Source organism: Pleurodeles waltl, chromosome 3_1 (genome assembly GCF_031143425.1).
Source record: "Pleurodeles waltl isolate 20211129_DDA chromosome 3_1, aPleWal1.hap1.20221129, whole genome shotgun sequence".
Lineage (NCBI taxonomy): Eukaryota > Metazoa > Chordata > Amphibia > Caudata > Salamandridae > Pleurodeles > Pleurodeles waltl.
In genome coordinates, this window is record NC_090440.1 from 989,728,926 (window position 1) to 990,017,283 (window position 288,358).

General features: G+C 44.2%; 1 protein-coding gene across 6 annotated transcripts; it reads right to left on the reverse strand.

Annotated features, from left to right (window-relative positions):
• Positions 1-32,871: 32,871 nt before the first annotated feature.
• Positions 32,872-227,186, reverse strand: LOC138284878 (transcription elongation factor A protein 3-like). 6 transcript variants are annotated; one of them, XM_069224115.1, is made up of 18 exons: positions 226,899-227,185; positions 168,500-168,562; positions 160,352-160,457; positions 158,705-158,843; positions 154,477-154,551; positions 144,184-144,261; positions 126,442-126,522; positions 125,290-125,370; positions 113,917-113,979; positions 106,737-106,814; positions 98,658-98,732; positions 91,382-91,459; positions 91,085-91,239; positions 90,108-90,168; positions 69,299-69,449; positions 66,567-66,713; positions 60,178-60,249; positions 32,872-34,052 (listed from the first exon to the last, which is right to left on the reverse strand). In XM_069224115.1, the coding sequence occupies exons 1-18, from the start codon at positions 226,965-226,967 to the stop codon at positions 34,044-34,046; spliced, it is 1,581 nt and encodes a 526-aa protein (XP_069080216.1). In that variant the 5' UTR covers positions 226,968-227,185; the 3' UTR covers positions 32,872-34,043. The 6 variants fall into 6 exon arrangements, with proteins under 6 accessions (XP_069080216.1, XP_069080215.1, XP_069080217.1 ...); XM_069224114.1 differs by having other exon boundaries at positions 144,175-144,261; XM_069224116.1 differs by lacking the exon at positions 168,500-168,562 and having other exon boundaries at positions 144,175-144,261; positions 226,899-227,186.
• Between the last annotated feature and the right edge of the window lie 61,172 nt (positions 227,187-288,358).

Genomic DNA, 288,358 nt, shown 5'->3' on the forward strand with positions numbered 1-288,358 from the left:
CACCCATCCTGCAATGCATTCCCAACTCCTCCCACATCCCAAGGCAAACATAGCACAACAAAATGTACTTAATAGACATAAGCCAAGAAAGACCTGAACCAAAGTACACACATGAGCACATCACCCCTCCATAGTGAAACGCTGTACAACATCACCATATTGTGCCTACAGCACTACTGGACACTGAAACTTTATTAACAAAGACATCAGGTCATGTCCAAAGAAGGCCATTGGCCAGTCCAAAACAAACAGCCTGAAGGGCCAAAACAGGCCAAACTTGCCCCCCACATGTGCAAAGGGTACTCCACTTGAAAGGGGCATCAATGGGGTAGCCAGGCACCTCGGGGAACAGGGGAAAGGGTGGGGACATACGTCTGGAGGGGGGGGGGGGCTTGGGATTAGGTTTGGGAGGTGGAAGGGTTTTGGGCTTGCCCTTGGAAGGAGGGGGAGTGGGCCTGGACCGGGGGGTGGCAGAGGGACCTGGGGCAACACGGGGCTTCTTCCTTCCTTGGGAAGGGGCACAGGAATGGGAAGGGCGGACTTGGATGTGGAAAGAGTGGAGTGGGGAAGGAGATGTGCACATTTAGGGACGAGACAGGGTGGGCCAATGGGTTCGGACACGTCAATACGGGAGAGGAAAAGTGTACAGGAATTGGAAGAACTATCACTCCATGAATAAACAATTGGTATGTAGTGCTGACCAGTACATATCAAATATCAATGCCAGGTTCCCTGGCTCAGTCCATGATTCCTTTGTTTTGAGAAACAGCAGTGTACCACATATGATGGAACAAATACAAGGGGACAGAGGATGGCTCATAGGTGAGTGTGTAGTACACTGGATCTGTACATGGCTGACAGCCAGGGTATGTGCATGTATAGTTAGATTATTAAGGTCCTGTATCGCCCACTTTTGCAGGTGATTCTGGCTACCCCAACTTGCAATGGCTCCTGATACCTGTGAGGAATCCCAGAACAGATGCAGAGAGGAATTATAATGAGACCCATGGACATACTTAGGAGGGTGATTAAGCGCACCATAGGTCTCCGGAAGGCTAGATTTCGTTGCCTCCATCTCTCTGGGGGATCCCTGTGCTATGTCCCTGACAAGGTGTGTAAGATAGTGGTGGCCTGCTGCATGCTGCACAACTTGGCTGTGAGCAAAGCTATCCCCCTTCTGGAAGAGGAGGGTGCTGTCCAACCAGCCCAGCAACCTCAGAGAAGGGATGAGAGTGATGGTGAGGAAGTAGAGGAGGAAGATATCAACTCCAGGAACCAGCTGATACGCCCATACTTCAGTGACTATAAGGTACTGTTCAATGATGCTGATGTATTCACTGCATAGTTTCAGTCTGACTCATGTAATTGGTGATATGGCGTCTCTAGTCAGAGACACTGTTAACTGATGACTGGAGTGGCATGTGCCAGGTAACCCATTATTATGTACAGTGTGACATACTTCAGACACTACAGTGAGTTGGATCCCCTCCTGAAATAAAGGTATGATTCTGAAATTAACTGGCTAATGCATACACACTTGCTATTGATATCTCATATTGATGAGGAACGTACAATTTGAGTGCATAGGTGTATTTATTAAATGCCATTATAGTAGTGATCAATGAGATCTGTCTGCAAGTCTTCACCTTCCTCTTCATCACTGTCATCCGCACTTGGCATTTCATGGTTCTCACCATGTGGCACTGCTAGCTCCCCCTCATCTGGAATATATTGGATATCTCTCCGCAGGGCAGTGTTGTGAAGCATGCAGCAGGCCACAATGATCTTACAAACATTTTTGGGTAAGTAGAGGAGGGCTCCACCTACCTTGTCCAGACACCTAAATCTGGCCTTCAGGAGCACAAAAGCCCACTCCACAACATGCCATGTCCTTCCATGGGCATCGAAGCGGACTTCCCCTGGCATAGTTGGGGAACTCACTGGCGTCAACAACCATGGACAGTTTTGGTATGCAGAGTCCCATGTTATGGAATGGGCCATATGTGCAACTATGAGTCCCTCTCATCGAACATTTTGCAGCAGACATTGCACACAAACAAACAGAACATATTTGACTTACCAACAAGTCAGGTCCTCTCTGGGTACAGTCGTGACATCAGCTGGTGGATCGCACTTTTCCACATAATGAAGGCATCATGGACTGAACCCGGATAACAAGCACAGACCTGTGAAACGTAGAGGTCCACCAAACAAACAACTTGGACATTGGTAGAATGAAAGTTCCTTCTGTTGCTGACTTGTTCATTGCCATGCAGTGGGATCAAGGCAACATTTGTATCATCAACGGCTCCCACCACATGTGGGATGTGTGCCAAACCATAAAACTCAGCCTTCACATGGGCGAAATAATCATGTTGAGGAAACCAGGTGTAGCTGTCCAGGTTTTTCAACATTGCTGAGAGTACATCCTTCAAAACAAGACTGAACATAGGCTGGGACATCTCACCAGATAGTGCCACTGTATTTTGGAAGGATCCTGTGGCCAGGAAGTGCAACACTGCCATGACTTGTGCACTGGGTGGTATGCTATTTGGATGATGAATGGCAGGCAGCAGATCTGGCTCCAACTGACGACATAGATTCATGATTGTTTGCCGATTCAGACGGTAGATCTGGATGATGTGGTGTTCTTCCATGGTCTGAATGTCAGGCAGTGGACGATAGACAGGAGGTTGTCTGATCCTCCCCTCCCTGGGTACCTATGTATGACAAGAAATGATTTTTACCATCATTCAATGTATCCTTTGCAACATACGTGATGCATGTCAATAAACTGTGACAAGGCATGTCATAGGTTGAGGACATTAACCACAGTGCACATCACAACTGTTAATCACACAGAAGTAACATGTTACCCCCTTGCTTGCAACACGTGTAGAAATCTATCTGGTCATCAACAATTTCTGCATGAAACCTACCACTCTGACCGCGACTTCATGTCCCAAGCTTTAAAATGACCTTTGTGGTGGGGGGTGAAGGGGTGAGGACTGTGCCCCAAAGCAATTTGCCATATGTGCCTACCAAAGCACAGAAATGGTGTCTGAGTACTAAGACCTACATGACAGGACAAGACAAGCACTCATCACTGGAAAAAACAACATTTTTAGAGTTCAGGCCTCTAAAATAGTGTTTGTCTGACCTCCTCCACTGGACATTAGGAACCGCCATTGACCGCCGGCGGACGCTGTCATAGTGATAGGCAGTTGCAACCGTGGCTACATTACTGTGTGTGTGTTTTGAGTGCACCCTGATCTACCTTATGTTGGATGCACAAAACTAGGTGAGGTGACATCACAGCCATCTACATACATCTTGTACCACATAGATGTTGTCAATGTGAGACAACATGTATTTGCATGACAGCATAAGCTGTGTATGCATGTTGTATGTGTGAGGTGTGTGTAAAGGGAGCTATGTGCATGTTGCCACTGATATTTCAAACTACATTTGTCTTGCTAAACTGTTGTTTTGAAGGTATATCCTGACTCACTCTGCTCTTCAGGTTGCCACATACACAACACAAGCCAAACTGTTGTTGGCTACATGATGTACTGTCATGCATGGAAGTGATGGGAATGGAGTTTCATGTAGGTTCTGTCTGCTCAGCCTGCAGAGACCACAGCCTGTCAAATGTATCTCCCAGTATGGGTCCAAGTCTAGGCTATGCAACTGTGGCACTGCACCCACTCCCTGTAGCCCAGTCGATCCTATTATGTGGCCTTGCAGCTTATTGAGGCTCTTTTCCTGATGATTATGAAAATGGTTTTAGAGGAGAGTTAATGATCTGTGACCAATCTGTACTTGGTATCATTGTCAAAGTGCGTATCTGTCCCCTGACAGATCCCTTACTCACACAGCCCTGTTGTCACCTTCATACAGGTCAAATTAGTCCTGTGCAGGCTTATTTCAAAATGATAGCCCCACACTGCAAACAGTGTATTGATTTCCTGGAAGCCATGATATGTGATTCAGTAGCTTGGTGACATGGTAGTAAATGGACAATGTATGCCTCTGTTTGTTGGATACCATCGTTGAAGGATGGACAGATATCCAAAAGCATGTTCTGTGGCACAAGTACATGACACAGAAGCCCACCCCCTGAGGTGGCTTGAGTATGCATTTGTTAGTCCACATGTCCCCACATAAACAAGGTAGACACTTTCTCTACCCACCATGCCAGTCCCCTCATTGTTACCCATGTGTAATATTTGAGTTTGCACTCTGGAAGTAGACAGTAGGAAATGTATGCACAGAATCATTCTCATAGAGTGTGAGTGTTTTAATGCATTCGTGCCTAAGGAGTCTACCTTTCAGAAGCCACAGAGGTGTGATGTGTTCCATAGTTCCTCAGATCTCAGTCAGATTGCTAGATCATATCCTACTAGATGTCAGTTGACCTACCTAGTCAAGGGAGGACCTAAGCAGGGTGGTGGGTTGGTCTGCAGATTGGGAAGTGTTTGTAGTTATGTCTCTGTATTCAATGGCTAGTATGTACCACACTTGGGCAGTTTTGAGCAAAAGTAGAATGTTCTTAGCTTTTTGTACTGACATGTATGTGACTCAGCCATTTTGGATGGGACTTGTGGACATCATTTCTTGTGTTGTCTTTGGCATCCATGCAGGCCAACGCCCATCAGAAGAAAGGGATATGCAGATCATGGAGGCCCATTTGGGGCTGTCCTCCCAATATGGGTGGGGTGCTCTTCGAAAAATGACCCTCCTGATGGCCTGCACTCTGGCAGTGGCCTACCCAGAGCTTGATGGGCGCTTGAGGGCAGCATGGCATTCACAAGGGGATGAGTACACAGCAAACTCCTGCCTGTCCCATTGCTAGATGATTGAGTGAGGTACTGACTGCTAAACCAAACACTTTGGGATGAGCCTGAGGAGTGTCTCTGTGGGTCAGTCCGCCATTGTGAATGCCATCCAGGGATTGGCAAGTCAGCTCCAACAGTCTAATGCATTCCTGGAAGGCATTCATAGTGCAATGACAGGCCTACAGAGATCTTTTCATGCTCTGGCCTCCACACTGATGGCAGCCAGTCACCCCCTCTACCTTCCGTCCCCCCTCCAACTCCCTCTTCCCAGCCCAAATCCTCCTTTCCCCTACCTACCCAAAGCACACAAAAAGATTTGTAGACATCCACCTCAACAGACAAACGGAGTGTACACAAACACAAGCACCACAAGACACACTGGCACGCACTCTAACAACATCCACCCACAGACACGGCAACACTCACAACTTCCACCTGACACCCCCAGTACCCACACACATGACATCAAGCATACCTACAGACACCACTACAACAGTCACTGACACAGCCACCACACCTATCCTACCCGCAAACTCCAACCCAGGAGACCCCTAGACATACACTACAAGCACCACACCCACAGACACCACAACTACAGACACACATACATGCACCACATCCACCATACCTGCAGTCATCTTCCCAATAGATACCCCCCAACAGGCACCCACCACACCCAAGCATACTTCCCATAAGCACGCACCCACCACATCCACACGTACACATCAGACAACCACTCCCTCAGCCTCCAAATCCCAACCCCCTTCTGATGACGGTCCTGAGTGTCTAAAAACTTTTTTTCTTTGCTCTTAACTTTTGCCTTGACCCCCCATCCCAGACCCAGAAAGACCCCACCCAACTCCAAGGCTGTCCCTTCCACCTCCAACGCCTCCCCTGACCCCCCTACAGGTAGCCATACTTCTCCCGTGAAGAAGAAGCCCACCCCTCCGAAGAAGAAGCCCACCCCTCCCAAGAAGAAGTCCACCCCTCCCAAGAAGACCACCCCTCCGAAGACCAAGCCCAAACCCCCTCCCAAATCCAATCCCCCAAAACCCTGAATAATCCCTGAGGTGCCTGCCTGCCCTTTGATGCCCCTTGCTGTGGAGGTTACATGGCAATTGTGAGTGAAGTTTAGGATCAACACTGCCATTATTGGACTGTTATATGGACTGGTCAATGGCCTTTGGACATTCCGAGTTTTTATAGTTAATAAACCCAGACAGTCATTTTTGGGGGGTATAGATTTGTCCTGCAATTCCTTTTTTAGATTTATGTTGTTCCTGAGTGAATTAGGTTGTGTGCCTCCAGTTGTGTGTGTTTGAGCCTGCTTGCTGCTCCATGTGCTGTCGTTTGCAGTATGTGAGTTTGTGTGCAATGTTGTTGTCCCCCAAGAGAAGTGTATATGTTGTGTGTATAGGTATGCGTGTATAAATGCAATGATGGTATTATGGCATTGTGTACGGTTTTGTATGGTAAGTATTTCTTTTTTTGTTGTCCAATGTGGGCATATATGGTGTTATACTTGTCCCCCTGATATGGCTCATGTATACATGTGATAAGTGTCATCTTGAGTTTTGTTTGTGCAGACATTGAGTGTGTAGCTGTGTTTGCATTTTCCTGTGCCCATTTCCTGTGTCCATTTAGGTGTGTATCCCTTGCAGCTAGTTCCTGTAGAGGTATGTCCAGTGCTTAATTTGTAAATAAAAACGTGCCGGTGCCCAAAGCCCTCCTCTTAAACATGCGGGTGCTGCAATTAAATGTGCAAGCATGGACTACTGAGACAGTGTAAATCTGAAGCCGTCTCCGGCCTCTTCAATCCATTTAAAGCCTCTCCCTTCCCCTTCTGCTCACTCTTGCAGCTTTCTGCTTTCTCCCATTGTAACGCTTTTTCATTTTTCTCTTCCTCCGTCTTTCCCATGCGTGTCTTTAGCTTGCAGTAAAGGCAGAAAAATAACTGCCGGCCCTCAAAAATAAGGTTTGGTGCTGTGCACCGGAAACAACAAGCACAAATTAAGCACTGGTTTTGTCCCATGCAGTAGGATTTGTATGTGCTTTGTTGACTTGCCCTTCCCCGTTGTGCAGATGTGCATGACATTTGGTTTAAGCATTGTTTGTCCCTGAGACCCATGTAGGGTCATTTCCTGTGAATGTGTTATTTGGGGGCCTATTCAAAGTGTTATATGTCCTAGTGCAGTCTCCTTCCCTAAGTGACCCAGATGACCCCATCCCAACTGCGTAGGTATAGTTGTCATGTTTTTCTAAGTTTATTTGTGTCTTTGTGTTTTGTGCCTGCCATTGTGCTTCCATTGTGCTGTGATGTGTGTGTCCTTTGCAGGGTTGTTTTCTGATGGTGTTGTCTGTGTTCCATGCCACATCAATACTTATGTGTGTGAGGACAGTCCCTGGCCAATGTGGAATGTGAGTGGGTGAGCTGTATTTGTATATGTGCTGGGGGTGTGTTGTTGTTGATGTGTATGCCAATGTCGTGTAGCCTTCAGTCTCCCTGTGCCTGACCTCTGTGGCTGTGCGTATTTGTGTGGTGCTGCAGTGCTGTGTGAGTGTGCTGCCCAAAGGGGATGTATTGTGACTATGTACATGTCCGTGCTGATGTATGTTTGTGAGTGTGTGTTGTTTGCGATGTGTACCTGCTGCCCGTGGCATGACCCCCTATGATGTGTTTGCCAATGCTGCAAGCTGTTTATAAGTTTGGCGATGTACAGTTGTTGGTGTCCACGGCAACGTTGACTTCATTGTCTATCGATGATCATCAAAGGCGGCATGACATTTGTGAATGGCTCCATGGCAGCATCGGACATGTAATGCTGCCTCCAGGTGAGTGTCTTCCTTTTTACTGTCCGTTTCCACCTTCTGACACATAGTGGTTGGACCACCATGGTCACATTGGCGGTGTGTAACCTCGTAATGAGTCTGGCGGAAATGCTAGCTCCGCAGGACTGGTTGTGCGCCCTCGTGACTACGGCGGACTATGCTGCCTGGTGGTGCCGGTGGGCCACTGGTGGTCTGTTGATACGACAGGCAAACTCGTAATACGGCAGTCACACACCAGACCAATGACGATCTGACCACCACCATGGCAATCCCTGGACCGCTAAACTTCTAATGAGGCCCTAAATCTTACTCTTTCTACTACAAAGTCTATGACTTATATTCTTGGAAAGATCTAAGGCTGGTTTTGAGACAGGTACTACCCTGAATAGACAGGATCATATATTTACCATACACCTTGACAGATCATTTCCTTGTCCTTCTTAGTGTCAAACTGCTTTGCACTTTAGCACAACAGACACTGTGACACTTCCCTTTGGAGGTGCTCGGGGCTCAGTTTTCCACACAGACATGACGGCTGCAATATCCACATTTTTTTAAATAAATGTTGGTTTTATCTCTGCCTTCTTGACTGTTCGGAAAACAATTAAGGTTTACATCAGAGGTATATCAAAGTGCAAGCAAGCTGGGGTATAAGAGTCCATTGGTACCCAGCCAGACAAACTTGAGGATTCCTCTGGAAGCTGAGGTGAAATATGAGGCTTGACAAGACTTTGAAGCTTATACTGAGCTTACTAACCTACATTCAAAATGTACAGAAACTGTGGAGTAAAAATGTATGTACAGTTGTAAAAACATTAGGGCCTAGGATTATGGAGTCAAACACCTAGTAGGATTCTGGCTACTTTAGAAAGCACAACCTCACACCATAGTTCACTTGTTTTCGCTCCCAACCAGAAAGACACTCTCTGGCAAGGATGAAATTGTTTCTTGCTTTGTTGAGTACTACAGTAAGTTATACTAATCTAAACTGTCCCTCACAGAGGATGAAATCTCAGAGCGCCTATAAGTTATTGAAATAGCATTGGGTGAAGTTAGTATGCAAAAGTATATGCTAGAAACCAGTCACTGACATTAAATCTGAGATGGATACTTTACAGGTATTAAGGCACTGGGCGTGGATGGGTTAGCTGCTGTTAATTCTTGAAGGATCTCCTGGCACCACAAGTCCTGGTGTTGTATGAGGAGGCCCTGATTGGGGTGTCCTGTCTCCCATGACAAGAGAGGCCTTCATCATGACCATTCTGAAGCCTGCCAAAGTCTCTCCGGTCCAGATCGGTCAGTATAGGCCATTCTTCTAAATAAAGATGGACATCAAAAAAGCACAGGCAATCACAAATAGGCTAAACCAACTGATGGAACTATTGATATTGCCTGATTAAGAATACTGTGACAAGGCCCATTTACACCTCCTTTATCTTTAGCCTGTGTTAGCCTGCATACTCTTTTATCTCATTCTGCTAGAAAGTGTGAAATTTTAGACATGTCCAGAAGTGTTAGTATCATCTCCGTCTCCTACTAGGCTGACATATTTTTGTTGTTTAAGTTATGGTCAGTTGCATAATAATATAGGCACTTACAGAGAAAGCTAAATGCCTACATGTGAATCAAGATTATGCATTCATCACCATATTTATTTTGTCTTGTTGGGACTAGGTGTGGTGGAATTTTTAATACCATGTTGGAATTGGAGGAATTCTCTTGTGGAGGCTACTCTTGTAATGCAGAATTATTAATAAATTCCGCTGCTCTGCTGGCGGAATTAATCACATTCAGCACTGAATTTAAATGCGTTCTTACTTTCCCACAGAGGTGGCGAGGAGACTATCTGTGTCAGGTGATACTGCACACTTTCTATGCTAAATATGTCAGTTCGCTCATTTTAAGATTCAGGCTTGCCTGTGCTTTGTTATGGCACATGTGAGCCTTTGTGTAATCTAGGAGGAATACACAAAGCCCAATTGTCAACTGCAGCCAGTCATGTGACTCAGAGACAGCCTGCAGACACCAAAGAGCTAAGGCAAGAAAATGCCAGCTTTCTAAAATTGGCATTTTTATAATTGTAACTTAAAATCCGACTTTACCATAAGTTAGGATTTTTCATGATGATTCCAGAGGCACTTAGCATGATCTGATTACCTATTGCCATTTCGAAATTACACATAAAATGTAGTAATTTGACTCCAATGTTAACCTATGGGAGAGGTAGGCCTTGCAGTAGTGAAAAACAAATGTAAGAGCTTTTCAGCGCCAGGGCATATAAAACGTGAAAGTACATGTCCCACTTTTGCCCTCTGCTCTCTGGGCTGTCCTGGGCCTGTTGTAGAGCTGACTTAAAAGTGTTAAAAAGGAAGGTCTGGGCCTATCAAAAGGTTTACTTTGCCAGGTTGAAATGGCAGGTCCCGCACACACACACACACAGGCCTGAGACATGTTTAAAGCACTGCTTATGTGGATGGCACAATCAGTGCTGCAGACCCACTAGTAGTATTTAATTTACAGGCCCTGGGCACAGGTAGTGACGCTTTAATAGGGACTTGCAAGTAAATTAAATATGCCAAATGGGTATAAGTCAATCTTACCATGTTTTAAGGAGAGTGCACAATCACTTTAGTTCTGATTTGCAGTGGTAAGGTTTTCAGAGTCCTTAGGCCAGCAAAAACTAAATCAGCAAAACAGGAGATGTGAAGGCAAAAGGTTAGGGGGAAAACAATGCCAAGGATTCCAAATCTAACCCTAATCACCAGCAATACTTCCTCATCATTAACCTTGATACAATAAGCCAGTTTATCATTTTCCAAAAATAATGACTGCACAGCCCTGAGAAAAATAACCAGAACCCTGTCTCCTACAATGTAAGTCCCCAAAATGCACCTTTTCGTTTTCCAGCACTGCGAGAAGGTTACATGCTTTTAGCTGTCACTGTAGAGAAAAGTGGCCTTTGATCAAGCAAGGTATGATACATTTGAAGAAGAAAAGAGGTTGTTTTTACCTTTGTTGTTCGAGCCTTCTTCATCATTTAAATTGTACAACCTGCCACATGCCTAATCAACTTGGAATCATTCTGCAGGCAGCCTCAGAAAGAGAATAGACAAGTAGAGCGAGGATAGAGACTCAAAACATATTACTGCCACTACTTGCCAGTGATTTGGGATCCAAGCAGTGTTCATTTATAAAAATGAAAACTTTCTGTACAATATGAATATGTTTCTTAGGAGGTTGTCACTACATTACAGATTTACTGGCCTTCTAAATACCATTTGTATGTCTTTGAACTCTTAACTGTGCCAATGTGTTTAGAACTGCCTTTAAGGCCCATTCGGTTAAATTCAATGGTTTTTATTAAATTAAGCCTAAAAATAAAGCATTTACTACACATTTTCCCAAAGGTGCTTGATGGAGAGTACACAAGTATAATTGCATTTATATTCTGTTCAGTTTTCATCAATTTTATTACGGACAGCGCTTTCAACACATAATTTGACATGCATTTCCTGAAAAATTCCCAATGGTACTTTCTCACTGTGCTTTTAATAGTACATTTCCTACTTCTTATCACAGAAAGCAGACAAGGTAGAAAACATCAAAAGGTACTGCCAAATGTGTTATCTTCTTTAAAATCTCCCAATATTGTGCTTTTTTGAAAACGATATTGTGGGGGAGCCACAACCCGGTCCACCCTAAGTTACCTTATGCTATAGTTATTCTTAGGGGACAGGCCCCCTACAACATTTACCCTGGCTATGGTCCTGGTGTTTCAGGGCTGCCCTACAGGGTTTGGGGCTGGGCTGCTATCCCACCACTTCCCAGTCCCATTTACCATGTTTTCAGGCAGCAACACTGGTGAGCGGATGGGGCTGACCTATTTGTGATTGGCTTGGTACCTGGTAGGCTCTCTACCAGCTCTTGCCTGTATTGGCTAGTGCTGACTAGCAGTGAGCCCAGCTTAAACATTCAAAGTTTGATGTGACAGTGCTTTAAAACCATTTGTTTTCATATAATTTTAAATTGTCCCTGCAGCTCCACCATCACTAGGAAAGTTGCGAAGGGCGGTAGTGAGAGCTCTTTAAAACAATATGAAAAAACAATGTTTTAGGTTCTGTCCTGCCATCCTCTTCCTGAACAAACTGGGCAGGCCACTGGTAAAAATGGCCAGTACACCAGAAAGTGGCCAGAAGGGGGAAGCAATGCAGAACCACGAGTGGTAGAATGATGTCTGTTCAGGCGGCCCTTGAGGTGGGGGCTGGCATCGGCACAGTGGCACAAAAGGGCAGTGCCTGATGCTGCCAGAAGGTCTGCACATACAGAAGCGCTCGGTTTCAACCATCACATTGCATCGTGCCCAATGCCCACCCACCATATCATTAGGACAATAGACGAGATCTTCATTCTTTTGTGGACACTGGGCACATTTGCACCACCTCAATATACTATGCCAGCCCAGCCACCTACATCATAGTTGGTATCATTCAGGACTAGCCTAGGCTAGGCTACTGGGCCTGGCTCCATCGCTGTGCAGATGATTGTGTGACTGCTGAAATGAATGCCTGCCAGCCCTGCAGAGCACTTGCCAACCCTTTGTGGCCATTAAGACAGGCTGGATTTTTCAAGTGAACTCAATCGCAAATATATCAATTTGGCTAATCCACATCACACTAAATGTGTCCACAGGAAAGGACATAAGAAGAGAATCAACTGGCTTCAAAACCAGGTGGATGTTCATGATAAACAGGTGTAATGTGAACCGTGTCTAGTTTTAATACAAGCTTCTTAAGTAATTAATTTCAGACCTCTACACTACGTTGCTTTCAAGGACTTGCCTGCAATTAGGGCTCTCAATTTTCCCTTTTCACTTATTTTTACAGATAAATACCGACAGACAATATCTATTTTCATGTCTGTATTCCTATTTAAATACGGAAAAATAAAGACAATAGGTCTTCTTTGGGTGATACTCACTGTTGTCAATCATGAGTTTCTGGTCAATAGGTGTGCAGATTGAAAAGTAGGGGAGTTAAAAAAAGAACAAACGATTTCCTAAACAAGCTTAAACAAGTGCAGATATAGAGCTGTTTTTATATAACTATGCTGTACTGTTTGTAGCCAAACCCTGTCCGGCATTCAAATGAGTGTATATTTATCAGTTAAATAAATGTGAAAATGTACCCATTGCAGCTCCATTTATAAAGTAAACACAAATTAAAAATGGATAAATACAGAAATAATGAGCAACAAATGTGGATAAAAACAAACAGAAATGTAAAAAAATAAATACTATAAAAACGTGGAGCCCTACCTGTCATCATTTTCCTGCACAGAGATCTGGGTTTCACATTTTAACAGGGTCAACACTTAGACTCTTGTAAAGCAGTAGGACATCTATGAGAAATCGGTAGACTATAGTTTTCTGAAAGGAAGGAATCTTCTTACTAAACCACGAAGGTTGACAAGCCGGGGCTGCTATGAAGCTGACCCTGAGAGATGTACAGCAATGAGGTGTCCAATTGTGAAGTACTGCAGTGGAAATGTGAAGCTGGGGATGAGAGATAGGAGATGGGAGGTGTGGACAGTGGAGTGGGGCTGGAGATGTAGTGTACTGTGAGGGAAGCTGGGAAGTGTGGAGTTATGAAGTATTGAGTTATATGGTATGGAGCTGGATGCAAATCTAATCTGTATGACTATGGTGTTATTAGTGAAGTGATCAATGATATAATTTGAGATGTCATCAGTGATGTTCTCAGTAATACCATTTAAAAAGTCATAGGTGATGTAACATGCAAGGTCATAAGCAGTGTATGGCAGGGGTGCAAGATATAGTTAGCTCAGTAAATTAACTTGTGAATTCCAGGATATTTTTGTTTTAAACTTTACTTTTTATTTCATTTGAACTCCTGAATAAAAACATCACTTTAACCTTTGTTTTTTCAGTGAATTTCTATTTTATTTTGTACATAAGCTAAAATCCTATTATGATACCTAAATATAATGCCACTTTACATTTTGGATTTTTCAGTGAATTTCGGAGGGTTTTTTGATGTTCAATCTTGAGCATATGCCCAAACTCCTTGGGCAGCCTGCAGCCAAAGGCTGTGCACAGTGACGATTTAGTCATAGGGCCCTCCCACTGGCCGTGCACTGTGCCCAACCCTGCCGCAGTATGCCAAACCATCCGCACATGGCCTTTTCGCGTTTGGCCATACGCAGTGGGGTGGCCCTTTGCCAAAACGTCACTTGCAGCCACCACCCACCTCACATTGCCTTTGACCAGGCCCTGTGCCTAACCCTCTGCTTGTGACCAGTCTCCGCTGTACACATCCTTCAGTTGTGAGCTCCCAGATCGCATTCTCTTCTTTTTGTTGTTGTCATTCTTTCAGATTATTTCAGGGTCTTGGATTGAAGGGCTGAAACGTGAAGCCTGCCTCTACTTTCTTAACTTTGTAAATACTCAATGTGCTTTCTTCTTAATACCACACACCATATCACAGCCCGAGTTGTAAAGCTTATTCTTGTTCTCTTCTTTTCCTTTACGTATGCTTGACATCATACCCTATAGCCAGTTGCTGGTATTCGCAAGTACTGTGAATCAATACATCTTGTTTCCACCTCATTATGTTTTACAATTATAGGTGCTGTTGCCTTCACATTTCCTTTTTTTCCCTTTCAGGCATTAATAACACCTAAATTTTAGCTGTTTCTGTGTGCATCCTCCTCTCTTGAAAGGTACCACTGCCCCATTTGGGCTCCCAAAGTTACTTCATTTTCTACTGGTATTCATCATTCATTATGTACCACATTTTATATCAGGCAAAGCGCATCCTACTTACTTGAGACTGCAATGGGTGCCATCTTAAAATAAACAAATGGTTTATTTACTTCTACTATGATTATTAAAGATTTTTAAAGGAGTAATTGTTCCAGAGAGCAATCCGTTAAATACAGCACAAGACAGAAATTTAATAATTATCTACAACTCTGTACAGACATCATAGAATTTGAGAGTTTACTGGAAGGAAGATTTGACGCAAACCCTGTCCTTCCAAGAGAGTTTGTCACTGAAACTGCACAAAACAGACCTGAGAGGAAAGGAGGGAACAAAACTAGTGAAGTGAGAGAAGACATGCTTCTTCAGCGACTCGTACATGGTGAAGTCAAATTTCAACTCAAGTCAGGCCTTCACTGAGCCTTTTGTGGTGATCGTAGAACTATGAAGTGGATGCTTAGACTTCAGCATAATGAAAAAGTAGATCAGCAGTAATAGCCAAACAAAGGATATGGTTAATTTATCAGTGTGTACTAAGGTCATCCTATGGCAAACCCCATCACATCCTGGAATCCGGGCATCGTTGGACAACACATGCAAGATGGAAGACAATGCAGCACAAATATAACCAGCTAGAAAGCAGAAAACACAAGAGATTGTGAGGGGAACTAAACAGTATAGGTGCAGGAATGTAACGCTGATAAGCAAAATAAGGGAATAGTAGAGCCACAACAACCCAAATGCAGTATTGCATGGCACAGTTTCCATCCTCTTTATACTGCTACTATCTAGCATAACCCAGAACTGCTGTATGATCTGAGGCTCTTAATGGCCAAATTACCTGAAAATATTACCTCTCGGAACACGCTAGTCATCTTCCCAAACACAAAAGGCCTATTCTCCCAAGTAGCCAAGCCCTGGGATCCAGTTTCTTTCTAACTGTTCCCGTTGACTCATGTACGAAGGAGGAGCATTTACAAATATTGATAATTATTATGAATTATTGTGCAAAGCTAATGATGCTTAAAACACGTCGTTTAATGAACCATTGTAGTAGGAGATCATGTTTAAAGTTGCTAGATCAATCAATCAATCAATCATTGAATTTATAAAGCGCGCTGCGTACCCGTGAGGGTTTCAAGGCGCTGGACGGGGGGGGTGGAGGAGAGAGCTGGTGTTACTGGTCGAAGAGCCAGGTCTTGAGGAGTCTTCTGAAGGTGAGTAGGTCTTGAGTTTGTCACAGGTTGGTGGGGAGGGTGTTCCAGGTTTTGGCGGCGAGGTATGAGAAGGATCTGCCACCAGAGGTCTTTCTTCGGATGCGGGGGACGATGGCGAGGGCGAGGTTAGTGGAGCGGAGCTGACGGGTGGGGGTGTAGAAGCTGAGTCTGTTGTTTAGGTAGGATGGTCCGGTGTCGTGGAGCGCTTTGTGAGCGGGGGTAAGAAGCTTGAAAGTGATCCTTTTGTCCACAGGGAGCCAGTGAAGGTTTCTCAGGTGGTGGGAGATGTGGCTGTGTCGGGGTACGTTGAGGATCAGCTGGGCGGAGGCGTTTTGGATACTTTGGAGGCGTAGTAGGTCTTTTGCTGGGATGCCTGTATAGAGTGCTTTGCCGTAGTCCAGCCTGCTGCTGACGAGGGCCTGTGTCACTGTTCTTCTAATTTCTGTCGGGATCCACTTGTAGATTCTGCGGAGCATGCGGAGTGTGTTGTAGCAGGAGGAGGAAACTGCGTTGACCTGTTTAGACAAGGTGGGGGAGGAATCGAGGATGAAGCCCAGGTTGTGAGCGTGGTCGGACGGTGTCGGCGGGGTTCCTAGTGCGGTGGGCCACCAGGAGTCGTCCCAGGCGGAGGGGGTGGGTCCGAGGATGAGGACCTCCGTCTGGTCCGAGTTCAGTTTCTGCCGGCTGTTTCTCATCCATTCGGCGATGGATTTCATTCCCTGGTGGAGGTTAGTTTTGGCGGTGTGGGGGTTTTTGGTGAGTGAGAGGATGAGCTGGGTGTCCTCGGCGTAGGTGAGAATGTTGAGGTTGTGTTGTCACTTGAGCGAGGGGGGCCATGTAGATGTTGAACAGCGTTAGGCTGAGGGATGAGCCTTGGGGGACGCCGCAGATGATGTTGGTGGCTTCAGAGCGGAAGGGGGGGAGGCGGACTCTCTGGATTCTGCCAGAGAGGAATGAGACGATCCAGTCGAGGGCTTTACCTTGAATTCCGGTTTCGTGGAGGCGTGATTTCAGGGTGCGGTGGCAGACTGTGTCGAAGGCAGCAGATAGGCTCCAGCAGGATGAGGGCTGATGTTTCGCCGTTGTCCATTTGACATCTGATGTCGTCTGTGGCGGCAAGAAGGGCGGTTTCGGTGCTGTGGTTTCATCTGAAGCCGGACTGGGAGGGGTCTAGGATGCCGTTGTCTTCAAGGTGGCTAGTTAGTTGTGTGTTGACGATTTTTCAATCACCTTTGCTGGGAAAGGGAGCAGGGAGATGGGTCGGAAGTTCTTGAGGTCGTTGGGGTCTGCTTTGGGCTTCTTGAGGAGGGCGCGGACTTCGGCATGTTTCCATTTTTCAGGGAATGTCGCTGTTTCGAAGGAGATGTTGATGACCTTCCGTAGTTGGGGGGCGATGGTGGAGTCGGCTTTGTTGTATACATGGTGGGGGCAGGGGTCTGACGGAGAACCTGAGTGGATGGAGTTCATGACCTTGCGTGTCTCTGTGTCGTTCACGTTGGTCCAGGAGGTCAGGTGATTTGCACAGATGGAGTGTTCGGGGGTGGGGTCTGGCGTGGGAGTGGCGTCAAAGCTGTTGTGGATGTCGGTGATCTTCCGGTGGAAGAAGGTGGACAGTGCATTGCAGAGTTCTTGGGATGGAGGGATGTCGTTGATGTTGGCGCTGGGGTTGGAGAGTTCTTTCACGATGCTGAAGAGCTCTTTGCTGTCGTGTGCGTTGTTGTCCAGGCGGTCTTTGAAGTGGGATGGGTTGGCTTGTCTGATGAGTTGGTGGTGCTTGCGGGTGGCGTCCTTGTGGGCTGTGAGGCTGTCAGGTGTGCGTTTGAGGAGCCATTCCTTTTTTAGCTTCCGACAGTCGCGTTTGGAGTTTAGGAGCTCGTCGGTGAACCAGGCGGCTTTTCTTCTGGCTTGGTTGTCGGTGAGTTTTTTGAGTGGCGCGAGGGTGTTGGCGCAGTCGTTGATCCACAGGGTGAGGTTGTTGGCGGCGGTGTCCGGGTCTGTGGAGTCGGGGGTGGGTTATGGGCGAGGGTGTTGGTAAGCTGGTCTTCTGTAACTTTGCTCCAGCATCGGCGGGGTGGTTGTTGGGTGCGGTGGTGCTCGGTAGGTTTCTTGTAGGTGAAGTGGATGCAGTGGTGGTCGGTCCAGTGGAGTACGGTGGTATGGTTGAAGGTGACGTGGGCGCTTGAGGAGAAGATTGAATCAAGCATGTGGCCAGCGATGTGGGTTGGTGTGTTGACGAGTTCTCTGAGGCCGTGGTTGGTGAGGTTGTCGATCAGGGTAGTGGAGTTGGTGTCGCTGTTGTTCTCCAGGTGGAAATCTAGGTCCCCGAGGAGGATGTAATCCGTTGAGGTGAGTGCGTGGGTGCTGGTGAGGTCGGCAAGGGATTTGCTGAATGGTGCTTGTGGTCCAGGGGCTCTGTAGATGAGCATTCCTCTGAGAGTGGTGTTGGGGTCGGTGTGGAAGCGGAAGTGTAGGTGTTCGGCGATCTTGAGGGAGGATTTGTGGGCGATGGCTATGCCTCCTCCGATTCCGTTTTTGCGGTCCCTGCGGATGATCTTGTAGCCGCCCGGGATGGCTATTGCGATGTCGGGCGCCGAGGAGTCGTTCCACCAGGTTTCGGTAAGGAAGGCTACGTCTGGGGCGGTGGAGTCGAGCAGGTCCCAGAGCTCGATGGCGTGCTTGTGTGCGGAGCGGGTGTTGAGGAGTATGCAGTAGAGGTGGTTAGTTTCGGTCTTTGTTGGTTTCGTTGTTCTGTCGCAGGTGAATCTGCAGGTGCGGAATGCAAAGGGTTCGTGGGTGTTCCTTGGTGAGGACTGGGAGCATGCTGTGATGCGGCCGGGGTTGAGGGCGTTGAGTTGGTCGGCCGGGTAGCGGCGTCTGGAGGTGCAGGGGTCTCGCGGACCAGGGGGGGTGGCGCTGGGCGCAGTCCAGGCGCAGACGGGATTGCCTTTGGCGTGCCAGCGGCGCGGCCGCGCCAGGGCTGGCATAAGAGGTGGGGAGGGGAGGGTGGGAATGACAGCTGGGAGGCGGGAGGGCCTGTCCAATGGGATGGCTGGGGGGAGGGGCCGCAGGGGACGCAGCGGCGGGAAAAAAGCTTAAGCAAGCGGTGAGAAGGAGGGGGAGGTGGGAGGGGCCGCAGGGGATGTAGCGGCAGGAAAAAAAGCCTAAGCACGCGGTGATAAGGAGGGGGGAGGCGGGAGGGGCCGCAGGGGACGCAGCGGTGGGAAAAAAGCCTAAGCAAGCGGTGAGAAGGAGGGGGGAGGCGGGAGGGGCCGCAGGGGACGCAGCAGCGGGAAAAAATAGATAGATAGAAATGAAAAGCTGAGACACTGCCATATTAAAGTTAACAAAGCTAAATAATGTAGATACAGGGCCTGATTTAGATCTTGACAGAGGGGAATACTCAGTCACAAACATGACGGATATCCCATCCGCCGTATTGCTATCCCATTATATCCCTGGGAGATTGTAACATGGCAGACGGGATATCTGTAGCCATTCGCTGAGATCTAAATCAAGCCCTTAGTGTTTCATTTGATCTTGACCTTTTAACAAGTCTTGTTTTTCATCATGAATGGCTGTTATGCAAAGTGTTTTCTTATACAGATGTTTCTACTACTACAAAGACCACTGTTAGCTAATTAATAAACTTGTTATTCAGAAGATTAGATTTGATAGGTTAGATATGAAGGTTCACACATGGGAATGTAGACTTGATTGGGGAGATGAATTATGTGAAACTCAAAAACATAATAAGACATAGTTGCAGTCTTAGAAGTTACTGTCTGAAGAATATTGTGTTCCTTTGAGAAGACAGGGAGTGAATGCGTTCCCGTGGGCTCATCAGAAGCTGAATCATCAACTGAAAAAAGGAGAAGCTACAAGGAATTGCAACAATATTTTGTCTGTCTATATTAGTGAGTGTTCCTAGAGTAGGTTACCTCAGTCAATCATCATTGCATTTCCGTTTGCCCTGTTCCACATTGCTCTGAGACTCTATTGAGTTTATTGAACCTCCCTTCATGAGAAGATCTGCTTAGATGGAATATTGAGTTATTGAGCTGACATTTAATGCTATAGCTTTGTGCTTTATGATTAATCTTGAATTCAGAACTCTTTATAGATTTCTGTTCTGACACCTTTTGATTTCTTTCTCATTTCCTAGAATAGGGATTTTTTCCTTTGTGGAACATGCTTAATGCATTTTATGGTGATTTATTGAATGCTAATTTTGATGATTGATATTTGACAAATTAATGACTGAGATTAATAAAATCTAACATGTGACTTTAATAAAGATGATTTACGAAAAGATTTGAATAATAAAACCCTTTAACCCATACCAAACTCTCTTCATTGGCTGATATAGTTAGAAAATGTGATGATTTAATGTGATGTATACCGCTTGATTTATTCTCACTAAATGGCAAAGGTTCATCAGCCTGAGAAGGATTAGGGAGTGGGGGTTTAGCCCTAATGATGATAAACTGAGAACTTAATTGAAACAATCCCCGCTCCAGCAATGGAGAAAGCATCTTGTCTTGATTCATGTTTATACCATAGCAGGGTTGGAATGGGACAAATATAGGCACAGGCACCAAATTAAAAGGGACCGCTATTAGTGAATTACATAGCCCTGCATAAGTATTTTGCGATGACTGGAGATGCAGTAGATGGCCAGCAGTGCCCTAATGTGTCTCACTGTGCCCCATTTGCACTCCACAGCACTTTGCTGAGTCCGCCTTCCTGCCGGTTGAACTAATCTAGTGATTTCCTCCTCGCAGTCCGTCAGGTCCAGTCTTCGCATGCATAAATAGACAAGCCCTAACTCATCAAAGGTTTCAGACCTGTCGGCTTCCCTTGCCTGGTTTTGTCGGCTAGTCGAAGCCGTTGTGTGGACGCTGCTGCATGCAAACAGGTACAAGGAGCTCTCGTCCTCGTAGCTGCCACTGGATCAAGATAGGCAGGGACAAGAGAGTGAGGCTTATGATCTGTGCAACTCTCCCTCACTATAAACCAATTCATGCGCAACTCAAGACATCACGCCCCATCCCCTCCGCCAAGTCCTGTGGTGATGGGCGAGTGGAGAAGCAGTGGTGTGGGTACATTGGAAACTGTAGCCACAACCCCACACTCAGGCGCCCCAGGGTAATGGGTCACTTTCTACTGGACTGAAGCAGCAGTGGAGTTCGGCAGCCCCCTGGGTGTCTGAGCAGCCCTATTTAGAATTGCTCTGCTCACCTCCATGATCTGAGGAAGGGGCTAGGAAAGGTGCCCTAAACATAGCCTGCTTCACCCTACACCTTGCCTGCTGGCCGCGGCAGGCAGGGATCCCAACCATGTGGTCGCATCACAAAGAAGAAAATATCGGTGACTCTGTTCACCATTGGCACATGGAATGTGCACACGCTCATGAATAGCTCTAAAACAAATAGACCTGAGAGACGGACAGCACTTGTTGCAAGAGAACTTGTCAGGTACAACATCCAGATCGCAGCCCTCGGCGAGACCAAGTTCCCAGATGGAGGCCAGCTGACAGAAGTCAAAGCCGGTTATACCTTTTTCTCGAGTGGCCGCGGCAGGGATGAACGTTGTGAAGAAGGTGTGGGTTTTGCCATCAGATCTAATCTGATCAGCAAATTAGCCAGCCTCCCAAAAGGATTCAAAGATCGAATCATGTCTCTGCGGCTCCCCCTCAAACAAAAGCACCACGCTCCCTTCATCAGTGCATATGCCCCTGCCATGACAAACCAAGAAGAGATCAAAGACAAGTTTTATGAAGACTTGGAGCACCACATAGCATCATTGCCCAAGGAAGACAAGCTTGTCATCTTAGGCGACTTCAATAGAGCTTTTTCTCGAGTGGCCGCGGCAGGGGGAAAAGACCAATAGGCCACTGAATGTCAGCAAGTTAGAACGGCACTCTGTGTGCCAGAACCTCAGTGAGGACCTCGACAGTAAGCTTGACCAACTCAGCCTTGGCACAAACTGTGCAGAAGGGGACTGGGCAGCTTTTAGAGATGTGGTCTACAACACTGCTATCGCTCATTTGGACCAGAACACATGCAAACACCAGGACTGGTTCGATCACAATGATGAAGACATCCAGAAGCTGCTGGATGAGAAGCGTGAAGCCTTCAGATTCCTCCAGCAAGACACTACATCTGCCTCCAAGAAAGTAGCCTACAATTCCATCAAAAGCAAGGTGCAATCAAAGCTAAGAGATGCAAGGCTCCTGGCTCAGCAGAAAGGCATATGAGATCCAGAAGTACACTGACAGCAACAACTCTGAGTGTTTCTACGATGCCCTGAAGCCCATCTGCGGGCCACAGCCCTCTGGAACATCACCACTGGTTAGTGCTCACTGACAAGAACGCCATCCTCAAAAGATGGCTGAGCACTTCAACTATGTTGTGAACAGGCTTACCTCTACCAATGCTGAAGCCATTGACCGCATGCCGCAAATCCCTGTCAACACCTCCCTGGCAGAACCTCCAAAGGAATCAGAAGTTAAGGAAGAAATTAAGCTTCACTCCAATGGTAAAACACCTGGCTCTGACTCCATCTCATCGGAAATTTATAAGGCAGGGGGGCCAGTCTTGATACAGAAGCTCGCCAATCTCTTTTAGACCATGTGGCAACAGGACATTCTCCCTCAGGAGCTCAAGGATGCCTCCATTATCCATCTATACAAGAGAAAGGGAAACAGGCAGTCTTGTGACAAACACAGGTCATTGCCGGCAAAATCCTTGCCAGAGTCCTTCTCAAGCGCCTCACTCAACACATGGAAGATGGACACTTGCCACAGAGTCAGTGAGATTTCAGAGAGGGCCGAAGGACAGTGGACATGATATTTGCAGCACATCAACTACAGGAGAAGGGCCAGGAACAAAACAGGGACCTTTATACAATGTTCGTGGACCTAGCCAAAGCTTTTGGCATTGTCAGTCGTGAGGGGCTCTGGCGGATAATGGAGAAGTTTGGCTGCCCAAGCAAATTCATCAGTTTGGTGTGCCAATTCCACAACGGTATGCTTGCTCGAGTACTGGACGATGGAGACTCCTCCGATGCCTTCCCAGTCACCAACGGAGTCAAGCAAGGCTGTGTACTGGCACACATGCTGTTCAGCATGATGTTTTCGGCCATGCTGTCAGATGCCTTCTGCGATGACGAAGAAACCAGCATTAAGATCAGATAAAGGACTGATGGCAGGCTTTTTAACCTGTGCAGGCTACAGGCCAAGACCAAGGTTGAAGAGGACTCTTTGCACAATTTCCTGTTCACAGATGACTGTGCACTCAGTACTGCCACAGAGGCCCAGAAGCAGCAGAACATGAACCGTTTTTCCACTGCCTGCAGAAATTTTGGCCTCACAATCAGTACCAAGAAGACTGAGGTCTTGCATCAGCCTGTGGTGCAGAAGACATATATGGAACCAACTATCACCGCTGATGGAGAAATCCTGAAGGCTGTTGACAAGTTTACATACCCCCGCAGCACACTTTCCAGATCTGTGAACATTAACGATGCAATAGACACACGCATCGCCAAGGCAAGCTCTGCATTTGGGTGGTTGTGGGAGTTAGTGTGGGAGAGGAGAGGCATCAAACTGTTCACAAAGCTGAAGATGTATAAGGCAGTGATACTGTCCACTCTACTGTATGCCTGTGAGACATGGACTGTGTATGAGCACCATGCTAAAAAGCTGAATCACTTCCACAGGAAGTGCTTAAGAAGGCTGCTGAAAGTTAACTGGCAGGACAAAGTTCCAGACACAGATGTCCTCTCTCAAGCTGATCTGCCAAGTATCTACACCCTGCTGAGGAGAGCCCAAGTCAGGTGGGCAGGCCACCTTGTACGTATGGCAGACACTTCTCCCCACAAGACTGTTCTATGGTGAACTGGAGGAAGGCAAACGCATAAAAGGTGGGCAGAAAAAGTGCTTCAAGGACACACTGAAAGTCTCTCTGAAGAGCTTTGGCATTGACCCAGACTCCTGGGAAATCCTAGCGCAAGACCGCCACACCTGGCGAAGCTGTATCAACAAAGGCGATACCTCCTACAAGCAGAGCAGGATTGCAGAGGCACAGAGGAAGTGTGAGCAGTGCAAATTCATAGCCAACTCTTTGCCAATCAACCCAGCAGACCACTTGTGCCCGACGTGCAGCAGAACTTTCCGAGCCGCATTGGACTGACCAGCCACATCAGGATACACCGTACCTAGTCAATCTTCTCAACGTGATGTCCTTGGTCGTCGTCGACGACGGACGACAAAACAATAATTTTGAAAGGAATGAAAAATTGCATAGATTTGAGCTGCTGCAGGCAGTGTTTGTGTTAATCTTAGGGAAATCAACAGAAAGAAACGGGTTAGCCGACCATAAACAGGCCCTCAAACAGCCATAAAAGCAGCCCACAAACTAACTCTGTCTATGTGTGTGTGATGTCTGTTTCCTATCTTGCTTTTCCACATTACCTACTCTCATGTTGAAGCAACCAGACAGTATCAGACCGGGGGTACCTGCAATTGCATGACACCTCTCAATGTCAACTATCTTGAGTTTTTGGAAACAAAAAAATATAAATTCACATATTCACTGTGGTTGACAGAAACTAAATTAAATATTATGATAAAATCTTTTGGACATTGAGAAGTAGAACAAATATAAGAAATGCAATGAGGTGCAACACAGAAAGCTGATCATATATCTTTTGTCTCCTTATTGTGATAGTTTCCCGGTGGCCACTGCTGGAAGCCTGGATAACTCAGTCATTTAAGCCCAGTGGCTACAAACTGCAACCCTTTAATTTCCGTGATTTCTAGGCATTCCTGTGCATGTTACTGCATATTTATAATCCAAAGACCAGATCCGTTAACTACAAGTAATCAGGAATGCAACCTCATGTTGACAATTCAGTTAAATTGCCAAAATGATAGTTCATAAAGTGTTAGTACTTAGTTATTGGGAGTATGAGGGGTCCAATATACGTTAATGATAATGTAATATAATTATGAAGGAAAAGACCAGGTGAGGTCCAAAGAGGAGCCTGGGTTACTAGTTAACCCAGGGAATTTCCAGTCCTAGGGTTTGGCTAGCACCCAAAGTTCATCAGACCTGTCAACATGTCCACACTTCGTGAGTGTCTCTGACTATCAGAGGCACACACCCCGAATTTTCTGTCTACATCTACAGTATAAATGAAAGGTAGAGAACCCTTTATTGCGAAATAAAGGAGGAGTGGAACCATTGTAGTAAATCATGCAAACAGCAGGACCATCAATTATTCTTGTACGATGACTCAGCTGGCTGCTCGTGCAACCGCAAAAAATCTTGCTACTTATCCTCACAATCATAAGCTTAGATCTACACAATTTGTCTCAGAGGCAGTGCTTAATTTGAGATGGTGGTGGTCGGCGGGTGGCACTGGCACTGGCACTTATTTTTCCCATATCAGATATTTACAGAGTGCAGGAGTACAAGAGCGGGAAAAATACACAGATTGGAAAGGTGAAGAAAGAAAAAGATGACAACCCCGTCACAAACAGCAAGCAGGAAACTACAAGTAGAAGAAAAAGTGGCAGGGAGTGTCTGGATTAAAGACTACTGGCTATTGGTATTCTGTGCACTGATGTTTAATTGCATCGACCGCCAGCTTCTGAGCAGAGCTTCGGGCACCAGCAGTCTTTCTTTCACAAATTAAGCACTGCTCAGAAGTTACCCACACGGTTAGCATTTCGGCGCAGGTGGGGGGAGAGACAAATTATATTTAAAAAAAGAAAACCTACCTTAATCACGCCGCATCGCCCACGACGGTCTTCGAACTCCACTGCAGGCACAGGCTCCCAGCCTGCCCTGCAGCCAATCCTGCACTGATTTCATGCTACGAGCAGCATGAAAGCAAAGTTAGGATTGGCCGGAGCACCCTGGTTTAGCAATCCGAGGCTGACTGGGAGTCTCTGCCTGCTGTATCCAACCCGGCAACACAGTGTCTGGTTGGAGAAAGCTCAGTGCACATGTGTGTTTGGCTGGCCCGAGACGGCCGGCCAAACACACATGCGCAATGAGGGGAGTGCTGTGCTCTCCCCCTCTGTGCTTACCCTCACCATGGCCCTGCCCCTTGAAAAATAAAACGCTAATAAACATAGTTTATTATCGTTTTATTTTCAAAGTTTTGCAGCTGCTGCTACTGGCAGGGCTGATGCCCCTCCTCCATAGTGGAGGAACCAACGCTGTCACACAGAGGAAATACTTGCAAACTACTACTAAAGGCAGGACTGCAGGAGGAAGGTGACCTCAAGAAGTTGCACTTCTTCACTATTGGCAGCAACTTCCTCTTTGCCCATCATACGCAGAAGCTTCAATGACATTACGTCAATTGTACTGGATAGATTGATGGGCAATATAGCAAACTCTGATGCTACAAGACAGGTAGCTTAATAAGTGAGGGTTATGGGACTGACAAATATCTGGAGATTAAAACATGTTTTGGATAGGGAGTACACATACTTCATCTTCCAACGTAGGTTGGATTATTTGTGGAGGTCCCACACATAAAAAAGGTTGATTGCCTAGCGAGAGGCATTTCTGATCACTTCCCCTTTTCGTTAATAATTGCACTGTGAACAAAGCAGTGCCAAGTAAGACGCATGAGAACTTAAAGAGAGATACCCACACTGGCATGGCAAAGCTACTACTACTTATGTCACAAACACCTCCAGGTTGGCAGCATTACAGATACTATTATGTGAACCATACAAGGCAGTAATTAAGAACAGAGCCAAGGATAGGATAAAATATAGAAAAAAAGTAGACTCAGAAAAACACACACACACAGGAGGAGCTATAACAAGAAAAACATAATAATGAGCACCCCTAGACCCTGCCCAACACAGGAGCTATGTGGCTGAAATATTATCCAAAAGGTCTTTAAAGAAGTGATTGATGTAGCAAGAATGCATTACATTTGTACACAGAAAATGTTATGTGAGGTAGGGAATAATGTATAACGTCTGCCTCGGCAGAGCTGACGGAGGAGTCAAGATGGGCTAGAGAAATTGTTAACAAAGTTGACATGGCCTTCCACAGATGGGGACATAGTGTAGGCCTTTGCTGACTACTGCACATACTTACAAACGATGACTTAAAAAGAGTCTGAAATAAAAGTTTTCCTTATTGGTGCACATTCTTCAGTGTTATCAGATGAGGACAGGGGTCAATACGTGAGGAGGCAACTGTTGAAAAAGTGGTTGAAGCAAAAGGGGAGCTGCAAAATTTAAAAGGTCTTGGGGTCCAAAGGGCGGCCCACTGTCCTGCTTAAGCATATGCGGACCTAGGTTATGCCTCATCTGATGGATAAGTATAGGAATGTGTATGCAGAGGAGGAGCTTCTGAGAGATCTTAGACATGCTAATATTACTGTCATTCATGAGAGTGAAAAACCCAAGGCGGATAGCTCATGGTACCATCCAACATCACTCCTCAACATAAGATGAAAATATTCTTTAAAGTGTTGGTGAACAGGCTTTTGAAATTTGATACAGGGCTATTCCATCAGGACAAAAAAAGTTTAATCAGCAAGACTGCATCTACCTATGACTTATAATTGGTTGGGAAACCCTAGACACAAAAATCCACTAATGATGATGTTAGTGCATGACTCGGCTGTACGTACCTAAATTCCTGGGAGAGCGACATATCATAGTCTTCATGTGATCCTCTCCCTGGATGTCAAGAACACTTTTTGATCACTTGATTAGTGTTACCTGTCTTTGGTCCTGGAACTCTCCTACCCGGCGTACTGAGCCTGCGCCCATACATGAATGGAGAGAACAGATGTTTACTCCCTCAGCCTTGCAAACACCCACAGTATCAGGGCAGGACTGCAGGGACAATGTGCAGGTAGATTTACAGATCCAAAAGGGAAGAATGCAGTCTACAGACCATCATTTTGTGGCAACTTTCACAGTATCCATGGGACGACATACACTCTGGACATGGTATCTTAGGCACATAGCACACACCGACTTAACCTCGTATTGACATGGCCACTAGAATTATGTGGCAGTTGAGGACAAACATGCGTTTTTATAAATTATGCTGCAATTTAAAGTAAAGCACATTCTGTGGCTGTGTTTTTTTTCCCTATTTTGTCATTCAATACACATCATTACTGCCTGGCAAAAGTTTTGAATCGTTAGTATCAGTTTAGAGCCTAACAGAGGAGCCCACAACTAAAATGTGACCAGTGAACCTCTGCAAAGAGCATGCCACTAAGTGGCACTGAGTACAGCACTTTTTAAATCACATTTTCAAAATGAGCTGCCCATAAATGATTGCCGAAGAAACGAAACGTGAAAGCTACAAGGAAAAAAATACCAACTGGCGCCGAAATGTCAATGCCTGACCATGTTGTTGATAACATTTCCACTTTCTAATTGTGCTAGAAAAGGCTCTTGGGGGCTAAAATAACATACAAAAAGGTCAAAACCTGATAAAAGATGAGTTTCAAAGTTCAAACCTTAGAAGGGAAAGATATGGCACCCATTTTCTTATTTAGTAAAGGTAAATCCCTATATAATGGTGGGGTGACTGCTTCACAATACCAATCACTACTAACATTTAATTGAACTTTGTGAGGAAATATATTTTGAGTCTATGGCTGGTAGAACGAATCTGGAGCGAGACTTGGAATGTTACGTTTAATTTATTTTGTTTTTGCAGTGCGAACACATTATGTGCGTGATGAGAAACCTAATCGAGTATGCCTACTGGACGTTAATTGCCATCTGTGCAACCACGGCTTTTGAAATACAGCCAGGAGTCCAGGAGAATGTTATGTTTCATCTGAAAGTGATATGTACAAACTACGCTATAAACATTATGAACAAGTTTGGCAAAACGCACCTTGCAATACATCAGTTCCGAACCACTACTGGGCACAATATTCAGCATAAATAGGGTCATTGCGAAGTCATGGCCAATTTATGTGACAGTGCATGGAGAAAATGATGTTTAAATCTCAATTGCAAATATTGCAATACATGTTTTTCTTTTATAGGGTGTCTGCAAATGAATGTAATGTATATAATTGTGCAAATAAACGTATATTTCAACCTGGTCATGTGATAATGTTTGCAAAAATTAGTGTATCGGAAGTCATGGAACAGCATCAATAGTTCCGACGTTTTAAGTAGCAAAAGCCTATGCACAGCAATTTAGGGAATTACTGCACTGTAATATATAAAATTGGGTGCAAGAGTGCCTTATGTGCAGAAATAGGGCCTCTAGTTGGCAGAGCTATACACCTTTGTCCAAGTATGGACCACAATCCTAGTGAGGGTAAGTCACAACACAATCCAAATTATCCTGTGTGCACCCTCTGGTAGCTTGGCACAGCACTGGCAGGTTTAACTTAGAAGGCAATGTGTAAAGTATTGGTGCAATAACTCATACAGTAATACAGTGAAAACATCTCAAAAGTACACCACACCAGTTTAGAAAAATAGGTAATATTTACCTGAATAAAATAAGGTAAAAATACCCGAAACTCCAATGTACATAAGCCAAGATATGAATTTTAAAGATTAAATCTGAATAAAGCGCTCAGAAACGCAATAGCTCCAACTGGGGTTATCACTACGTCATTGACGGAGTTGTTCCCAGTAGTCCGATGCTACTGGCGCCAGTCTCGGAGTCCCACATACCCCGAGCACAGTACCTTTGAAACCGAAGAAACAAAGACGTTGCACGGAGTCGGGTAGGTGAGGCATCGCTGGGGATGGTGCAGCGTCGGTCCCTTATGCGTCTGGGGAGGTGAGGCATCGGTTCTGTATTGTGAGGCAGGGGAGGCAAGGCGTCAGTTCCATCAGGTTGCAGGGGAGCTGATGTAGTATCAGGGGCGAGGCGAGGCATCGGTTCCTTCGGACCTGGCGGGGTCCATGAATCTAGTTGGTCAAGACGTGATGTGTTGACTTTGCAGTGCCACAATCACACCGGGGGACGTCAGCGGCATTGCTGCGACGTTCAACTTGTGCTGCAGGCCGTGGTCATTGCGTGCAGCAAGGACCACAGAGCCAGAGCAGGCAGCAGTGCAGTGTCGGGCAGCAGCATCGGTGCTGGTGTCACTGAAGTCAGTGAACTAGCTAGAAGCTAGCAGATGAAGTCTTTAGTTAGCCCTGAGACTTCAGAACAGGAGGCAAGCTCAAGCCAAGACCTTGGCGGGCACTTGTGGGGAAGGCAGAGTCCTTCCAGCAGAGTCAGAGGCCAGCAGGCAGCAGAGCAACAAGCAGGGCAGCAGTCCTTCTCAGCAAAGCAGTCCAGATGAGTCCTTTGGGCAGCCAGGCAGTACCTCTAACAGAGTCCAGGTGTAGGTCCAGAAGTGTCTGATTTGGTGGGGTCAAAGATCCAGTATATATGTCTTTGTATGTCTTTCAAGTGGGGAAAACTTCAAAGAACGGTTTGGAAGTGCACACGTTCCCCTTTCAGTCCAGTCCTATCTGCCAGGATCCATGTGGGGGGTTATCAGTCCTTTGTGTGCAGGCAGGCCAGTGACCTTTCAAGTGTAAGAGAGATCCCCTCCACTCTTCCTACCCAGTGAGAACCATTTAGTATGCAGATGAATGCAGATGTGGCTGAGTGTACTGTGTTTATGGTTGTCTGGGTGGAATGCACAATGGGATCTGTCAACCAGCACAGACCAGACATGGTTTGGAGATAGGCTGTGGGACACAGATGTCAGTAATTGCAGAGAAATGCCCACTTTCTAAAAGTGGCATTTCGAAAATAGTGATATTAAATCCAACTTCAATAGTAAGCAGGATTTTGTATTACCGTTCTGGCCATCCTAAACATGACAGGGCTACTCATTTCAGATCAGACTCTACCACTTAAAATTATATAAGGGCAGTTCTAATGCTGGCCTATGACATGAGCAGGCATCACAGTAGTGAAAAACTTATTTGTGAGTTTTCTGCTACCAGGACATGTAAAACACATAAGTACGTGTCCTGCTTTTTAGTTACATAGCACCCTGTCCTATGGGTTATTTAGAGCCTAGCTTAGGGATGTCTTATATGTAAAAAAAAGGGGGAGTTTAAGGCTTGGCAAGTCCTTTTAAATGCCAAGTCAAAGTGGCAGTGAAACTGCACACACAGGCCTTGCAATGGCAGACCTGAGACATGATTAAGGGGCTACTTATGTAGGTGGCACAATCAGTGCTGCAGGCCCACTAGTAGCATTTAATTTACAGTCCCTGGGCACATATAGGGGCATAAGTATACTCTGTTTTGCGCCAAATGTGCATCAAACAATTTGACGCACATTTGGCGCAAACCGTGCACTATATTTCAACTTTGACGCCCAAGCCCACGGACGTCAAAATTCCTCAGTTTGCGTCATTTTTGGGATGCGGGAAACTGCCTTGCGTTAATGACATGCAAGGTAGGCGTTCCCGTCCCAAAAATGACTTTAAGGCCTGTGCGCCTTATTAATACTCCTGCCTCATTTTCATGCACAGGAGGGGGCGGACCTTAAAAAACAGCGCACAGCCTGATGTGCGCCGTTTTTTAACACCTGGGTGAGGGCAGGCGTCAAGGGACCTGTGGGCTCACTTCCATGGTCTCTGACCATGGAAGGAGTCCAGAGGTGCCCTTCCCTGCCCCCAGGGACACCCCCTGCCACCCTTGCCCGCCCCTGTAGGAAGTCATGGATGGGGTGACCCATCCCAGGAAAGTACAGGTAAGTTGGGGTAAGGATTTTTTTTTATTCTTTTAAAGAGGCATGCAGGGCCTCATTTGGGCCCCTCTAAATGCCACTGTGCCCAATGACCATGCCCAGGGGACACAAGTCCCCTGGGCATGGCCATTGGGCAAAGGGGCATCATTTCAATGGGGGTTGTGCGTCAACAAATGGTGCAAGTCCAGTATGAGGCATGATTTTTGCCTCAAACCTGACTTGCACCGTTTTTGGACACACAACCCCCATTTTCCCCTACGCCGGCGCTGCCTGGTTTGAGTCTTTTTTTTTTTACTCTGACCAGTCCGCAGAGCCGGCTAACGTCATTCCTTAAATAAGGCGCCCACATGGCGCTTAGGAATGGCGTTAGCCTGTGGTACAATTGTTGACGCAAACCAGTGCCGGCCTGGTTTGCATCAAAAAGTATAAATATGGGCCATAGTACACTTTACTAGGGACTTACAGGTAAATTAAATAGGTTAATTGGGTATGAGCCTACCATGTTTTAGGGAGAGAGAGCACATGCACCTTAGCTCTGGGTCGCAGTGGTAAAGTGTCCAGAGTCCTAAAGCCAACTGAAATTAGGTCAGAAAAAGAGGAGGAGGAAGGCATAAAGTTTGGAATAAACCTTCAAAGAGGGCCATTTTCCAACATGCAGGAATTAGTAACTATGCCATGCTGCACATTAATATTAGTTAAGGTGATATTGCGCATTATGATCCAACATGTGCAATATGGGAGGAGAAAATATAGATTCCACCTAAAACATGTATAAAGGGGATCGGTTCACTAGCGTGGGTTGGATTTTTTACATTCTTCTCATGCAGTTATGATAAGAAATAAACTGCCATCCACAGGATGTAGTACAGGAGAAGGTATTACAATGATCTGAAAGAGGGTTCCACCTCCTTGACAAGATGTTTAGAAGGTTTTGAAAGTTTTGCACTGGAACGTAAATTAAGAGAAAAACATTTTGTGCTGGTTAGGTTCACCCAGCGTGAACTGTTTGTAATTCTCCCCCTGAGAATCTTCTGTTGCTGCGTTGAGTTCGATTCTTAGTTACAGACATGTCAGAAAGATATTTGGCTTATGACACAAATGACCTTTGACCTAAAAATATCTTCCAACATCCATCCAAGACACATGGGAAATATCTGGTTGATTCAGGTCACTGGTCCAGTCTTGGACTTTGTCCACATTATTTTAAGGCTTAAATGATCAGGATACAGCATCAATCAGATCTATCATGGATGTCTGACTCAAACAATCTGAAGTGTCCTACGACACTGCTAATTTGGGAAAAAGAGTAAATTTTCCATCACGGTGCACATTTTTGACAATCCCAACACTTATCCTTTACGAGTGAATGGTACTGAAATTTCACTTTTAGAAATTACAATTAAACAAAAACTTGTATTAGTCCCAAAAATGTATATGTAGACGAATGCCGGATTTTAAAAAAGATACATTTTCCATCCTTTTTTTAACACAATGGTAATTTTTATTGCAAAGCATTCGCTGGTTTTCTTTGACTCCGATTCTGTCTATTTCTTCTTTGAAGCATTAATGCATTAATGTTGAAAAAACAACACCAAGTTTCAATTATTTGAAAAAAAGTAGAACATGCATCATTTTACAGCTATATTTCCTTCTTGCTATTTATTTTAATACCTACAGTAGTCCATGAACAGGGAAACACTTTCTTCTCTGGGTTGTAACATCATGGCCAGCTAACGTCTTCACATCTATACAGAGACTTTGCGATAGAATAATGGATGAGTGAATGACTCCAATAATAAGGCACAATGCACACCCAGAAAAGAACACCCAGAGACTTCACTGCCCAACCTTCAAGCTAGTGTAATACTACATTTATTAGAAAACACACACAAAGTAAAATCTGTAGGACCATGAGACTAATTCGCATGTATGGGGGGTGTAAAAAGGCCTATGATGCTGACGCAGTCTGACCTCATGGGAAATCTTGTGATCTGCTGTAAGGCTCCATCTGCGAAAAGCTAGGAGGGTTAATGTAGTGTGTAGTAGGTCAGGATGCTACTGACCTGTAACTGCCCCTTCCTCAGCTCTACTGCCGTTTCAGCGGCACTACCTGGGCTGGTAAGTATTGCTTTAAGATTTCACTATAACCAGTCCACCTCCAAAAGGGCGTGGGGTTGTATGGAGAAATACATTTGCTGAGGAGGATATACATTTTAAACCCATTTTCACTTAGCCCATCATTAATTCTATCGATTTCTCTCTTTTCAAGAGCCTCCCATCATACAGACTAAGATGCATATTTTACAGTGGTAGCTTTTTAAAGCACAGCATTAGAAAGACAATTAAAATAAACAAATTGGGCCACCCATACTACTTATTTCTAATATTTCATCTACCCCGTCCCAAGCCCTCTCATCGTCAATTCATTTCTACTACACCTGTGTAACAGTGTTCCCCAATATTGTCAAAATAATCACGGTTCCTGTCGCTGGCTCGGCAGAAAAGACATAATAGTGAAAGCGCTGAGGGTGAACTGGCCAGACCCCTTCAGACCTGCAGTCATTCCTTTTTTAACATTCTAGGCTCTTCTGCCTTTTCTTTCCTGGTGAAAGTATCTCATCAAAGGAGGGGGTGAAGCGACGAAAGGCCATCAGCAGAACTGAAATGTACAAGAGAGAAGGAAAGAGAAGGCATTCATTACCAACGGAGCTTCCAGCTATCTGCTATGACATAGGCTGTCCGCGTGGCCACCAACAAGAGTTCTTTGATGGGGGCAGTGGTTAATTTAAAAAAAAGAATAATATTAAAAATAAGTGTAGAGGTGCAAACATTTTCTGGGGAGCCCATCACCAGTGCTGCAAAATGCCAGCTCTGCTTAATACCAATGCTTCCAAGTCCTGACTCCACCTCATACCTCTTTGTACGACCACCCTACACTCCCCTTGTCCTCACCCTTCCCCTACAGATTACTTTCAATGTCTTCTTCCTCCTTATGTCTCCTTTTGTTCTTTACATCTCCTGCTAGGAGTCAAAAACTGGGGATGATAAATAATTCGAGGTCGCTGACAAGGGATAGCAGTTCCCAACACTTAAGTACTGGTAACCAGTGGTCGGTAAAAAATAGACATTTTAGAAAGTTCTCAGACAAGCAGATGCCTACAGAGGGCGCCTAAGGTCTGTTCAGTCAGCTAAAGTGCATGAGCACATTATTATGAGCTAACTGAGTGAGGGTAGAAAGACATGAAAATGGGCCAATGAGAACCCCCTAAACAGCGAGAGAAAATCATTTGTACATTAAATGAAAAAAGTGAGTAACATCCCCAGATGGTACCACAAATCACCTTTTGTCACCAAATAGCAGGAAAACGTGCACATTTCCGTTGTCTGGCATGCTTGATAGAAAATATTGGTATATCCCTAATATGTTGGCATGAACCAGAATGGCATCTCAGTAATAACGACGATAAAAATGAGCATGAAAGGATACTAACATTTATTTAATGTAGTCCTACCATTTGTGTGACATTCTCCAAATGGCAGGGACGTTTATTTTATCATTTATAGACGAAATGTCTCACTTCAACAGACACACAAAAATGCGTTATCTGTATGCTAACTTGAATGTAGTGATATTGTCAAACATTTACATGAAGGAACAGCAGGCTGCACTCTTAATGTATCAGATATGGAGGTCTAGATATGGTTTCTCCATGCAACACTATGCCTGCACATCTTTAACCTATCCCCGACCATTTTGTGTTTACAAAAAAGACACAAAACCTGGCTTTTTGACAGATATGTAATATCACTAGCGTTGTCATGATCCCCTCTGTTAGTTATCTCAATTTCAGGCACAAAAAGAAAGACCACATTTGGGTGCATGTTTTTCACTTCGATGGATAGATAGATAGAAAGATAGACTCATTGTACCATCCAATATGACTCCTCAATTTAGAGATGAAAATATGCTCTAAAGTGGACAGATGGATGGATAGATGGATAGATGAATAGATAGATGGATGGATAGACTGAAAGCGCAAATAGATACAATGACCAAAGTCGCCCATTCACCTGCAGAGCACCCCTCTTGCAGCTCCTTACCACACTCTTTCGGCATGCCTTTTTATGAAAAGCCTATTTTCCTCCGCACAAGTCTCAGAAGTTCCCAGATGTGTTGGTCACTCCCTCCCACTCATCCTACCCTGCTCTAAGCTATGTCCCCTGAGTTTCTCGCTAATCTCTGTCTCTATCAGGCTCCCCCAGACCTACAAAACCAAGTGAACCATCTACGGGTAATGCAGGGCAGGTTGCAGTATTGCTAAAACCCTCACCAAGCACTGTAGGGAGTTGGTTAAACTTAATCAATACCTAAGCTCGGAAGCAGGAGGCAAATCACCAAATATCTGAGAATGGATATTTGCCAGGTTTCGAGTGGAATGGATAAACCACTCGAGGAAACTCAAAAAGATCACTTCAAAGACAGTGAATCAAGACTGCATACCTTCAAACGAGCAACATATCTAACAAAGTAATTATTAACCGTTCATCTTTCTGACAGGTGAGAAAACCCATGCTAGAGAGTCTGCTCTCTCATTTTAAGCAGCCTTGCTACCATTCAACGGCAACCAGCTTCAACGAGTCTGCAGAGAAGAGAAGAGCACTGCTGAGCAGCACAACATCAAGTAAGGAATGTCCAAGTGAAGTCCAAAAAGCCAACCAAGCAAGCTTGAGTCATGAGATCCCGCTCACTCACTCAATCTAATGTCCAACATGATATCTGAGATACTTCTTTAGCATCCTCCACTTTTTTTGCAATTTGCCTTTGATTGTCCCCATGATCACAGCCATATCAACACAGCCAACTTTTATGCCAAGTTTCTGAGCCATGCTGAACCCATCTGAGCTTGGTTTCATCATCTTTACAAATCTTTGCCTGAGCTCAAGACAAAGCAAAACTAAACTCACACCCATCTGTACACTTCTTAACTTGATGCCGTGCCCCATCAATGACCCTGTTTCCTGTTGCTACTTGTGCATCCAAACAATAGTTGAATACAATAGTTGAAACCCACGTCCTTGATTTAGTTCCTGTCACAATACCTTCTGCTCCATGAGTATAAAAAGTTTCTCTATGAAACCACCTTGTTCCCTGCTATTACATAAGCTCATGCTGCACCGCTCTTTATAATTTACCTTGAATTGGCTTACATTAAGGGCTTTCTTTACAAGGAAATGATGCAGCATGGCGCTGCAAGACAGTTTGCTGCACCCCGCTGCATCATTTCTGTTAGAAATGGGGTCTTTGGTTGGCAGTCAGGTTACCCCCTGTCCAAGCAAGGACCCTCACTCTAGTCAGGGTAAGTCACACACAATCCAAATTATCCTGTGCCCACCCTCTGGTAGCTTGGCACTGAGCAGTCAGGCTTAACTTAGAAGGCAATGTGTAAAGTATTTGTGCAATAAATCATACAATAACACAATACAGCACCACAAAAATACACCACACAGTGTTTAGAAAAATATATAATATTTATCTGGGTATTTGCAGGTCAAAACGATAAAAGATGTAATAAGAAATTGTAGAGATATCACTGAAAAGTGATATGAAGTGTCTTAAGTCTTTAAAAAGCATGCAAAGTCTCTTTCAAGTACAAAGTACCTGGTTTGGAGTGGAAAATCTCCGCAAAGGGCCGCAGAGGAGGAGATGCTTGGAAAAATGGTGTGTGCGTCGGTTTTGCCCCTTCACACACGGACTTGCGTTGTTATTTTTCACGCGGGGAAGACGTGTGTCATTTTCCGCCGGCAGGCAGTCTCCTTCTGTGGGTCACGGGATTACCAGATGTCCCAGGGTCTGTGCGTGGAATCCTGGGCTTGTTATCCAGCTGCGCGTCGTTCCGGTGGGCTGTGCATGGAATTTTCTCCCTCACAGCAGGCGTCGTGTCGATTTCCTTTCTGGAAGTAGGGCGGCGTTGTCCAGGCGGGCCGTGTGTCGAAGTTTCAGTCGCACCGCAGGCGTCGCATCGATCTTTTCCTTGCGGGGTCGAGCAGCGTCTTTCCGGATTGGCGTGCGGTGAATTTTTCACTGCGGAGCAAGCTGAGTGTCGAATTTTTCGTCGCACAAGGCGTCCAGTTGAAAGAAATAAGTCTTTTTGGTCCTGAGACTTCAGGGAACAGAAGGCAAGCTCTATCCAAGCCCTTGGAGAGCACTTCTGCAGCAAGACAAGAGTTCAGCAAGGCAGCAGGCCAACAGCAAGGCAGCAGTCCTTTGTAGAAAGCAGTCAGGTGAGTCCTTTGAGCAGCCAGGCAGTTCTTCTTGGCAGGATGCAGGTTCTGGTTCAGGTTTCTTCTCCAGCAAGTGTCTGAGGTGGTAGGGCAGAGGCCCTGCTTTATACCCAAATGTGCCTTTGAAGTGGGGGAGTCTTCAAAGAGCGGCTTAGAAGTGCACCAGGTCCCCTTTCAGTTCAATCCTGTCTGCCAGGGTCCCATTAGGGGGTGTGGCAGTCCTTTGTATCAGAGCAGGCCCTCCACCCTCCCAGCCCAGGAAGACCCATTCAAACTGCAGATGTATGCAAGTGAGGCTGAGTACCCTGTGTTTGGGGTGTGTCTAAGTGAATGCACAAGGAGCTGTCAACTAAACCTAGCCAGACGTGGATTGTAAGGCACAGAAAGATTTAAGTGCAGAGAAATGCTCACTTTCTAAAGGTGGCATTTCTAAAATAGTAATATTAACTCCAACTTCACCAGTCAGCAGGATTTTGTATTACCATTCTGGCCATACTAAATATGACCTTCCTACTCCCTTCAGATCAGCAGCTACCACTTCAACAATGTATGAGGGCAGCCCCAATGTTAGCCTATGAAGGGAGCAGGCCTCACAGTAGTGTAAAAACGAATTTAGGAGTTTCACACTACCAGGACATGTAAACTACACAGGTACATGTCCTGCCTTTTACCTACACCGCACCCTGCTCCAGGGGTTACCTAGGGCACACATTAGAGGTGACTTATGTGTAGAAAAAGGGGAGTTTTAGGCTTGGCAAGTACTTTTAAATGCCAAGTCGAATTGGCAGTGTAACTGCACACACAGGCCTTGCAATGGCAGGCCTGAGACAAGGTAAAGGGGCTACTGGAGTGGGTTTCACAATCAGTGCTGCAGGCCCACTAGTAGCATTTATACTACAAGCCCTAGGCACATACAGTGCACATTACTAGGGACTTATAAGTAAATTAAATAGTCCAATTGGGTATGATCCAAAGTTACCATGTTTAAAGGGAGAGAGCATTTGCACTTTAGCAGTGATTAGCAGTGGTAAAGTGCACAGAATCTAAAAGCCAGCAAACACAGAGTCCAAAAAGTGGAGGGAGGCAGGCAAAACGTTAGGGGTGACCACCCTAAGGTATGTCAGGTCTAACAATTGTCCCCCCCAGCTGAAAGTGGGGAGAGCTGCCCGACCTCCTGGGAGCTCTCATCGCTAAGGCGGAAATATCTGGAGAGACCATCAGCATTGGCGTGGTCAACCCCTGGGCGATGCTCCACCGTAAAGTCCATCCCCTGTAGGGAAATGGACCACCTCAAGAGTTTTGGATTCTCACCCCTCATCTGCATGAGCCATCTGAGGAGCCTGTGGTCTGTCTGAACTCGGAAGTGAGTCCCAAACAGGTAGGGTCTTAGGGCCATATGTACGAACACTTTTTCCCATAGACACAGAATGGGTAAAAACCTTTGCTACATCTGGCCCTTAGCCTCTTCAGTGCCCAGACCACAGCAAATGCTTCTCTCTCAATAGCACTCCACCTCTGTTCCCGTGGTAATAGTCTTCTGCTAATAAAGACTACTGGTTGGTCTGAGCCCTCCTCATTTAGCGGTGCTGAAATGCAAGGATGTGTCATATTTACATATATGATACATCCCTATACTTTCCTCTGCGCTGGTGCACAAACAGCTGCCTAGCACCAATGCAGGCACCCTTACACCATTGTGCAAGGGTTTCTGCGATGCAGGGATGATTGTTTATGTGCAGGACGGCACACCTTCCTGCACATAAAACATTGTTAATGGCGTTTTACTCTTTCTATGTGTGCCGCAGGACACAGCAGGATGGAGCACACATAGAAAGAGGAAAAAACAGTGAGCAATAATGTTTTTTTCTCCTTGTGGCACCATTTTAATGACACCCCTGAGGTGGCATAGGAATCTGATGCATCCCCAGTCTTGTAAATCTGGAAATGTGTCAGATTCTGTCTGGTTCCAAGGGTGTTGCGTGGGAACACCCTCAGCAACACCCATAGTATGCCCCTTTCACGCAGAGTTATGCGTGAAAGTGGTCCATATTTACAAGGCCATGAAATGTAATGCAAGGTGGCTTTCCGTGGCCATGTATATATGGTCCAACACAATGTGTCACCAGAGCATTAAAAAAATAACACTGTGGTGGTGCCTTGTGCTGCTAGTGCCTTGTAAATGAGGCCCTAAGTGTCAATTTTGGGGTTTTCCCAAAATCCTTTTTGCATTTCGCAATCATCCCTTAATTTAAGTGCAGAAAAATCCTAATTTTCCTATAGACATGCTGGTGGGCTAGTGGCTGATTTCTGAATTTATCTATCAAAACAAAGAAACAATGAAGCACATTCAGCTGCTAAGGCCCTGGGGCATCACAGAACCGGATCAACACCCCCTGGTACGCACACTTCATGTTGTGAGAGGACGACATAGACTCACTACCTAGTTTGCTCGCACATGCCACGCAAGATCCTGTAGCTGCAACATATCACCATGGGAGAGAGACCTGCATAGAGAATTCTCTAGCAAAGAGAAGGAGAAAGTAACAGAATATCCCAGCAATGTATTGCGTATTGCAAAATTTCAGTACATTCAGGATAACAAACTACATAGGGCCTGTCTCACACCAGCCTCCCTCACCCACGTTTGGCCCTAGGTCAGCATGCCCAAGATGCCAGCAAATGGAGGCTGACATGAGCCACATGTTTTGGGCCTACCAGGAAGCAGAGAATCTATGGGCTTCTGTCTCAAATGAAATAGAACAGGTAACTGGCCATACAGATCTACACACAATAGAGGGGTGATTGTTTGGGCTTTTTAAACGGCCACCAGAAACTAAGACTGAGAACAGATTCATTGACCTGGAGTTATAATTGGTCCGTAGACTCACTGCTATGTATTGGAAGGACCCAGCGTGCCCTACTGCGATGCACTGGTGACCAGCGACCCTGAAATGGGGACGTGCTAATGTTGTAGCACTGAGGCATGAGGAAGTTTGAGCCTTGCGCAAGAACCACATAGCAGCAGAATGGGAGGCACTACTACTGGATTTACAAATGCACTCAGAGGTAGCAGAAAACTCTCAGAATGGCTCCTGATGACTTGATTATGATTGCCCCCCTCCCCTCACCCTATCCTCAATATACTCTTCCAAGCTTCCCCCTCCCCCCACACTAGTCTTTCTCAAAAGCAGTTTTGGAGATGTATGTCTTGCTGGAGTTGGCAATGCCCCATCTGGTTAAACCAACACTTCAGGTCCATATGTAGCATTTCACGATTGGTTACTTCTTTTTGTATTATAGCATAGTTAGAAAGAAATTTGAACCGCTTACTCCTATACTTGATGATGTTATCCTGTGATGTGCATGATGGGATTCCTAAACATACATATGTACAAAGACAATGATCTGGTAATTGTCATTTGCCATACTGTGTACAAAATCAATAAAAATGGTTAAAAAAAAACCAAAGAAACAATGAAAGTCGCTCTGCAGAAATCATAACATTTTTGAAAATTTACAAATTGGGCTAAAAAATGTAATGGCCAAACAGATAACTGAGCTAGCTCTCTACACCATTATGTTACACATCTATGCTTTTGCAGGCAGAGATCTACCTTGTTTATATTTTAAAAAACAACCTTTATGGTGCATTACCAAATAATGTTCATAGGGCATGCATAGGTATAATAGTATTTCTGGTAAAGGCTAAGTTTTCCATAGTCAATAAATATCTCAAATGACGACTGCTGTGAATATAAGTAAAGGGTCTGCTTGACTGGCAACCTTTAAAGCCAGCAAGCAAACCTGTTTAATTTGTTCCTACGGGATGACCTACTAAGAACAATAGCAGATGGTCCAAGATACTTGAGAAGCATCGTTTTCTAAGAAAAGCAAATCACATTAAAGATATTATGTGAAAAAATCAAAAATATCAACGTTTTCTTGAAATGTCCTACAAATTTCAAGTTGATTCTTTAGGCTGGAAGTTTTCTAGCAGAAATCGAACACTTTTTATATTTTGGGGAGATGTTGAGAACTGAACAAAAGCTGCATTTTATCAATCTGATGAAAAGATTAGAGAATGTGGCAGTGGTCTAATTGCATACTGTTCTAGAAGCCAGTATTCATTCTGATGTATGCCAAATGGCCTTTTCATATGATAAGGCAGTTAAAAGCCTCTGTTGGATACTTGGGATAAGCTGTTGTAGATGATGGACCACTGAAGTACAGCCATCCTTGGCATTTGAAATGTGCCTGTTTGCTTGCAGAGAGAAAGGTCTGGGTCGGGAGATGGATGGACAAGACATTATATTGATTTAAAAGTTTTTCAACAAAAAAAGATAGCAAGTAGTCAAGGTTTGTCCTTCTCAATCGAAAGACAAGTCTTGCGTGTGAGTTTTCCCAAGGTTTATGCTTACTGCAGGTTATGTTAAAGGTGTATCATATTCTCAAATTCAAACTCCCACATTAGCTCTTAGTGGAAGTGTAATGCTACATTCATGAATCTTAACTTTTCTTGAAAGAGTCTCCTAATGGAGCTTTTTAATTCCCCTGTAGGAATGTAGATTCCAGTGGAACTTCATGAAAACTGAAGTGATATTATATGCTTTAAATGAATTAGACATGTGATCAACCTTACAATTGCTCAACATCACCTGATGGTTTAGATCATTGGTTTGCAGAACAATAAGGAAATTAAGGGGATTTTGGGCAGAGATAAGGTCTCAAAATTTCAAGTAGCACCAAATATCTTTTTTTCCCAATGCTGTCTACAGTTCACATTGATGCCCATACCATTTCACCATCATCCTTGTTGGTGCAACATAAACTTAACATTTAATTATTTCAATTCCCTTTACTATTGACTTGAAACAAAATTGTTCCATAAGTATGTGAATGCACAGAGTACTGGAGTGCAGCTGGTGAGAGAACTTAGAAGGAGTAGGCATGTCTCACATGACTGGAGGTGATCCACTGGCTCACAGTGATAAGTTGTATCCAGTTTAATATGGGGATTTACGGGCTCATTACAAGTCTGGCGGTTAGACGAGCCGAATGCCAAACTTGCAGGGATGAGGCGGCTGTCAGCCTGGCTGCCTCACTCCCGCCATATTACGATGTTCCCACTGGTTAGCCCGGCAGAAACAGTGCTACGGTATTGGCCTCGGCTTTCTCACACCAGCACCCTCAGAATGTGCACTGTAGGCAAAGCAGACAATGCGCATTCCGAGGGTGCTGGACACAGGGGCCCCCTGCACTGCCCGTGCCATGGGCCATGGGCATGGGCAGTGCAGGGGCTCCCTGTGGCCCCCGGCACTGTGTTTCTGCCAGCCTTTTCATGGCTGGGTCCCGCCATGAAAAGGCTGGTGGAAACTGGAATAGTGATCGGCACGGCGCACTGAACTCAGCACCGCCGTCGCTTACCACAACTCCGACCGCCGTCAGCCCGTCGTGAACCATGTTACTGGTGTGCACGGCAGTCCTCTGATGGTACGACTGCCAGGGTCATAATGTGGCGGTTAGACCGCCTGGAGTGCAGTGGTCCGACTGCCACTGCAGCACTGGCAGTCCTAGGACCACCACTGTCGTAATGAGGCCCTTTGTTTTTTTAAAGTCTCTAAGACAAGGCATATCTTGGAGATTGGCATTTCTACTACTTAGAGACAACGACCCCTCATGAGTCTCTATGAATACTTTGCTGTTGGATGCTTCCTTTCTATGATGCCAATGTTTATACTCACCTCTGACAGCATACGATCTTTATGGCTCAAGTGGCAAATATATAGAATGGGTTACAGTTGACATCGTGGCCTCTTCCTCCCTTTAGTTCTTCCAGAATCTGCTAGTGTTTGCATCTATATATTTTAATCCATTATGACAGATTGGCCGCCGTGCATAAGAAGGCCATTAGTACCACATAAGTGTGCATACTCAGTCATTCAGGAGTTCCATTTTGAATATAACATTTGGCTGACCCTAATCTGGCGCTACAGAGATATATCTCATACCAGCTAATGAAATCATTCAGTAACAATGCCTTTTTGGTTATGTTAGCCAAACAGAAGGCAGCTATTTTTTTATAAAGTTGGAACCCCATGTTGGATAAGGTGTCTCCCGATTTTGAATACTGAATGAAGATTATATGCTACGTTTTCAACAATTTTGTAACTCCCTCGTTTTACTTGACTTTATGAAAAACTAGAGTCTAGTTACACAGATTGAAAACTGATGGTAAATAAGTGACACAATATTTTCATAATACTTTGTGCTTATTTTGGCTTGCTTAACAAGTCTGCTGTATTACTTTACATATTCATTTATTGTAGATTCATCCCTGCTAGCAGGTTCTGTTTTTATATAAAATAAAGGCATAGGACTCTGTTAATTTTCAGCAAAGTCCGGAGATCCAGTGGTAAAGGTTTTGGCTGGGTTCTCACAAAACTAAACATGCTAACAGGGCAAGGTGCATAAAGATAGAGAGTGGCAGACTTGCTCCTCATATTAGAGCTACTTTCAGAAAAGTTTTATTCAATTAAAATACGTATACCAAGAGACAAAAAAAATAAAACTTACTAAATTAACACATTTACAATTATTACCACAAATGGAAGCATGTTCTATGCTATCCAATAGTTTTTAAGTTCATTGTATGAGCCCAGTTGGCATCACCTTTGGCAGAACAGAACGTGTGGCCATTGATCATGTTCTACGTTCAGTTCCCTGGCCCTTGGAACACTCTAAGCATTGGTTATGTGAGGAAAGGTATAAGGTATTTAGCCATTTCCACTGGGCACTGAACACAGTTCCTTCAGAACTAAGAAGATAAAAGGCCCATTAACTTACTTATGTGACAGTGCAATCAAGTTGTTAAATGGCGTGTTTGACAGTTTGAAGACATCTTTGTTTTTAGTCTTCAGTACCCTGCATGCTGGAATTTTAAGTTCCACTGTAATCATTATAAGTATTTGGTCCTTATTTTGCTCTACAATGTTACCCCCACCGCTGACTCTTTTGGTTTTGCTAACCACTGTGTTGTCTCCAAAATCCCTTTCTACTTTATAAGTATTGAAAAACTAATCCCCTCACTACCTTCCTCACTGACGTCTCATAGCCTGCTTGATACTCTTTAATGAGTTTTCGTATGCTGCACAAAACGTGTTCAACTTCATAAACGTCTTCACAATCATGCTTTCTTTGCTCTCATTCTTCTCTCTCTCTCTCCTGCATTTGACACTGTTGATCACAACACTCTGCTGCCCACGCTTTGCAATCTTGGTGTTGGAAAATGGCCCTCTCTGAAGGGTCACCCCCAACCTTTTGCCATTTACCCTCCACTTTTTGCTGAATCTTTTCGTTGGCTTTAGGACTCTGAGCACTTTACCACTGCTGACCAGTGCTAAAGAGCATGTGCTTCTCCCCTAAACATGGGAACATTGGTGTATAAACAATTGATATATTTAATTTAATTGCAAGTCCCTTGTAAAGTGGTATACAATATACCCAGGGCCTGTAAATAAAATACTTCGAGTGGGCCTGCAGCACTCATTGTGCCACCCACACAAATATTGCTTTGAACATTGCTCAGGCCTGACACTGCAGAGCCTGTTTGTGCAGTTTTACTGTCACTTCAACTTGGCTTTTAAAACCCCTTGCCAAGCCTTAAACTCCCCCTTTGTTATGCAAATGTCACCCCTAAGGTAGGCCCTAGGTAGCCCATAAGGCAGGGTGCTGTGTAAGTAAAAGGTACGGCATGTACATTTACGTTTGCATGTCCTAGTAGTAAAAAACACCAAATTTTGTTTTTCACTACTGTGAGGCCTACTCTTCTCATAGGGAATTCTTTATTACACTTTTATGCTGTAGTTCCGTATAGAGAAGGAGTAGCTTTTTCATATTTCATGCCATTGGAATGGTAATAATAAATCCCCTTTACATGTAAAGTTAGATTTAACATTACTATTTTAGAAATGCCACTTTTGGAAAGTGGACATTTCTCTGCTCTTACCCCTCCGTGTGTGCTTGCAGCCTGTCTCCAATAAACGTCTGGAGTGGATGAAAATTGTTCTTTGTGCATTCCCTCTAGACAGCCAAAAACACATGAAGATTTTATGTTTCTGAGCACTCATCTGCATTCTGGCGGTTCTTCCTGGGCAGAAAGAGAGGGAGGGCTTGACACTTACACCTGAATAGGCAATGCCTGTCCCTACAGAAAAGCTGGATTACCTCATACTGATAGTCTGGAGCCAGGGCTGGAGGAAAAGGGCCTCTGTGTACTTCAAAGACCTGAGTCACTCCCACTTCAAAAGCACAACTGAGTATATGTACTGGGTCTCTGACCCTAACAAATCAGGCACTTCTGGACCTACAACTGGACTCTGTCAGAAGAACTCTGTGCTGCATCGAGGACTGCTTTTCTGCTGTGCTGCCCTGCTGCCTGCTGCTCTCTGACCATGCTGAGGGACAGCTGGATTCTGTCTTGCACCCAAGTGATCTTTAAGGGCTTGCTGGCATGCCTCCTGTTGCTTGAAACTCAGGGATATCAAAGTCTCTAACCCTGTGCTTGGTTCAATGGAAGTGGACCTAGATACTTGCACCTGGAAAATTGATGCATCTCCAGTCTGCTTGGAGCAGAATCGGCGCATCAACCCTACTGCGCGAATAAACTGGTGCATCACTCTCAAAACCAATGCACTGCCTTGACAGCCCAATGCTTGGAACTGGGTGTTACCGTCAGCTTGGAGAGATTGACACATCTCCTCGACTGCTCGGAGAAACTGGCACATCGCACTTTGGAACCAAAGCATATGGGCACTTCATCTTTAGAACTGACGCATCGCAACGACTGTGTGAAGAAAATTGGCGCATCACCTTGACTGTGGCCCGACACATCATTCATCTGTACCCTGCATCTCTGTTGCGACCAGGGTCAAGGTACTCTGTTCACCGGGCCTGTGTGGGTCCTGTCACCGGCCTGTGTTCCATCGCGGTCAGCTTGAACTGTTGACTTTGCCCCAGTCTAGCTTCACCAGATAACCCACATTCTGGTTTTTCCTTCTAAACACTCAACCTCTTTTTTATTTTTTAAAAATTCATAACTCGACTTCTACTTATTGGATTTTTGTTGTTTTGGTCTGTCTTGATTTAATTATAATAAAAGTATTGTGTATGTTTCTAACCTGGTATGGAGTCTTTTTGTGCTGTTTTCATTGTGTTACTGTGTGTTGTGTTGCACAAATATTTACATAATGCCTCTTTATATTATACTGACTGCTCTGTGTCGATCTACCAAAGGGTGAGCACAGGTAATCTTATAGAGTGTATCTGACTTACCCTGACTAGGATTGTGGTTCATGCTTGTACAGGGTGCATACTCTGACAACCAGAAACCCAACTTCTAGTATTTGGTGTCACAGACTCAGCATTAAACTGCTTTCCACCCTATCTTTTTGATCATTCTCTGTATCACAGTCCTGCCAACTAAATACAAAAATTACACTGAGTGACAAGGCGACGGGGCCTTGGAGGGGACAGGGCCTGGTGCTGAGAAGCACCTAAGAGGCACTTGTACCCCCCACCCCTCCTAAAAAAACATAAGTATGCTGAGGCTGTTGCAGATGCCCTGGGATGTTTCCACATTCATTAATGGGTGTCTGCAGTTCAAACCCTCTGAAAAACCCCTACAGTTGTTTTCTGCTTCTTTTCACAGCCACCATGTGATATCGGCTTCTAACCATGTGACCGTGTGAATGGAGTCGATATCTTGTCTCACATGGTGGCAATGTGGGAGTTGGCAGGTCTGGTATCATCCTGCTCCTCACTCTGTATCCACTTACATGTAGTCCTTTTAAAGGACAAATCCTGGGCCCTCTCTTCTACTCCTTCAGAACCCCTTGCATTCACTACCATCCTAGACACACAGATCCCCACTTGCCTCACTATCATCTGTTATTCGATGGCTATCAGATCACTTATGCCGATCTCACCCAAACGTGGAATCATCTTTTTTCCTCCCACTACATCACCTACCACCCACCCCAACCTTTGTACTTTCCTCCAGACAGCCTACCTCAAGCATCATTAGCTAGAAGCCATAGAATACACTTTACCGTTCAATAAACATGGAACCATTCTGATGCAACACAGCTACAGCAGTCAGTTTAAGTTACTGAACATCTAAAAAACAGTGTTCTAGTGCATCTACTCAGGAGACAAGATACTACACTTTGTCACAAGGAGCCTCTGCAATCTCCCCAAACATACTCATGCCCCCAGCTCCCATCACTAAGCTGGCTGAACATTTTGTTTTCAGGAAGGTACAGTGAAGATTTGTCATTTAAGGAAGACTTCTGAAAGCTATCTATGCTACATTACTTGAAAGAAGGCTGATTAGAAAATTTTAAGGTGTCATTATTTCGACATGCACAGTGTATAAGAAAAACACATTTTTCCAAAACATGTTAGGATCTTGAGACCTTCTTGGAATAAACTGAAAATGGGATGCCACAGAGGAAGCATCAGTGTCATCCTTGGCCAAGACACTCTGATACTGTGGAATTCCCGAAATACATAACAGCAATGTAAAATGAGGTGGGTTTCTCATGAGAATTACAACCCCACAGTGCATCTGCACTGTGAACTAATCAGAGCAGTGATGCTTTAAATTTGCATTGAAGAACCCAACAAAGCAAGAGATTTCTAGAGACAATATTAGTACTACCGGGGCCATGTTATACATTGCACCCAGGGGCTGCCCACTATGTAGGCCCGAGGCACAATTACATTACGGAGGAGGCCATAGATGATTGTACATCCCTTCTTTAATACTGATAGCACTGGTGCTCCTGTTGCACCAGCACTATCATAAGACAGTGGTACCTCATTTGCATTGGGACAAGGCCCCCGCTTTGCCTCTGGGCCCACAAAATATTATGGAGACAGGCACCAAGGAAAACATGTCTTTAGGAGGCACACCAAAAGTACATCACAAAAAGGTGGAGCTCTTTCAGTATGCCTCCTAAAAGCAGCCCTCGGGAAGGGACAGGGGGTTTCTATTGACACCCAGCTATCCCCCAGGAGGCGGGTGCAGTCACTCGCTGCACCCGCCTCCAAGGGGGTCTCTTGGCCCTCTTCAGACAGGTTGCCACCTACACCATGAAAAACGTAGCAGCTTTTAAACAAACAGCTGCTCTCTATTTCACTTGAATGCACTGCCCTGGGGGCAGCGTATTGCTTGAAATACGGAACATTGTCCCTGTTTGTGTTTGGCGCACCTTTTGAAAGGTGCATCACAGCACAAACATGGAAAATGTGTCACATTCATAATACGGACCCAAGAGAGATGACAGTGACTGGAGTGACCTTATGTTTATGCTCTTTCTGATACAATTTCAACCAGAGGTCTCTAACACCAATGAATGGCATTCAACAAATGACCTGGGGCAGCAGAAGTGGCATTATACAACATTTGGCACCGAATATAATCACAAGGTTTAACCATTGCCCTTCATTAACCTCCACTTTTCTTTTGTGAGTAGTAGAAATTACTGCAAACTACCATAGTACCAAATATAAACATGGATCTGAGAGCACTGCTGCCTTCATACACCTGGGTACCAGGGGCACCCAACTCTGCACCAAGGATACCAAAGGGCAAGCCTGTGGGTAGAAGTGGCTACTATTGGCTGACCCTTACTTGATGTCCATGCGACCACAAGGTGCCTATGAACTCAACCTTGATTACTGCTCAAGCATAGAGGAGTATCTTGCTGGTGAAGAACCGGTTGCTGTTGGTTATTCAGATGCCCTGTATAGAAAAAATCTGAAATACCAGATCCTAATTGTATAAACGTGCCTTACAATTTCAAAACACAGACAATGATATAGTATCAATCTTTCATTTCAAGGTCAAATTAGGCTAAAGGGCCAGTGAAGGAAATGACCGCTGTTAGAAGTTGGGTCTTTAGTTGGCAGAGGTATATACCCTTGTCCAAGTAGGAACCACAATCTTAGTCAGGGTAACTCACAACACAATCCAAACTATCCTATGCTCACTCTCTAGTAGCTTGTCACCGAGCAGGCAAGCTTAACTTAGAAGGCAATGTGTAAAGTATTTGTGCAATAACTCATACAGTGACACAGTGAAAGCACCACAAAAATCCACCACACAGGTTTAGAAAAATAGATAATATTTATCTGAATAAAATAAGATACAAGTGACAAAAATCCAATATGCACAAGTTGAGCTACCACTTTTTAAAGGTTTAAATGAGGCTCAGTCCGTATTTATACCCTTGTAACACACAGTACCTGGGATGTGTCAGAAATAACAATGCACGGAGGCCGCAGAGGAGGAAATGTGTTGAAAAAAAACATGTTGAGTCAGATTTTCTGGCACGGCACAGATGCTGCATAGTTTCTTTCCATGCTGCAAGGTGATACATCGATTCAGGAACGCAGCCTTGGTTTCTCACTGCAATGCAGGGATATTTTGATGCCCAGGGACGATGCGTTGAAAATCCTTGACGGGCTGGTAGAAGAAGCAAGCGCTGCACCGATCCAGTAATTGATGTGACAAAATTGCAGCCGTGAGGGAGGCACTGCATTGATTTCTGCAGGCATTGTGTTGATTTTCTGACACACAGGGATTTTCTTCTCTGGGGTGAAGTCTTTGTGGCCCTGGGACTTCAGAACAGGAGACAAGCTCAATTGAAGCCCTTGGAGAGCACTTGTGGGGAAGGCAGAGTACTTAAAGCAGAGTCAGAGGCCAACAGGCAGCACAGCAGTCCTTCTCAGTAAAGCAGTCCAGATGAGTCCTTTGGGCAGCAAGGCAGTCCCTCTGACAGAATCCAGGTGTAGATGCAGAAGTGTCTTATTTGGTGGGATCGGAGACCCAGTATGTATACCCAAAAATGCCTTTGAAGTGGAGGAAACTTCGAAGAGTGGTTTTGAAGTGCACACGTTACCCTTTCAGCCCAGTACTGTCAGCCAGGACACCTGTGAGGGGCTCTCAGTCCTTTGTGTGAGGGCAGGTCACTGGCCTTTGAAGTGTAAGAGAGAGTCCCTCCACCCTTCCTGCCCAGGGAGACCCATTCAGTATGCAGATGTGACCTCTGTTTATGGATGTCTAGGTGGAATGCACAAGGGGAGATGTCAACCAGCACAGACCAGATGTGGATTGGAGACAGGCTGGAAAGGCAGTAACTGCAGAGAAATGCCCACTTTCTAAAAGTGGCAATTCTAAAATGGTGATATTAAATCCAACTTCTCCAAAGCAGGATTTTCTATTACCATTCTGGCCATACTAAATATGATAGGACTACTCCTTTCAGTTCAGAAGCTACCTCTTAAAAGTATCTGATGGCAGGTCTAATGCCAGTCTATGAGAGGAGCAGGCCTCAAAGTAGTGGAAAACGAATTTGTGAGTTTTTCACTACCAGGATATGTAAAACACATACGTACATGTCCTGTCTTTTACTTACATAGCACCCTGCCCTATGGGTTACATAGGGCCTACCTTAGGGGTGACTTATATGCAGAAAAGGGGAGTTTAAGGCTTGGCAAGTAGTTTTAAATACAAGTCTAAGTGGCAGTGAAACTGCACACACAGGCCATGCAATGGCAGGTAGTAAAGTGTGCAGAGTCCTAAAACCATCAAAAACAGGGTCAGAAAAATGGAGGGAGGCAGGCAAAAAGATGGGGGATGAACCCCCTAGGGCTTTCAGGTCTAACAGGTGAGGCCTAACAACTTCCCTATATTAACCACCAAGGTGCCTGGGGCGAGTGGACGAGACCAGCTCGTCCTGCACCCAACCCAAGGGGGAGCGCTAGCCTCAACCCCCCCCCGGCAATCTGATGACGTCAGCGCGCTCACAGCGCGCCGCCGTCATCAGAAGCTGCTGAGGATGCACTGGAAGCCATTTGCTTCCAGCGCGTCTAAAGAAAGGACCCGTTTCAGGTGAGTCCTTCTTTTTGGGGGTTTTTGGGGGGAAATCAGTTTTTCCTTTCCCCCGTGCCTGTTTTCAATGGATTCCTGCTTCACGATCGGAGGCAGGGCCCGCGATCGTGAAGCAGGAATCCCCACTAGGCACCAGGGATTTACTGTGAATTTTATTTTGGGGACCGACCGCTTGGGCAAGGGTCGCTACCCTGGGGGGCAATAATAAATTGCCAGTTTTTTTAAGCTGATCTTCCCCCAGGGGGAGGTCGAAACCCACTAGGAAACCTGGGATTTTATTTTCATGATGTTTTTGGGCAGTGACCCCTTAGGCAAGGGTTGCTGCCCTGAGGTCAATATTTTTTTGGTATGTTTCGCCGCCCCTGGGGCTAGATCAGCCATGTTTTTGGCTGATCTCGCCCCGGGGGGTTGAAACTCACTAGACTCCAGGGATTGTGTTTTGGTTTTTTGTGTCTTGGGGGCACCCCTTGGGCCAAGGTCGCCCCCCAAAAGGGGTGAAATTAGTGTTGGCTATTTCTGCCCCCCTTGGGGGCAGATCGGCCTATTTTTTTTATGCCCATGGAGCAGAATCCACTTAGGCACCAGGGATCCTGAGTGTGTGTGTGTTTTGTGTTGGGAGGGCGGCACCTTTGGCAAGGGTCACCCCCTAAAGGGGACATTACTGATGGGCATTTCTGTCCCTTAGGCCCATCTGCCCCTAAGGATGGCAGAAGCCACCGAGACGTCAAAGATTTTTTTTTTTGGTTCCCTTTGTTTTTGTGTGTGCTGGGGGTGCCCCCTTTGGCAACAGTCGCCCCCCCCGAAGCAGACACAGAGCTGTTGGCCATTTCTGTCCCCCTTGAGGGGAGATTGGCCTTTTGTTTAGGCCCATCTGCCCCCAAGGGGGGGCAGAATCCACTTAGGCACTAGGGATCTTGTATGTGTGTTTTTTGTGTGGGGGGGCAGCCCCTATGGCAAGGGTCGCCCCCCAAAGGAGGGCACATTACTGATGGCCATTTCTGCTCCCCTTGGGGGCAGATCGGCCTATTTTTTTTTTGGTCTGTCTGCCCCCAAGGGGGCAGAAGCCACCAAGATGGGAATTTTTATTTATTTTTTGTTCCCTTTCGTTTTTTTGTGCTGTGGGCACCCCCTTTTGCACCCTTTGGTAAGGGTCGCCACCCCAAGCAGGGTACAGAGCTGTTGGCCATTTCTGCCCTCCTTGGTGGCAGATCAGCCTATTTTTTTTTTAGGCCCATCTTCCCCCGAGGGGGGCAGAATCCACTTAGGCACCAGGGATCTTGTGTGTGTGTGTGTGTTTTGTGGGGGGGGGTTGGCCCCTTTGGCAAGGGTCACACCCCAAAGTGGGGCACCTTACTAATGGCCATTTCCGCTCCCGTTGGGGGCAGATCAGCCTATTTTTCTTTAGGCCCATCTGCCCCCAAGGGGGGCAGAAGCCACTTAGGCACCACGGACAATTTCTAAGTTCTTGGTGGCGGGGTGTTTGTCAACTGGCGAAGTATTTGAATTTGTGATTATAACAGTTTATTTTTTCTTTTTGTTCTAGTTCAAAGCTTTTGCTTCCTTTGCTGTGGATGCTTGCCGTTTTGGCAGTAGTTGTCCTGCGGTTTGCATAGTTGCATGTTTTAGGTAAGTCAAAGCAATTTACTCCAAAGAAATATTGTTGACATGCATGAATTACGTTTGTAGGTGGTGTACTAAATGCAGGACTGTGTGTGAAATTGTCCTTAGATTTGAGCACAATGATATTTGTGTTGTCATATGTCTAATTTTCTTTTTTCTTTTTTCTGTTTAGTGGGATATCATTGGTGATTGCTGAGTAGTTGCTAGTGAGTAGCTTTTTCAGGCAAGTGAGTGGTATAGTTTTTTAGTACATAACTCTTTGTGATAAAGCTACACTTTGTTTATTACTTATTTTAGTGCTGGTTGTTGTTGGCAATCCATTTGTTGTTTGAAAGGATCATGGCTAGCCGCAGAGTGACCGCTCAGCAGGTTGTTGGCATGCTTTTTGAGTCGTCTTCTGGCCATGATTATGAGACTGACTCTGCATCGGAGGCAGAGGAGGAAGTGAGAGATTCTGGCAGTGAGTTTTCTGTCCGAGAGGATTCTTCTGATGAGGAAGCCACTCTCAGATGCTCAGAGGAGGGCATTGATGTGCCAAGAGGGCAGCAGCCTGGGGCTGAAGGGTTTCCCATTAGAAGACCTGAAACCTGGATTGCCCCAAACATGGAGCAGCCACAGTTACCTGCATTTACTGGTCTCCCTGGGTGTAGAGTCAATATGAAAAACTTTTTGCCTGTCAATTTCTTTCACTTGTTTATGGATGATGTATTTTTGGAAGAGATTGTTGAGCAGACTAATTTGTATGCGGAGCAATATTTGAGGGATAACGCTGCCAGACTTAGGCCTCAGTCTAGAGCTACTCAGCGGGTTCCCACATATCTGGAAGAGATGAAATGGTTTTTAGGTTTGACTTTTTTGATGGGGTTGATAAAGAAGCCGTCACTGGCTTCTTATTGGTCTATTAGTCCCTTGATGGCAACGGCTATATTTCCTGCAACTATGACTCGTAATTGCTATTTGCTTCTTCTTCGTATGCTGCATTTTGTAGACAATGCTTTAGCCTTGCCAGAAGATCACCCTGATTGTGACCGTCTTTTTAAGATTAGGCCTGTCCTTGATCATTTTGTAGATCGATTTTCAGAGGTCTATGTTCCAGGCAAAGAGATAAGTGTGGACGCGTCTTTGGTCCTGTTCAAGGGGTGTTTAGTTTTTAAGCACTACATTCCTAGTAAGAGGGCAGGGTATGGAATTAAATTGTATATGCTGTCAGAAAGTAGTACAGGATTTGTGTATAATTTAAGTGTCTACACTGGTAGGGATTCCAGTATTGACCCCCCTGGTAGTCCGCCCACTTTTGGAGTTAGCGAGAAAACTGTGTGGTAACTTGGTAGACAACTGTTTAACAAAGGTCACCATTTGTACGTAGATAATTTCTACACTGGAGTGCAGTTGTTCAAGGAGTTGTTTAGAGTGGACACTGTTGCTTGTGGCACAATCGGTTCTAACTGGAAAAGCTATCAAAGGGAGCTTGTCTGTAAAAAACTTGAAAGGGGACAGTGCAGTGCCTTGCAGAATAATGAGCAGCTAGCTCTGAAATTTTCAGACAGGACGGATGTGTACATGCTATCTACCATCCATGATGAGAGTACTTCCCCTGTGACTATTTAGGGTCAGGTTGCCGAAATGCGCAAACCTGCGTGCATTTTGGACTACAATAGACACATTGAGACACATAGACACAGAAGAGCAGTGTAAGGTTCCAACCTCTGATCTACTCTATCAACACCACCCGTGTTGATAGAGTAGATCAGAGGTTGGAACCTTACACTGCTCTTCGTAAGTCTTATAGTTGGTATAAAAAGTTGGCCCTACATTTATTTAATTTGGGAACTTTTAATGCTTTTATTGCATTCAAGGATTGCTCACCTGAGTCAAGGATGAAATTTGTTAAATTATAGGATTCAGTGAGAGAGAGCCTTATTGTGGTGGAACAGACAAGAGTTCCTAGAGTAGCAGTGGTGGAAGATGTGGCTAGATTGAAAGATCGCCACTTTCCAGATCACATTCCTCCCACTTCCAAAAAAGACTTGCCCACTAAGCAATGTAGAGTATGTGCCCAAAGAGGTATCCGGAGGGAGAGCCTGATGTACTGCCCTGATTGCCATTCAAAGCCTGGGCTGTGTGTGGCCAGCTGTTTCAGGAGTTACCACACCCCAAAACATTTTTGGGAAATACCGTGAGCGTAAACTGCCTGTTTTAGATTTTCAGATGTTCAGTTTCACATTTCTGTCATGTTTTCAGTTAAAGCTTTTGTGTTTGTAGTTTTGTACTTATTTTATAATTAGTTAGTGGTTTCTTTGTTGTCTATAAACAAAAAAAAAGTGATGGTGGTGTGCATGGGGTGGTGATTGGCTGCGGTGTGCGTGGGGTGGCGCTTGGCTGGCAGTGTGCGTGGGGCGGCGCTTGGCTGGCGGTGTGTGTGGAGTGGCGCTTGGCTGGCGGTGACAGCTAAACGTCAGTCCACACATTCCCATCAGCTGGTATGATTGCTGTATCAGGCATGTGGGGATATGTAAGTGATGGGCCCTCGAGTGGTGCTGTCTGTCGATGCGAGTATAGTAATGTGCTGGGCCTGTGGCTGGCAGCGTGAATGGTCTTGTGCATGTCATGTATGAAAGGTGTGTGAATGGACTGTAAAACGGTTGGTGCCTTGACGCGGCTTTACCGCTCAAGAGCTGTGAGTCATTGGTTCAGCCTTTTGGCCTTTCAGTTATTAACAATGCATTTCACTTTTGTGAAATCTCTTGTTCATAAAATTTGATCTACTGAACCATCACTCACCAAGTCCAACCAGTATGTGTGGTAAAAATGACAAAACCTGCTCCACTGTAATCAGGCGTCGCAGCACACCTGTGACAAGCTAGGTGTCTCAGGTGGGACCCCGATGATGAAGCATGCCTCCAACTTGGTTGGTGGGTGAGGGGTCTTTTTTAACATAACCTAAGTGCGCTCCTTTTCACAATTTTAGTGTTTGGAACATGACAGAAGTACGTGGACACATCAAAATGATATATTACAAAACTACCTGTGTTTGGAGGGGAAGGGGCACCTATGTTTTTGGTCCCAGGTGTGGCCTTCATCCAGGGAAACCTATCAAACCCAGATATTTTTTAAAACTAGACACCCCAAGGAGTCCAGGGAGGTGTGGCTTGCGTGAATCCCCCAAAATTTCTTAACCAGACTCCTCTGTAAACCTCAAAATTGGCTTAAAAAAGCATATTTTCCTGACTTTTCATTGTAGGATTACCACTCCGGCACAAAATTCCTACTCCCCAGCGTTCCCCTCAGTCTCCCAAGTAAAATGACACCTCACTTGTGTGGGTCCTCAAAGCATAGTCAGCCTAAAGATGTATAAACAAAAAATATGTGCTTATCAACTCGCTGTGCTATCCCCTCAATCTCTTCAGGTTTTTGGCCTTTTTCTGTTGCAGGCACCTGGCCCACCCACACAAGTGAGGTATTCATTTTATCGGGAGACTTGGGGGAATGCTGGATGGAAGGAAATTTGTGGCTCCTCTCAGGTTCCAGAACTTTCTGTCACTGAAATGTGACGAAAAAGTGTTTTTTTAGTCAACCTTTGACATTTGCAAAGGATTCTGGGTGAGAAAACACTGGGTGATTCAACGCAAGTCACACCTCCCTGGACTCCCTCCGGTGTCTAGTTTTCAGAAATGTTTGGGTTTAGTAGGTTTCCCTATATGGCTACTGAGCCCAGGACCAAAAATGCAGGCCCTCCCCCCCCCCCCACAAAAAAAAACGGTTATTTTTTATTTTTATAATTTTGATGTGTCCACGTTGTGTTTTGGGGCATTTCCTGTCGCTGGCACTAGGCCTACCCACACAAGTGAGGTATAATTTTTACTTGGAGGAACACAGAATAGCAAAACAAGTGTTATTGCCCCTTGTCTTTCTCTACATTTGTATCTTCCAAATGTAAGACAGTGTGTAAAAAAGACGTCTATTTGAGAAATGACCTATAATTCACATGCTAGTACGGGCACCCTGGAATTCAGAGATGTGCAAATAACCACTGCTTCTCAACACCTTATCTTGTGCCCATTTTGGAAATACAAAGGTGTTCTTGATACCTGTTTTTCACTCTTTATATTTCAGCAAATGAATTGCTGTTTACCCGGTATAGAATGAAAACCCACTGCAAGGTGCAGTTCATTTATTGCCTCTGGGTACCTAAGGTTCTTAATGAACCTACAAGCCCTATATATCCCAGCAACCAGAAGAGTACAGCAGACGTAACGGTATATTGCTTCCACAAATCTGAAAATGCAGAAAAAAGTTACAGAATAAAACGTGGAGAAAAATAGCTGTTTTTTTTTACCTCAATTTCAATATTCTTTTATTTCAGCTGTTATTTTCTGCAGGAAACCCTTGTAGGATCTACACAAATTACCCATTGCTGAATTCAGAATGTTGTCTATGTTTCAGAAATGTTTTGCTTTCTGGGATTCAACATTGGTTTCACACCCATTTCTGTCACTAACTGGAAGGAGGCTGAAAGCACACAAAAATGTAAAAATGGGGTATGACCCAGTAAAATGCCAACATTGTGTTGAAAAATTTGGTTTTCTGATTCAAACCTGCCTTTTACTGAAAGCTGGGAAGCTGGTGATTTTAGCACCGCAAACCCTTTGTTGATGCCATTTTCAGGGAAAAAAACACAAGCCTTCTTCTACAGCCCTTTTTTCTCTTTTTTTTTTTTTTAAAAAAAAGAAATTTTCGCTGTATTTTGGATAATTTCTTGGTCTCCTTCAGGGGAACCCACAAACTCTGGGTACCTCTAGAATCTCTAGTATGTTGGAAAAAAGGACGCAAATTTGGTGTGGGTAGCTTATGTGGGCAAACAGTTATGAGAGTCTAAGTGCGAACTGCCCCAAATAGCCCAAAAAAGGGCCTGGCACCTAAGGGGGGAAAGGCCTGGCAGCAAAAGGGTTAAGCTAAATCCCTTTCAAGTGTCTCCAAAGACTTTTTATGGTTGCACAGGGAGCTCCAACTTTATTTTGCCACTCAGAGATAGGTTTAAAATATGTAGGGGATTGCCGGGTTTTGGGCCATTATTACCCTGATTACAAAATTGGCGAACCTTGGATTTAGAATTATCAAAATGTATTCTTCAGGATTGCCTGGCCTTGGACAATGTGGAGTCCATACCCTGGCTTGGGTATCTGAAGAGCACTTTGAGTGGGCTGGGATTTAAATTCCAAGCTCAGCCAGAACCCAAATAAACTCAACCTATCACGAACATGCACAGCTTAAGCGTTGGTGACCTTGGGCCATATGTCTGAAAATATTTTGCACTCGCAAACGGTAAAATCGGCAGTTTGCGAGTGCAAAATAGTGGTCTGCAATGCATGAAAGGCATTCGCAGACCACAAAGTAGAAATCGCAAAAATTGCAATTTTTTGGTGTTGCGACCTGGATTTTGCGAATCGCAATTTGCGATTCGCAAAATCCAGGTCGCAAGGCAATGCTGCAAAAAATCGCAAATTGCGATTTTTCGCAGAATGGTATTTTGCACATGCAAAATACCATGATCTGCAACCAGGTGGTAACCTGGTGCAAAATTTAAAAATGCAGTAAAACTGCATTTTTAAATTTAACATGTAAAGCACACATGCCCTTTTGGCATGTGTGTACCTTACATGTTCAAAAAATAATAATTGGGGTGCAGGAGAGGGGGCCTTACGCCCCCAGCAACCTGGCCTTTTGAATTTTCAAAATTGCGATTTCTGATTCAGAAATCGCAATTTTGGAAATGCAAAAAATTTGCAGCTATGGGCCAACAGGCCCATAGCTGCGAATGGGGCCGGTATCGCAATTTGCGATTCGGTAATAGCATTTGCGATTTTTAAGAAATCGCTTTTACCGAATCGCAATGGGCCGTGATCATACATCTGGCCCAAAGTGCCCAGCTCACCTCTCTGGCAAACTATCAAGCTATCGCACCTAGCCAAGAAACTAACTTGCTCGTTTTTTATATTTAAAAACTCACAACACAGATTCTACTTGACTAGGCCCCGTTAGGTGACTTTCCATTTTCTTCTAGCTTTTCTAGTACAAGGAGGATGGCTTGAGAACATTCCCCCCACACCTTGTGATAATACCTCTAGGCAATCCACAGTCCCATTTTTACTTTTCTGTGCACTTTATAAAACAGTTAAGATCAACTTTTTTACCCCCACTTCTGCGTCTGCCCAGTTTTAGTTCACACCAGGAAGGTTTTAGATTTTTATTAAACCTCAATTGGCCAGAAATATGCCATGCTGCTGCCAGTTTTATTACCGGGGCTTTTTTGACAAGGAACAAATATTACTAATCGGACATCCATGGGGTGAAGACTATGAATCTGCTTAATAGCACAGAGGTACTTGAGTTTTTATAAAAGTGTTTTATTTGCTTAACACGTGAAATGAACTGTATGTGAAATTTGGTTATGTGGTATGCTCTTTTATGGCTTCTTTTAGCCGAATAAAGTTTCTATGTGGTGTGTATGCCTTATAATTTCTGTGAGCCAGGATTGAACTCTGTGAGCTAGAGTATAATGACAGAAATTATTAAACATATTGTTTACACTAGGCTTTGAAGGAGGGTAGAGCCCACTGTCGTCCTTTGGATGAGACCTCGGCCTCTGTACTTGGGAAGGAGTGAAAGAGTGTAAAGAGTTTAGGGTTGCCCACCTAAGGTCTGTATGCAGTGGTCTCGCTTGTTCAAATAACTCGTCTTCTGAATAATAAGCCCACTATAAACTACAGTTAATACCTTGGATACTGTCATATAAATTCGTCCAGACTCTCCTAGCAAACAAACTATAAATATATATAGCACAAATTATGCGCTGGAGCAAGTGGAGGCATGTACGCACAGTTTTCGCCATCCCATCACAAGTCTATGATCTTCAGCAAGAGGCACATACCTTCCATCGATTCCCACACTCATTGCATAGGACGAAGGTGGTCATCGGCTCATCTGCACTGCGCGTCTGCACCTGAGGGAATATAAGACAACATATCAGAGTTAACAAGATTAGTGGTGGTGCACCCTCCTGTACAAGGGATGGGTAAGAATGATACGTCAGAGATGTACCATTAGGAAGGTTTAAGGCTAAGACTTCCCAGTGAAAGATCTGTGAGTATCCTTAAGGTCACAGGTTTGAATTTCAGCTGGGTCGTCTCATTGTTAAAAGAATCTCAGGGTGATAAAATTAACATCATCAGTTACCAGTAAGACCTGCTAATAACGTGGATCGGCAAAACAGCTTGCTGTTTGCACTATGTAACTGGTCCTTATTTTGTGATGGTTGGAGGGACTGATCAGTTACAACTAATCTATATAGCAAATCTAAGATGCAAAAAAACACTGATGCCAACAGCCAGATCCAAACCTGACACATCCAAGGCACCTGACTTGTATTTTGTGCTATCCTTACTGGCAAGGTGAAGTACAAACATTGGTACGTGCAGCCTTAAAGAGATAGATCTCACAAAATGTCTGAATTAGAATGCATTTGTTGCCCCGGTCGGAGTGGTAATAATCTAGTGTGGAGTTAAAATCACCTGGACTATGACAAAAACTCCCCACTAGGACTGTACATCATACAGGTTCAAGACTAAGGGCCTGATTACGACCTTGGGGGATGGGATACTCCATCACAAACGTGACGGACATCTCGCCCACTGTTTTACAAGCTCCATAGGATCTAATGGAACTCGTAATCTGGTGGACGGGATATCAATCACGTTTGGAACGGAGTATCCCATCTGCCAAGGTTGTACTCAGGATCTAAGTCTCTAATATCTCAACATTTGTCTTTGCCAACCAGGAGCTGGTGTAAGTGAATGAATGCAGGATTGCGATGTCAGAAGATTTCTTTGTGAAAATACATGAGCTGTCATTGTGGAAGACCATTATGGCATGCTGCCCCTTGCCAATATAATCATGGAAAAAGTTATCATTTCTGAATGTGCACCAAAAAACGCTCTTCGTGAATTGGGAAACATTTGTGCATTTTTGAAAAGGTATATTTGAAATGGCACAGTCTACTAATGACACTAAAACGAACTGCCTGAATGCAACCACTCATTTATTCTACTCTTCCTGGTTCTTCTCTTCCTCTCTGAACTAAGTTATCCAGGTGCCACTTCCTAGCCTCTCACTCGGATTTGTCTTTTCTTAGCAGATTTCGAGTTGTTATGATATGTGAGGGGGCGGCACAGAGGATAGAAAAAGAGATTCTCGGGACCCTCCCGAACACGCTCTGTTTTTCCTTACCATTGAAACTGGGAAATACGTGGGTTAAGGTACCTGCCACGGAGATCTATGAGAACGCAGCACCTTCGGGAAGTAATACTGGTGAGTTAAGTCTGCATTTGCAGAACATATATTTATGCCATCTCTGGTCACAGGTTTGATGTGCCACAAAACAGCACAGAGAGTTAACGTACCTGCTTCAGAGCCTGGTGTACAATAGCTAGGTCTCAGATTTGTGTTTTACGTAAGACAGCTCAGAGGGTTAATAATGCTGTAGAGATGCTTGCGTTACCTCCAGGTCACAAGCTACAAATCTGGTAAAATAGCTGAATGTGTAATACAGCCGCTTCAAACAACTCCATGTAACTTGCAAAGCCTAAGTTTGAAACCTTAAGGGTTTTAACTTAATCTTTCATTATTATAACGTTGATGAAATGGGTTCCATTGGGTAGCACTCATTAATAAGTGCCAACAAATTCAGTTTGCATTGCATGCTATAGGAATGCTCATTTTGAAATAGATCTACAGACAAACACGCCGACCGTTCTCATAGTGCACAAAAAGGCCTGCCTATCTTCCATTCATACTGAGCTTGATAAAGTCTAAAAATAACTTTTAATCTCAGTTTCTGTCTTGACAGCTTGTGAAGAGGCATGCTGAGTCTATCTTGGTTTTCCTTGATTATCAGGTCGTTAGGCTTCAACCCTGCTTGTTATGAGCCCAAACTGCTCCCAGCACAGTAAAACTCAGACAAAGAGAGTTGATTGTCTGTTAAAGGAGGCAATTTCATCCCATCTGCAGGCTGTTGCTTTGCACCGTGAACATACAGTGAATGTGCAGAGGCTCTGCTGCTCTGTTCCAGAGTCAGCGCACCTCACAGGGACAATTTGTTGGCGCCTGCATAATTTCCAAATCCAGTTTCAATGACATCTGCTTAATTCAGAATCCTGTTGCATCCCATTTTAACACAGCAGTGTGCTAATAAATTACTACCATTTGAGGTTTACACTGTGCATATTTACAAGTGTGTTTTTGAACTTTCTCAACACTGATGCAATTTTTTGAGTCGAGCCTACCAGATACCACAAGCTGTCTGTTTGTAAAAGATATATTGTGAGCTTACAATGAACATCCACTGAGCTTAGAGCTTGTGTTTGTCCCTCCCCAAAGCATAATCACTTTACCATCTTCGTGATTGGATGACGTGTTTCCTTATACTGATCACTTTTAGGAAACTGTTTTTTTTTTCTTTAAGAACTGTATTCTTTCTTTTATGAAGGTGCCACTCTCCCAACACCATTGTGCTCTTAGCATTGCCAGCCATTCAGAAAAAGCTTTGGCAAAGCCAATATGTCCCACTTATGCAAAAGCTATTGGCTTTGCCAATGTGCTTTAGCCATCTTGTACACCAGCGTGGCTGCTGTTTAGCATGGTTAAAAGTTAATGTCATAGAGGAGAGTGGTGAGGAATGTCCTAGAGTGGAATGGCGAAGAGTGGAGTAGAGTGCTGTAGACTGGAGCAGCAGAGAGTGTTGTGTATTCGACTGGCATAGTGTGGAGTCGCGTAGAGGCATACACTGCAGTGGCACAGAGTGGACAGGTGTAAAGTTCACTGACATAGAGTGTCGCAGAGTATAGTGGTACAGAGTGCAGTGGCATTGAATTCAACAGCATACTATGCAGCATCATGGAATGCAGTGGCATAGATTAGAGTGGTGCATAGTAGAGTGCAGAGGTGCAGGGTGGAGTGGTGCAGAGTGGAGTGGCACAGAGTGGATTGCTGCATAGTTGAGTGGCGCAGGATAGAGTAGAGTGCAGTGACAATGAGTGCAGTGGTGTACAGTGCTGTGGCATAGAGTAGGGTGGCGTAGAGTGGTGCAGAATGGAGTGGCATAGAGTTGAGTGATGCAGAGGGCAGTGGCGCAGAGTAGAGTCAAATTACATAGAGAGCAGTGGTGTGAAGTGCAGAGTAGTGTCGAGTGGCATAGAGAGCAGTGGCGTACAGTGCAGAGTACGTTTGAGTGGCATAGCATGCTGTGGATTAGAGTGGTGCAAAGTAGAGTAGCACAGAGTAGTGCAGGTAGAGTACAGTACCGCAGAGTGCAGTGACAGAGTGCAGTGGCGTAGAGTGGAGTAGCATAGAGTGTATTAGTGCAGAGTAGAGTGGCATATAGTTCAGTGGCAGAGTGTGCATTGTTGCAGGGTAGAGTGCCAGAGTGCAGTGGTGTAGAGCAAAGTAGAGTGGCGTAGAGAGCAGTGGTATAGAGTACAGTGATGCAGAGTGGAGTGCAGTGATGTAGAGAGCAGCAACAGAGAGTGCAGTTATGTAGACTGCATTGGTGTGAAGTGCAGTGGTTACGAGTAGAGTTGCATAGAGTGAAGAGGTGCAGAGTAGAATTGAGTGGTATGTAGTGCAGTGGTGTAAAGTAGATTATTTCAGAGTAGCGTAAAATGGTGCAGAGTGGAGTGGTGCAGATTAGAGTGCAGTTGCATAAAGTGGCAGTTGATTTATTTGCATGCATTTCTTCCATTTCACTGCCTAGATCATGCTATTCTAAGAGGGAGGCCCTGTAATACCTGTATAGCATGTCTTTACATCTTTACACAACAAGCAAGCAAAGACTCATGTTTATGGATCTATATTATAGACCAGCATATGAACTGCACTGCTAAAACCTTCCATATTATCTATACATTGCGTCCTCACTATCCTAGTTACAGAGTTCCTTGGACGATGACATCAAGGAATGGTCTATTTTTTTATGCACTGTATACACTCTACACTGTTCTACGCTACAGACAAGCCTAGATCGTACCATGATGAGAAGTTTCCTATTATCCATATTTTGTTTATATACATCTCTATGGCAAAGACCTTTCTAGGCCCGGCCACTAAGAGTTCCCATATTATTCATGCTACAGCCCAATCTACGCCACATCACACCTAGACTTCCATATTACCTGTACATTGTGTATGTGTACTGCTGTGCACTTCAGAATGGGCTGCTGCTGAAATAGAAATGAAGAACGCCCACAGTTTTGGCAAAGGCCTGACTTTGCTAGTGCAGGTGTATTAATAAAACTTATTAATGAGTGTTGATGTATTCTGAATAAATGATTTATGTAGAAGATATAATAACGTAGAAAAATAATGCACGCATTTGGAAATGTGATTACGATGAGTGGCAGTCAATGCTCACAACGTGTACTTACTAGAGAATTAATATTGTGAAATGTTGAATATGTTTGACTAATGTAGTAATATGTCATATTGAGGGTTATGCAGTATGCTTTAGCTTTATTAATTGTGGGTCTTAACTTGGCGATTGTCCTGGCCTACTTGCCAGGCCTCATGTGAAAGCTGTATTTCTTAAGGTTTAATAAAATGGCTGTCCTAGAGAGTTAAACTGGGATTTATATTGTATTGTTTAAGTGTGCTCATAACAGAAGCTTTCTCATGAGAACCAACTGCTAGAAGATGCTGTTCGTACTAATGTAGCATTTTATGTGTAATGTGTGTGAGAATGACTTTCTCAGGAGGAGAACAATGGAGGTACTGATTGGAGTGGAAGCTGCAACAATATTGGTACCTGACAAGCAGGATGATGAGGACATTGCATGACAAACCAATCAATGACATGTGAACAGAGTAATAGTAGAACTCATAGATTTGAAATTTTTGTTTTACTGTACAAAGTATGAACTTTCGATTAACTGACCAATAGGGATTTGGGAAGTAGTGTTAGTAGTTTTAATATAACAATGCTGCATTGAGAGAAAACAGATCCTTTGCCCATTTCCTTGCTGACTGTAAGGTCAATATTTCTTGTGCGTCTTGACAAGAGGCGTGCTAATCTTTAATGCTTAGAGACTTTGCTTTTTCTGAACTTTGATGCTGAATCGTGATGCCTTTCTGATCGACTGATGTCTTGAGGACGAAGACTGACTCTGCTTGCTGATCCACACTGAGGATAGGTATTATAAATGAGACTGTTGATTATTGTGCATATTGCTTTTCCTTTCTGGGAACCAACTGCATTGTTTTGATAGAGCCATAGTTAGCTGTTTTTCCAAATTTGTGTTACTAAATTGTTTTGCATGAAGCCCAACATGTTGATGCTAATCTGGTGTTAGGTAAGGATCCAGACTAATGAAATCATGCTAATAGGGATTAATTATTGATGAATTTCTCTGCTAAACTTAATGTGTGTGATTACATTGATGCAGTTGACTTTGCTACTGACTTGCACCATAACTTTAGAATGTGTTGTAGTTCAAGCTTTGATTAGATTGCGTTTCTTCTGCCGCTTTGGACAGCCAGTATTGTTTCTGTATGTGTTTAATTTGATTTTGAGATTAATCTACATGATCTTAGCATTGTTAATTTAGGGAATTACATATTCTAACTTTTACTAAAAGGTGTGGTTATTCATGACTGAAAGCTCATGGTGCGTGACAATTACTGACTACATTGGTTATTACTGTTATTGATTTGTTGATGATTATTGATTATTGTGTATTGGTTATTGATTATGTACTGGAGCTATGGTCAGAACATCTTAATTGTGAGTCAAAAGGTTCATCAACCTATTTGCGTCCCCTTGTAAGTTTACTTATTAAGGTCAGATGCGCGAACAACTTCTAAATAAAATGAAATGAAAATGTCTTTGCCAATACTTATTAATTCTGCGGCCTAACTCCCACCCTCAAAATTCGATTTAGTACTCCCTGATAAATCTTTTAACTAAAAAAGCAACTTCATATTTTGATGCCAGTTTTCCAAACATCAAAGGTCCAGGACACAATAAGGCATGTACTTCTGTAAAGCACGCGCTCGCCTCTAGGTTTATTTCTGCTGAAAAAAGAATGTTTATTGTTACTTAACGCAGTGGTTCTGACTTTTTCAACCTAAAGTTGATGAAAGACTAAGTGGAACTGCCAGGATTAGAATTTTTGAGCTGAAGCCAAACATGGATCCTTGCAAAAAATAAATTAGTTCACTCACTGGGCCATCTGACCCTCTTGCCCTCCCCTCGCCAAGACTGCCTTAGCTTACCTGGTTGTAAGTACAGTTTTTCTTCTTGCACTTGCCACACTGTAGGAAGTCTGACTGAGTGCCTCCAGTCTTTGCCATCTGATGCTCCCGAATTGCCTCCTGCGTCAGGGTGCTGCGCAACTCCTTCAGCTCATCGCTCGCCATTTCCTGCAGGGAACACTGCCAGGTCAATGCTGTGAAAGACGGGTCATGACCTTAAATGCAAACCAGGCAGAAGGAACTCGTTGCGAGGAACTCGTTTATGCTAAATGAGATGCCAGCACAGAGACTGCCTGGGGCTCAATGGTGAGCAGTTTATACTGCACTGCGTATAGTTGGAGACAGCACTTTGAGCTGCTGGGGTTTCGGGATGAGATTGTGATGTTGTTGTCCTACCCCCGAGGCTGTACTGGCAGAGGGATAGAAAGTCAGATGAGAGTCTGCCTGGTTTAAGGTCACATAACTTTCTATTTCACTACAGTTGCTCTCAGCAGAAAGAGTAGGGACGTGGTTGTGGGAGGGAGGGAGGGATGTCTTTTTCTGCTTCCACTTTCTTTAAAATGCCTTGCGTACATTTATAGACACCTGAGCTGCATCACGTTTAGTCAATAAAAGGAGTTATTCACATCCAGTTTCAGAACGGCATTCAGCATACCCGAGTTTCCCTCCATTTTTTGGAGCTTCAGACCCAGAAGTTTTTCTTAAGACTCCACCTCACCAACTCCAGGAGTTTCAGTGTGGTATTGCTTCCTCGGATAATGATATTAAAGTCATCTGGCAAGCCTGCCGACAAATGCTTCAACAAAAACCGAGTCGCCATTTTTGCAGAGAAGACTATGAAAATCTAGGCCTATATCAATGATAAAAAGGAAACATCCTAAATGCCCCTATCGCACCATTAGAAATTCGAGCTACATTATTCTTTTGCTCAATGTTGAGTATCATTCAAGTTCTCAATGCGTTGAGGAAAGATTAAGGTATCACACCACTGAACAATTAGTGTACATTGTCTGCAACTGAAGACCACATCACTATGGTACTATATATGAGGGATGAGCAATGAATACCTACCATATGCCAAGTTACCAAGGCACTGAAACAAAACATCATAACCTCAATGCTGAAGAAGATGGAAGGCCCAAAGATCAATCGCCAGATTCATATTCAGCAGGATCATGAAGAGGAAGAAATTGCATGGCACCTTCAGGAATTTCTGTCAGGGTCGATTGGGAAGGAAAACAGATCTTAGCACTAGAAATGGCCCTCATTAGCATATCAGATTGCTAAAAAGTGGCTCACAATTGCAAATCGGGGCAGCTTTGAACTTTTAAAGGCATACTGTGTAGGCTGTGCAAGATATGGGAGACTGCATGAATGGGTGCTTGCTGCAGGCAACATCAGGGAAACTGGCAGTAAAAACACAGTCCAGTAGACCATTAAATAGGCCCACAAACAGCCAAAAAACTACCACATAATGACCATGTTAAAACAACCCTTCTGGCACTGTCAGATTGTTCTATATTAAGGATAGGTGGAGGACAACCTAATAACGCCTTGTGAGCTTGGGTAACAGTATGAGCTAAAGTAAATGGCCTACAAGGGGGTCATTTATAAATACTATTATAATTGAATAAATATGTACGTGTTTAGCGACGCGACCTATAAAGCACGGAACAAAATTCACAAGAATTAATCAAACAGTTCCAGCATCATCAATCTCTTTCTAGACGGGGCTGATTCCTTTCAACAAGCATTTACAGGATCCTACTGAACGTTTTTTTTTCTGAAATCTGATACAAGATTCGTGGTTGACCATCTGCATGAAGGAGACTAATGCCCATATTTATACTTTTATAGCGCCGCATTTGCGTCATTTTCTGACGCAAAAGTGCCGCAAACTTACAAAATATAATTGTATTTTGTAAGTTTGAGTCGTTTTTGCGTCAGAAAATGACACAAATGCGGCGTTAAAAACTATAAATATGGGCCTAACTGTGCATGCATTTCCCTCGACTAGATGTTTTACGACAAAATCAACGATTTTAGACTACCAGGCACCACCAAATGTCTGCAAAGCAACAAACTAGCATTTTACACCACCTTTAAACACAGAGAAAACTCAGGTTTACACTAGGCATTATAGACAAGATGTAACAAGTGCTTTGGCGCTGACTGTGTGTTTAGGTTAGTCTTCCTACTTTGAGTCCAGATAATCTGTGTAGTGTGTGCTTGGATGGGAAATACGGACGGGAGTGCTGTAAACCGCATGCCCCTATATGACTAGAGCAGTTAAGCGACAATTCAATCATCGGTGAGCTCTAGATCAAAAAGATTTGGCGACCAACAAGGAAGTGACCTATGACTTATGGGATTCTCGGATTGCCTTCTATCCTTTCTACTGGTTCCTCTTTGTTTTCACCAGCCTGCTCCCACACTTATTCTCTTCCTCGCAATCCTTTCCTTCTTCTCCTGCCCTGTCCACTTCCTGCTGAGTCTCTTCTCCCACCCATCCTGCGTAGATGCCCTTGTGCGGATCCTTCACTTCCCTCCGCGTTCACACCTGCAACTCCTCTTCCGGGTAACCCCACCTCTAAAGACCCTGCTTACATACACCCTTGTCTCTTACTTGTGCTTAGTCAGCCCGCCTCACTCTCTCCGATGCTCACATCTTCGTGCCAATCATGCCCCCCTCTTCCTCTACACTCCTAGCTGTCCTCTCTGATGCCTCTCCCGCTCGCTGCCCAGCAGCTCACCTCAGATGTCATGCCTGCAATGCGCTCCGCAGAGATGGCTCCGCACAGCACATTGCGACGCAGGTTTGGATTCTTGGGATCCTTTAAGTTGCTGATGCGGCTTCGTACCCGGTTCCTGTACTTCATGTCTGTGGCCTTCACATCTTTGTATATATGTAATAGTGTCAAAGAAAAAACATCAGAGTGGTATGCTAGCACAGTAAAAGTGGCAGAAATTCATTTAGACCATGGGTACTCACAAACTTTTTCTCGGGGGGCCAAAATTGCAGTATGGTTTGCGGCCGAGGGCCGCACTGAAGTGACAGCGGGGGGCGGGGCTTAGAGGGGGAACAACCACCCCACCCCCTTTTTCAAAACAATGCTAAACAGCGCCATCTGCTCTCACCCCTACCCCAGTAACACACACAGCGCCATCTGCTCTCACCCCTACCCCAGTAACACACACAGCGCCATCTGCACACAGCGCCATCTGCTCTCACCCCTACCCCAGTAACACACACAGCGCCATCTGCTCTCACCCCTACCTCATTAACACACACAGCGCCATCTGCTCTCACCCCTACCTCATTAACACACACAGCGCCATCTGCACACAGCGCCATCTGCTCCCAGCCCTACCCCAGTAACACACACAGCGCCGTCTGCTCTCACCCCTACCTCATTAACACACACAGCGCCATCTGCACACAGCGCCATCTGCTCCCACCCCTACCCCAGTAACACACACAGCGCCATCTGCTCTCACCCCTACCCCAGTAACACACACAGCGCCATCTGCACACAGCGCCATCTGCTCTCACCTCTACCCCAGTAACACACACAGCGCCATCTGCACACAGCGCCATCTGCTCCCACCCCTACCCCAGTAACACACACAGCGCCATCTGCTCTCACCCCTACCCCAGTAACACACACAGCGCCATCTGCACACAGCGCCATCTGCTCTCACCCCTACCCCAGTAACACACACAGCGCCATCTGCTCTCACCCATACCTCATTAACACACACAGCGCCATCTGCACACAGCGCCATCTGCTCCCACCCCTACCCCAGTAACACACACAGCGCCATCTGCTCTCACCCCTACCCCAGTAACACACACAGCGCCATCTGCACACAGCGCCATCTGCTCCCACCCCTAGCCCAGTAACACACACTGCGCGCACACACACAGCGCCATCTGCTCTCACCCATACCCCAGTAACACACACAGCGCGCACACACACAGCGCCATCTGCTCTCACCCCTACCCCAGTAACACACACAGCGCGCACACACACAGCGCCATCTGCTCTCACCCCTACCCCAGTAACACACACAGCACGCACACACACAGCGCCATCTGCTCTCACCCCTACCCCAGTAACACACACAGCGCACACACAGCGCCATCTGCTCTCACCCCTACCCCAGTAACACACACACACACAGCGCACACACACAGCGCAATCTGCTCTCACGCCTACCCCAGTAACACACACTACATTAAAAACAAATAAATAAATAAATAACCAAAGAGCCTTACCTGACTCAAAGCACTGTAAAGATGCCACAAATGTGGAACAGCAGGCAGGCAGGCGGGCAGCAGACGTGGAGCCGGTGACAGGAAGCAGACGACCAAAGCCCCGTAAAAGTTAGCTGCAAGCGCTGACTTTTATGGGGCTTTGGCTTCCAGGATCGTCAGGGCAACGCCATAAACAATGGCCGCCGTATGTAAACATAGAGGAGGGCCGCGGGAGCATGCTCCCGCGGCCCTCTTCTATGTTTACATACTGCTGCCATTATGATGTGGCGTTTGGTGTGCGTCTCGCGGGCCGCCAAGCTAGGTCCGTGGGGCCGCTGGCGGCCCGCGGGCCGTACTTTGAGTACCGTTGATTTAGACGGACAGAGGCCTTTCAAACTTGTGCTACTTCCCGCTGACCCAGGAATCCTCGGGCAAATTATTCTTTCAATTTGAAAAGAAAATGGCAAAGTGTTCTGCTGACGTAATTGGGCGCATTTCTGTAACACCTGATGTCTTTATACTGCCTTTATTACGGAATTTCATTTTAGAAATCTATGCAACTTTATGTCGTATTTGGAATCTTGCTCTAGGCAAGACTGCTGGTTAGGGATGACAGCACTTATGTTTATAGGTGACTATGCCTATCCTACAACAAGTTGCAACTGTAGTCCCATCCCTTCCGGCACACTAGCAGTACCTCACCAACAACCCAAGCAGTTAAAGGTGATTTGTGGTAGCCTTTACGCATGGACTCAGAAGAATGATATCTCAGGGAGTGTCATGATTAAACGGAGATTACCCCTTTCTCACAGATATATCATGTCCCAAGCAAACACAGGCAATGAAGAAGATACAATAATGTGTCAATAGGAGCCCCCAACCTGGTTACCTTGAATGAGCTCTCGAGCTCAGATTTCGGAAGAACACGAAGTCTGGGTCAGCGTCAAGGTGACGTGCAGCATCTATAGCAGCAATGTTATCTGGTCGGAATCCCTCTGATTATCTGTCTAAAGTGTGATGTATTTATACAGATCTACTTGGACCCCTGACGTAGGTTGTTCCAAAACAATAGCTAACGCTGCATGTTTGGGACGGTAATTTCTAATGTGAGCACCTAAAGTTTGTTTGTCTTAGTTGCATGAGTTGACGCCTTAGTGCGGTGACACTGATAATATAACTCTAAACAAAAAGGCCTAACTATAAACAAGGCAGCCATCTTAGAAGAATTAATTAAATAAATAGTCTAAGACAGAGCAAGCTAAGTAGGTTAAAAGTCACTAGGTGACGGGGGCACGAGTCTGCAAGCCAAAGGCTAAGCTAACTCCTGTTATCCCATTAAAACAAACTAGGATTGTCTACATTTACATAAAGAACATTTTGCAATTTCTTTTTTTTACAAAGCTTCATTTACCAGCTTTTGTATCGAGTGAGGTTAGGTAGGGCAGAACAGGGATGTAAGACAAGGTAAAAAAAAAAGGAAAAAACATAGGTCGGGTGGATACACCCATTTTGGAATTCTACGCTCGTTATTATTGACACTTTTGAAACATTTAAATGATTGTAGACCAGACGTACTAACTTATTTTGTGGTCACAAACACTACAATTTATGAAATGGGAGCATTTGCAACTGGAAAATAGGTTTTTCTTATATACGATTCCCTTTGTAGGAGTCTGAAAACTTTTAAACCTTTTAAAAGGGTTTGCAAATGGGAAAGGGCGGTTCCTCTTAAAAGTTGGAGGAGTGTCATCCCTCCTGCTGCGAGCGCAGCAGGTAAACACAAATCAATAAAGTGGCATGGCAGTGCCATTTTATGATGCCGCCGGCTCGCGCTGTGTGCAACGCAAGTGTGAGGGCAAGGGGTGGGGGCTGAATCCTGCAATTGAAGATGACTGCTGCCCCTGCAAGTGCGCATGTCAGATTGGCCACCTCTCTTGCGACGATCAGTCCGACATGCACACTATAGACCCAGCAATCCCAACTCTGTAAAACAGCGGGGGGATTGTCAGCACACGCCTCCAGCCTCAAAATGAGAACTGGGTTATCCTGCTCCAAACAATCCTGGAGCTGCTCTCATGCTGAAAACAGCATGGGAGCAGCTCCAGGATTGGTTTGATTCACGTTCCACTGGGCAGAAAGGAAGTCCTTCCCTTTCCTGCTCATTGTCACTAGGATCCCACCAGAGAGAAGTGCTGCACTGGACGGGATGTAGCATTTATGGTGAGTATTTTGCCAATGCGCCCCATCATATTTTCATATTGCTAACCACCACTGCAAATGGATACCAACTCATATTTTGGAAAGGGTGTGTGTAGTTGTCCCTTCCAAACTGAGAATCAGTACCACGTGTATCAATGGTTTGTGACCAGAATTCCAGTTGTAAACTATTGAAAAGTTACAGACTCATGATATGGGGTGGAGAAAGGTTCCCCTTTCGACCACTTAGCCTTTGTGAATGTTGAAAACTGTTTCTGGGGGGATTAGGGCAATGGTAAACGGGGACACTGCCAACTGTCTAATCCAACTGATTCACAATTTGAGACATACCTAAAAAATATTAAGTAGGTCAGATTGCGACTCAATCCGATTCCGAATTTTGTGAACCTACCTATTAATACATAGGTCAGTTCTCAAAATTGTCTACTGGGCACAAAAATACTGGTTGAAAACTGTGATCATTTTTGCAATCAGTATTCTAATACCACTGTCCCACTGTAATTTTCTTTAAACCCTTACGTGCAGCCATTGGCAAATGGATCCCCAGGGCATCAGTCAGCTATTGACATACACTGGCGATGGTTTGAAAAGCCCCTCTGGTGCTTTTTACCCAGAGGGTTTCCTTTTTTCTCTGCAGCTCGGGCTGCTTGGGAACAGCTTCCCGAGCAGCTTAAGTGTTTTTTATCTGTAATGATGATCAACAAGCAGGGCCTGCTGAAGTCATGACTTCTGAAAGTGAAAGTAAAATGAGCCGATGGGCTTGTATTACTTTCACTGAATCAGTGCTCAGGGGCATATCTCAGATCCCGCAAAAGCAATTATTCTTTGAAGAGAGGTATCTTTGGAAAGGTGAGAATCTCCCCCTTCTAATGGTACCTCTGCACAGTAATCTCTGCTTGAGGACCACCAGAAGAGAATGATCTCCTAGCAGAGAACCACTCGCTAACCATCAGGAATGGGGGAGGGGCCCCTAAGGGAAGAGTTATTCTCCCTAAACCCATTATACACCAGGGATTTCTTTTTATAAAAATATAGATGTGGGGACTACCCATCAGGGCATAGTCATCCCCCACCCCAAATGCATAAGGCATGGTAACAGTCTTACTGCTTTCCATGGGGACAGATGGGGGCAATTACTGCAATCCATCCCACCCCCGGGGCTCCACTAGACACTAGTGATTTTTAGGGGTGGAGGGTGCCCATAAGGGTGTGTCCATGCCCCCACCTGCAACAGACATGGGAACAGTCTTTCTACCCCCCACCAAGTGCGGTGGATAAAGGTGATTACCCCAATCTGTTCCCCTAGTGTGTCAATAGGTTGTTGTTTTTAAAATGAAGCATGGGCCCGTGCTCTACCTCACCCTATGGCCCAATAAGCCTTCTGCCCTGTCCACTCTCCCCCCCAAATCTTCTTCCCACCAATCTTCTTCCCAGGTGGTCAGAAAGACTGTTAAATACCAGTCATTTCAAAATGGAGCCAAAAAAACATTCAAAAGGAGGGTGCAGTCTACCCTGTCATTGAGCGGTATTCCCTCCCCAGAATAATAGTTATATTCTGCCCTCCTGGGGCCACCCCCAAAAAGGTAAAAATACTATTTTTACCTCTCCCAGGGCAGACAAGAGTTTGCACTAATTTGCTCTTGGGAGCTACAAAGCCCACTGTAAGGCAGCAATGTATATTCTGTAATAAATTAATGGGATGGATCTGGCCCATCCTAACTTCTGCCCCACCCTCACCTCTAAAGCCTCAACAGTCTTTCTGCTCCCATGCGGACAAAAAAAATCCCATCCCAATGGCAAATGAGAAGACATTTGACTCATTTGATTGTGGTTCTTACATATGGGACAGAGAAGTGTAGCTCATTCTCAATATTGTCCCACTTGCAATAGTGAATGGATGCACTTTTAGGGCTTGGGTAGACTGCCATCAAGGAAAACCTACCAGACCCAGACTGTTCTGAAAACTAGACATCCTGGAGAGTGTGCTTCACGTGGATCCCACAAGATTTCCTTACCCAAAATGCCCTGCAAACGTTGACCAAAAACACACACTTTCCTCATATGTCTATGAGGAAAACTTCTAGAATTATGCAGAACCACAAATTTCCTACCACCCAGCATTCCCCCAAGTCTCTTGATAACAATGGTACCTCACTTGTGTGGGTGGGGCAAGAGACATGACAGAAAAGACCCAAAAGCACTATGTGGAGAGATCAGTGATAAGGGGAGGTACGGGATTTAGGGTCATGCTCGGCCGCCACTCATGCAAACCTATGAACAACAGACATTTCTAAAAACCAAACAACTAGGGGATTGCACGGTAGTGTGTCTTGTGTTGATCCTATGAGGTCACCTTACCAATAATGCCCAACACACTTTAAACTATGCCTGAAATTAGACATTTTCCTTACATTTCTGTGATGGAAACTTCCGGAATCCGTAGGAACGGATCAAATCAAGGTCAATGCGAGTCTTCTCACAAGGCCTCCCATTGACCTTGGTTTGATCTGGTCCTGTCACGGGTACTAGTCTCAGGCACACAAGTGGTGCAACAGTTTTATCGCCACAAGTAGGGTACCACTGGGTGGTAGACATTTTGTGGATTCCTGTGGATTCTCAAAGTGTCTACCACAGAAATGTAAGGAAAATGTGTGATTTCAAGCAAAGTTTGAGGTTTTCAGGGCATTGCGTGTAAGGAAACTTCATGGAATCCATGCAAGGCACAGCACCCTGGAATACCCTTGTTGAATAGTTTTCAAAAATGTCTGTGGCTTGTAGGTTTGTGGGTCGTGCCACAGCACACCCCCAAATACCACAACTACCCAGATTGCTTATCTCTCAACATAGGATTTTAAGGCCTTCGGTGTTATGTTCTTATGGCCCACCAACCCAACTGTGGTACCATTCTTATCGAGGGACAAGTGGGAACTCAGGGTGGTAGGAAATATGCGGCTCCCTACAGAGTCCTGAACTTTCCTTCACATAAATGTGAGGAAAATGTGTGCTTTTTTACCAAAGTTTGACTTGTGCACGGGCTTCTGGGTAAAATAAACTTTGGCGAGCCATGCATGTCTTGCACCCCTATACTCCTTTGGTTGTCTAGTTGTTAAAAAATTTGCAGATTTGCTAGGTTTCCCTAGGCGTCATCTGAGCTAGGGCCCAAAAATTCACAGCTACCCATTTTACAAAAAAGAGTCAGTTTTGAGTAGAATGTGATGTAACCATGTTGCATTTTAAGCCATGTCCTATCAAGGGCACTAGGCCTGCCCACACATTTAAGGTACCATTTTTTCTGGGAGACTGGGGGAATGCTGGGTGGAAGGAATGGCTGTTATTTCCTTCACTTTTAATATGTCTTCAGTCCAACAGTAAGTTTCCTTGGGAAAACCTTGAGGGATCTACTCCTCACCTATGGTCCCCTGCTGAATTTGTCTATGTTTCAGAAATATATAGCTTTCCTGGATCACCCATGAGTTTCACACTAATATCCACCACAAACTGGAAGTAGGTTGAGAGCACAAAAAATAGGAAAAATGGGCTACCTCTTTGAAAAATGACAAAACTGTAGTAATGTTTCTAAAACCTGGGAAAATGGTGACTTCAGCACAGCAAACCATTAAATGATGCCACCTTGGGTGAAAAACACTTTTATCCAGGGCACCATTTTCCTATTTTTCCCAAAAAAGGTAAAATGTAGCTATATTTTGCCTATTTTCTCAGTTCTCTCCAGGAGAATCCCAAAACCCTGGGCACCTTAGGAATACCTAGGATATTGAAAAAATGATGCAAATGTGGCGAGGATATCTTACGTGGAAAAAGTCATAGAGCCCTAAGAGCAAACTACCCCAAATAGGCAAAAAAGGGTCAGCACGGGAGTGTGGTTTTAACCGTTAAGGGGTTAATGACTGCACTCAGGGGCTTATTTACAAAAAAGTCACACAGTGCAGCACAACAAGTCACCTTGGTGTGCTGCACTGCATGACAGGGAAAGGACAAGAATGTGTATTGTTTAAGGTAATACAATGCATTTCTGCCTTTGTCCCTGCACTGGTGTCCTTTTTGGCAGCCTAGGGCCAAATCAGTCACCATGGTGCACAGGTGCCTCTGTTGCACGCAAGATTATTTTTACGCAGGAGGGGACACCTTCCTGGTGAAAAGCAATCCTTAGAGGCATATTCTCCTTTCTATGTATAGTGCAGAATGCAGCACACAAAGAGGAAGTAACAAGGAGAAATTAAGTTGTTACGCCTCTCCTGGGAAGGCGCATCTTTTTGTGCATTCCAAGCTTCACACATTTTGGTAAATCTGGAAATGCAACACAAAAAGATGATGGACGGAATGCTGAGCATTGTCAAACATTCACCTCCAGTCACAGATCTGGGTTTAATCCATCATTACATTGCTCACCACACCATTCCAGTTTGGATCCAGCCATATGCAAATCAGCCTTCATGCTGCTTCCTATGGAAACAGTCCAGCCCGAACTGCCAGGCCAGGTCCTCCCTGGACTAGAAAACAAGCATCCTGGGAAGGGTTTTGGGGTATCACCCCTCATGAGCCAGGCTAGCTTGAAACCGGTGGCGTAGCTAGCACAGGACCCACATCTTGGCATATCCTTCCCAAATTGTGCCAAAATGCAACACAAAAAGATGATTGATGGAATGCTGAACATTGTCAAACATTCAACCCGAGTCAGAGATCTGGGTTTAATACATCGTTATTTTGCTCGCAATTCCAGTTTGGACAAAGCCATATGCAAATCAGCCTTGATACTGCTGTCCATAACAACCGTCCAGCCCGAACTGTCAGGCCAGATCTTCCCTGAACCGGAAAACAAGCATCCTTTAACCAGTTTCGTAGTATCAGCCCTCATCAGCCAGGCTAGCTTGAAACCAGTGGCCTAGCGAGTACGGGACACATGTCTGTCATACCCTTCCCACTTAGGGCAAAAATGCAACACTATATTCTGGAAATGCGTTAAAAACCATGGGAGTTACATGGGAACACCTACACAATGCCCATGGAAAGCCTTCCCAGGGCAGAGTAAGGCAACACAGGGATGTGCTCTGCATTGTCTTCATCCAGATCTATGGCGACATTAAGGTTCATGCAAAGTGGCCTTGCGTAGCTTCAGAAATTTGACCTAAGGTTCACCTAAAGTTTGCAGCACTCTTGCACCACATTATAAGGTGCAAGAGCCACACAAACCACCTTGTAAATTGCTCCCTTAGTGTTTACTTAATTCAATGCACTTTTCTATGTGATTCTGTGCACTTATTCAGGAATTTCAGTGCAGTTATATAACGTCTTGAACACATTCATGTATAATTCTGTGCCTTTTTTACTCCTTTTTGGGCTTTATCAGGTGAATTCTGGACACTAAAGAAACCCCCTTTTTATTAAAAACAAGTATGTTAACATTTTAACAACATTATGCATATTTTAAAAAATAACACTGTACACATTTTAATGGCTTTTGCACATTTTCGTAAACTATTCTTCATTTTAATAAAATACAACAAACATTTATTTCAAAATATTTGTTCAATGTTATAATATTCAATTCAGTATCTTTCTAGAGAGTTGTACTTTTTAGAGAGATCCAAACTTCTTGAAGGAATAATGCACTCAGTTTCACTCTTACCATGTACTACATATTCATGTGTAGTTTTCGTCTGACTGATAAATGTTGAAATAGTTGTTTGTGTCTGTGAGATCTGCTTGTGTCTGCTGTACTCACTCATGCATACAATGCTTACACAGTTTTGGACAGAGTTTTTCCAGCATAGTGGCAGGGGGAATACAGTACAAATGAGGTGAGAACACACACACTCCCAAATTAGAGGGGATTGAGAAGCATTTCATAATGCATTTGTCACATCTACTGCTTTCCTAATTTGAAAGAAATCCCAAAAAGATTAGGGGCCACATGTACAAAGATCAGGTTTTGCGACTCGCAAATTGCGAGACTTAGAGACTCGCAATTTGCGAATTGCAAAACCTGAGTTACAACAGTGTCAATAATCCTGTTTGCGATTCGCAATGGTGTTGCAAATGACCTACCACGTGAATATTCATGAGGTAGGTCGCAATTTGCGAACCCATTGGGAATGGCAGCACTCACAGGGATTGTGGCCTGCTGGGGTCAGCAGACCACCATGTCTGTGACTGCTTTTAAATAAAGCAGTATTTCTTTTTTAAATGCACCAAGTGCATTTCGAAAACAAAAATGAAAAGTTTTCTTTCAATTTTTTCGAACAGGCAGCTATCCGTCGGACCACAGCCCGCTCTGAAAAAATGTTTTTGCATGCATTCACAAAGGAGAAGGGGTCCCATACGGACCCCTTCTCTTTTGCGAATGGGTTAGCACCAGTTTGTGACTGGTGCTAACTGCGATTGCGGTCACAAAACAATCAAACATCGGACTGCGACTCGCAATTAGGAAGGGAACGCCCCTTCCTTATTGTGACTCGCAAACCCTTTTTTGCGATTCGGTAAATAGATTACCGAATGGCAAAAATTGGTCTGTACATACTATGTGCATAAATGGTAGTAGGACTACTGGCTATAATAACTAAAATTGTGTTTATCTCTTAGAAGAAGGGCCATCAAGAGATACTGGCAGTGACTGAACTGGGTCAGGTCATGTTCATGCAAAGTTAAAAAAAGAATATTAAGATGGATCCCTGCTGTGCCCTGCTTTTCTGTCCTTGATAGCCTGCTTTCAGCATGACATTTCTGTAGGCTGATACATAAAAACAAAGGGGGTGGCAGGCTTGCAAGCAGGGATTGACTGACCACCCATTTGGTGATAGTTTAGGCTTGATTTCCTGCTGGTTTAGTGCCCCTCTCTTTCCTGTTCTGGCCCTTTTCACTGTTGGTGTTCTCATTCCCCTGATTAGTAACCCTAAAAGTAAAAAAAAAAATTAAAGCAGTGTTGTGCAGGACACCTTCTGTACCAAATGCTGGACATGCAGAGGCACCTCTGCAGAGCTCTGGTTTACTTCGTGGAAGGCTGCCAGAAGAACATCCTACCATCCACTCAGGGTTTTCTTGCCTACTTCCCTTTGAAGTACCTGAATGTCTTAAGTGGGAGTTAAGAGGAAAGATAAGGACAAGGCGGAGGATGTGGAAGACAAGGAAATACTGTAAGATAAATAGGATGGGCAGGGCCAGTCAAACCATAAAGAAAAAGATCAAGAGGAGGAAGGGCTTGGAAACAGGACCACTGATACTTACGATGCCCAGAAGAACTAGTGGTATCTGGCAAATCAGGAGAAACAAGATCACAAGGAAACGTTAAGCATGGAGGAGGACACAAAAAGGTGGATGAGAAAGACAAGAGAAGGAGGAGTACCAGGTGGAGTTGTAGGCAAGCCAGAACCACCAGGAGGAATAGAAACGCCTGCAATAGAACCACCAAGAGGGACAACACTACAACCTTTAGATAAATCAGGACTAGGAATACCATTGCCAGGAGGAAGAAGGGGAGGGACAGGAGCAGTGCCAGTATTAAGAGGAGGAAAGCAGCAGGGCCACCAAGAAGACCAGGACCTCTGACCAAGAATAGGAGGACCAAGATCAGGAGATATACCAAAAATACCTGAAGGAAGAGGCCAAGAGAACCATGAACACTAGAAAGACTAGGAACAGGAGGACCAGGGAACATAAGACCACAAATACCATCATGAGAGGGAGAATGAGCAGGAGAATCAGAACACGTTGGGTGACTGTGGTAAATATGATAATCAGGTGGACAAAACTACCAGAAGGACAAAAACACCAGTAGGATCAGTAGATCTAAGAGGACCATGAGAAGAAGTACGAAGAAGAGGCACATAAGGAGAAGAATGATCAGGAGGACCAGTAGGAAGATGCCAGCAATGCCAGGAGGATAAGGGGAGTTAGGAAATCAAGGGGTCCATGAATACCAAGAAGAGGGCAAGGTCAGGAGGAGGGCCAACAAACGTAGGCAGGAACCAGAAGGAAGAAGAGAAACACCTAGAGAACAAGAAAGAATATGTTCCAACCACGAGGACGACTGGGGTGAATAGGAGGGCCTGAAGTAAGGCCAGGAATACTAAAGCACCAGGACAAATAGGAGGACCAGTGCCCTCTGGAGAAACTGAGATTCCATAGGATTAAGGCAAGGACCACTTTAAATATGTATGGCAAGTGCAATGGGACCACAGGGCAGCAGGTGAAAACCAGAAGGACAAGCAACATGAGGAACAAGAGCAGGAGGTCAGGACCAGGAAGAAGTGGAACAGGAGAAGGAGCAAGAGGAAGAAGAGGATAAAGAAGATCAAAAAGAGGCATACCTTGAGTAACAGGGGAGGGCCAGGATCACTGAGAGGATCATCAAGAGGAACAATTCCATTGACACAAGGAGGGCCAGAATGCAAAGAAATATGCACAGAAGAACCAAGTCTAGAGCAAGCAAAAAGACCAGCAGCACTAGGTGTATCAGGAAGAGGACAATAAAGAAGCAGGAGAAGGATCAAGACCCTAGGATGACCATGAAAAGGCCAGTAGGAGGATGACGTGGATGAAGACCACAAGGGCAAAGAACAGGAGGACCAGAAAAAGGAGAGGATGGCCAGGAGGAGGAAGAAGACCACCATAAGAATCAGTGTCATCAAGGGGGTAGAGACCATTAGTATTCAGAGATCCAGGGCCTGGAAGATCAAGGACGGAGGGACCAAAATTAAGAGGATCAAGACCAGGAAGTTAAGGACAATGGGGACCAGAAAGAGGATGGTCGACAGGAGCACCAGGAGGACCAGGACCACAAGACCTAGGAAGAGGAGGGCCAATAAGGATTGTATGGCACATTATTACGACACATCCTTAGTTACATTGGCAATACTTCTTAATCTTTCATCAACCACCTATAAAAGATCCTAAGTTACACTTCTTATGCCGTGCCCCTTTAGAATACCCCCTCCACCTGACATTTGTCAATCAATTTTTGCTTGTTTGGTGAGCTCTGCCTAGTTTGTCAGTGATCAATCCACTTCTACATATCTCAGAGGTTAACACTGCATAAGTCTTTGAAGAATTCTGCTCACTACATATTCCCTATACACTTTTGAGGAATGTACAAATATGTTTGCACCATCTAGCACACTTGGGAATAGTTCTACACATTCTTGAAAGAAACAGACTGAAATTGTTTATAGGATTCTGCAACCCTCCCAACAGCTTTTGAAGATTGTGGTAAAATGTTCATAATGTGCCTATATATAGACAAATGTAACTTGTATATAGATGTTTGTACATTTCTCTTAAAGTCTGTACACTTAAATATAGTCCTTGTTTTCTAGAATAATTCTGCTTACTTTTTAGAAACATCACTCACAGTATGATGTTTCAACACTATTTACAGAATTCTGTTCCTCTTTACTACTTGTATCTCAAGCTTTTTTTAGTAGTGTTGAGATTTTCCATAAATGGTGTATACAATTAGCAATGTGTGGGATTTTGTACATTATTATTGAATTATTCCCATTAATTTGCGAGTTAGCACTACTTTAACAACTTGTATGGCTTAAAATAATATTTTATTAAAATAATGCACTTGAGATCTCGCGCCGAAGCAGCTAAGATAGCCGCTCGGTAACGACGCTCCCAAGTTGCTGAGGACGCTTTTTTCTCTGAGGATCGCATTTTCAACAGCTGACTCATTTTTCTGCAGAATATTGTGTGAGAACATGCAGGGAACAGTATGGTGAGCTTTTTGCTCTTTTTAACTCTGGTATTTCACAGAGCTTAATTCCTTCAACCTGCTGCTCCCTAGAAGAAAATTTTTATTCCTCAATCTTTTTTTCTTTGTTACATTCTATGTTACCTACTATTATTTTAATTAAGTGGGGAACGTTATGCTTTTTTGACATTTTTGGACGACGTCCATGAAGTTGTTTTAGACAATTTACTCTGGGTTTCCTCATATAACTTTGAATGTTCGTCCTTTGAGGTGACCTAATCGACTGTGCAGGAACAGCAACAAAAATACTGTATTAAATGTTCACAGCATTGCTAAAATGGAAGTTCCTCATACTTCAAAAGTATCTGTATCCTCTGTGTCTAATTCTAATGGTCATAAAGACTCCGGAGGCAACAAAAGAGCTACAAAATATCCATCCTCTCCAACTAAGTCTCCATTGCCTCTCACTTAGGAAGACATTATGGATGAACTTAAGTTAATAAAGCCTTTTGTTATGTTTTTTTCTCTACAAATTGAAGAGAAATGATCACGTCTGGACTCTAGACTTTCTGAAGTGCAACAGAGGATCAGTTACGTACAAGATACTACTGTTAAAGTCGACAATCTGATGAAAGAAGTCATACTACTCAAAAAAAGACAGAAGATTTGGAAAATCGTAATCGGCGAAAATAACCTTCACATTTATGGCATTCCGGAAGGCTCAGAAAGCCAAGATTTGATAACATTTTTGCAAACTCATCTTCCAAAGATTGCTGGTCTACAGAGTACCACAGTTCTCAACATTAAGCGGGCCCATCACATTGGTCCTCCTTCTACATCTAAACCAAGAGGAATTATCGCCCTCTTTCTACAATACTCAGATTTAATGATAGTTTTAACTGCCACCCAAAAAATGTTGTGGTCAGGCCAAAAGATTTTCTTTAGTCAGGATGTGGCCACGGCGACAGCCAAAAGAAGGAAATAATTTCTGGATCTCCGACCAGCTTTAAGATCTATGAATGCTAGATTTGGCCTTATTCACCCTTGTTTCTTTAAGGTTACCTTCAAGGACAGAACAACTACTTTTGAAAATCCCTCTCACTTGAAACAATGTATATATACTCACAAAGGGGAGGCAATGGAACTCAGCAAGTCTTGATTGGTTAATGTGGGATTCTTAACTTATTTATTTTTTCTTCACAGGTGTTGAAAATGCTGAAAAGTCAAGTTGAGAAAATCCCCTTTCTAAATTGTGTCTATATTCCTGTATATATCGACATCATAGTGTTCTTTCCCTTGTTGGTAAATCATGTCTTCAATTGTTTATATTGTAATGTATTTATTCTGTTTTAACGTCTCTACTCCCTCTTGCCGTCTAATTATTTTAATTATTCGGGGGTACTGTTGCTGATTGGCCCCTAATTTTCTTCCTTCTCCCTTTCTCCCATGCAAAATATATTTCTTCTTTTCAAGACAATTATGACTAAAGCTTTTTGGCTTTTCGTCATCTTTTTTTCTTCTATCAATGGAGTGCTTTTGCTACCTCTTTTCTATTTCTTGCTTGTACTTTTTTCTTCTTCCTCTGTCTATATTTCTTCTTTTAGTATTTTTTTTACCTTACAATGCAATGTTGGCATCAACAAGCAACCTCAGTTAGACATGTGTTCATAATTTTCCTTTCCACCTTATTCTACAATTCACATGTTATCCCGATTTTAGGTTTAGTTAAGAGTCTGTTGTCTAAATGTCTTCCACCATTTAAATAACCAGTCTTCATATTATTTCATGGAATTTTAAGGGTTTACATAATCCAGTTAAGAAACAAAGAGTGCTCCAACATCTCTCTAAATTGAATTGTCAGGTTGCTCTTGTACAAGAAACACATCTTAAGGAGCAGGACTTTAAAAGTCTAAATAGAAACTGGGTTGGTCATGTTTTCGGTTCCTCTGCAGCTCATAACAAGAATGGTCCAACTGGAGTAGAGCCTCAATTTTGGGTTCATTTTTCTTCTTTACTATCTTGCAATTTGGAAAATCTTGTGGTAGGAGGTGATTGCAACCAACTTATGGATCCTTTTGTAGATCTTCGTTCTCAAACTTGTTATATCCCTAATAAAATGCAAAAAGCATTTCATCAAGCAATTTCCTCCAGAGGTTTATGTGATATATGGAGAATTGCTCATCCAGATGTATTCAAATTTACGTTTTATTCTTCAGTACATCACTCATATTCTAGAATAGACCATATATTTGCTACACAAAATATTCTACAATCAATTTCACATGCTGATATTGGGTCTATTCTTATATTAGATCACGCCTCGGTTATTATTGATTTGGACTTTTCAGGTAATTCCCCCTTTTCTAATCGCTGGAGGTTTAACAACACTTTATTGCAAGATCATTTATTTATTGAACAATTTACAATGTTTTCTAAAGAAGTTTGTATGCACAATTTACTTTCCGACACTCAGATTAATTTTATATGGGATGCCTTTAAAGCTAGGGCTAGAGGCTTTATTATAGATTATTTTGCCACTAAAAAGAAATCAAATTTTAAAGTTTCCTCTCAATTGCACAAATTAAGCGTCATAAGCATGAATATTTCTTCTCTAACAAACCAGATACTTCATCCAGGTTGATTGATGCTAAATTACAATATAATAAGCAATCTTTGGAAAGTGCATGTGGTATTCTACTCAAAATAAATTCCAAATTTTATGGGGGGAAAATAAAGCGGGTAAACTATTGGCAAATGATTTAAAGATTAAAAAACAAAAGACTAAAATTACAATTATCACAGACACATTTGGAAACAGACACACTCGTAACTCAAAAATTCGGGAATACTTTGCTGACTACTATACCACATTATATACTCCCGAAAGTCCTTCTGATATAACTGAAGTTGATACCTTCTTCCAATCTATTCCTCTGACACATAAAGTAGATTTGTCTCTGTTGGACTCTGAACTATCTGAGACAGAGAATAAAAATGGCATTACCAAACTTCCAAAAGATAAGGCCCCTGGCCCTGATGGCTTTTCAATTGAATGTTATTCAACATTTGCATCTATTTTAGTTCAAAAGTTATTAACACTTATACAATATTTCATATTACAAGATCAAGCAAAAGGCACTTTTTCTGAGGCTATGTTGTAATTGATTCCTAAAAAGGATAACGATTTATCCAAATTAGGTAATTATAGACCTCTATCCCTTATCAACGTTGACTGTAAAATCTTTGCAAAAGTCCTTGCCTTACGGATTAATCATTTTATCCCAGATTTAATAGACATTCATCAGTCAGGTTTTGTTAAGGGGCAATACATATCGGATAATTCTAGAACTTTTCTCAGTATTATCCATCTCGCTTCTAAGTCTAGGGACCCTATAGCTGCTATAACTAGATGCTGAAAAAGCCTTTGATCGAATTTGTTGAGATATTAAGTTTGGAGCATTAAAATGCCATTGTTTTAGTCCTCATATTATTAAACTTATCAGTATTTTATACTCCTCATCCTCTACATCTATTTTAGTCAATGGTAAACAATCCCATTACTTTCCCTTACACAGGGGTACTAGACAAGGTTGTCCTGTATCACCTCTTTTATTTATAATAGCCCTTGAGCCCCTTCTAAAGAAAATATGTAGGTCATCTGATTTTTATGGCTTTAAGCATAAAGACATAGAGATTAAATTCACAGCATATACTGATGATATGTCAAAAAACTATTCTGGATTTATTTTGCTTACTACGTGAATATTCAAGTGTCTCAGGGTATAAGCTTAAGGTAGACAAATCAGAGGTTTTACCATTAAATGCTTATTGTTTACCCAGTATGTTTCCTGGTTTTACTTGGAACTCTAAGCATATCAAATGCCTGGGCATATCCTATTCCAATTCTATTAAAGACACTATTTGAATTAATCTCAAAGAGGTTGAGTCACAGATTTTGAAATTGCTCGACAGATGGTACCCTCTTTATTTAACCTGGTGGGGAAGACCAACAGAGTCAAAATGATGTTGTTGCCCATTAAAAAAATTTATCTACCTATGCTCCTCGTTAAACTTCCCTCTGTTTTTTTAAAAACTATCAATACATTATTTATGACATTTTTAAGGAACAAATGTAAATCTCGTATATCTTGAATCAAATTACAAGAACCTAGAGATAATGGAGGCATACATTTTCTATGCCTTAAAAGATATCACTCTGCATTTGTTTTAAAACAAATATGGTTGTCCCTCTCTTCCACCTTTCACAACAGAACCTCTCTATCTCTATGGAGTCAATTGGAACACTCGCAAATTACACCATTTACTTTTAGAGATGCAATTTGGCTTTCAAAACCCCCTAAATCCCTGCTCTCTACAATAATCACTCATTCTATCTCATTTGCCAAGCCATTAATTATTGCCTCTCACTCCTCATATAATAACCTTAAGCAAACTCCTATATGGTACAATAATGATATTAAATTTCATAATAGAACTCTAGTCTGGAAAGAATGGATGCATAAAGGCATTATACCTCTAGTTCATTTAATGTTAGATAATGCTTCACTTGAATTTCAAGATATTCAACAGACATTTCATATCTCCTCTTATTACGCTGTGCAGTAACAAACTCTCTCTGCTATCCTCTATAAACTGTTATCTCATTCTTTAAATACTCCCCCTTCTACACAGCCTACTTCCCAACCTCATAATTTTTACTCACAAGTCTTAGCGTCCTTTATATATAGAACTCTTACATATACCAGTCTTATGAGACCAAGGTCTAAAATAGAATTAGCATGGGAGCAGGATTTCAATCAAATCTACAACCCAAACTTTATTTTATTTTTATAATAGGTTGTACTATACTCCTATAGATCTTTATAAATGTAAACTTACTTCAGGCAGCAAGTGTTGGTCGTGGTCTAGAGAAAATAGCCATTATGTACACATGTTTTTTGATTGCCCTTCATTTTACACTTTTTGGGAACAAGTTTGGGAAAACATCAATCAGATTTTGTCCACCAATGTACCTTTCAGTATATTACATATTGTTTTAGGTAGTATCTCATCTATTTGGCATTCCCAATCCCTGCTTGGTAAACTGGCTGATTTACTCATTGCTAGTGCACTGCAAATTATAACTTCTAATTGGAAAGATGACACAAAAGTATGTGTTGTAGCTTGGTGGAATCTGATTTTTTATAATCACAGAATGGATCGAGCAAATGCTAATACCACTCAACTATTAATTAAAAGAGACAAGCTATGGCTTCCTCTCACCTCTTTTCTTTCACAACGCAAGACCTTTCATACTACTGTTAGTACTGTTTTTGAACCTCCTTGAATGTCTTTTTTTTAGAATTAATGGTTGCACTATTGTGAACAAGTGATTTTAATTTTACACTGTTTTAACTTTTCTTTTCCTTTTCTTCTCTCTCAAAAATGCTAGTATTCTGTGGTACAATATTCTATTCCGGTTGTGTATTAAATTGTTTTTATAGGTATAATTATCTTTATGCCTTTTTAGTTACAATATATTTATCTTATTGTACTAATGTATGCTAACTTATTCTATTAGGCAATAATAAACCAAAAAAATTTACTTTTTTTCAGGGAAGGTCTGCTTCATAAAAAATAAAAAAAATCTGTAAATTTGCATATTCGGAAAAAGTGCATTTTACACATTTTCAATTTTGCAACAGTACTGAAAGGCGGGAAAAGCGTTTTCTGTTGTACTTTTTGTAAGTTATCTTCGTGTGTGGTTCTTTACACTGCTAAATAATACATGGACAATTCAGTATGGCATTTTCACAGTTCAGTGAATTACTTTATATATTGAGGTATAATTTCCTTAAGAAATTCTGTTTACATTTCGAATTTTAGTGCAGTTTTAAAAACAAACTCTTACATTTGTAGTTTTTCAGCTTTGTTAAGTAATTACGAACCCTCTAAAATTAATGCTGCATTTCCATTATATATTGAATGTACAACTTATGCAATTGTGTTTTGTTTTGCCATGGATTCCACATATTTCAATAATTATGTCTGTGTGTATTTCCTTAGAATCCAGCATACTTTATACAAAAATCCATCCAGCTTTTTCATGGTTTGGAACATTATTTTATGCAATGATGTACACTTTCCTCAGGAAATATGCACATATCCATAGGATTCAGCCACTAATTTGAAAAATGTCATCTCTATCTGTTACAGCGTTTTGAACACTGAAATAGCTTTGGACATTTTGTGTGCACGTTTTATAACATTCTGTACAGTTGCAAAATAATTGTGCACACCAAATCGACTATTGAGCATATTTTTCCAAAGTGCTGTTCATTTTTATATACATCATGGTACGCATATCTAAAACAATCTTGGTACTATACAATGAGTGTTGCTATTTTCTTTGACTTTCGTGCAACTATTCATATTTGTATTAATTTCTTTGCACAGTGTTGCTGCTTGTATTGATACAGTTAATTCTGGATTTGTGCTCACCTTTTATACATATACTGGCAATGGTTCCTACAATTATTTGGACAACTCAATTATCACATACACTGATAAAATTGCAAGTCTGAATAGACATGACATTGCGATCTGTGTAATCTGGTGCCACCATGTCACCTTCCAAACACCTCGAAGTACTCTGAATACTGTGTGGTACAGAATGAAGCACAGACCAGTGATGGTGGGTCATGTATCACACAGATTTCCCATGAGTCTAGAAATTTTGCTATAAATTTGGATGCAATCCTTGCCTTCTCTGTAGTCGTTGAATCTGAATCCTTAAGTATGTACCTGTCTATCTTTGTTTCTTTCTTTAGTCTTCCAGATCCTGCTCATGCCCATATATTTCCTAATCTTTGAACTATCATACATTCTGTACCCTAAAATACTTCCTGTCTGTTTAGTCTTAGTCTTTCAGTCTCACAAGCCCCAGAATACTCAAATGTGAACTCTTGCTGCTGCCTTTTACACGTTATAATTGTCTCCCTGGTGCACAGGTTCATTTATTGTGCCCATATGATGTACTTTTTGACACTTTGCACTGTAGCACTCGTTTTGCCCAGGTTTGTCTCAGATACTCTACCCCACCCAGTCAGTGTCCCTCAGCCTATAGCTGTGTGAGTCAATAAGTGCACCTCCTCTTCTTCAACACCCCTTCATATGCATCCAATGTAACTCAGCCTGCAGCAGTACCATAAATTCTCATCCTGCAGCAGTGCCCATCACTCCTCAGCCTGTATAGTGTCCATCAATCTGGCCACCAAGCCTCTTCTGCATCAACAAACTGAACCCCTTTATCTGCAGCACTGATCACCAATCCACACCCATCGTTTAAGCACATGCCATGGTTCCTCTGATTTACAAAAGGATATAGTCTTCAATCTCTGCAGCCTTCTGCTCACAGTTGGTTCCAAACTGCGTATAATCATCTACAACAGAAAATGTAAAATACCGTGTTGAGAAAACGGTTTAATGATGACATCCCTCTACCTTGGTGGTGACCATTCTATTCTTGGATCTTTTTCGTGCATTGAATTCATGCTCATTGGCATCTCCCAGCCAATTGGAATTTCTTAGTGAGATGTCAAACACATCAAGAAGTATGAATGATGATAAAGTGACTCACCCAGTGATTATAGTAGTGAAGCGCACATGCAGGTCACCCATGAGTGAATGAAGCCATAGTTGTGGAAATGTGTGAGACTCTTGAACGAATGTGAGGATTTTAAGTTTTGGTGATGTGGCTGTGAGTGAATTGGCAATCAGTGACTGCCGCACATTGATATCTGGAAAGAGCTGAGGGAAATGATTGAGACCCCTTGTGTGCACCACTGTCATTCTGAGCAATTTAGATTCCATTGATGAGTCTGGGACAAAAGGTTGGGCGATGTGTGAGATAACTGAATGTATTTGACACCGAACTGCTAAATTATTGAAACTCAATTAAAATTAAAAGGGGCACTGATGTTGGAATATATGATCATCATTTTGTAATGTGCAAGTTCTTTGAAAAGCAGGATGCAGTGATACTGGAATAAACGATTCATTCAAGATTATAAGGACAATGGTGTAAGACTGATTGAGCTGTCATTGAATAGAATGAGACCAGACATGTGAGACTGAGAGCACCTTAAACAGAATGAAGCCTGTAATATGATATTGACTGAGATCCCATTCACAACTCGGAGCGCATTGATAATGAAATGACAGTTCATTGAAGACTTGGAGACATTGATGTGAGAATAAATTAGATCCTACTGAAGAATAGAAGGAGTAGCAGTCAAATCAGTGTTAAAAGACACCCCTCTTTCCTGTTCTGGTGCCCTCTGAATCATACATTCTCACCTTCAAATTTCAGAGCTGCAGCTATCATCTCCACACATTTGTCTCGAACAGAATTTCCTGTGTAATACACAGGGTTTAGTATACAGTTGGTCAGTGGAGATGAAGGGCTGCTTGGTGTTTTGGGCGTTTCTGGTTTTGTTGTGTTGCTGATTGCCCTGAAATGAAATAGAAAAAACATACTTTGTCCTGTGAATCTCTCAGCCCTTCAGTCAGATATCAACTCGTCACCGAATAGTAAAATGCAGTGGAGTGCACCTTAATCCCACACAATATACAATTAAAACTGAGGCCCCATACCTTTCATCTTTGCTATCAAGAGATTTCTTCTGCGATCTTGGAGGCGATGCCATTGAGAGAGAGTGGATGGATGGTCTTCTGGATTTCAGAGGGCAAAAGTGAGAATCAAGTTTTTAAATGTGAAAAACAAAAAACATGTGGCACAGAATCAAAAATCCAAGATGAGAAGCTATGTTCACATTAGCCTAGAACCATCTCTCGCTGTCATTCACTAAGACTTCCTGACACTTGTACACACCTTATGATTCAGTCAACTAAGCATTGATAACAAAAACTATGTCAGCAGCCTTCTCCTGCGTCTTCTCCTTCATCTCCTCAACAAAGGTTTCAACTTTGCCAAAGGTTTCATCTTTGCCACTCATACACTTGTTGAACTTACTGTGCATTCCTAATCTTTAACCACAGGAACCTTGTGGGCTTTCTGCGACACAATTCCTGCCCAAGGACACCTCAGCATGTAAGTTGGTATACCTCCATCGCAATTATAGCGCCCCCAGTATTTCCCAGCTGCCCCTTTAAATCACAAATCAATTATCACCTAACTGGGCCAAAATAGCCATTATCTACTAGACCCTCCTTTAAGGGACGTCTTCTTAATGGACGTCTGATCAGCAATTAACCTTGATGAATTACTCAAAAATATTCTAAAACAGCACTTCCTCCAGCTCAAAGATTATCCCAATGACAGCATAAACCACGACGATTACTTCTGCACCCTAGGTCTAACTCTCCACCAGGGGTTGTAGGAGGCTGGACTGGCTTGTAGTGAGTACCTAGGGGTACTTGCACCTTGCACCAGGCCCAGTTATCCCTTATTAGTGTATAGGGTGTCTAGCAGCATAGGCTGATAGATAATGGTAGCTTAGCAGAGCAGCTTAGGCTGAACTAGGAGACGAGTGAAGCTCCTACAGTACCACTAGTGTCATATGCACAATATCATAAGAAAACACAATACACAGATATACTAAAAATAAAGGTACTTTATTTTTATGACAATATGCCAAAAGTATCTCAGTGAGTACCCTCAGTATGAGGATAGCAAATATACACAAGATATATGTACACAATACCAAAATATGCAGTAATAGTATTAGAAAACAGTGCAAACAATGTATAGTTACAATAGGATGCAATGGGGACACATAGGGATAGGGGCAACACAAACCATATACTCCAAAAGTGGAATGCGAACCACGAATGGACCCCAAACCTATGTGACCTTGTAGAGGGTCGCTGGGACTGTAAGAAAACAGTGAGGGTTAGAAAAATAGCCCACCCCAAGACCCTGAAAAGTGAGTGCAAAGTGCACTAAAGTTCCCCAAAGGACATAGAAGTCGTGATAGGGGAATTCTGCAGGAAAGACACAAACCAGCGATGCAACAACGATGGATTTCCAGTCGAGGGTACCTGTGGAACAAGGGGACCAAGTCCAAAAGTCACAAGCAAGTCGGAGACGGGCAGATGCCCAGGAAATGCCAGCTGTGGGTGCAAAGAAGCTGCTACTGGACAGTAGAAGCTGAGGTTTCTGCAGGAACGACAGGGGCTAGGAACTTCCCCTTTGGAGGATGGATCCCCCACGCCGTGGAGAGTCGTGCAGAAGTATTTTCCTGAAGAAAGACCGCAAACAAGCCTTGCTAGCTGCAAGTCATGCGGTTACGGTTTTTGGATGCTGTTGTGGCCCAGGAGGGACCAGGATGTCGCCAATTGCGTCTGGGGACAGAGGGGGCGTCGAGCAAGACAAGGAGCCCTCTCAGAAGCAGGCAGCACCCGCAGAAGTGCCGGAACAGGCACTACAAAGAGGAGTGAAACGGTGCTCACCCGAATTCGCACAAAGGAGTCCCACGTCGCCGGAGGACAACTTAGAAAGTCGTGCAATGCAGGTTAGAGTGCCGTGGACCCAGGCTTGGCTGTGCACAAAGGATTTCTTCCGGAAGTGCACAGAGGCCGGAGTAGCTGCAAAAGTCGCGGTTCACAGCAATGCAGTCTGGCGTGGGGAGGCAAGGATTTACCTCCACCAAACTTGGACTGAAGAGTCACTGGACTGTGGGAGTCACTTGGACAGAGTTGCTGGAATCAAGGGACCTCGCTCGTCATGCTGAGAGGAGACCCAGGGTACCGGTGATGCAGTTCTTTGGTGCCTGCGGTAGCAGGGGGACGATTCCGTCGACCCACAGGAGATTTCTTCGGAGCTTCTAGTGCAGAGAGGAGGCAGACTACCCCCACAGCATGCACCACCAGGAAAGCAGTCGAGAAGGCGGCAGGATCAGCGTTACAGAGTTGCAGTAGTCGTCTTCCCTACTTTGTTGCAGGTTTGCAGGCTTCCAGCGCGGTCAGCAGTCGATTCCTTGGCAGAAGGTGAAGAGAGAGATGCAGAGGAACTCGGATGAGCTCTTGCATTCGTTATCTAAGCAATCCCCAAAGACAGAGACCCTAAATAGCCAGAAAAGAGGGTTTGGCTACTTAAGAGAGAGGATAGGCTAGCAACACCTGAAGGAGCTTATCAGAAGGAGTCTCTGACGTCACCTGCTGGCAATGGCCACTCAGAGCAGTCCAGTGTGCCAGCAGCACCTCTGTTTCCAAGATGGCAGAGGTCTGGAGCACGCTGGAGGAGCTCTGGGCACCTCCCAGGGGAGGTGCAGGTCAGGGGAGTGGTCACTCCCCTTTCCTTTGTACAGTTTCGGGCCAGAGCAGGGCTGAGGGGTCCCTGAACCGGTGTAGACTGGCTTATGCAGAAATGGGCACCATCTGTGCCCATGAAAGCATTTCCAGAGGCTGGGGGAGGCTACTCCTCCCCAGCCCTAACACCATTTTCCAAAGGGAGAGGGTGTAACACCCTCTCTCTGAGGAAGTCCTTTGTTCTGCCTTCCTGGGCCAGGCCTGGCTGGACCCCAGGAGGGCAGAAACCTGTCTGAGGGGTTGGCAGCAGCTGCAGTGAAACCCCGGGAAAGGCAGTTTGGCAGTGCCAGGGTCTGTGCTAGAGACCAGTGGGATCATGGGATTGTGCCAACTATGCCAGGATGGTATAGAGGGGGCTATTCCATGATCATAGACATGTTACATGGCCATATTCGGAGTTACCATTGTGAAGCTACATATAGGTAGTGTCCTATATGTAGTGCACGCGTGTAATGGTGTCCCCGCACTCACAAAGTCCGGGGAATTGGCCCTGAACAATGTGGGGGCACCTTGGCTAGTGCCAGGGTGCCCACACACTAAGTAACTTAGCACCCAACCTTTACCAGGTAAAGGTTAGACATATAGGTGACTTAGAAGTTACTTAAGTGCAGTGTAAAATGGCTGTGAAATAACGTGGACGTTATTTCACTCAGGCTGCAGTGGCAGGCCTGTGTAAGAATTGTCAGAACTCCCTATGGGTGGCAAAAGAAATGCTGCAGCCCATAGGGATCTCCTGGAACCCCAATACCCTGGGTACCTCAGTACCATATACTAGGGAATTATAAGGGTGTTCCAGTATGCCAATGTAAATTGGTAAAATTGGTCACTAGCCTGTTAGTGACAATTTGTAAAGAGAGAGCATAACCACTGAGGTTCTGGTTAGCAGAGGCTCAGTGAGACAGTTAGGCATCACACAGGGAACACATACCTATAGGTCACAAACTTATGAGCACTGGGGTCCTGACTAGCAGGGTCCCAGTGACACATAACAAGCATACTGAAAACATAGGGTTTTCACTATGAGCACTGGGCCCTGGCTAGCAGGATCCCAGTGAGACAGTGAAAACACCCTGACATACACTCACAAACAGGCCAAAAGTGGGGGTAACAAGGCTAGAAAGAGGCTACTTTCTCACAGGGGTTTAGTGACATTAGACATATATGTGTTTTTATACAAAAATAAACACATGAGTACATCTCATCATAAAAACACAGGTGCACAATATTGAACAGAGTTCTCATATAAAAACAGTCTAAAGGAATTTCATAAAGTGTCATGTGCATTGGACAAAGACGAATACCAGCGGGTCTCACAATTCTCATATAAAAACCAGATTAAAAACATCATAGCTTATCCTGCGCATAAGCGATAAGAAATATCTGGATAGCACTAATGTGAAGGATGACAAAGTGGCAGCAATTCTAGGTGACACATGATCATTACTCAGCAGCCCAGAGTTCCTATGCTTAAGAGCGTGTTAAATGTAACTAACAGTAGACAAACAGGCAATTGGGGAGGTAAGTGATTCCAGGTAGGTCATAGCTGTCTTATGGTCTCTAATATAAGTATCCTTTAAAAGTGGAAGTGAATGTGTTTCCTAAGAAGGCACTAAAATGTACAGAACAACATTAAGTGCAAAGTAGATTGTACAGACAACTGATCACATGAACATGGAGCAAGAGTTATAGGATATCTAACAGGTTCAGGGAAGGCCACCAAAGAGTGCTAAGTGCTGAATCTCAACCTATTTAACAAAACTCGCTGGTAGTTATTAACAATCCAAATGAGATAGGGTTCAATGATAGTAATGGAAGTTATAGCTAGGACCTACTTTCCATAGAAATTTATTTTTTGTTTTGCCAATAACTTTGGCGCCATTTGATGAATCTTGACAACATTTTCAAAACTAGTATGCCACTCACTTCAGCAGCTGGCTTGAAATTTTTGGGGTGATCATCAAGCAGGGACTGAGAAAAGGGTGGGGGAGCAAAACACATTCCCCTATGCAATTTTCCATAGGGAGTTTAGACACAACTACAGTCTGAACAGCTGGACGGAATTCCACCAAATTTGGAAGAAAGCTAGCTCATGGTTCAGAAACAGCCCTTTTTGTGATTTGGTTTAAATCCATTCAGTAGTTTTAGAATAATTAAAGAAAAAACTAAATTGTATATCTAGGGACAAACACCCTACACCAGATCTCATGTTGAAATCTGATTGACTGCCAACACTTCAACTAGGAAGTGTTGGTAGCCATTTTGGAACTCATACTCAGCCGAGTACCCCAAAACAGCTAAAAGGAAGAGAATAGGCAGGGTAGGAATACCCTTACCCCCTCAGCCTGGTGGTGAGGGCCCCCCAGGATCCTCCTGCGAGCCAAAAAGCATTATTTTACATTTTCCCATGAAATCGCTGAGGATTCGTGGATCCCAGAAAAAAAAACCAAGCAGAGTATCCCCGCTTGTTTATATTCGAGCCCTCAGGTGAACCAGGTCCAGAGAGCATATTATATTATACATTATAGAGAGGCAGGTGCATGCAGCCCCTCCACCATGACTGATATGGGCCCCTTAGACCACAACCTCCCCGGGGCCAGGCCAATGTCCAATTGTGAGAAGGGGGCTGTCCAGTCCCCTTTGTAGGCCTTTTACAACCCTCCTCTGGTGCCCCTTTATGGGCCCCGGGATCCACCCACTCACAGGGGGCCAAGGTAATTTAAAAAGGGGGGGCAAACGGCACCACTCGTGTGCCATATCGGCCCCTGGGAGCACCAACTCCCCAGGGCATGGACTAATTATAACTGGGGGGAGAGAGGGCTGCACGGCTAACCTCATGGGCCATTTCTTGCCCTGGGGACAACCACCTCCCTGGTGACTTGTACTACAACCAGAAGGGGGGCACGCAGTTCCCCTCCTGGAGCCATTATGGCCCTGTGGTCTGCTGCCCCAGAGGGCTGGCTACCTATGTCCCAAGGTGCCCACAGAAGGACATAGTAGTTTGATGTCACTTGGCAGGAGCAATGACAGCTCCTGCCAAGCAAGAGCAAACTGTAAGTCTGCTCCCAGGTGGCAGGAGCAGGAAAACTGTTTCCCTGCTCGTTGTCAAGCGGGCAGGAAAACAGATGAAACAACTGCTCCCGCACACAGGGAGCAGCATTTGTTGCTTTTCCCTGAGTGCAAGAGTGATGGGAACATGAGAGAATTAAAACTCCCCTCTTGGTCCACAAAACTGCACTCTCTGTGGCTTGGGTGGAGCCATAGCACCCAGGAAGAAGTGGTCAGACCCCAGGCAATGGGGTACCCAGGGCCAAAATCATCCCGGGGAGGGGGCCATGCAGTCCATTTTATCTAAAATTTGAGAGTTGTCCTCAAGGATTTAACCTAGATGGAGATGAAAGGGGTAGGGTCACTAAAGCCCATATGAATCTGAACTCTGCTTTACTGAAGTGGTGCGGTTCAATGCAGTCTGCACTTTATCTATGGTGAGGCAATAGAGAAACTTACATGGTGCTGTCAGCTTAATCCGCTAAAGAGTAATAGGCAAGCAATGATGTTCTCCTCCAACGCACAGGTGTTGGGAATGGTGCACCACTCAGATTGCTGGTACAAATGACATAGCATGGAAAGTAACTCCTAGGCTTGCCACTTCATGATGTGAGAGGCACAGGACTACATGCTGGTCCTTATGTTTTGGAGCCTGAGTTCTCAACTTGATTATTATTGGGAACTCGATAAAGGATTCCAAGTTATTTTAGCAATGTAATAAGGAATTATGTGATTTTTCCAGTATGGATTCTAACTCAGGAACATGATCAGAAAACATCAGAATCAATATTTCAACACATAGTTTAGATAATTACAGAATACTTCCTACAAATCCCATAAAAATTGAGAAGTAGTAGACCACTTAAACATCAGGTCTGATTTAAAGGCCCTCACCACGTGAAACTTCTGGAGTAAGGTATCATTTGCATGTATGTAAGTTACATGTGATTCTCCAAGGTGAATGTTTCTGAGAAACAAATTTGTAAGCTACTTAAGTTTACAAATGTTAAGAAATTGTGGTATTTAGCCTATGCAATGAAAAGGGTGTAAAAAGAATACAAGTTAGATAAAACATTTTGAGCTGGAGAGAAAGCTAATTTAATAAATTAAAAATGTGTATTATCCTAAACACAAACAAACATATTTCATGTAGCGTACAAAATATTCACAAGTACAGTTGAGAAAATATGCATAGGTGTAATTCTTTCATGAATACAATGTACGTATGCCTGATACTTCGGACAGCCACATTATGCCTCTTTGGGTAGGAATACTTTGTGAATTACCAAAACACTTGTAATTTACCATTAGTAGACATAACTTGCAACAGATGTAAGTTACACCTTCTTTTGTATATCTGACCTATTGTCAAAGTTGCTGATTGATTGGAACTAGAGAAAGAGTGAGATCAGGAACCCACTGCCCCTAACATATATGTATGGCCTGGGGAACGCCTAGAGTGAGACTCAAGGCATGCAGCAGTGTTAGAATTTGTGAACATGTGAATTACTTCTAAAATTGCATGCACATTCTTCAAAGTGATTGGCTTGTCTACCTCTCTTCCCTCCCAGAGGAGTTCTTCTGAGAGTCTATCAGTGAGGTTGTGGGATTGGAGCCAGAGGATTGTCTCCTAGAAGCCAAGGAAAAAAAAGGTAAGGTCAGTGCAAGGGTTTAGGTTTTGCAGTTGTTGTTTAATGAATAGCTGAATGACTAAACTGATTGTGTCTGCCATTATTCAATAAACTTCTTAAAAGCTTAAAATGAGGATAATGTTTTTGGGAAACAATAGCGTGGTCTAGAAACAAATCTCTTCATGTCTTTCCCCAATCCAGCACTGGATGCATCCATGTCTTTCCTTGATTAGGTCATTCAAGAACAGCATCATATTATTTTTGCTTTTAGTGCCTTTCTCATGTTTTCATACTCCAACAATCAACATCTTCTGCCTGCCATATTGTTAAACCTGGCATCCTTGGCGTGGTCTCCCCTGTCTTTTTTGCCTCTGCTTCCCATATTTTGACTGTGTGCTCAACTCTGTTTTTGCTGTTTTTAGTACTCTGGGCACTTTACCAAAGCTGACCAGTGATAAAGGGCAAGTGCTCCTGTGTTAAATGTATGTATAATAGGCTTTTCCATGATTGCCACATTTGATTTACTAGTAAGTCCCTAGTGAAGTGCACTAGACGTGCACAGGGCCTGTAAATCAAATGCTACTAGTGGGCCTGCAACACTGGTTGTGCCACCCACATACGTAGCCATGTAAGCATGGCTCAGACCTGCCACTGCAGTGTCTGTGTGTGCAGATTTAAACTGCAAATTCGACCCAGCAAGTGCAGGCGCATCCCTTTTTAACACATGTAAGACACCCCTAAGGTAGACCCTAAGTAGCCCCATGGGCAGGGTGCAGTGTATGTTAAAGGTGGAACATGTGCTAATGTGTTTTACATGTCCTAACAGTAAAATACAGCCAAATTTGGTTTTCACTGTTGCGTGGCCTAACTCTCTCATAGGTTAACATGGGGGCTGCCTTTAAATACCTTTTAAGTGCAGTTTCCCTTTGGGAGCAGATGAACATTTGGAGTTTGGGGTCTCTGAAATTACAATTTTAAAATACATCTTTTGGTAAAGTTTGTTTTTAAATTGTCATTTGAAAATGCCACTTTTAGAAAGTGGGCATTTTCTTGCTTAAACCATTCTGTGACTCTGCCTGTTTGTGGATTGCCTGCCTGGGTCAGACTGACAGTTGGGCTGTTTGTATATCCCTTCTAGACAGTGAGACAAAGGGAGCTGGGGTGTAGCCTGCATATCCTGATGGGCCATCTGAGCTAGAGTGGAGGGAGAAGTGGTCACTTACACCTAAATGGGCTCTGCCTCCCCTCACACAAGGCAGTCTCCAACCCCCTGGTGTGTGTCTGGGGCCAGGCCTGGGCAAGGCAGGATGCTGTAAACAACAGAGACTTTCCTTTGAAGTGTGCCTGCTTCAAAGGCAGAAAGGGTATAAGTAGTAGACGCAAAACACCAGATTTGTAGATTACTTCTGGATTCAAGAGGAACCTCTGCCAAGGAAAAGAGTTGAAGAGCTGGAGGAGGAGTACTGCCCCTTTGCCTGTGACTGTGCTTTGCTGGGTTGGTCTGAAGTTGCTGCTTCTGCCTGTAAGAAGACAAAGACTGGACTTTGTTGTGTATTCCTGCTTGTGAAGAGTCTCCAAGGGCTTGGATTGAGCTTGCCTCCTATTTTGAAGTCTCATTGCCATCAAAGACTTCCTCTGCTAGCACCTGGAGTCTCTGCTGAGACTCCTGCCCTGCCAAGTGGTGCCCCACCCAGTCCCTGGTCCCTTCAAAGGTGAAGTTGGCAAAACAAGGACTGAAATCCACACACAAAACATTGTGCGGGGAAAACTTCAACGCACCACCTGCAACGCGACTGAAAAACAAATTGCCATCTACTTCGCGGCTAAAATCAATGCTCTACCTGCATCGCGGCTGGGAGATCGAAGCATCGCGGCTGGAGAAATGATGCAACACCCACTTGCGGCTTTTGATAACGACGCAAACCCCATTTAGTGCAGTTTTCCAACACCATGTGGCTGGATTTCACACACATCATCACTTGGTGTCAAAAGTCAACCAAGTCTGCGTAGATCTGGGGTGCCTGTCCGGAACGCCCAGAGAAGAAAACGACACACGGTCTTGCTGGCAAGTGAGAAGTCTTGACGCATTGCTGACATTTTTGATGCACATTCGCCCATGCAGCTTTATTTTTGATGCAAACCAGGTACTTTGTGTAACAGCAAAGTTTCCATTGTTTTCTATCGAGCAAGACTCTTATTCTTTTGAAAATTCATATCTTAACTTGTGTATGTTGGAATTTAATTGTTTTGGTCTTGTTTGATTTTCAATAAATATTATCTATTTTTCTAAACTGGCGTGGTGTCCATTTTGTAGTGTTTTCACTGTATTACTGTGTGTGTTGTTACAAATATTTTACACATTTTCTTTGAGATAAGGCTGACTGCTTGTGCCAAGCTACCACGGGGGTGAGCAGGGTTTATCTTGAGTGTGTAACTTCATTGCCCTGAGTAGAGTGAGAGTTCGTACTTGGACAGAGTGCAAACTGACTGCCAACCAGAGACCACATTTCTAACACGTACGATCCTGGTAATCCTTCTAACACTTTTTCATAGCTATGTTTTTATCTCCTTGTATGCTATTTGTATAAATGTGTTTTTTTTGTTGAGTTGGATTGCTGTTCACCACAAGTAATAAGGTCACTATCCAGTTTGGTCCAGTAAAAGGCTTTAGTAATTTAAACCTATGCTCAACCTCTAGTAGATATGGCACCCGGCAGTCAGGCTTACTTTAACGAAAATTTGTAAAGCATTTAGTAAAAGCAAAACAGGTAAAATGTCCAAACACAACACAATAAAAATCCCACTACAATTTAGAAAAATAAAGTCGAATTTAATGAACAAAATAGAACTAAAGAGGAGAATTTGGCAGCATGAATTTTTAAAGATTTAAGGAGAAATAATACCAAAAAGCATGAAGCACAGATGGTATACAATGGTTGCAATTTGAAGCCGACTGCAATGGAGCACGGGTCCGGCACACCAATTATATTGATCCTACTGGAACCTAGAAGTGGAAAAGTTCAAGCACATTCGTAAATCCCATTAAAAAAAAGGGTATTGTTGTTTTTCTGAAAAAAATCTCTTTTCCATAGAGGACAAAGTTGAAATTGTAGCTGCTGCCATGGAACCGAAGATTGGATACATAAAGCCCATTGGTCCTATTGTAGCTTTTGAGGTTTGTGGTTTAAAAAGGTTCTAAGTCCCAGTGCAGAAAGAGACTGCTTTTTCAGAAGTGCAGATTTCTTCATGTGGGACAAACCTGAAACTCAATCTGACCTATTAGAACTGCGATTGGATACTTTACATGGCATATTTACAAGTAGCTCTGGAGCAAAAAAAAATCAAAAATTTCCAGACGTCTTTACTGCCACAGTAGTACACTTCTAAGATTGTCAGGACCTCAGTGCGGCACTTACAGACTTTCATGGTGTCAGGCAAAGGTCATGAGGAAAGTCCATTCCAAGTTCCAGTTGCCACTGGTCAGCTGGGATTTTCCAAGGAATTGCCTCTTGCAGCTCATTATGTCCCTGTGGCCACACAGGAGGTCATCCAACTGATCCATGGAAACAATTTATGTGTCTTGCGTACAAGGGGGAGCAGGTCCAGTCCTTCAGGGCTCGTCTCAGGTTACGGAAAGCAGTTTCAGTCCTCTTCTGTAGGTCCAGAAAGTATCTGAGGAGAAGGTGAGTGCCGGTGACTCCTGGCCACTCCCTAACCAATGAGGTAAAAGTTTTTAGGTGCAATCCTACCCAATGTTTCAATAGTTTATATATGCTTTACTGCATGTAGTCCCAAAATGCCATGTGCCAGGGAAATGACAAGATGGCTGGAGTCCTCAACCACGCTACACTTTGAGTCTTAATAATAAGGGTGTGAAAGGGGTGGACTATGGAAATCACCAATGTACACCCACAACTAACATTTAAATCTAGTTCAAAGCAGGCCCTCTACCCACCACAAATCAGGAGACAAAAGTCTGAGAAGACAAAAGCAGGGTCCTTCAGTACTAGATAGGGGTATACAAGACTTGTCTTCGCCTCCGGTTTGTTTTCTGTCAAACCTGTCAAAGTGCTATTTGCTGCTCAAACAGACCTGTCAAGCAGGAAGTGACATTGTGGTGCCAAGAGATTTGCGGGTCCCATCCTTCCTTTCAGTTCAAAGAAGTTACCCTTGTCAAATCAGGTCACCCTGTGAATCACAAAGACTTATTGTGTAGCTCCTGGGAGGAATTTCAGACCTCATTCACACCTCATCTAGGTCAAATAAGATTGGGACTTGATGGAGAGTTAGAGCACATTAGCATCCAGGAACTACCAGCAGGGAAAGATAACCTTTTAAAAGTCTGACTTCACCATTGAATTGGATTTTTAATAACTATCAAACTTTTTTTTTTTGTTGCTTCGCTTCCCGAAATACAATATTTTAATATGTATTCTGATTTTTTTAGTGGGACAGCTAAGCCTGCCACAGTGAAAATAGCTTTGAGGACCTTGTAGCTGTACGAAGTGGTAATATTAATTTTCTACAAGTCCCACTTTTAAATACCAGGCACCTTACCTTGTGGACCACACGACCTGCACAGGTGTGACTTACTAATATTTTAAAGAAAGGGTTTTACCTCTCAAAAGGACTACTGCAGGCTTTCCACTGCAGTAGTCCGATTACAATGGTAGGCCTGATGGCATGTGTTCCTTTGTCGCTCTAGTGGATGGCACAATAAGTCCTGCAGTTGACAGGTGACATTTAACTTTCCATGCCACAGTTGTAGTTTCTACACTATGGCATATGGCCTTAAAGGAGAGTTAAAAATGTAAATCAGGGGTTAGCCAATTATTACATTTTTTAAAGGTTAGAGTATATACAGTAGGCACTGCACAGCAATGCCCCAGTGTGCAGAGTCTGAAAACTAGCAAGAAAAGTCAGCAAAGAAAATGAAGGTGACTTTGCTAAAAGGGGGATTTTCTCACACTACTCCTTACTTTAACATACCTTAACGGAAGACCATGGTAACTTTCTTAGCATTCTACACACAATCATCATGTCTCAGTTTACCACTGCCTCTCCTCTTATGTCTCTCTGGATTCCTAGGAAAAGTGTGTTCTTCAGGAGTCTCTACTCCTCTTGCTCTTAAATATGTATTTGTTAACTTCACATGTTAAATATTTTTGCCTAGTTCTCTTTTAAATTTCTTTCCATCCAAACAAACACTGTTTATAATCATGGAATAATGGGCCTCTGCCAATATATTGGAGGTAGGGAAAGGAGTGCAAAATCTTTGCTATATTTTCATGCTATGCATCTAAAATAAATCATATACAGTTAATCTTAATAAATAACAATTACATAGTGAATACTGAGACACAAATGTGGTTTGAATGAGACTCTTGGACCTATGAAGCACACGCCTGCTATGCTAGTCTAAAGTCTGCCCCTGCGTTCTCGCTGCTGTTTTTAGTTTTTTTCTTTGTTTCAGTGCGTGATGGTTTGTGTTCCCTTTCATTTCTCTCACAGATTCCAATTGACAGAGCCTGGCAAGTCTCATTTTACATCCTTTCAATTCCCAATTTCTCTTTTTCAAAATATTTCCATATTGTTAGGGTAAATTTTTTATGTTGCCATTCTCTGTTTGATTTCTTCAGTGAAGAGTATTATTCACAAACGGTCAGAGTCAAAACAGTTTGCTTTTTTCCTATTGTGAAAATAATGAACATTTTAAACTTTTTTGAAGTTTGGTGTTGGGGGTGCTGGAACAAATGTCCAACATCTAAACATGGGTTCTTTATCAGGGAAATGTGTTAGTTATCTGAGGAGTGACCAGGAGTATGAACTCTAAACCCATAGTTTGGAAAGGCTTATAGCATATAAGCCTTAAATGAATCAGCTTTACTGACCTTCCCCCATAACAAAACAGACTTGACCTATGATGTCTCAGACCCAGGTAATTAACTTACAAATAAATGAGTCCGGGTTGATGTTCGTCAACTGGTGCAAGGACAAGAAAGCTCAAACTGAAGAGCTATAGAGTATGGAACAAGAAGAGGCTTGTTTCCACAAATAAGAAGAACAAACTGGTACTACCAATACTTTCTGCTACGCATTCAGAGTTTTTATCTTGTCTCTCACAAGCAAACAAGCAAAGGGGGATTTGTTTGGGGATAGGCTTTCTACCACAGGAGCAAGGGAACATGAATAAGAAGTCAATCTCAATAATGGGTGGACAGACAGAGAAACCAGACAGAGGTAATCAATTACACCGTCTTCATGCAGCCAGCACCAACAATACTTCAATAATACCATACAAGAAATCCAAGTAAAAAGCAAATTTTTAGGTCTCACCTGACAGTCAGCGCAAGCTCTCTGATTGCAAAAGAGATATTGTGAACTGTGGGCTTACAGCTCACCTAGGGCCAGATGCCCAAAGCATTTTTCAAGTCGCAAAGGGGCCGATTCGCAGAATCGGCCCGTTTCCGACTTGAAAAATGCTTTTTGGGATGTACAAGGCTCAAACTGCGATTCGGTAACTTGTTACCGAATCACAGTTTGGGTTTTACGATTCAGTAGTAGGAAGGGGCGTGTCAAGTGCGTCCCTTCCTGATACCGAATCCAAATGGTATGTATGATTGTTTTGGGACCGCGAATGCGGTCCCAAAACAATCGCAGTTAGCACCAGTTTCAAACTGGTTCTAACCCATTCGCGACCCCTTCCCCTTTATGAATGGCAGCGAAAATATTTTTTCAGAGCAGGCTGTGGTCCCACGGACTACTGCCTGCTCTGAAAAAATGAAAAGAAAACTTTTCATTTTTGTTTTTGAAATGCATCTCGTTTTGCTTTAAGAAAAACGTGCTGCATTTCAAAAAAAAAAATTGCTTTTTTTAAAAGCAGTCACAGACATGGTGCTTTGCTGTCTCCAGCAGGCCACCATCCCTGTGAGGGCGGTCATTCCCAATGGGGTTGCAAATTGCGACCTACCTCATGAATATTCATGAAGTGGGTCATTTGCGACCCCATTGGGAATCACAAACAGTGTAAAGTGCACTGTTGTACATCTGGTTTTGCGACTCACAAATTGCGAGTCTCTAAGACTCGCAGTTTGTGAGTCACAAAACCGGATCTTTGTACATGTGGCCCCTATTGCTTACAATTAGTTGGTTTTATTGTCACTCGCATTTGCTTGGTTTGTACTCGTTGCCCTGCCTTCCTCTTCTGTGTTTCTCCTTTCGTTGGAGCATAGCATCTTTACTTCTTCCACTGCTTACTTTTCATTAAGCTATATATTATTTTTTGATAAGCACTCCATGAGAGTGCATAGGTTTTCCAGCTGCCTCCATCACCTACTTCTCTTTCCCCTCACTGCCGCACTCTGTGTTGCTCTCTTGCCCCAGTATTTTCCCCATAGCTTCTTCCATGCTGGGATCACCCTCATGTGATTCTGTTATGCACCTTGTTTTCTCGCCCACGTGCATCTCCCCTGACTGCTGCTCTTTACCTCCCCCACACACTCCCAGTTGCTTCCCCCTCCCATCCCACCACTTTCCGCTGTTGCTCCCTTCCACAGTCCTGCTTCCCATTGCTGCCCTCTGCTACTGGCCCCTCAAACCCTTCTGCTCCCTGTTGCTGCCTCCGACCCCAATCTGCAGTCTTTTTTTTAATTACTTTTTGTTCCGGAGGACCAGGCAGTGAACTGCTACAGACCTGCCTTAAAAGCACTTTTGTGTTACTTCTACATATTTTTTTAATTTACCAATTCATCTCAGATAAGTAAAACAAAAAATCGCAGATACATCATTTTGTAGGTGGGCATGCTTAATGCAGCATGCACGTACCTACCAAATGATGTGCCTTTTTTTAGATGTTTCCTTCCTCCACAGCATCTTGCCAGTGCTGTGCAGCGTGGGTAAAAAGCATTTCCAATGCCAAAGGACCCAAAGGCAAGACCTTTTGGCTCTGCCAATGCTTGTTTATGTGTTCTTCAGTTTCCAGTGGCTACAGTTTTGACCCTTACCGTTCATCTCTGTTCTCAGTTGAATTCTTTCGTGGGACTGGAGGAGATGCTGCTGGGTTGGAGCTTGTTGATGGTCTCCTGAAGGTCAAGGAAGAGAATATGAGAAAAAAGTCTGCATTTATTGTTTACCAATGTGTCTCTGTCAGAGTAACGGATTCACCCAGAGTTGGGACTCTTGACATCAGACTTAAGCACCTCAAATGAATAGGTCCACTGAGATAAAACATACATGGGGCTGGTTGTTGTCTCAGTTGTTGTCTCATGTGGAGGGTATGTTGTCTAGACGTTTGGACCAGACAATTTTAGAGATGGGATTGACTGATTTGCATACGGTTGGTCGACTTCTTAACTGTCATAAGCAGGCTAAAAACGATGGGAAAGCTTGCATAGCTACTCCCATTAATTTTTAAGTGATAACTCAAGTACTTCCATAATATTCATTGTTCTTAGTATGAAAGTAGGCTTACAGTCTACTTTACCATACCCCGCACATGGTATGCTGTCTGTTTTTATAGTGGACAAGGGAAGAAGACGTTAGAAGAAAACAGGGTAGAATAAGAGATGAAGAGGAAGGCAGATGATGTGGAAGGACTGACAAATTGAAAATGGCACATGAAAGGCTGTTAGAGAAGGCAGATGTTAGTAAAGAGTCCCCAAAGGCTAGTCGTAGAGAACTTGAGAGTCAAGCAATACAGAGAAAAAAAGGAGTGTGTAACTGACAATGATGAGTTGAAGTTGAGAGTAGAGGAAATGAGGACAGAGAACGTAGTGGAGAATGTGTGTCTATGTTGAACAGGGCCACTGTCCTCTGCTACAGAGATACCCGTATGATGTCATTGTCTGTCGCAGTGATGTACGAATCCGCAGTGGCCAAAGATTTTGGTAGCCAGGTTTTACTGTGATATGATGTTAGGCCATAGGGTTCCCCTTGGTGAAATCTGAATTTTTAACATCAATTAATTGTACCCAATGCTGATGACATCACCAGCTCCAGTGTGCGCCAAGTCAGCCTGTTCTTATATGCCGATGGGATTACAATCTGGAATGCCCAGACCTGGATTTAGCACAGCTGGAGTGTAAAGAAAACGTTTCCTTTTAAGCCTTGAACTGGAGGCCACTACAGATCACATATGTACAGACAGTCAAAGATCACAACACCATGTATAAATGCATTACACAGTGATTCTAGGATGGTTTGGTGTTTGAATTGGCATTTCAAAGTTTCAGCACTCAGATATTTATAATTATACATACAGTATTGAACATACTAATTTTCTATCAAGCATATGGTGTAATCACCCTCTGCCACCAAATTTCCGAACTATTTGCTTGAATTAGCAAATAAAATACTAAAACTAAACAAGGAAAAATACACAGTGTATCACGTTTACCACCCAGTGATCTTTCTAAAAGCTCAACAGTCACAAAACTAGTGTGAGATGTGGTGTCAGCAGGACCCTGAATACACCATCAGGTAGTTTTATCCACACAAAAAGATTTAAAAAATGTTCATGTGCAACAACCCCATCTCAAGGGTACCACTGAAGGTGACAAATAAATCAATCATCTCATTACAATTGGAAACACCTTCAAACAGCTAGGCCCATCAAGATTCTGCTTTTCAAATATTACATAAAGTTCAGGTTAGATTTTGGTATTGTCATGGTAGACCAAATTTCCATACTCGACTTTAACAATAGAAAGATCCTAATTTAGAAGTGGGCCTGCTGGCTGCCAGGTCAGCAGAGGCTACGGCCACCATTCCTGTGATGGAGGTCTGCCTGAAAAATGTAGACATCCATTCCTGGCCTGCAGGGGTCTCTAAGACTTCAGAGCTTCTACTGCTGCAATGGTGGCTCTGAAAGCTGAAGAGTATGATGAGTGGGTACCATGATTGTGGCATTTACTTGGCAAACCTTTTTGTTTTTCAAGAAAAAACTATCACAGCACAAGTTTGTTCTTGAAAATCAAAATATTGAAGGCCCTGCTGTACACAAAATTTTCTTCCACAGCACTGCATCCTTTGCCACAGATCACCAAGCCTTACATGGCAATCCTTGGTATGAAACCTAGAGATCATCATCCCATTAGTATGACTTTGCAGCCCTGTGGTATAGGGGCTGCTAGGTCAAAGGTTTTCGACTGTGGCGTGAGCTAAGGCTCCCTCCCAAGAAACCCAGAGCTTTGCCCACCTCTAAACAAAGAGGATAAAACAAGTTTGGCAGGGCAGTTCACCCACTGTATCAAACTCTAAATTACCCGTTTTAAATTCATGGAAATATTACACAGCTTTCAAGTAACTCCATCATCAATATGGTTATATGTGATCTATTAACAAATTCAAAAACTAATTGAGGATTTAGGTACCCCTAAGTATAATATATCTCTTGCGGCAATTGTTTCAAGAATCCAGTGTGATTCATATGCTAAGTAATATGTTAAGACTTTAAATTCACGCAATATGCACCAGATAACACACATGCTCATAGGAATATTAGGAATAAACATATACTGCAATTCTGTGGCATCTAATGCAGAGAAAAACACTGTTTCAGGGGATGTCCAGTGAAGAACACGATAAATTAAAGGAAACTTACCCACCCCTTCCCAGTGTCACTAGTCTCATTAAACTCCATGCTAAGAGAAATTGCAAACCCCATAATGATAATGAACTAGAAAGATGAAGATCTCCAAGACGACTAAGAAATGAAATCAATACGATCAAGTAGAACAAGTTTACTTAAGACACTAGAAAAAATGGAAGATGTGGTAAAGGATTGAATCAATCACACGTCAGAATAGGCATCAGGAATATGTAACCTACACTAAAAAATACAGAACTGGAAGACAGGAGCCCCATACCAGAGAATGTACAGTAAAAGGACTCAACAGGAGTTCTGGTAAAGTGGCTCATTGACCCGCTGAACATCACGTTTTCTCCCCAGTTAGATGTACGACATTTATATGGTCGATCCTCTAAAAAAAATGACATCTATGATCTGCCAAACATCGCTTGTGTTCTATGGTAGTAAGAAGCACATAAATTGCTCTTGGAATCTCAAAAATGATATAATTAAATTATGGTGAATGTAAATGTATATATCTGTCCATTACTCAAATGAGACAGACTTCAAGAGGTAAAGATTCCTGGATATAAAACAAGTGCTTCATAAACGAGACGTGTGCTATGGAGATATATTTTCCAAATTTCCCAAACATCACCAGATAACTAGTGTAATAACATAGATGTAAGGCAACAACTCAACCAAGGAACGTGAACAGTAAGAAATCATTCTCACCCTCAAGAAAAAAAATGCGTTGATTTTCAGAAGAGATAAACCTCCATGGAGAATACAATAGAGCATTGTAGGTGTTTAGGCAGACACCATGACAAAATACCTTACAACGACCATGTTGGAAAATGGCCCTCTTTGAAGGGTCACCCTAAACTTTTTCCCTTTTACACTCCATGTTTTGCTGAACCTTTTTGTCGGCCTTAGGACTCTGATCACTTTACCACTGCTCATGTGCTTCTCCCCACAACATGGTAACATTGGTGTTTAACAACTGGCATATTTAAAGTCCCTAATAAAGTGCACTATGTTTACCCAGGACCTGTAAAATAAATGCTACTAGTGGGCCTGCAGCACTAATTGTGCAACCCACTAACTAGTCCTTTAAACATATCTCAGGCCTGCCACTGCAGGGCCTGTGTGTGTAGTTTGACTGCCTGTGGACTGGCATTTAAAACCTTTGGCCAAGCCCTAAACTCCCCATCTATTACACATGTCACCCCTAAGGTAGGCTTAAGGTAGCCCATAGGGCAGGGTGTTGTGTAAGTAAAAGGTAGGGCATGTACTTTTATGTTTTGCATGCCCCAGTAGTGTAAAACACCTAAATTCATTTTTCACTACTGTGAGGCCTGCTCCTCTCAATGATTAACATTGTGAATTCCTTATTACACTTTTAAGATGTAATTCCTGATTGAGAAGGAGTGGCTATGTCATGTTTCATACCATTGGGTTGGTAATGATAAATCCTCTTTACTGGTAAAGTCAGATTTAACATTACTATTTTAGAAATGCCACTTTTAGAATGTGGACATTTCTCTGCTCTCACAGCTCTGTGTGCCTGCAGCCTGTCTCCAATACACATCTGCGGTGACAACTACACTTTGTGCATTCCCTCTAGACAGCCACAAACGCAGGAAGGTTAGGTGTGTCTGAGCACTCAGCTGCATTCTCATGGCTCTTCCTCTGCCAGGAAGGGTGGGGGGGCTGGCACTTACACCTGAATAGGCAGTGCCTGTTCCCACACACAGAGCTGATTACCCTTATTAATAGTCTGGATCCAGGGCTGGGGAGAAAGGGCCTCTGTGCACTTCAAAGACCCTTTTTTAAAGTCACCCCACCTCAAAGGCACAACTGGGTATAAGTACTGTGTTACTAAAGCCAGCAAATCAGACACCTCTCGACCTACAACTGGACACCATCAGAAGAACTGTTACTCTGCTGGACTGCTGACCTGGAAGGACTGCTTTTCTGCTATGCTGCCCTGCTGCCTGACGCTCTCTGAGCCCAGAGGGAGAGCTGAACTCTGCCTTGCAGCTGAAGTTATCTCCAAGGGTGTGCTGGCTTGCCTCCTGTAGTTTGAGACTCAGGGATATCGAAGTCTCTACCCCTGCTCCGGTGCCTAGTTCACTGGAAGTGGACACAGATACTTGCATCAGAGAAATCAATGCATCTCCAGTCTGCTTGAAGCAGAACCAGCACGTAGACCCTGTTGTGGGACTTGGACCGGCACGTCACTCTCTGAACTAATGCCTCGCAATCAAGAGCCAAACGTTCAGAGCCGTGCATCACTGTTGCAGCAGCTTGAAGAGATCGATGCATCTCCTTGACTGCGTGCAGAAACCCGGCGCATCGCACCTCAGAACCATCAGCTCTCAGCTTGGCTCCCCGTCATCGGAAATGACACATCACCATCACTGCATGAAGAAAATCTATGCATCACCTCAACTGTGGACCTGGCCTCGATTGACGCAAAGCTCGCTTACACTCTGCAACTTTCTGTTACAACCAGGATCAAGGTAATCTGTTCACCAGGTCTGCTTGGCTCTTGACTACAGCCTGTGCTCTATAGTGACTTTGCCCTATTCCAGCGTGGCCAGATAACCCCCATTGGGGCTTAATGCTTCTAAGGCTAGAATTCTTTGAAAAATCATAACTCGACTTCCACTTATTGGATTTTTGTAGTTTTGCTCGTGATTTAGCTATAAAAGTATTGTCTATTTTTGTAACCTTGGATGGAGTCTTTTGTGGTGTTTTCATTGTGTTAATGTGTGTTGTGTTGCAGAAAGTCTCACCCTGACTAGGATTGTGGTTCTTGCATGTACAGGGTCAATACTCCGACAAACAGAAACTCAATTTTCAATAGACCACTTAAAATATATGTCTGTACAGATGTAGAAGAAAGAGAATAAAATGTACTTGATAACATACTAATTACAGTACCGCAGGAAACAGATGTCCACACTGGAAGGATGACAATGGCATGAGAGACTGAGAAAGTCATTATGCAAAAAAAGGTTAAAGCAAAACGTGTGTAGTGATATAACAGTATTTATTCATTTGACCAAGGTACAGAAGTGATTATCACCAGAAGAGCAAGGTTGATATTGCTAGCAGGACTATTGTTACTGGTAAGGTGACATCCATATCCTAACGAACACATTCAGCACAAACACATTATATATACAGTATGTCTGTGCTTGCTGCAAAACCTTTTATCACATATACTCTACCCAGTTCAGATGCCACATACAACAACAAATGCACAGAAATGACCTATGTGAAATAGAGTGGAATCCGGTCTTTCTTAACCTTAAATTAATTTGGATGCCAAAGATATCTATTCCACATTTAGCAGGCTCAAGTCTCTGATTTAGGTGGATACGGAGCAAAAAAAGAAAAATAAGTTTATATTTTTTAGACTCCTACACCAGAGGAGAAACCTCCCATGGTGAGGGGGTAATTGTTTTTTTTATTTTCAAAAACAAAATCCAGATTTGGGTATTTTGTTTTTAAAAACTGAAAGACTTGAAAGCTTGACTTATAGCTCCATCATGTTGACGGAGCCATCTATCTAACCTTAAATGCATGGACAGAAACTGCGATTACAGCGGTTCCTGCCATTGCAAGAGTTCTTCGCTTCGGCAGGCAGACTATTCTTGACATGGCAGTAGGAAAGTTCTCCACCAGACTGATAGTACATACTATGTCTGCTGAACTCTAGATCAGGCCCTAAGTTTTGATGTCCTACTCCAAGAGAATTAGGCTTGGGAATAGGGTTTATAACTTGTTTCAGAGGAACCAACCTTCTGTTTTAATCAGGTCTAGTAAAGGTCTGTGATTTTATGATAAATCTGTTAGAGTCTGCCAGTGGTGAATGCGGGTGGTGTGCAATTAATGTGTAATTAAAACAGTACTGGTTACTTTATTGATTTAAGAGATGAATGTTGTTTTAGTGTTGTAAACAGCTGTCAGTAACATGCCTTGTATTCTGGCAAAACTATCTAGGGTCAATATCGCTTCACAAATTGTTTATTCGTAATCTTTTTATGGGTGCAGTTGCTTTTATTGCCCAATCACTAATAAATTCAAATGAAACTAAACTGAGAAGAATCGCCTATAGGCAAATCCATATGGGCATTGTGATTTACTTAAACATAAAAATACTTCTGCCAGTACTCCTAAATACAGGAAAACTTTGCCAGTATGGCTTCCCTAGGCAATGGAGGCATTTTCTGAAAGTCAAACAGGTGGGTTATTACAGGCATATTTTCAATAATTTCAGAAATGTTGTAATCCTCCAAACAGTGGGGCATATCCAGTTGTCCAATTATTTGACTTTCTTTCTTCTTCTGAACATTACCATAGTGGTCAACCTGAGAGTCAAAGGATAACATGAAATTGCAAGTACAGAGCTTTATGTTTATGAAACAACAGTAAATGTCATAACTCCATGGTGAATTGCTTCACTGTAAGAAATATAAAAAGTATCACTCAACTAGTCCTGAGTGAGTAGGTACTTTACAATAAGGGATATGAGAGTTAAATAATTTGGAAAAAAACGTTTTTGGGAGAAAAAAGGGAAACATGCCCACATCTAAACAGTTTACCTTTCTGTGGATGGACGCTTCAGAGGAGAAACGGTGGTGGGTCTTGCATCTGCAGAAGCCTTTCTGTAGGGATGAATGAAAGAACAAACTTTAGACAATGATTTCACTGATCCCTTGATAGACGGAGAGCACTTGCAATTCTTCACAAAATGCTTTAGTGCAGAAAAGAAATTAGAAGAAAATCAGTTACTCCCTTTCACACACACACACTTTCTCTCTCGCTCACTCTCTCTCAGAATATTGAAGATAAGTACAGTTGCATTTTAAATGTATTCTTTTGTCTAACAACCTTGAAGCAGGGACAAGGTTACAAAACACTTGCTGGCTGTGTGGCTGTGAACAACGTTTTGCAAGAATAAACTAATCACTTGAAACAGCTGGGAGGAAGCGAGAGAGAGAGAGAGAGAGAGAGAGAGAGAGAGAGTGTGTGTATGTGTGTGTGTGTATGTGTGTGTCTGTGCATGTGTGTGAAGTGGTAAGAATATCCTTAATTGGATGCAAATGCTAACAAAAGAGAGGAAGTAACTCTGCAGAGATTTTTTACGCCGCAGCCCCCGGTACCGCCACTCCCTGAGGCACAAAAGTAAGATTGAATGTGAACGGGCTCCCCACAGCCCCAGGGGCCGCCACCCCCCGGGACTGCCACCTCTTCAGGGCTTTAAACAAATGAAACACAGGGGAGCCGCCCGGTCCCCGCACAGCCCTGGGGCCACCACCTTCCTGGGACTAATTTAAAAAGAGATAGGGGGTCTGTTGCAGACCCCCAGACCTCGGGGACCACCACCTCACCAGGGCTATTTAGATGCTGGAGGGAGGCCACACCTTAAGGAGCCATTAATGGTCCTGGGGACCGTCACCCTCCCGCACAGCCCTGGGACATAGCTGTTTGCTGTGACTTGGCTGGAGCTTTGACAGCTCCTGCCAAGCTACAGCAAACACTACACTCAGATGAAGTGAAAGCTTTCAAGCAGCTCTCACTTCATTCGAGCGGAGGTTTCCTGTTTCCCTGCCCGCGGAGTTCAGGCAAGGAAACAGAGGAACCTGTTCTAACAGAGAAGTAGTTGCTTTAGCTTAACTTTTTACATATCATGTCAGTCTGTCCCTGCAAAGCAGTAGAACTAATGTCACTGTCCATAACAATTTCTGAAACTACAAATGAACATGGAATTCTTCATCCTGATTATGTCCTGTGGGATCCTTCGTTTTAAATCTCATATATTTTGGGTCCAATTTCTGAGTTTTCTAACAAAGTCACCACCAAGTACTGTTTCTCCACTACCTCTGCTCCCCAAAAATATGGTGATTCAAATCTTCAATTATTAATTAATTTATTTATTTATTCATTTATAACGTGCACTGTCACCTAAAAGGTATCCTGGCACTAGGAAAACAGGGAAAAAGACAACTGCACTAGAAGAGACAACAATAGGGATTAGTGTGGAAAAAGTCAGGTTTTCAGCACCTTTCTGAATTGAAGCAGATCGGTTAAGTGCCTAAGAGAAGCAGGAAGCTGATTCCAGAGCTGGGCAGCTCTCACTATGAAGGCACGACCCCCGTCTTGTCTTCTGGAAATTGGCACTACAGACACGATTGACAGTTGATAATTACCTTCTTTAAGATAATGTCTTGCAATGTGATACAAAGGGTCCGGATTGGTAATTGCTCGTAGTGTTACAAAATACCTTTATACAATAAAGTTGTACCCCCAACATAATATTTTTGCACGGACCTTCCAACATGTAAATTAAAAAATGTAGTATTGCAATTATTATATTTCCTCACCAAGAACTTTCTACCATCTCACTTTAAATTCTGTAACATTCAATGATTGTTTGGATTGTTTGCATGTTTGGCATTTAAACATGTCCAAAAGCCAACTTTTCTTCCTTCTTAACAAATTATCTTGTTTCTCTTCTTTAAAGTCGCTTTTTACAAACATTGATCATATTGAAGGGGCTTTCTGAAACAACATGAGAGGGTAATCCCAATTCTCTCCTTTAAGTCAAATCCCTTCAAAAATATGTACCAATGTTTCTGAAATATTTTCCTGATTAGTGGGACCTCCTTCTTATAAGTTGTTATAATTCTTATTTTATAATCCCCTTCATTATCTTTATGTTTTCAAGATTTTGTTGTTAGATGTTCCTCACCTTTGATTTTTATACATCATATGCTGTTTCTATTATATCTGTAGGATACCCGCAAAACAAAAACCTATTTTTTGCTTTAGTGATATGTTTCTCCATTTAACTTCTCTCTGAACAATTCCTTTTTATGTTAAACATCTTGCTGTATGGAATATTCCTATTAGAGTTTTATCATGATGGCTAGCAGGGAGGAGCCAAGATGGCGGCCGGGACGGTCGCTTGATCCCAGCGCTCCGTTCCCGGCCACTTCAAGATATCCTAACAGGCGCCCCCCCTACGGCCTGGCAGTGACGGCCGGGACGGCGGCGAGGCTGGGGGAGACCGGGGCACTCAGCGCGCGCTACGAGCGCTCTCCGGACCTTGCGAGGCGAGTCTGGGACTCGTCGGTCCGCGTCGGAAGTAGCGCGAGGCGAGGGGAGCTGCGGCTGCAGCCCCGGTCGCGATCTCACCGGGCGCGGCCGCTGCCTACCTCCCCGCCTACCCGCGACTGGGAGAGCAGGGGAGGCGCGTCTGGAGGAGGCTTGAGCAGTGTAGTCCTGCTGGGCGCTCCGGGACATAGACTTGAAGAGCTTGGGCGCCATTTTGGATATCGGCGGCCGGCAGGAATGAAATCGGCGAAGGAGCAGTGAGGAGGCCCGGTGGGGCAGACGAGAGGCGGTGGCGGCTCAGCAGGCAGCGGGGATTCCAGGACCAGAAATATTTCAACTTCAAAATAAAGGGAAAAAAAAAAAAAAAGAAAAGGGGGGAAATAAAGAAAAGGATAAATTAAAGACTACGGTGAGGAGGGCGCCTACGAGGAGGGGAACACCAATCTACACAGAGGAGGTAAACCTAGGGGGCGGCAACCGCCCCCCCCCCCCCCCCCTTTTTTCACTCCACCGCTCCATCCACGCAACTGGACAAGACAGAAGCGCGTTACGTGCTCCTGGGAGCACAGCTTATTCACCAAAGGCAGAATGGATGGCTGGGCCGGACTGTGGATGAGTGGACTGCCCTGGACTTCCTAGCGGAGGGTCCCTGCCGCAAGTGTTCCTAGCTGCTCAAGATATATTTGCAGCACCTCGCGAGCGCCTCAACCCAGGATCTTTCCCGCGCCTCGGCGCCTAACCCGGCCGCCCAGCAACTCTACCCTCTATCTGAGGGAAACCCCTGGCATCAAGCCCTACCGCCACACAAGAAGAAGCTAGTGTTCTCCCCCAATGACAGTATCCTCTACATACTTCAACATGCCCGGTGGACAGCTCCACGGGAACGCAGAGTTAGAACATTGAACTCATCAATGACTGTAGTATTTGTCACTGAACACACAGGCCATAATTAACCAAATTAGGACTGGATGCTCCTTTGCTTTGCTGCCTAACCGCAAGCCCATCAGTGCGAAATCCCTGTGGATCGGGAGGCAATCTCATAACAGCCAAAATGGCCGGTAGAGCCAAGTCAACCAAGAACCCAGATCGAACTACGCAAGCGATAACGCCTACGGATCAACAATTTGGCCCATCCTTACAATCTCTAGAAAACACACTTCTAGCGCATTCAGCCCAGTTCGAGAAAGTATTGCAGGCAATACTGGACACTAAGGGCCTGATTCTAACTTTGGAGGACGGTGTTAAACCGTCCCAAAAGTGGCGGATATACCACCTACCGTATTACGAGTTCCATAGGATATAATGGACTCGTAATACGGTAGGTGGTATATCCGCCACTTTTGGGACGGTTTAACACCGTCCTCCAAAGTTAGAATCAGGCCCTAAGTCATCACTGGAGGGCAGAATTGATGCAGTCGTGCAAGACCTGAACCTCCTACGAGTGGATCATCGTAGCCTAGCCGAAAAAGTAAAAACAACTGAAGCCGAGATAGCGGAATTAACCCCAATGGCGCAAGGGAATCAAAAACAAAATCAGCGCATGGATGAAGAGCTGAAGATACTCTGGAGAAGATCCGAGGAAATGGAGAGCAGGGCACGCCGATATAACGTGAGATTTCTGGGATTTCCGGAAAGTATGCGCCAACCGGAATCAGAAATTTCCCTAGAGCAGTGGCTAATTAAAGAGGTGTTAAGTGGGGCTCCATCCAAGTTTTTCTCAGTTGAAAGGGCTTACAGAGTTCCGGGTAGGCCCCCGGCCCCTGGCCAGTCCCCCAGACCATTGATCGCCAGGTTCTTAAATTACAGAGATCGGGACGCAATATTGCAACTATTCCGCAATAAGGGCCCGTTCAAGTATGAAGACTCGAACATCAATGCCTACCCTGACTTTACGCAGGAGGTGCAGAATCGGCGTAATTCTTTTGCTAAAATCAAGCAACGCTTACGAGAACAGAACATAAAATATGCCCTGCTCTTCCCAGCCAAGTTAAGAGTAGTGATGGAGGACCGTACCCATATATTCACCAGCACCGAGGACGCCTGGACATGGCTCCATGCCAAGGGCCTTGCACACCCCCGGGAAGACGCAGAGGAGGACGAGAAATGGGGGAGATTCACTGCAGGGACGAGATCCAAACAGCGTACCAGAGGCCAGCCCAATGTCAGGCAAGCAGCAGAGGAAAGAGCAAAAGTGCTTAAAGAGACGCCGCTACACATGCAAAGCAGAAACATAACTCCCGGTGGGCGTGTGGAGCTGGAATTGGATTCAGACACAGTCAGCTCCGCATCCACGGTAACAGGAGAACTAGGTGGGCCGAAGGTCACCCCGAGATCTGCTGATGAACTATAACCTAGTGGATCAGATCCAGAGTGAACACAAGGGATGGCGATTGCAACTGGAAAATCTGCAGAGACTCCACGACACTGCCGAGCTGCGGGGATGGAGTGCTTCCAACAATATACATCTTTGATATAAACACTAAGCTAAGTGACTTGGGGCACAAACAGATGGCAAGTGGCGGGCGGGTGGGGCCAGAGGGAACGGAAACATGCCAAGGGGGGGCGCCTGAAGATACTGACAGACTTGGTCTGTGGCATGATGTGAGCCCCTTATAAGAGCCACATCTGTAAGATATGAGAATCCCACTAAGCAAATCCAACTGGATAAAAGTTATGTTACACATTTTTAAGTTTTGTAGTTTCACTGTAGTTGTAAGTAGCATAGGGGGTTTAACTAGGGGGGTGGGGATTAGTAGTTTAGTAGAAATGCAGCGATCGGAATCACTTAATGCATTAAAGATGGATTTGCACCCGCTATATCTAAATATTAGCAGCAGAAAGGCAGAGACCAGGTGGGCCAACATTAAAACCCAGGCCCACGACATAGCAACATATCTCCTGCACCCTACAAGATGTCTTCTAGAAGTAACATGGGGAACCAGTATATTATATTAACATGGAATGTCAGGGGCCTTGGGACGCCGAACAAACGGGCTAGAGTGCATGCTTGACTTAAGAGACTAGGAGTGCATATTGCTATTCTGCAAGAGACACATATGCTCGAGGGGGATTTACGAGACATGCGCGTGAAATGGGGGGGCCAGCTGATAGGCACAACATATTCGACCTTTGCGAGAGGGGTGCTGATTTGGATAGCAGCGGGAGTTCCATTCCTCATGTCAACACACAAGATAGACCAGGGAGGGAGGTACGTAGTAATGGAGGGCAGATTAGATGGTAGACAAATGGCTGTGGTCGGGGTATACGCCCCCAACAGTGGCATCATAGGCTTTCTCACCACTCTCACCCCAACGCTGCTGACCCACCCCATGCCCCTTGCCATCTGGGGTGGTGATTTTAATAGCACCCCAGTGGCAGCATTAGATAGAACTAGCGCCCATCAGAACGCATGAATTAACAGGAAGCTCGTAAGTCCCCTGCAAGAATGGGCAAATGTTATGGGCCTATATGATGTATGGCGGTTAGGCCATCCAGAGCAAAAAGAATATTCATTTTATTCGGTCCCACATAATACCCACACTAGAATTGACATAATCTGGGGCACTCGCGAAATGGGGGCGCTGATAACTGAATCTGAATACTTGGCAAAGACAGTCTCGGACCATGCGTCTCTGCGGGTAACCCTGAACTGGGGTAGGGCACGTCAGGTAATTCCCACTTGGAGATTCCAGGCGAAGGCTCTACAAGACCAAGCATTCGCTGCTTCACTGGGGGAATCTATAGGCCAATATTGGGAAATAAACGCTATGTCTGCAACAACCCGGGCGATAGAATGGGATGCCCACAAAGTAGTGGCCCGTGGAGTATGTATGTCCACTACGTGGGGAGTGAGACGCTCCTTACAGACGGAAATTAGCAAACTCGAGAAGGAGCTGCGGATTGCGGAAAAAGCAGTAGCACGGGGGGAAATTACCAATATTGTCCTTAAAGAAAAGCGCTTAAAATACAATGAGGCAGATAGCAGGCTCCGCTGCCACGACTATAAATATTACTTAACCAGGTTGCAAAAGGAAGGAGATAGATCAAGCAGAATCCTAGCGTGGCTACTCCGCGAGGATAGACAGCAGGCTCCGATAGGGGCCATCCGGGTGGGCGCGCAAGAAATGGCTACTACACAAACAGAAATAAACGAGGTCTTTAGGAATTACTACTCTAACCTATACACTAAACGCACTTCGTGCACGGCTACACAACTAGAGGCCTTTCTGGCGGACTCCTCCCTACCCCTACTACCACAACCAGACAGAGATGGAATTGAAACCCCTATAACAATAGCAGAAATAGAACTAGCCCTTGCACAGCTGCCCAGGAATAAAGCGCCTGGCACTGATGGCCTCCCCTCGGAGTATTACAAAGCCTATTTACCCAGTCTGAAATCCCATCTGCTAGGCGTGTTCCAAGAGGCGTGGACTACAGAAAGCTTACCCACATCTCAAAGGGAAGCTATGATAGTGGTACTCCCTAAACAGGGTCGAGATCACACGGATGTGAAATCTTACAGACCACTATCGCTGTTAAATACAGACTGCAAAATATTAGGCAAAATATTGGCCAACAGGTTAGCCCCCCTCATGCACTTACTGATACATGCAGATCAGAGTGGCTTCATTCCCAAGCGTAACACCTTTCTGAATATTCGAAGATTGCTGGGCATAATGGGAGACACCCCCAAGAATGCACAGGAGGAAATGGTGCTCTCACTAGACATAGAAAAAGCCTTTGATACGCTTGAGTGGGACTTTCTGTTGGCCACGATGGCCCGTATGGGAATAGGCCCTAATTATATCCGCTGGGTTCGGACATTGTACTCTAACCCGAACGCGAGGGTGAAATCAGGCGGGGTGATCTCTGATAGTTTTCCGATTTTTAGGGGGACACGGCAGGGATGCCCCTTATCCCCGCTACTGTTTGCCATAGCAATGGAACCGTTAGCGGCAAAAGTTCGCCTCATGGAGCACGAATGGGGAATTATTAGGAATGGGTTACATCACACGATTTCACTATATGCAGATGATGCGTTGATATATATCAGGAACGGTTGCGCAGCTATCTCACCTGTAATATCTTTATTGGCGGAATTTGGAGGCCTATCTGGCCTTGTGGTAAACTGGGAGAAGTCGTGTGTCTTTCCCCTGGCAAAAAGGGCTCCCAATAATCACGATCCCCCGGAGATAGGACATCTTAAGTGGTGCCCTACAAAATTTAAATACCTAGGGATAAACATATACCATGCCATGGAAGACTTAAGAGACGGGAACCTGGGGAAGGCGCTAACATCTATAAAAGGCTCCCTACAATTCTGGAACAAGCTCCCTCTCTCGCCACCCGGCAAGGTGGCGATTGCTAATATGTTGATTCTACCTAGGCTTTTATATTACTTTGCGGCCCTACCGATAATTATTCCCAAAAGCTTCTTCAGCAATCTAAACACAGCATTGCTGCAGCTCATCTGGGGAGGCGGCAGAGCGCGAGTGGCGCTACCCACACTACAACACCCGCTGGATAATGGTGGCCTACGAACTCCGAATTTTGAAAAATACTATGCAGCCGCACAACTTCAATGGGTCCAATATTGGATCCACAGACCAGAGCAAGCGGAACCTATGAGTCTAGAGCCTCGGCGGAACGGGACTCCCCTTTTGAATTGGCTGTCGACGAAGCCCCCCAAAGGGGCACTGGTCAACCCATTGCTTGCAGCTGCGTACGCGTGCTGGGCCAGATATGTGCAAAAAAGAGCGGATAAGCTCCCATACTCTCCACACGTACCGCTAAACTATTTACTGGTGGGAAACGCAGCCAGAATGCAAGCTGTAAAGCTATGGAACGAAGCAGGAATACTGACTGTAGGGGATTGCTATGAAGACGGTAAATTAATGACGTTCGAGGCCCTTCAGGCCCTCACGGAGATAAATCCGGGACAGTTCCTGACATACCATGCCGTATGTCACGAAATCAGGAAAATGTGGGGAATGGGCACCTTGGAACCAGAGATCTCCCCTGTGCTTCACCAGCTTCTACAACATAGCGATCAAACAAAAACAATATCCAATCTATATAGAATCCTCAACAAGACCCCTGATTCACAGACAGGGAAAGCATGGGATAGATGGAATGCAGTACTCCCCACCCCGATCCCACTGGAAGACTGGCCCAAGGCCCTGTCCCACATCAGAGGTGTGTCAAGGAATCCCAGATTTAGATATACCCAATTCAATTACACGCATCAAACATATCTTTCCCCAGCCAGAATAAAGCGCATGTTCCCCGATGCAGTATCAATGTGCCCCAGATGCAGATTGCCGTCAGCACCCTTTTTCCACATGGGATGGGATTGCCCGAATATACAAACGGCCTGGGTGGAGGTGGTAGAGGAGGTATCTGGACTTACGGGACTGGCACTGGTAGCAGACCCTGGGTCCTGCCTGCTGGGACTTAGGAAGAGACCAAAAAAACAAAGACATTTACATAAATTTATAGACCTGGCCTTTTTAATGTATAAAAGGTTAATAGCAATGCATTGGAAAGCCTCTATGGCTCCCGATCTGAAATCCTGGCACTCTCTAATAACACGCTGGGCGCGCACTGAATATCAAGTACTAAAAAGAATGGTGCGCGAAGGGCGACAACATACAGGATGCTCTACATGGGAGGATATGGTAACAAAGCTGGAGGCCAAAAACGATGAAAAGCCTCCTTGAATTGGGGTGCGCGTACTCGCAACAACCATAGCATAAATTCCCCTGCACCCCCCATCACGGAAACAGAATTTATAAGACACCCAGGCAACACAGTGCACATACATCATCTCCTCCCATCTCTCTAGTAACAATCGCCCACTTAAATTATGTCACCACAGTGTTAGCGCGGCGCGGGGAGCAGTAAACCAGGGGAGCCACCCGCATACACTAATCTAGTTGATGCCCCCCCTTCAGACATTTAGGGAACCCATGCACGTAAAGTAAGGTTCACACTGGTCTCAAACGAATGCCTATATAAAATAAACAGTGTAGGATAAACCTAGGGTGCAGCCAGGAATGATACTGCAAGATTAGAAGTGTTCTGTGATGTGCATATTGGGGGGGGGTGTATTTGTTCCATGACTTAGATAATTAGCCATTGTTTTGATTTATCCTGCGGTTGCAAACTGAACAATTTGTATCATATTTTGAAAAATAAAACCAATAAATATATTTGAAAAAAAAAAAAAATGATGGCTAGCAGCATGGTGAACTTTATTTGTAACAGTTGCTTTCCTATGATTTGTGGTTTCCAGTTTTCCATTGCGTACATAAATAAGTCACAGTATCAAGGCCAATCAATTTAAGAAGGCATGACCTCATACAGGCCACACACAGTAGCACCCCTGACAAGGACTAGGCCTTGGCAATTGTAGTCAGTCTCCCTCCTGGGAGACCCAGAGAGACTTGGGACACCCTCCACCTCGCGCCTCCTGGACTCACTCATCCTGCATGGTTGGCTGCCTCTTTTTCTCTCTCAGCAGTTTACATCAGCCAACTGAACAAGTAATCAGGCAAAGATAAAAGAGCAGGCCTCCCTGAAAGGTTTCCTCACCTTGCACCACAAAGTCTGCAGCCCACCAAATACGGTGTTCAGTAAGACTAATAAGCAGCTCTTTACCAAGCAGAAAGCTCAATTGAAGGACTAATGAGCCCTGTTTTCACGCTCCTTCCTCCAGTGTCTAAATCTTGCCAGCAATACAAGCAATACATTCTAACTGATGTGGGAAACAACCTTCATCTCCATGCTGAGCAGAAGCCATGCCAGGGCTAGTCAAATGGATCCCACTAGCTTCCATTACTCTGGTTCTCTGACACATCAAGCATGTATCTCGCAGACTACAAACATCAACTCACACAAGTACACTCAGGATGTTAGCCCTAAGGACTGGGTACGTGCATAGAAGCTGAACTCTACAGGAGATGGCCATTTGGCTTCCACTTCAAATGACACACACAAAAAGGTCTGGTCACAAGTACTGATTCACAAAACATAGAACACTTCCACTACTGCTCTATGTGCTAATCCCATGTTTTGGACTATAGCCCACTGTAACTATAATGAGTGTACACTTGGTGGATCAATCAATGTCAAAGGACATGTGCAGGGCCTACTCATGTAATCATACAAGGACAGGCCTCTGTGCACATGCTAGATAAGCAAGGCGTCAGGGTGAAAATCTAAATCTGGATACCAGGTAGATGTAGTCAGGGGAACACAGAGGTACACCATGCACGGGAGATTTCATTCCTAATGCACAACAATATTAAAACAGCTGGAAATGCCACATAAAAAAACATTCAAAATCTTGGAGCTCTGAGAAATCGTTATAAGGAGTAGTCAAATGGCATACCTCAATAAATCATCAACTGCATATATCACTACCACTGCTGTACATGGTTTTAGGCCTCAGAGGGGCTTTTTAGGCATGTGATAATGAACCTGTATACTGTCACCAACAGCCAGCACTAATGTTTTTTTTCACGACACAGGTATGTCCTTAGGCATTGCCATTATTCACATCTGGCCACTACAGTGAATATTAATATAGATCACCACTCAGTCACTGTTAAGGTACACGCTAAACGTGGTAAAACAGGTGTAGCATGCAGGTTGCTTGTTTTACTGCCTCATTATCATGGCCTGTGTGACGATAAGTAAACACAGCAATTACTACCTGCCTCCCATCTGTGGTAATGATATAAACACATCGTGATATTTTATGCTGTATTAAACCTATATCGCAAACGAGGTCTAAAGTAGTAAAGCTCCCCCCTCTTTGCAAGCCGAACTACACACAGGAATAGTTCCCAGCTTACCGCTCCAGCTTGTGATCTGATGGAGGCACCTTTGGTGCAGCAGGTTCGGAGACAGGCTTTGGGGATGCAACAGATTGCTTCCTGAGGATAGAAGACTTGGCATCAGGCAGAAGGATTGAGAAACATGTACCCACGTTTCATAAAAATATAATCCCTTAAATACATGTAACTCCAGAAGTCTTATATTTCACCTACAAATCCTGCAAAATACTTGGAATCCAATGGCCAAAATAAGAAGGGCTGTGATGAAATGCCGACAGGGGTAGAAGGGCAGCCTTGCAAACAGGACGCATGGTATGAAACACAATTTACATTGTAAGCCTTTCGAAAAGAGACTTTACAAACGTATTAATCATTATCCCCAAGATAGACCCTTCCTGGCCATAGGATCCCACCACAAAACATTATGTTCACTTAATTGCACTTCCATTACCAATTGCAAGTGCTTTGCTGGACACCTTCTGGATGGAGAAGAGGAAACATACTTGGAAGGGGAGAACGTGGTTGGAAAAAACACAAGGAGGTCCTGCCATTTGGACAAATGATGGGCTATGTGAAGGGAAATATCTGAGGGAGTGCTTTAGGATTTGTCAAAATCCCCCACTGAAACCAGGGAGAGCTTGCTGAGGAGACTAGAGTGAAAGATTCCACCCAGTTACAATTCAACCCTGTCAACAAAGGCTGCAGTCACATACACAAAGCAGTACAGAACTGTTTATCACAGGTGAGTGCCTTTAGTAAAATCCCATAGAGTTGTGGCTGAGACAGTCTTGACTCTTTCATTTGTTTTTTTCAGTCTTTATTTTAGCAGTAAATATTGATCAATTCTCAATTAGGCAATTTACTTTCAATTAAAAAAAGTTACTACCGTCCCATTTGCAATAAGGTAAACTGCTGAAATCACACTATTTTGCTTTTGTTAAAGCTCACTAGTCAAGCTTAACACTGTAAGGTGGTGCAGAATTTAAATGCTGAAAAACCATTGAAATTGTAAAATACCCAAGTGCCTGTTCAAACACGGGAGCAAGCCCTTGGTGCAGGCCACTGGTTTCGGATTCCGCAAGTGTCAAAGACCAAAAGAGAGACTGTAGCTGCACTCAGGCAAAGCAGCATAGAACAAAGTAAACCTAGTATGGCTCATTCCTGGTTTACCTTTCAAGCCTTGGGTCACGTAGAGCAGACTTTGAAGCTGTGACGGGAGGGAAGGGTTTGGGGGATGTGACAGATGTGGTCCTACAGGGGAAAGATAGCATGAAACAAGAGATTCAGAAAAGTGGAACCAATACCACAAAAGACATTAGCTCACTTTTCAACCCTCCCCCACAAAGGCATGAATGTGACAATCTAAGAACAACGCCCAGATGGCACAATCAAACACAGCAAAACAAAAGGATGATGGACCGAGTGCTGAACAATGCAAACACTCACCCCTAGTCACAGATCTGGGTTTAATCCATCGTTCTTTTGCTCACCATGCCACCCCAGCTTGGACCTAGCCATATGAAAAATCAGTCTTGACCCTGTTCCTCAAGGGAACAGTCCAGCCCGAACTGCCAAGCCAGGTCCTCCCTGGACCGGAAACAAGCATCCGGGGACTGGTTTCAGGGTTTCACCCTTCATCAGCCAGGCTAGCTTGAATCCAGTGGCACAGTGAGCAAGGGACCCATGTCTGGGCATACCCTTCCCACTTAGGGCAACTTTAGCAGCACAAGAGGATGATGGACGGAGCGCTGAACAATGCAAACACTCACCCCCAGTCACAGATCTGGGTTTAATCCATCGTTCTTTTGCTCACCATGTCATCCCAGTTTGGACCTAGCCATATGCAATCAAACCCAGCCCTAACTGAATATTTCTCCAAATATGAACATAGTCCCTTTGGAACAGCAGGCCTGGGGACTAATCCAAGATTCCAAACCTGGCTCACAACATTTCAAGGGTGTCACAAGGAATAACTAGGATTAAATGAATATACCACAATAGACCTAGCTTCCTCAGACTGCATGCATCCTAAAAACATGGAACATCCTCCAGCTTGAATTCTGAATTTCTAATTCCCAACACAGACCTAAGAAATACCTGAAACACCTAATTTGTGACAGACATTTTCCATCCAGATCATCTTAAGACATTCTTTCTACTAGGTACCTTATTACATCTATTTGTGTGAGAACCTTACATTTGCTTTACCACTGATAGCACGTTTTTAAACCAGTCTGCTTTAGAGCTTTATGGTACACATATACAAAATTCCATAACTTAGAAAAAGAAGTTCTAACTGGTGCACTCTGTGAGCCATATTTGAAAGATCATTTGAAACATCAAAAACAAAAGACGAAAACAAGTGCTCTCCTTGACTAAGCATTCTGTATGGATATTCTAAGCAGAACTTGCAGAAGGAAAGAATATGATTGGGAAAAGCGGGAATGGACAGGATTCTGCATCGGAGCAGGAACCAGGCTATATGGTAAAATAAAGCTACAATGACATGGGCTTCACACCTTGCCAGAGTCCCCATGGGGAATTACATAGGGTGCAGATCAGTCAAGTACTGAGGCATTGGAATTACACAGTAAGAGCAAATCATGAATATTAGCCACCCCAAAATATTCGATTCCATCTCATTAATAGGGCATTAAGTGAAATAAGATATTTAATTAATCATCTAATATGATATATAGGCCCCATAATATCAATGTACCTTTTCCAGTGATTGTTGATTCTAGGATATTCTAGAGTATCATATAGCAGTGCCAGTAGGGTGAGGGGATAAGGATCCAGTAATTGGTCTCTCGCTTCTTGGTCCACACCCATTTCCAGAATTCAGTAATAGCTTCACAGGGTTCCCTATATGAAGTTTGTGTGGTGCCCAGTGCAGTGATGTAGCAAAGGACCCCTCAGCCCTCTTGGTGCGGGGGCCCAAGCTCTAGGGGCCCCCTCAGCACCGTACACTGGCTTGACACCTCCTGAGTGAGTCTGGAGAGGGGGCCCTTCTATGTGCTGTTCAGGGGTGCCCCCTCAAGATTCATTACGTCCAGTGCCAATCACATCCCAGTTTGAAGAAATTGAATTTAAGATGAACTTCCATGTAAACTATAGATGGTGGGAAATGCTGAGGCTACGACGCAAGGGCCTGACGAATGTGCAGGACATACACTGAAGAGCCAAACACTCCTGGTAACACTTCAAGACTGAACTATCAGTGGGCCAGCCCCCTTTTATTTATCTGTCCGCCCGCGCCCAGCCAAACAGTTGCGTGCTAATGTCACTACCTGTGAAACTGAGCCCGAGTGGCTCAGTATATCCCATCCTACTTTAGATTCGCTGTGACAGTCTCAGCTGGGCACACGCAAAATCACAAAGCCACTGACTTCGTTCAAAGTTCGGCCTATCGGTGACCAGCTTGGCATTGGGAGCTGGTGCCCTCTGCTGGCCCATCCCGTTGGGACCAGGCCACTCTGGGACATTGGATCTGTCCTGGAGTGTCCACTGATGATCCAGCAGGACTTTCAGCTGGAGTGGCACCAGTGTCTGATAGTTTAGGCATGCCATGCCTGACTTGTACAATCTGTCCTCATTCTCGGTTTGTCCAAGGCTTGGATTCCGAACTGTTCTGAACCACGATATGTTCCTAGTTGTAGTGTCCTGGCCTTGGCGGTCCGTTATCATCATACCTTCCACCACTGTCATTATCCAGGACCCCCTCTCATTTGGAGTACTAAACTTCCACCCTGGGTGGTGGTCTTTTATCAATACCTGATTCCCACCTTGCAGTTGCCGCTAAATGGCCTGCCTGACTTCGCTGGCTTTCTCATTGGTTTGCCTTCTCCTGGTCTGCACCTCATTCTCAAGAAGGGATGCCAGCTGCCACCCTGGCCCAGATGGAACACTGTCCTGAACTGGCCACTGAAACATCAGGTGCATGGGTGTGCACTTCGTTGTGGAGTGCGGTGTATTGCAATAGGCACGCTAAAACGTGTTGAGCTCCCACTCATAGTCTGGATTTTGATCCACTGCTCCTCTGAGTGCTCTATTCAATGTTCTCATAAACCTCTCAGCTGTTCCATTGGCTTGTGGCCACTGCAGCGTTATCTTCCTGAGCTTGAGGTCTAACGTGAATAGATAGTGGGCAAAGTCTAACCTTTGAAATGGTGGGCCACTGTCAGTCTTGATGGTCAATGCTATTCCAAATGTTGCAAAAGTCTTTTCTAGCAATGGTTTGACGTGGGTGTACGCAGTAGATGTTACCAACTCTATTACTGGATATTTGGATCAGTCATCCACCACCACCAGAGTCAGTCTCCCATCCGGGAAACTGCCAAAGTCCACACCGATCTTTTTCCAGGTGTTTTCGGGTGCTTCTTTTGTTATGACTGGAGCTGGAGCCTCGGGATTCCCTAGGAGTTGGCACGTGTGACTGTTCTGGACCACTCCATCTACTTTGCGGTCCAATCCAGGGAACCATACTTTGATCTGAATTCTGGACTTCGTCTTCTCAATGCCTTGATGCCCTTCATGAGGTAGGCAACCACACAGTCAACGAGTTCCCTCGGGACAACTATGTGACTCCCTTTCATAATGATTCCACATGCCAAAGAGCTGAGCTTGTCTGTTACTTTCCACATCTCTGTGAACCTACACCTTTTGTCTGTGTGCCATTGATTTGCATCTTTCAGGATTAGGTGTCAGGCGATGTTGGTAATGGCCTTTTCCACCCTCTGCAGTCCGTCGTCCTTGGCAGTTGCTTGCCTGATGTCTTCCACTGTGAGGGCTTTGGGGCATGCAGCTTTAGTCACTAGATGTGCACATTTTTCCACAGCTTCACCTTCATCCTCTCAGGCCTCGGGTTCTATGTTCAGGTGTCTGGAAAGGAAGTCCGACGGATTCTTGGCTCCCGGCTGGTAGACCACTGTGAATTGATAAGATAAGAGTTGCACCATCCATCGTTCAATCCCCGCAAAAAGGCTTACCAGAGGTTTGTGATCTGTGATGACTTTGAATTAACGTACAAATATATGTATAAGTGAAAATGATGGCACACTCATTTTATGGTCAGAGTTTCACATTTGATCTGGGCGTATTGCACCTCAGTAGCAGTCAGTGTGTGGCTAGCGAAAGCAAGAGGGCTCCATACCCCTTGCTCTTATTCTTGGGTTAATACGGCTCCCAGCCCTACTGGGCTTGCATTCTACACTTACTGTGTTGTTTTCTTGGGATTAAACTATGCCATGGTGATGTCCCTTAGGATGGTGTTTTGGTGCTGTCAAATGCTTCCTCCTTAGTGGAGCCCCATGCCCAATTTGCTCCCGCTTTGGTGAGCACCCTGAGTGGTTCTGATAGGCTGGCCAAGTTTGACAGGAAATGTGCTCAATATGTTGCCATTCCCAGGAAGCTATGTAGTTCTGTTGGATTCTTCGGGGCTGGAGCTGCCCTAATTGCTGCTGATTTCCATGGGTCTACTTGGAACCCTTCTTGCGAAAGCACGAATCCAAAGAACTCCACTTTGGGCTCGAAGAACGAGCGCTTGTCCTTGTGCAATGTTCGCCCATTTTCCTTTAGGCATTGCAGCATGGTTTTCAAGCATTTGTGGTGTTCCGCCAAAGTGAATGCAAAGAGGAGAATATCATTGCAGATTTTTTGCACCCCTTATAAAATTTACAGAGTCTTACCGATTGCACTTTGGACAACTTGCGCAGCAGAGGAAATTCCAAAATTTAGCCATTTGTATTGACGCAGTCCTAGGTGAGTTGTGAACATGGTAATGTACCTACTGTCTGGGTAGAGCACTAATTGATGGTACCAAGCTTCAAGTCCAGCTTGGAGAAGCATTTAGCGCTGTTTAGGTCTGCAATGATGACATCCATCGTTGGCTTTATGTGTTGTTCCCTGTGGATAGCCCGATTGGGTAGCCTCATGTCATTGCAGAGCCGGATAGCTCCCGACTGCTTGGGTTTTTTGGTGATGGCATAAAGGGATACACACAGCATTGGGCCAGATACTTTTTCGCTTGCATCCATCTTCTTGAGCTTCTCCTGCTCTTCCTACACCTGGTGTCATAGGTGGAATGGTACATGCCGGTGTCTCAGTGCAGTTGAATGAATCATCTTATCAATGTTCATCTTCACTGGGTGCCCCGTACCATATCTTAGTCCCGTGAATAGATTTGGGAACTGTTCCAGGATGTTGTCTTCTGAGGTGTGGCATCGGAGTAGTGTGCCTTTTCCCTCCACCGTGACTTGGAAGCAAGCATTCACCTCTTGTTCTCTGTGTTAGACTTGTACGTCCGTGGTACCCACAAAGGCCAGAAGTTCTTTGCTCCCATATGCATATATTTGGGTTTAAGTTGGGTTGATGGGAGGGTGTGGACTTCGCAGTAGATACTGCATGTGTGTCATAACATTTACTGATGCCCACAGTGTCAATCAGAGCTGGTACTGTTGTGCCGGTGATGGCTATTTGGCAGAGTGGTTGGGGCCTCCCCCTTTGCTGTAGGGAGCCGTGTATGAAATGAGGAATACATTCTCCTCTTTGTCGTCCTCAAAGGTTGTCCCATAGTCTTGCCACCTCTCTGGGTTTCTCTCTGCCATGTTGGGCCTGTCCTTAATGGACAGCTGTCTGAGAGTTCTGGAGAAAGGGCATCGCCCTTGTCCTCTTCGCTCTTTTCCGCTCCCTCTGCACACCCTTGCAAAGTGGTTTGGCTTGTTGCATGTGGGCCACAATTCCGATATGAGGCTTCTGGGGTTGGTCCTGCTCTTTTTCACTGGTTTTCTGGCCTGCTCCAGACTGCAACCACTACTTCAATCTTAATTGTGGGGCTCTGTGGTGGAAGCCGTCCCTCTCCCCTTTGTTTAATGCTTATTCCATTTCTTCTGCCCTCGTGGTGGATAGGTTGTATGTACATGCAAATATCAGCATATTTTCTAGAGAGATGCCTGGCTGTCGCAGGATTAGTCGCCTCAGTTGTGCAGACCTGCTCCCTTGTATTATTTGGGCTCTGACTTCCTCTGACTGGTCATCGCCGGTACACGTGCTTGTGAGTCCCCGTAGTCGATGGTAAAACACCTCTAATGATTCTCTGTCTGGTTTGACGTAATTTAAACCTCTTGAAATCTGGGTTTGATCGAGGGTCAAAGTGTGCATTTAGTATATTGATAGCTGCGTTGTAGCCATCAACACCTCAGGTAGCGGGAAGATGCTGGAATAGTTTGTAGTGTAGTAGCAGGGATCTTTTGGCTTCACTGTTGGTTTCTCTGGTCATGCAGAAATAGTTTTCTAGTCAGCCCACCCATGTTTGCCTTATAGGTGTGGTTGTTTTGGGGTCTGCCAACTCGCTGAATGGTGCGAGTGCTCTAATTGCAGTATGGAACGCTGTGGCTGTGTTGAGGGGATGTGCCCCTTGGGCCCCTCAAGCCTACTCATTTTCCCCCATGCTGCTGGATTTTTCTCTATCCCTGCCGTGAGGTCAGTGTGCATTGTGCTGTTGTGTGTGTGGGGTGGTGACAGCTTGCCCACTGTGCTTGTCTTCTCTTTTCTATTGCTCGATTCTTTCTTTAAGCATTAACCTTTCCTCAGTGCTTGTTTTGTTTTATTATTAAGTTTTGCTCTCCTCTTTTTTTCCTCCCTTTTTTTTTTTTACTGTCTGCCAATCCTCCCCAAGAGATTGGCACACTGCCTTCCCCCAGGGCTCATCTCAACACTTTTGTGTTCTCTCTCTGCTTCAAATTGTTCTGTTTCAGGTGTGGTGCACCACGGCCTCCTCCAGGTGATGCTGTGTCACTCCAGATGGAGAAATCTTCTGCTGTCTGGCTTTTCTGCTTCTGAGGCGGCAGCTTTTAATTACTTGAACGTCCCTGTGATGTTCTTCAGAGACCCCACCTTCCTTCCCATTGTAATTGTAGATGATGGGAAATGCTGAGGGCTACAACGCATGGGCCTACACAATGTAGGGGCAATAGAACACAGTTGCAGGCTAACATCACTACCTTTTACAGTGAGCCGAAGTGGCTCTTTACACTCCGAAAGGCTATGTTGAGAGGCCAAAGGGGTATGCTCAGATTTCCAACTATTCTATTTCTGAGCAGTCCCAAATCAGCATGTTTTGCCATCTGTCTAACAAAGACTGTCTAATTGTCTTGGGGAGTAGTTCTCCAATTAGAACCAGTCGTGGCTGCTAACAGGAAAGGGTGGAGGGCAGCGTACGGAGTGGGGGGCACAGGGGCAGTTAAAAAAAAGAAATAGACTTACCTGCCCCTCTGCGATCCGCTGCTCCTGCCAGCCACCTCATCTTGTGTGCTTCCCTCCCCAACCAATCACGATGCTTCTCTCATGCTGTTACACAGCATGAAAGAAGTGCTGCAATTGACCTGAGCGGGCAGAAATGCTGCTCAGGGAGGGAGTGGGGCACTGCACTTGGTCTCTACCTGGCTGTACAATACAGCTGGGTGGAGAATTTCTAAGGGTACATGTCAGTTTGGCCAGTCTCGGACGGCGGGACAAACTGACATGTGCACTTAGAAGCGCACATACCCCTCCTCCTTCACTTGAGGCTGGCTCCGCCCCACCCTACAAAGGTGGAAAAATAAAGGGATAATAAAATAGTTTTATTATCCCTTTATTTTATTGCTTTTTGTCAGTAAGGCCGCCATAGCGGAGGGGCCGCCCCTGATTAAAATGCTATGCATGTCTGAAGCTATCACGCTATAGTTGTACTCCCTTGTCACATACTGTGGAGGCTTCTGCATCTGTTATCATGGCACCAAAATTGCTCTGCAGGGAGAGTTTAATTTGTAGATATTTTCACTGTTGAGCCTGATGTATAGATTGAACTCCTTTTTCCGTTTATCAAAGAATTTCAAGATGTTTTCCTCTAGAAACTGCTTTATATATAGCATGACTTGTGATGACCATTCGCCCCAAATAATCAGTCTCATTTTAATGAGCAACTCTCCATTGCTCCAAATCATTGCATACAGCTGTAGAATAAAATGTATCTTGAATACTGTATGAAACGACAAGATGTCCATCTCTGAACTGATAATACTTGTAAATATCTTGCCTCCAAACAAGCTTGCTATAATCTAAAATGTGATACTTGTAAATGCAAATACATTTCAATATGTAATGTCCCTACTGCTTGCCAATACTCTTTATTGCTTTAATCTTGACAGCCATAGTCCTCATTGTCACAGTCCATATGCGAGGTGTATCCGCACATAGGAAATAAGAAAACCTACATCATATAAAGGAGAAGAAGGCTGTTTTCTCCATCAATATGGCCAAAAAAAGGGAGAAATTTAGAGTGTGCATCTGGAATAACTAGGTTGTGGGGATAGGCACAAATTGTCATATAAGCAGTACGGTTGACTGGGTTGTCTATGCTTGTCAGAACTTTTCCTATACATCACCTTAGACCTAACAAGTTTGTGAGTGGCATTCTTTTGGGTTTTAGCAGCTGGTACAGTAAGGAGGAGACACACGGAATGTGTTAATGGTTGAAGTAATTTGCCCAAATATGTGAATGGGGACCATCTGAACAAAAGAATGGAGCAAATCGTAAGGCACAGTGTGCAGAGTTTTTTACAAAAAGAATTCAGCAAGTGGGGGTCATGGGTACCATTGTTCTTTCTTGTGCAACAATAAACATCGAAGTCATTGTCCTAATGTCCAATTTAACCTTTCTGCTACACTATTTATTTGGGACCCAGTGGATGTAAAAACATGACTCCTATCTGTTTCAATAATTTAGTTAAAAAAACAAGAAATTAATTGAGCTTCTCAACCATTATTATGACTTTAGGAAGTTCATGAAACCTGAAAGTTTCAGCCAAAAACATTAAGGCAATGCAGTCATCTAGGGTAACTTTTTCATGGAATGTGGTAAACGTTGGTGAAATATTCGACTACCATTAGGTTTGTGGTGTGTTGTTGAGAAGAGGGCAGGAGAAAAATAATTTCAATGGAGATTCAGGACCAAAGCTGTATGAGTGCATGCATTGGCTGCCGGCGTCCAGTGCGTTTTCTGTGCCTGTATGTAGAATATGAGCAGCAGCTGTAAAATAGGAAATGCAGTTCTCAACATCTTGATTCGATATAGGCCACCAAAAATATGTAGTTCAGAAATCAGTAGTTTTTTTATGCCCTTTGTGGCCAGGGATGATGATTATATTAATAAAAAAGTGTTGTGTCTGGGTGTTCGGTATGTAGAGCCTTCCTCTGTCACATAAGAGACTGTTTGTACGTTCACTGTTTTATGTTTAGGAAAATGATTGTCCCCCATCAATCGGGCCGCCTTGTTTTTCCAGCTCTTCAGAAACATTTGTATTTGGAACTATAGGTGGGCTTGATGGCTAGAATGGAGGGAAATTAATCAATTGTACTGCTGTTTTCACTGATTAACATCTGACAAGATGTTAATCAAAATGTTATCTGATAATGGAACCAAGAGAAGAAGAGCAACAGTCTACCATAGCAAAGATCTAAGCATTTCATTGATTTTAAGACACCTAAGTTTCCATAAGCCACTCCTTCTAGGTGATGGCCTCAGTATCTAAAGGCTTCCTTTACACCAAAGACATCCTCATCATCAACTGTGCAGTTTTTTTCAGCTGGGTCGAGGATGCATGAAAAAAGCAGAGACAGGGGAGCCTGTATAGCTGAGTGTCTCTCTGATAAAATAGCTACAATGTTGCAAGAGGTATCAGTCTCGAGAATACACGAACTTCGAGGATCAAGGTTGCATTAAATAGAGGTCATAGTAAACGCCTTTTTAAGTGGCAGAACCATCTCGGTCTGTGCATTTTACCACCCCCAGAGGAACAGCACTTCCGTTTTTTGGCAGTTAGGTGATGGCTAGTACAGTGCCTGGAAAAACTCACCTAAATTGCCTATAAAGATGGTAAAACTGAGGACGTCTTGGATGATCTTCAGTTTGAGGGGTAGGACAGTCACATATGATGCTTACATTATTCTCTTTCATTTGTACTCCTTGATTATTCCACCAGAACCCTAAGATAGTAACCTCCATTGTATGGAGTGAATTTCGTCACAATTGTTCTAAAAGAGTTCCCACATGATTCCTGTTTTCTTTCAAAGAGAGGGAAAATTTGTATTATCCAGATGCACTAGAACAAAGGAATCCAGGAGGTCAAGGAAGATGTCATTTCTGAAGTGCAATGGGAACCATTACAAAGACCAAACAGGATTACTAAGTATTCATTATGCCCATACAAGGTATTAAACTTTGTCATCCACTGGTAGTCTTCCCAGATGTTCAACAGAATATATGCAGCCGAAGATTTAAATCAGTAACGTACTTCAAATTGATCCAACAGAACAGAAATAAGAGGGCATCAATGCTATGGATGGTAATCTTGTTAAGTTCTCTGCAATTAGCACTAAGCCTATACTCAACCTCATTGGTTTAAGGATGAAAAAGATGGGTGGTCCTGCTTGAGAAGTGGCATAACTGATGAACCCCTTCTTGGGATTATCATCATGCTGTTACTTCAGGACCTGATGCTTCTACCAATTCAATGAATAAATTAACCCATATGGAATCTTGGACAATCGCAAAAGTTCAAAAGTGGAATACTATGGACAGTGATAAACTGATCACATAAGAATGTAGACTTCTGAGATCATGAGCACTAGACAGGTCAAAGGGTGCATAATTTGTAAGTTGTTCCTCAGCTTAGAATGCAAATCGATGAAACACAAACTCTTCTGTTTCCAATCGATTCAATGGTTGTGGATTTGAAACCAAGGTGTACCCAGAACAAAGGAAAAAAGAATCTGCAATAACTAGATGAAAGGACACTGATTCAACATGACCTATGTAGGTGGAAATAACATGGGTTCTGTTTCTAATAGGTTATCTCCTGAAGTTAAGGAGGTACCATTGATATGACAACTAGGCTCTCTCCTTTCCATTTTCTTCTTTGGAGGGATATGGACCATCTTTTGGAAATGTAAATCCATAAAAAATCCAAATGACCCAGAGACCAGGAGAACCAAAGCTTGTAGGGTACCCTTATCTGTAGCGATCATAACGAGGAGGTAGCAATGATTTTTAGATGGAGAAGCCCCAGTCAGGTTGAAGGATGCTCAACCTGGGCCTGCCCTTTGAGAAACAGCGACCCAGTTTACCAGATGATTAGGATGTTCTGCCTTCCCACAATATATATATAACACCTTCATCCATCTATATTTTTGCTCTTACTTCGAGAGATGTTTTCACAATTGCCTGATTTGCATGGACTCATGACTTGCTTGCCTTTAGAGTACACCACTGGGAACCACAGGAGACTCTCTTCTACTAAACCATCATTTCTCACAACTTCTTGTATGTTGTTGGCGCTCCAACTGGAGAGTTAAACCTATCAATGCATTAGATAAGTTAGGTTGGTTTAGGACCAAAGGAAGAGTCATTCCATTTCTCAAGTGTAGGAACTTGGGTTGTTGGTTGACTGGGGTGTGAGCCCTGATCAAGCAACAATGACAGTCCTTGTCAGGGTAAGGCACAAGCAAATCCCAAATTGACAAGTGCTCAACCACCTGGTAGCTTGGCACAGAGCAGTCAGGCTTATTTTAGAGGCAATCTGTGAAGCATTTGTGCAACACTTAAAACAGTAAAACAGTGAAAACACCACACAAAAATAATCCCACACCAGGTTAGAAAAACAGAGCAAAATTTAATAAATTAAATAAAACCAAAATGACAAAAATACAAATAGTAAAATAGTTTTGAGAGAAAAATACCCTGAAAAGTTTAAAAGCAAACTGGATATCTGGTCGCGCCAGACTGGGACAAAGTCACAAGTTCAGGCGAACCACAATAGAGCGTCGACTGGCTACAGGGACCTAGTTAAGCCCGCTAGAAAAGTACTTTAACTCCTTGCATGTGGAGCATTGCATGGATTCGAGCCACAGATGCATCACACAGCCGAAGCGGTGCATTGGTTATGAGATGAGGCAAGGCTGTGGTACAATGCCTGCATTGTTGTTGAGGATCACCGTTGACTGGGCTTGTGATGCGAAGTCCAGCGTTGAGGATGTGGCACTCAGACGATGCGTTGGTTCTGATGAACTGCGAGGCTGCGATGCTGAGTCCGGCATCATCATCAAGGCTGCCATTGACAAGAAATGCTAGGGCCTGCACAGAGGATGCATTGTTAAGCAGCGGTTCCAAAGGTTATGTGGGTTGTGGTGGCGATGCAAGTCTTTGAGATGGGTCCAATCCATGCAGCAAAGGAGATGCATCTGTGGGACTGAGTCTACAGAGGCTGGCAAACACCTTAAGCCCACTTCCAAGGGTCTAGGACTGGGGGGGGGGAGGGAACCACATGGCAGTAGATTCATAGATGGCAGAGTTCAGGTGCAGAAGCAAGGTTGTTGAAAGCCTATTATGTCCCTAAGGCTTCAGATCAGGAGGCCAGCCAACTAGCCTCTTCAGTTACTCTGGCTTGAAGACATGCAGGCCCAGTCCTTCTCACCTAGGCAATAGGGCAGCAGGAGGGCAGAGCAAAGCAGGAGTACATCGGGGTGCAGTCCAGCAGAGTGGTAGTCATTTAGCAGCACAGCAGCCCTTCTTCCTGACAGAGTATCCACATGTCCAGAAGTGCACTGAAGAGTTGGTGTTTGAGGGCCAGGATTTATACCCAGTTGTGCATTTAAGGTGGAGGAGAAGCTTCTAGAGATTCCCCCTTCGAATTCCCCAGGCATCCTGCCTTCCCTGTCCTGGATCCAGTCTCACTACAGTGGTATAAATCTCTTTGTGTGGAAGCAGGACAGACTATTCCTGTGTAAGTGGGTTGTGCCCATCTCCTCCTTCCCATCCCGCCAGTGAATGCCCATCCAGGCACACCTGAGCTCTCTGTAGTTTGTGGCTGTCTAGAAGGAATACACAAAGCCCAAGTGTCAGCTACATCCAGTCATGTGACCAGAGATAGGTTATAGGCACTAAGGCGGTCATTCTGACCGCGGCGGGCGGCGGTCACTGCCCGCCATGCGGTTGCTGCCCGCAGCGGCCATTCCAACTTTCCCACTGGGCCGGCAGGCGACCGCCAAAAGGCCACCCGCCGGCCCAGCGGGAAAGCCCCTGCAACGAGGAAGCCGGCTCCGAATGGAGCCGGCGGAGTTGCAGGGGTGCGACGGGTGCAGTGGCACCCGTCGCGATTTTCACTGTCTGCAAAGCAGACAGTGAAACTCAGTATGGGGCCCTGTTAGGGGGCCCCTGCACTGCCCATGCCAGTGGCATGGCCAGTGCAGGGGCCCCCATGGGCCCCACGACACCCGTTCCCGCCATCCTGGTTCTGGCGGTGAAAACCGCCAGAAACAGGCTGGCGGGAAGGGGGTCGGAATCCCCATGGTGGCGCTGCAAGCAGCGCCGCAATGGAGGATTCCCTGGGCCAGGGGAAAACCGGCGGGAAACCGCTGGTTCCCCTTTTCTGACCGCGGCTTTACCGCCGCGGTCAGAATAGCCCAGGAAGCATCGCCAGCCTGTTGGCGGTGCTTCCGCTGCCCTCCGCCCTGGCGGTCAGAGACCGCCAGGGTTGGAATGAGGGCCTAAATGGCTAGGGCAAGAAAATTACAACTTTCTAAAAGTGGCATTTTCAGAATTGCAATTTTAAATCCAACTTCACAATAAGCCAGGATTTTTAATTGTGATTCCAGACACACCAAACATGAACTGGGTATTCCTTCCTATTTGGAAATTACACTTATAAAATGTAGTAAGGCAACTCAAGTGTTACCCTATAGGAGAGATAGGCTTTGCAATAGTTAAAAACATATTTAGGCATTTCTCACTATGAGAAAAAGTACATGTCTACTTTTTAAATACATTACACCCTACCATCTGGGCTGTCCCTAGCCTACCCTAGGGGTGACATATTTATTGAAAAGGAAGGTTTGGGCCTGGCAAAAGGTTTATTTTGCAAGGTCAAAATGCCAGTTTAAGACTGCACATACAGGCTCTGCAATGGCAGGCCTGAGACATGTTTAGAGGGCTAATTAAGGGGGTAGCACAATCTGTGTTGCAGATCCATTAGTTGCATTTAATTTACAGGCTCTAGGTACATGTTGTGCCTCATTACTAGGGACTTATAAGTAAATAAATTATATCCCAATTGGGTAGAAGCCAATGTTACCATGTTTTAAGGAGTGAGCATGTTAGCCCTGGTTAGCAGTGTTTAAGTGCACATAGCCCTAAGGCCAGCAAAAACGAAATCAGAAAAAAGGAGGAGGAAGGCAAAAGGTTGGGGGGAAAACCACACAAAGGCAACAGGTCTAATATCACATAAGCCCTAATTAAAGACTGTGGGTGCAGGGTCATATATCAAAGCCTCTATAGAGCACAGCTGGTGGAAATTGTTGAAAAAGATAAATAAATCACTGGATCCCTGTTGTAAAGTGAACAAGCCTGAGTGGGAATCCTGCTCGCACTGATGGTCTCTAAATATGCTGCAGATTTGTTCTAGGAATACTGTCTAACCAAGGGATATTAATATGAATCAAAATAAAGATGACTTTAGACTGATCAGTCAAGAGCATAATGGCTTTGGAAAAAAAACTGCACTTTGCTAAGAAAGCTTAGTACATACCAGGATGTCCTTTTTAGGTGGGGCCACTCCATTACCCGTTGATGCCATCTGACTTGCTATGTTGGAAGTATTCATTCTTGTGGCTGGTAACCCCATATTTATTGTTGTGGATCCTGATATACTAGATTGCGAACTGTTTTCCAGTAGCAGGGTGTTTTCTGAATTAGATTTTTCTGTTTAATAAAAAGACTTTTATTGCTGGGCAGTTTTGAGATCCTTGCAGCTTGTGTAATCTGTCACTTCGGGTATGAAGCTGAATTCATGAAAGCGCATGTATATGTTGGGCCTGAAAAACTGTCACATACCCGAGTCCAGGATGGAAGGATGTTGGTAGTCAGGTGTAAACCCACCTCTATCTACCTCTAGACACATAGAATGAGGGACCACAATCCCTATGTGGACAAATGAGGTTAATGGAGAAGGGATAGAGAGAAGGAACTGGTTTCTCCCTTTCTGGTGACTAACGGCCTGATTTAGAATTCGGCGGACAGGTTACTCCGTCACAACGGTGATGGATATCCCCTCCCCCAAACATAAATTACATTATTTCCTATGGGATTTATATTTCAGCGGATGGGAATACCATCACCATTGTGACGTAGTAACCCGTCTGCTGAAATCTAAATCAGGCCTTAAATTGGGAATAGTATTACAGGCAGTTAAAATTATACGTCTAGGAAGTTTGACACAAGTTGTACTAGTCTTGCAGTCTCTGGTTACAGAGACCTCACGCTTGCACACATGAGGTATATTACTTTGATTAGCAAAGGAAACAATGAGACTCATCTTTTCAGTTTTCATTTCTCAAAAATGAGAATGAAGTTACAATTAGATTAATATATATTAATGTGGTTTATATTTTAAGTTAGCTATTCATCATCATTATTGTACAGATAGTTCAATTTTTTTTGTAAACATCCATTAATATTCATATTGTTGATGCACTCGGGATTTACAAAGACACCTTGATTTACCAGTTCCCTTCTACAGGAGTACTATCATTTTGTTTTACAAATTAATATTTTTATTAACTGGTAAGCTCTTGCTTAAATACATAAATTAAAAATCTGTTTTAAATATGTTGGTTTTGTGAAATTCCAACAGTTCTTTCACATAACATAACCACTTTTGTTCATGTCTTCTCGCATTGTCATTGATGCCTTACTCATTATGGTCTTTCTAGTTGGCTGTCTCATGTTCCTACAAACGTATTAAAGCTGTTTCTGCTTTTCTTTATCTACACTGACTCACTTTGTTATTCTGCTCTTCCAAAGACTGAGATTAAATACTTCACCTTCTGACTTTATCTCATATCCATGAAGTTTTTCTTTCTATCCCAATAAACACAATACATCTTGTATCACGTGTAATTAAAGTTTTTAAATATTCAAACCAACAAGCTTTTAACTTTAGAAATTGTTCATTTGTATCCTCTACCCCTGCTGGTCTTTGAACAAATTTGCAAACTTGAAGTGAAAATCTGTGTTGGTATAGTAGATTAACATGCATTCTTTCCTATCTACGGTTTTAAAGATGTTTGTTCTCGATATAGCTTACTCCCAACAAGTATATTTTTTGAATATGCTACATTTGGTATGCCAGTCTTTTAAGATTATTGACTAGAAAGTGTAATAAACTTCCTTCTTATGTCTGGTTCCTTTTCCAATGACCTTTGTGCAGTTTATTTCCAAGTGACGGTTTCCATCCTTTCATGAGTTGTTAAGTACTTTCTACATATCCTCCTGGATGAAACCAGTCTGCTAAATATAAAGAGTTCCTATCTTTCAATTTTTCTCTATCATTATTTACGTATCTAAAAAAGGTTAATTTGGGTAACATTTTTCAATTAAGTGAAGTGAAAGATGTGACAACAATGATAATTGTAGAAATATTCTAATTCATTCATGATTGCAATACTGCATTTGAAGTTTCTTAAATAAAACATAGGAAAACCAGAAAAATAACATAGTTCAAGCTTTGTACAAAATGTAATATGCCAAATGTAGTATATTAAAATGAAATGTTCATGCTTTAAGTTGTATCTTGGACATATGTCATGTAAAATAAAAAATAAGAATGAATGAACATAAATAGGTAAGAACACAGCATTTCAAATCAGGTTTGACAAAGCTATTTATGGATAATGCAAACAGTTTAACACATTACTTTTTCGCGGGAAGGTGTTCAAATAATACATTACTACAGCAGGAAATTTGGATTGAATACTTAAATACTTAAACCTTCACATTCACATTGTTGAAATGAGACAATTGTTGTGTGTTTTGTCCCCAAAACGTAAGCTTACCATTTTTTTTAAATCATACTCTCACAAGATAGATTTTCAAATGAATTGTGGAAGGACGAGACTATCAATGAAGATAATGTAATGGAATGTAGTCTCTTTTCTCCTATATGACAACCCCTAACTCACGAACACTATCCCTACAGATCTTTGATTATCAGTGGAAATCTTTGAACAAAGTTCCCCATTGAGTCTGATGAAATAAACAATTTAAAACATAACAAATAATAACAATGAAAACACAAAGGCAATGAAAAAGTGGGCACTAAGAGCATGGAGGTAGTGTATAATAGTGTCACGAATTCTAAATGCATTGCAAACCAAATAACTTTAATTATGGACCAACACAATCCTGCATTAAATTATCGATGCCACAACACCTTCCTGGACAATGCTACCAAAGATAACTGACTGTTTTGCAGCTCAAAATGAGGGATGCACATTCAAAGACATTTTGGATTTAATAGAAGCCTAAATCTAAAAAAACACTGTATAAAATATAACTGCTGGACTTAAAATAGCTGAGTTACCTAAAAATGTAACATATTCAGTATGCTGTATTAATTTGCCATTTTCTACTACACAACTTTGAATTATCAGCTTCCCGATCAAAGACTGCTTTTACTAAGGCCTTCATAAGGGAATGTCACTAAAAAATAAGACAAGATGGGTATGAAAAATGCATTTGTAATTGTTCTTGCCGTGGTCAAAGACGGTGATAGATGCAAAAAGCAGAAAACATAATATATATGGACAAATGATACACAGACAGAAATGTGATCTAAATCAACAAACAACAATACTGCAGCTTGCACACCTAACGTTCTTTCAATGAGAAGAGCTGTGACTGTGAAAATGGAAATGGACAAAGAGACACTCTCTGGTCAAACGTGTTTTTTTTTTTTTTAAATACAGACACTGATTAAAAAGCTATTGCCTTCATTTCATTTTAAGATCGGTCTACCAAGTATGTTCCAAAGTTACCTCTCACACCTTGGGTCTGTTGGGTGAGTATGTGGTGCTGCAGCATGAGAGATGGGTTTTGGTGACTTGATTGGCAGGTTCCTGTGGCTGAAAAATACAACATGAGACACTGAGATTTAGGCATATGGAGTATGCCTTGAATAAAATATGACCGCACAGTAATTTACCACCTCGTCATAGCCACTGGCAAAGCCTACAAAGAAAACTTACAATGAAACAATCACTTGCGTAATTGCTTCTTGAGAAAACCAGGATCTGAACACTACTTCAGAAACCAGCTTCATATTTGCCTTCCGTAAACAAGTAAATATGATATTGTACGTATTTTTTCACATCTTTAATGAAGAAGTAAAGTTATAGAATATCACTGACAGTGAGCCTGTAATATTCTGCATGTAACTACAGGGGGAGAGGTAACCCCATACTTTCAGATACACAATTTAATATTACATTTGTTGTGCATACAAGGCTTCAGATTTGCCACAGTTTCAGATGCCATAATGTCATAAAGCTGCGGATGTAAATAGCGTATTATGGTGACAAACACTGTCTCCAATGCTAAAAACAACAGTTTGACAATGGCACAGGAAAACAAGCCTGTGTAGCAAAAGTCAAATGTGGCGGGCAAAGAGAGCTATGGTGTGCATTGTGTCCAACATGTACCATTACCAGCAAATTTCAGTGTTTTTACACATTTGAGCCACAACCATAATCACTTTTCAACAGAATTATTTCAATGAATATATGTGACATATTAAATGTGACATATTACAAGATGGTGGCCCTGGTCCCTGTACTAGTTGCATTCAATTTGGCCCTTGTTTATGTACATGACACTGTGGGTAAGGTGTAATGAGTGTACTGGTGGTTTGAACTTTACCCGTGATCAAGGCAGCAGAGCCATGCTCATTGGGTGTATCCAATGGCATATCTGATGGACTGAATTTAATAAAGATCTTTGCAGTGATTCTTTGGAGTGTGTACCTTCTTCAGGATCTAGAAGTGCTTGTGGTACTTAGGGACTTCTCACCAGGTGTGTGTGTGTGTATGTGTGTACACTCACATATATATATGTACATAGATAGACATATAGATAAATAAATGAATATACTAAGGTCAGCTTGAATGTAATATTTTAAATTAAAAAAAGATTGAAATTCACTAGTTAGTATAATTAACTCAAGAAAATATAACTTGCGCCCTTGCCATACACAGTGTTGTCATTGATTTAATTTCAGTTGTCTTTACTGATATCATCAATGATGTCATAGAACATCTCATGAGTGTTGTGATATGTGAGGTCATATACAGTGCATGTCCTTCTTTTTTAATGTATCACAGGTTGATATCACGGATATAGCACTATCAATTTTGTGGTGGATTTTGTTTTTTGTGAAAAAAGACTTAAGGTCGAAACGCATCGATTTTGGCTATAAACACCTGCATGAAAACTGTATGCTGGAGCGCACGTCTTTGTGACTACAGGATTTCAATTTATATATGTATTCATATATATATATATATATATATATATATATGTATATATATATACACACATACATACATATATACTTATATATACACACACATAAATATATTTTGAGAATGGCCCTAGAATAACTTCTAAAAAAAATACCAAGTCATTACAGGACATCCTCATACGTGGTCACATTCAGCCCAGAAAGGAAAAGAGTTGGCTTTCGAATATGGCTGGTGGCTTCACAAAATGCCATTCATGCAAAGCCTGCCAGTATGGCGTGAATCAGAAAGTGTACAGGAAATTTGAAGGCTATACTATCCCCATACGGGATGGAATAATATGCGATACGGATCATGTAATTTATGTGTTACAATGTAAATGCAACAAGTTGTACATTGGTAGCACCATTCACAAACTAAAAATCAGGGTGCTGTGACATATTCAAGCAGTAAAAAAGGGGGACAAAAGCTACCCTAAAGCCAGTCAGTTTGAGAAATTTCATTTGAATGGGTTCAGATTTCATGGACTAAAGCACATAAAAAGACATGTACAAGGTGGTGACAGAGAAAAGGACTTGAGAAAAGAAGAATCTAAATTGATTTTGTTAGTGGGTACAGGAGTCCTGTAGTGAAACAATACAGATGCTGAACTACATGTCTATCCGTAGAGTTAACTATTTTAATGTTGAGAATAACATTACACCTTCCATTGCCCCCTGGGAAGTTTTAATATTGAGAATTCTATGTTCATGTTCAGCAATGTCCTTTGAGGTCTAAATCTGTAAATAGCATCATACAGAAATCTGTGTTCACCTGCATGTTAATGTTTTTTAAGATTAAGTTATTTTTAGGAAATTGTGGAAAAGACATACTGGATCTGAATAACATTGGATCATCATATGGCACTTTTTGAATTTGAATTCTTATTGTGTTTGTATGGAATTAGTGGGTAGAATATGCCTGGTGTCAATTACTGCATTTTATTGAAAGGGCTAATGGGGAACTAAGCCTTAGTTACTACGATGAGATATATTTATCATTGAATCATGGAATTAGAACATTACGCCATCACCAATATTTTGACCAATGTGATGAAAGTATATAATTGTATGGAGGTACCATTGAGATAGGTAACTTCTTTTATGGGAATCATGGAGTTGAAACCTTATCCCATAATAATCTCCAATAATTAAATGTGGGAATGACGTCATTATTTTAGCACGTCAACTAATGAAAGGAAGGATAATTATTAGCATTATTTCTTTTGCATGGAGGATGTGATGGGATCATATAATTGCACTTTAAGCACGTCATTTTATCTTTAGTAGGATAAATGTATATTAAGACACCCAACGTCCATTAAGGGAGTTCTGGAATTCAAACATCTTTCCATCATCATCATTATGGTTGATATGATGGACATCACAATTACGTTCTAGCACATGACACTTTAGTGAGGGAATGACAATAAATAAAATATTTTTGTTGAATTAATTGACATCCATACTCATGTTATTCCACACTAAAAACATGATTACACTTCAGCACATGTCACTTTATTAAAGAGATGATAATCAATTAGATCATTGCAATGAATTGACTGGACGTTTAGGTCATCAAATATTAAAGGATTTTCCATCATTGCATTTTAGTACATGTCACTTCATTAAAGGGATGATAACCTGCAAGATTATTGCAATAAATTAAGATGACATCCAGGTCATCACATATTAATGGATTTTCCATCAGCTATAGCAGCATATAGATGACCGGCTTGATGATTAGCACTGCGTTGTAATATAATGTGTTTGGATTTCAGCACAAGTCACTTTAATGGTAGAGTTATATTTTAGCACGTACTTTAGTATATATGTTTTATATGAGATTTAAGAGAACTTGGCATCATCCTTTTTGTATGACAAATTGCCATTTTGGATTTTTAGAAATGTGTGATTCTCTTACTAATTGAACCAATTGGTATGAGCGTGATCAATTTGTATTTCAATTGACATAAGTGAATGACGTTCTATGAATCCACTATGAATATTGAATTGTTGGTATAAAGTGCTTGAGAAATTTCTAAATACACATGATGTATATGGGTCACAATATTGTGCAACTAATTGTATAAAAGAATTATCATACCATGATTCAAGCGAGAGCGATGTTGAGATCAGAGAAACATCATCAGGCCCAAGAGATGAATGTGGGATTACAAAATATTTGAAATACAAATGCCATTCATCATGGCAATCGCTATTTGCCAGCCATCAGACACCTATTATTCGACTTGGCAAACCGTATTGTGAGTTTGTGAGTTTGTGGAAGAAACGCCAGGTGAGATATATATATATTTATAATTTCACAAACTGTTCCAAAAAAGTGTGCCCCAGGTTCTTGTTGTTGTGTATGGAAAGTATAGGGGTTATTCATCAAGCAGAGGCTGAGAAAAAGGAGGGGGGACATCAATAAAAGTGTGTTTCCCATGTTATTTCCTGTAGACTTTTTAGACACACCTGCAGCCCAAACCACTGGGCGGGATTACACAAAATTTGGCAAAGCTCTTGGTCCAGGCTTTTTCCATTTGGTATAAATCCTTTCAGTATTTTTTGAAATATTTAAAAAAAAACAAATGTGTACATCTGGATGGAGCCTAAGCACAGATCTCATGGTGAGATCTGATTGGCTGAAGCACTTTAACTAGGAAGTGTTGGCAGCCATCTTGGGGCCATTGTACATGATAGCAACCAATGAAATTCACTGTAGTAAAAGGCAGGTGTTGAGGGTCACAAAAAGGAGAACATACTAATTTTAGGAATTGTGGTGTGTTCTAAGGTGATGTTACCCTGCTGGGATTTCATTAATCATGTTTGAGAGAAACAAATGTTTTCTCATGATTTTCCGATAGACGGGATGGAAAATGTGGAACATCTGAATGCCGTCTTTATGGAATCGAGGTAGAAAACTGAAAGCATTGTCTACTGAGGATACTGCAGTAAATAAGAAAATTAGGGAGCTTCATACCAACAAGTCTCCCAAGATGGCCACCGGAGAAAAAAAGAGTCCAAATGTAGCACACATATCACTCAAATGTAGCCCAAGTAATGCCCAATGACATAAGTGAGTAAAACACTTAATTTTGTCAGTTATATATAGCGCAGAATTGACCCGAAGGTATTAGAGTGCTTTATATGAGCATCCTTTACATTACACAAGGATATATTCATTTTGGTACATAAAGATAGCAAACAATTTAAAAGTGCTTTGTTGCTAGTTGAGAACTCAGAAAATATGCCCTCATTTTAGTTTTTTAAAGCACTAACCATAATTTCCACGGGAATAAGACCCTTTCATTTTTATAATTTCTAAAGGAAATGTTTAGGTATTACAGTATTGATAATATTAAGATAAGGTCAGGCGTGCCGCACGCACTTTTATAATAAATATAGAATGTTAGCAGTCTAGATGTTCATTAGAATACTGTGTGATGGCAAATATCAGGGGCACAGACTCAGATAATTGAGGGCAAGGAGGAGGGTGCAGAGGCAACAAGTTGACCACATCGGGCAGGTGGGAGGGGCTGTGGCAGTACAACAAATCATGGAGGACAGGGGAAAGAGGGCAGGGGCAACAAACCAACTATGCAGGACAGGCATGAGAGGCTGTGGCAATATAACAAACCATTGAGGGCAGAAGAAAGAGGCACTGGCAGTACAACCATACATGGCAACAGACTTAATTCAGACAGGAGACTTCTGATGTTTTTTAAGCCCAAAAGGGCTTAATTTTGGCTGCCTCCTTCCTTAAATATCCTCTTTTTCAATGAAAGTCAAAGAGGAAAATCAATTTCTTCAGGTTTTTTTTTAATCTCCCTCTTACTAAGTTAAATTTTTTGGCAAGTATGGTGTATTGGATCACGGAGGACAAGAGGATAGGGGTAGGGACATGGATTCAAATAACAGAGTGCAGATAGAATATGGGCAGGAACACCAAACTGACCTTGCAGGGAATGCGTCAGGGGTTTGCAGCAGAACAAAACACCACACAAGGCAAGTGGGAGGGCAGTGCAGCACGGACCATGGAAATCAATAGGGACAGACAGACAGGTGGGCCAGTTGCAGCATAACGGACCACGAAGGGCAGGAGGGAGGGGGAAGTTGCAGCACATTGAACCATGCAAGGTAGGAGGGAAGGGGGCTGAGGCATGGACTCGGACAACAGAGAGTAGGGAGGAGGTGCATGGGGCAGCAAGCTAATTGTTCAGAGCTGGTGGGAAGGGCAGTGGCAGAACAACGGCCACTCAGGGATGTATTGAGGGAGCAGAGACATTGACTTGGACAATGGATGACAAGGATGGGGGCAGGAGCAGCAAGCTTGGGTGAGGGCAGCACAATGTCAGGCCAGGCACTGCGCCCAACGCCCCCCCCCCCCCACCACCTTGCATTGCAATGGGCATCTTACTTGATGTAAAAAAAAAAACTAGAAATCACTGAAAAAAACAAAGGTTAACAGGGATGTTAAAGTTAGGAAATAGAATTTAAAAAAGCCTTAGAAATTCACTAAAAAAACCTAAGGTTACAGGGACGTTATGGTTAGGTTCAGATTCTACAAGCACAAAACCATAGTTGCTATAGTTAGACTTATTTCAAGTAACTATAACTCGTACCCTAAGGTAAGTATGACTCATGCCCTTGTCATGCACTGCTAATTACCTCAGTTATTACAACACTCATGACATCTTCTTTGACATCTTTGACAATATCACTGTAACATTTGCAGTAAAATTATTGATGAGAAAACTGCATGACTTGGCTATGTCCTTGGAGTCGTATGAAGAATCATCATGAAATTTTCCCCAAAAAAGTGTCAAGTTGGTTCTTGTTGTGCATGGAAAACTTCAGGTGATCCGTCAATGGGGGCGAGGGAAAAAGGGGTCAAAAAAGTGTGTTTCGCATGGTAATTCCCATAGTGATTTCAGATATGACTGCAGCCCAATCTGTTTGACAGATTTACACCAAATTTGGCAGAAAGGTAGTCCTTGGTCCAGAAAGCACACTTTTTATTACTTGGTGTAACTCTGTTCAGTAGTTTGAGAGAAATTAAAGGAAATCCAAATTTGTATATGTAAGGTTGCGACGACTTTGCAAATACTGCCGATCTCATGCAGAGAACTGATTGGCTGCCAACACTTCAACCAGGAAGTGTTTGCAGCCATTTTGGGACTCAGCTTCCGACGAGGCCCCAAAAAACAGCTACCAAAAAAGGGGGCCAGGTATTTGTAACCCCTTAGCCTTAGTGCCTGGATCCCCCTGTGCTTGCTTTTCTTTTTGCCCCCAGGGGAGCCAGTTCCAGGGGGGCATGCACAGAATAATAAATAAAGATGGGGTGCATGGGGCCCCCTCCTAGGGATTTCAAAAGCCCTAGGGACCACCACTCCCCATGGCTACATTTATTAAAAATATGGGGGATCGCACAGACCCCCGGCCACCGGGGACCATCACGTTCCTGGGGTTACATAAATAAAATTGTTAGGGAGGCAGCACAGATCCCTCCAGTCCACGGGTACACCACATCCCTGGGACTAAAATTTTCTTTAAGGAGGGGTTCCAAGCAAGCCCCCCAGCACTGAGGGACCATCACCTCCCTGGGACCAATTACATTTTTTAAATCATGGAGGGGGCCTATGCAGATCAAAGGAGGGGGCCCCTCTTGGAGCCATATATGGCCCTGGGGACCACCACCCCCAGGGCTGGTTCCTGCTACATCCCAAGATACCCACCCTCCGGAGATAGCTGTTTGCTTTTGCTAGGTGGGTGCTGTGACAGCTCCCTCCAAGCACAAGCAAACACTCCACTTCCAGCAAGCAGGAGCTGTCAAAATGTTCCTACTTGTTGGAAGCAGAGTTTTCATGTCTTTTCCTGCCCCCAGACATGAGGGCAGGGAAAGAGAAGAAAGTATTGTCCCCCACATGCAGGGAGATGTCTTTCCAACAGCTCCCTCTCTGCAGAAGCAATGCTGGCTCTTGCAGAAGGCTGGGAGTCAGCTGGCACCTCAGGGACGTTGAGGCTCCCCCGTGGTCCCTGACAAGAAGTAAAAGAAAACTTTTTGAGGTGCAATGGCAGAAAAAACACACTTTGGTATAACTATAACTGCTCAGGTTTTGTGTGTGTAAAATATGAACCTAACTATAACGTCCCTGTAATCTTTTTTTCCAGTGAGTATGCACACACACACACACACACACACATACACACTTGTTTTGGGCCTTTCATTGCACAAAATGTAGTGGTATAAAACCTCTGATTTTATAGGACTGTGGAATCTGAGATATTGCACCTCTGCCTGTGAAATACATATTTTGGCATTATAATGACAGCCCCCAAACCACCAAGAAGAGTTTAAACATTAGGGCAGCTAGGATTATATGGCATGGAGGACCAAACTATGTGGAAAGTTTATCTAAATTATACAGCCAAAAGCTGGAATTATTCTGTGCCTTTTCATTCACTTGAATCAGAATCGAGGGCCAGATGTAGGAAAATTGCAAATTGCGACTTGCAATTTGCGAGTCCTTCCGACTCGCAAATTGCAAGTCATAATTTGCAATGCAGAACGGTGTCTCAGACACCGTCTGCGAGTCGGTATGGGGTCGCAGAGACCCACCTCATTAATATTAATGAGGTGGGTCGCAAATTGCGGCCCCATACCGACTATAGGCACTCGCAAACATGGAGGCCTGCTGTAGTCAGCAGACCTCCATGTTCGTGACTGCTTTTAAATAAAGCAGTTTTTTTTTTTTTAAGTGTAGCCCGTTTTCCTTAAAGGAAAACGAGCTGCACTTAAAAAAAAATCCGAAACCTTCAGTTTCGGTATTTTTTCAGGGTAGGTAGTGGTCCAAGGGACCACTACCTACCCTGAAAAAATAATTTGGGGTCCATTCACAAAGAGGAAGGGGTCCCATGAGGACCCCTTCCAATTTGCGAGTGGGTTACCATCCACTTGAAGTGGATGGTAACTGCGACACCATTTGCGACCGCATATGCGGTCGCAAATGGTATTGCATACCACTAGGAATCGCAAATAGGAAGGGAACACCACTTCCTATTTGCGATTCTGAAATGCATTTTGCGAGTCGGTCCCGACTCGCAGAATGCATTTCTGCATTGGAAACACGCATTTGCGAGTCGCAAACGGCAGATTTTGCCATTTGCGACTCGCAAAGTGTTTCCTGCATCTGGCCCCAAATGTTTTGTGAAAGCTGCCAATTATGCAAATGATGTGTAAAATGTGGGGCCAGGACCCTACTGCAATATGGAGTACAGCAATTAAAAGTATTTGTCGGTAAAGTGGTGGTTTGATTATGTAGCATGTTCATAGTTGCAGATGTTGATGCAGAATTTATAATTGTTAGAACTACAGTAGCCAGCATGATGCATTCTCTGGTAATGGGGTTCACTTCGGTATTGTATGGAACTACAATTCCCAGCAATGCCAGAAAAGTCCAGAAGAAACTACCAGAAGGGTACCAAACATTCAGGAACAGGCAGCGGTAGTGCTTCAAAAGAGTATTGTTACACTGGATCCCTGTAGGTCAAATTGTCTTTCAAGACTTTTTGATGCATTTCTGAAGCATCCTATTTCTTTGACAGATTGAAGGATTTCTAAGTGTTGCTAACAAAATCTTCAAAGTGGGAAAACGTCTAATGATTGTTTGGAATTTCACCCTCATTTAGTATGTGTAGTTAGGGATAGTAGGCATAGCTATGCTCTGGAAATTCAATAATTTTCTGTTGATGGACATCAGTCTGCACTTCTGTCTGAACGACTTCTTAAGAGGCCCAGCGAACAATAGCTGTTCTTGTCTTGTTATTCTGTACGTGCACTTTACATTTTTAGTGCGAATAGCTCTTTTCACAGTAAATTTGTATTGCAAATGGCACATAATTACACCAAATGGTGTAATTCCAGGAATTTAGCATAACGAGTGGTTATCAATTATGCATCCTCTATATATTACATGCTTTGGTGCATTTACTGCGCACAATGCAGTGGTAAACAAAACATATTTCACTGGCAACCGATGTGAAATATTTCAGTTTCGTATAAAATATGGGTTTCATATTCATGACAGCCCCAAACCACTCAGCAGAACTTTAACATTTATTTTATTTTATTTATTTGAAGTTTTTATGCCGCACCTTATCACCGGACAGATATTAAGGTGCTTGACACAGAACCAAAGATTTTACATGAGTATGTCAAGGAACCCCAAGAAACGAAATAGATTGTCAGGGCTACTAGGATTATGTGGCATTGAAGATAGATCTAGAGGTATGCTATTTAAATTACGTGACAAAGGCAGTGTGTGGCATATTCGCTGGCAGTGCAAATTTTATCTATTACATTTGGGTGCAAATAATATGTTCTGTGAAATGAACTGTAAGATGTCAGAGGTGTCAGAAGCCAGTGACTTTGTCAACTACTTGGAAGTTGCATGGTAAACAACATGGCATTACTGGGGTATTTACTTAAGGTCACACATAGGAATAGAGGTAGCACAACAAACCATAAGACTAAGGCTGACCCATGATAATTCCCCTGTGTGGTTATAGCACAGAAAATGATGACGATTTTGTTATAATTTGGGAATCCTACAGTCATGTGGAGAACACAAAAATGCTGAGATTCTGGGTCAAATTTCTGAATCTACCATAATATGGCAAACAAAATGGTAGAAGGGAAAGTCATGGCCAAACCAGTGCAGACAATTATATGACAGTTGTGACTTATCATTAGCTAGCTTTTGGCCTACTTTAAATTTACCTGCCAGGCGTGTGCTCTTTGGCATGCTTATATGGCACAGTTCCAAGACTGAGAGCCTTGAGATCGGAGAAGGTTCTTGAGAGAAGAGGAAAGCAAAAGTGTTATTATGCTTGAGTACACAGAACACGAAGCAATAGGATAAAGACAGCCTGAACATGTGGAATGCAGGTAAGACAAAGCAGTGCGGGTCTTTGCTTCATGATGAGCGAGTTTCTTTCAGCGAAGACAGCTCAGAGGGTCAAGCACTTGTCACAGGCATGTATGTGTAACGTGCAGTTCATTAGCTCTAAAACTGGAAGGAGCTGGCTCAGCCTGTCATCCAGTGGCGGCCACGCCCCCCCTACCTTTTGCCCCTCATGAAGAGTGTCTCTCAGGCTGATCAAAGGTCAGCCTGACAGACACACTCCATGTTCAGCTCAGGCAGCCAGGAGCAGACATGCGCGATTTGCGCACACTCCTGCCTGCCTGAGCTGAACTTTGCTGGGCTGAGGAGGTCACAGCTCCTATGGGCGTGACCTCTGCGGCTCAGCAAAGGTGCCTCGAGGCCCTCCCCTGAGTGACGAGGAAAGCATCACCAATTGACACTCTCCCTGGGCGCTTCAGTTTAAGCCCTGAAGTGCCCAGGGCGAGTGTCAATCAGTGACACTTCGTCACAGAGCGGGGTGGGGTCAGCAGTCTCACTGACCCCATCCCACTCTGTGAGGAGGCTGGGACTGCTGCCTTCCCTCATTGGCTGACCTAAGGAGGGAAGGCAGCAGTCCCAACCCTCCTGGGACCTGGAGGCTGAAGGTAAGTGTGTGTGTATGTGTGTGATGTTTTAAATTGAATGTTTGGTGCGCGCGTGCATGTTTGAGTGTTATGAGTGTTGTTAATGGATGTACGTGCGTGCATGTGTGTTTGAAAGAATGAGTGTGTGCGATCTTTTAAAATGAATGTTTGGTGCGTGCGTGCGTGTTTGAATGGTATGATTGTTGTTAATGGATGTGCGTGGGTGCGTGTCTGTGTGTGAAAGAATGAGTGTGTGTGTGTGTGTGTGTGTGTTCCACCCGCCCCCCTCCCTCCTAAAGCTGCCAGCCGCCACTGCTCTCATCCTTTGAATATCAATAAAAGGAGCACCATTGAGTTGGGTGTTGAACATGTCCCTTATAGTTTTAAGACATCTCTAACTTAATCATGTTACAGAGCACTTTAGTACATCACACAACGTTTTCCATGTACCTTGTTGCTTGTATAAGCCAGTACATGCACATTTGCATGCAATACTATTGTGTGCTAAGTGTAGGCCACTCTGCTTTGAAACAATACTGACATGGGTGGAACAATAACGCTCAACATCCCTATCCCAAATCGCCAGTTCTTTTTCCTATAAGTCTCAAAAAACATTTCACCTTGTTCAACATTAAATCTACTGTTAAACTTGATGTTACTGTGCAGAGAAATCATGCTATCCACTGCAAGTGCGTGCTGAGTTCACTCTGATCACCCTAAAGGTAGGGAACTAGGAATGGGTTGGCAAAACCAGCATTTTCTCCAAGTAAAAACCATGATTTTCTTTCCATTCCAAAAAGATTTGAGGACCTAGGCCCACCCAATCACCACAGCTTAATTCTTGTCAATTAAAATTATGCATGTCAATCCCCATTATTTACTTAGATTCCTAAAGACCGACACTATCTACTGTGGGCATAAAGTGAGAACATGATTGCCTGCCCTGGGATCTGTCTAACAGCTGCAAATGTCTTTATGTTTTAAGTTGTCTACACTGGAGTTTCCGACAATCACAATCACTATCATTTTTTTGTGAAATATTGTATTAAATGTAAGCCGTTGCAGGCATGCTTCATTGGAAAAATACATTTGGTGGTTCAACATCCCTCTCCTTTGAGAAGATGCAATAGCCAAAGTAGAGGTAAGCACAAGTGACAAGAGAAATACCAAGGATGGTGCACATTTTAGCCCATTAAAAGGCACCATTCAATTAAGACACCTTCCCTGCTAGGATTTTTTTTTTGGGATTACCAATTCGTACTTATTAAAATTCATAATTGGAGTTAGGTGCACCAACTAGACATCCATCTGACCTGTTGAATTACTCAATGTTCAATTGACTTCTATGCACAATGGAAGTCACATCAATAGCCTACCAAATTCTTAACTGTTAGTTGGCACTCTGAATAACCAATTAGAATTGGACCTGGCTTCACCTTTGCTAACAGATGAGTAGGGACCTTATATCAACATAAAGCACCGACAATTTCCACAAGTTTGTCTCCAAGCCATTCCACAATTAATCACTGTGCATTACATGCACACAATAGCATTTCACACTGACAAAGAGCATGTTCTCTTTCTGTGTGTACCTAGAAATAGTTATTAATGTGTGCACATATAATGGCATTTACTGCACCGAGTTCACCAACCCATTTTTAGGTTGAGCCTAGGCAGTGTGCATGCACTGTCTGCAAGACATGCTATATTGGATCTATGGGGTTTAACCACGCCCACTATTGCCATTCGCTCTTTGTTGTGCTTGTCTTAAATGCTTCCTTTTTATTGGTCGGGCCGGCGGTTTCCCGCCACAATGGTCACGGCGGTAGTAATCCGCCAGGGCAGCACTGCTAGCAGCGCTGCCCAGGGGATTACGAGTCCCCCTACCGCCAGCCTTTTCCACTGGGGCCCTGCCATGGGCAGTGCAGGGGCCCCCTGACAGGGCCCGTGCAGCTTTTCACTGTCTGCATAGCAGACAGTGAAAAGTGTGACGGCCGCAACTGCACCCGTCACACGGCCGCAACACCGCCGGCTCCATTTGGAGCCGGCTCCTGTGTTGCGGCCGAGATCCCCGCCAGCCCAGCGGGGATCTCCAAATGGCCGCGGCGGGGTGCGGCCGCATTGGCGGCCGCTCGGCGGTCCGATCTTGGCGGGCAGCTTCAGACGCCCGCCAAGGTCGTAATGAGGGCCTTAGTATTCTTTTTTGGATGTCCATAGCAATGTGTTCACACCACATTAGGGACAATACAGTGTTTAGAAAGGCACCAAAAGATTCAGGTAGTTTGTGATGGTGCTTTGTTCTTAGATCTCTCTCTCTCTCTCTCTCTACCTCTCTCTACTTCTACCTCTGCCGCTCTCTCTCGCTAAGTCTACCTTTCTCTGCATCTCTACCCCTCTCTCTGTACCTCTACCCCTTTCTCTCTACCTCTCTCCCTCTCTACCTCTCACAACACCTCTCTTTCTACTTATACCTCTCTCTCTACCTCTCCATCTCTACCTATACCGACCTCTACTTCTCTACAACTTTACCTCTCTACACCTCTACCTATACCTCTACCTCTCTCTCTCTACCTCTAACCTTCTTTCTGTACCTCTACCTCCTCTCTCTACCACTATCCCTCTCTTGTCCTACCCCCCTCTCTCTCTCTCTGCCTCTACATCTCCCTCTCCCTCCCTCTACCTCTCTACCTCTACTTCTGTACACCTCTACCTTTACCATTCTCTCTACCTCTACCCCTCTCACTCTACCTCTAACCCTCTCTCCACCTCTACCCCCTCTCTCTCTCCCTCTACCTCCCTCTACCTCTCTACTTCTACCTCTAACTTCCTCTATCTCTCTATCTCTACACCTCTCTATCTCTGCCTCCCTACACCACTACCTATGCCTCTACCTCTCTACCTCCTTCTCTCTCTACCCCTCTACATCCACACCTTTACCTCTATGCCTCGCTCTACCTCTCTCTACCCCTGTCTCTATCTCTACCTCTCTCTCTACCTCTACCTTTCTCTATCTACCTCTCTACCTCCCTCTCTCTCTATTCCTCTACCATTATCTACCTCTCTACCTCTACCTCCCGCTACTTCTACCTCTCTACCTCTACCTGTTTCCCTCTATACCTCTCGACACCTCTACCTATACCGCTACCCGTCTCTCTCTCTCTCTCTCTCTCTCTCTCTCTCTCTCTCTCTCTCTCTCTCTCTCTCTCTCTATCTCTCTCTCTCTCAAAGCCTACTTGACATGTGGCTCTTCCCAGGCCTTATTGGTCTTTCACAGGCATTGATGTATAGATATTTACCTAGTTTTCATGTGGCCAAAAGTGAGAGCAGAGAGAGGTCTTATGTAATATGTGCACTTCAAACTATTATAAGCACAGAGAAATATATACCCCACTTGACCCAAACTTTTCAGTTAAGTATCTTGGCACTGCTTTCACATCACACATCTGCTGGAGGGTGGCACCTATCTTGGTCCTTGTGTGTTTCTGCCACACTTTTGCATAGTTGGATCGGTTCGCCAGCTCGCATGTGGCACGATGTCTCCAGTCCTTTCTCTTTTTCTTTTTTCCGTTTGTGCACTTCATGTCTGGGCCTTTTCATGTCTGGGAGTAAAAACCACAGTGTCAGATTTTAACAAACTGTCAGCACCCCATCCCAGAATTTCAACAACAGCTTTGCCCCTTCAGACATATCCTACAATACATACTCTTCCCTCTAACAAATGTATGGCAAAGAAATCTGAGCGAGACACTGCCTACTTCAGAACATTGGTCCACAAATCCAAGAGCAGTGCCACCCATTCCCAACTGCAAGAGCAACTGTGTGCACCTTGACTCTGGAAGACTTCCGACGAGCGCCTTGGCTGCTTCAAGACACTTTTCGCAAAAAAACAAGAGAATCAATGCACACCCTCATGTCCCAAGAGTCTAATACCAGCACCACTCATACAAGAAAACCCTGAAGACCTGACAGCACTGTGGGGCATATTTACAAAATAATGATGCAGTCTGGCGCCACAAGCCATCTTGCAGTTCCAATGCACCATTAGGAAAGTGTAGGGATGCATTGTATTTACATCAATATGACTTATCCCTGTACTTTCATCAGTGCTGGCACACAATTGGAGCCCTAGCACCAATGCAGGAACCCTTGCACCATGGTGCAAGGGTGCGTGCATTGCAGAGTTGTTTGTTTATGTGCAGGAAGGGACATTTTCCTGCAAATAAACCATCATTAATGGTGTTTTCCCCCTTCTATAGAAAGGCAAAAAAGAGGAGAAATAAAGATATTTTTCCTTGCTGTGCCACTTTTATGCCATCCCTGGGGTGGCATAGGAATCTGATACTTTCCCAGCCTTGTAAATCTGGGAATGTGTCAGATTCCATGGGTGTTGTGTGGGAACACACAGCAGCACCCATGGAATGCTTCTTTCACGCAAAGTAATGCATGAAAGGGGGCCATATTTACAAGGCCATGAAGAGCCACACAAGATGGCTTTGTGTGGCCTTGTAAATAATGACCGGCACACTGTGCCACCAGAGCATCAAACAAACAAAAATGATGCTCTGGTGGTGCTAGGGGCTTGTAAATTCGACCCTAAGTTTCTTATTTTGCAAGGAAAGCCTTGAAGGATCTTAGCTCCAACAACTGAAGGCATTGCTTCTTGAGCCTGACCAATAGTTTCTATGTGCTCCAGGACATGGCATTTTTATGCAAATGAACAGCAAAATGGTTATTCATGTGCATATGAACAGTGAAAAATGGGTATGTGTGAATATAAAGCTCTACCAAATGCATGTTTAAAGGAGCACGGGAAGATTCATATGCATGTGGGTATTGATGCATTTTTGTAATTAGGGGTCTCGATGTTTGTGTTCAGGAGCAACTCATCATCCATATGTGAGTAAACAAGATCACTGAGAGCTTGCAAATTTTGAATATAAGAGACGTTCCTATGTAAAGGTAGGAGTTGCGAAAATTTGTAATACATAAATATTGGAAAAGGAGCAGAACTTGTGATGCATTCCAGTTAATATATGGAGGAGCATTCAAACATTAATATGCCTATGTTCTGAAACAGGCTGGATAATTTGTAGTCAGAGCCTCTCACCCAACAGCCGCTTCCAGTTTTTGATGAGCATTGTGGCCAACTCTGTGACTCCTTGATCTGGACAGTGCTTTCGTAAGCTGTTGACCGTCACACCGAGCCTGGTGGCCTTCACAGAAAGAAAAATGGACAAATCAGTTGCCATTCTCAGAACCCTGCGTTCCAGTCAGTCTTCTTACAGATAAATTAAATTAGCACTCACACTGGTCATGTGTCTTTGCCACATGTCAAAGAAGCGGGGATATTAGAGTGCTAGTTGCACACAATTTGTGGTGCTGTGGCCAGCTGTAGGAAGCTTTACTAATCCAGAGGTGCTCATGAAGAGGGACAATAGGGAAGGAAACCTTCTGTATGACTGGAGAGACCGGGTGAACATGTTGTCTAGTGGAGGAGACTGCTGATGGAGGAGACATGGTCTCCTGGATATGTGTGTTTGTGATAGAGATATGGTTTAGTGTACTAGAGTAGATGCGAGCTAGTGAAGGAGACATGATATGGTAGCGGAGAGTCTATCTAGTGAAGGAGACAAAGCCAAAGGGAAGAGATGTAGCCCAATACAAGAGTTGTACTCTAGTGGAAAAAATGTGATCTAGAGATGGAGAAGTGATCTAGTGGAGACAAAGTAGTCTCTTTCAGAAGATTTTGTCTAGTGGAGTATGTGTTGTCTGGTGAGGGAAATGTATTCTTAAGGAGGAAATGCAGTCTGATGAAGTAGCTGATGAAGGATGTGATTGGGTGAAAGTGTCTTGATTCAGGGGCGAAGGCTCAATCTAGTAAAGGAGACTTACGGCCTGATTTAGATATTGGTAGAGGGTTACTCTGTCACAATGGTGATGACATCCCATCCGCCAAAATTGAAATCCCATAGAAAATAATGGGATTTAGATTTCTGCGAATTGAATATCCGTCACTGTTGTGATGGAGTAACCCATCTTCCGAGTTCTAAATCAGGCCTTTAATCTAGTATGGGTGATGCAACTAGGGGATAAGGTGTGGAATTGAGGTGTTGTATTTGACTGGAAGGTACTTCATATAGTAGTAGAGACTTAGGGCCTGATTTAGATCTCAGCGGAGGGGTTACTCCATCAGAACGGTGATGTTATCTGGTCTACAGAAGTCTAAATCCCATTGTTTTCCATGAGATTTAGATTTTGGGAAAGGGATATCTGTCACCATTGTGATGGAGTATCCACCTCTGCTGAAATGTAAATCAGGCCTTGGTCTACTAAAGGAGGTGTAGCCTAGTGGAGGAACATGTGGGGGACATGTGATGTAAAAAAGGAGACAATGTTGTGGTGGAGACTCTGCCTTATAAAAGAGATGTGGTCCATTGTAGCAGTTGTAGTGTAGCTGAGCAAAAAGTGACCTACTTCAAGAGGCATGTGCTAATGAAGGCCGTGAGATCTGGTGCCAGTGGTACAGCCTAGTGTAGATGATAAAGTAGAGTATAGAAGGTGCAATATAGTAGCAACGTTGTTGATTGTGCAGCTAGGAGATCTGAAGATCTGAATTATAATTCTGGCTTTCCCACTTGACCAAACATTGTGATGCTGCAAATCACAGCTCTTTCTGTGCCACAGTTTGCCTACTGGGAAAACAAAGAATGCCATCACTATCAAGTACTGGAGAAAATAAGCACTGACAACGTCAACACATCAAGATTGCCATTATATGTATGCTTATAATACAAACAAGTAGAGATGGGGTGGCAGCATTCTTCCATGTATGCAAATTGTGAAATTTAGGAATGGCCCTGGAAACTACTTGCATAATAAGTAACCATCCATGATATGCTTTGTCCCTGGACTGATGACATTAGCACTTGCAAATATAACTAAAGTGGTCGGTAACCACATGCTGAAAAGGGAGATTTGTATTTTACAGGGGAGGGGGGTTAGAGCAAAAGATTGGCTGTTTAAAGGCAATGGAAATAAAACCCTATATTTAGTACCCTAGCCAGATTTCATATTTCATTTTTCATTTATGTTAAAAAGAAGAGTAGAGGATTCCTGGAATGTAGTCCAAAACCAGTTGTGCATATTGACATCCCACCATTTCTGGAGAAAGACTGCACCGTTCTTTGTGGCGATGTTGAATGTGAGCCACTCTAGGAATTTTCTATGGTATGAAATCAAAACAGTTTTTTGGTTTTCTTTGACAGTGCACACATGATTTCATTTTTCATGAACACATGGAAGTGTTAAGCATTTTTTACATTAGATGTCAGAAAATAACACGATTGAAAAATGCATGGCTGCCACTCTGTGCCCCACGACCAAAAAAGATGTATGTTATCCCTGAAATGCATTAAAGACATGCAAGAATTCATGCAATCCTGTGAAACTTGAATTGTAAAATTGCACTTAATTAAAAAGACAATCGTGAAGAGAGGTAAATTAAAACACTTTAAAACATTAAAGAGATTTCATGTAATTCAAAAACTAACTGTGTCCAAAAATAATAGAGAGGAGGTTAAGCCAGTAATAAATTAGAGAGTGCAAGTTGAAGGAGTGACACCAGTCAGGATAGTCTGGTGTTGCACCACCTATAACTTATGAAGATTCTTGACAAGTAAATCTACTACCAGGAGCAGGAGTAAATGTAGGTGACTAAGACTACTTATGGTTTAAATAGCAGTGCTTACTAACGGACCGTATATCCAGAAACATCATCCAGGTGGAAGCGATGTTAACTTGCTTAAATGTTTTCCAGGGAGGACTTTAAATATGATTTTGAAAGAGGAAACGGAGTCTCCCATGTATTTGTCTTTGTTGTTTTTGTTTTCATTTTTTAATTCTAGCAGCCACACTCTAATGACATTTTATCTTATTCACCTCTCTCTTTCATATGTATATAAATATGCAGCATGTGTGGCTTGTGTTCGTTCCTTTTAAGGTTGTTTATTGTATTTTATTAACATATATGTGGTGATCATCAAAGTTTTTTTTGTTAGAGATTTAATCACGGATATCTAACCTTTACAGACAGCACAAAATACTAGTTTACATTTTATAGCTTTTAGTTGTCGTAGGACCCTGACCATAATGGTAATAAGACTGCTGGTTTTGGGTGGCAGCACCACTGCGTGTAAGGGACTGAGTCAATCCCAGACCATCTGGCAGTTGTCAGCCTTACCCTTTCAGCTAGCTAGCAGCACCTCACCCAAACCTAGAAAGTAAAGGTGATTTGTGGCAGCCTAGTGCTGACTCTCTGACTCCTCAGGAAAGTTGTGGTAGAACAGATCTTAACCTTTTCTCTAATTTGCACATGGTCTCATACATGCAAGACAGACAGAGAAATGCAGGACAGGTTTCAATATATTTTATTGAAGCCGCTGCATGCTATCAAAAAAGCATGAGATGTGATTAGGAAAATGAAACACAATACAATCACTATTGTGACCAAGTGGCAAACAAATAAAAAGTTCCAGTATCCTGTTACATTAGTGAATCTAAATCGTTACCCACACTTCTAGATTCCACATGAGAGCGCAGCAGTTTTACTCCTTGTCTGCCTGTACTAGGCTCTGAAAGGGAGTCCTGACGCATTACCTGAATAAAAAGCAGGGGTAATTTGACTGTGGTCTACAGGCAGTCCCCCCAAGTAGCTGGAGCAACGAGGCCAAGTTCAGCAGAGCTGCGATGACATGGTACAGCATAAGATGGCCAGCTGGAATGTCCCCTCGAACCTTATTTTTGCCAGTGTGATGTTTTTATAATAAAACATGTTATTTATGAGAATTGGCTTGATGTGATAATAAGTCTTTTCTGTATAAGGTGCACTAGGTACTCTTGGACAGGCAATACTTGGTAAATTACCATGTAGAGCTTTGAGCAAGCACAGGCTAAGAATGTTGTGCAGAAGGAACTAATAACAATCCCTGCGTGAAAAGGCAGCAGATAAATATTAATAATACATCACCACCAAAACAAAGCCATTCTAAAATAAAAAAAGGATTACATGAAAATGAATTGGGTAAAATGCACAGGTCGCAGGCCCAAAGCTAAAATAAGTGTGCCCAAGTATTGTGCGAAAATGAACCTATGACAACTCATTCAAAATGAGTTAATAATATTCATTAATGTGCTCCTTAAGTCACTCTTTGTTTCTTCTTATTGGATATTTCATGAATTTCTGAACTCTTAAGTAGTCTTCCTGTCACTGCAGACCCCTCTAAAAAGAACAATGCCATTGAACCTGAGGGTACATCCAGATGGAAATGGGCCTTTTTGCAGCGATATTCACATGTCTTTTTGAGGCTGCCTCCTGTATTTTGACTGTGTGCTGAATTTCGGTTTTGCTAGGTTTGGTACTCTGGACACTTTACCACTACTGATCAGTGCTAAAGTGCAAGTGCTCCCTGTGTAAATTGGGATTATGATTGGTTATCCATGCTTATCATATTTGATCTACTAGTAAGCCCTTAATATAGTGCACCATGTGTGCCCAGGCCCTGTAAATCAAATGCTACTAGTGGGCCTGCAGCACTGTTTGTGCCACCCACGAGTAACCCTTTAAACATGTCTAAGACCTGCCATTGCAGTGTCTGTGTGTGCAGTTTTAACTGCCACTTCGACCTGGCAAGTGTACCCACTTGCGAGGTCCAAACCTTCCCTTTTACTACATGCAAGGCACCCCTAAGGTAGGCTCATGGTAGCCCCATGGGCATGGTACAGTGTATTTAAAAGGTAGGACATGTACTCATGCGTTTTACATGTTCTGAAAGTTAAATACTGCCAAATTAGGTTTTCACTATTGCAAGGCCTATCTCTCCCATAAGTTAACATGGTAATTGCCTTGACATATCTTTTAAGTGTAATTTCCCATTGAGAGCAGATAGAGAAATGGAGCTTGGGGTCTTTGAGCTCACAATTTAAAAATATATCTTTTAGCAAAGGTGGTTTTTAAATTGTATGTTTGAAAATGCCACTATTAAAAAGTGAGCATTTTCTTACTTAACCATTCTGTGTCTCTGCCTGGCTGTGGAATACACATTTGGATCAGGATGACAGTTGGGCTGGTTGTGAATTCACTCTATACAGCCACACATAGGGAGCTGATGTGTGCCCTGCATATCCTGATGGGTCTTCCTAGGCTACAGTGGTAAGAGGATCTGACACTTGCACCTGAATAGGGCTGTGCCTGTCCTTACACTATACAGTCTCCAACTCCCTAGTGTGTGTCTCAGACCAGGGCAGGAAAGGCAGGGTCTTGTGCACTACAAAGACTTTCCTTTGAAGTTTTCCTACTTGAAAGGCAGGAATGAGTATAAGTATTGGGCCCAAAACCCCAGACTTTTAGAACACTTCTGGATCAAGAGGAGACTCTACCAAGGAGAGGCGCTGAAGAGCTGTGAGGAGTATTGCCCCTTTGCTTTGTGTGTTTTGCTGGATTGGCCTGCAGTTGCTGCTTCTGCTTTGGAGAGGACAAAGACAGTACTTTGCAGTGTATACTGCTTGTTAAGTTTCTCCAAGGGCTTTGACTTAGCTCGCCTCCTGTTAAGAAGTCTCAGGGACATCAAAGACTTCACCTGCCAGCCCATGGGTTCTCTAGTTGAGGACTCTGGCTTGCCAAGAAGTGCACACTCCAGTTCCTGGGCCCTTGGGAGTGATGTCTGGCAGAAAAACGAAAAGAACCAGGCACACCAACTCCGGATGAGTTCAGAACCGGCGCTGCTGCCCGAGTCTGTGCTACTGCCTGCACCCAAAGCTGAGGTCCCGCTGAAGTGTGACAACCGCTGCCAACACTGCAAGCCTGACGCTGCCGCAGCACCCCTGAAGTCCTGCAACATTGTGAGTCCTGAGTGCTGTGTCACCGACGTCTGTGACACCCGACTCAACCGCTGTGCATCTGGCCCCATGGTGTGACTGTGACACTGCAAAGTTGCCTGTCGTGCCTTGATCCGCTGGAGTCATCAACCTCACCAGATCGTAAGGAACTGACGCTTCGTCGCCAATGCCGCCTCACCTCTGCTGGCTCAGTAAGGAACCAACACCTCACCTCCCCTGCATAGCAGTAAGGAACCAGTGCGTCACCTCCTGCCTAGCAGTATGGAACCATGGCTGTACTGGCTCCAGAAATGCCTCACCTACCCGACTCCGTGCCACGTCTTTGACTCTGCCTCGTTTCAAAGGTACTGTACATGGGGTCCGTGTGACTCTTGACCGGCGCCACACTCCCTCTAAAATACAACACAAGAATAACATAATCATACAGTCTATTTACGTGGTAAACATATTTACAGTGATCAGGTTTCTGGGGAGGTTTGAGTGGGGCGATTGTGTGGGGGATGGAGGTCATTAGAAGTTCAGTGTTCTATCAGGAGAGGTGTGCTTCATTGCAACGTGGAGTACGTGGTGAAGAGAGGATGTGTCTTCCGTGTCAGCTAGAACATAATTCCAAAGGAGGAGTAGGGTTTGCTATCAATAGTGCAGCAGCTGAAGTGGCACCGGAGCTCGGTGCATTTCACGTAAAACTGTCTTTTACTATCCAACTTCAGGGGATCCATTTTCTTTGCTTGAAAAGGGGCCCTTGTCTCTCTTACTATGTCGCAGAAGGAGGGGCTGCATTAAACTGAAAGACCAGAGCCTCCATGTACTGTGGCCTGTTTGCAAGGAACTTAAAGGATTGGAGGTTGCAAGCAGGGATGTCATTATTCTAGCTTTGCTTAGGTGACAACATCAGGACAGTATGCGCTCTACGAGCAACGTAAATGCAAAAACCCAGTCCTTATGCAAGGTCATATTTCATGCATTGTGTTTCTATGCAGTATGTTAACCTTTTGCATTGCAGAGCTTTTACTTTGAAAAGTCATTAATGCTGTTTGTAATACATTGTTCATTTGCAAGGCTTGTTTGCAGGATTACAGGGTATGGTCCTTACTCTAAGACATTCTAGAAGGCTTTCCTGCAGCATAGTTGGGTGTGGCTCATGGGCGGGGCTTGGCTCTATATAAGGGAGCTAGCCCAGCTCCACGTGCTCACTATTCAGTGGTCCCGGTGCAGAGTAGCAGCATTTTCCTGCGCTCCTCTGCCAGAGGCCTATCAAGTAATTTCCAGACCTGCCCCCATTTATTTGGTGATCTTCAAGCAGGGCGGTAAGGCAGACGTCGGGTTAGGCCCCCGACTCCATTTCCAGTGACATTCGAGTTTTGGGCCTAAACATAAAACCGCGTGTGCGATTGTTTTCATGGCATTTGGCTCTTGGCATTCAGGTCGGCAGTGTGAACGATCATTTCATGGCAATTGCATCGTAAAGTTTGAATCAGCAACAGTGTGCGCGATTCATTCCTGGCATTTAACTCTTGGCATTCAGATCGGCAGTGTGCGCGATCATTTCATGGCCTTCGATTCTTGATGTTCGAATCAGCGACAGTGTGCGTGGTTCATTTCTGGCATTTAACTCTTAAATGACAGATCTGCAGTTGCGCATGATCGTTTCATTGCATTTGAGTCTAGATGTTCGAATCGGAAACAATGTGCACAATTCATTCCTGGCATTTTAACTTTTGAAATACAGATCGGCAGAGTGCGCGATAATTTCTAGACATTGAAATCTTGATGTGCAGTTTGATTAAGGTGCATAATAATTACTGAACATTTGAGTCTGGGAACTCTTAATCAGAGTGTGATGTAGCAGTGTCATTCATGATTATAGTACAGTTCATTCATGCAGAGAAAACCAGGTGCTCTTTGATTTTTGTTGTAATGCAGTGATTATTCTAAGAACTATTTGGAGAGCGTTCATTGTTCAAAATATATCTTAATTCTGGAATGTTCATATGAAACTTTGCATAACCTTTCTTGATTTCCAGGTGCCTAGTTTCCTGAGGCCTAGTTATAGTGAAGCTTTAGGCCATTCATGTTTTCAGTATAAGTTATTCGAAACAAACCTTATTGAAAGTCATGGGGATTAATCTTGCGATTGTGTTGTTTAACTCTTGCATCTACAGGTCTCTTTCCCCGCTGTTCCCAACCCAAAACCCATTCCCCCACTTGGCCATTCTTTAACTCTGTGCTATAATAACTAGTGGAGTTTGGAGCTGCCAAGAGGTGGGCATGTTGGGAACATGCGCCAGCCCGAGGATCTGGTCTCCTTGACATTAGGAATGGTCAGTGGCTGCTACTCACCACCTCTCCGTTGAGTCCTCACCTGAAGCAGATCCACAGTCATGTGCTGCCTGCTAAGCTCCTTCAGCAAATCCAGGGCTCCTTCCTGCAAAGCAGAGAGAGGCATGAAAAAGAGGAGGAACTAAGGAGGAAGACAGAGCGTAGCCTGAAGGAATGGGAGAAAGAAGGACAGAAGCATATGAGGCATTGCAAGGCAAGCGGAGAAGATGAAGAGCAAACACAGTGAGAGGCATTTAGAAAAAAAGGAAATGCACACAATAGTGGATTCCCAGGCTTAGGGTGTGAGTGATACCCCTCTGAAGGCCTCACTAGCACACCAACGAAGATCTAGCCTTCCTGGGCTAGGACATGTTACAATCTCTGCCATGGGCAACTCACTAAGCAGTCTCTCAAAAATCTCTCCTACTCATCTTTACTCCGCAATGATTAGAAGGATGCAGACTCAAGAGAATATAAAGCACTGGTGTATTCACACACATAAAGAGTGGCCTTAAAATGTCTACTTTGTACAACAGAGTTGGGAAGGAAGCCTCGTTGTCGCTGGACTAGTAACATGCAGAGGCAGCTCTTTCTATGTTGTACCAGCACTGCCTCCATATGATGCTTCCTAAACAAGGGGTTCTGTACTCCTAGAGCATCTCTTTGTCTTGTTTGGCTGTCTGTTTCCTGCTTCTTATTGGTTGTCCTCAACGTAAGGTCTCACCCTGTCACATGACTACCTGACCCCGTACATAGGTCTCAGACTTAGTGGGTACAAAGTCTCCTGGTCTGTGTCATTACCGGAGCACCCAGCTAAGGGAAGTTCTGGCCCCTGCCCTTCCTCAGAGGGGTCTCCATCACGATCCTTGAGACTCTGCATGAATTGGAGGGGAGGCCACCAAGTCACGTCATTAATGACGTCACACTGTATCCACGTTGCCTTCGTACTTTGGATGACTTTGTCCCTTGACTACCCCGTCCACGATTTCCAAAAAAGAGACAAAACATCCAGGGACACCTGGCGTGCCAAGGGCAGTCCCTCTGGACAGAGCAAAAAGAAAGTTGGTAGATACTAGCACAGTTCACTGAGTTAAAAGCACACAAAAACTCAAAATGTACACACTTGCATCCTTGTGCAGGTGATTGCTGCCACCACTTACAATCCAGAGAGCTGACATGGTCAACAAGAGAGATCCTTGGACTAGGGTGACCACCTGGCATTGAGGGAAATTCTGGACAGGACTGTAAAAAAATCAGGAAAAGGGGTCAACATTCAGGACAAAAATTCAGGGCAAAGGGTCAAAATTCAGGACAAAAATTCAAGAACAAATGTCAGTTTTACAGACACACTCAAGATAGGCCATGCATCACTATGTTGTCAGTGCATTTATTTACTCTTTTTTAACATAGCACTATTTATTCACTGTGGTCTTTTTGTGATTGCCTCCTGGTATGCTACATTCAGGTGTCACATTATGTCCTTGTTCAGTAGTAAATTAATGCCCTTCAGCACTGTGTCAAGCTATCACCCCTACCCAAATCTACCCAATCTTCCTTGAAGAGAAACAAACAGCACAATTCTGATTATGTTTCTGAACATTTTAAAACCCCTGGCAAACAGTTTGGGAAACATTAAGGTAGTTAACCTTATGCTAGTTTAAACAAATTGAACAAAAACATCTGGCTCACCCCGACCACCAATGGACTTTCAACCCCAAAAAATTTTTTTAGGAGGCAGGGCAGATTGTGTAGGTGACAGTCTCACACCTAATGTCAGGATGTGAGGTACCCACAACTTGTCTGTAATTTCACAGCACTAGAGTGTATGCCTGAGAATCTGCATTTATGTCAGAAATGGGAGCCCGGACTACCATTCAAAGATAATAAAAGAAGAGGATGAAATTGGGATCAAATGGGAGATCCATGGCAAGTGATTCAAAGGGTTGTTGCTAAGAACTGGATAAATAAGGAAGAGAATAACAAAGTGGGACAATTCCTAAAATCAGACAAGATGGGTCCACCAAGACTATCGGAAGGTATTGGGTACCTGGGGAGTTGTCTCTGCAGACAGCAGAGAAACAGAAGATGCACTATCAAGTGGTTACAAGCAACACCTACCCACCTTGTCAAACTCTTCTGGTGCAGTGGTCTGCTGTCCATGCATGTGAAAGGTAAGCAGGGGCCAGACCCCTTCTAAGGTTGTGCAAGGCAATTTCCCGCTTTGTCCATGTCTTTAAATGGTATTGAAATTGAGCAAAAGCCAAACTAGTGATCTGGGTTATCCCTAAGTGTCAAGTACATATAGAATCTTCAAAATATTTGCACAAACAAAAAGTTAAAATGTTAACATTGTAATTTGTGTTTCTTTAACATACAGCACTGTTTTCCCCTTTATGTATAATTAGATCTCAGATTGAACTGGGAACCAGTTACCTTTTGATACCTAGTGATTACTCTCTACCATTCTCCCACTGATTTGCAGGATGGAAATCTCTGCAGAGCGTCACGGTCCCTCCAAACCCAGTTTGCTTTTTGGTCTTCTCTTCTGCTTTCTGTAATGGGCCACGTGGCACTGGTGAAGATGGTGTGTGACCCCCAATGATAGTATTATTTTGCAAACATTCTCCTGCTCGTCCTTCATTCTTCCTTCAGACATGCCACACATCTGATTTGGTCGCTGCCCTGCTATAGGGTAGCTCTTTCCACTATACAGCTACCCGTGACTGTGGGTGGATTAGGTCTTCTGGACTTAGAATGCTATTATTTAGCTGCACAGGTCCAATGGGTGGCTTGCTGGCTTTCTGCCCACCTCCCTACATGAGATGGGTTTTATCAGTAAAGACTTTTAAGGAAGGCATTATGCACTGCTCATTGTTTCCTAATGACCAATCTACAGATCACCATCTGGGGTTATCACACACAACTTTCTCTTGACTTGCTAGAACCTGTAACCTCACTGACACGAAGAAACCCTGTGCTCCTGCACTATCTTTGCTAAGCCTTCCCACTCACACAGGACGGCTGTGCTCAGAGCAACTCCATCAGTGGCATGCTGCCGGTGCCTTAAAATTGGCAGATTTTTTTCTGGACAGTGAACTACTAAATTTCCAAACCCTTGTGGCAGACCACCATCTTCACCCCGGTCAACTCCTTACTTATAACCACCTTAAATAATCATTAAATGCCCTATTTCATGTCTCCCACCTAGCACTAACCCTACACAAGGTGTGCCAGAAGCTCTACACCATAGGAAATGGTGGCAAACTGATAGCATGGGTGTAAAGACCTTTCTTGCAACATGGAAACCACTCCAGATCTTCTTGTCAAACTACCTGGGTGATTGATGTGGCCAAACCTCTGCAAGATATGGACTGGACTAAAATACTGGACTTTCCCCACAAAGTATCCCACGGCTGTCACTTTAAGAACATTCATATAGCTTCCTTGGGAATGCATTCAGTGGATTGCTTGCCATTGGCCTTGTGGTTTGTAACTCACATTTTGTTGCTTTCAATTTGCTTGCTTTATTTGTTTTAGGCTAGGCAGCTTGAGTTTGCCCCTTCCCTTCCCCAAACCTTATTTACAGTATCCTTCCGAATGCTCCCTTTCTGTAAACAGGCCTGTAAATCTTGTTCTTATCTCATCACATTTGCAATGCATTCAAAGAACAAAGTCAAATGTCAGGCTCTGTCTTCGGTGGGAATTTAGTGTTTACTTTTCTTTCTCTGACTTCAAAGTAAGAGGATTTATGCAACAATCTTGCTGGACAATGGGATTAGGAAAGAGTTTTTTCTATCACATGACAACATTGAAATAAAATTCAGAATATTGATCAGAATTAGGAGTACAAATGAAGCACATTTTCATTAATTCTGAACTGGAAACAAATACCTTCATAAGATTAAAACAAATCATTGCATTAGGTGATGCAGTTTCCACACATCATTGTCTGTGCACAGTATAGTTTGATTTGGAAAAACTGTATGTCTGTGCAAATGTAATGGTCATTTCAATCAAAAATGTGTTGTCTGTAATGGCAGTGTGTTACCACACCATGCATAGTTCACTCCACTCTTCACCACTCCACACCACTGCACACTACTCTGCATCACTCCACTTTACACCACTCCATGCCACTGCACTGCACACTTCTCCTTTCGGAACCACCCTACATTATGCCACTGCACTGTGTTACTTCACACTATGCCTCTCTACTCTACTCTGCACCACTTTACTCTATGCCAATGCACTTTATGCCTCGCTACACCACTGAGCTCTGCGCCTCTGCACGCTATCCCACTCCAGTCTAGGCAACACTAATCTAGTCCGCACAACTCCACTGTATGCCACTCTGCAACACTGCACTGTAGGCCACTGCATTCTAAGCTAATACACGCTATGCTAGTGCACTTTACTCTGTAACAGTCAACTCTATGCCCCTGCACTCTACATTAATACACTGTACGTCACTCTAATCTACTTGGCACCTCTTCACTCTATGCCACGGCACTCTACACCACTTTACTCTATGCCATCACACTCTATGCCACTCTACGCAACTCCACTCTACCTTGCACCTCTCCACTCTAAGCCACTTCACTCTACTCTGAAACAATCTATTCTATGCCACTGCACTCTACACCACTCTGACCACTGCACTCTAGTTCAATGCACTTTAAGCCACTTCACGCTGACACTCTACTCTGCACCACTGCACTGGCCGCCACTATACTCTACACCACTCTACTCTGTACTACTGCATGCTATGCCACTGCACTATGCCACTGCATTGTGCATCACTGCACTCTACGCCACTGCACCCTAGGCACTATACTCTACCCTGCACTGCATCACTCTACGCCACTGCACTCTATGCTACGTGATTCTACTCTGCACTCTGATACTGCACCACTCTGCATTACTGCACTCTCTGTCACTCTATTGTATGCCACTGTACTCCACTGCACCCCATGCCACTCTACTCCACTCTACATCACTGCACTGACACTCTACTCTGCAATATTCCACTCTCTGCCACTGTATCGTACACCAATCTACTATGTACTACTGCATTCTATGCCACTACACTCTATGCCACTCTACTCTGCATCACTCCACTCTACAGCACTATACTCTACTCTGCACTACACCACTCTACACTACTCCACTCTATTCCACTGCACTCTCTGCCACGCAAGTCTACTCTGCACTCTGTGCCACTGCACCACTCTACACTACTGCACTCTCTGCCACTCTATTGTATGTCACTCTATTCCATTGCACTCTATGCCACTCTACTCTGCCCCACATCACTCCATGCCACTGCACTCTAAACTACTGCATTCTACCCCAATGCACTCTGAACAACTGCACTGTACCCCACTACGCCACTGCTCCAATCCCACCCTACTCTACTCCACACTACTATGCCACTAACTTTTGGCCACGAACAGCAGACACTCTGGTTGATAACATGGCTAAAACACATTGGCAAAGCCAATAACTATTGCGTAGACAAGACCTATTGGCTTGGCCAATGTTTGTTAGTACTATGAGGTAACGAGGTCCCTGACAGAACTGTGAATGTGTAAGTCCTTATTTTAAACATGAATTTGACGCCTTGTCAGAAGTAGTAAGCGCTATATAAATACAATTACATCATAATATAGGCTGCTATAAAATGCGCAAATACATTTTGGTTAAATAAAAAAAGTGCTTCTCAAATACAGATTTGAATAATATACAGTTTATACCTAGAACTAAAAAAAAAATCTAACACTCCATTAAAACCACACACTCCACAGCTCACCTTGGAACACCATTACAGTACCTCTCTAAAAGAAAATATTTTTGCCATCAGAAAGCTTCAAGTGACTCCTTTGATTAAAGTCAATGCAGATTTTCAAGCCCCTTTGCATTTGCAGATTTACCAGGTGAGTACATTTGCATTTCTTTAGGGAAGGAGACACCCTGGCAAGAAGGCCTTTTCTTATCTGTATGCCCCTCCCTCCCTCAGAGCACAGGAGACTCCCTACCTTTCAATCCAACTGGGAAAACTGGTGTGCACATAATCTCGCCCTGCCGTCCGTTGTCCTTTTGGTGAAAGGCTAAAATTACCACAAATGCTGTCCGTTAAGACTTTCATCACGGACAACGGATGGCAGGGCGAAATTACGGGCAGTCTGTGAAATTTACGAACGGGTGGTCACCCTACCCTGGACCCATGCGTCCGAGTAGCAGGCCCACCGTTCAACACTGAGGTGTAAACACGGAGGTATCTCTGGAGCAAGTGCAACACTTTTCAAGGGGGGTGGTATTGGTGAGAGAAGATTAAGAGGGATTCTCGCTACCTCCGCCCTGGAAATGCAATTACATGATGGAATATTGCACAATTGTAAAGTGTTTCATCATGGAGAGACAGATGTATACATTGATACTGACCCTCTCTGCACAGTGAATTATATTATAAATAAAACCGTGTACAATATTTTTGTTAGAGGAGTGTACCAGTCTAAACTCCTTTCCACTACTAAATAAAACAGTGCTCATTCCGTTACACCACTACCTAGATCCAGGCATAGTCCTTTCAATAAAAAACTGCAAATTAATTTCCTTTACTAAATAAAACATTGGGAATCCCTTTCCAACACTGTATAAAACCATTCATATTTTTTAATAACAGTGCGCACTCCTTTACATAAAACAGTACTCATTTATTTCCATTGCTGAGAAGAGCAAGATATATTAATCCCCATTACTGTATAAAATAGCATTCTTTTCATTCCTTCCCATTAGTGAATAAAGTATTTCACAATAATTTATATTACTATATATAACCGTGTCAGTTTCTTTCCATTTCTCAAAAAAACTGCATATTCCTTTCAAGGACTGCATAAAACCGCACATTGCTTCCATAAAAACAGTGTATATCCATTTCCTTTCTTAAATAAGACTGAGTACACGTTCCTTGCCATTCATAAAACAAGCCAATTACGTTTAATTCGGTTACTAAATAAACAGTGCATGATCCCCTTTCTTACAGAGTCAAACCAATTCACTTGATTTATCACTGAATACACTACACCCAGTCCTTTCCATCGGTGACTGAACAGTGCACATTCACTTCCTCTGTTGCTATTGTGTTTTTTTCGTTAACCTCTGTAAGAAACGCACAGTCTAACATCACTGCATAAATTAGTGGACTTCCCTATGCATTACTGAACCAAACAATGAACGTGCCCATCAATTCTGTATATTGAAAAACAACACACATTATTATCCATAACTAAATAAGGGTAGTGCTCATTCGCATCCAGTACTGAATAAAATGGTGCAGGTTTCCTTCACACGCACCTTCCTAAAACCAAAGGTGGGCTTGTACCTCGTCATCAACTATTCCCCAAGCAAATTAGAGGCCTGCGGCCTTTTGAACTCTCTCTCTCTCTCTCTCTCTCGCATTCAGACACGCACACAACTCTCGAATTCTAACACTTTTCGGTAGTACAGGCAGAAAGACGCTAGAGGGCGCTGACAGGCTTTTCACACGCCTGAGCTGCAGCTGCAATGGCAGGAGTATCTGTGAGGGGATATATATAGGTTGTATAGGTGATATATTTAGGCTATCGTCCCGTGCCCCCTCGCTTCTCCCTTACAGAGCCACCTGTTCGTGGCAATAATAACGTCTAATTAATGGGAGGGCAAGCTGCATCCTCCAGGCAAAGCTCGGCGCCCTACTCGAGGGTAAAGGCTGAGGCGCCCTCTTCCTTCGGGAAGCATTTCTCACAACAAAAAACAGCAGGGTGAACCTTAGGGACGCAGAAATAATAGACTTTTTGTAATAAAGAAAAGCAAGCAGAGCCCGCCAAAACAGATATTACATGGAGCGGGTACAGACTACACTTGAAACACAGGCTTCTAGGAACTAGCCAACAACCGGAGCACAGATGACAATACATCTGACAGTAACCAAAGCATACCAGGCCCAATCACCCTATTGCCTCACTTTCTGACGACACACAGGTCTTCTTTTGACTCCTAACACCGAAAACAGTGATCAAAACGTTGAATTAGAATAACCCAATGTGCTTTGCTGAGTGCCAGGAAAAATACCGGCGAAAACCTCTCACAAGCACTACAGAGCTGAAACAGCAGAGAGGCGTGGATTAAATGATACATAAGAGGACGGAAGAAGACTAAGGAGCAAAGCAAATGCAAGACAGGAAAAATTGCCAAATAATGTGAAGGAGAAGAAATGAACAAACATGCTGGATTAAACCCTGTGGAGGTCCCTACCCAGTCAAAATTTCGGGGGCCCCATCTCAAATAATCTTCTAATACGTTTTTAATTTTAACAACCAACAATTTTGATAAACCAGTTTTATTACACAAAACTAAACATAACACATACGTAGTTCGCACCATTTTCTTTTTTACAAAGTGACAGCTGTTAGTGCAGGTGTTTTAAGAAAAAATGTCAATGAGTGTTCTTATACTATGAGTGATGGATTTGCATAGAAAATGTAATAACGTACGAAAAATAAAGCACACATTTGAAAAAGTGATTACGATGAGTGGCGCCAATGTTCACAAAGTATACTTATTGATGGCCTATTAATATGAAATGTTGAGCATATGTTTGATTGATGTAGTAATATGTCATATTAAGAGTTATGCATTATGTATTAGCTTTATTAACTGTAGGCCTTAACTTAGCGGAGGTCTTGGCCTAGTTGCACGGCCTCATTTCAAGCTGTGTTTCTTAACTTTTAATAAAATGTCTGTCTTAGAAAATTAAACTGTGATCTTCCACTGTACTGTCTAAATGTGCTCGTAGCTAAAAGTCTTTCTCATGAGAACTGCTTGCTAGAAGATGCTGTTCTTGCTAAATGTAATGTGTGTAAGACTGACTTTCTCAGGAGAAGAATAACACTGACTGGAGTATAAGCTGCAACAATATTGTTACCGGACAAGCTGGATGATGACATTACAGGAGAAGCCAGTCAGAGACATGTGAACGGAGTATTAGTAGAATTCATAGATTTGAAGTTTTAGGTTTATTGGACAAAATGTGAACATGCGATCCCATGACCAAAAGGGACTTGGAATTAGTTTTGGGAAATTTAACTTAATCGGACTGCACTGAAGGAAGAGAGCCCATTGCCTTTTTTCTTGCTGGCTGAAAGCTCAATATTTTCTGGTGCATCTTGAATAGAACCATACTTGACTTTATTGCTTAAAGACTTTGCCTTTCTGAACCTTGATGCTGAATACTGATGACTTGCTGACGAGACTGGTGTCCTGAGGACAAAGACTATTTTAGCTTGCCGATCCAATTGAGGAGAGGTATTCTTATACCCATGTATTTGTTATGCCTATTTGCTGTTTCTTCTAGGTACCAACCGCATTGTTTGATAGAGCCATAGTTTGATGTTTTCCAAATTTGTGTTTACTAAAATATTTTTGCATGAAGCCAAACATGCTGATGCTAATCTGATGTTAGATAAAGATCCTCACTAATGAGAATTTGCTTTTGGGAATAACCTTGATGTATTTTTTTGCTGAATCTAAATGTATGTGATATTGTTTGTGCAATTATTCTTATTATTAATTTACACTGTAAATTTAGAATGTGTAGTAGTTCAAGCTTTGATTAGATTGCATTTCTTAGGCAGATTTGGACAGCCAGTGTTGTTTCTGTATGTTTATCATTTGATTTTGAGATTATTTTATGTTACTTTAGCATAGTTAATATAGGGAAATAAATATTCTAACTTTACTAAAGGTGTGAAAATTACTAACTCCTGTTGATTAATAATGTTATTGATTATCATTGATTGTTGATGATATTGATGAATTGTTGATTATTGATCTGCATGTACTGGAGTTATGGAGGGAACATCTTAATTGCGAGTCAAAAGGGTCATCGACCTATTCGCGTCCCCTTGTAAGTTTACTTATTAAGGTCAGATGCACTATCACAGCTAACAGAAGATGAGCTTTTAAGAGACAAACAGTTATGTGAATCTGATGTCCATGGTTTATGTACTTTTAAATTGTTAATGGGAACATTACATTAATACAGTATTTTCTCTATAAAGTCTTTAATGCTAATTTTTTGTTTCTTTTCAGTTGATGCATTTTTGTCTAACTTTTGGAAACAATTTAAGAACTCTTGAGTGTAATTTTCTTTCAAGATCAAATCTATGTTATTTCGATCTGTTGTCGTGGGGCCTCTGTATGAAATGGGGCCCATGGGCTGGGTCCCACTTTGTCTATTTGGTTATCCGGCACTGTAAACAAAGCAGAGAGGTGCGGCTGATCAAACCCTTTTACAAAATGTAAAACATGAAGTACCCCCAAAACAGTGTCGAATTAAAAAATTCTAAGTTGCCTTTTTCTTTTACAATCCTTTTGAATTCATTCCATTTCTTTGTCAAGAGCTGAAACGTCCAGATATTAACAAGAGTTGAAAGAAACACAATGAAGAATGTGAGCAGGCAATAATAACTGCCAAGTGAGTGAACATTACAAAGAGATGAATATGCAGTGGCGGCCTGTCCTTAAGGGCGGAGGGGCCACGCCCCCCCCCCACCTTTTGCCCCTCATTAAGAGTGTCTGTCAGGCTGAACAAAGGTCAGCCTGACAGACACTCTCCATATTCAGCTCAGGCAGCCAGGAGCAGACATGCAAGATTTGCGCACACACCTGGCTGCCTGAGCTGAACTTTGCTGGGCTGAGGAGGTCACAGCTCCTATGGGTGTGACCTCCTCAGCTCAGCAAAGGTGCCTCGAGGCCCTCCCCTGGGTGACGAGGAAAGCGTCACCAATTGACACTCTCCCTGAAGTGCCCAGGGCGAGCGTCAATCAGTGACACTTTGTCACAGAGTGGGGTGGGGTCAGCAGTCTCACTGATCCATCCCACTCGGTGACGAGGCTGGGACTGCTGCCTGCTCGGTGACGAGGCTGGGACTGCTGCCTTCCCTCATTGGCTAACCTAAGCTCAGCCAATGAGGGAAGGCAGCAGTCCCAACCCTCCTGGGACCTCGAGGCTGAACGTAAGTGTGTGTGTGTGTGTATGTGTGAGATGTTTTAAATTGAATGTTTGGTGCGTGTGTGCATGTTTGAGTGTTATGAGTGTTGTTAATGGATGTGCGTGCATGCATGTGTTTGTGAAAGAATGAGTGTGTGCAATCTTTTAAAATGAATGTTTGGTGCATGCATGCATGTTTGAATGGTATGAGTGTTGTTAATGGATGTGCGTGTGTGCGTGCGTGTCTGTGTGTGAAAGAATGAGTGTGTGTGTGTGTGTGTGTCCCGCCCGCCCCCCTCCCTCCTAAAGCTGCCGGCCGCCACTGTGAATACGTATGTCTAATGAGGCATGCTTGAGAAAATATTGACATGAGATTAATAAGCGGATGTTAGTGAGAGATAAGTGTACCTCAGTATGCATTAATTAGACAGGAGAGGGAGAGCATAAACACTAGATGAACAAGTGGCATTATCATGAGATAATTCTCCAGAGAGCAATATGGCCATCAAACCCCCTGGTGACTTGCAATAGTCGTATAACATACGACAGATGTTTATAAATGCAATATATTATGAGTAGAGAAGCAGATGTGTGCATATTTTCTGGTGTCTCATCATTCCCACTTTGGGGTCAAAGGGGTGGATCCTGTGGGTTTCATTGTATGACAATATTCGCATGTTTGCTTCTGAAAGACTATATCATAAAGGTGTATGAAATCAGATTTCAGTATTAAAACTATCATTACGAGTGACCCACAAATATTCCCAGTAGCTTCCCCAACCCAAGAAATACGATTACCAGGGAACTCGTACTTCCAATGGAAGCAGAACAATAAGGGTTGCATATTTTTAGGACATATCATGGGAATCGAATTTACTGTGCTGATTGCTGCATGGTTTTCGCCATTTGTCCACCTGGAGACCATCCTAGCTTCACCAGGTGAAATGTTTGAGTAGGCCAGCAGTGAAGAGGGCCTTAGCGTTTGGTAATGCTCACGCGTTACAGATAGGGCCATCGAGGGCATTGCTTGTCAACATTCCAAGTCGTGAGATTCCCTTGATAAAGAAATGCTGCTTCAAAGGAAACTTTCTATTACTTTTACTGAATTTATAGTGTCCTTTGGGAGAGTAGAAATCTCAGTAGTCTGAACACTTTGGAACGGGGAACCATGTGTGAATTTCTGTGTTGGCTAAATATCGTGTGATTCTGGACAAATCTCTCCATGCTCAAAAAAATATATATATGTGACCCAGCAATTTAAGTGGGATGAGAAAAGTTAGAGGAATCCAAAAAGGGTGTGGGCTATGCAATTAAGAGTGTGTCTTAAACATGTAATCTGCAATTCCCACAGTGTGCAACCTGACCGATATTTTGGTGTTACTACACGCTTTGGGTTGTTACATCCAAATCTACAACACAACACCTGGCATACACTTAAAAGCAGCCAGGCCTATTGGCTTTGTCAGTGGTTGATAACTGTTTAAGATAAATGAGTAACATCAATCCCTTTTGTTGCTAATTAATATTGAAAATGTTTAAGTTCTGAAACTGTAAGACTGTAAATCAAGCATTACTGGGGCCTGTGGAAGGGGGAGTGGTGTACAGAGTGTCTCTGCCACTCCTGTTATGTTCACTCTATCTTAAACATGTATACTCTTTGTCTCGCCACATCTCCTACATCTGCATATCTTACACCTCATTTATTTCCTCCTCAGCACCCACTCTTCACTCTCTCCTGAATGCACTTCCTCCTACCTCCCTCACTTCACCACCCCCAAACACACAACACACACCAACCCACCTGTTAGCACTGCATTTTATTTGACTTTCACCTTGTAATATTTTGACAACAGAGTGCCTCCTTCACACAGATTTGCACAGAATCACTGCAGCTATACAGTACGTAACTATTGCTCTGTGCCATTTGCAGGGAAGTGAAGGATTGCATGACCATGTGTTCTTAACACCTTTTTGATTGTAAGGCACGTAGTAGGTTATAAACACCTGGAGGCGAGCCAGATGAAAGTATGCACGATACAAGGAAAATATGGTAGACGAAACAAAATACAGAAGCCCAACGTCTTCGAAATAGCTAATACTCTCAGGCAATGCAAGATAAGTAAAACGTGAAATATAAACAGAAAATAAATCACTGTTGTTAGACTTGGCATCCTTGGTGTGGTCTCCCCTAACTTTTTGCCTCTGTTTCCTATACCAGGTTGTTGATGTGTGCAGGACTCTTTTTTTACTGTTTTTGTTACTGGGCACTTTACCACTGCTATCCAGTGCTAAAGTGCAGGTGCTCCTATATAAAATGTGTGTGTAATTGGCTTTCCATGATTGGCATATTTGATTTACTAGTAAGTCCTTAGTAAAGTGCACTAAAGGTGCCCAGGGCCTGTAAACCAAATGCTACTAGTGGGCCTACAGCACTGGTTTTACCACCCACATTAGTGGCTCTGTAAACATGGCTCAGACCTGCTACTGCAGTGTCTGTGTGCGCAGTTTTAAACTGCCAATTCAACTTGGCAAGTGTACCCACTTGCCAGGCCTAAACCTTCCCTTTTTATACATGTAAGGCACCCCTATGGTAGGCCCTAGGTAGCCCCACGGGCAGAGTGCAGTGTATGTAAAAGGTGGAACATGTACTTCTGTGTTTTATATGTCCTGACAGTGAAATACTGCCAAATTCGTTTTTCACTGTTGCAAGGCCTATCTCTCTCACAGGTTAACATGAGGGCTGCCTTTAAATCTGATTAAAGCGTAGATTCCCTTTGGGAGCCGATAGACAAGTGGAGTTTAAGGTCTCTGAACTCACGATATAAAAATACATCTTTTAGTAAAGTTGTTTTTTAGATTGTGTGTTTGAAAATGCCACTTTTAGAAAGTAGGCATTTTCCTGCTTAAACCATTCTGTAACTCTGTGTGTTTTGTGGATTCCCTGTCTGGGACAGTTTGACAGTTGTGCCGCTTGCACCTCTCTCAAGACAGTGACATAAATGAGGCTGGGGTGTGGCCTGCATATTCTGATGAGCAATCTGTGTTAGAAGGGAAGGGAGGAGTAGGCATTCACACCTAGCTGGGTTGTGCCTGCCCTCTCACAATTCAGTCTCCAACCTCCTGGTGTGTGGCTGGGGCCTAGCATGGACAAGAAAGGATTTCACAGACACTTGAGACTTTACTTTGACTTTTTACTTTGAAGTAGGCATACTTCAATTGCAGAAAGGGTTATAAGAAGAGCACCCCAAGCCCCAGACTTTAGATTACTTCAAGGATTCAAGAGGAACCTCTGCCTGTAGAAGAGCTGAGGAGCAGTGCTGCCCTGCCTGTGACTGTGCTTTGTGGAGCTGTCCTGCAGTGGCCGCTTCTTCCTGTGCAAGGGGACAGAGACTGGACTTTGTTGCATTCCTGCTTGAGAAGTGACTGCAAGGGCTTGCCTCCTGTTTTGAAGCCTCAGGGTCAGCAAAGGCTTCACCAACCAAAACTGAATCTACTTGCTGTGGACTCTAGCTTGTCAGAGGGTGCCATTCCAGTTCCTGGACCCCTGAAAGTGAATTCCTGAAGAGAAATCAGTCTACCAACTCTGAACGAAGCCAGACGACGCTGTGCTACTTCCTGAAGGACGCTGCTGCCCGGAACCGCAACGCTTGCCCCGAGGCCATGGACCTTGCTGAGTGCGAATCCGACAACCCTGTGAGCTGACACCGCTACCTCGGAACAGCGGCTCCACCTGCCTCGAGGCCGTGGACCTCATAGAAGTAGGGCGACCCTGTAGGCCTCACGTCGCTGAAACCGCTGATCCTGCCCAACTTCTAGGACACCGGAGTGTCATAAGTCCAACGTCTGTGACGATCCGACACCATCGCAGCGCCTGCGGCCCTGTGACATCATTGCGATCCTGTGAGGTCACCCAAAAGCATTGTAACTCCGCTGGACTTCATATCTGCTGGAACCAAGGGACCGATCTGGCGCTGCCTCACCTCCGCCGCTCTGTAGAGAGGACTCGATGCCGCTGCGCAACACCGTAGACTTCCCACCCCGTGGCACCGGAACCGACACCGCATTGGATCCAGCAAAGCTGCTCTCCCTGACTCCATGCACTGGCCTGTTTCTTACTTGTTCTAAAGGTACTGTACTCGGGGGACGACTGACTCCAAGATCGACGCCGTTAGGACACCGTGTTTTACCAATTTGCAGTGTTTTCACCTCAGATCACTTTTTTCTTGCTTTTAAGTGCTAAATTCGTATTTTTAACTGTATATTGTGGATTTTTATCATATTTAGTCTTGTTTATTTAGATAAAATATTTAATATTTTTCTAAACCTGTGCTGTGACATGTTTTTTAGTGGTTCACTGGGTTACTATGTGTGTTTGTACAAATACTTAACACATTGTCTCTGAAGTTAAGCCTACCTGCTCGTGCCAAGCAACCAAGGGGGTGAGCAGGGGTTAACTGAGTGTGCTTCTTCTTTACCCTGACTAGAGTGAGGGTCCTTGCTTGGATAGGGGGTAACCTGACTGCCAACCAAAGACCCCATTTCTAACAACTGTCATGGATTACCTTAAAGTGTTAGACATTTGTCAATCAGTGTTTTTGGCAGTAAAGTTAAGGGAATAAATACCAGGCCCGATAGAAGCGGGTCTGGGACCCTGCCCGGAGCTGGCCCACATAATGCCCTGATGTAATCTTGCGCGATGTACCTGCTGCCGACCTAAAGCGCTCCAATGCCTCAGGATCGAGGTCAAGGTATATAAAACTGTATAAAAAAAATGCAAACTTGTAGCCTGCCGCGTCCCGCTTTATTTAAGTGAAAACCGTTAATCTCATTGGGCTATCACTCCATCATGCTAACAGATTGTTTCCCGGCTGGGTAAGGAGTGCAGCATAACGTAGTCCATTTACAGAAAAAAACAATAGTACTAAGTTAAATATCCAATGTGCTTTAGACATGAGACTCAAATAAAGGTCAGAAAGGTAAAATAAATTATGTCACGCTTTGATGAGGAAAAAAAGTGAGTCTCTTGCAGAAATTGAGACTTTCAGCCACTAAGCTGCAGTAAAATATTGAGAGCTATGAGGGTGAATGAGAAAAATAGAAATAGCGAGCTAAAAAATGGCTGAGACCGTGAACCAGAGCAGCGCTCCGGCAATGCAGACTCACTGTGAATCAGGCAGGTGGACGAAACAGACTGACAAGAAATACACAGCTGCTTTCTAGTCCTCATCCAATCACTGAAGATGGAGTCTTCACTTTAAAACTAGGAAGTTCACTTGCCTTTTCTTGTTTTTTGCTCCTCTCTTCCCCCCTATAACTTCTCGCCTTGTTCATCAGCCTTTCCTGTTTTAGTTTGTCTCCTTCAGAGGCATGGTATCATTATGTTCCAGTGTTTCTAGTAGAGTATGTTGGTTAATGACCAAGTACAGACTGTTTTTTTTTTGTTTTTTACTGGTGCCATACCCGCTGCTTGTGCTTTGACTGGCGAAACTTTTTTTTCTTATTCCCAATCATAGTTGTTTTTGCCTGTTCCCCCATACCCTCTCCCACATTGTTGCTTGTCCGTGGTTACATGCCCCATCCTCCTCTCCTGTGTCATTGCTTGCCCATGTTGTTGCTTCCCCAATCCCCCCGCCATTGCTTGCCTATTGTTTTAGCTTGCCCCATGTTCTCTGCACCCTCCTGAATCATTGCTTGCACCCTTCTTGTTGCTTCCCCTTTCCCTTCCCTCCATTGTTGCTTGCCCTGTGACACCCACTACCCCTCTCCCACACCATTCCCACTTGTTTTTACCAAGGCCTTTCTAAGGTAATTCTTTCTCATATACTCAACGCTTTGGCCATGGCCCTCATCAGTATCAGCAACAGTTCTTGCTGCACTTTCTTGGCTGGGCCCATGTTAAAGGGGGCTTCTACATAGACAGATTCTGGCCTCAAATCCCTGCAGCTTCCATCAACCCACCCCACCAAAGAATGACTTTCTGCTTCTTCCCCCTGTTAAGCTGGACTTTACACTTTTTGTCAGGCTGGTGAATATTCTAGCAGCCAGAGGAAGGTCTGATCAGTGATTCTCCAGGTGGTGGAATCAAGTTACTGTCTGAAGTGCATCACTCAGGGACTTTTTTCTGCACTACCCTCTTTTCTCACTCCTCTTTGAAAAGGGCTGTGCTCTCTTTGACAGAATGTGATTTGTGCTGTGCCATGCAGAGAAGGTTGACAGGATGTGTATTCCATCTTCATCCTAGGAGGCAAGACCAACAGAAACTTTTCTCTAGTTTGGATCTCCAACACAGGACCATCCATTCCAAACAATGACTCTGCAGCCCATATTATAATTGGTTTGTCTAGAATACTTTTTTAGTGTCCCAAGACCTTATAGACACTAACTACCATGAACAATTCACTGCAGTTGTCAGAGCGTTCTACTGTTCTCACTGGAAGATTAGCAGTACCAATTTTAGGTATCTCCATTGGCTAGATATCGGCTCCAGGGGGATTTTCTACTTTTACTGGATGACTGATTGCTATTGCTTCCTTTTCCCCGGCCTTGGAGTATGACCATGAAGTATGACCGCTCTGACCTTCCTCAAGACACAGTTCCGGACAGACTTTGGGGTAATGAACCTGCCCAAACACAGGATGATCAGGCTGCAGACCACGTGTCCTCTATTTTGCAGGAAGGTTGAGCTTCAATCAAGGATTGGCTGGTCACCATCTATCCCTCAACAGTTTTTCAACTGCAAGGAGATGAGGTGCTTCCTCGAGCACTGCTGTTCTTTTCCTCTTATTTGACAGTCATCATATTTTTGTCAGAAATGTGCAATCAGGCACCCTGGGCTTACATCTCCTGTCAGAGGTGGACCCAGTTCCAGTCTTTGTCCTAAGTGGCTCAGGTCAGGGCCGGCTTTAGGATGGTGTAAGCAGTGCAGCTGCACCAGGTGGTGACCTGGATTGGGGAGCGCTGATCTAAGGGGGGGGGGGCGCTGTGATTAGCAATAACTTACATAACTTGACATTTAAAAGCACCTCCTAAGAAGTTCCTTCTGCGTCCATCCTTCAGGAAACAATTAAAATGTCAAGATACCTCTTGTGATTAATGTTTCTGCTCGGGAGAGAGATGGGAGCTTTGCCTAGCAGCAGCTTTGACTCACCATAAAGAAGTGTAGAGGGTTAATATGCCTGCTGCACAGAACAGAGCTATATTTTATGTGGATGGCTAAGTGGATTATTAAAGCCAGCCTTTACAAGCGCTTTAAAACAAATTAATCTATGTGAAAGGGGGGCAATTGAGAAATGAGGGGTCCAGTTGCCGGGTGGAAGTGAGGGAAGCCAAGGTGGTGGTCATGGGGTTTGGGGTGACAAAAAAGACTGTCGCACAGGGCGCCACCAGCGCTAAAGCTGGCCATGGCTCAGGGTGTTCATTTTCCAGCGGGAAGAAGATCATCTTTTTTCTCTTTGTTCGCAGCATATCTTCTGCCAATAAATGGGATGCTGATGAGCTGAGCCGTCAGTTTCCATCATCTGTCCATGTTCTAATTTTCACCTAACAGCGCTTTTAGATGCTGAGGGCAAACCTTTTGCTAAATACTTATTGTTGCACCTGACAGAATGGATAACAACTAAAGACTTACTGCCGGCTTACCATACAGGTTTCAGTGCAGGGTGCGCGACTGCTGTAGCACTGACACTCCTAATAGAAAAGGCATTACACCATAGAAGACAACTTTATATGACTGCTATATGGGTTATTCACCTGCCTTTGACAAAGTAAATCCCAACCGCCTTTGGTCAAAGCTCCAGACAATCGGAATAGGTGCCACCCTAGTGCACTTTATAATCACACCACATTCAAACTCTTGGGTGCAAATCAAGTTATCACACAGATCACACATCTCCTCCAAAAATTACAATTTAGAATGGTTTTAAGCAAGGCTGTGTTTTAGCTCCCTCTCTATTTTATCACTATACATCTGAGACATAGGTAATAATACCCAAAAAACAGAATTCTTGTAACCAAAACTGGGAAATTCTCCTGCCAATTATCTAGCATATGCAGATGACCTTATGCTTTGTTCTCAGACTCCAATCGGATTACAGCATCAATTTACATCTCTTAATGAATATAACTAGGTGAACGGTTTATCAGCCAATATAAGCAAAACAAAAATCTTATCCTTTGAGAGGAGTATACAGAAATTGAATTGGAAGCTAAGGAACAATGCAATAGAGTCAGTAAACCCATATGTGCAACTGAGGTTTCATTTGCATAGGTGTTTAACACATGCAAATTACCTATACTCATTGAAAAAACGCCCATCACTCAGATGGAGGGAATGCGATTAGGCCCACAATAAAGCTTCTAGGGCAAAACGGATTCCACTCTTGACTCACTCTTCAGCAGTTCTACATGAAAAGAATGCAAAGAAATTAGGACCAACTTTCATTCAAAGTGCTCGCCTCTTATTTAACTTACGAAACTCTCCCTCACATGCAATGAATAGACTTGAACTAAACCTTCCATCAATTGAGGCTGTATATTTGACTTGGACAATCTATTACTTTTGTGATTGTGCCTCTGCAAATACGGATACCTTGAGGGGCTTGATATATTGAGAATTGAAACAGATTTCTTTGACTAACTCTTGTTTTTTCCCTGATCAAATCACTGCAACTCTCCTAGATCATAATTTGCCATCTATTACGAATCTTTTGACATTGCCTGTTTACTCGCAAATAAATGATCAGAAAAGCCTTCAAGAGTCTTTTACCTGAGAGACTTACTAAATGCATCAGCCTACAAAAACACAGATTCACTAATGGAACCTTATCGTGAGCCTAGCAAAAAATATATTGACTCCAACCTAGAGACATAATCAAAACAAAAAATTCTGAGATTCCACTTATTGTATATCCAAGTGCAAGAGTTTGAAGGCTCCTCTGCAAGTAGACTTTGCAGTTATCAAAATTAATCTTGCATTCATATTGTCTGTCTCTGTCCTGGGATGAGCAATATCCCTAGAAAATATTTGTAACCTTCATTCGGGCAGTTATCTTTGCGCACTTTGAAAGGCGCTACCACAGCTTGCTTTCAGTTATAATCAAACTACTTTATCGGAAAACTGACACAACTTCTGGACAGACCTTGTGATAGACTAAAAGCAAAAGACATTACAACTAATGAGTATGCAAAAGGTAACAACTTACATTTTATGCACCACAGACTAGCAGGACAAATCAAATCAAACCAGGACATTTTTTACCTGTATTAATTAATATCTCTATAAATGTTAATCTGTAATTGAGGCTCTTTGGGGCATGCCTACTCCCTTTCAATGCCAGTGACTCCTTGGCCACAAGCTAGTGATTTGGATGTTCTGGCATTCCTTTGACTACAAGGCCATCGATATATACTACAACTAAGCCCCGAGCCCTGATGAAAGCTGAATAAGATTGGATAGAGTTGGTGCTGTTGGCACCTGCGCTGCAGAGAAAGACCATGTACCTGCTGAAACATGCCCCGGGTCCTTCATGGGTACATCCAATACTGCTGTCTTGATTATGACTTCATTGTCCATATTTGGCATCTTTGCCTTATGGTTTGGAGGTTGTGCCAGCAGCATGTGTTGTGCCACCCTAAGGGACCCCTCACCTAACAGATGCACACTGCCATTGCAGATTGTGTGTGTTGGTGGGGAGAAAAAGGCAAAGTCGACATGGCATTCTCCTCAGGATGCCATTCACACAAAATACTGCCTGTGGCATAAGTAAGTTGCCCTTCTAGCAGGCCTTAAAGCCCTAAGGCAGGGTGCACTATACCATAGGTGAGGGCATAGCTGCATGAGCAATATGCCCCTACGGTGTCTAAGTCCATTCTTAGACATTGTAAGTGCAATGTAGCCATATTAAGTATATGGTCTGGGAGTTTGTTCAAATGAACTCCACAGTTCCATAATGGCTACACTGAACACTGGGAAGTTGGTATCAAACTTCTCAGAATAATAGACCCAAACTGATGCCAGTGTTGGATTTATTTAAAAAATGCACACAGAGGGCATCTTAGAGATGCCCCCTGTATTTTACCCAATCTTTCAGTGCGGGACTGACTAGTCTGTGCTAGCCTGCCACTGAGAGAAGAGTTTCTGACCCCCTGTGGTGAGAGCCTTTGTGCTCTCTGGGGCCAGAAACAAAGCCTGCACTGGGTGGAGGTGCTTCACACCTCCCCCTACAGGAACTGTAACACCTGGGGGTGAGCCTCAAAGGCTCAGGTCTGGTGTTACAATGCCCCCAGGGCACTCCAGCCAGTGGAGATGCCCGCCCCCTAGACGAGCCCCCACTTTTGGCAGCAAGTCCAGAGGAGTAATGAGAAAAACCAGGAGGAGTCACCCATAAGCCAGGTCCACCCCTAAGGTGACCAGAGCTAAATAGACCCCCTCCTTGAGAAATCCTCCATCTTGCTTTGGAGGATTAGGACCAATAGGGATACAGATGTGCTTCCCTACCCAGAGGGAGTGGGCACAAGGAGAGTGTAGCCACCCTCAGAGACAGTAGCCATTGGCTACTGCCCTCTAACCCTAACACACCCATAAATTTAGTATTTAGGTGCGACCCTGAACCCAGCTCTTCAGATTCCTGATGACCTACAAAGAAGAAGGACTGCCTAGCTGAAAACCCCGCAGAGAAGAAGGAAGATGACAACTGCTTTGGCCCGATTCCTACCGGCCTGTCTCCAAATTCTGAGAACCTGCACCAACTATGCATCCTGTGGCCCAGCGACCTCTGCCCACTCAGAGGACTGCCCTGCAACTACAAAGGATCAAGAACTCCCGTGGACAGTGGAGATGTCCAACCAAAGAAAGAAGAAACCTTCTTTAAAGGGACTCTCACCTCACTCTAGAAGCGTGAGTCCCCACCACATTGCACCCGACGCCCCAGCCCCGTGTCCAGAGAAACCAACGACCCAGAGAGGACCCCCAGGCGCCTCTGACAATGTGTCCACCCTGGGTTGACCTCTCTGCACCCCCACAATGACGCCTGCAGAGGGAATCCTGAGGACCCCCCTGACCGTGACTGCCCGGGACGAAGATATCTGATGCCTGAAGAAGCTCTGCAACCGCAGCCCCCAGGCTCGTGAGAAACCGACCACCAGTGCAGCAGTGACCAGAAGGCAGCCCTCACCCCTGCCCAGTCGGTGGCTGGCCCGAGAAGCCCCCCTGTGTCCTGCCTAATATGTCTGAGTGACCCCCGGGACCCTCCCTTGAATCCTATTGCAAACCTGATGCCCTGTTTGCCCACTGCACCCGGCTGCCTCTGTGCTGCTTAGGGTGTGTTTTGTGTGCCTACTTGGGCCCCCTCCCCCCAGTGCTCTAGTAAACCCCCCTAGTCTGCCCCCACCAAGGACACAGGACACCTTACCTGCCAGCAGACCGGAACCAGAGCCCCCTCTGTCTCCATAGGCGCCCATGTTATTTTGGCTCCTCTTTGACCTCTGCACCTGACCGGCTCTGTGTTGCTGGGTGTTTGGGGTTGACCTGAACCCCCAACGGTGGGCTACCTATGCCCCAGAGACTGAACGTGTAAGTGCTTTACTTACCGTATTAACCACACTATACTTACCTCCCCCAGGAACTGTTGAAATTTGCACTGTGTCCACTTTTAAAATATCTTATTGCCATTTTATGAAAATGTGTACATTACTGTTTTGGTTCAAAGTTCTAAGTATACCTATGCAAAGTATCTTACATTTAATGTACTTACCTGCAATCTGAATCTTGTGGTTCTAAAAAAAAAAAAAATTAAAAAATATTTTTCTAAAAAAAAAACTTTTGGCCTCAAGTTAAGTTATTGAGTGTGTGTTCTCATTTATTGCTTAAGTGTGTACAACAAATGCTTAACACTACCCTCTGATAAGCCTAACTGATCGACCACATTACTACAAATAGAGCATTAGTATTATGTATTTCAGCCTCTGTCAAGCCTCTTGGGGAACCCCTGGACTCTGTGCACACTATATCTCATTTTGATATAGCATATACAGAGCCAGCTTCCTACACCATTGCATTGCAAATGCTTGTTTTTTCTTTTAAATTAAAACTCTTATACTCTGGATAATGGTACACCATAGTGTGAAGATTATCACGTGGGGTGGAGGGGGCTGTTTTATGTTTATAATTAGTGTTGATGTTTGTTTTCCTTTTTCACTGACTCCACCTAACATTGCACCTGTGTGGACTGCAACAATGTAGGAGAATGAGCACAGTCAACCACTTCCTTGTGAGCTCTCTTTTAGGGCTGCATGTCTATCTCACAGACTGTAGTAGCTTCCAGTGTTTTAAGTGAAGCTGGTCCCCATGTAAAGGAGTGTACCTGGCGTAACTTTAAAACAGACTTTGAAAATGGTCCCTACTGGGCCATATATTCATGTACTGAACTTTGCAGGCAGAAACAATAATCCATTTCTCAACAATGACTGCAAAAAATCCTTAAAGTAAGCCATGTTAGTGAGCAGTCCCTTTTTGCATTTTATGTTTTACTTTTCCCTGCAATCATAAGTGCCTCTGCCTTTTCAGATTTTGTGCTGATTTAGAGGCACATTTATGGAAAGTGGTGCTGCATCGAGTACAGCGCCATTTTCCCTGTGCCCCTTAGCGCCCCCCTACCTCCTCCATGTGTGCGGCATATTTAAAAATACAGCGCAACATGGTGCAGGGTAGGGGGCAATAGCGTAATTTTTCATGACGCTATTAATGTACTCTGCAGGAGTAGGGCCAAAATATTGGTGCTACTCCTGCAGAGTACATCAGGGCCCATTATAAATAATGGAAGCCCCCTTTTAATGCCTGCTCTGAGCAGGCATTAAAAGTGCCGCACAAAATGATGCAAGGAAATCTCTTAGATTTCTTTGCAACATTTTTTTGGTTCCCTCAACAGGGGAATGCCTCCTTTGAAGACATTATGCCTTGCGCAGGCATAATGTAGGGCAAAGGCTTACAAAGTTGCGCAATTCATGCATTGTGCCACTCTGTAAATATGGCGCTAGGATTTTGCCCTCGCTGGGCCACGTTAGCGTAAAGAAAATGATGCTAATGTGGCGCAAGGTGGCGCTAGGGGCCTATAAATATGCCCCTTAGTTTTCATTATGCAACAGAGGACTTGTGAATAGTAAATACTGTGTGCTGGGTCACCTCATGGTGTCTGTGATGATATGGAGTAAAGTAGCCACTATATGGCTTCTGTTTGAGTTCAGCTTGTGAGTCGGGGTTCATTATGGGACATTACTGAGATCTCTGGAGTTGAGGTTGAAGGCAGTGCGATCTTCTCACAGTGCCTGTCAGAGGTCATCAAAGTATATAGATGCAGTCGCGGCTGCTGCCAGGAAGGGGTGGGGTGTAATGGGTGGCGGGGGCAGTGTGTGGAGCGGGGTCACAGGGGACAGTTAAAAAAATATATATATATACTTACCTGCCCCTCCGTGATCCGCCGCTCCCGCCACCCACCTCGCCTCCTGTGCTCCCTCCCCAACCAATCACAACATTTCTCTCTTGCTGTTACACAGCAAGAAAGAAGTGCAGCGATTGGCCTGAGTGTGCGGAAATGCTGCTCAGGGAGAAACTAAAACAACTCAAAAAGAAAAACACTAGGACACAATTGCATGCCCAGGTTTTATTAGAGCATCTTAAAAATAATACTATTCCACAGGGCTTACAAGTAAGAAACATTCCTGTAATTTTTACAGGTGTCCCTAAATATCTGTCCCAATTCAGCGGAGTAGGCACTAAATGTTCAAGAGACTGGCTAGCCCTCTCTGTTGAGACAGCATTAAGGATTAATGAGACTGAGCTAAGAGAAATTGCTGAATTGGAGAAGGAGATTTCCTCAGACAACACCATACAGAATGCTCAACAACTTTTAGAAGCTGTCAACAAAACAATAGCAGAGTTTAAAGTAAATACGATAAATCAAAAAACAACTAAATTAGCACGAGATATAAAAAACTTTGACATTTCGACTGTATATCCCTATCTGAGAGTAGATTTTTTTTTAAATAACAATCCAAATACTCTCAATTTACAGTTTCAAACAAGACACAGACACATCTTCCGACTCCCAGTTAGAAACACAAGGAACTTTTCCGCCAGCACAACCTTTTTTAGACAGAGGCAACCGGAGAGGTACAAGAGGGGGAGGTATCCCCAGGGGCTAATTTCAAGATCAGAATTTCTTCCGGACCAGGAGGAGAGCTTACAGGAGACAATAATGAAACCAGAAGACCCTATCCCTATCTATAACTTATCCTCATACCATCTGTCACAGGTAGAGAAACAGGTACTGAGCAAAGGATTATCCTTCGTTCCGATTAGAAATCAGGACCCTATAGACAGTAAAATAGAAGTACTTAATTTTCTCCGTAAAGTTAGATTGAGGACTTTTTTTAGCTCAATGCCCCTACAAGAAGAGAGTACAAGCAGTGGTCTGAGACCAAAATCTACTTTTTTACCTGAAAGAAACGATATGCCCAGAGAGTCTTTGAAGATTTAGTGCTGAAAGAACTGGATTCTCTTAATTCCAAAAAGACGTACTTTAAAGACAATTGCTCTAAAATAGAAAAAGAAGCTATCTCCAATTTGGCTGAGAATAAAGACATCATAATTAAACCAGCCGATAAAGGAGGGGGCATTGTGATCTGGGGGTTGGAACAATATAATAAAGAGGTAATGAGACAACTGGACAACCGAACACATTACCGTGAGTTGGAAGCTTATACACCTAAACAAGTCAAGAACCAGATTAAAATATTGACACAGACAGCTAGAGAGCACGGGTGGATTAGCAAAAAAGAATTTGAATTTCTAAACCAAAACGATGGAAGGACCCCGTGCTTCTATATCTTACCTAAGATACATAAAAATATAGAAGAACCACCAGGGAGGCCGATAGTTTTGGCATGTGGATCAATTTTGGAGCCCCTTGCCCAATTTGTTGACATTTTTTTTAAACCTTTTGTAGCCAAGACGTCAGCTTATGTCCGAGACTCTATGGATATCATCAATAAGCTAGAAAACCTATCATATAACGAGGAGAAACAATTCTTGGTCACTTTTGATATAGAGTCTCTATATACAAATATTCCGCAAGACGAGGCATTAGAGATCATCAAACAGGTTTTGAATGACAATACAGAGCCAGCGAGCCCTCCATCAGATTTCCTTGTCGGGTTAGCTACACTATGTTTGAAAAACAATTTCTTTAAATTTAATGAAAAACTATACCGACAAGTGAAAGGAGTAGCAATGGGATGTAGCTTTGCCCCAGAAATTGCTAATTTGGTGATGGATTGTTTCGAGCAAAAATGGATCTATGCACAAGCCAACCCCTTTAAAATATACATTTCTCAATGGTTTAGATACATAGATGACATCCTAATGATCTGGGAAGGCTCTGAAGTAATGCTTGATTCTTTTTTCAACTGGTTAAATCAACGCACAGCTGACTTTAAGTTCACCATGAGTAAAGACAAATCAAAAATCAACTTTTTGGATTTATGGATCCTGACTAGGAATGGGAAGTTAGAAGTAAGTCTATATAAAAAACCAACAGACCGAAATACACTGCTACATTTCTCTAGCGGACACCCCAGAACTCTTAAAGAGAATTTGTAGTATGGGCAATTTCGAAGGATAAGAAGAAATTGTACAGATAAAGTTGATTATTTTTGTAATGCTGAAGAATTGATGAAAAAACTAACAGCGAGAGGGTACCCAAAAAAGTTAGTCAAAGCGGCTGCCAAAAGAGCATGGTTTACACCAAGGGAAACACTCCTTACGCCTAAAAAACAAACAACAGAGATCCCTTTAATGTGTGTATTGACGTTTAGCCCAAAAGCCAATAAGGTACGCGGGATTATAGAAAAGAATTGGCGAATTATCAAAGATCTAAATATCGAGAAACCACTCTTTTCTTTCAAGAAAGCGCGTAGTCTAAAAGACCAGTGGGTGCAGGCGGCATAAAAACAAACAGACAATAAAAACTTGAGGTCAATGTTACAGTTACCAGCAGTTCAGGGACATTTCAGGTGTTGTAAATGCATAGCATGCCAATACACGCAAGACTCAAAAGAGGTAGTAATAAATGGCAGAAAGCATGTACAATTTGATTTCTCAAACTGTAACACAAAAAATGTGATTTATTGTATTATGTGCCCATGTAACAGAGCCTATATTGGGCAAACCTCACAACCAGTAAAAAGTTGCATTCTTCAGCACCGGTCAAGAATCAAATGTTCAATAAAAGGAGCACCGCTAGTCGAACATTTTTTGGAGCTTGATCATAAAGCAGACGATATTCGATAGACAGTGTTGGCTGTGGTACAGCCTAAAGTGGACGGACCAACACTGATAACAAGGCTTCTGAAATTGGAAGCAAGACTGATTGAAAAATTTCAGACAGTTAAAACTGGACTAAATGATTGTGACGAAGTTTGGGCCCTAATCAGCTGATGAAACCATAAAGATACTTGCCGGAGCTGTGTAGGGGCCATTGCAACAAAGAAAGAAACAATATCCGAAAGGTATTTGGTATTTGATGAAATATGTAAACCAAAGTTGAAACCACAGTACAGAAAGGGAAATTAAATGATAAATATGATGCAGGGACTATCTATGATTATATAGGTGGGTGGTACTAGAATAACAATGAGAGGCTGTATACAATTGGGTCTTTGTAGACATCAGTATGGGCTAGGATTCAATAGTGAATATGAAGTTATAGAGTAGGGCGGTGTCAGACAACATCATCTCTTTGAATAATAAGCTACGAGTACTCTCAAGATGGCTACCAGATCGGGATTACACCTAGACACCACGGATAATAACAAGTAAATTAGGTGTGTGTTATCTTACTAAGGTTAGAGGAGAGTTGGTCAAAAGAGGCAAAAAACGCTTAGGCTCCTATCCACATTAGCATGGTGTGTTCAATGTATTTGAAGGGACGCTGCTTCTCAAAGATGGCGCCCGAGCCTCTCCACTGGCGGAAAATAAACGCGGGCCAGTGGTAGCACGTAAAATAACTCTAAACGTCGTCGCATTTGAGACGGAGATATCGGCGGAGACGAGACGCGAAGAGTAGCAGCTCCGAAGCTCTGCTTTAATGCAAGAGCCGTGAATCACACGTGTGTGACTTGATAGCACAAGTAAGTGGATTATTTTTGCCGCAGTGGGCCTCGGATATAATGATAATTTTTCTGTGAATATTTAACGATTGGTTCCATCGTTTGTATGTGCTTTATATATATTTTTGTAGAGACAACGCCTCCTCATATAAGACGCCTGTATTGAGGTAGTAATACTCGAGTAGATAGGTAAGAGAATTGATACCAGACACAACACCACCTTTGCATGTATACCTGTGGTTTCGACAGCAGTAATGAGCGGTGGCTCCGTGTTGGTTTCCTTCCTTTTGTGGGCAGAATTAATCGAGAGCATTAGCAGCATTTTGAAAGAGTGGAAACTAAACACAACAAAAATAAAGGTATGACTCACAGCTTTCTTCACTGCGGAGGCTACATGGCTAAGCTGCATGCTTAATTAGTAAATTGAGATACGTGGTGGAGGTTGTGGCATTTTTGCCAGCTTAGGTTTGCACATACATAAGACGGCGGTGTGAGTAGGGATCAATTGAGGCATGTTCTTCTGTTAGGTGCTTACAAAGAAATTTCACCAAAGGGATATTGATGTATTTTGGGTTAACTTCGACACTGATAGATATTACACTTGGAGATGCATGATGTAGATATTTGTTGAAGAGGTACGATTTTAATTTGTGTGTTAATTTTTGTAGAGGTGCCAGTGCCCCCTGACAGTCCTGATGAGGCCCTGAATGACGAGGCCGAAACGTGTCGGCATCTTTCTAGTGGGATCAAGGGCTTTGAAGCTAATGAATTTATAAAGAAAATTGTTGTTGCACTACACAATACCTTTGAAAAAGTATTTAGGTATTCCACAGCTGGGTGCAGTTAAAACCCTTGATCATCACAGCCTATGGGATCACATTGTTAATTGTGTAATAGTGACCGCAATACAAAGTAATGTTGATGGGCATAACCCTCCTTATGGTTATTTATGTTATCTTTGTTAATTCATGTGACAAATGTTTGTGATGTAAATGTGATGTGTATATTTATGTTGTAGAGATAGAATATGTGATGGATGATGTTATGACGAGTTTTATGCTGTCTTTTACAAATAAATTAAAAAATAAGGGAAAGTAATTTACCCATGAAATCAATAGTGAATATTGGTTTCTTAAAGTAATGAGTAGATTTGTCCCTGCCTGCTACTCTTTGTTATTGCGTTCAGGGAGGGAGAGGGGCACTGGTTTTGGTCTCCACCCAGCTGGAAAATACAGTCAGGTAGAGAGTTTCTAAGTGTGCATGTCAGTTTGGCCTGCCTCGGACATCTGGCCAAACGAACATGAAGCGCACATCCCACTCCTCCTCCTCCACTTGATGTGGAGGAGGCTGGTCCCGCCCCACCCTATAAAGGCGGGGGGAAAAAGGGATAATAAAATACTAAAATATTCATTTATTATTTTATTTATTAATAATACTTTTATTATCCCTTTATTTTTCTGCTTTTCGTCAGTGGGGTGATGCTCCTCCACAGAGCTGCCCCTATTTAGATGACATACTCAGGCAGTCCCTGGCCTTCCTGCAGAGCTCACATTCCTGTGGTCACATATGAGACAACTGTAGTTACCATGTTACGTGAAGGAAGTAAATACAGCTGGTGAAATATTAACAGCAACAAACAAAAAGAAAATACTTTATTTACAGTCCAGGAGAGACAGCCTGCATAGTGAATGGAGGATGACACAAGGAAATACATATTGAAAGACAGCATGAAAAGGTAGCGAACAGAAAGGAAATGACATTAGACACATACAGATAGAGGAGTTCAGAAAGATGTCAGGAGAAAAAGAGCACAAGTGTCTGACTGATGAAAGTGATGTGAAGTAGAGAACAATAGTGATTAAGACATTCCAAAGATCACTAACACTTGAAAAACCTTAGAAATATTTGTCAGACCCAGTTCTTGGAGCCACTGGACAAGCTGGGGCGCAACCATGGGGGATGAGGTCATTTGCCCCTAATGTTTCTTTTCCATCTTACTATGGTCCGCTACTGGATGAAATACAACCTCTTCAGCACTTGACTCTCAGAGGTAGTGATGGCGAGCAGTCACAGCTTAGCAATCAACATACACCCATCCGTATAATAAACATTTGTTCAACCCTGTATTTGACTTTCAAAAAGAAAGTACATTTATTACACCTTAGTAGTAAACACTACACACACATATATATGTAGGATTTATGATAGTATCCTGGTGTTACAACATGTTGGCACCTCTCCTCTCTATGGAGCTAGGTTCTCCCTTGCGGCTCAAGTGGATCGTCCGCAAGCCCCAGGCAGGATAGGCAAGAATTAGTTTGCATGCAGTTTTATCCCAAACCTTTTAACACTCAGTCTATCAGTCTACGTTCATTTCCTCACTTAAATAAACATGCAAGGCTGCTGATTGGAAAGAATCCTGACAGCCACCCTACTTCTGCGCCTACTTTGCTCCTTCCATGCGTCTGGGGCTGCATGGGAGTCATACGTCCTGGTTGGGCCCTCCTCACTGTTGCATCAGCAGATGCTTAGTTGGTTGAATGCTTCAGGAGAGCACTGAGGGTCTGTGGTCCTGGATGTGTAGCAGCCCTGTCCAGCTGTGCAGGTCCAGAAGGTAGCATCCATCCCTTGGCTGGGTCCTTGCAGCAGATGTGGTGATGGGTCAGCCTTACTAGGTTGGATGTCCTCTACTCGCGTCATGCCATGGTCGGGTACTTCTTGGTATGGTGGAAGTGGTCCCACCACACTAAATAGAGTGGTGCAGCAGTTCAGGTCATGATACACTCAATTACTTACCACCGTGGCTCTGGCCACACAGCACTCATACACTGGGCACAGAAGCTCAGGACATTTTGAACATGATCTCTTCGAAATGTAGCTCAGGCTACATTATCACTGACATCTTAAGGCATAGCAGTTAGGCAACACCATGTCTTCACAATTCTAACCAGAAATTGCATGAAACTCTGCAGTCTGTGAACACTGATATGCACAGATCATGCAGACTCACCGGGCCGGGGTCCTGCCTCCTAGACACTCACTCCTATTGCAGGGTTGGCAGGCCCCTTCCCTTTGTCAGGAGGCACTTGTGTCAAGGGACAGGAATAGGTTTTTGCATTCACACTAGATTAGTATGATGCTAGGGCCAAAAATCTGTAAAAATATGTATACTGGATACAGGCAGTCAGGCACTCATGACAGAGGAACATGACTGAACACCATGCAGTTGACATTCCAGTCACTGCAATGTCTAATTCACAGCCATATATTTTCAGAATTCAAACATTTTCAATAATTACTCACAACAAAATATTTGTTGTTACACATTTATCTAATACTTCTAATGAGCATTGACAAAGCAAACAGGTCTGACTTGTTTTAGTCCTATATTCATTGTTCTTTATAAGTATGGATGCAATCACAGCAAACTCACAGAGAGGCACCCAAAAAAGTGGTAAGGGAGCATGCTAAGAGAATATAAGATTGCAGTTCACATGTTTCAAGCCACACCCTTGTTAGAAATGGGGTCTCTAGTTGGCAGTCAGTTTGCACCCTGTCCAAGTCACTCTAGTCAGGATAAGGAAGATACCCGCTCAGATAACCCCTGCTCCCCCCCTTGGTAGATTGGCACGAGCAGTCAGGCTTATCTCAGAAGCCATGTGTAAAGCATTTGCACATAACACACAGTAATAAGTGAAAACACTACAAACACCACACCAATTTTAGAAAAATAGCCAATATTTATCTATATAAAACAAGACCAAATACAATAAAAATCCAAAATACAGTAAGAAAAATATGAATTATGCAAGATTTACTCAAAACTACAGTTCCTTGAAGTCGATAGCTACACCTGGGGCTATGACGGTGTTGTGATCAACAAAACTAACAGTTCAGGCCGGCAGCGGCGTTGCGGGCCAGCTACGGTGTCGGGAAGACCTGCAAACAGTACCTTGGATTTGCAGGGCGTCGTGATCCTCAGGGTGAGCTCCGGAGAGTGGCGTCACTGACGTCGCGGTGTTGGTTCCGGAGTCGGTGCAGAAGTCTTCAGGCCTTTGAGATCACACGCATTGCAGATCGAACTCCAGGCTGGTGAAGTCAGGTGTGCCTGCGTGGATGCCGTGTGGGCTGCGATGCGAAGCGGGACGATGCAACGTGCGGTGTGCACAGGTCACAGTGTAGGCAGCGGCTCGGTGACAGCATCCAGCGGCGTCGGTGAGACCAGGGCTGCGGGGTGAAGCGGGGCGGTGCAACATGCGGTGTCCACAGGTCACGGGGCAGGCAGCGGCGGCGTAGTTGCTGAAGCGCTGTCGTCGGTAGGCCCAAGCCAGTGGTGCGGGACGGGACGGTGCTTCGTGACCCTCACGAGCGGTGTCCACAGGCCACAGTGCAGGCAGGATGCCTGGTGACGACACAGGAGTCAATGATGCTGGAGTCGGTGGACCGGGGCTGCAGTGCGGGACGGGACGGTGCTTCGTGTACCTCACGAGCAGTGTCCACAGGCCACGGTGCAGGCAGCGGTGCCGGTGTCAGCAGGAGCGGCGGCGTCAGGGATGCCGAGGCTGCGGTGTGAGCAGTTGATGCCGGAGTGCGGGGCCCACAGGTCGCGGTGTGAGCAGTGGCTCAGTGAAGTCGTCCGATGATGGCATCGGTGAGACCAGGGTCGCGGTGCGAAGCAGGGCAATGCGACTCCATGTGGAGTCGGCAGGTCATGGTGCAGGCCAGTGGCGTCGTTGGCGGCGTCGCGGTGGGTTCTCCTCTTGAACAGCACAAAACACACAGTTCCCAGTGCTGCAGGTCGAGGAAACTGAAGTCTTTGGTGAGACTTCCAACAGGAGGCAAGCTCTAGTCCAAGCCCTTGGAGAATTTTCTCAAGCAGGACACACAGCAAAGTTCACCCTTTGCACTCTTTTCAGGCAGAAGCAGCAATTGCAGGCCAGTCCAGCAAAGCAACACAGCAAAGGGATAGTACTCCTCCTTCAGCTCTTCAGCTCTTCTCCTGGGCAGAGGTTCCTCTTGATTCCAGAAATATTCTAAAAGTCTGGGGTTATGGGTGTTCTTCTTATAACCAATTATGCCTTCGAAGTTGGCAAACTTCAAAGCAAAGTCTCAAGTGTTTGCAAGATCCTTCCTTGTCCAGGCCAGGCCCCAGACACTCACCAGGGGGTCAGAGGTGGCATTGTGTGAGGGCAGGCACAGTCCTTTCAGGTGTGAGTGACCACTCCTCCCCTCCCTTCCAGCACAGATGGCTAATCAAGATATGCAGGCTACACCCCAGCCCCCTTTGTGTCACTGCCTAGAGGAGAGGTGTGAACAGCCTAACTGTCAAACTGACCCAGACGGGAAATCCACAAACAGGTTGAGTCACAGAATGGATTAAGCAAGAAAATGCCTACTTTCTAAAAGTGGCATTTTCAAACTAACAATCTAAAAAAACAACTTCACTAAAAGATGTATTTTTAAATTGTGAGCTCAGGGACCCTAAACTCCACATGTTATCTGCTCTCAAAGAGAATCTGCACTTTAAAGATATTTAAAGGCAGTCCCCGTGTTAACCTATGAGAGGGATAGGCCTTGCACAGTGAAAACCGAATTTGGCAGCATTTCACTGTTAGGACATATAAAACACACTAGCATATGTCCTACCTTAAACATACACTGCACCCTGACCATGGGGCTACCTAGGGCCTAACTTAGGGGTGCCTTACATGTAGTAAAAGGGAAGGTTGAGCCTGGAAAGTGGGTACACTTGCCAAGTCGAATTGGCAGTTTAAAACTGCACACACAGACACTGCAATGGCAGGTCTGAGTCATGATTACAGGGCTACTAATGTGGGTGACACTGCCAGTGCTGCAGGCCCACTAGTAGCATTTGATTTACAGGCCCTGGGCATCTCAAGTGGAGTTTACTAGTAAATCAAATATGCCAATCATGGATAAACCAATCAACAGTAATATTTCTATAGGGAGCACTTGCACTTTAGCACTGATTAGCAGTGGTAAAGTATGCAGAGACAATAAACCAGCAAAAACAGACCTTAACAAATAGGAGGAAGAAGGCAAAAGGTTTGGGGATAGCCCTGCAAAAAGGGCGATTTCCAACAACCCTTAATTACATACACAAATTCTCTTGGAAATAACTCCTGGTTAAGCTTCTCTGATCATGCCCCTATTAGAGACCTCCTACAGTGTTCATCCCACTTAAGAAGATGTAAGTTCTATCTCACTGTGGAGACAAGACCTCTCTGTTCCTTTGTTTTTTTAACTCCCTGTCAAGCTGATTCATCTGCCTGCCGCTCCTATTTCTAATTCAATGTTGAGCTGAGATTTCTCTCACCCCCTGACTTCTAATTCTCTGGCAGGCCCGCTTCCTCTCACTGTTCACCCTGATTCCTCCAGGGGGCCACGCCTTGGCCTGGAACTGATTCTGTGCATTATATGGTTCATATAAGCACCCATCACAGAATATTAGAACTAACTTTCCTCCCCTGAGGTCCCCATCTTCATTAAAAGACACCACCACAAAATAAGTAGCAGAGTCAGCAGATGAATGCTGATAATTCTTCTAGGAAGCATACATGTTGTTACATTGCTCCAGGGTTCCCGGCTGTCGCTCCAAAGCCTCTCCTTTAGGGTTCCATTGTGGTCTCTACATCTAGGGGTGTGGTATTCTTACAAACACAGCCTCAGCTACTGTTTAACCTTTCAAGAACATGGAGGCCTCTTTGCACCCTGCGTACCCCAAACTGCTCCGATGTACAGGCTCTTAGAAGCTCCTCCTAGGGTTTCTGGTTCAGGCTGCTACCAATGCAGCTGCCTATCACTGCACTGCCACACACTGTCTCTCCCATTTGGGACATGTGGTCTAACGAACTGGATAAAATATCACTGATGTGGACACTGTCTTTCACAAAAGGACACAATGCTCCAGATGAACACTCAGAAAATGCAGAGAATACTCCAAATGTGTTCCCCATCCTTCCCCCGGACCTGAGCACAATACTTCAGGTGTGGATGCACTATTTCAGGTCTGAACACATTACTTCATATAACACGACCATAACTGAGCACAGTAGTCCATGTACGGACGCAGTACTCGAGACAAGCCCTCCATAACTGGAATGTTACTCTAGATGTGGTCCATAAAACCAGTTATAACGCCACTGACATATGCACACTACTCAAGAACTGAACACAATACTCCAGATGTGGTAGTCATAACAAACCCAATACCTTAGATGCTGCCTCTAAAACCAGAAAAAATAGTTCACATGAGACAACAGAAATTGGCCCAAGACACAAGGACTGTCCTTACTTCAGGTAAGGCTATTAGAATTCAATATAAGCCATGGGTACTCACAAACATTTTCTCAGGGTCCAAAAGGTTTTGCTTTGATGTGACAGAGGGTTGCATTGCTGCCAGCAGGGTGGCTGTAGGGCTGGACGAGTCCTGGGGGGCAGTTCTGTTAAGGTGGGTGTAGGTAGGGAAGCGAAGATTATAGATCCAGTGTTTGAATTGCACAATGTGAAGCCAGAAAACCTGGGATTAATCCCGGCTTCCCCACTTTACGGAATTGGTGATCCTAGGCAATTGTTTAATTTCAATTTTTCTCCTTTTCCTTTATTATCATATATAAAAGGACATCGACATACGTGATTTCTGGATGTGCATTGTACAAAACCCTCTCTAGTGTTTGATTTAATAGTTTATATTATTTTTCATGTTAATAGGAACCTAGTCTAAATAGTGTCCTTAACAACCAACTTCCATTTTAGTTCACTATGGACATTATGGTCAGGGTGGGGGGGGTGGGGGGAATGAATGTTTCTACATTTATTTTCGAAAACTATTGCTTTAAAAAAAATACTTCTCCAATGCACTGATATATTGTGATGTACTAAGGTGAAATAGTTCTGCATGTTAATGAAAAACACTTTTTTTTATTTTGAACAGACCTTAGATTTTTACACTTTTGCTGCAAAATGTTTTAAAAATAAAGGTGTCTCTAAAGTTAGGCAGTGCAGGGTAACCTAGTTCTTTCCTTTAACTTCAATTAACCTTTAATTAAAGGCTTGCCTGTTTATTTAACTGCTTTCTCAAAATGAGTGCTGAGTAGAGTATACAGCAGCCAGCGCTGCTGTTGATCAGGGGGCCGCAAGTAAGGGCCGCATGAGACACCAGGCCATACTTTGAGTATCACTGATACCAGCACAGTGCTCAAGAACTGGTCAGAAAATTACTGATGCGGCATCCAGAACTGAAAGTACACTAAATCCTTGCAATTGCCACTTTGAAGTTCTAGTGGAGATTATCACCTTAGCACTTACACAGCTGATAAAAAATAAAACAATAAGAAGCAATAACACCAGGCTGGGAATCCTGGACTGGTTCAATGATGAATGCCTCAAGAAACAACACAAATTAGCTCTGGCATTCGAGCACTGATACAAAATTAAGGGAGGTGAAGAGACCTTGAGGTTATTGAGCAAGGAATATAAAACACAAATGTAAATAAACATAAGAAAACGGTTCAAAACCAAGGGCTTAATTACGAGTCTGGAGGTCACTAGACCACCAGACTCGTAGTGGCGGTCTGGACTGCCGCTGCTGTGGCCGTCTGACCGCCACATTATGACCCTGGTGGTCCAAATGCCAGGGTACTGCTGTCTTCGTCGGGATCAGTGATCCTGATGGGTTGACTGTGGGTGCAGGTTGCAGTCAGCCAGGGTGGAGCTGCACGCAGCACCACCCTTCTGATTCTAACTTGGTTCTCTGCCAGCCTTGATACCGCCATGCAAAGGTTGGCAGAGAACAGGTGCAGCGGGGCACAGGTGCCCATGCCTGTGGTGCCCCCTGCGGGCAGTAGCATTGCCGCAAGCTCGATCACAAGCTGGCTCAATGCTGACGCCACTTTACTGCTAGGCTGACCGGTGGAAACCTTGGTTTCTGCCCGTCCGCCCAGCAGGAAAGTTATAATGGGGCCAGCGGGGAGGTCGCCACTACAGTGGCGGCCACTATGTTTGAAGTTTTGCAGACGGGTGCTCCCATCAGCCAAACTCGTAATCAGGGCCAGAGTCTAGGAATTAGTAAACAGTGAGTTGAAAGCAAAAGATTACAGAAGGCTCTGGGAACTATTTAGATGCACATGCAATGCTCCACAAACGGATTTAGAGAAGGGGTAGCCCCGGCAGGTTCCTCCACTCTTTTTAAAAGTAATGATCAGGAAGACCCAAAGTCGTTAATGTGAGGCAGGTATGATAGCAATAATGATGTAAGAAAGGGGATATCATTTAATGCCTATTCTTATTCCCAAATAGTGGAAGAAGAGGTGACTAATGTCATACATAGCCAATAAACAAACAAAACGCCCAGTCCTGAATCCCTTCAGACGTCTCTCTGACGTAGGTCCCATATTGGATCCGAGTCCTGCAAGCGGTTTTTAACTCGTTCTACAAACAAGGTCTAGTACAGAGATCCTGGAGATCACCAATAATAGCGCCTATCTCACTCAGACCCAGGGTACTACTGCCCAATATTACTGCATGATGAAGCAGTTAAAATATATGTCAAAATACTTCTTGAGCACCTGCAAGGCTGAGTAGACCAAGTAAAGATCTTAAGTGGCTTCCAAGTTTGCTCCAGGAATGGGATAGGCAGCCTAGAGGTAAATATTATTGTCCTGGTAATTGCAAGACACCTTAAATTAAAAAAAAATCTTTTACATGACCTTTATTGACATGAAAACAGCCTTTGATAAGGTCAGTCATTCCCTCTTCTGGTCAACTCTTTTCAAACAAGGAGCGCCTGAGGGTTGATCAGGGGCTCTGAAAAAATTGTACCACAAGACTGGTCAGTCATTCCCTCTTCTGGTCAACTCTTTTCAAACAAGTAGCGCCTGAGGGTTGATCAGGGGCTCTGAAAAGATTGTACCACCAGACTACAGCATGACTGAGGTATGATCCAGCGGGGGAATGCACTAGTGATTTTCCATTTGAGGTGTGGGTGTGGCAATGCCGTGCATTAGCACCACCGCTATTCAATCTGTACATAAATGATGTGAGCACTTATTCTTGACTTAAATCTGGATTGAAAAATGGGTAAAGAAAGAATTCTGATTCTCCTTTTTGCGAATGATGCTGTTCTGCTAGCAGGCAGATTTGACTATGCACTGTCCATGGAAAAGCTTTGAAACCTATTGTGCCTGGAAAAACTGATACTCAATAGAAACAAACAAAAGGTAATGGTTCTAAACCAAAAAAGGGCAAATGTAACTAGCATGGAACAAACCACCCATATCGGCCTTGATCACAAATTACCATGGAACAAAAAAATGGAGAAAAAAATAGTTAATATTAACCAAAATGTGAAGGCTATGCTACGCTGCAAGGAAAATATATAGGCGGATGTTCAATTAACCCTACCTTGGAGGTGTGTAGCATCAGTTTCGGTAGCAGCCAACAGCATACAGTCATAGGGCTACAAGAAACCAAAGGATCAATAAAAGATCTAAACAGTTTTCTAAGAACCTTGTTATCTTTGAGCCCAGGAACTCCGATGGAAGCCCTATTGCTTGAGCTGAGGTTAAAAAAGGATGAAACATGTAATCCAGGTGAGCCCTGTGCTCTTATGGTCTAGGTTTGGTCAAACTCTTCAGCAAACATATATTGAATCTCATTGGTGGGCTTTTCTGACCCTGGGTGGCACTGCAAAAACCGAGGCCCATATTTATACCTTTTTTGCGCACATTTGCGCCACTTTTTGATGCAAAAGCGGTGCAAACTTACAAAATACAATTGTATTTTGTTAGTTTGCGCCGCTTTTGCGTCAAAAAGCGGCGCAAATGCGGCGCTAAAAAAGTATAAATATGGGCCCGAATGTCTTAAAACACTAAGAAAATCTTAACGGTGACAGGATTCAACAACATCTGGAATGATGCAAGAATTATCAATGAAACTGCAGCCATAATAGTGAAAAAGGTATGAGAGAACCATCTATGTCCAGGTTGTAAGAAACACCAAGCGGCGCACTCTGCTGTATACCTATCTAGAGGACAAGTCCAATAGGACCATCGAACCATACTTCACCCAGAGGCGCAGTTAAATTTATACTTGAAATTTAGGTTGGGAACTTTGCTAGCATACACAAAGAAATGGATGGCAATCAAAGATCACTCAAAAACGGGCGTATTGCAGGTGCCTGCACCACCTGCGGCGCAAAGGGAGCCCAACCCTTAATGGGTCCCCCAATGCTATAGTGGGCCCCTTTCAGCTTAAAGCTAATGAATAACTGTAAGATATGGGAAACTAAGGGGACCCTCATCACATTCTGCGCGGGAGGGGTGTCATTATTTGGTGTTATACCTCTGCTCAGAAATGTGTGATTGTGATTTAAGAGCCCCATAAATAGTAATACATTTTCTGCTACTTTATGGATCTACAATAACTATGAGGAAGCCAATAATAAAACCACTCTTTGAGCAGTATATTAGGCATGGCAAAGAACCTCTGACCCTTTTTCTATGAAGAAAGATATTTGGTTCTCTGTATAGCGGCCTACATTTCACCAGCATAGCGCCTGGTGTAATAAAAGGAAAAATTGTGAGATCTGTGTTTTAAGTGAGATGAAGTGTGTTTTAAACAAATAAAATAAATGTCTGTGATTTTCATAGTGTGCCTGCCGACCATGATTTTGTTTTCTCTGTGCTTTTTTATTGCACCCCTGTGTGCACCCCTGTGTGCTCTGCAGAGAGGCCAATGACTGGATGACCATGAATTCTAAACAACATTCTGATCCCCTGACAGGCACAGTGAGAAACTCGCACTGTCTCAACCTCAACTCCAGACCTCTCGAGTGTGGCCTGTTACAAACACCAGGAAGCAACCCAATTTTAAGTATGCACCATCCAAGAATAGTATGTTGGAAGAAAACAAATACAGAAACCCAACATCCTGGAAATAGCCAACACTAGCAATAAAAAAGCAAGATTAAGTAAAACATTTGAAATATAAAACGGAACTAAATCGTTGAAATAGTTTACTTCTACATTACATTCATTGTTCAGAAATAGGTGTTTTTGATGGCTTAAAAATTATGAACTTAAAGCTCGATAGGGACTCGTTTCAATATCCACTTTTTAGGTTGAGCATAGCAGCGTGCAAGCGCTGCTTTTTTTCGACTTGTTGGTATGTATCTGGGCTTTTAACAATGCCCACATCACGCCCATCACTACCACTCATTTGTGGGTTTGTGCTTCAAAAATCTTATGATGACATTGGTAAATGGCTTACGTTTGTCCCTCCTTGGGGAGGTTTTGTTACCGCCTTGGCGATCGTCCCTGTTACATGGCTAATTGCACTTTTGCCGATAAGTTTGACCGCGAGCGAACTGCCTGTAATCACTACTGGGTCTTAGACCCAGAGCAATCTGCTCCACTTTGCAACCTCTAATACAGCACACACCCTGCAGGGCACCAAGACATGACAAGCTCTTAGATTTGCATCTTATGACACTTTTTTCTATGTGATTTACACAATATTTCTAATTTAGTAGAAAGGTCCAATACCTCAAGGCTGGCCCCACTGATGCTCGACCGACTTTCAAAATTACCGTTAACCAACTATCAAGCTGAGTGTATACGTTTAAGTACTCATGATTTTAGGACAAACAGGTTGCATAGTCTAGCTTTCTTAAAAAATGCTTTTACATTTGCGATTTTTATGGATTGTTCTGTATGGCTTTTAGTTGACAGCAATAAAGATTAATTTGTTTTTTTGTCAGATGTGCCATCCAGAATTAAACATGATACACTAAATAATCTAGGAAGAACTGGATACTGCACTCCAGATGTTTGCACAACAGTCACTGGAACTCGACACAGTACGCCAGAGGAGGACAGTGTTCTCCAGATGTTGCCACTGCCTGTGGATAGGATACACGACACGAGGCCTCCAGAAGTAGACACGATATTCTAGACGTCAAATGTAGAACTGGTCTGAATACTCCGTGTGTCGACCCCCAGAACTGAGTACAATAAATATCAAACATTACACATCTGGACACATTAACCCCGATGAAAAAACTCGCTCCCGAGCTGGAAGTAGTACCTCCGATGTGGCCTCAGAAACTAAACATAGGCCACAGATGCGAGCATTGAACAGGGAACGTTGCTCCAGGTAAGACAGCCATGACTGGGAATAACACTCTAGAGACGGTCACGTGTTAACACAATACTCCGGACGAAGGAGCCATAACTGGGCAGCATAAAACAGATTTACAGACAAATCTCCAGATGAGGGAATTATAACTAAACATTATACTTCTGGGATGTACCAGGAGCTATAAGGAGGAATATAGGACACATTCATGGCCTATACTAATGGAAGAGCGCCCCCCCAACATGGGGGGAGCGCGGCCCCTTAGGGATCGGGGGCGCTGGGGCCGAGCCTCGCACTAGATGTGCGCAGGCTGGCCATGGGCTTCCGCTCGCTGAGAGAGCGTCGGTGGTCGGGGCAGCGCTGGACCGGTTTGGGCCGCCGCGCACTGGTGGGGGGGCATAAAAGCGCCCCCCCCAGAAGGCTTGGCCTTCTTACTTCGTGCGCGGCGGCCCAGGGACAGGCAGACCCATCGGCGATTGAGGACGGACCTGCGAGAAGAGGAGCAGGATTACCAGAGTTCTTCGGGTGCAGCAAATCGGCGTAATTACAGGCGCAGGGGAGCGACCTCGTCAGTTTCGCGTGGGCAATAAAAGGAAAGCGAGGTGAGTGAGCGCACGGAGGCTAACTCCGTTGTTAGGAGGTTGTTCTGTGCGCGCTCTCACCTGCTAGGGGTTTCACCCCAGGGTAGTTAGTTAAAGGGTTTCTCCCTATAATTTTAATTTTGTGTCCACCCCAGGTCAGTGAGTTAAAGGGTTTCTCCCTACTTTTAAGGGTTGAAAAATTTTGTGTGGCACGTGGGAGAGGGCTGTGGCGCTGGGGCAAAGAAGTGTTTGTGCCAACAGATATTTGTTCTCCTCCCATTTCACTTCAGCAGTGTGGTAAAGCGAAAGGGGGTCATATAGTCAATTGTGGAAGGTGCTTATTTAATTGTGATATAATTTTGTCATTAATTTGATTGTGTTTGTTTGCGCATTGCGTGACAGTGTCCTAGGACTGATATCCACTGTACTGTGCAAAAGCGTTGGTGGCATTGGGCTAACAGATTATTCCTTTTAGGTTAATATCTTAGATAGTTGCCTTACCACTGCTTACAACTTGTTTACCTAATATTGGCATTATGGCAGCTAATAGGGTGAGAGGAGGTAAGAGGAAGGGCACAGATCCGGATCTTGCCCAGCTATTAAAATTGGTCTTAGCTAAGTTAGGGGGCGGGGATTCAGAAGGTGAGGCTGCTCCTTCAGATGGAGATGACGGTGAAGTAAGGGCTTCCCGCCCGCGCCGCGCGAACGTAGCACCACCCGCAGCTTTTCCCCCAGTTAAGCGTAGGAATAAAAAACAGACTGGGGAGACAGTAGTTCAACAGCCTACGCCTCAGGCAGTTCTGACCCCTCCCCCACCCCCTGTGATTGAGTTAGTCACAGTGGTGACCCCCAGTATTGCAGCGGCTGCGCCTTCTGAAGAAATTGCTGGGCATCACGCAGGGGTAAGGTCATCTAGCACGGGTGTGGCGGGGGGTGTGGAAGCTATGCTGGCGGATATACGGCGTTCTGTAGCAGCATTAGCAGCACCAGCCAGTGATGTACCCACACAAGCATTACCCATTGCGCAGGGAGTGGCACCAGGAGCTAGCGCAGCCACAGAACAGGGGCAGGCGGCTAGGGCCCATCCAGGGGTATCCCAGGACCTGACAACCCAAACATTGGCGTCAGTATCACAGATGTTGGCCAACCTCACTGTGCCAGTGCCAACACCACTCCCCACGACCCCATGGGCTAGAGACCCATTGCAGAACTCGGTACTTGAACTTAAGCGCCAGGTGGAGGCATTGGTAGCAGCGCGTAATGTTCCTTCATTGCAGGTGGCGACCTCAGGCCCCAGTGTCAGCCAGGCACCGGGCCCGCTGTCACAGACTCCTCCAGGTGGAAAAGAACATGGTAAGGTGATAGAACAGGGTGGTAACACCGTAGTAACACCAGCTGAAGTCACGGGTGCAGACACATTGCTATCTAGGCCGGGGAAGTTAGCTGCACATGTGGCTTCTGAAATCAAGGAAAAAATTTGGAAAGGGGATTTTGTGGACATTTTTAGCCTGGTAAGGGCTAAGAGAAGGGAAGTAGAATCAAAGGATAAAGATACTAAAGCTTCATCATATACAGATAAAAAACCAAAGATAGAAGAGAATATTACAAATTGGTTATTCGGTTTTAATGTGTTTATGTCAGTCATGCTGGAAAAGAAACCTGACATTGGTCTGTCAATGATATTTTATGCAAACAAAATTTTAAAAGCTCACCATATGTACGGTGGGAACGCTTGGCTGGAGTATGACCGTGATTTCAGGTGGGCAAAGTTAGAGGATCCAGCAATTGGTTGGGACCAGACTGAAGTAAATGTTTGGCTGGAGTGCGTGAACAACAAATTACCCAACAAGCAGCCCTTTCGAGCACAGTATACAGGCGACAAAAAAGGGTCCTGCTGGGCGTTTAACAAGAAAGTATGTTCACGCCCCCCTGGGACGTGCAAATTCAGGCACTCCTGTGCATTTTGTGGACACCCCTCTCACCCCGAATTTAAATGCCTTAAAAAAGCAAAGGACAGAGCTAAGGAAGGGAGTAAATCCAGTACCTAGTTCTTCCTTGCCTTCTCCCATTCACTTAGAGTTTTTGTTGCCTTGGCTGAAGGTTTACCCAGTCAAGGCTTCAGCGGAACTACTAATTAAAGGTTTTTCACAGGGTTTTAGAATTCCAGCATCCCAGGTCCCCCCCTTAGGTCACTGCAGAAATCTTATGTCTGCCATAAAAAACCCCGGCGTGGTGGCTAGAAAAATTGCAAAAGAGTGCGCCCTAGGGAGACTGGCTGGCCCCTTCACTTCCCCACCCACAGCTAATTTTGTCTGTTCCCCATTAGGAGTAGTACCCAAAAAAGAGCCGGGACAGTTCAGACTGATTCATAATCTATCAGCGCCACGCGGCGCATCAGTGAATGAGGCAATAGACCCGACTTTATGTTCAGTGCGTTATGCTACCGTAGACCAGGCACTAGTGTTGCTGAGGGGTCTGGGGCGGGGTGCGCTCCTAGCAAAAACAGATATCGAAGCAGCTTTCCGGCTTTTGCCAGTTCACCCTGCAGATTACCATTTTTTGGGATTCCAATTTGATGGGGAGTATTTTTATGACAAATGTATGCCCATGGGATGCAGTGTGTCCTGCAGTTATTTCGAACAGTTCAGTTCTGCTTTGCAATGGATTTTCACCAGGCGTACAAGTCATGCAAATGTTATACATTATTTGGATGATTTCCTAGTGTTGGGCCCTCCTGAGTCAAACAAATGCCTTTGGGCTCTGCAGTCTCTGACAACCATGTTCAGGGAATTCGGGGTCCCAATAGCCCAAGGAAAAACAGAAGGCCCCTCCACTTGCATCACTTTCCTGGGCATAGAAATTGACACCGTAGCGGGGGAGTGTCGCCTTCCTCTGGACAAGCTTCAAGTTTTTAAGGGGTCCATCAGAACTGTCTTATCCCATTCCAAGGTCACCCTGCACCAATTGCAAGTCCTGGTGGGTCAATTAAATTTCGCCCTGAGGATCATTCCCATGGCCCGCCCCTTTTCCAGATCCATAGCTAGGTCTATGGCAGGGTTGACCGAGAAACACCATCACACCAGACTATCTGCGGAAGTAAGGGAAGATTTGAGAGTGTGGGAAGCATTCCTTCAAGACTTTAACGGGGCGGTGATCTGGCCTCTTCCCCCTGCCGACAGCCCTTCTCTTGGCCTATTTACAGACGCGGCAGGCAGTGTGGGCTTTGGGGCTATACTTGGTCCTGCATGGTGCCGAGCGGATTGGCCAACTGGTTGGGTAGAGTTGGGGCTCACCAAAAATATTGCATTCTTGGAATTATTTCCCATCATTGTAGCGGTTTCTGTTTGGGAGGACACTTTGAGAAACAAGACAGTAGTATTTTGGTCAGATAACATGGCAGTCGTGGAGTCAATCAATAGACAAAAAGCTAGCTGCAGATGGGTGCTGAGACTACTTAAGTATCTGGTGCTGCAATGTTTGAAACTCAACATCACCTTCCGGGCGAAACATGTTCCTGGGGTAAATAACAATGCAGCTGATGCCTTGTCTCGATCATTAATGCAGGATTTTCAGAGGTTCCACCCACAGGCGTCGGAGAGGATGACAGAGTTTCCAACATCACTGTGGAAGATTGGTGTCCCGCGCTGTCAGCCCTAGTAGGGGCTTCTTTGGCGACACGAACAAAGGGGGCATATGAAAGGGCCTTCTTGAATTATAGACTGTTTTTGAAATCAGTGAACTCCTCAGATTGGTTTTCATCCGAAGCAATCTGTGCCTTTTTGCAACATTTAAAAAACAAGGGAAAGCCGGTCTCGTGCGCCAAGGCCAACTTGGCAGCCATCCGTTTTTTCGCCAAACTAGGAGGGCAAGATGCGAAACTCAATGCCTTTATTATTAAGCAGGCTCTGGTGGGGTGGTCAAGAGCGGAGGGCCCCAAAGTAGACTCCAGGCGACCTATAACCCCCCAGGTATTAGAGAAATTGCTGGGTGCAGTTGCTGTAGTTTCTTCCTCCCCTTTTGAGACTGCCTTATTCACATCAGCTTTTTCAGTGGCCTTCTATGGGGCCTTCTGTATTGAGGAAATGTTAGGTACTTCCAAGAACGACCATGCAGGGGGTCTCCAATGGCTAGATGTAATAATCAATAATAACTCCGCCACCATACTACTGCGCAAATCAAAGACTGATCAATTAGGAAAAGGGGCGAGGATTGCTCTTCGGGCAGCGCAGGGGTCTCTTATCTGTCCGGTTGCCAACCTGGATGCTTACCTAAAGGTGCGCCCTTTAGAAAAATCAACGGCGCTATTCATACACGCAAATGGGGACTGTTTGTCGCGCTACCAATTTACAGAGGTAATGAAAATATCATTAAAGGCAGCAGGCATAGAGCCTTTAGGTTACTCTCCTCACTCGTTCAGGATTGGCGCGGCTACGTTAGCTGCGGGGGCAGGCTTGCCCATCTCTGAAGTCAAGGCCATTGGCAGATGGTCATCTAACTGTTATAAGCGTTACGTTAGGCCAGAGCTGGTCTAATTTGGAGTGTTTGTGTATCTTAACATTCTGTATCATTCCTCACACAATTTTCCCTTTATTGCAGTAGATGGCTCCGCGTGTGGTTTGGGTATTGGGGCATTCATTCGTTCGTCGGGCGGCGTACCGGTTGCAGCAGCTCCGTAAACCGAATCCGGCGACAAACTTAGACGTGGCCTTCAGGTGGTGCGGGGTTGGCGGCAAAGGAATTAAACAGCTACAGCAGCTGGTTGATTTGGCTCGCGGATGTGCAGGGCTCCAATCCCCGGACCTCATCATCATTCACCTTGGGGGCAATGACCTGGTACATCTGGGGCGAAAAGCCCTCAGAGAGGCAATATTCCTAGAAATAACAAAGCTTGCTAAACAATTTCCTATTGCAGCCATCGCCTGGTCTCACATGGTGCCACGGAAAAGATGGGGCCCAGGAATCAAACCAAGAACAATCAATGTGTCAGTCAGGCGGCTTAACGCGGAGATGGCAAAGCTTTGCCCGGGTCCAGGCCGTTTGTGGAACATCCCACATAGACAATTGAAAGGACCTGAAATGTTCCATAGGGATTTGGTTCATTTATCTGATGCAGGTACTGACCAATTCATGGCAGACATGTGGTTTTTCGCTAAGTGTTTGTTTTCTGGTGGGGAGGGCGTAGGACCCTGGGGCCCTGGTCGCCCTCGTGGCGCAGAAAGAGAGAATAAAGTAACCGGAAGCAACAGAGGGGACCCCAAGGGTGGGGCCCCGGTATAACAACAGAGATAGGATCCTGAAGTCCTGGACCAACCTGCGGATGGACACACCTGTTTGGGGGTAGGGAGCCCAGATCACTGGGGTGGTCACGGGGCTCATGCCCTGGGCCGCCCTGGTACACCCCTTGGTTGAGTGGTGTTTGGAGAGGGGGCGGAACCCTGAACAAGGGGTCAAGGAACAGAGGAAGCAGGGATACCGCCCCCCCTAAGGATACAGGTGACGATCAGTCCCTGTGTGGTCCAAAGGAGGTTCAGGACAGGAAGGGATCCTGTCAAAATCTATGGTTACAAAGTAGCGTCTATAACAGTTTATATATATATTAAAGTTTGCAGTGAAATGTTTTTAGTTGAGTAAAGTGCATATGATGACTTCCATGAATTGTGTTTATGAATGTTTATAAAAGTATATTTGAAAATAAATACTTCTTCCAACAAACAAAACTGTCTTGTCGGTTGGTGTATGACCGGTGTTGGGGTGAGGCCCCTATGGCGGCCTCCGAGTCCTATGGAAGAGCGCCCCCCCAACATGGGGGGAGCGCGGCCCCTTAGGGATCGGGGGCGCTGGGGCCGAGCCTCGCACTAGTTGTGCGCAGGCTGGCCATGGGCTTCCGCTCGCGCATCTCGCGAGACGCGCGGGCGGAAGTTCGACGCTGAGAGAGCGTCGGTGGTCGGGGCAGCGCTGGACCGGTTTGGGCCGCCGCGCACTGGTGGGGGGGCATAAAAGCGCCCCCCCCAGAAGGCTTGGCCTTCTTACTTCGTGCGCGGCGGCCCAGGGACAGGCAGACCCATCGGCGATTCCCACCCACCCTCTCCTTATTATTAGGCTTGGAGGAAGAGCGCAGAAAGAGAGAATAAAGTAACCGGAAGCAACAGAGGGGACCCCAAGGGTGGGGCCCCGGTATAACAACAGAGATAGGATCCTGAAGTCCTGGACCAACCTGCGGATGGACACACCTGTTTGGGGGTAGGGAGCCCAGATCACTGGGGTGGTCACGGGGCTCATGCCCTGGGCCGCCCTGGTACACCCCTTGGTTGAGTGGTGTTTGGAGAGGGGGCGGAACCCTGAACAAGGGGTCAAGGAACAGAGGAAGCAGGGATACCGCCCCCCCTAAGGATACAGGTGACGATCAGTCCCTGTGTGGTCCAAAGGAGGTTCAGGACAGGAAGGGATCCTGTCAAAATCTATGGTTACAAAGTAGCGTCTATAACAGTTTATATATATATTAAAGTTTGCAGTGAAATGTTTTTAGTTGAGTAAAGTGCATATGATGACTTCCATGAATTGTGTTTATGAATGTTTATAAAAGTATATTTGAAAATAAATACTTCTTCCAACAAACAAAACTGTCTTGTCGGTTGGTGTATGACCGGTGTTGGGGTGAGGCCCCTATGGCGGCCTCCGAGTCCTATGAGTGCTTCACCTCAAGAGCTTTGAATTTATGATCCAATTTCAGTTATTTTATGCCCTCTTTGGCCAGGTCACTGAAAGTGCACAGGCACACTGGTCCAAATTCTAAATGGGTTGGCATCTAATCTTGAGGGATTGTGATGTGTGTTTTCAATATTGTAACACAGCGGCAGCTCAGTGATATTGCAAATAGGCTCTCTGGCACCCTCCCATTTCTCATATGTGAGGTTTTGTTTTGAACTAAAAGAAACCTTTTTATGGACGTTGCATGGTGTTGAAAAACAAATACATTTCTCTGTAAAATGTCTGAAAATGTTTGTAATAGACTCCCATACATCACCTCATTAAGAATAATTTAAATTAAAACGGTTTTAAAACATCTGTTTCCGAATTATTCAAGGTCATCAGGGCAAGACTCTCTGCAGAACATAGGTGACTCTGTTTACCCTTCCCTCCCCCACCCCATCCTCCCCAAAAGTCTGGGGCCCTTGGTCTGTGTCCACTTTGCCCATGACTTAAAAAGTCTCTGGCTGCGAATGCCAGAAAAGGGAGCCGATGAAATTAACATGTGAGTATGATTTTGCTGGGCCCTTTGGACTAACATGAAGTCCTACTTTATATTCCAAGCCATACCCCGTCACACCCACGCAACCCACCAATCAGACGCCTCGCCGGGCTCCTCCTTCTACGAGTATCCATTTGTCCTTGCAAAGAGCCAGTTGAAAGTTAAAGATTAATTGCACAAGGGCGATAGCACCAACACGCCCGCCACCACCAGTAAACAACCATACCTCCCTTCTTCTCTTATGCCCATATACGTCTTTTTTGTCTCGAATTCCTCTCTTTCCACTTCATGTCCAGTCTCAAATTGTACCCTGAGTCTCAGGGGCTGGCGTTGATCGCAGGGTCCCTACATTTTCGCAGCCCTGTCCCGGTCCACCAACCTGTGAACTGAGCACTGTTAACAGAGGCCTGCACTTCCTCGGGGTGGGGGTGCTTACCAAAGAAGGGGAACTTACTACTTTGCATAGCGTTTTCATAGCCCCAGACGTAATTGCAGTTCCATCTTCCATAACCAAACACACAATCTCTCATTCAGTTGCCATTTGAAGGAGACCTGCGGGAGGAGGAACAAATTCAGTGAGGGGTGTATGAGGGTGGGTATTGTGACTAGTATGGCAGTTGCCCGGACACCCTCTCCTGGATGCGTGCACGTTGTAAGGGCAGGGACAAGCCTCACACACGTGCGTCAGATGATACGTGCTCGTGGCAGCAGGAACAGGTGCACGCAGAGCTCTTCTGGCAGGAGCCAGCACAGGGCAGGGAAGGGGGAGGGGCGGAAAGGATTGTGAGAGCAGAAACTGCCAGTGCATTACTGAGCGTGGGCAGGAATCTTTTTAGGTGCGTGGAATGCCCCACAGATTTCAGTGGCACCAGAACAACAGGCCTCCACGTGTTTTTTTTGTCTTGGCTGGCGCTGCATAGAACACTATTACTTTTGGAAATTGTATTTTTGAAACATCAATGGTTTCAAAGTCCACAACTGATAGGAATTTTATGTCACTTCCTTGAATTATGTTTCATAACCTACAGCTGCTTACCCCTTTATGCTCCGTTCACTGCCTTTGAGATCGGGTATCCAAGGAAACAGAAACAAGCAGAGACGCTAATGTCATCACGGTTGGGATGCTGAATCCTGCGCATCTTCTGTGCACAGGCCGACTTTCAGTCATGACCAGGCACTGCATTGGAGCAGGCTGCAGCGTGCATTGGTTCAATAGCTCAGGCAGTGCTGTTTTAGAGTTTGGGGTCAGGTAACCGAAACAAAGGTTAGATACCCTGCCGTTCTCGATCTGCCCAGGGCACCATAGTCACGAACTGTCTGTAGCCTGTGGCAATTTACTGTTTAGTGTCTGAGTTCACCTGCAGCAAAAACAAGCACCCTGGTTTGGGGCAGAGACAAAGCCGGGAATTGATGTTGTATCTCTTCTTGGGACGCTTGGTGGCATGGGGAGTGACTGGGGGTGTTGCATGTTTTGAGCGCACTATGAGGTGGCGCAGGGCAGGGGAAGGATTATTTTGTTGGCGTACATTAACTGACTGAGTATTACAAAATAAGGGAGGCAGGCCTCACTAAGCAGAACGGGCACACAGGATACTCTCAGGGGGCATCCAGGCTTGGTGCAGGTCCGCGTCCCAGGGCTTTGCCACAAACCAGCGTATCATTCCTCAAATACAGTCGTTTATGAGTCAGGTTGCCAGATGAGTGTCCCACACCGAGGACACAGAGCCTTGGGTTTCACTCAACAATCTAGTTCAGGGAGTTGTGGCATACTTCAGATGATCTTGTCGAAATATCACACCTAGAAACAACGATTCATCAAAGAAACATCCCAGTGTGGAGAACTGGCTCTTTGGCAAGATAGACTTACCTGTCATTCCCAAAGCCTGTCTCAATGCGGGCGTCATGGGTTTCAGTAAAGGGGTGGGAGAACTGGGAGGAGAGAGCACAGAAAGTTCTTGTCTAAAGAATGCACTTTGTGAAGAGGATCGAAGGTTATCAATAGATTTCTGATATACAATTCATCAGTTGTCCACAAGTTCGTAATTTCATGAATAGTTTGGTGATGTTCCCAAAACAAGCAATGTACCTCATATACGTGTTGTACCTTAAGGGTGCATGCAGCGTTTGGCTACACTTCTTTCACACAGATCGTCAAGACAACACACCCCAAGTGTCGGGAAACACCCCCAGAAACAGGCCATACTATAAAAAAAGTAGTAACTACACAAAGCCTGCCTTTTCCCCAAATTATAGGATTGCTATTTAATTCTTGCCAGATACAATTATTTTGTTGCAATCTGGGACAACTGCATGACGTAGTTGGTGAAGATATGATCAGTATAACCTTCTGTCGTGCATATAACCCAGTTACTCATGGGAGAATAGGTTTCCCCTTTGCCTATGTTGGCTTATTTTCAGCAATTAACCTGAGGAAATGACAGTAGACTTCATCAGTTGGCTCCCCAGTAAGAGGGAGATCAGATGTTTAGGAGCTAATTGTAATCTTCTCCTGCCAGGGTGTTTGTTGCACCCCTGTGCCTAAATTTGAAGATCTTACTTGAGACAGCTTTACAGAGGGAGGATCAAAAGGCCAGCCCTCCTCAGTAATTGGCTGATGTGTCATTCACAAGTGGATCATCTGTAATGAGTTAAGACTGTCAATCATGACGTATGGGCTTTATCCACATTAACTATGTACCTTCATGTAAACAGTGTAGTAGATTTATCAGTCTGTGCAAGCCCAGGGCTGCCATTTTTCTTAAGCTGAGGTCTTCTATGGGAGAGGGCAGTATGAGAGGCAGGCAAGGTATCTAGGTACTGCTGGAATGAAACTCTCAGGTTTCGGCTCAGACTATGGTTTCCAGTCCTCACAGGAGTTCTCATTTCTTTCTACTCCATGCAGGTTTCTCTTAGGGGACACGTTGGCGGGTGCAAGCGGCTGTCGTTGGCATCTGGTTATCAGCCGGTTAGAGCAGATGGTGGTCCATTCTGTGGTTTTCACTACAGTCAGACACAGCAGGGGTGCATCAGAGGCTTCACCTTGGAGGATAACTTCCTCCTTCATCAGTGTGGATGCCCTTAAGACTCAGGAGGTCATAAAAGTGAAGCGGGACAGCTCTGAGCTGAAAAGGGAAGAGAGTCTCTTCTCCCTGAAGGATGTGCTTGGTCAACAAAAGATCATGCTAACCAGTGTCTACATTTAGAAATTGGCGAGGATGGTCATTTGCAGTGAATAATGCCAATAGCATAATAGTGACGGTGTATATAATGAAAGAATTCAGAACACTTTGGGGAGCGCTGCCTCTTAATAAGTAACCTGAATGGCATTGTCTCAAAACGAATTCTTCTCTTCCGCTGTCCACGAAAGTGTGCGCTCAGTGCTGAATTTAGACAGTGGTTGCAGGTGAGGCCCACGGACACTCATTTTAAGGACCGGCATTGATTTTCCCTCATAACGCTTTGACCCAGGGCAAGAAAGAGACAAACACAATAGGATAAAGAAGGAGGAAGAGAACGATGGAAAACAGCAGGAAAGGAAGAAAGCAAATATGAAAAAGAACCTGCAAGACTGAGATAATGGGGCAAAGAGTGCCTGGTGGTGGTTGAAAGAAACATTGGGTGGAATCAATATTATGCAGCCTTGGTATTCAGCAACCCTGACATTTTGCAGCTCTGTCTGCGGGGCTTCTGAGAAATCTTTGGGCACTGGGAATTTTTGTTTTGCAAATTAAGTTTTGGTGCTGCAGCCTCTGCCAGTGCGTCCTTGGATCTGGCTTCAAGCAGCTAAATAACCTGCGGAAAAGCCTCAGTGGCTCCCCTCTGGGCTCTCGAAGACCTGTAAGGAAGAAAAAGCCTTTGCATTACAGAGGTCACGCACAGCACTAGAAGCAGGGCCCCACACTGAGCTCTAACGAAGAACTCGAGTATTCACTCTGTGCTTGGAGTGTGCCAGCCATGGGCACCATGCACATGGTCACTGGGTTAACTTGCATAAGAATTTGGTGGCTGCCTGACTAGCTCCTGTACAAGTTGCAGTGTATCGAAAACCAAGCACAATTTAATGATAAAAAATTATGTTTTTAAGTTCTTTAAAAAAAACATGTCAACGGGAGTCATTATAGTTTTCCCTGCATTTGAAATCAACTCCTGCAATGTTCAAGCAAGCAGTGAGTGAAATGGTTGCTTTGAACACAGGAAAGGTTGTTTTTAATAAGAAGTTGATCATAGTTGTCTGACTCTCCAGCAGCATGGTTTATCAATAATGATCTGATTACTGGAATGCAGGAGCAACTCGCAGCGCTTTTAGGGACGGGGCAGCGCGGGGGGAAAGGAAAAAAAATGATTTAATTTTAAAAATAACACTTACCTGAATCATCGTCACCACCGCCCCGCTCCTCTTGCCTTCACTGCAGCCCCAGACACATGCTCCCTGCCAGCCCTGAGGCCAATCTGAACGCTGCTGTCATGCTGCTGGCAGCATGACAGCAGTGTTCAGATTGGTCTGAGCGCCAAGCCAGGGCGCTCCCAGGCAGACTGGGAGCCTGTGCATGCTCTCTTCAACCCAGCAACACAGTGCCGGGTTGGAGAGAGTCTAGTGCGCATGTGTGTTTGGCCGGCCCGAGACGGTCGGCCAAACATACATGCACACTGAGGGTGAGTGCTGTGCACTGCCCCTCAGTCCCTGTCATCGCCATGTCCCCGCCCCTTTTACAAGAAAACGATAATAAACATAGTTTATTATCGTTTTCCTGTAAAACATTTTGCAGCTGTGCCTGCTGGAATACAGTTCAAGTGGTGCACTTGCAAAGTGAAGAATCCAGAAAAAAACCATTTGGCTGTACCACCCACAGCAAGCACACACAACATTATTTAGTGTGAAAATGCAAACAGATGTAAATGTCCTCGTCATTTTATAGTGAAGTACATATCAGTGCTCCCTCATAAGGAAAATACTATCTAAAGTGCTACAAGCGGCTCCATATCTTGTACAGTATATTCCAGAAAGAAAATGTCTGATGGTCCATGTTCTTCCATGTTTGCAAACTGGAGAGAGTTTGTTAATGAAGAGCGCTAGAGCTCGATTTTTAACCCTCAAATTCTATGCCGTACATTTTGCTCCACCCAAGCAGCAGAAAAGTGTTATTACATTGTTAAAAGTACCACAATTTCCCAATTAAATTAAACTCTGTCCCAAATTTCATACATCACTTTATTTATTACGATAAAAAGGTGCATTCAGCCAGTGCACATGCATGTATGTAGACACGTATTTTAACAAGCTAAAATAAAGATACAAAGGGAAAAAAATGAAATACTCCTAAGTGTTTTTTTCGGTAGTATGTGTCCTACCCCCTGTAAGTTTAAAACTGCGCTTAGGCATTTGTTGCTGTGTTTAGGGGATTTGGGGCCGTCACAGGATGTGATGGTTAGACCAAGACATTTACACCTGGCGGATGCTCCGTGGGCGCACAGTTACTTGTCATTTTATCGGTTGCTTTCTTTGTTGGCGTTTAATTCAGAGATTTTTCCTCGTGGGACATTACTTCGGATTTCTGTCTGCTACACTGAAAACCAATTACTTCAGAAGCACTTGAACCGCATCCCTGACTATTAAAAACTCCTCTTCACCACAACTACCACCCATCCCTGAACCCTAAGAAACGCTCCCCACCCATCACTGGATGCTAAAACCTCTTCTTCGCCCCACACCTCAACTATTCCACACCTCTAAAACCCTTTCCATCCCAACCTCCACTCATCACTGAACCCCAAAAGCCCTTCTCCACCACTAAACTCCAACTATCCCTGAAACCGAAAAGACCCTTCCTACCCAAAGGTCCATCCATCCCTAAACCTTAAAAACCCTCTCCTCACCCCTAAACTCTACCCATGGCTGAAAACTAAAAAACCCTTTCCACCCCTTAACTCCATCCTCCACCTTTCCTGGAACCCTTAAAACAGGTAAACTCCTCCCATCCCTTGCTATAACCTGTGTCCTGTAGTAGTATGTATATATAGCTCATGGTAAAAAAAAATTAATGGGATTTTTTATTTTGGAGGGGAAAACCCCTGCCCCCACCCCATTTAAATTACCCTTACCGGCCTTTACCATTGTCCACTCCCCTCAACCCTAAAGTTACCCTTGCCACCCTTTACCAGTATCTACCACAAATCTAATATTACCCTTACTACCTCTTTCCTCTACCTACCCGTAAACCCCAAAATTGCCCTTACCATCATCCACAGCTAACCCTTAAAATTGCCCTTACCACCTTTGAAAACTACCCACCCCTAAACTTACCCTTACCTACATTTACCACGACCCACCCATTAACCCAAAAAAAGCCTTACCACTATATATATATATATATATATATATATATATATATGCCACACACACATATGTATATACATACACTTACCTTAAATACTTATCATGTATGGTAAAGGCATGCATGGTAAAAGCTGTTTCCTCTTCCGCGAAACCAAAACAAATATTTTAAAAACAGAAGAAAGTGGGTGGAGATCTGTCGGAGGTTGGTCTCTCGTGTGGGCTTAACCGCCTGTTGCAGCTGCTGTAGCAACTTTTTGTCATTTTATGTGTTTTTCAATGATTGTGATTTTTTTCTCAACTTCAGTGATGTGATCAGGGACAGAGGGATAGACTTCACCTCCTTTGATGTTACTTTTGTTACCCTGACTTTGTGATGAAATGACTCCACGAGAATTACATGACGTTGAATAGGGGGTCCAACAGATCGGAAGTCGTAGCTCCCCGGTCTAATTCCATGCCCCCTAATTAGTTCTTTTTCCTGTGGTATGAGAATGTCTTTGAAAAATCAAAGCAAACCTTAGTTTGTTCACTGGGCATTCTACTCTTGAAAAGTAAACAAAAGGAAGACAATTACTGTAATCCTTGGTTTTCCATCATTGTAATGACCATGACAGTCTAACAATGTCAGGAGATCTGGGGCAGGAAACAACGTGTGAAATAGTTTAAACCACTGATGTCTCTTCATAGTGCATTCCATTTCATTGTTTTGTAGCTCCTCACAGGCATAAATTAATCCTCTGTCCGCCTTCTCACCACCCTAAAAGAGGCAGACAAGTCTTAACTGCTAGTGTTGGTCGAAATGTATAAAACCTCGCGGATTATGACGTCAGCTGAACCCCTCCACTGCAGTAGAAAACCATAATCCACAGGTTTCAACGATGTATCCTTTACCTGACATTTATTCAATAGGAGCGGAACTGCTATCGGAAAATTATTAAGAGCTGTTATTATTAATGACCTCATCAGCACATTTAATTTGACCAAATATGAGAAGAAGTATGTGTCGGTCCTGACAAGATTCAAATCTGTTTGCTCCGCTGCTTCCACACAACACCTTGTCAAGTTCAGGCACCGAACCTACGGGACTATCCTACAAGCAGACTCTGGGCGTTGTCCCCGGGGAGTCTAATACATTGTCTCAAGAGCTTTGTGTTTGGCTGCCACGATGGCGCTATCTATAGTGATGGCGTTTACTTTAAGAAACTGAAAATGCACATCTTTGGATGGAGTTGTAACAGAATTCAAGGAGAGCCAAGGGCGGGTGTGTGGCCTGGTTTAAGTGACATCAACAACATTCACAGCCTGTCAGCGTGGTTTCCAAAAGGATTTAAAGTCATTGGTAGTTACAATGATAACTGAGGTACTAGTTAAGTTCGGTAACACGTGTACCAGCGCCGGCAACGCATCCTTTCATCCTTACATGTTAGATAGAATGAGGACGTTCGTTTGGCTACACTCGCGATTGTTATGGTGCGAAAAAGCAAGGATGCAATTGAAAAAAAAGCATTTGCAATGCAGTGTAGAACTATTAGTGTTGTAAATTCCCAACGGGACTTTTCTTACCAGATAGATTGAAAAAGAAAAGTAAAACAGTTGACTTAAGCGAGCTGATTCAAAGCACCACTGCCGCCATGAGCATGGGCGCGAAGGAGAGACACAAAAGGAAAAAGAAGTTTGCTCGCAGTCAAAACCTATTGGCAAACCTGCAATCATCCTTGCAACAGGGCTGGTGTTCAAGGCAGTAACAAAACCGCCCCAAGGAGGGACAAACGTAAAGCCCACAGATAGTTTACAACAGGCCAGCGCGCTTGCTCGCTCTACCTAAAAGACAAGTATTTTAGACTGAGGATTCTTAACAGCTTGTGTCTCTTCAAAGCTGATATTCAGATTCAGTGACATGCGAAGCAGCGCCTAGCATAAGGCCGACAGCCCAAGCACTCCCGCATTCTGGTGTATAACTGGATCCGTCTCAACCCGTTAATACTATTTAAGCAAATGCTCCACCTCATTAGCAACAGTGTAACACTCAAACACAGAAAATAGGAATTGAAAGGTGATCAGTTGACTTTTGTGAAGGGCCTTTTTGTAAAATCTTCAAATTAAGCAGGAGATAATGCAGTATATGGCTAATGCCACAAACCCATAACTATGTGGGAAACAGCACCAACACTGAAGCAAATAATTCTGTTGGCCCTGCCCTTGGTTGTCAATGGCGTGCCCTATCAGACTGCCAGAGGGTAAATTCACCCTTACACGGTGCTTTAAATGGAAATATAGAAGTGCAGGTACTCACTAGCTAGAGTACCTGTTTGCTTGGCGGTACACTCCCAATAAAAGTATTGCAGCAGTGCAGAGAAGTGCAGGTACTCCCCAGTTCGAATGAAAGAAGTGCAGATATGCAGCACTGGACAGTACCTGCCTATTTAAAACACTCCTATTACACTTACAGGCCTTCCGCAGGCACAAGACTGCTAGGAAACTTCCCATGTCCACTCCGCCTCCACCAAGCACCTGTTCAGCTACTCACCACCCATGTCATCTTTGCAGACCCTGCCGTGCTCCAGAGAAACAACTGGTGTGGCGCTGGGGGTTGTAGGAGAAATGCGATGCATATCAGACAGCTGCTCTGCTGAGATGAATCCAGGGGCGGTGGGGAGGGGGGGGGGGGGTCAAATAAAACTGTACATGGACAGCGGCATCGCAGGTGGAAGACACTGACCACTGTGTGTAATCGAGGTCAGCCTTCTTGTTTTCTGATGCAGATACAACCACTACCACTGAGTTTTGTAATGCATCTATTATTAAGTATCCAAAGACCACCTCACGTGTGGACTACAGAAGTGCTCTATTACATTGTTAAATCTTTTTTCGAGCACCCACCAGCATGCAAATCGGAGGAAGAATTATAGCTTGATAAATATGTAGAACTACCCACCAGATTCTTTAGTGACACCATTTTTTCCAGCTTTTTGGCGATCTTCATCAGTTCCTCTTCTCTACCCATGGTCGGCTCTCGGCTTCAATGGATCAAATACGAGGAATGGGGACACCACGCAGCACCGAGACAGCTAGGAAGGACTCCACAGGTAAATTACATAAAATACACACAGTCAGGTGGGCGTGGTGGGGTGCAGTGTGTCGCAGGCTGTCGATGTTCGGCTGCCGGGAGCCCGTGGCGGGAGAGCTCTCACAACACTGGACACAAACACCGCCGAGAAGAGGCGTGACGCGACAGAAATAGCGCCAAGGGGCGTGTCAGGTTATACTTAGAATTCAGCACTTCAAGGGGCCAGCGCTGCACCCCCAACTCTGGGTGCCACGAGACTGGTCTGTGCCCCGGTGAGCCGGAGCGGGAGGCTGAAAGGACTATAAGTACATTAGGGCGAGACATCAAATTAAAAGGGAGAGCCGAGCCAAGGGTCTGGTTTAGCTCTAAGGGCCCTTGCAAGAGCCGAGCCCTGAAAGTAGTTGCCGTGTAAATCATACAGCAAAACCCCTTAAAAATTAACAAAGACTGTTCGAAATTATAAAAAAGTGTATTTGTTTAAAAGACAGAAGCCGCTTTCCTTGGTACATCAGATTATATTCCTGCGATGAAAGGCATTTAAGAAAAGTGATAGTTTTCAAAAAATAATTTATAGTACTCAAAGAAGCACTTTGAGGCCCCTCCCCACGAAGACAATGCCATTAGGCAACTAAGAGGCAAGTCAATTGTAATGTGAACTTGATATGTGACCTAAGTTGCTATTAGACATGGAGCAATATTATAGTCTATTAAATCAAACACAGGAGTTTTTTGTGCAGTGCACTTCCTGAGCTCAAGTAGTGAAGATGCTCTCATATGTGAAAACAAAAAAAAAAGAGGCTAATTGAAATAAAGTATCACACTGTTTGGTCACATAGGGAAGTCAGAATGTATGCTAGTTTTCTGGTTTTATGTTAAGCAATTCAGGTGCTATATGGCTGTCTCTTTCTCTCCCTTTTGACATCCAAGATTTATTTTTAGTTTTTAACTCTAATTGTTAATTTGGTATGCAACTGCTCACTCACTCCTCAGCCTTTCTCTCTCTTGTCTCCTTTTTATGCATCTTTCTCTGCTTTTTGGGGTCTCTTTTTTTACTCTCCCACCAGCTCTTTGCCTTGGTTTCTTTGCTTTTGCCCCATCTGCTCCCCCTTCTGCACTCTTTTCCCGACCGACGTTCTGCCTTTATCACTGTACTGCTCTCCCACCTGCTCTTTCTACCACTACAGCTGCTACACCGGCCTCTACCCCTGAACCCTGCAAGTCCCCCAATTGTACTTAGTGGCGACTGCAGCACAGACATGTTCAACAGGTGCAACAAAAGCAAGCTCATGTGCACCTATCCATACCCTGCCCAGCACCAACAACCCTGGCCCTCCTCCAATCCACTGCACCCCAAGACCCTATACCACCAAAGCCCTACACGCCCTCAACCCCAGTTGTATCACTCAGCACTGCTGTTGGGCCTCCTCGGCTGACACAAAATGTGCATTCATCTCTGCCACCTGCTGATTCTCGTGCACTACTCTCCTCCCACACCCCTTATATGTCCCATACCTCCCTCTCCAGCTGACATAAACAACCACACCCTCCACACAATGCCCTCACACAGCTCCCAACCTTCCCTATCCTGCCTCCCCTCATACAACCGGTTGCTTACCAGACGTCACTGAAGTTTTGGACCTCATGCATGACCTCTCACCGAATCTGCTGTTCCTGACTGAAACTTTGCTGACCCCATTGTCGGACGCCAACATCACCATGGCAATACCCCTTGTTAAAAGATCATAAGACAGGACAGGGCCAGCAGACCCAGATGACGGCTCACTGGCTATAGTATGGAACATTTGGGCTTGAAGCTACATAACTCCAGCAACTCCATCCTGGGTTGGGCCGTCATCTACTGATCTTCTTGAACTTGCACCAACTTTGGCACCGCCATCTCAGACTTCGTGGCCCATCTGGTGCTCGAATTCAGCTCCTTCATCTGACTCAGTGACTTCAACTACCACCTGGAGGACCTCACTGACCCCAACACAACCAACTTACTGTAGTACCCATTCACTCTCTGACTCACCAAATGAGTGAACGATCCCAGCCATTTCGCCTGGACATAGTTTTCACTAACTTGAACAACACCAGGGTAGACAAGCCCACAACTCTCACCTGGAACGACTAATGTCCATTTCAACCTGCCCAGCCCATATCAACACAGAACTACACCCATCAAATCCGTGAGATTAAACTAAAATGGAATCCTAGAAGAAACATGGATGTTGGAAGTCCTAACTGAGCAACCACAACACCATCATGACATCACATAGTTCATTACCTACTTCTGTCTAAATCACCTCCTGCGCAGACACATTACCCCCACCCAGGACACCACCATGTCAAGGACAAGGCATCAAGCAAGCTGGTATATGAAATAACTCAGACTTGCCAAACATCAATGCAAGCAACTTAAATGCAGATGGAGACAGACCCATAACAACACCAAAAAAGAACTTACAAGCCAGTCCTTAGATTCTACCATCAGCAAATCAGGTCCACCAAGCATTCAGAGCCCACTGAACACATCAAAACCAGTACCAACAGAGCCCAAAAAATCTTCACCATTGTGAAAATTTTCACTACACTCGCCATAAGCTCCACAACCATAACCCTCTCACAGGACCTCGACACCCAGCTCTCTGACTTCTTCAGCAGCAAGATCAGAAACATCTACAACTTTGCACCCTAGCCGGCCTTTCTACTCTTGCTTCCCTCCTAATCACTGAGATGCACTCTCAGAAGCCAACTATGACCACCAGGCACACCATCAGTCCATCACCACTTTAGAAACTACAACAGTCCTGTGGTCCATGCACTCCAGTGCTCCTTTGGACCACTGTCCCCATCACATATTCACAAGTGGACTGGAAGTCACCAGCTCTGGTATAACCCTGATACCGAACAACTCCATACACATAGCCACTTTCCTGGACACCTTGAAGCACTATCATACTACCCCTCCTGAAGGAACCATCAGAAGACACAAAGACGTTGGCTAACTACTGCCTGATTTCTTCGCTGCCCTACCCTGCAAAAGCCTGGAGGAGATTATCAACAAGTGACTGGCCAATCACCTTAAAGACAATCACCTCCCTGACCTAACTCACTCCGGATTCAGGTCAGACTACAGCACCAAGACGGCCCTCCTGTCTGCCAAAGATGATATTTGATTGATCATGACATTGCAGCCCTCATCCTACTTGACTAATCTGCTGCCTTTGACACCGTCTCACAACATGTCATCATGTGACGTATCCACAAAGCCAGCATACAAGGACCTGCGCTCCACTGGATCTGTCCATTCCTCATACACCTCCACCAGTGACCTCCTTGGTTACTCACTCTGCTCTTTCTGTTACACAGTCCACCATTAGGGGCCCTGAACATTTTGAACAGGTACAGCACAGAGGCTAGCATTGTCATGACTTACGCGCTGCTTTAACCTGGAGTCCACAGAACGAGTGGCGAGGATCTTGTTCCTGAATGTTCGGCCTTGGCCCAGGTAGAGGCGACTCTTTCTGGTAGCACGGTGCTGCAGGCAGTGGAAACGCCAAGAGCAGGCCGTGTCCTTCAAAAGTAGTGCCAGAGGGAAAAAAACCCAGAAAGGGGAAAAAACCTCCAGGAAGGAAAGGTTCCTGAATAGGTAAATACAAGAGCAAAAGTACAGGAAAAAACACTGGAACAGACGTGAACCAGTATCGGATACGAGGTAGCAGGAACGAAGACACCCTCCAAACAGAAAGTGTTGCAGCGCAAGGAGAGAAAGAACCACAGCCCTTAAATACCAAAAACAGGAAGCGACCAACAGGAAGTGCAAGGACACCATCTTAGATACGGACAAACACATAGAACATAATGGACTAGGATCCATAGAGAGTAGGGAACTAAGGCATGCTGGGAAAAACATAAAGGGAGGCAAAACGAAAAGGAAGAAAAAAGAAGAAGAAAACAAGAACAGGTGAGTGGGGGAGGTCAGACCTGCTTGTAAGCGCGTCGCGCTATGAAAGAACGAGGCCCCATGCCCAATTTGGGGCCTTGTAATGTGCACAGCAGGCTGGGGACGTGGCGCGTCTTCATGCCGCTCGCCGCGGCCCGAGCTGAATGTTTGGCTCGTGCCGCGCGTGGCTGTGCGACAAGCATTGTACACAGTGCTCAATTAGAGCAGGTCGTTGCAGGTCTTGTGTACATCCATTCAAAACGTTTCAGAAAAGTCTGGCATGTGTGCCTTTCTAGAACATAGATTACTTCTTAGTAAGTGAATAACTAAAGAATCAACACAAAGAGAAGGTAGTCGAGTGACAGCAGTAGGACGTTCAGGATGCTGTCATAGAACATCACCAAAGTGTCACTTCTTGAGTATTGATCAGTCATCCACCTAAGCACTCCTCTCAGTGAGTTACATACCTGCTCTGGAGAGTTGCCAGTAGTCTAAATGTCACTCATGTTAGTGAGCAATAAAAGCCTGTACTAGTCTGCCATGCTAAATTAGTTCTGCAGGGAATCGATTTTACCTACTGCTTTCTGTGAGAGATGAAAGCATGCTTTCCGACTGTCATCCTATACCTAATTGATGAGAACACAAAGCTTGTGCTGCCACTGCCTGATTTTTATGTGTCCTATGGTGGGGAAACATGAATTGCTGCTGTAGTAGCTGTACTTGTCCTCTGAAGGGAAGTTTATACTGTTTCTGCTCTTTGCACCTATTCTATGAAGTAGGGGTTATACTGCTGTTCCCCATCTTATGAAAAAAAACAAATGATATATTGAAAGCCCTTGTGTAAAATGCCTTATTAACCCATGACTTTAGCATTGCTAAAGATCATTGGCAAAGCCAATTAGTTCAAAAAGTGAGACCTATTGCCTTTGCTAATGCTTGTTTTAATCATGTGGCAGAGAGATACCACAAAAACTATTTCATTTCACACACACAATTTCAACACAGGTCTGACAGTTTAACAAAGGTGAAACATAAATGTTAACATAAGGGGCATAACTTTGTGTTTAACTAGGAGACAGTACACTCAGTGGACAGTAGTATTCTTGAATGCTTCCTGGGGCTTGTTGTCAGAACAATTGATGATGCACCCCACACTAGGTAAGTGACATTTGATCATTCTATGTGAGTACGTGAAAGTATAATATTTCCATAAACGGATTAGCTGTTTCTTCCTTGCGTTTTGTACTCTTTATATGTTTAGGTTTGTTTACGGAGAGCAATAGTTATTTTACTCCTATTACTCCCGGTTTAGTGTGTAGCTATATGTGGTGAATCTGTTCTGCATGTTTGAGAGAATCGTGTGACATTCATCCTGCCACCTGTCCCTTAATTAGTCCCTGTGTTAGGGCTATAAATGACAGTGTGAACTTTGGCACTGTATGTGTGCAGTTTTTATATGTGAAACAAGCAGCTTTTGAGATATAACAGACAGATTTGTCCAATTTTAAAACATAGCTGGCAAGTAGCTTCATGTCTTGTTTAACACCTTTGGTAACTTCCGGCACTTTAGACAATAGAGTCTGGTGCTGGGCTTTTGAGCCCATTAAAAGCAAAAGTACAAGCCCCCACAATGCAATATGCTCCTAGCTGAAAAAGCAGAAATGGCAAATGAAATCTTATATCATAGTGTCACTTATCAAAAGTGTGAAACACAAAATAAAATGTCGTTCCTGACTGTCTGTTTTTTTTGTAGGTAATCACGGGTTAAACAGCTAAGTGGATGGGGCAAGATGGCCGCTCGGATGCCTTGAGCCCAAGCTCCGTCGCCCCAGTGAATTATCCTACGACATCATCCCCGCAGGAGCAACAAAAAGCACCCCGTTTGAATCGCATGGACTCCTGAACGTCTGCGCAATATTTTGGTGCCCTTAAATAGGGGTTTGAGCGACTAATCCTGCCATTTTGCTCCCTAACAGATCATGTTGCTGCGTGGCTGGAAAGGCCACTCTGTGAGATGGCATAGCCGGTAGTGAGTCCTGCTTCCACCTGGACAAAACCTGGGGGATGTCTGGCACCCCCGTAACTACTGCAAGAACAGTGGGGCCCTGAAGCATGGTAGATAGGGAATCGACAGTGCACTACAAGCGTGGAACAGGCATAGCCAGCTCTGGTGTAAGGGCCCTGCGCGCTCAAGGCGAGGAGCGCTGCTGGCTTTACACTAGCTGCACATGAAGCCTCCAGTATGGCAGCGGAGGAGCCTGGGTTACTGCGCTGACACCAGACTGCATGTGGGCCGGCAGAGGCAGGCCACAAGCACTGAGCAGAGCCTGGGGGCTGGGGGAAGATAATCAGGCACAAACCCCTCAAATGTAGGTGAGCAACTGGGATAATCGGGGTGATTTGAGCAGACTAAGCCGAGCATGGGACCTTACCACACTAACCGTGGGTCCTACTGGGGGAGCTGGGACCTGGCATCTGGAGCAAAGTGGCAGTATTATGTGGTATGACTGGGGAGTCTTACTATGTAATACTCACAAGTTACCCTGAAGTGAACCTCAGGTTCACACTAGTAAACCTTAGCTCAGTCCTGGTATTGTGGCAAAGAAGAGTCAGGCTATCTAGAGGAACATGTGTAAAGCAATGTACACCAAAAGCTGATTTTTATCTTAATGTAGACACCAAAATTAACTTTTTATCTTACAGACAACCGGAGTTGTGAATTTTTAAGCTTTGGAAAATCAAGTACTTTTACTGGTCAAATGGTTCCCATTGAAATCAGAGGGCAAAATCAGTGTGCAATCGCTCACTTGTAGGGTGAGCTCCAGGGAACCCACTTGGAATTAGAGCTTGTCGGTCCCTAGACCAAGCCTCAACAGTCAGTTTTTAGTTACCTTGCCCAAGAAGTCTGCATGCAGAAGTGCTCTGGCTGTCCTTGGTGCTGACAGGATCTGTGGGCGCTGTCAAAACTGCAGCAATTCACAAAGCACACTTTGGGGTGGACTCACACGCTACCCTTGGGGAGTAGAGGCCTTTGAGGGGCCAGGACCTTGAATCAACAGTTGGAACTTCACTACCACGTCCGTCGGCTCTGGATGCAGAGGTGGCCTTTCCACTGTCAATCACGGGGCTGGTCATGCAAAAGATGCTTTGCTGCTCTTCTCAAAGTCTCCTTCAGGATGCAGGATTTCAGGAGAGGGGGTCGTTGCCAATGTTGGTCTCTATGCTGGGAACTGCCCTGGAGTTGGTGATGTCTGAGAAACCGTTGGTTACAGGGCTGGCGAAGCCTTGGCAGTGGCAAAAGTAGTCCACAGTTACTTTGTCAGCTGGAGGTCGTCCAAAAGGAGGCAGCGACTCGAACCTAGGTGAGAACCTCACTGCCACTCCCGGGGTGCAGGTCACCAACTTTCTATGGGCTCACTCACGAGGGGCCCGACGGGTTGCACTTCTTGTGTCGCAGCATAACGATTCTTCTGCAGGTTGCAGGTAGCTGGATACCAGCAATCAGGGTAGTCTATCTTGGCTTCTCGTGTGTCCACTGGAGTCCCTCTTGCTGGGACCAACAAGTTTTCACCACAGGCACACACCGTTCACACAGTTCCAGTAAGTAGTCTTCTAAGAGCACTTAAGTGTCCTCTCTTTGCATGCCGGCGGAGTCCTAAGTCCTGTTGTCAGTGGTGGCATCTTCTTTGTGCCTCTTCTCTGCTGCAAGTCGGAACTGGGGGTGTGGTGTCAGGGGAGGCCCTTAAATCCTAGTTTAGTGGGCATTTAGGGTGTGAGGGACAGTGGCCAATGGGCTACAAGTCCCTGTAACTAGTACATCACTTTTCTACCCAAAACCCACTATTCCTAAGGTTTGCCAAGATGGCAGAACCTTCCCTCGGCTGTACAGACCTCCTAGCCCACCCTTAAGGTATGGCTAGGTTTTTGGAGGTGTATACGTCCTGCATAGCTATTTTTCCTGCCTTTCAGCCGGGACAGGGTGGAATGGGCCTTGTCCTCAAGTGGGAGACAAGAAATTACACATCAAGGGCGGTGACAGGCTTTGAGGCTCACCACCTTGAGTACTATCACACAAGCCCCCCTGGGAGGGAGGAGGTGTGACCTCCTTCCTGCTCAGGCCCTTTGTCTCTGTCCTCGAAAAGTGGTAGTATAATCAGCAGAAGGGCAGACTCTTGTCTTTGGTGGCAAATGGCTCACAAGAGTCCGCCACGGCATGAGAAGGTAGGTATCTTGGCAGGCATCCTCTAAGGATGCCACCAGGGTACATGCTAGTTAATCCTGAGCACAAGAACAATGCTCAGGGTTAAAAAGCATGGTGTTTGATACAAAACACAGGGGAAATTGTCTGGGCCATCATGGAGCTGGAAGTCTGGGGACTGCCTGTGTGCCAGCCAATGTTATCCTATAGACCGCCAGTCACTTGTAATAACATTACGTTTTAAATGCTATCACAGGGTCACATATGCTAGTGCATATATGTACAAACTCATAACACAGTGACCCTGCCTCCTGGGATATTGGGGGCCTGCCTTAGTGGTGACTGACCTGTGCTATGGCCAGAGTCGAACTTGAGCAGACAAGCTGCTTGTGCAGGCTGACTTGACAATTCTACAGGTTTCACTTTTACTAGGGCACACAAGGTGGCACAATCAGTGCTGCAGCCCTGGTGATCCCTTTACCATCCCTGCGCTGGGTCCTACTGGTATCATTTACTAGGGCCTTACAGGGGTGGTAAAATCCTTGCCAATTGGGTTTGCAAAGTCTCAGTACAATTTAGAGGAAACACTGGGGTCTGGTTAGCAGGCCTCTCAGGTCAAAAGCAACAGCAGCCAGCAGCAAAAAGTCAGGGGAGAACATCCAAAAAGGGGACTTCACAACAGCACCTAACGCCCTGAGCACACTGACCTTTCGGAGACTTTCATACTGCAGAGAGAGGGGTGAAGAGTAGGGAAGGATTATCCTTGTGGCACCTTTAACAGCCTGATACTTTTACCAGGGGTGAAGAAAGGCACAACTTACTGTGGTGCAGAACTGAGGACTTCGAAGGCCTATTGGGAGCCCCGGTAACATGAAGAAAGCTGGGGAATATGTTGAACAGCAGTGGTGCAGCTGGGGAGTGGGGAAGGAAGTGACAAAACCTTCACAATGCTGGGACAACACCGAGTCAAATCCCAAAAGGAAGTATGATGGTCCTGCTTGGTCAGTTGAGCTTGCAGTGTTGAGATGGGGGGACCCTATTGAATGTTGCGATGGAAATCCCTGGAAATCCCTGGACAAAGGGAGGCTGGAGTCCACTGGCTACTGGCCTGCAACAATCACTGGAAGTAACTGAAGGTGCCGGTTGGCAGACCACAGCAGTGGACCTGAATATCAGAGGGCTGTAGCCCTGCCGGAAGGGATCCGCAGCAGGGAACAAGATCAGTAGAGTGCAGACTGCAACCCTGTGGGGCTCAAATAGGTGTGCACTTCAACTGATACATGGTGTGAATACCAGCAACAACTGCACACACACTGGGACCTGGCGGGATGGGGCAACCTGGGACCATCTATGGGGAAAGATAAAGCACCCAAATGTCAGCAGGGCAACAAAATCACCCAGTATGTACTACCACAGGGTCTGCAGCAACGCAGTACATGCCAGACAGGTGCCCAAGCACCAGAATCTGGGGGAGAACCATCAAGGGTGGCAATGATGGAGGCAATACAGTGGTCCCACACCATATTGGAAGGCAAAATAGACACAGTAGCATTGAGGTGGGATGCAGACCTCCGTAAAATGTTGCAGAGGGACAGTAAATGAGCAAACAATTGGCAACCTAGGACAGGATGTTGCTACTCTCAAGGGCCAAATCACAAGACCGACAGCCACAACAAGGACGCTGAAAGACTGGGAGGAGGACGCCAATGGCTGCTCCCCTAGTAATAACCTGTGCTTGGTGGGGTTCCTGGATACAGCAGAGAGGTCCTCAGTGGGATCCTTTTTGAAGAACTGGATCCACAACACTTTCAAGCAAGAGGGCCTGACCAACATGTTCACAGTGGAGTGAGCACACTGAGTGCTGGTGATGTGCCCTCCACCGGGTGCCCCGCCGAGAGCCCTTGTTGCATGGATCTTTTACTACTGCAACAGGAATTGCATCCTTAAGGCAGCCCAAGAAGCTACATCACAAACAAAATAAAATGATGGATGCAGTCTTGAAACTTTTCAAACACTCACCCGCAGTCACAGATCTGGGTTTAATCCATCGTTATTTTGCTCGCCACGCCACCCCAGTTTGGACCCAGCCACATGCAAATCAGTCTTGACCCTGTTCCCCATGGGAACAGTCCAGCCCGAACTGCTAGGCCAGGTCCTCCCTAGACAGGAAACAAGTATCCTGGGAGCGGTTTCAGGGTATTACCCTTCATCAGCCAAGGTAGCTTGAATCCAGTGGCGCAGCAAGCAAGGGACCCACATCTGGACATACCCCTGCCACTTAGGGCACACAAGGCAACATCACAAACAAAATAAAATGATGGCTGGAGTATTGAAACTTTTCAAACGCTGACTACCAGTCACAGATCTGGGTTGAATCAATCGTTATTTTGCTCACCACGTCACCCCAGTTTGGACTGAGCCATATGCAAATCAGTCTTGACCCTGATCCCCATGGGAACAGTCCAGCCCAAACTGCTAGGCCAGGTCCTACCTGAACAGGAAACAGGCATCCTGGGACAGATTTCAGGGTATTACCCTTCATCAGCCAGGCTAGCTTGAATCCAGTGGTGCAGCGAGCAAGGGACCCACATCTGGGCATACATACCCCTGCCACTTAGGGCGCACAAAGCAACATCACAAACAAAATAAAATGATGGACGGAGTGTCGAACTTTTCAAACTCTCACCCCAGTCACAGATCTGGGTTTAATCCATTGTTATTTTGCTCGCCACGTCACCCAAGTTTGGACCCAGCCATATGCAAATCAGGAGGAACAGGGTCAAGACAGATTTGCATATGGCTGGGTACAAACTGGGGTGGCATGGTGAGCAAAACAATGATGGATTAAACCGAGATCTCTGACTGGGGGTGAGTGTTTGCATTGTTCAGCACTCCGTCCATCATCCTTTTGTGTTGCTTAAGTTGCCCTAAGTGGGAAGGGTATGCCCAGACGTGGGTCCCTTGCTCACTGTACCACTGGATTCAAGCTAGCCTGGCTGATGATGGTTGATACACTGAAACCGGTCCCAGTATGCTTGTTTCCGGTCCAGGGAGGACCCGATCTGGCAGTTTGGGCTGAACTGTTCCCATGAGGAACCGGGTCAAGACTTATTTGCATATGGCTGGGTCCAAACTGGGGTGGCATGGTGAGCAAAACAACAATGGATTAAACCCAGATCTGTGACTGGGGATGAGTGTTTGCATTGTTCAGCACTCCGTCCATCATCTTTTTGTGTTGCTTAAGCCCAAGAAGCTAGACTGCTGAAGTTCGAGAATCACAATATTGTTACCTTCCCAGACAATACCTGGAAATTCCAGTCCCAGAGAAAGTTGGTTGTAGAAGTCAAGCAGAAACCTTAGACAATCGGGTTGTCAGACATGTTGTTGTTCCCTGGCTCCTAGTGGTTGCACAGGGCAGGACCAACTTCTTTGATCGACCAGAGAATGTCAGGGCCTGGCTTGAACAGTGGAACAAAGCACCACATGAAGAGCAAGTTTCTCTGAGAAGTGGTCTGGGCGGACGAAGGGGAGGTGGAGAGCCACCCCATGGAGCATGTCACAGGAACAGTCGACGGCAGGAGAATACAACGAGCCCTGGATTGAAGTACAGGAGGATGGCTCGCTTGCAAAGGTGCAGATGGATGACACCGGCTTAGCCAATACCCATAGTAGTAGGGAGGAGGGCACGGTCCAGACCCCATCAGGCACTGCTGAACACACAGACTGGTTGATATGTGCAACTGACATTTGGTGGGATTATCTGGCCGTGTTCCTAGTATGTAAGTACTTTAAGGGGAAGAGAGGAAAACAGGACAAAGGAAATGTGGGTCACTTAGGAACCTGCGGTAAGAGGGTGCTCACCATGGACAATTAGTGTTATGTGTATTTGACAAGCATTATTATTGCGCTTTAGCTCCAGCGGGGGTAACCAATTAGGGCACTGTTAGGGCAGCTGGGGCAAGACAAGGTGTGTGGAACTATGCCCTATGTGGAGTGGGGAAAGTGCTGGCATCACTTACCTCTGCACTTAAGGGGGACTAGTTTAGTTCACTGTGCAAGAGTTGGGGACTGCTTGTAGAGGCAGAATGCCAACCAGTTTGATCATAATGGGGTGGTGGTAGGGGACACCTGTGCTCGTTTGACACAGGATAATGAGCGATCATAATTGGTTTGTTTATAGTTATCATAAGATTGCCCAGGGTGGGAAGAGGAGGGAGGGTCTACATAGTTGTTTTAGTTAAGCTACATGTCATGTTATGCAATGTTCAAGTGACGCTTGCAGGGATGCAAAGAGGCAGGAGAGGACCGCTCAGTATCTGGTACAAGATCGAAAGGCAGTATGTGAAGGGGCACTAACCACCTGTATCATTCAGAAGTATGAGATATTCACACAGAATGTTAGAGGTCTGGGTAGCTATGTGAAAAGATATAGGTTGCACTCCTATTTGAGATGCAATGGTGTGAGTAATGCATGCCTCCTGGAATACACACTCCACCGAGAAAGAAGTAGACAAACTATTGAAAAGATGGAGAAGGCATCTGATCATGTCCACCTTCTCTTATTATGTGCGCGGGTGGCTGTATAGGTAGCTCCTAGGGTCCCCTTCAGCTCGGTCTACATGAAGGCGGACATGCAGGGTTGATACGTCCTAGCACAGGTAGTGCTGGATGGCGTGGACATAACCATTCTGAAAACAAACACCCCCATTGTAGATTAAAGAAATTCTTCCCTAAAATACAGTCCCTACTGACGGATAATATGGTTCAGAGGCTATTATGGGTGGGGGACTTTAACTGTGTCCTCTTTGCAAGCATGGACAGATGACCCCCAAGAGCCTCCACTAAACTTGGAATGATAGATACATTGACCAAATTCATGTGTAATCTGGGATGCAAAGACATGTGGTGAGAAAGGAATCTGGGGAGAGTACTCCTGTTGTTAGGCCACTCATGATACGTACAGCCAGCTGGATCTGGCCCTGGGTACAGGGAACATGAGGGCAGACACAGGGTGGCCTACCTGGGTAGATTCTTATCTGACCACTCCCCTCTATTGTTGGAGCGGAGCAGAGCAGGGGTTCAGGATGGAATGCAGACACACTTTCTCCTGGATGCACTGTTCAGGCATACCTTAGGTGAAAAGATCACAGAATACCTGGAGGGAAACAGGAGCTCAACGAATAGTAGGGGTACAGAGTGGAAAGCTTTACAAGCAGTCATAAGAGGGGAATGTCTGGGTAAGCTGTTTGGTTTATGCCGACAGCTGCAGAGTGAGCTCGGAGATCTGGAAACTGAGTTAGCTGAAGCCCAAAGAGGGGATGCTGGGGAAGGAGACTAGGGTGGCTCAGTGGTTACTATTAAGAGGTGATTGGGAGAAAGGTGGAATAGGCTGGACAAGTTCACTCAATGGAAATATAGACAACAGTCACAATGGGTGGAGGATCAGCCTAGTAGGTTGCTGGCTTGGCTGCTTAAGTGGGAGATGAACAGAACCCCCATAGTAATGCTTCTTCGACAGGATGGGACTGTGGCCAACACCCAACGACTTATTAATAACACCCTGTGGGATCATTTGAAGGATCTCTATGGGGGGGTGGCGGCTGATGCCACAATAGTGGCCGGATGTTTAGGTGGAGTAGACCTGCCTGTGTTACCCCTTCTGCTACAAGATGAACTGGAGGCAGACATCACCCTGGAAGAGACTTGGGGAGCAATAGGTAAAATAAATAGAGGGAAGTCATCGGAGGGCGTGACGACTTTCTGGTAGAGTTCTACCAGGCTTATATAGCACAGCTGCTGGGTCCACTACAGGAAGTATTCTGTGAGGTGTGGGAAAGTGGTATGCTGCCCCTTACCATCAGGAAGGGAGCAATATGTATAGTGCCCAAACCCAGGGGGTCAATCAATCACTCAGTTTTTGTAAAGCGCGGCTACTCACCCGGGAGGGTCTCATGACGCTGGGGGGTGGGGAGGGGCCTCACCCGAAGAGCCATGTCTTGAGGTTCTTCCTGAAGATGGTGAGTGACGGGCTTTGTCTGAGGTGCAGGGGGAAGCTGTTCCAGCTCTTTGCTGCGATGTAGGTGAAGGATTGTCCTCCAGTGGTGGTTTTGCAGATGCGAGGGATGGTGGCCAGGGCAATCTGGGTGGAGTGGAGGGATCCGATGGGGTGTGGAAGGAGTCACAGTGGTTCAGGTAGGATGGTCCTGCGTTGTGTATGGCCTTGATCGTGTGTGTGAGTAGCTTGAAGGTGATTTGTTTCTCGGCCAGGAGCCAGTGGAGGGTCCTCAGGTGTTGGGAGATGTGTTCTCGGTGTGGGAGGTCCACGGTGAGTCTGTCGGCGGCGTTCTGGATGAGTTGTAGTTTTTTCATGTTTCTATTCGAAGTGCTGGCGTAGAGGGCATTGCCGTAGTCAAGCTTGCTTGTGACTAATGCGTGGGTGACTATCCTGCGGGGGGTGATGCAGTGGACCTGTCTTTCTACAGGTCACTCACTATGCTCAATGTGGACAGAACGCTAATATGTAAGGTTCTAGCAGAAAAGTTGACTGGTGTAGTGGGAACATTGGTACATGAGGACAAGTGTGGTTTTATGGCAGGGCACAGCACAGCCCTTAATCTATGATGGCTCGTACATGTGCTACATGCTGCACAAGGAAGCAACTGAAAATTGGCGCTGGTAGCTGTGGACATGGCTAAGTAATTTGATATGATGGAGTGGCATTACCTGCAGCTAGTACTCCAGAAGATGGGGTTAGACTCCATTTTCTGTAAATGGGTGAATCTATTATACCCCACACCCAACGCTAGGGTGTGCAGTGGGGGATGGATGGCTGACGAGTAGGGTGCGCGGAGAGGCACACAGCAAGTCTGCCCACTCTCGCCTCTCCTCTTCACCTTGGAGAAGGAACCATTAGCAGCAAAGTTCCCGGAAGACATGTGGGACGCAGGCATAGTAGTGGGGGGGTGTTACGCATCTGGTATCCCCATATGCGGACAATGTTTTGTCCTATCTGCAGTGCCACAGCTTCCTACACATTTGGCAACGTTTGGGGAGGTAGCGGGGCTGTGTATTTATAGGCGGAAATTGCTGCTGTTTCGCCTGGGGGTGCTGGAGAGAGCCCGTGAGGCAGACCTGGCTCCACTGGGACTGTGCTGGGAGACGATTTCCTTCAGATACCTTGGTATCATGGTGGGACACACAATGGAGGACCAGTGACAACATTGTTTTGAACCATTAGTGGGTGGACTAATGAAATCAGTTTGATTCTGGAACGCGTTACCACTTTCCACAATGGAGAGAGTTGCGGTGGCCAAACTGGTGTTTCTCCCCAGGTGCTTATGCATAATCCAGAATGCTCTTTATATGGTACTGTGCAGTATTTTCAAAACACTGGACATTTTGATGATATGCTTTGTGTGGACTAGGGGAGGGGGGGGGGCGGGTTTCACTACCACAGATCATATGCGACATTTTGAAGGGTGGACTGGGCCTTCCAGACCTAGAAGTTTACTATTACACATCAAAACTGCAACATGCTTCTCAATTGGCGTCTGGGGATGACAACTGAAGACAAGGCTACTGCGTGGGAGATATGGCGTGCACTACTGGATGGAGCTGCTCATGCGTGGATCATGCATACCACCTGATACCCCTTATCTGGTTAGACAGGTGGCAAAAGTGTGGGAATGAGTGGTCACAAGAGTGTTCAAAAAACCGTCCTTTGCTAGGTAGCTAGATATAAGGACGCTGCTCCCATTTAGGCATATTGGGGAAGACACGTCCGTAGTGAAATGGAGGGAGGTGGGATGTGAAATGCTAAATCATCTGTACCCAGAGGAGGCATTCCTCACCTTTGCGGAGGCACGAGAGATGTTTACAGTGGGAGGGGGGACATCGGGAAGGGAGGGCAATTTCTCCAGTACACTAAATTGGGGAACACGGCACAAGAGATTTGAATGGGATTCCCAAGCGCACCCCGAGTGATGGAAATCCTGTTATTATTGCTAACAGCCGGGTCGACAAGACATATGGTGACACACCTATACAAGACAATCAAGGCAGATAGGGTTTGGACAGAGCCTATTGCATGGGGGCAGGAGTTAGTGGCACCCCTCACTGATCCAGAATAGAATGTGACCTGCGAGTTGGTGAAAACAATCAAAAGTAATGCTACATTCAAATTGGCCCACTTTAACCTCAATCCAACTTAGCAGGATGTACGCAGGTTGGGGAGCAGACTATCCCAGGTGTGGGGGAGAAGGGGCCTTCTTACTGTAAATGGCATGGGAGTGCATGAATATTGGCAACGGGTGGTAGCGAAGCTGCAGGAGGTGACAGTGTTAGAAATAGAGGAATCATCTCATGTGTATCTGCTTGGCATTATTAGAAGGCCCGGAGAAGCACAATGAGCTGGAAGTTCCTACAGTTGACTTTGGTACTGGGCAAAATAAAGATGGCATTGGGTGGTTGGGTACGAGGGCCCTTCCATCATACTGTGGTACAGGGACATGGAAGAGAGGGCCATCACTGAAGAAGTACATATGAAACTTATTCATTGGGACAACAAATTAAAGGAGGATTTAGAAACCTGGGCTACATTCTTGGAGAATATGCCCATTGGCTGGGAAGGGAATGATGAACAGGGTGCACAATCACAGTCCTCTCACACTGAAAGGCATGATTTATGGAATGTGGGGATGGCAAGACTGCCACTGGGTCATGATGAACGAGGAAACCAGGGAGAGGGGAAACAAAGGAGACCCCAGAAACTGAGAATGGTGGGTAAGAAGGGCTGCATTATGCATTTTAGCTACGAACACATTTACAGTAGCAACGGGAACCCATGGGTGGACAGTGAATGAAGAGATGAAGAGAGGATTAAGACTGATTTATTTGTATTGTATCATTGATGGAGCTGCAACTGTAAAATGACTGTACAAATTCTTGTTTTTGCTGTTATTATTATTGTTCAATTTGCTCCGCTAATTGGTGGAGGAACGAATGTATATGCATGTTATTATTGCAACATTTTGTATTGTCCCACAGTGTGCCAATTGCTGACTAATGATTAATACAAAGAACATATAAAAAAAGCTAAGTGGATGAGGATGCAATCATAGCCTTTCAAATGCAAATGAGAGCACCTCACTGCTAATGTGCTCACATTAACACTCTAACCACAGGTGTAACAAAGTTGCCAAGGGCCATGGAGCAAACAATGAAAATGTTCCCCCTGTCCACTAGTGAGTAGTAAAATGCTGCCATAATTGGTGTTCATTGGGCCTCTTAAGACCACTGGGCCATGGTGCCACTGCATTTGTTGCTCTATTGATCACTTCGCCTTGTTAACAAAATCTTGGCATGCTAAAAAGAGGTCATTTACTAGAACAATGACAGCAGTAGCGCCTAGATGTGTCTGAAGAAATAGTGAGAACGGAAAACCAATTTTCTGGCACCCTTTTCCTGAGCCCATCCTCATCCTAGAGGTTTGATTTAGGTGGATCATCTGTAACACAACTGTGATGTGTCCTGCCTTGATCAGGTGCAGCACGGTCTGCTGGTGCTGCCCCTTGAGGACTGCCAATGCAGTCCACACCTTTTTTAACCCAACTTTCTCATTTGTTATACTTTTTTGGATTGATTTTTTGCATTTTTATATACTCTACTACGCCTACGTGCAGTGCCTAGACACTTTCCCACACAGGTAGCATGCAACACCATGTAGGGTGTGTCGTTGGCAGAGTGTTGTCTTTGTTTAGAACCTGTGCGGAACGTGTTTTCATGTTGTGAGTGATGGCCACAGAAGAATGGGTCAGTCAGTCAGTCACAAAACTTTATTCGGCAAATGCCATAAAAGTACGGACAAAAACACAAATACCCCACAATAATTACGTTACAGTAAATAGATAGAAGAATAAAATAGTACCATATCTAAAACATTACGTAAACATCCGGTCTAAAATCCCATAAAATAAACAAATAAAACTCATAACATAAGGAAAATCACAATAACAGAATACAAAAATTAACTTACAATATTAAACTATACATACATATACATTTAAAATGAAATGAGCCTTTTCCTAATACTTAAAGAAGCTGTAACAAAATCTAATACAAAATGACAAATTTGCCTATCTGGCAATCTCTGAAAATATATTAAAGCTTCCTTGTAATGGATGGGTCTAACAAAACGTAAAGTGGGTAAAATGCAAACCCCTCTAGGAGCAGCATAAAAAGGGCAAAAGAGAAAAAAGTGCAAAGTACTCTGGGTTGATCTAGAATCACAGGGACAAAGAGGTAAATCCCTTTTCCAAAAACATGGTTCAGGAAACGCTACCTTAAAATGAATTAAATTAAGTCTAAAAAGTGTTAAAAAAGAAAGTATCTTAAAACTGGAAAACCAGGTCAGATAAGGTTCAAGGCATGGGGCTGTCACAACCTGAGAATAGGAATCAAAGGATTTTAATTTCAGAGAACTGCAAAATCTCAGGTCTGATATGTACTCGGAGTAAGTAGCCTTCAGAACGGACCTAGAATTTATAGTTAATAGGTGAGGTTCATCAAACATATATCTAAGACCTAAATTCTCAAAAGAGTTTCGTAAAAACATAAGCCAGGGGATCCTATTTGATTTTTCCAATTGTAAGCATTCAGAAATACAATCTTGGACCAATTTTGCCATTGGGTTTAGCCAACATCTAATCCAAAGCAATAATGGCGCCAAAAAAACCCTGTCCTCCAAAAAACACTGACCAAGTTCTTCGTGGCAGATGATATTTGCAGTACATTTTGGAACCAACAGTAATCTTCGCAAAAATTTATTTTCGACCCTCTGGAGAGATGGTACCTTTACACAGCCCCAAACGCCTGCTCCGTAGAGCACAGCTGCGGTACACTTAGAATTATACAGAGTTTTCATCTGTGCAGGGGGTCTATGGCCTAATTTATTAGAGAAGCGAAAGATCGCTTCGGTGTTCCTTATCAGCTGTTGGAGCTTAAAATTTATATGAGTCTTCCAGGACAGAGAGGAACTCAAATACATGCCTAGGTAACAAAAATCTTTGACCTTGATAAGAGAATGCCCTCCCATAGTAAATTGTTTGGATTTTGTGTTACGTGGGCCACAGGTCATGACAAAAGTCTTGGGGTAATTGACCTTCAAATCGAGGCTCGACATAAACTCATAAAATATGTCCAATAAGCCCTGTAAGCCATTTGCAGTACGAGCAATTAAAACTGCATCATCCGCATATAATAAAACTGGAAGTAATCTTTGGCCCATCTTCGGTACATCCTTTGCTTGTTTAACCAAAAAATCATAGAGCCCGTTTATATAAATCAAGAAAAGAAAAGGGGCTAAAATACATCCTTGCCTTACGCCCCTGGTTGACGGAATAGGGGGGGTTCTCTGCCCAAATGAGCCGACCTGAACAGAAACCGTTAGGTCTGTATGTAGACGTTTAATAAGCTCCAATAGAGCCGGGTCACACCCTAGAACTTCTAGGATTTGCCATAACTTTGATCTGTTAACCAAATCAAAGGCACTGGTTAGATCGATAAAAGCCATATGGATGGACTCTTTCTTAACAGACACATATTTATTAAGTATCAATTGTAAGTTTAAAACTTGCTCAACTGTGCCCACACCGGGTCTAAAACCAAATTGAATGGGAGATAAAATCTGGGCATCGTTTACCCAATCTTCTAAACGGGACAAGATCACACTACCTAAAATCTTTGCCGTTGAATCAATAAGGGAGATTGGTCTGTAACAAGAGGGGTCTTGTCTATTACCTTTTTTAAAGATGGGAACAATAATAGCCGATTTCCATGAAGAGGGCACATTACTAGTTACCACGTTGTTCAACACATTTGTAACCAAAGGGCCCCAGAGCTCAATTTCTGATTTAAAAAGGTCGACAGGAACCCCATCGGGGCCAGGGGCCTTTCCCTGCCTTGATCTATCAATGGCACCTTTGACCTCATGGAGATCAAAAATAATATTTAGGGCCTTAAAGTTAAAATCTGGAGTAAAATGTGTAGCAGGAATAACTGCCACATGCGAATTCTCATAGGTTTCAGGGCAGAAAACTTTCCTAAAATGATTTATCCAGACATCCTCAGTAATAAAACATTCATTGGCCAAAGAGTTCTTATCAGAAAAGTAAGAGTGATTTATCACTTTCCAGAATTTGGAAGTGTCCTTAAATTCAGATGCGGCCAAAAGATCGCTCCAAGCCCTGGACCTAATTTCGGATTTCCGTTTATCAAGGGCAACCTTATAGTCAGTCCTCGCTAATTTTACTAATTGACGTGCGGGAGGAACTGCTTTAAGAGCTTCTTTAAGTTTTTTATGGGCTAAAGAACACGCAGAATCAAACCATCTATGGACCGCCGGCCCCTTCCCGGGCCTGTCCATCACCAGGGCGCGTGAAATATCACTACTTAAGGATTCGAATTCTCGCACAATACAGTCAGAGTCTAGCTGCTGAGACAAACACATATAAATCGTATCAGACCTACTTCTTACAATTTCTTGGTTAAACTTTTTAGGGTCAATTTTATCCCATTTTAAACGAATGCCACTATTTGAATTATAAACTGTAGCAGCACACGAATTTTTGTTCATGGGTGCCTGATTTACCTTTAGGTCCAGTGTAATACTAAGAGGGTTGTGATCACTTGCACAATGAGGCGTAATCTTAAAATTTCTAATTAGATAAAAATCAGAAGAGCTGATAAGTATAAAATCAATGGTACTCCCCTTCAAATTCCCTGTGTAAGTGGGCGTATTACGGGCATCAGGGGCCAATTTCTCTGTAACGTGAACCAGATCAAATTTACAAATAAAAGAATTTAAGGCATCTCCTTCAGAGGTATGATTAAAATGAATTGGTGACTCTCTGCCCTCAACAGGGAAGGCACACAAGTCCGTGTGTTCTTTACAGCATAAGGGAATATTAAAATCACCCACCCAGAAAATAGTTAAATCACTAAACTGTAAAGCATGTGAGGAATCTATAAAATCCATTACCTCTTCCAGATGGGTCATAAGGAAGCCCCGAGGGATATTATTATAAAAGTTTAAAATTAGAATATCCTTTTGCCCGCTTATAGAGACGAGAACAACCATAAAATAAGGGGAAGACCAAATTAGAGACACATTTAAAAGCGGAAGATTTACAGAAACAAGTACTAAAAGGCCACCACTAGCTCTCCCCATGTGAGAAGTCCGTGCCGGCTGACAAAAAGAAGTAAAGCCATTCAAGAAAAACATATCTTTAGACCAAGAAAGAATGGGTATAGTGTTACTGGATGCAATGCTTTGCAATCTGGTGAATGAAAGGAGTGTGCGGGATAGATATGCAACTTTGGAAGATATGCTGGAAGTATTACAATCCAGCATGTTTGTGACTTAGTAACCCCTCTGCCAAACTCTAAATCAGGCCCTAAGTTATAGTCCTCCTTTGGCAAGAATTGTAGGCCAATATTTCTATAGTGTGCCTACTTTGCAGAATATCTGTCCAGTTGCTTTACGGTGAATAGTTACAGTGTGTTGAGATAGAACCCCTGCTCACAGAACAGTTCTGAGGTCATTCCATCTCATGTCCATTTATCATTGCTAAAACGGGACTGATGTGTATCCTGTAGCCTGTCTTAGTTACACACAGATGGGAAAGCCCATGGGTGTGTAACAGTAGCAGGCCTTAAAGGGTTAGTTGTTTTGGTGGTGGGTACCATCCCATTTTGAGTGCATTGGCTGAAGGCTATAGCCCACAGTAGTTCTCATCGACTGGATGATGATGTTGTTGAGCATTGAGGTTGGCAAGTGTGAGTGCCTATTTTGGGAACAGCCAGGTTTTCACCTTTTGAACTTTACATGTCATTGGATGCATCAGATCTTGGCCGGTCAAGTGTTACAAGTTTTTGTTGCTTGGAGAGAAAGACTAGATCCGTATCTGTATTTCTAAGGTCAAGCGCAAAGCGCTCTGTCCCTGGTGTAATCTATCTATGGGCTTGTAACCAGCCCATGTCAAGCCCATCAGTTTGGTGGGATTGTGGGCTTGCCTTTCACAGTTCACTTGATTTCTTTAGTGGAAGGCATGCATACGTCATGCCTTTTCCGGTGTTTAGCCGTCCTCGAGCCCACCAGTAAACTACTGAAAACATACAAGGCTTCTTGTTTTCCGTATGGCTTTGGGACTACTTTTTCTCTTTATTTTGCAGGCAGCGCGATCTCGCTGGGCAGTAGTCCTGCGCTTTGCATAACATCGACCCTGTTACATGGATAATTGTACTTTTGACGGTTACATGGATAATTGCACTTTTGCCAGTAACATGATAATTGCACTTTTTCCGATACGTTTCACTGCGAGCGAACTTCTGTTTCCTTTTGTGTGTCTCCGTTACGCTTCATGGTGGCCGTGGGCTCTTTATCTTTGTAGCTCATTATATTAGAACATTCATGTACGCAACTTAGCTGTTTAAAGTAACACCATATAGGGCTGTTGTTCATTCTGGTAAATAACAGCTCTGGTGGCTGATGTTTGTACCAGGAACACTTTATATGCAGTGGCCATTGATGGCTAACAGCACCCATCCTCTTACTGTGACACACGCCTCCGCCAGGCTTTCATGGGGCTCTCAAAGTGTACTTTTAAAGCTCTGTTTGTATCTGGGCTGCGCTATAATAGACACTTTCTATTTGTTTCCATTCCTATATCAGGTTTTCTTCTCCAGCTTCTTTTTTGTTAGTAGGTAAAAAATATCAAGACTTTCAATACTAAATACTGTGTACCTTTATCACCATGACAGTGAGCAAAGTGAAGGGCCAGGAATGTGCTTGCTGCTGTGGCTTAGTTAGTTAAGTGCCTGCCAAGTAAACAGAAGATTCTGAGTTTGAATCTCAGCAGTGCCTCTTTTTCGTTAAAAAAAAAAAGCATATCTATGATACACTAATTAAAGCATACTGTTTTGAAATGAACAAAGATGTGTTGTCCACTTACCATGTTAATAGTGTTTTAAGGGTCGAGCGCAAAGGGCTCTGTCCCTGGTGTAATCTCTCTGTGGGCTTTTAACCAGCCTTTTCCGATGTTTAGCCCTCCTCTAGCGTACCGGCCAACTACTGAAAACATACGAGGCTCGATGTTTTCCATATGGTTTCTGGACTATTTTTTCTCTTCATTTCGTAGGCAGTGCGATCTCACTGGGCAGGTGAGCGCTTTGCATGACATCGACCCTGTTACATGGATAATTGCACTTTTGCCGGTTACATGGATAATTGCACTATTGCCGATACGTTTCACTGCAACAAACTTCTGTTCCCTTTTGTGTGTCTACTTTGCGCTCAAGGTGGCCATCGGCTCGCATATGCGAAACTGTTCTATTTTTTATTTTCACTTTACGTGGCAAGAAAAGTCCGGTTAGTTATGTGAAACTGTTTTACTTTTCATTTTCAGTTCATGTGGCAAGAAAAGTCAGGTTAGGGGTTTACAACGCTAATACCTTTAACTCAAGCAAATGCGAGACCCATTGCATTGCAAATGTTTGTTCTTGTAAGGCGGTGCAACAACCCAAGGTGCTAGCATGGAGTGCAGATGTTAGTTTTTTTTGCAGAGTTGAACTTGTATTTTAAGATATAGTGGGAGGCTCTATGAGCTATGCATAGTACTTTAAACATTGATCTTCTAGCTACCACTAGCCAGTGGAGTCCTTGTATAGTTGGTGATGTTTTCGCTGGGGTGTGGGTTGAAGAATAGTCCTGCTGCTACATTCAGAATTCTTTGTAGTTTACGTAAACTGAATCTGTGAGTGCCAGGGTAGTGGCACAGGTCCATGTGTTTTTTTTATTTGAGTTGGTCCAGGAGTTTTTAAGGTTATCTGGTAGTCCAGTGCAGAGGAAATCCATTTGCAAGAGATGGATACATCTTCTGGACACTCATTGATTGGGGTTTTTTCAAGTTCACCGTAAAGTGCAGATAGGTCCAGTTTCTTCTATTGTCTGTATGTGTTGGTGCTTTTGCATATTGCTGTCAATTTCATGTTGTTCTTGTCACCTGGCATTGAAATTTTAAAAGAGATGATGGGGTGGTCACAGTTTTTAAGTCATGTATGCTTGCCCCAGACGGGCATATATAATGTCCAGAGTGTGACGAGCGGTGTAAGTAGAGCTTGATATGATTTGCTGGAGGTTGAGGCTCTCCACACTAAAAGTAATAGCCAGGGTTGTTGCCAGATCCTTCTTGCCGATCCAGATATTGAGGTCTCCAAGGATGTATAAGTTGGTGTGATTTAGTAAGGACTGTGTCGGGTAGTATGTCCTTGAATATTCTGTTGCTGGGAGGTGATGTGTATTTCAGTAGGAAGATGCGGGTGAAATTTGGGGTGGGTTGATATATCACTAGCAGGTACTGACAGTTTGTCATGTAAAGTAGTTGATGTGGGATATTTTTGTTGATTTCCTATGAAAGACTGCCAAACCTTCCATCCTGCCATTGCGATTCTTGCTGATATTGCCATATCAAAGTGGAGTGACTTTGTATCATGTGAGTGTGGAGTCATTGCCAATCCATGTTTTTGGGATGATTTGATGTCTGGGTTGCCTTCCCGGTCGCCAAACAATCACAGTTACCACCAGTTTCAAATTGGTGGTAACCTATTTGCAAACAGGAAGGTGACCCCAAGGGATCCCTCCAACTTTGTGAATGGGGGCACCAACATTTTTTCAAAGCAGGCAGTGGGCCCACAGACCACTGCCTACTCTGAAAAAATGAAACTGAAGCATTTCATTTTTATTTTTGAAATGCATTCCGTTTTCCTTTAAGGAAAACGGGATGCATTAAAAAAAACTGCTTTATTTAAAACGCAGTCACAGATATGGTGGTCTGCTGACCCTATCAGGCCACCATCCCGGTGAGGCACGCCATTCCCAAATGGGTCGCAAATTGCGACCTGTCACATGAATATTAATGGCAAGTCCCTTGAGACCCATTTGTGAATCGCAAAGAGTGGGGGTGACACTGTTGTACATTTTGTTTTGTGACTTGCAATTTGCAAAACAAAATGGTCGCACATCTGGCACTTAGTGACTTGGGCCAGCCAAGACAGGTTTTCATCTAATCGAATGCCCAGATAGTCAACATTTTTGATTCTCTGTAGGTTTACTCGATGGTTTCAGAAGAACACTTGTAGTTTCTTTATGTTTTTTTTAAACCATAAATTTAGTTTTGGTAGTATAGATTATCAGTCTTATATTAGTGTTATATTTCTCGACGCCCAGGAGTAATTGATGCATTGATTGTTCTATTTGGACTAAAATAACTGTGTCGTTGGTGAAGAATAATATTGGCAATATAACACTTCCTAATACTGAGATGTTGAGATCTATGTTTGTGAGACTTTTGCCCATACCATTAATGAAGAGATTAAAAAGCAAGGGTTTGAGTGTGCAAACTTGAAGCAATCCCTGTTCAATTTCTATTTCGGAAGTGCACTCGCCTCTTGTCGTAGCAACCCCTTGTCGTATTTCTTTGACACAAGCCCTGTATAGCAGATGATAACTTTTCAAAAACCCATGCTCAACTAATGATGCCCAAAGTACAAATCTGCCCACTAAATCAGCATTTGGCTCAAGATCAGTAAAGATCATGTATAGTTGGGACTTCTTAATCAAAGTGTATTTCATGTACACCTGATTAAGTCTCATTGCCAGGCCAATTGTCCCTAGACCGTTTCAAAATACAGCTTGACATTCGGACAGGTTCTTAATATCTTCTGCCCAAACCTGCAGGTGATTTAGCAGCAGTCTCCTATACATATTGCCAGCAGTATCTAACAAAGAAATTGATCTGTGATTTATGGGATCGCCACATAGGCTTTTTTGTGGATTGGACCTATGATAGATTTTTGCCATGATGCAGGAGTTTCCTGATATAGCCAACTTATATTAAAACCAGTTGTTAGCTGTGATGGACTGATACCTTTGACGAATCAAGATGCATAGGGACTTCTGAAATATTGATGGAGATTTGAACTTTGGGCAGTTCCTAGCTGCTTGTAGAGAACTCCAGATGCTTGCAGATGCCTTGCTGACCCTGATTCTTTGCTGATGAAAAATCCCTGAATTACTGTATCCCTTTGGAGAGGTATCTCCCCCTCAATCATTGCCCCTTTTAGACATAGTAATCCTTTTATGTCCCCTTCAGAAGACTCTTGACCGAGCTTATGACATGCTGACACTTTCCCTTTTTTCCTGTCTTTTGCTGAATTTAGGGCCTGATTATGAGGTGGCAGTCCGGAAACCACCAAGGCAGCGGCCGGACCACTTCCGTGTTGGCGGACCGACCATTCTATTACGATACACGAGGTTGCATAGATGAAAGACCATTGAGGTCCTGCCGACACCGCCAGCAACAATAGACCACGGTGAAATAGGCCAACACGCCTATCAGAGGGCGGACCACCGGTGTTCCCGCCGGCTCAATGATGATGTTGCTTTCTGCTGCTGTGACTGTGGTGGTCAACAACCACACCTAAACTGCCAGAAACGGAGGGATATAAGGCAGAAACTCATCTGCAAGCAGTGTCACACATGCTGTGCTGCCATGGAGCCGATCCTTCATGTCCTGCTACTTCTTGTGCTGCTGGATGTGGCACAAAATCGATGCCATTGTGGATGCAACTGATAGTTAGCCAAACACTTACCCATTTCCTCTAACTTCAAAGGAAATTGAAGGGCTGCAATTGACTAGGTATGTGGGCTGTGCTCCATGGCCCACATATATTTTGTGTGCCCCGGTTCGGAGTTCTACACAATGTATGACCCAATAACAGCCCCATGACGTGGCCTTGGCCAGGTCACTGACACTGCACTCACACACTACAAAACCAGTTTCAGGGATAGTGATGTGTTCATAACATTGTGTTACACAATAGCAAATGTTCATCAATAGCACACCTAAAAATTGAAGTGACTCCTCACATTGTTCACATGCCATGGCCTGTTGTCACATAACATATACATCTGTATGGATGTGTCATTGAACCCAAACACACCTTCCTTGCAAAATCCTTGTCATGGACAAACACATATCACCCACATCGCAAGAGAATCTAAGGTAAATGGAATGCAGAATAATTTAAGTGACAAACATGCAAAACTCATAATTTAAACAATCCCTGCAGAATACGTATGGCGGCATCTGGGGGACACCAGGAAGGCTGCTGCCCTGGGAAACATTTCACTTTGCACATGCCTCAAAACCACTATTTGCACAGGAACTGTGGATTCTTGAATATCAGGGCAACCAATAGTATAACCAAGTTTCATGCCTATGTGACAAATATGTAAGTGCAAGTCTAGAAAGCAAACACACTAGTAACAGCATTGGTCACGCAGTTAGATAAAGCAGGTGAAAGGTACACACATTAAAATAGACACATGTCCATTCAAATTTATAGGAAGGTAGAACAATTGAACACCATCCATGTGTGGGAAAACAAACCTCAGGCTTGCACACATGATACCAATGTCCAATGTACATCAGGGGGAGAAATGTAGCCCAATAGATGTTGACATTAGCCAAGTCAAGATGAAATACTTCCCATAAGAAAATCTACCCAATGCAATGCCACCTCAATTGTATTACATCCCTCACATCCTTCCGTCAAACATTTCCCCTTGCCATGTGTGACTACAGCACTGGTTCAAAAGTCAGATCTTACCAACCACATCAAAAAGACCATCAATCAGAGTGAAACAAACACAACTGTGGTCATACATCACAAATTATTCATGAACATCAAAAAGGTAGAAAAGTAATGGCAGGACCAATGTGTAGCAAAACAACCAACTAGTGTTTATTTTGAATACTTCAAAAATTGAGAAAAGGCCATTGGTCAGTCCTTGTACCAAATGTGCTGAGTACACTACTGTGCCCCACAGCTTGCCTCACAGATCACTGCCATAGGAATTTCCACAGGAAGGGGCATATAGTGAGCATTCCAGGCATCTCAATGATCATCCTTGGGTGGGGTTTCCGATGGTTGGTCTTGAGAGGGGTGAGCTTTACCTTTGGAAGGGGGCGCTTCTTTTTTGTTTTGGTAGAGGTATGGCTGGTTTTTGAGGGGTGGGGGGGTGAAGTTGTCACAAAGAAGGACTTGGACGTGGAAGGGATGGGTTGAGGTGTGGGTGGGGTACTTTTTAGGGCCAAGCGCAAGCACTCTAGCCTATTTGTAATCTCTCTGTGGGCTTTTAACCACTCCCACTTTTGCTATTCATACTTTGTTGTGATCGTCTTAAATGCTTCATTTTTTAGTGCATTTTGTGAAATGTCCCATCTTTGTGTGCTGAGTTCCCTACCCAGGCGATTTAACTTAGTGAACATTTCAATTGGCCATCACACTACGTCACGCTTCCTCCTGTTACTGCGTGTAATGGCCCCTCCTCCGGTTTCGGTTTGCCTTTTATCTCTGTCGCGATCCTTTTTAGACATTCACGCAGGGAGCCAATAACTCTTCCACTCACGCTCATGGCGATGGTGGTGCTTTGAATCAGCTTGTTTATGGATCTGCAAAGTGTTGGCAGATTTCAAAACTATTACACTGGGAGTATGGTGTGAGTGGTGTCTGTGGGTGTTGGGGTGGTGTCTGGGGGCATGGGGTGAGTGGTGTCTGTGTCTGTGAGTGTTGGGGTGGTATCTGGGTGTGTGGGTCTGTGGGCATGATCTGTATGGCAGTGGGTGTGAGTGCGGTGAGGGTCTGTTGAGTGCTTGCATGCTTGTGTGTCTTGTGGTGTTTGTGTTTATGTGTGCTGCTTGTGGCTGTTGAGGTGTGTGCATGCATATGTGTGAGTGAGCTTGGATTGGGTATGGGAATAGGGAAATTGGATGGGGAAGAGGAAGGTGGTGGGGGGAGGATTGTGGGGGATGGAAGGCTGCCTTGATGCAGGAGGCCAGAGCCTGAAAAGATCTCTGTAGGCCAGACATAGCACTATAAATGCTTTCCAGGTATGCAACCATCTGTTGAAGCTGATTGCACTGCTCCTTAGTGGGATTCAGAATGGCACAGAGAAACTCATCAGGAGGTCAATAGCCTCCTCACTTAGGGCACTAGGGGTAACAGGGGCAAGGGAGGAGGTGCCTGGCGCGAAGGAGACAGCTATCCTTTTGGGGGAGCGGGCCCAGGGAGGGTGGAGAAGGAACGGAGGGTGGCGGACAAGGATGGAACAGGTGTACTTCCTGAGTGTTCCACCACCACTAGGGAGTGTCCACTGGAGCTTGACTCTGAAGACAATGATGTTGATCCGGTCTCCTCCGTGGCATTCCCCTCGCCCCCTGGGCCACGGGGTCCCTCCATGTGTGATGTTTCATGACTGTGACCGGAGGTACCGTGGCCAGATGCTTCCCCACTGATGTCAACCCTGTCTCCTCCGGTTACCTGTGATGATGATGAAATGGCAAATACCAACAGGGTCACCCCATGTGCCTGAACACATTTGAACAACAGCTTTGATTTCAAAACATTACAATAATGTACAGTAGCCCCCAGCCACAAGGTCCTCGAAAGTGGCTTTTACATTTGCAACACCACATGCGTGCCTGCTACATGAACTGTAAACACTTGCCCACAGGAAACTCACATCACAGACAACTTCAATTGCATGAGTGAAGTTGTCCAATCACAATATCCATGGATCAAGTAGGATAACTTGTCACCTTGAATGATTTTGCTCTTGTAGCGCCCCTCAGTAACCTGTTGGCATCAAATCTTATGGCAATGCCAAGTTCAGTCTCACAGATACCACACAAGGTCCTGCAATCAGCAAATGTTCATATACACAATACCACATCATGATGAAATGATGGGCAAATAATCCAGCCATGTTGCAGTAAAAAGTACAGTAGCCGGAAGAAGGTGACATGAAATCACCCGTGTCACACTGTAAAAACTCATCAATGGTAGCTTCACAATATGTCCATTGTCTAAATAGTCTCATGGAAGTTGCACTAATGTTGCTTTGCTAGATAATACATCTTGCACAGAAAAGTATACTGGAGACAAACTGGTCAAAACGTGTTGATGATTTGTCTACAAATACACAGCACAGTGAATCAGCTTGGGCCTAGGGAAATCACCAGTCTCAATTGGTACTGCTGAGAACACCCTTCTAACATTGCATAATGAAAAGGCAATAGTTCATTGAATGTTGTAGTCGCTAAGGGAATCTCCATTATCTGAATAGGACCTTAAACATGTATTTCAATGGGAAGGCACATCGCTGTATCTATTTGTCATGCAAACACAGATTCCATTGGATTACTGAGTGTACACACTCACATATGATTCCAACATTTCTGCATGTCACTCCCTGATGCGTGTCAACAGTCAGGTAAAAAAACTTCACTGATTAACATGTGCAAAGCATTCGACCACATAATTAAAAATCAATGGCATGTAAATGCACATTGTGAGTAATTACTGTAGATCTACCTGACGTCCTTCATTGCTTCTGCAATTGTTCATGATAAATGACATGGAGTAATGGGTTAGGGTATGTGTGACCCAACAAACAATGTTGACACACTCCTGTCTTTGGTACCACATGAACTGTTTACCCATCTTATAAAACTATTTTCCAAGAGATTGTGCTGCCAACAGTGATGTTACCTAAATCATGTAACTGTACATTCTCTACTTACCAAAGGCAAGCATTGCTCAGTGACTGCACACAAAGGACAATGTATGATATGTCACATGTATGATGGCCACCATCACATGAGAGAGAGTAGTGACTCACCAGCACTCTTGACACACTGAAGACACGTGGCCTGTTTGGTACAGATGCCAATATACTATCTTGTGCAGACACATGGCTGAGTACAGTGACCTGTTACCTCATGTTGTTCATGTTGGGGCTGACACACTGAAGCCAAGTAGACTGTTGGGTACAAATGACACCCCCAACATGAAACAACATAAGATCATTGACCACTGTACTCAGCCATGTGTCTGCCCAACAGATTATATTGGTAGTGGACTGCAGTCTGTTGTGTCCCTGGTCACTAGGACACTAGGCAAGGCACATCAGCATGCACCAACTGCCATACCTACACAAACAATAACACATCTTGTGTATCACACATGGACCATCTCCAATATTTATGGGGGGATGGCTGTCTTGAACGCATCATCCTGGCAATGTAACAGTTATGAATCTGCCCAGGACTCACGGGCTGCTGTGCTCCCCTCAAATGACCAGCAAGCCTGGGGTAGGCCACCACCAGTATGCAGGCCATCACGGGGGTCAGTGTCCGGTGTGTGCCCCACCCACGTTAGGAGGACAGCCCCAGCTGGACCTCCATGATCTTCCGGGCCCAGCATCTCCGGTCCTCCCACCATTTTTGACAGTGGATGCTCCACCGGCGATAGACCACCAGTGACCACACCTTCCGCGTGATGGCTGTCCAAATCCTTTCTTCTGATGGGCGTTAACATGCATGGATGCAATAGACAAATGAAGAAGTCACAATTGCACTTTTTTAGGGTAACTGGTTGTTTAACACGCATTTTGGAAACACCTAGCACAAACATTTTGTAATTGGCAATACACTACATGTGTAAGGCACACATGGTGATAAGTATAGGGACATAAAAGCACACTTTTGGAGTCATCTGCTGACTATCCACAACCCCGGTCATGGCCTACATTCACTAAGCAAGCCCACTGACATCATGTAGCCCAGGGCCAAGCAACATGTACTGTGATGTGAGCTACTATGGAACAACACACTATTGTGACCTTCTGAAGGGTAAACTACTTGTGCATGACTGCTTAGATACCTTTACATTCAGGCGCATTGACATGCTGCATACAGTCCATACAGGCAACTACAATGGTACATACTACACCCTAAGACATAGGTGACAATAAAAAATGGCTGGAATGGGTGTCACTGAAAGATTCTTCTCTGTGGATGTGTTGACATGTGGTCTACCTAATGGATTCTCATACCACTTCTGAGTGAGTCTGTGTGGTATGTACTGGTATCACGGAAGGCACCTTTTATACTATGTGGCACTCCTACAGCGATGACATTCAACATACCAAGGTATGTTTGGTCTGATTGATTCCATGTAACAAAGTTAGGGATTCACATGTCAAGATTTTACTGAATTAACCAGCTATCTGCATTGTGGGTTTGTCACTTGAGCAATGGGTCTGTACTGTACAAACAAGAATTATGGAACATTGACAACAGAACTGTGGGAGCAAAGGGCCTGTCATTAGTCAATGACACACATTGATAATGAGGGTCAATGAAAAATGTACCAGGTCAGATGGTTAACTCAGTCTCCATTCCTAATGTAGTCAATGTAAAAGCATTCAGGCCAACTCGTGCTTCCGAAGACTCATTTTGGCTACATCCAAGGATCTTCAGGTCCACAGGGAGCGGGCTCGGTGCCTCAGTTGCATAGCAACAGTTACTGTGCACCAGCCTGGGCTGTGTCCCATATGTTCAAAGGCTTTGACAGGCCCGGCCCTCTGCAGGCTGAGCTTACAGAACCTACATGAACATCACATTTCCATCACTTCCATGCATGACAGTACATCCTATATGTGAGTTCAGAATTGTATGGCACTCAGAAGGGTTCAGTGAGTTTTACATTGTTCTCATACAACAGTTTGCCAAGGCCTGATCTGGGCTGAATGATCTGTATGACTTTACACATTGCTAACAACATCCTCAACTGACACAAACAGTATACATACACGTCATGCTGTAATGCAAATACATTTACTGTGTCATTTACCATCAGCATATCATATCATCAGATATATTATTGTTCAGCTGTAAAGCTTACATGCATAGATATATGAATGCAACATAAGGAGGATCTAGGGCTTATCACACATCACCCAGCACAATGAAATACACAGAGTACACTGCTCCACAATCCACAACCTGTACATCCTATGTATGCACTATAGATTGTGACAAAAGGCACCCAAATAACTCATTGTGTCTCAGAGACACATTGTAGTCTGTGAGGAAGGAAAGGATGGTGTTGAACAGTCAAATATGTCAATGAGGTAGTTACCTGCTCCTCTTGTGAGCCATAGAGCTGTCCATACAGGAGAAGAACCTCTTCCTCAAGCCTCTCCAGCTCCCCTTTCACCTGCTTTGCCTGCCATGATTGCTCCCAGAGGCAGCACACAGCAGCCGAAGTCGTGGAGGTGTTGATGGCAGGAGTCATCACCATCGACGGGCACAGTCATTGGAACGCGACCATCACAGTCAACAATGTTAGCCTATGGCTATGTCCGCCATAGTTGAAACCACCCACTCTGCAGTCAGCTTCTGCAGGCAGCAGTCCAATGAAAGAGGTCAGGCATCTGCCATTTTGGCAGTTGAAGCAACAGTTTTGGTGACTGTTAAATGCATCACAACATCTATAAATGTGTAGTAACAGCTCAACATATGTAAAGCTCACTTGATATGTAGATTCTCCTACACAATCATCAGTGTAATGTGTTGCTGGTCACAGATGCCATATAACCACAGTGCACTGTATCCTGCTGGTGATGGTATTTTTGACGGTCAGAACATACTTTACAATATCAAGAGGCAGAAGAGCAGCAGTTAGATGTGTTATCTGCACATATATGTTGTAGGCACATGTCTAGACAACCATGGGGATCATAGCTGAATCGTGAGTAGTAGACAGCTTTGATGTGTAATGGGTGTAATATATTTCCAGTCAGTAATGTTTTGTCACATAACTTTGGTCCTACTCATCAGATATGTTGGTCAGGAAACAGTGACTAATGCTCCAACTCAATTAATTCAACAAATAGGTACCCGGGGAGAGGGAGGAGGCAACAACCTCCAGTCGACCATCCATTTCCAGACCTACAGACCATGGAAGAATGTGACATAATAAAGCAGTTCCGTCTGAGAAGGCAAACAAACAAAGATTTATGTTGCCAGTTTGAGCAAAAGCTCATGACTCCAAACAATAATCCAACATGGGTAACAGCCATTGTGAGACTCATGGCAGTATTACACTTCCTGGACAAAGGTTCATTTCAATATACAGTGGCTATATCTGGTAGTATGTCACAACCTATGTTCAGTGGTGTTTTAAAAGATGTGCTATCAACAATGATGTAACACATTGACAGCTATATCAGGTTTCCCAGACGTGAGGATTTTGTCAATGTGAAGGTGAATTTCTATGGATTTGGTCGGCTCCCACATGTTGTGGGAGCCACTGATGGCACCCGTATTGCATTGGTGCCACCACGTGCAAATGAACAAGTCTATTGAAACAGGAAGCTCTTCCATTCTATCAATGTACAAGTTGTCTGATCGTCAGATCTGTACATTTGGTTCCCAGGTTCAGCCTATGATCCCTTTGGAATGCTGAATAGCACCATACTCCAGCTGATGTCACAACCGCAACCAGAGAGGGCCTGGCTTGTTGGTAAGTAAGATCTGTCCTAATTTTGTGTTAGGCAGTGTCAGGTGCTATAATCAGAAAGTTTGTGACTCATTGTAGCACTTACGTCTCTTTACAAAACAGGAGTCTCAGCATATCCCAACTGTCCTTGGTTGTTAACACCACTAAGGAATCCAACTACGCCAAGGGAAGTCTGCTTCTATGAGGCCCAGGGAAGAACATGGTGGCTAGATGAGAGAGCTTTTGGGCTCCTGAAGGACAGATTTTGCTGACTGGCCAAGACTTGGGGAGCCCTCCTCTACTCACCCAGGAAGGTGTGTCAAATCACTGTGGTCTGCTGCATGCTTCGTAACATCGCCCTGCAAAGGAACATCCCTTCCGTCCCAGAGGAGGTGGAGGCTGAGGTGCCAATGATTGAGAATCCTGAAATGCCAAATGAAGATGAAAGTGGTGAAGAGGAAGGAGATGACTTGCGACAAGATCTCATCAATAGCTTTTCTCATTAGTGTATGTCCTGAGATGTCATGACTTTGACTGCACAATTAACTCTTGTTGTGATGATGTGAGGAGTATATGTTTTGGAAAAGTTATGAAGCTGAAGCTCTGAAAAAATACTGGCAAAGTGTGTCTGATGAGGAATCTTTTGACACAATCAACATTTTGGAGATGTTGCTTGTTTGTGTGAGATTTATAACCTGGACTACGTTCTCCAGACATTTGCTATGTGAATTGTGTCATATAAATGGTTTCATAAATATGCTCCTTGTTTTTGCTTTTGTTTAGGTGCCTTCACAATGACATAATCACTGGAACATTTCTGATTTGTGACATTGGCAGGTTTATGATGTTGGAACATACAAAGTGGACATAGGTTGTTCCTGGGAAAGTATGTCACTGACTTTGGGTGTACAAGACCTGTACCAAGTCAACTTGCACAGTGATAGAATGGAAGATTAAAAGACTCCATTGGACATGTTCCTTGTTGTGTGGTGGTCCAGATGCATCATGAGTGTCATCATGTGGTCGGAAATATGTAGTCCTAGGCCAAATTCATGATAGTTTCCCCTCACATTGGCTAAACACTCTTTTTGCTACTCTGGGTACTACATGTTGGCAAAGTAGATGAACAACGCAGTGCCAAAGGGTGAGATGTGAGTATGTAGGACATTAAAGATTTGTGACAGTTTTTGTGTTGTGAATTACCAGACTCCACGCCCTCAGATATTCCTGTCAATCCTTCTGAATGCAGGATGGCCAGGAACTCCTCCTCCCAGAAAAAGAGTTGTAATGTGGCGCTAGGAGGACAACCACCAGTCTTATTGGCCTCCATTTGTTGCCTGGAAACCAGGGAATGCACCTTTCCCATCAGGTCATTCCACCTCTACCTAATGTCTTCTTTTGTGCACAGGGCATTCACTCTGTCGACTATCCTTTGCCATATTTCCATTTTCCTACTGAGAGGAGTATGCTGAACTTGGGCTCCAGACAATTGTGGTTCTATTCTTATGATTTCATCCACCATGACTCTCAACTCATCTTCAGAAAAAAGGGATTTTTGGGACGTGACATGGATGTAAATTAAAGTGGATGACAGGGACTTACTTAACAAGAAAAGTGACATAGGGAGTAAATGGACAAAGGTGTGTGAAAGGTGTTAAATGTGATGGTGAAAAAAGTGTGCCTTATTTATCAATAAAAAAAGTGGCTTCTGGTCTCTTTCCTGCAGTACTGTAGTGGAGAGACAAAGGATCATGGTCTGGCAATGGATGTGTTTTATAGTTTGATTTGCAGGTGTGTCCTCTGGTCAAATGTATATCAGCTGTGTTGTTTTAAATCCATCTAATGGGCACTTGTCTGTTGCTTTGCTGAATCCGTACCCTGGCAGCCGACTGCCATCAACTAACCGCCACAAGGAGAGCACCACGTTCATTGTGTTTTTGTGATGGGCTCGGCAGATCCCCACGGCCATGATGACAATGGAGTGCACACCGCCAAGATTGCAGGCTTCCATTTGTCTTGGCGGGTACGTTTCAGAGTGCATACGTCGTAACACAGTGGTCTGGAGACCACCATCACAGCGGTCTTTCTGGGACCACCAGCGCTATGGTCTGGCAGTTCAGCAGTCAAACTTGTAATCGGACCCTTAGTTAGTGACCTGTAGTCAGAGATTATTTTTTTCAAACTATTTTGTCCTCTTTGTGCTTTTCGTCTTTTGCCCACGTGTGCTTCTCCCCACACATGTATCTCCCTGATTTGGTTAGTTGTAGGGTTGATCAGTGCCCAGCCAAAGTTTATTGACTCTTCTAATTTGAATTGACTGATGATTGTTAAATCTGAGCAAAGATTAATTTCTTCTTTGAATGCTTGGTTTTATTAATGTTAGTTCGCCAAAACGTATTCCGCCTCCTTAGGCAACCTTTGCTGTTTATGTATCTTTATAATTTTGGTTTTGCGCATTGCCTATATGACTTGAAGCTTGTGTTTGTAATAAATCCACAAACTTTAATCCTGAGAGGAGTTTTCTTTCCATGGCTATATTGATTATGGTGTTTAAATTAATAGCGTTTGTATTGAAATTGTGTTGATGGTTCTACCACACTACTTACTGGGTCCAAAGATTCATCAACCCTAAAGAGCATTGATTCCTGCGAAGGATTAAAAAGCTACAGCAGTTCACAGTAATTAATCTGCTCCCTTTTCTAGAAGTGATAGCAGATGCTTGAAACCACGAACCTTGCAGCTATTTTGGTGCATGCCCAAGTCTAAAAGTTCATTATTTTTCAGGAGCCAGCACTGGGAGAATTCGCAGACATGCACAAATCCCTCTTGCACTCTCTTGGTATTCCACCAGGAAATGTGTTTCCAGTTTAAATTTTAATTTGCCCTTGTTTAGAGCCCAGATTATGTTCGGTTCACTTTGATTTCCGCAGGGAAAAAGGAGTTTGTGTCACAGCTGCCACAGTTCTTTCATGAGCTCGCAGGTGCAGCTGTGACCAGGAAATGGGCAGTCTTGCAGGACACAGTCTAGTATTTTCTGACCACATCCTGCATGGCGGATGGTCACACCTATTCTGGAAGGCTTGCGGTTGTAGCATTCAGGCATGGCAAAAATAAAAATGCATCCAAAGGCTAGTATTTTTCCTCCTATACTAATACTTACCCATGCTACTTACCATGTGATGCTTACCTGCTGGAACTTTGTCTTTTCTGCCATTCGTTTTGCTGACAGCAGGCCTGGGCCTTGTGTGCAGGCTTGAAGTTTTCATTACTCATCTGTATTCTGCCTTTCAGGAAGCCCTGGAACTTGCCCATCTCTTCATTTTTCTTTTCATTTTGTTGAAGGAACATGGGGACCTGCAAAAGAAAGTAAAAACACTTTACCAACAGAGCACTGTTGCTACAATTTGGTGAGGTGCGTTGACAGATGTAATATGAAGATGGACTTACTGTAATGGATATCAGTTCTTGAGAATCATTACTTCTGAAGTTACTAAATATAGAAAGACTCTATATGAGAAATATAAACGTGCTTGTTTTTCCTGATTTTGCAAATGCTGTGATCCTAAAGTCAACTGGTGGACATTTGGAGTTCTAATGCATTTTCCAGTACTGATTACTATTTGGAAGTAATGAGGGAATGATGTGACAATTCCCCAGATTTTTTTGCATGATACTGGTCCTCTATATATGGTTAAATAGGCAATAGAAGGCTGAGTATAGAGTAGTCACATTTATTACTACATTTTATCAGAATCATTCAGTGGTGGCATTGTCTGTGATTTTATAGGGATTGAGATACACTATTTGCCAAAAAAACAATAATATAGTGGAAAGAGGGAAGTCAATTTTGAATTAAAGGGAAGCATACAGGAGTATTCGTTAGACCTTGTATCAAGCACCTTATAATTATCATTTCTTTTTTTTATTTGTTAGATACTTACAGACATGTTACATAACAACCAGAAAGAGAGAGCAGTAAGGAGTACCTGCGCACAGAAGGACCAGACTAACAGAGGACATTATTGCTTCATTTATCCACTTCTCCTTTCCCCTGAGTACTGACGTTGTTTGAGTTTTCTGTTGAGACTCAGCCGGAGTCAGTGATTGGGTGGCGTAGCGAACTAGCTTCTGGGATCACATTTCGGTCCTACTGGATTGCATAACCTGCAGAAGTATTTAAAAGATCAGGTTAGCGCCAAAGTCTTACAGTTCAATAATATTAAGTTGGCCAGTCTTTCATCCAGTTTGGTATCTCTGAAGCAATTTGCAACTATTCCAGGGATGTTCCAAGAGACATCTTTGGACCTTGTTTCTTTGCTCTGAAAATTGCTGTGTGGGTGTATGTTCAAATCATCCACAAATCAGTAGCATCTTAAGTTAATTATTTAGCGCCCCTTGCTGGACACAGATGGCGGCATACCCAACCGGTGTTAATGATCTCCTCGAGCGAGTCTTAAAAGTTGAGGATTACTTTTAAGGGGTGGAAAATACATTTCAAAATGTCCAATATTCGTTGATTATCTTCAGATGATGGATATTATCATCGATTATTTCATGCTCATATTTTAGGATGTCGAGTTGTGGAAACACTGACAACTCCCCTTGGTCTCCTTTTTCGAGATTTAATCACAGGAGCACTGAATGTAAGAAAACCCTAAACTGCACAGTTTCCAGAGTCTAACATTCCTATAGGCAGCAGACGTGATATCATTTAATAAAACATACCCATTCCGTATCCTCTAGCTTTGCTGGTAACCTAGTGATATTCCAGCTGAGCAGTTACACCTGGATGGAAATGGGGAAAGCTGCAGGTTGGTAACTAGTTTGGGTGATGAAGGGCCTCTGAAGTTTGTCTTCAAGCAGATCAATTTGCAGATAAAGACCCGAGTTAAGGCCCCTATTATAGTTTGACAGTCTTCCTTGTCCCAGTATGCAGAATTTTATATCATGGATATTGTTTCAGACCAGATATTTGTGGAAGAATCACACACAGATAAACGTGCAACTTTATTGCTTGCAGGCTGCTTTGTTGGAATAATTAGTTACATTATCATGATCCAGGATGTGTGGGTGATGTTCTTTCACGAAAAGAGTTACAGCTATGCCCCATTTTTTAGAGGTTTCTGGGTGACTTCATATTAGGGCAGCTGTCTCCTTGTTCAACCTCTGGCTTTACGTTGTCTCACGATCTCACCCCCAGTAACTCTTTAGATATAATGTTTCCCAGGTTCTCCTAGGGACATGATCAATTTGAGAATGTTGCTCCTGTTTAGGATGTCATGACTCCTTTGAGAGTGATATTTGTGAGCAAATAAGATCATGGGAGGAGGATCCATCTTCTTCATGACATGACATTAAGGAGGGTTAGGAACACCACGCTGTTTTGAATTGCAGTATTTCTGTCTAAGATTTCTCCCTGATAGGAGTTGCAGACCGCAGCTTGTCAAAAAGTAGTAGCTAAAACTACCATTGTTATATTTTGAGTGTCACTCTGAAAAGCTCTATGAGTTGTGGCCTGCAGCTGAGGCTAGGTCTCTTAATTGGTATCCCATACAGGACCCTTGAAGGGATCAGGTCCTGCCTGTGCAGCTGAAACTGCCACCCGCTGGTCTGAACCAGTGTCAAGTGTACTGTAGACGCTAAGTGAGAAGTTGGGGGATTTGTAGTTTACTCAATTTTGGTCATTTAGTCATTCAAGTCTTGTGTTTCAAATAGAGGAGGCAGATTTATTACTCTGGGAGGTCTGCAAAGATCCGTGTGTGGCTCAGTGAGAAGAAGGTGTGTTCCATTTAGTTTCTCCAACTTGCGGGTTTGATGTTCGATCATGAGGGGATTATTGCATTTGTTGTTTCTCTTTGACAATGTCTGCGTCTCAGACAGAGTGGAGGTTAGTATTCTTTGGTAAGGTGATGACACTGAGGATGACAAACATTTGATTATTGTCCTTTTGCCTGTTGGAAATCTCTGAGCTTTCCAACAGGCAGGAGGACAATATTCAAACGTTTGTCAACCTCAGTGTCATCACCTTGCCAGAAACAATAAATCTAGTAGGGGACAAATAATCTGATAGCGTCTCAATCAGCTCTGCAGAGGTTGAGTACATCAGCCTAGAGGGCACCAAGCGAGGCTCTAACAAGAAATAACAATATTTCGGCCTAGCTCCAGAGTGAGGACAGGGACTATCAGGACACTCTCTGAGACTAGTACTGCCTCTTAAATCTACAGCACCGAAAAGCCGTAGAAAGCATGAGAAGCCTCTGATTGACAAAAACAGGAGACTCATCTTCGTCAAAGAAAATGACTGATTTTCTCATCAAACACACTCTTCTCTAAAGCAATGCCCTGTCTAAATTCCCAGCCTGTGTAAGACTCTGATGACCCACATTCCCACTATTCATGTATCTCATTGCCTAGAAGCACTGTGCACCGATAATTTGCTAATCATATCTACAAGAGTTATTCAGTGACCTAGATGTCCCAGAGATACTTGGACCTAACTAGTTGCCCTAATGCTGTTACAACTGCTAAGTTGTACACTAAACACAAAGTTGATGTTACTGGAGCACAAAGTCATGCCCCTCCTTCTGATGCAGCTCACTTGTTAGTTTCACCTCTGGCCATTTCTACCTGAACTTAAGCATACCAAAAAGGCCTGGCCAATTTGATGGCATATCATCTCACAGCCATCTGCTAACTCCAGCTAAGGTCACCAAAATGGAATACTCCTTCAATGTAGCTGAAAAGGACACACCTCACATGGAAACATGTATTATTCCACTTGGTGGGGAAGCCGATATGCATCAGCTTCTTAGCAGCACTATAATGATACTTTGAAAAAAACTGTGGCAGAAGAGAGTTTGAGTTGTAATAAGTCCTCGCCTTGTGGAATTTCGGAAATGCCCCCTGCTCAGCCTATCGTTATGAGATACATGTGAGGGTATCTGGGCATTGTAGCTCGAGCTATCACTCAGAAACCATCTAAATTGGATATCCAAACAGCGTTGGTGAAGGGCATAACTGCTACAGTATCAATAGTTTTTTTGCAAATGTTGCAGTGTTAATATCAATGATGCCATAGAAGGTGTCATCAATTATGTAATATGTTGAGTACTTAGCTGTGCATGGTGAGGGTGCGAGTTATAGTTACCTTAGGGCACGACTTATAGTTACTTGAGATAACCATAACTATAACTGCAGAATTTCTATGGATTTGTTCGAGTAAATTCAGAATCTAACTATAGCATCCCTGTAACCTTTGTTTCTTCAGTGAATTTCTATTGTTTTTTAGCAAGCACATGAATATAAACAGCCCAATTCATGGTCTTCATCTGTGCACAGCAGTTGTTGGCCAACCCTCCCACATGCACCCAAACCCAAGCTGTGCATGGGGTTGAATGCAAACGATGTTTTCTTCCCACTCTTTACACAATACGCAGATCCACAGTGAATTTAGACAGGTTAGCGCGCTGAGCCCTGTGGTGGATCCGCGTATTGGATGAAAAAAGGGACCTCTCTATGTGACCTATAGGATCAGAATACCTGTATCCTGACCCCATATGGGTTTTTGTACTCTTCTTTTCCCACCTCCCAGCCAATGTGAAACGCAATGGCGGCTGCAACTTTTCTGTCAGGATGTGGCCAGCCAATCAGGACCTTGTTTTTCCCCAGGATCTTCAGATCTACTGAGGGTGGATCCGCGTCCTTTAAATCTATATATGTGAACCTAAAATAACTCAGAATCTACTGAACATATTTACACCAAATCACAAAAATCACGATCTGTGGACCAAGATCTAGTTTCCTGGCAAATTTGATGTAATTCTGTTCAACGGTTCTGGCTGTAGCTCTGGATAAAAGATGCAAAATCCCCATAGACAGAGAATAGGGAAAAAGTGTTTTGGGACACCCCCCTTTTTCTTGGCCCACGTTTGACAAATCACCCTGAAACTTTTCATGCAGAACTAGGCAAAGTAGGACCGTATTTTTGGAAAATGTCATGAAGATAGATATGTATGTATGTATATATATATATATATATATATATATATATATATATATATATTTATATATCAATCAATGTTTGCAGGATTATAATATAATAAGTATAGTTTTAACATTAAAAAAATTATTATTGCCTTTTATAAATATTTTGCAAATGTTGAATAATTTAAAATGCGTTAATGTTTAAAAATTATTTAAGTTATCTACAACGGTTGTATGGTTTTCAGGTATGGATTTTGAGATACATGTGTTTAACTTAAAATGTCCTATTTATTAACTAATAAATTTTTCAGTTAGTGATTTTTATTCAAATAATTTTCATTTTGTAGTTGATTTAATGACATTTTCAAATGATTGAACTTTTAAAATATTTAAGGCTATCTATATAGAACGATATAAGAAAGTTAAATATAAAAATACTTATTTTAAAATATACTGTATATGATTCCTAATAAATATGAAATATATATTTTATATTTCCTTTCAATTATTTATTTTGTTTATGCTTCTTTAGCAAAGTATTTTTAAATATATATGAATGAATCACATTTTAAAAGACCAATTTCTATTAATTGGAGGTATACTCATTTCAAATTATTTTAATAATATTTTGTAACACTATATTTTTGAAGTAGATATTTTTGTTAATTCTGATGCTATTTTAACAATACTGTACAACTGTAGCAGATATTTTGGCATTAGATATTTTGTACTTCATATGTGATGTAGAGACTAAATTTTGGTAGTAGATAGTTTGTTATAGATAATTTGGGGCCAGCTGTATATAGCACTAGTCGCAATTTGCAACCAGCGTAGTCATTTGAGAACTGATATATGTACTAATCGGTCAATTTGCAAATTACTTCTTTCTTGTTGGTTGCAATTCAACCTACCTCAATTATATTAAGGAGATAGATTGCAAATTGTGAATCATTAGGAATTGCAGCCATCACAGGGATTGTGGCCTGCTGGGAATAGAGTACCAACAATTTTATTTTAATGCAATCCATTTTCCTCCAAGGAATATGGAATGCATTAAAAATAGTGCAAGTTTAATTTTCTATAGTAGGTAGTGAGCAGAAAGGCTTCTTTTTGCAACCAAAAAATGGCTACATACATCTTGCCTAGGTAGTTAAGCATTTTTGTTATAGATCTTAATCTCACCTATAGGTCTAGTAGTCTTCCACCAGATAAGCAGACAGGGGCTCTGCTGTTAAGCAGCCTGGCAATAATTAATTTAGGCCCCTAACTATTTATCATTGTCTAACAAGTACGTCAAGAGGTTATTTCAATGAGCGTTTCTACATTTTTGTTGTATCGTTATCTGAATAAGAGAAAAAAGTTGTTTCTTTTTAATGCATACTATGGATGCTTCTTGGTTGTTTCAGTGAGTTTCAACCTCTACGTCACTTGGCAGGCCTTCTCATGACAAAGTAGGACCCTCGGAATTTGTGCTGAGAGAGTTTGTCAGTATTATTTGCTTTAATAAAATCACAGGATTCAGGAATATCTTTGAACATTGAAGCAGTGCTGATACAGATGGCCTCCTTAACTCAGATTTGTTTTCGTGGTTTTACCCTTCAATTTTGGTTTATCAAATTGGGCATTGCATTTCCTTTCAGTTTTAAATATTCACAGTTGTATGTGTTACCCCACATTACTCTTTAGATGAGCAGTGGTTTGCATTTACCAAAGTTTTGCTGCGACGTTATTTTGTGGCATCTGATATTGCCTGGTTTCATGCAATGCCTTATGACCAACAGTGTCTACTCTCTGGGTGTTTCTCATGATTTATTTGGGGCATGGACATAGAACCACTCCTTAAAAAGTCCAAAGAAAATGGTGTCCACACCTAAATGGGTATAAAGGCATTCGAGTTACCTTTTCTTCTAAACAGCTGCGTGATATAAAATAAATATCCTGATAAGTCCCACATAGGAATGTTGCAGGATACTAGTTCTCCCTTTCCTTTTTCATGTCCCTTACCTGTAGCTGCCCATTCCGTTTCTTGCTTTCTTCTTCGTGGTAATTTAGGTGTCCTTGTCCTATAATAGTCTTTTTCTACTAAGGTATGGAGCTGAGATCATTATAAGATGTCCCTCCTTCTGGGGTGCTGCTGTTTCAGGTATTTTTTGACTTGTTACTATTAGAGCTGCTTCACCTTTGACATTGCTCAAAATTATTTCAGACACCATCATAGTTTCCTACGAGCTGCTCATTAAAGATGGAAATTTACTGTGTTCCTTTCGAATATTTCTAAAGACAACTGGGAGTATTCTGGGTGAGGGTCTACCGTGAGTAGCAAAGTAAATATTTGTAAACACAGTACTTCAGACATTACATTTTTATAGGGCCTGGAGCCATACCTAAGACAAGCCTGTAGGAAAGTACCATCTTGCCTGGCATGTTACCCCCATTTTTCACTGTATATATGTTGTTTTAGTTGTATGTGTCACTGGGACCCTGTCATCCAAGGCCCCAGTGCTCATAAGTGTGCCTGAATGTGTTACCTGTGTAGTGACTAACTATCTCACTGAGGCTCTGCTAATCAGAACCTCAGTGGTTATGCTCTCTCATTTCTTTCAAATTGTCACTAACAGGCTAGTGACCAATTTTACCAATTTACATTGGCTTTCTGGAACACCCTTATAATTCCCTAGTATATGGTACTGAGGTACCCAGGGTATTGGGGTTCCAGGAGATCCCTATGGGCTGCAGCATTTCTTTTGCCACCCATAGGGAGCTCTGACAATTCTTACACAGGCCTGCCACTGCAGCCTGAGTGAAATAACGTCCACGTTATTTCACAGCCATTTTACACTGCACTTAAGTAACTTATAAGTCACCTATATGTCTAACCTTTACCTGGTAAAGGTTAGGTGCAAAGTTACTTAGTGTGAGGGCACCCTGGCACTAGCCAAGGTGCCCCCACATTGTTCAGGGCCAATTCCCCGGACTTTGTGAGTGCGGGGACACCATTACACGCGTGCACTACATATAGGTCACTACCTATTTGTAGCTTCACAATGGTAACTCCGAATATGGCCATGTAACATGTCTATGATCATGGAATTGCCCCCTCTATGCCATCCTGGCATAGTTGGCACAATCCCATGATCCCAGTGGTCTGTAGCACAGACCCTGGTACTGCCAAACTGCCTTTCCCAGGGTTTCACTGCAGCTGCTGCCAACCCCTCAGACAGGCATCGGCCCTCCTGGGGTCCAGCCAGGCCTGGCCCAGGATGGCAGAACAAAGAACTTCCTCTGAGAGAGGGTGTTACACCCTCTCCCTTTGGAAAATGGTGTGAAGGCAGGGGAGGAGTAGCCTCCCCCAGCCTCTGGAAATGCTTTCTTGTGCACAGATGTGCCCAATTCTGCATAAGCCAGTCTACACCGGTTCAGGGGACCCCTTAGCCCTGCTCTGGCGCGAAACTGGACAAAGGAAAGGGGAGTGACCACTCCCCTGACCTGCACCTCCCCTGGGAGGTGTCCAGAGCTCCTCCAGTGTGCTCCAGACCTCTGCCATCTTGGAAACAGAGGTGCTGCTGGCACACTGGACTGCTCTGAGTGGCCAGTGCCACCAGGTGACGTCAGAGACTCCTTCTGATAGGCTCCTTCAGGTGTTGCTAGCCTATCCTCTCTCCTAGGTAGCCAAACCCTCTTTTCTGGCTATTTAGGGTCTCTGTCTCTGGGGAAACTTTAGATAACGAATGCAAGAGCTCATCCGAGTTCCTCTGCATCTCTCTCTTCACCTTCTGCCAAGGAATCGACTGCTGACCGCGCTGGAAGCCTGCAAAACTGCAACATAGTAGCAAAGACGACTACTGCAACTCTGTAACGCTGATCCTGCCGCCTTCTCGACTGTTTTCCTGGTGGTGCATGCTGTGGGGGTAGTCTGCCTCCTCTCTGCACTAGAAGCTCAGAAGAAATCTCCCGTGGGTCGACGGAATCTTCCCCCTGCTACCGCAGGCACCAAAGAACTGCATCACCGGTCCCTTGGGTCTCCTCTCAGCACGACGAGCGAGGTCCCTCGAATCCAGCAACTATGTCCAAGTGACCCCCACAGTCCAGTGACTCTGCAGTCCAAGTTTGGTGGAGGTAAGTCCTTGCCTCCCCACGCCAGACTGCATTGCTGGGAACCGCGACTTTTGCAGCTACTCCGGCCTCCGTGCAGTTCCGTCGGAAATCCTTTGTGCACAGTCCAGCCTGGGTCCACGGCACTCTAACCTGCATTGCACGACCTCCTAAGTTGTTCTCCGGCGACGTGGGACTCCTTTGTGCGACTTCAGGTGAGCACCGTTTCACACATCCTCGTAGTGCCTGTTTCTGGCACTTCTCCGGGTGCTACCTGCTGCTGAGAGGGCTCCTTGTCTTGCTCGACGTCCCCTCTGTCTCCTGACGCAACTTGCGACATCCTGGTCCCTCCTGGGCCACAGCAGCGTCCAAAAACCCTTACAGCACGATTTGCAGCTAGCAAGGCTTGTTGGCGGTCTTTAGGCGGGAAAACACTTCTGCACGACTCTCCACAGCGTGAGGGATCCGTGCTCCAAAGGGGTAGTCTCTAGCCCTTGTCGTTCCTGCAGAAACCTAAGCTTCTACTGTCCAGTAGCAGCTTCTTTGCACCCGCAGCTGGCATTTCCTGGGCATCTGCCCATCTCCGACTTGCTTGTGACTTTTGGACTTGGTCCCCTTGTTCCACAGGTACCCTCGACTGGAAATCCATTGTTGTTGCATTGCTGGTTTGTGTCTTTCCTGCAGAATTCCCCTATCACGACTTCTATGTCCTTTGGGGAACTTTAGTGCACTTTGCACTCACTTTTCAGGGTCTTGGGGTGGGCTATTTTTCTAACCCTCACTATTTTCTAATAGTCCCAGCGACCCTCTACAAGGTCACATAGGTTTGGGGTCCATTCGTGGTTTGCATTCCACTTTTGGAGTATATGGTTTGTGTTGCCCCTATCCCTATGTGTCCCCATTGCATCCTATTGTAACTATACATTGTTTGCACTGTTTTCTAAGACTATTACTGCATATTTTGGTATTGTGTATATATATCTTGTGTATATTTCCTATCCTCTCACTGAGGGTACACTCTGAGATACTTTGGCATATTGTCATAAAAATAAAGTACCTTTATTTTTAGTATAACTGTGTATTGTGTTTTCTTATGATATTGTGCATATGACACTAAGTGGTACTGTAGGAGCTTCACTCGTCTCCTAGTTCAGCCTAAGCTGCTCTGCTAAGCTACCATTATCTATCAGCCTATGCTGCTAGACACCCTATACACTAATAAGGGATAACTGGGCCTGGTGCAAGGTGCAAGTACCCCTTGGTACTCACTACAAGCCAGTCCAGCCTCCTACATTGGTTGTGCAGCGGTGGGATAAGTGCTTTGAGACTACTTACCACTCTTGTCATTGTACTTTTCATAAGAGAAAAATATACAAAACAAGTTCAGTGTATATACACATAACCAAAAAGTTTTGCATTTCCTCTTTTAACTCTTTTCTAAGTGCTGAAAAGTACTTCTAACTTTCTAAAAAGTTCTTAAAAGTTTAAAAAGTTTTTTTTCTCTGTCTTTCTAAAAAGCTCTGACAAACTTTTTATCCTTTTTCTATCACTTTAACTCTTTCTAAAAATGTCTGGCACAGGCCAAAATGTTGATCTGTCCAAACTTGCATATGACCACCTTAGCTGGAAAGGAGCAAGGAGTCTCTGTGTAGAAAGAGGTTTGAGTGTAGGGAAGAATCCTTCCTTGGAATTGTTACTTAACATGCTTAGAGAACAAGATAAGGCTAAAAGTGCCCCATCTGTTGAAAAAGTAGCTAATGGTTCCCAATCTGATCCAGGGACTCCCCCAGGAAAAGATTCAGGAAAGAAACTTCCAAGCCTGCCCATTACTAGACAGTCTAGCATAGTTGGTACTGATGTTGAGTCACACCATACAGATAGTGTTGTCTCACATCATAGCAAGAGCATTCATTCTCATCACAGTAGAAATTATGTTTCTGTTAGCCAAGCTGTTAGGGTGCCCTCTGTAAGGGACAGGTCTCCTTCTGTCCATTCTCATCATACTTCTGTTTCAAAACATGTCCCTCCCACCCACCCTGATGACAGATTGTTAGAAAGGGAGCTCAATAGATTGACAGTGGAACAAACCAGACTGAAGCTCAAGAAGCAACAGCTGGATTTGGATAGACAGACTTTAGAAGTAGAGAAGGAGAGACAGAGACTGGGTTTAGAAACCCATGGTGGCAGTAGCAGTATTCCCCATAGTCATCCTGCAAAAGAGCATGATTCCAGGAATCTGCACAAGATAGTTCCCCCTTATAAGGAGGGGGATGACATTAACAAGTGGTTTGCTGCACTTGAGAGGGCCTGTTCTGTACAGGATGTCCCTCAAAGGCAGTGGGCTGCTATCCTATGGCTATCATTTAGTGGAAAAGGTAGGGATAGGCTCCTTACTGTGAAAGAAAATGAAGCTAATGATTACAAAGTTCTTAAGAATGCACTCCTGGATGGTTATGGCTTAACCACTGAACAATACAGGATAAAGTTCAGAGAGACCAAAAAGGAGTCTTCACAAGACTGGGTTGATTTCATTGACCATTCAGTGAAGGCCTTGGAGGGGTGGTTACATGGCAGTAAAGTTACTGATTATGACAGCCTGTATAACTTGATCCTGAGAGAGCATATTCTTAATAATTGTGTGTCTGATTTGTTGCACCAGTACTTGGTGGACTCTGATCTGACCTCTCCCCAAGAATTGGGAAAGAAGGCAGACAAATGGGTCAGAACAAGGGTGAACAGAAAAGTTCATACAGGGGGTGACAAAGATGGCAAGAAGAAGAAGGATGGTAAGTCTTCTGACAAGGGTGGGGACAAATCTAAAAATGAGTCTTCATCAGGCCCACAAAAACACTCTGGTGGGGGTGGTGGGCCCAAATCCTCTTCTAATCAAAACAAGGAAAAGAAACCATGGTGCTATTTATGTAAAATAAAAGTCCATTGGACAACAGATCCCAGTTGTCCAAAGAAAAGCACCAAGCCTCCTACCACTACAACCCCTACTGCTACACCTAGTGTCCCTATTAATAGCAGTGGTGGTGGGAGCAAACCTACTAATAGCCAATCCAAGGGAGTAGCTGGGCTCACTATTGGTAACTTAGTTGGGGTTGGTCTGGTTAGGGAGACCACAGAGGCTATATTAGTCTCTGAGGGGGCTATTGATGTAGCCACCTTAGTTGCTTGTCCCCTTAATATGGATAACTACAAGCAGCTACCCCTAATAAATGGTGTTGAGGTTCAAGCCTACAGGGACACTGGGGCCAGTGTGACTATTGTCATAGAGAAACTGGTCCACCCTGAACAACACCTACTTGGTCACCAGTACCAAGTAACCGATGCTCACAACACCACACTTAGCCACCCCATGGCTGTTGTAAATCTCAACTGGGGGGGGGTTACTGGTCCAACGAAAGTTGTGGTAGCCACAGATTTACCTGTAGACTGTCTACTAGGAAATGATTTGGAGACATCAGCTTGGTCAGATGTGGAGTTGGAGGCCCATGCAGCAATGCTGGGCATCCCAGGGCATATTTTTGCTTTAACCAGGGCTCAGGCCAAAAAGCAAAAAGGACAGGGAAGCTTGGATCCTGGAACAATGGACCAAGTGCTCCCTAAAGCTAGGGCTAGTAGAAGTAAAGCACTTCCTACTATCCCTCCCTCTACAGTGGATTCTACTTCTGAGGAAGAAGAATTTCTACCCTGTGCAGAACCTACACCAGAGGAGCTGGAAGCAGACACTGCTGAGCTTTTGGGTGAAGGGGGGCCTGCCAGGGAGGAGCTGAGTGTGGCACAGCAAACCTGTCCCACACTAGAGGGTCTAAGACAGCAAGCTGTCAAACAGGCTAATGGGGATGTCAGTGACTCTCACAGAGTTTACTGGGAGGACACTCTCTTGTACACTGAAGCAAGGGATCCTAAACCTGGAACTGCCAGGAGGTTAGTGATTCCTCAGGAGTACAGAAAGTTCCTCCTAACTCTAGCCCACGACATTCCCCTAGCTGGACACCTGGGACAAATGAAAACTTGGGACAGACTTGTCCCCTTGTTTCATTGGCCTAGGATGTCTGAGGACACAAAGGAATTTTGTAAGTCCTGTGAAACCTGTCAAGCCAGTGTCAAAACAGGTGGCACTCCAAAGGCACCCCTTATTCCACTGCCTGTGGTTGGGGTTCCCTTTGAAAGGGTAGGGGTTGACATAGTTGGCCCCCTTGACCCTCCTACTGCTTCAGGCAATAGGTTTATCTTGGTGGTAGTGGACCATGCCACAAGATATCTTGAAGCAATTCCTTTAAGGACCACTACAGCACCTGCAGTGGCAAAGGCCCTCCTGGGAATATTTTCTAGGGTGGGCTTCCCAAAGGAAGTAGTATCAGACAGGGGAAGCAATTTCATGTCTGCATACCTAAAGGCCATGTGGAAGGAGTGTGGTGTGACTTACAAGTTCACTACACCCTATCATCCACAAACAAATGGACTGGTGGAGAGATTTAATAAAACTCTCAAAGGCATGATTATGGGTCTCCCTGAAAAACTCCGCAGGAGATGGGATATCCTGTTACCATGCCTCCTTTTTGCCTACAGGGAGGTACCTCAGAAAGGAGTGGGCTTCAGCCCCTTTGAACTCCTCTTTGGTCACCCTGTTAGAGGTCCACTAACACTTGTCAAGGAGGGTTGGGAACAACCTTTAAAAGCTCCAAAACAAGATATTGTGGATTATGTACTTGGCCTCAGATCAAGGATGGCTGAGTATATGAAAAAGGCCAGTAAAAACCTTCAGGCCAGCCAAGAGCTCCAGAAGCAATGGCATGATCAGAAGGCTGTTCTGGTTCAGTACAAACCAGGGCAGAAAGTGTGGGTCTTGGAGCCTGTGGCCCCAAGAGCACTCCAAGATAAATGGAGTGGTCCCCACACAATTGTTGAGAAAAAGGGTGAAGTCACCTATTTAGTTGACTTAGGCACTGCCAGGAGTCCCCTTAGGGTGCTCCATGTCAACCGCCTGAAACCCTACTATGACAGGGCTGATCTCACCCTGCTCATGGCAACTGATGAGGGACAGGAAGAAGACAGTGATCCTCTACCTGATCTCTTCTCTTCCACAGAACAAGATGCTCTTGTGGAAGGTGTAGTTTTGGCTGATTGTCTTACTGCTGAGCAGAAAGACCATTGCATAAATCTCCTGGGTCAGTTTTCTGAACTCTTCTCTACTGTGTCAGGTACCACTTCTTGGTGTGAGCACACTATAGATACTGGAGACAGTTTATCTATAGGCAGCCTGACCATGTCAGGGACTGCATAAAGCAAGAGGTGCAGAAAATGCTAGAACTAGGAGTGGTTGAGCACTCTGAAAGTCCATGGGCTTCTCCTGTGGTACTTGTACCAAAACCCCATTCCAAAGATGGAAAGAAGGAAATGCGGTTTTGTGTAGACTACAGAGGTCTCAACCAGGTAACCAAAACTGATGCTCACCCTATACCCAGGGCAGATGAGCTCATAGATACACTGGCATCTGCCAAGTATCTAAGCACTTTTGATTTGACTGCAGGGTATTGGCAGATCAAATTATCAGAAGATGCTAAACCTAAAACTGCATTTTCAACCATTGGAGGCCATTACCAGTTTACTGTAATGCCTTTTGGATTGAAAAATGCACCTGCCACTTTTCAGAGGTTGGTGAACACAGTCCTGCAAGGGCTGGAAGCTTTCAGTGCAGCATATTTGGACGATATAGCTGTCTTTAGCTCCAGCTGGGATGATCACCTGGTCCACCTATGGAAAGTTTTGGAGGCCCTGCTAAAGGCAGGCCTCACTATCAAGGCTTCAAAGTGCCAGATAGGGCAGGGTAAGGTGGTTTATCTGGGACACCTTGTTGGTGGGGAACAGATTGCACCACTTCAGGGGAAAATCCAAACAATTATTGATTGGGTTCCCCCTACTACTCAGACTCAGGTGAGAGCCTTCCTAGGACTCACTGGGTATTACAGGAGGTTCATTAAGAACTATGGCTCCATTGCAGCCCCTCTTAATGACCTCACATCCAAAAAAATGCCTAAAAAGGTATTATGGACAGCAAAATGTCAGAAAGCTTTTAAGGAGCTGAAGCAGGCCATGTGCTCTGCACCTGTCCTGAAAAGCCCTTGTTACTCTAAAAAATTCTATTTCCAAACTGATGCATCTGAATTAGGAGTAGGGGCAGTCCTATCACACCTTAATTCTGAGGGCCAGGATCAACCTGTTGCTTTTATTAGTAGGAGGTTGACCCCTAGAGAAAAGCGTTGGTCTGCCATAGAGAGGGAGGCCTTTGCTGTGGTCTGGGCTCTGAAGAAGTTGAGGCCATACCTGTTTGGCACTCACTTCATTGTTCAGACAGACCACAAACCTCTACTTTGGCTAAAACAAATGAAAGGTGAAAATCCTAAATTATTGAGGTGGTCCATATCCCTACAGGGAATGGACTATACAGTGGAACATAGACCTGGGAGTAGCCACTCCAATGCAGATGGACTCTCCAGATATTTCCACTTAGACAATGAAGACTCATCAGGTCATGGCTAGTCTTATTGTCCTTCGTTTGGGGGGGGATTGTGTAGGAAAGTACCATCTTGCCTGGCATGTTACCCCCATTTTTCACTGTATATATGTTGTTTCAGTTGTATGTGTCACTGGGACCCTGTCATCCAAGGCCCCAGTGCTCATAAGTGTGCCTGAATGTGTTACCTGTGTAGTGACTAACTGTCTCACTGAGGCTCTGCTAATCAGAACCTCAGTGGTTATGCTCTCTCATTTCTTTCAAATTGTCACTAACAGGCTAGTGACCAATTTTACCAATTTACATTGGCTTACTGGAACACCCTTATAATTCCCTAGTATATGGTACTGAGGTACCCAGGGTATTGGGGTTCCAGGAGATCCCTATGGGCTGCAGCTTTTTTTTTGCCACCCATAGGGAGCTCTGACAATTCTTACACAGGCCTGCCACTGCAGCCTGAGTGAAATAACGTCCACGTTATTTCACAGCCATTTTACACTGCACTTAAGTAACTTATAAGTCACCTATATGTCTAACCTTTACCTGGTAAAGGTTAGGTGCAAAGTTACTTAGTGTGAGGGCACCCTGGCACTAGCCAAGGTGCCCCCACATTGTTCAGGGCCAATTCCCCGGACTTTGTGAGTGCGGGGACACCATTACACGCGTGCACTACATATAGGTCACTACCTATATGTAGCTTCACAATGGTAACTCCGAATATGGCCATGTAACATGTCTATGATCATGGAATTGCCCCCTCTATGCCATCCTGGCATAGTTGGCACAATCCCATTATCCCAGTGGTCTATAGCACAGACCCTGGTACTGCCAAACTGCCTTTCCCGGGGTTTCACTGCAGCTGCTGCTGCTGCCAACCCCTCAGACAGGCATCTGCCCTCCTGGGGTCCAGCCAGGCCTGGCCCAGGATGGCAGAACAAAGAACTTCCTCTGAGAGAGGGTGTTACACCCTCTCCCTTTGGAAAATGGTGTGAAGGCAGGGGAGGAGTAGCCTCCCCCAGCCTCTGGAAATGCTTTCTTGGGCACAGATGTGCCCAATTCTGCATAAGCCAGTCTACACCGGTTCAGGGGACCCCTTAGCCCTGCTCTGGCGCGAAACTGGACAAAGGAAAGGGGAGTGACCACTCCCCTGACCTGCACCTCCCCTGGGAGGTGTCCAGAGCTCCTCCAGTGTGCTCCAGACCTCTGCCATCTTGGAAACAGAGGTGCTGCTGGCACACTGGACTGCTCTGAGTGGCCAGTGCCGCCATGTGACGTCAGAGACTCCTTCTGATAGGCTCCTTCAGGTGTTGCTAGCCTATCCTCTCTCCTAGGTAGCCAAACCCTCTTTTCTGGCTATTTAGGGTCTCTGTCTCTGGGGAAACTTTAGATAACGAATGCAAGAGCTCATCCGAGTTCCTCTGCATCTCTCTCTTCACCTTCTGCCAAGGAATCGACTGCTGACCGCGCTGGAAGCCTGCAAAACTGCAACATAGTAGCAAAGACGACTACTGCAACTCTGTAACGCTGATCCTGCCGCCTTCTCGACTGTTTTCCTGGTGGTGCATGCTGTGGGGGTAGTCTGCCTCCTCTCTGCACTAGAAGCTCCGAAGAAATCTCCCGTGGGTCGACGGAATCTTCCCCCTGCTACCGCAGGCACCAAAGAACTGCATCACCGGTCCCTTGGGTCTCCTCTCAGCACGACGAATGAGGTCCCTCGAATCCAGCAACTGTGTCCAAGTGACCCCCACAGTCCAGTGACTCTTCAGTCCAAGTTTGGTGGAGGTAAGTCCTTGCCTCCCCACGCCAGACTGCATTGCTGGGAACCGCGACTTTTGCAGCTACTCCGGCCTCCGTGCACTTCCTGCGGAAATCCTTTGTGCACAGTCCAGCCTGGGTCCACAGCACTCTAACCTGCATTGCACGACCTCCTAAGTTGTTCTCCGGCGACGTGGGACTCCTTTGTGCGACTTCGGGTGAGCACCGTTTCACGCATCCTCGTAGTGCCAGTTTCTGGCACTTCTCCGGGTGCTACCTGCTGCTGAGAGGGCTCCTTGTCTTGCTCGACGTCCCCTCTGTCTCCTGACGCAATTTGCGACATCCTGGTCCCTCCTGGGCCACAGCAGCGTCCAAAAACCTTTACAGCACGATTTGCAGCTAGCAAGGCTTGTTGGCGGTCTTTCGGCGGCAAAACACTTCTGCACGACTCTCCACGGCGTGAGGGATCCGTCCTCCAAAGAGGAAGTCTCTAGCCCTTGTCGTTCCTGCAGAAACCTAAGCTTCTACTGTCCAGTAGCAGCTTCTTTGCCCCCGCAGCTGGCATTTCCTGGGCATCTGCCCATCTCCGACTTGCTTGTGACTTTTGGACTTGGTCCCCTTGTTCCACAGGTACCCTCGACTGGAAATCCATTGTTGTTGCATTGCTGGTTTGTGTCTTTCCTGCAGAATTCCCCTATCACGACTTCTATGTCCTTTGGGGAACTTTAGTGCACTTTGCACTCACTTTTCAGGGTCTTGGGGTGGGCTATTTTTCTAACCCTCACTATTTTCTAATAGTCCCAGCAACCCTCTACAAGGTCACATAGGTTTGGGGTCCATTCGTGGTTCGCATTCCACTTTTGGAGTATATGGTTTGTGTTGCCCCTATCCCTATGTGTCCCCATTGCATCCTATTGTAACTATACATTGTTTGCACTGTTTTCTAAGACTATTACTGCATATTTTGGTATTGTGTATATATATCTTGTGTATATTTCCTATCCTCTCACTGAGGGTACACTCTGAGATACTTTGGCATATTGTCATAAAAATAAAGTACCTTTATTTTTAGTATAACTGTGTATTGTGTTTTCTTATGATATTGTGCATATGACACTAAGTGGTACTGTAGGAGCTTCACTCGTCTCCTAGTTCAGCCTAAGCTGCTCTGCTAAGCTACCATTATCTATCAGCCTATGCTGCTAGACACCCTAAACACTAATAAGGGATAACTGGGCCTGGTGCAAGGTGCAAGTACCCCTTGGTACTCACTACAAGCCAGTCCAGCCTCCTACAAAGCCACATTAGCATTGTCATCTGCTTAACTTGTGGTGTGAGTATGCAGCATTTACTGATGCATTTACTTTGCCACACATAATGTAATGTCTTTCCACTTGTTCCACGACACCATGTATTTTGTGAGGATGGAAAAATACTGTTATAATCATGAACGTTAACCTCATGTTCTCAGGACCCAAGGCTAACACATACATTACTTCCCCAATATATCTATAGCAAACAATCACTTTAAGTGAGGTGCCAACTACTGTCTATCCTTTCTTTTAGACGGGTTCAGTATCTTTCTCCACTCAATAAGCGATACTCAACATGCACTTGATCTCCCACAGTCACATCATTCACTTCAATCATTCCCTTACCGTTTCAGGCCTACTTGTACACCTTCTGCTAAAATCAGGGAATGACATCCATCCCTCGCTGTGACTAAAACTAGGATGCTAAAGGTTCACCTGTGTATTAGGTACCACAGGGTCCACTGCTCAACCCAAGACCTATATTGAAGAAAAGACTAGGGCCACCTGATCCATGATCTGTGATCTGTGATCAGGAATTTGGGACCTTTCACAGGGACCCTGGGAGAGACCCGAGGTAGCACTGTCACATTTAAAGACATATACAAAGGGCAAACTGTAAAAAGGAATATTCAGGGCCACTGAACAAACACCTTCATCCCTCTAACTTTCTGTGGGACAGACTGGATTGCTGCTCCCACCTCCGAACCAACAAATCCTTCTCCCTAACTTCATCTCAACATTCTAACCATATCACTTAGGTTCCTCGACATTGGCTGGCACTAGAACGTTTTACAGAGGCAAATACACGCTCACACATGCTACCACGTTGCAAAATCTCAAAACACTGTTTAATGAGCATTCATTAGCTAAACACTCACGCACTGCTCTGCCACAAGCCCAGTCTAAGTAAAACCAGAAACCCACGGGGCCCAGTCTACTTATTTCATTCCTACTAAGCACTATTCCAGTAACAGATACACCGTCAGCCTTATTTGGTTGCATACATACCATATTTTTATGAAGGAAGCCTGTTTCAAAAGGCATTCGATGAGTGATAATTGCATTATTTTAAACGTGCATATTCCGGGCGTGGAATACAATACTACTTCGATTTAAAATTCACTGAAAAATCTTTTGTTGCCTGAAGTTATTTAGACCGCTACGGCTCTAAAACAATCAATATTAATAACAAAAAATAAAGATTTTCTTAAGACTAGTTCCTTAAGGTGTTTAGTTAAATTAATGTTATGTTTATGATTCAAAAAATAGAACACTGATATTCTCTAATTACAATCAGAAACTCTGCCATAACTAACACCCCTCAATGTACACTTCATGATCTCACATGATGTGCCGGATAACACCATAGACATCAGTGATGTAAACTGTTTTTACATTAAATGGAGGTGAAAGGATGGTGTCGTTTCTAAGGCTGAAGTGTTATTGACAGCATTTAGATATCCTCATAGAGAAGAAAGGCTGCGGCCTTTAAAGTCGCAGTGAGAAAGGTTGGAGCAATTATAGTTTTAGTTCATCAATATCTTTCCAGAGTAGCTGCTGGGCTACAGTACCTGTCAACATCTAGATACGTTAGAAATATGTATATGGGCATGTAAGACCCATGTGATGTAATCACACTTACAAGCAAAGCATAACTGCATTCATGTCAAATACACCTATAAGGCTGCATTACTGCTGTCAACGTGTCAATGTCTTTGCAGAAGGTATATGCTGGGCAGTGGTGGCTCGCATTTATCTACATCTCTTCAATGTATGCGCCTTTTTATTAAACTAATACTAACTAATAGCCTAATGTTCACTGTTGTCATGGTAACAAACACACAGGTCTCGGAGCACGTGAAGGTGAAGGAGCAAGAGGAAGCAGGGAATCTGTCTGATGGCGGGGAAGGTGCAAAGACGTTCCTGTGCCAGTGGTCGGACGGATTTCCCAGGGCTGGAAAGTCCTAGCACCGGTCTCACAGTCCAACATGCTTAGGTGCCACCCCATTTGTGAGGCGTTGCAGAGTTACTGATAAGGATTTCCCTTGGGTGCTTTTAGGATTCAACTGTTCACTGCCCGGGGCTACCGGCCAATCGCCCTCGCCCATCTCTTTATAAACTGGAACGGGGCAGGGAGCCTCATGGATCCCACTCGGCCGTGTGACAAGTTGCGAGAGTCTAGAGAGAACAAGCATTTGCAATGCAATGGGTCTCGCGCTTGCTCGAGTTAGAGATATTAGCATTGTAAATTCCTAACTGGACTTTTCGTGTTGCATTAATTTAAAATTAAAAGTAAAACAGTTGACAGAAGCAAGCCATTCGAAGAGCCACCACCGCCATGAGCGTGAGCGCGAGAGTCATTGGCTCCCTGCATGAATGTCTAGAAAGTATCGCAGCTGGGATGAAAGGCAAACTGAAACCAGAGGAGAGGCCCTCACATGCTGTAACAGAAGGAAGCCTGATGCAGTGTGATGGCCAACAAAAATGTTCACTTAGTGAAATCACCTGTGGGATGGAACTCAGCGCACAACAGAGGGACATTTCACAAAATGCACCAATAAAAATGACGCATTTCAAACAAGCACAACAAACAACGAACAGCAAGAGTGAGCGTGGCTAAAAGCCAAAAGAGAGATTACAACAGGCCAGAGTGCTTGGTGCTCGACCCTAAATAGGAAGAGGCTTACAGCTCAAGCCTACACAAGTCATAAGGATGATGTCTGCATGTTTGAGCTTTCTGTTTCCTGTTTCAGTGATTGAGGCAGGAGGAGAGGCGTGCCTGCCGGAGGATCCATCCAGCATCAGCCGCTGAGGAACTGGAGCAGACTAGCGCAGACAGCTTATGGTGAGTAAAACAAATTCAAATGTGTGTGGGTGAATGTTAGTGTGTGTATGTATGAGCATGTGTGTGTAAACTAAACTGGGGCGATCAGACTCGGTGAATGAGTGGGAATAAGTGACAGTGAGTTTAACAGTGAGTTTAAGAAAGCTTAATTCCTTCAGTAATAATGTTTCTGATGGATCCATAATCGTCTTCATCTTATGAATTATTCTTCTAGGTGTGAGACTGGTCTGGAAAAGATTTTACATTGCAATATCACTTCAGCGCTGCCAGTTGCACGTACTAGCATTATGACATCAGAGTAAGTTAGGTCTCAGCCAGCTCTGGCATCAACTCCTGAACTTTTCAGTTCAGATCGGAACTATATGTGGTCTTTTCGAGTGGCCTTTTTAGTTAATGACTGTACATTTCACCAGTTCTCACAAGGCATGAACATATTGGCCCAGGAGGCAGGTGACATTAGCAGTGTGAGGCTGCCAAAGGACAAAGACTTTTTAACCCATAGCATCATGTTTCTTTGACTTTCTATCTCTAGGACTCTGTCAAACATTCAAATTTTGATTCGAGGAGGACATTTGGCCAACTAGACTTTCTAGTGAAGGGTAAGAGGATGAAAATTGGGGGGCTCTCAGCTCAGGGCTGTTTGTAGACATCTGGACCTGCAAAGGGGTTATTCCATGTAACCATGACAAGGTCCACGTGGGCCCCAGTGACTGGGAACAAAGACCACCACTGAGGAAAAGGATGGCAAGATCTCGGTTAAAATGATCTCCACAGAGAGCAAAGTCAATCCGAAACCTTCATCTGCTTTCTGTACTACAGTTGAGTGAGGAAACTCAGATGCAGAGCCGGAAGGATCAGGGAGGTCCACTTCTGGCGAAGTATCCAGGCCATGTGCATTTTGTAAATACATATATAATGCAGCATCAGTATTATAGTAGGAAAACAGCTTACCAGAATCTGAATCATCATCCTCTGTATGGCATAGTATTTGCCAGGCATACCAAGATCACTTGAGTTAGAGCTGAAAATCTCTTCCATTTAGAAAGGAGCTCCGCCGCAGGAACATTGCTAAGGTTAGCATTAACTTCTTCCCAGTGTTAAAGTTTGCCTCAACGTTTTGCTTCTGACATAGACAGCTTCATGAGCAGCACAGTAGTTTGCTCTGGGGGCATAATACATGCTGTGACTGAAGGGGGCTACTGCTGAAAATGGGGACAGCACCTTGGCAGGCTTTGAGTTATTCTCAGGCACCAAATGACTAGAGCCCATGGATGCATGGCATCAGGAAGTATCGGAACTGGAACCCTTGCATTCAGCAAGCTTAGCCAAATGTGCTCTTCCTTGGAGGGGAAGCCCAAGGGTGGAGGAGTCATCCAGAATAGAACCTGCATAGAAAGCCAATGGCCTCGAGGTACGCCTGGTAAACCAATGTACCTGGAAGCTCTGGTCTCAGCTTTTTTTCAACGTGGAGATCTTATCAGACAGTGTGGAATAATTTGGGATTGAGTTGAGTAAAAAGTCTGAACGGTGCAGGTATCGGACCAGACCTCGAAGGAAGAAGGGGAGTTCTTTCTGTAGCACATTTAGTGCCCTTTAATGGGAAGATCCTTAAGGAGCTGCTTCACTTCCAGGTGACTTACCTGAGGGTGAAGGAGATCCCCCCAAGCAGCTCTCTGCAACCTTAGCCACAAACACTTTGCCCTCCCGCTCCTTTATGGCCTTTTGATGCGTAGAGGACAGGAATGGCAAGCCGTGGCATCTTGCTCCAAGATTAAGCACCACATATAGTTGTCATGCAGATGCAAAAGGACCATCATCATGTGGAATCTGCAACAGGGCTTGAAACCTGAACTTTTCAGATACAAGATTTGACCATTGCTGTCTAGCAGATCTTTGATGTTAAGACAGCAAGAGAGATCTCTAGACCTGCATCAATCACTGCATTTGTAAAGCGCGCTACATACCCGCGAGGGTCTCAAGGCGCTGGGGAGGGGGGTGCTACTGGTCGAAGAGCCAGGTCTTGAGGAGTCTTCTGAAGGCCAGCAGGTCCTGGGTCTTGTGTAGGTTGGTGGGGAGAGTGTTCCAGGTCTTGGCGGCGAGGTAGGAGAAGGATCCGCCGCCGGCTGTGGTTTTTCGGATGTGGGGGACTGTGGCGAGGGCGAGGTTGGCTGAGCGGAGGCTTCGGGTGGGGGTGTGGAAGCTGAGTCGGT

Bases quoted from the DNA above. Each gene is read 5' to 3' on its own strand.
- LOC138284878 (XM_069224114.1), bottom strand. From the start codon at position 226,967: ATGGGTAGAGAAGAGGAACTGATGAAGATCGCCAAAAAGCTGGAAAAA. The intron at 90,169-91,084 runs GTGAGAATGTAT...TTTCTGTTGTAG, and splicing joins TGCAGCTCTGAAATTTGAAG to ATGATTATACGCAGTTTGGA. The intron at 66,714-69,298 runs GTGAGCTGCTGG...TGTTCCCTGCAG, and splicing joins TTGCAGGCATGACATCTGAG to GAAATGGCGAGCGATGAGCT.